Genomic DNA, 288,358 nt, shown 5'->3' on the forward strand with positions numbered 1-288,358 from the left:
GGAGTGAAGTTTTCATTTTTCCACCCTCTTGCATCTGGGTTGGCCTTGTGACTTGTTTTGACAATACAATGCAGCAGACATGACATAAGCGTCCTGAAGCTTAGGCCTAACAGGCCTGGCAGCTTCTGCATTTGTTCATTTGGAAAGCTGCCCTGAGACTCCAATACAAGGAAGACAATCTGGCCTGGTGGAAGATGAGAGGCTACGGGGAGAAGGACTGAGGCTCTCCAGCCAGCAACCGTTCCCCAACATCAACTGTCAGACGCATGAGGGAGGGAGGCCGTCTTAGGCTTTCCAGCCCAGCTGTCACTAACTATATGCAGGCACATTAAGGAACCCAGGGGAAACTAACAGAGGAATACCCAGGCAACCCATGGCATCATGAGAAATAATAAATCATTGTTGTTGTAAGCCACTAAATTTTAGGGTAGTTTTTAAATTTAAATTTAACTTTATTTGTTTATTATTTTGAGACGGAGTCTCGCTGTCACCAGACTGGAGTGTAGTGGTGCAATCTCGGCTCACTGCAGCCTCCGCCTCCCAGTGAATTTCCTGCCTCATCCTCCTGAGTAGCTGGGATTACAGGTGTGCTCCACTACCGCCTGGCTAATTTTTGTATTTAGTAGAGACGGGGTTTCACCATATTGGCCAGACTGATCTGGAACTCCTGACTTCAAATGATCCACCCACCTCAGCCTCCCAAAGTGCTGGGATTACAGGAATGAGCCACCACACCTGGCCTTGGGGTAGTTTTTATACAGCAATGGAGAACTGAAACAGGTAGACTCCGTAGGATTTGTCTGAAGGTGAGGGAGAAGATGTCTAGGATAACTCCCATTAATTGAGGTTGAAGGAAATAGGCATTGAGTTTCGATCAGACTGTAAGCATTGAGAACCTATGGGATACTCCAGGAGAGATGTCCAGTAGGTAAGTGAATATGTGGATCTGGGCTGTCTGGCTTGGGCCATCAGTTTCAGTAACTGTGTGTGGATTAGGTCACCCAGGACCACCCAGTAAGTGAAAGGAGTCAGAAGTCAAAGGTCAGAAGACAAAATGTTGCGGAGTGCTAACATTTAAGGACGGGCGAAGGAAGGAAAGGCAGCAGCACGGGAGGCTGTTTTGAAACACAACTAAAAATGGATAGACTATATTTATATGCTTTACTTTTGTTCCTTACTTTTCTCTGGTCAGTCAAAAAAGGAAAAAGAAAAAAAAAAGGCAGCAGAAGAAGCAAAGAAGATACCTGGGATGGTACCATAAGGAAGTCCCAGGGACCTCATTAGTCATTTTCCGGATGCAAACAAGTCCTGGAAATGCAGCGAGTGGGTCAGCGCTGTCCAGGGCCCTGGAGAATGCTTAACCAAGAAGCATAGCACACTGTGCAGAAAAGGCAACTCACCAAGCTTGCTGTGCACACTCCTCTTTTACCGGGACAGGGCTCTGAGGGGGATCAAAACAAATTCAGAGAAAAAGGCAAACTAGCTACTCTAGTCAATGGCAGAAGAGACAGAGATATGTGAAGCCACAGAAAGGCGCAAGTCAAAACATGCCAGAACACAGACAACACAGTGAGGACAGAAATAAAGATACACGGAGAGGCATGCTTCTTGACGCCCTGTCTCTTCTTCGCCTTCATATCTCTCTCAGACACATCAGTATGGCTTCATGGACTCCTGTCCTGTGGGAAACTAGATGATTACATTTATATTTCAGGATAGAAGTGTATAATCACACACTATGTCAGAGTCAGAAACTCCTCATCCAAAAACCGTAACAGTTTAAATCAACAGCGCTGCTGATGCTGCTTACAATATGTAGGGGGAGAGAGAGAGAGAGAGAGAGAGAGAGAGAGAGAGCATGGCATATCCCCAAAAGAAATTCAGCTATCTTGGATCCAGTCCCCTAATTTTCTAAATGTTTGAATATTCTTTGACCCTAAGACTTCAGCATTGTTTGCAACTGTCTGCCTCTTAACTGAGGACTCAATTTAACAGACATACTGAGCAGCCACGTGGTGCAAGGCTCTACAAGGCACACACAGATGTAGGCAGTAGTGTTTCGGTAAACCAGCACTCCACAGAAAGAGCCTTGATTTACAGCATTTGCTGATGTTTTTGTGGTAAAAGTATTCCCACCATGGCTGATTTCAAGCTACCAGTGGTTTAACAACTGAGGCTTATTAAAGTCTTGAATATTTCGCAACCCTGGGTCTAACATTTAAGAATGAGGAAATCCAAGGTACCCCACACAAGAACCAGCACTCATTGTCAGCTCTGTGCGTCAAACCATGTTGGTCCTTCTAGCCCAGCTGGCCCTCAGCCAAAGTATGCCCGGGGAGACCAGCACCATAACCTCCCAGCCAAATCAAGGAATCATGAGAAATGGTAGGTTGTTGTTTTAAACGACTACATTTTGGGACAATTTGTTACACAGCAATAGTTAACTGTTACACACATAGCAGAGACTGCATGAGGGAGGGTCAGTTTATAGAGAAGCAGGAGCCTTTTTTGGCTTTCTTCTCTGATAAGTTCCCAGGCCTAGTCACAAGCTATCTGGGAAATTGCCATCCTTCTGTTTGTTACATGGAGACTTCCTAGACACCCGGTGCTAAGTACAACCACTGGGAGGTCTTATGCTCTTGCCCCTTTGAATATGCTGCCAGTCCAACTTTTAATCAGCCTGGGGGCTGAACAAAGTGAAGTTCGCATTTATAGGCAGTTGTTTTAGGAAATTTTATTTTCTTGAAAATCAGGCTTGATGATTTCATCAAATGAAAGGTATAAGAAACACTGTAAACAAGACTACCTAAGGCAGACAGAACACTTAACAGCGCCCTCCTCATCTGTTGCATTATCTCTTCTGGATACTGACATTTATTTATTTATGAGATGGCGTTTCGCTCTCGTTGCCCAGGCTGGAGTGCAGTGGTGCAATCTCGGCTCACCGCAACCTCCACCTCCTGGGTTCAAGTGATTCTTCTGCCTCAGCCTCCCGAATAGCTGGAACTACAGGCATATGCTACCACACCTGACTAATTTTGTATTTTTAGTAGAGATGGGGTTTCTCCATGTTGGTCAGACTGGTCTCAAACTCCTGACCTCAAGTGATCCACCCGCCTCGGCTTCCCAAAGTTCTTAGATTACAGACGTGAGCCATTGCACCTGGCCAGGATACTGACATTTCTTATCTGTCCCGCCATCAGAATTAGACTTTGAATGACTATAACTGATTTGTTAAATATTGACCTGATATAGTAGCAAGGAGCCAGGGTCCATTTTTTTTCTCCAGGACACGCCATTCCTAAAGTTAGTATTTTGTGCAGGTGATACCCTCTCTTTCTGAACACTTTTACAAAGCAGGCCCCAGTTGGACTCCTCTAGGGGATTTTCTCCTGCTAAAGACTTCAAGAGATAAGATCTATCTCTTTGGCCTGTGTACCTTTATCAGGTGTGAAATACTGGTGATTTCACAGTATCAGGGACCAGGGCAACGACAACAGAAAAACTCTTCAAAAAATTCATTTCCTAAAGAAAAGCTAGAAAATAATTATTATAAGAGCCAAGACAGTGTTTTCTCCTGGGAGTTGAAAGAGGGCTAATGGGGGTGAGGTGCCATGAGGGAGAAGCCTTCAGGTAACATTCTAATTCTTACCCAGGTAGTAGGTCACATGGTATTTGCGCTATAATAATATTTTTAAGCATCTGTGCAATTTTATGCTCTTTGTGAATATAGGCTTTTTTTCACAATAAGAAAAAAAATAACCAATTTAAAAGTAATGCATTCTGCATTCTGATTTCTTATTGTATAAGCTGGAAGCTTGTTAGAAATGAAGACTCTTGAGCCCACCCAGACCTACTGAAGCTACTGATCCCCAAGTGCTTTGTCTGCACATTAAAGATTGAGCAGCACTGACCAAGATTAAAAGACAAGGCAGTAGTCCCAAGACATTGGAAAAGTCACATTATCTTTGTGCTTCTGTCACATCTGTGAAATGGGCGAAATAATGCAGATCTGGCCTCCTTTCCAGGCTGCTGTGAAGAGGATGTGAGATCATACATGTGAGAGCACTTTGAAAAAAAACAGCAATGCATAGTATATATTAGGTCTTATTATCACCTTGGGATAGCGTCCTGAAAGAGTCAATTGCAAAGAAGCAATCAATTACCATTATCCTCTTATATTTTATACTTTCTGGAATCTTTTCCACTCTGGTTTCCCGGCAGCTTCGTGCTTCTCAATTCTGCTTTGTCAAAACTTGCTTTCCTCCTGCCTTGAGGGTATTACCAGTTTCACAACAGATGCAAGGTCAGCCATGCCCTGTGCAAGGTCTCTGGAGCAGATTACGTCTTTCAAAAGGCACTGGAGTCCCCAGTTTAACTTTCTGACAAATCAAATCCACATGTTTGGCTAAGCCTGTTGCATGACAACAGCGTCTGGCCTCACCTGGGCTGAAGCTGAGCTCCAGCAGGAACTGGGAACACCAGGCAGGCATCAGATGCTTTCAATTGTTCATGGTTCTTGGCTTTATTTTATTTTAATTTTTTGAAGTTTAAAAAAATTTTATTTATGTGCAGAGAGCTAGAGGTGGTTTCTTTTGTTGAGCAGCTGTCTTGAATAATCCGTTCAGGGAAGATCACTTAGATATAGAAGCCTATATCCCTTGCATTCTGACGGAAAAACACGTGGCACCTACTGAGGTTTTATTCCCAGATCAAACCTGCTGGATTGACCAGACAGCGAGAGCAAGAACCCTGGCCAGATTTTCTAGGGCAGCTCCAGCAGAGCTGCTGATGACTCTGAAAAGAGAGCAGTAATTCTGTTTTCTGCACATTGTAAAGACTCAAAAAAATTGTTGGTAATGAATATGTGCATTATTTCAAATACAACATTCAGTCTTCTCAACTTCAAAAAATGCCAAAAAAAAAAAAAAAAGTACAAATGGACAGGTAATTAAAGCACTTATTGGTGAGGCTTGCCTAGGTTTTCTTTCACTGGGGTCCTACTGAGTTTCGGGAGTTGACATGATGTAGATATTTTAAGGATGCAGTACTCAAATACTAGACATTCAGATGTTATGCTTAATTAGTCAATCATCGCAACACATATTGGAAGACCAGTCTGCACCAGGTTAATATAATGTTGTATTTGTGTTCTGTCAATATGGGGAGATATAGATGTGCGTGTGTGTGTGTGTGTGTGTGTGTGTCTGAATGAATGAATGAATGTGTAACTCTTTGATGACCATATTTAGAAAAGAAAGGGAAGGTGTGTGTTGAAACTGTTGAGAACCTCCCAGCACCCATATTCTAGAGTTAGGCCCTCCTGGTCCAGTCTTAGCACTACCAGTTATTAGTTGTGAAACTTTAGGCAAGTTACTGAACTCATTCAGCTGGATCTAAATGTTCTCACCTGTACAATTTGTGACAAAAACAGGACTCGTTTATTGTAAACATTACATGATTTAAATCATGTGCCTGGCTTGTGATAAGGGCTCCATAAATGTTAATTTCAGCTTTGGGGAAAAAAAGAACTCATCAAACTTGTAATTGTTACTATCATGATTACTGATATTCTGTTGATGGTGTTGTGCAGAAAATAATTAACATAGTAGGCCCAAACTACTACCTGTGAAAAGGCCTGCCTGCAAGGTCGGCCCTTGGCTGGTATCTGGGAGAGAACCGGGATTTTGCAAGCGTTCCCACCATCAACTGATAAGAGTGGCTCGTTGTGCCAGACTGTTTGTGCAAACAATGTGGTTTGTGCTGAACACCTGCTTTCTTCTGGGAGGCCAGGATGTGCCAGGTTGGGGCTGTCTACACGACCAGGCTTCAGTAAAAAGCTTGGGCACCTAGCCTCTAACAAGCTCCCTTACTTGGCAACATTTCATACCTTTTTTGCACATATAGAACTCGCTGCTGGGGGTTAGGTTTATCTTTGTGATTTTACTGACAGAGGAGCCTTAGAAGCTCGTACCTGGTTTTCCCCAGACTTCACCCCAAATGCCTTTTCTGTTTTTGCTGAAATAAATCACAGTCATGAGAGTAACTTTATGCTGAGTCCTGTGAGTCCTCTTAGTGACTCATTGAACCTGGGGTTGGGCTGAACTAGTCACCTCTGAAGCAAAGATATTTGTTTGGGAAGGACTGGTATCACAGCATCGTCTAATTTAATGTAGGTAAATGAACATATCATTTTCAAAAAATGACTCAGAAACATAGGATCTGAAAAAATATTCCTAACTGAGTAAAGGATAAGAAATGCTCCAAGCAGCATGGTGTCCTCAGTGACCCTTCTCTAAAATTATAAAAATATTAAGACTCTTTAGCACGGTAAAAGTTATACACTGTAATATATACAGCAGGGGTGTCCAGTCTTCTGGCTTCCCTGGGCCACATTGGAAGAAGAATTGTCTTGGGCCACACGTAAAATACACTAACACTAAAGATAACTGATGAGTTTTTTTTTTTTTTTAAAAAGCCCAAGCATACATCTCATAATGTTTTAAGAACGTTTACAAATTTGTGTGGGGCCACATTCAAAGCTGTCTTGGGCTGCATGCAACCTGCAGACCTCAGGTTGGACCAGCTTGGTATAAAGCGGAAGGCAGCAATGTGGTAACTTACAACTTTGAGGTCTTTGTTCTTTAAAAGCTCCCTGGCTCCCACTCCTACACCATGCACCTCTCTTTCTACCCCGTCCCTCCCCAATAGTCTTGATTTCCTTCCCAGTGTATGTGAAGCTGATTTTGGTATTCACTAACAAATTCTGTATGTTTTGAGAGTCAAATGTAAATGTATTACATATAGATGTTTCTAGACTATTTTTTCAGCATGAGTTTGAAATACACTCATTCAACAAGAACTAGCTGAATAGCTTCTACATGCCAGGCTGACATGGAAAATTATTTGGTTTCACATGAACCCTGCAGTTTTTATTATGATACCACAGAATGCAGCTTAAAAGCCCTTGTTAGACAAAGCTTCTCAAAATCCCATGCTTTATTTTCTGTCAAAGATCATCAACAAAAGCATGTATTTGGGTAGTGTTGTGCTGGCCTTTGTATCACATGAACTAGTCGGGCATTATTTTTCATCCCTTGATAGAATGCAGATTTCCCATTAAAAAAGCAGATCTTTCATTTTAAAAAGTTTTTTTTTTTTGAGACAGAGTCTTGCTCCGTTGCCCAGGCCGGAGCACAGTGGCACGATTTCAGCTCACCGCAACCTCCACCTCCCAGGTTCAAGCAATTCTCCCTCCCTCAGCCTCCTGAGTAGTTGGGATTACAGGTGTGCACCAGCATGCCTGGCTCATTTTTGTATTCTTAGTAGAGTCGGGGTTTTGCCATGTTGCTCAGGGTGGTCTTGAACTCCTGAGCTCAGGTGATCTGGCTGCCTTGGCCTCCCAAAGTGCTGGGATTACAGGTATAAGCCACCGCCCCTGGCCAAAAAGATTTAATAAAATGATACTTCTTTCCAGCTGGTTAAATTTAAAACACTGGAAAAAAAAAGTTTCATACAAGACTGTTCTCCGAGTCTGGGCTAGAGCAGTTTCATTTGAGGGTGAGCTGATTGCATTGGTATTTAACTCACAGCCACAAGCATTTGTCCACACAGGAGAGAGAAGCAGGCCCTTGCAGCCCTCCTGATTCGCCTGACGGTGCCATGAAGATGCTGTTGCATTCTGCTGCTGGCCCCTTCCTGAGTGCTGACAGATTTCAGGGAAGAGCTGTGCCAAAACCGTTAGTATTTTCCTCTTTAGGTCTCAAATTGAGACATTCCTTGATCTTCTCATGACTCCACCTTCTCTTTTTTTTTTTCTGAGGCAATTTGGAAGCCTGCATTCTCCAACTGGCAAAAAATGATGGAGACAGATAGTAAATGCATCCAACTGCAAAAGGAAGCAATACATTAAGTCAAATCAGTATTTATCTACTGAGCACTGGCGCTACCTAAACCCTGGGTCCGGAATAAAAAAGCAAAATGTGATCCTTGCCCTCCGGAGCATATAACGGGTTTGACTGTATTCTACAAGATGTTTTGATCTCAAGGAACGGAAGGCCACTTGGGCTGTCTTATGCAAAGCCAGGAATTTATGATACGCAAAGGAAGGAAGGCTTCTGAGTCTCAATGAGGGACAGAACCCAAGAACTGGGCCAGGCACGGTGGCTTATGCCTGTAATCCTAGCACTTTGGGAGGCTGAGGTGGGTGGATCACCTGAGGTCAGGAGTTCAAGACCAGCCTGGCCATCATGGTGAAACCCCATCTTTAAAAAAATAATAATAATACGCCGGGCACGGTGGCTCAAGCCTGTAATCCCAGCACTTTGGGAGGCCGAGGCGGGCGGATCATGAGGTCAAGAGATGGAGACCATCCTGGCCAACATGCTGAAACCCCATCTCTACTAAAAATACAAAAAAATTAGCTGGGCATGGTGGCGTGCGCCTGTAATCCCAGCTACACTGGAGGCAGAGGTTGCAGTGAGCCGAGATTGTGCCACTGCACTCCAGCCTGGCACCTGGCGACAAAGTGAGACTCTGTCTCAAAAAGAGAAATAAAAAACAATAATAATAATAAAGAACCCAAGAACTGGATGCCAACAGGAACCAGTATTGCCCTCCTTGTCTCTGGGAGGCCCCAGGTCTCTCACAGCTGCTTTTGCTCTCAGCCTTGACTTCATGCTCACTTCCTGGAGACCAGCTTTATCTGCGGAGATGAGCAGAAGCTGATTGTTGTATCTGTGATGTCACTCTTCTCCCTTTTTCTCTGAAAAGAGAGTTTTAGCTGAACACTTAGCCTCTCAGCTCACAGATGCACTTCCAAGCCTCCTTTGCTGCTAATTGTAGGCATTTACTAGGCTCTAGCCAATGTGATATGGGCAGAAATGATATGTACAACTTCCAGGTTACACTCTTTTTTACTATTTTTTATTCTACTTTAGGTTCTGGAGTACATGTGCAGATCATGCAGGATTGTTGCATAGGTGCACACATGGCAGTGTGGTTTGCTGCGTCCATCCTCCTGTCACCTATATCTGGCATTTCTCCCCCATGTTATCCCTCCCCAACCTCCCTACCCCCTGCTGTCCCTCCCCTAGCCCCCTCAACAGACCCCAGTGTGTGATGCTCCCCTCCCTGTGTCCATGTGTTCTCATTGTTCAACACCCACCTATGAGTGAGAACATGCAGTGTTTGATTTTCTGTTCTTGTGTCAGTTTGCTGAGAATGATGGTTTCCAGGTTCATCCATGTCCCTGCAAAGGACAATGAACTTGTCATTTTTTATGGCTGCACAGTACTCCATGGTGTACATGTACATCCACATTTTCCTGTCCAGTCCATCATTGATGGGCACTTGGGTTGGCTCCAGGTCTTTGCTATTGTAAACAGTGCTGCAGTGAACATATGTGTGCGTGTGTCCTTATAATAGAAGGATTAGAAAGGCATGGGTGCCTCCTTTCCTCTTTTTCCCTCCTTATTGCCTGGGTGTGAATAAGATAGCAGCAGTTAAAGTCATTGTCTTTAACCTGGCAGTGGAATTACAGGTGGAGAATGGCAGAGCAACAAAGTGAAAGGAGACTGGGTCCCTAACTCTATGGAGCTAACGTGATTATTAGTCCTGACCCAATTGCTTAGCCCCAGAATCTTATGAGAAGGAAACATAGTTAGATCTCGTTTGAGCTAATTTTATATTGGGTTTTTATTGAGGAAGCCAGAACCTGCAACACAACTATAAATCCGCTTTCTCTGTTTTTCTATAAACAAGATGGCAAAGGACCACCTGTTTGCTTCTACATTTACAAGACCTCAGTTGAAGTGATTAAACAAGAATTTCAACTTCAAATGCCCATGTAAGAGAATCAGTTGGGCCATCTTCAGACTTTTAATCAGCTAAACTTAGAGGGGAGGGTCAAAGAATACAATCCTAGCTACTGCGGTTACTGTGGGTGGGGGAAAAGTGGGGAGTCATTTTCAGCAGAGGGTCATCTACTTTATTGACTCTACCATTCTGAGAGGTATTATTTGTGTAATTATTTTAGAAAGAAATGGTGTCTAATGTGTAAAAACCAAGCCTATGCATTAAATGGAATAGTGAGTGAAAAGGAAATCTCAGAAATAGGAAGGGAAACTGACATCTCTCTGTCAATTAATAAAGTCTCCTGTGAGTGTGAGGGTAGACTGGCTGGCTAGGTGGTGACCTTATTTTCCCACACAGATCTTTGAAAGCTGCTTGGTCTGTCAAAGAAGATGACAGTCACAAATAAAGGAGAAAGGCTTTTTAGTCAAGAGTATTCGGAGCTGTGTTTTCCTGCTAGATCCTCAAAACAGACATAAGTAGTGTGCTTATATGAGATCTGTTTAGTAGCCAGAAGAGAGTTTGAGATAAAAGGAAGGTGCCTTAGTCACCTTCCTGCTTTAGCAAAAGACCACAGACTGGGTGCTTATAAACAACCGAAATTCATTTCTCACAGTTCTAGAGGCTGAAAGTTCAAACCTAGGATGGTTGGGTTCTAGTGAGGACCCTCTTCTTGGCTCGCAGACTGATGACTTCTTTTTGTATCCTTACATGCAGTGGAGAGAACGAGATAGCTCTCTGGTCTCTTCTCATAAGGGCACTAATCCCATTCGTTAACGAGGGCTCCATCCCCGAGATGTAATAAGGACCCACCTCCAAATACTATCATACTGGAGATTAGATTTCAACATATGAATTTTGAGAGGACACAAAAATTTAGTCTGTCACATTCTGCCCATGGGTCCAGAAAACTGATGTCCTCATATGCAAAATACAGTTGGTCATTCCATTCCAACAGCTCCCCAGTCCCACCACCAATTTTTAACTCATTCTGGCATCAACTCCAAAGTCTAAAGTCTGAAGTCTCATTGAAATATTATCTAAATCAGATATGAGTGAGACTCCACATACAATTCATCCTGAGGCAGATTTCCTCTCCAGCTGTGAACCTATAAAACCAAACAAGTTATGTACTTCCAGAATACAATGGTGGACAAGCACAGGGTAGACATTCCTATTTCAAAAGAGAAAAATAGGGAAGAAGGAAAGGGTGATGGGTCCCAAATAAGCCCAAACCCAGCAAGGCAAACTCCATGAGTTCTTAAGTCTCCTAGCCCTGTACTCTGCCCTCCAGGCCTGCTGGAGAAAGGGTCCTGCCTTTGGGACCCCCTGCGTAGCAGTGTCACCTTCCACACCCACTGAGCGGCAGTCCCTATCCTGTGGCTCTGACAAGCAGCGGTCCTGCCCCCAGGGTCTTGCTGGGTTGGAGTCAAGCCTGCACAGCTTTGAGTGAGGATCATTGGACCCGTTGAAAACAAGGCAACAGCTCCCCATTTCAAAACTAAGGAGGCAGCTCTGCTGATCTCTGAATCCCCTTCACGGTCATTCTTCCCTTGTCTTGGAGAATAGTGCACATTTGCAGTCAAAAAGCTCTAAGGTATTGTCCTGTAAAATCCAAGAAGTCTGACTCCTTCCTTCCTTCCTTTCCTCTGCTTCCCCTTCAAGCTAAACTGTAGGTTTATCTTTGGGGAGCTGATTAAGTTCATGCTTCACTCCTAATCTTATATTTAAGATTTCTTGCCACACCCTGAGTGTCCTCTTCCAAACGTGCTTTTCATATTTTTTTGCAATATAGATAGGTTGAGAATTTTTCAGATAATTATGTTCTAGTTCCTTTTGCTTAAAAATTCCATCTTTGCAGGGCCTGTAATCTCAGCACTTTGGGAGGCTGAGGTGGGCGGATCACTTGAGATCAGGAGTTCAAGACCAGCCTGGCCAACATGGTGAAACTCCATCTCTACAAAAAATACAAAAATTAGCCGGGTGTGGTGGCTCATGCCTGTAATCCCAGCTACTTGGGAGGCTGAGGCAGGAGAATCACTTGAATGCGGGAGGGGGAAGTTGCCGTGACCTGAGTTCATGCCATTGCACACCAGCCTGGGCAACAAGAGCAAAACTCCATCTCAAAAAAAAAAAAAATCCATCTTGAAGTCATTTCTCTGTTCTCACATTTTACTGTTAGCAGTTAGGAGGGACAAAGCCACTTCTTCCACACTTTGCTTAGATATCTCCTCAGCTTTGATGCCCGCATGCTGGGGAAAAATAAATAAATAAAAAAAATAAAATAAAGATATCTCCTCAGCTCAATATCTGTTTTATCACTCACAAACTCTACCTTCCACAAAACACTAGAACGTGAACACAATTCAACCAGATTCTCTGCCATTTTATAATAAGCATCATCTTTTTTGCCATTGTCTGATAACATGTTCCTCATTTCTGACACCTCATCAAAATGGCCTTTATCCTTCTTATTTCTATCAACATTCTGTCTATGACTACTTAAGTATTCTCTAAGATAAAAGCTTCCAGGCCAGGTGTGATGGCTCACACCTGTAATCCCAGCACTTTGGGAGACCAAGGTGGACGGATCACAAGGTCAGGAGTTCGAGACCAGCCCTGCCAATATGGTGAAACCCGTCTCTACTAAAAATAATAATAATAATAATAATAATAAATTAGGTGTGGTGGTTCACACCTGTGATCCCAGCTACTTTGGAGGCTTAGGCAGGAGAATTGCTTGAACCAGGGACGTGGAGGTTGCAGTGAGCCAAGATTTTGCCACTGCACTCCAGCCTGAGCGACAGTGTAAGACTCCATCAAAAAAATAAATAAATAAAAAATAAAAGCTTGCTTTAGAGCTCTTCTCTTACTTTTTTGAGCCTTCACCAGAATTGACTTTAAATATCCTGTCATGGCAATCTCAGCTTCTTCTAGCATGCACTTTGAAACTTCCAATTCCAAAGCCGCTTTGACATTTTTAGGTAATTGTTACAGCAGCACGCTACTTCTCAGTACCAACTTCTGTCTTAGTTAGCACAGATATCACTAACACATCACCACAGACTGAGAGGCTCATACAACAAACATTTACGACTCATAGTTTTGGAGGCTGGGCAGTCCAAGATCAAGGACGGGCAGATCCAGTGTTCGATGAAGGTTTTTTCCCTCGTGGCAGACTGCCAACATCGTGTTGTACCCTCTTATGGAATGCAGAGGGCAAGCCAGCTCTCCTACCTCGTCTTATAAGGCACTAATCCCATTCACAGGGCACCACCTGCATGACCTCATCACCCCCTAAAGACCGTCACCTTGGGATTACATTTCAATGGGAATTTTGAGGGGACACAAACATTCAGAACATAACAGAAGGAACGTTAGGCTGAAGACCAGCACTCCTGGGATATTGGCGGGATAATTTCCAGTAAATGAAATACAAGTGGTGAAGGATACTTTTCTTGATGGGAGCAAGGGGTTCTTTCAGCTTATCCTTGTCCCTCTCCCCCTGTTCTCCCTTGCAGCCAGTAATAAGCAGCAGGCGTAATAGTTAAGTGATTGGACCCTGGAGCCCCTCTGAGTAATCTGGGCGGATCATCCTCATTTTTATCTGTAGAAGGGATATAACATGACTCACCTCACAGGGTTATGCTAGATTACAGGGAAATTTGTAAAAAGTGCTGAAAACAGTGCCCGCACAGAGTCATGCTATCATAATTAATTAAGCCTCTAATAATGATTACAATTCTTTCATTAAGCAAATGCTTAGCGCCAGGGACAAAAGACCCAGCTGAATTAAGTAACTTGCTCAAAGGTTCACAACTAATAATTAGTGTTGCTGGGTTTGACACAAATGGGTCTGACTCTAAAAAATGGGCTCTGGGGAGAATTCTTACCGATGTCACCACACCCTCTTCCTTTCTTCTTTTCTTTCATTACGGTCATCACAGTAATTCAATAATTAGTCTTTAAATCTACCGAGCATACAGTCAATTATAATACAGGGCATTAAGTTTTATGATACAGATTAAAAAATAAAAGTCATGAGATCCCAGAAGTGTGTTTGTTTTGGTTTTTTTTTTTTTTTTTTTTTTTTTGAGACAGAGTCTCACTCTGTTGCCCAGGCTGAAGTGCAGTGGCACAATCTTGGCTCACTGCAGCCTCCGTCTCCCAGGTTCAAGCAATTCTCCTGCCTCAGCCTCCCAAGTAGCTAGGATTACAGGCGCCTACCACGCCCAGCGAATTTTTGTATTTTTAGTAGAGGCAGGGGTCTCACCATGTTGGCTAGGCTGGTCTTGAACTCCTGACCGCCAATGATCCCCTGCTTCAGCCTCTCAAAGTGCTGAGATTACAGGCATGAGCCACCGCACCTAGCAGAAGTGTGTATTTAACCAGATGGAGTAGGAGGACAAAGAAGGCTTCCTGGAGTAGATGACTGGTGAGCTCGGAAGACAGAGAGCCAGGTAAGACAGAAGAGGACCATATAAAAAAAGGTTTTCTGGATAAAGCTGCTTTACTGAATTACTAAAAGCAGCCTACTAACTAGAACATAGAATATCAGAGCCCTGTTTTCCAACCTAGTTGTCAGCATTCCACGTGAAGAGGACCTTGTACACTCAGATGTTTGGAGTTTATTTTGGAAGCACAGATGAGTTCCATCATAGAAAGGCAAGGCTGGTTGTGCGTCTGTCCTTGGGCACATGTGGTTCTGGTTAAGCAAAAGACCTGAGAACAATCATTCTGACTTTTTCTGAATTAGTTCAGATAACAAAACTCAAGCAGAGAAAACCATGACTTTCAAGGCATGGACTTTGCCTGTCTCTCTGCTGTCTCCTCAGAGTCTAGGAAGGAACCTGGCACACAGTAGACACTCAACAGATATTTGTTGAATGAATAAATTGGATTAAAAAATGTATGTATTTTAAGAGCAGCACTTGCCAACCTTTAATCATCCTTCGTGGGCTGATGTGGACTAGAACTGTATTTTTGGCTTACACTTGAAGGAGCCAACAAGTTATTAAGTTATATATTAACCAGTGTTTTGGATGGTTGTATAATGACTCAGCAGTCCTCAGGAGGTAACATTGCAATCTTAACTTATAAATAATAAGTGGGTGCCTGCTTTGTATTCAGAACTCAGCTGGGAACCAGTAAGGAACAGATATAAAATATAATCCCTATTCCATGGATTGAAGATACTCTGCAGCCAAGTGTGGTGGTGGTTCATGCCTGTAATCCCAGCACCTTGGGAGGCCGAGGCAAAATGATCACTTGAGACCAGGAGATAGAAAACATTCTGGGTAACACAGCAAGACCCTGTCTCTACAAAAATATAGAGACTTCATCTCTATTAAAAAAAAATATATTGCCAGGCATGGCAGCTCACGCCTATAATCCGAGCACTTTGGGAGGCTGAAGCAGGCAGATCACAAGGTCAGCAGTTTGAGAGCAGCCTGGCCAACATAGTGAAACCCTGTCTCTACTAAAACTACAAAAATTAGCTGGGTGGTGGCACACACCTGTAGTCCTAGCTACTCGGGAGGCTGAGGCAGGAGAATTGCTTGATCCTGGGAGATGGAGGTTACAGTGAGCCAAGATCACACCATTGCACTCCAGCCTGGGTGACACAGCAAGACTCCATCTCAAAAGAAAAAAACTTAGCTGGGCATGGCGGTACATGCCTGTAGTCCCAGCTACTCAAGAGGCTGAGGAAGGAGGATTGCTAGAGGCCAGAAGTTTGACATTACAGTGAGCTATGATTGAGTCACTGCTCCCCAGCCTGAGTGACAGAGTGAGACCCTGTGTCTAAAAAAGGAGGAGGAGGAGGAGGAGGAGGAGGGGGAGGAGGAGGGGGAGAAGGAGGAGGTGGGGAGGAGGAGGAGGAAGAAAAAAGGTGTAAGGCCAGCTGCAGTGGCTCATGCCTGAAATCTCAGCACTTTGGGAGGGCAAGGAGGGTGGACTGTCTGAGCTCAGGAGTTTGAGACCAGCCTGGGCAACATGGTGAAATCTCATCTCTACTAAAACTACAAAAAATTAGCCAAGTGTGGTGGCACGCACCTGTGGTTCCAGTTACTTAGGAGGCTGAGGTGAGAGACTCACTTGAGCCTGGGAGGTGGAGGTTGTAGTGAGCTGAGATTGTACCAAAGCACTCCAGCCTGACTGACAGAGTGAGCTAAAAAAATAGAAAAGAAGGCCGGGTGTGGTGACTTACACCTGTAATCCCAGCACTTTGGGAGACTGAGGCAGGTGAATCATGAGGTCAGGAGATCAAGACCATCCCGGCTAACAAGGTGAAACCCCGTCTCTACTAAAAATACAACAAATTTAGCCAGGCGTGGTGGCAGGCGTCTATAGTCCCAGCTACTTGGGAGGCTGAGGCAGGAGACTTGCTTGAACCTGGGAGGCAGAGGTTGCAGTGAGCCAAGGTCGCACCACTGCACTCCAGCCTGGGCGGCAGAGCAAGACTCTGTCTCAAAAAAAAAAAAAAAAAGAAAAGAAAAGAAAAAAAAGATGTAAAGATGGGAATAGCATCCAAGAAAAAAGAGGGGTCATTACCAAAGTTAATCATGTGATAATGACTAATGGTGGTTTAGCTCACATGTGCCAAAATAAGAATACACAAATAACTGGGGTGCAAGATAAATAACTGAGAGTTAGAGTTAGTGATACATTTTGAATGTATCCCCAAGTTTCACGTGAGAAATTTGATTCCCAAATGTGTATGTTGACGAAGGTAGGGGACTCTGGGAGGTAATTTGGATTACAGTTATCAGGGTGTGGCCTCTATGATGGGACTAGTGGTTTTATAAGAAGAGGAAGAGAGATCTGAGCTGATACGCATGTTCTTGCTCACTGGCCATGTGATGCCCTCTGCCATGTCACCAGATGCCAACAAGATGCTCTTGGACTTCTCAGCCTCTAGAATCATGAGCTAACTAAACTTGGTCTTTCTTTCTTTCTTTTTTTTTTTTTTTTGGAGACAATGTCTCACTTCATCACCCAGGCTGGAGTGCACTGGTGCAATCTCGCCTCACTGCAACCTCCGCCCCTGGGTTCAAGCAATTCTCGTGCCTCAGTCTCCTGAGTAGCTGAGATTACAGGTGTGTGCTACCACACCCAGCTACTTTTTTTGTATTTTTATTGGAGACAGGGTTTCATCTTGTTGGCCAGACTGGTCTGGAACTCCTGATCTCAATGATCCACCTGCCTCGGTCTCTCAAAGTTCTGGGATTACAAGCTTGAGCTATTGCACCTGGCAGTAAACTTAGTCTTTCTGTTGCTATAACAGAATGCCACAGACTGGATAAATTATGAAGAAAATATGTTTAGTTAGCTCATAGTTTTTTTAAAGCAAGTTTAATTTCACCTTGAGAATATATATTTAGAAATAATAATATATTGTCATTTAAATCCCACACACCCTTATTTTGCAAATGAGACAGCTGAAGCTTATAAACATTATGTAAGTAATCTACCTAAGGTCCACATCTAGATGCTTCAAACTCAGACCAACTCAAGGTTGTTTTCTTAACTTCTAATCTGTATTGCCTACTTTATTTTAAAACTTTCATTAAGAGTATATTCCAGAGAACATGATGTCAGAGGAAAATAAATCATATGTACAACTGACCCATGAGCAACACGGGGGTTTGGAGTGTGAACCCCCTGTGCAGTTGAAACTCCATGCATCGGCCGGGCATGGTGGATCATGCCTGTAATCTAAGCACTTTGGAGGCCAAGGCGGGTGGATCACCTGAGGTTGGGAGTTCAAGACCAGCCTGACCAACATGGTGAAACCTCGTCTGTATTTTTTAAAAAATGAAAATGAAAAAAAGTTAAATTAGAAAAAAAAAAAAAAGAAAATCCATGCATCACTTTGAACTCCCCAAAACCTTAACTACTAGTAGCCTAGTGTTGACCTGAAGTTCTTGCCAATAATGTAGTCAATTAATATATATTCTGGGCCGGGCGCGGTGGCTCACGCCTGTAATCCCTGCACTTTGGGAGGCCGAGGTGGGTGGATCACAAGGCCAAGAGATTGAGACCATCCTGGCCAACATGGTGAAACCCTGTCTCTACTAAAAATACAAAAAGTAACCAGGTGTGGTGGCAACGCGCCTGTGGTCCCAGCTACTCGGGAGGCTGAGGTGGAAGAATTGCTTGAACCCAGGGGGTGGAGGTTGCAGTGAGCCAAGATTGCGCCATTGCACTCCAGCCCAGCGACACAGCAAGACTCCGTCTCAAAAAAAAAAAAGAAAAAATATGTATATATACATATATATTCTGTATGTGATATATATTATATACTATATTCTTAAGTAAGCTAAATAAAATGTCATTAAGAAAATTATAAGGAAGAGAAAATATATTTACCATTTGTTTTTCTTTTTCTTTTTTTCTTCTTGGAAATATTTACCATTTCTTACGTGGAAGTGGAGCATGACAAAGGTCTTCACCTTCATATTGAGTAGGTTGGGAAGGTGGAAGAAGGGGAGTTGGTCTTGCTGTCTCAAGGGTGGCAGAGGCAGAAGAAATTCCACATGTGTAAGTGGACCCATGCAGTTAATAAAACCCATGTTGTTCAAGGATCAACTGTATATATAAAACCATTATACTTTCTGAAAATAATTAAGTAGCTAGGTTTCTTGAAGTTTTTTTTTTCATGTTTCTTTTTTTCCCTGTCTTAGTCCATTTATGCTACAATAACAAAATATCTGAGACTGGGTAATTTATAAACAATAAGAATTTATTTCTCACAGTTCTAGAGACTGGGAGTCCAAGATCAAGTTGCCAGTGGGTTCGGTATCTATCTGGGGAAGGCTGTTCTCTGCTTCCAAGATGACAGCTTGTTGTTGCTATGTTCTCACATGACAGAAAAGCAGAAGAGCAAAAGGGGCTGAACTCTGTGTGAAGCCATTTTTATAAGGGCCTTAATCCTATTCATGAGAGAAGCCTTCATGACCTAATCGCCTGCTAAAGACCCCCACCTCTTAATACTATTGCATTGGAGATTAAGTTTCCACATGAATTTTGGAAGACACATTCAGACCACAGCATTTCTGGTAAGACAACAGTAAAACCAGGCAATTCAAAGGAAAATTTTAACAGCTGAAATTGATTTTTTTTGGCATTTGGAATCATGCCTATAAATCACACCCATATCCTCTTCAAGCTGAAAACTGAAAGTAAAAATTGCTCAAATCAGTTTACAAAGCAGTTTCTGTAAAAAACTTCTTGAAAGAAAAAACAGACTTTTAGGTGAGGCTAAAATATATATATTTTTAATTTGTGATCATGATCCAAACTATTTAAAATGCAAAGTTGGAGAAAGAAATGGAAACTAGAATAGTGGCCAATTCTAAATACACAAAAAAGAATGGAAAAATTCTTTCCTATTATGTTGACCACATTCCTCCTTTGAATCATAAAGCTCTTGGTTGAACAAGTATTGTAATCAGTGCTTATTTATCTAAAATGGCTAGAAAATGTGCCTATCTACTTAATTTTATTTTTCAGGTGAGTTATTAGATGTACCATTCAAGAATTTCTATTTCTATTTTTTTAATTAATTTATTTATTTTTTATAAAGACGGGGTTTCACCATGTTGGTCAGGCTGGTCTTGAACTCCCGACCTCAGGTGAACCGCCCACCTTGGCCTCCAAAGTGCTTGGATTACAGGCGTGAGCCACTACGCCTGGTCAAGAATTTCTATTTCTAAATCACCTCAATACTTAACTAATCTGGTCTTACTTTAACCTTTAATTCAGAAAATAAAGACAGATGGGTTTTTCAGGACCACAGATCTGCACTGTTCCTCCTTGCAGGCTAAAATCCTCATAGCCTTCAAAACCCTGCTTGATCTGGTCTCTGCCTACTTTTCACACTTCACCCTTGTCCCACTTGCTAAATGCCTCCGGCCACTTCTGTTTCTGCTCTGTTTCAAGCTGTTCTCTCAATGCATTTGCCCTGACGTCGCCCTCTGCCAGCAATGCATCTCCCCCCTTATCCTCTCAACATTCACATCTCTGCTTGAACATCACCTCCTCCCCAGACACCCTCTCTCAAGCAGCACACACACTCCCAGCATCGTATCCATTCACTATCTTCACAGTGGTCCTGACTCCCTGAAATGATCTTCCTGATGCTATTGCTTGACTGTGGCCTGTAAGCCATGCCCTACTAGACTAAAAGCTCCTAAGGAAGAATTTTAACGCTCTCATTTACCATTGTATTCCCAGGGCCTGGAAGAGCCCCATGCAGGACTGGCTCTCAACAAAGAATTAATGAGTCAATTTCATGAAATAAAGCTCACCAAATGATATGCCTCTAAAGATGCTTTCTGTACCTGATACTCTGTTATCAACTTGTTATTTTATATTCATTTATTAGATTGTTAAAAGATACACTTAGGCACATTAAAATGTGACAGAGTTTATTTGGGGAGACAGCAATTCATGAATTGGGCATTGTCAGGTGGCAAGGGGTTCAGCATTCCACTCAGGGAGCGTGAGGCAAAACATTTATAACATTTTTGTGAAAGCAAGGCAAAAAAAAAAAATGGTTAAAGTGAAAAGTCCCTTTGGCCTCATCTAGAAGTTAGTTGGTTATTTCTTTTTCTTTTTCTTTTTTTTTGAGATGGAGTTTCGTTCTTGTTACCCAGGCTGGAGTGCAATGGCTCGATCTTGGCCCACCGCAACCTCCGCCTCCTAGGTTCAAGCAATTCTCCTGCCTCAGCCTCCCGAGAAGCTGGGACTACAGGCGCGCGCCACCACGCCGGGCTAATTTTTGTATTTTTAGTAGAGACGGGGTTTCACCATGTTGACCATCGGGATGGTCTCGATCTCTTGACCTTGTGATCCACCCGCCTCGGCCTCCCAAAGTGCTGGGATTACAGGCGCGAGCCACCGCGCCTGGCTGTAGTTGGTGATTTCTAATTGGTTAAGTTTGTTTCATTTTAGTGCTTACATTGAGTTGGATTTCAGTTTGCTCATATAGGAACCCGAGGGTGCTGTCTCAGCAGAATGATTCCCAATTAATTATTTTAACAAGATAAATAGGCCGGTCACGGCGGCTCACGCCTATAATCCCAGCACTTTGGGAGGCCGAGGTGGGTGGATCACAAGGTCAAGAGATCGAGACCATCCTGGTCAACAAGGTGACACCCTCTCTACTAAAAATACAAAAACTAGCTGGGCGTGGTGGCACGTGCCTGTAATCCCAGCTACTCGGGAGGCTGAGGCAGGAGAATTGCCTGAACCCAGGAGGCGGAGGTTGCGGTGAGCCCAAATCGCGCCATTGCACTCCAGCCTGGGTAACAAGAGCCAAACTCCATCTCAAAAAAAAAAAAAAAAAAAAAACAAGATAAATATCTATTGAATGATTACAATGTATAAAGTGTGGGGGATACAATGTTGAACAGAATGGTTCCTGCCCTCCTGAAGTGAATCATCTAATGGGAACTTAAAAAATATATATATATATATATATATATATATATATATATATATGCTACTTGAGTTTTCTGTTTACACTATATTAATCCTTTTACTTATTTTATTTTTAATTAATTAATTTTTTTTTTTTGAGACAGAGTTTCACTCTTGTTCCCCAGGCTGGAGTGCAATGGCACGATCTGGACACATTGCAACCTCCATCTCCCAGGTTTAAGCAATTCTTCTGCCTCAGCCTCCCAGTTAGCTAGGATTATAGGCTTGTGCCACCACACCTGGCTAATTTTGTATTTTTAGTAGAGACGGGATTTCTCCATGTTGGTCAGGCTGGTCTGAAACTTCTGACCTCAGGTGATCCACCCGCCTTAGCCTCCCAAAATGCTGGGATTATAAGGGTGAGCCACTGTGCCCAGCCATATTTATTTATTTATTTTTATTTTTAGAGACAGAGACTTGCTCTGTTTCCCAGGCTGGAGTGTAATGGCATGATCATAGCTCACTGTAACTGTGTATCACCATGCCCAGCTAAGTTTTAAATTTTTTGTAGAGAAGCAGGCTTGTGGCCGGGCACTGTGGCTCACGCCTGTAATCCTAGCACTTTGGGAGGCCGAGGTGGGTGGATCACCTGAGGTCAGGAGTTCAACACCAGCCTGGCCATCATGGTGAAACCCCATCTTTTAAAAAAGAAAAAGAGATGCAGTCGTGCTATGTTGCCCAAATTGGTCTTGAACTGACTGCAAGTGATCCTCCGACCTGGGAACCATTGCTCTTGGCCAATGCTTTTCATACTGTGGAAATAAATGCCTATTTTCCAAGCGTCTTCATTACCTAAAAGTAAACACATTTATTTTATTTTATTTTTATTTTATTTTATTTTGAGACGGAGTTTCGCTCTTGTTACCCAGGCTGGAGTGCAATGGCGCAATTTCGGCTCACTGCAACCTCTGCCTCCTGGGTTCAAGCAATTCTCCTGCCTCAGCCTCCTGAGTAGCTGGGACTACAGGCTTGTGCCACCATGCCCAGCTAATTTTTGTATTTTTAGTAGAGACGGGGTTTCACCATGTTGGTCAGGATGGTCTCGATCTCTTGACCTCGTGATCCACCCGCCTCGGCCTCCCAAAGTGCTGGGATTACAGGCTTGAGCCACCGCGCCCGGCCTATCTAAGGTTTTTGATAAGTAACAAAGATTGGAATGTGACACTGGAATGTGAGTCACTCTGTATTTCAAAAAGATTGCTGAGCTGAGATTCTTGATGTCAACCCTACTTCTTACAAATAAAAGCTTTTAAGCTGTATCCTTATCGAAATCAAGAACATAAATTATTATAAAGAAGCTAAAACTGAGCACCTATATTTGACAGAGGTATTATAAAAGGCAGTGGGGCCTGGAACCTTTTTGATCCTCTTTCCCTTTGAGAATAAATAAATGCAGTGGAATCCTGTCCCTCACAAAATGTAGTTGAGTACATACACGCACAAAAATCATTGCATAAAAGTCTTGTGAAGGTTATGAACTGCAGAAAAGACAGCCCTGACTGGGGCCTCTCCTCTCTTCCAGAATTCCCTTTTGGGACTGCCAAGTCCTATGGCTGCTGTCAAAACGTTGTGTTTTATTGTCAACACCAAATTTAGAGAATCAGCAATATCTTTAAACCTGAATGACAATAGACAAAATTAGTGAGGTATTCCCGATTGTTTCAAGCAGAAATAAGGCAAGGAGACAGAAGAAACAACAGAGAGAGAGAGAGAGAATAAATGAATATGGGAATGAGGAGAGGAAGAACAGCTATCATGAGAAGGAGAAAGTGGCAGGAGGAGTTTTAAAGGGAGAGGTGGTCTGCCTTCTTTTCCCATGTCCAGAATGAGTGAGCACTTCACCCTCTCAGCACCTTCTAGCCCCTTTCACCCCCAGAACTGTCACCTCTTCAGCTCTCCTGGCCCCTGCCTTTAGTAATCCTATAAATTCACCTTTGCTTCTTTCAACCCAGCTATCTACTTGTTAAGGACTGCCCCCTTCTCAGCTTCCCTCCACTGTAGATGGTTCTTCTTTCTTTCTGGTTTTTTAAGGCAGGATCTCGCTCCATCGCCCAGGCTGGAGTGCAGTGCAGGATCAATGCTCACTGCAGCCTCGACATACTTGGCTCAAGCAGTCTTCAGGACAAGAGGCACACACCACCATGCCTGGCTAATTCTTGTATGTTTAGTAGAGATGAGATTTCGCCATGTTGCCCAGGCTGGTCTCGAACCCCTGGGCTCAAGTGATCCACCTGCCTCAGCTTCCCAAAATGCTGGGATTACAGACATGAGCCACTGCCATCCAGCCTTGTAGACAGTTTTCTAAATCTGCTACCTCCATTTCTTCATGGACTCTTTCCTTCCTTACCCCAAAATGTGATTTCTACTGGAGCTGTGGCCTTGAGGCTTCTCAATGAGAAGGACCATACTGAAAAATAAAATAAATGGTCTTTTCCTTTCTGCATTTACCTTGTAGTTTGCTCACATTTTTCCTTAAAACTTTCTTCCTCCTTGTTTGCTGAGTTCATTTTAGTGTTCTTTGTTTGTGGCTTTACTTACTCTCTTTTTCTTTTTTCCCAAATCTCTGAGCAACCCCAGAATTTAACTCTTGCTCTTCTGTGTTCTTTACACTTCCTGTCTGAGGAAACTATAGATTATAATGACTTAATGTAATGTGGCAAGAAAAACAGATTTCAGAAGCAGAAAAAAAACCTCTAAACTCTAGTTCTGATCTTAGTGTGACCTTAAACAAGTCACTAACCTTTCTGAACCTCAGTTTCTTCTGAAAAAAAACGAGGGCAAGAATATTTCCTTCTAATTGTTATTTTGAAGATTAAATGGGATAAGATTTGTAAAAATGCCTAAGAAAATGCTCATCATGTTATTCATCAGGCAAGCATTTGTTGACCATCTACTTTATGGCAGATCCAATATAGGATCCTAGGGCGCCAGGCACGGTGGCTCACACCTGTAATCCCAGCACTTTGGGAGGCTGAGGCGGGTGGATCACAAGGTCAGGAATTCGAGACCAGCCTGACCAACACAGTGAAACCCCGTTTCTACTAAAAATACAAAAATTAGCTGGGCATGGTGGTGCGTGCCTGTAATCCCAGCTATTCAGGAGGCTGAGGCAGGAGAATCGCTTGAACCTGGGAGGCAGAGGTTGCAGTGAGCCGAGATTGCGCCACTGCACTCTAGCCTGGGCGACAGAGCGAGACCCCATCTCAAAAAAAAACAAAAAAGATCCTAGGGAATGATGCAGTGAAGAAGACACAGTTTTCTGCCCTAAATCTGCTCACAGTCTAGAAAGGGGCATGTAAACAAATAAATTACATGACAGTGTGTCAGCAGCAATAGGAACATTTACAAAATAGAAAGGACACATAGAAAAGGGGCCAAATAAATCTCGCAGAGGTTTGTGAGACAAGGAAGGCTTCTGGGAAAGAAGATATCTGAATTCAATTTTGAAGGATAAATGTTAATAGAAGCAGAGGGAAAAAAAAAACCTATTTAAAGATACCTAAGTATGAAACAGCATGGTCAATTCGGGCCTGTTTCTAGAATTGAAGCACAAGGTTGGAAGTGACAGAGACAAGATTAGAGAGGTAAGGAGAGGCCAGATAATAGTTTTAGTAATAATCATGCTAATAACACCCAATTATTGAGCAATTACCCTGTGTCAGGCACTGTGGCATAATTAAGGGCTTTGCATATATGATTTTTAAAAGTCAGCATTATAGCAACTCTGTAAGTCAGACAGCTTTGGCTTGGCCCATGGCCAAATGAAGAGCCACTAGACTTTTAATAAGGTAGTTATGATCACGTGCATATTTAGACAAGTTATTGAGGCATCAGATTTTTAAAAATTTTGGTGAAATATACATAAAAATTACTCTCTTAACCATTTTTATATGACAGTTCAGTGGCATTAAGTATATTCACACTGTTGTGTGAATATACTACCATCACCACCATCCATGCATAGAACTATTTTCACCTTGCCAAACTGAAGCTCCGTAGCTATTAAACAATAACTCCCCACTACCTGGTCCCTTCATCCCCTAGCTGAGCCATGCAGTATTTGGAATACTTTATAGCAGAGTGGAATCGCATTGTATTTACCCTGTTGTGACTGCATTATTTCAGTTAGCATAATGTCCTCAAGGTTCATCTATGTTCCAGTATGTGTCAGAAATGTTTTTCCTTTTTAAGGAAATCTTATCCATTGCATGTATATACCACTTCTAGTTCTCATTCACCCACTGATGGACACAGGTTGCTTCCACCTTTTGGCTACTGTGAGCTCTGCTGCTGTGAACAAAAGTATACAAGTATTTCTTTCAGACCCTGCTTTCAGTTCTCTTGGGTAGATTCCTAGAGGTCTATGGTAATTCTGTATTTAATTTTTTAAGGAACTGCCCTGCTGTAAGGCTTTGGACATTAATCAGGAGGAAAAGACTAGGGGCAGGATGCCATTTTGTGGCAACAGACAATAAGAACCTCAGTTTCAAGGCTGCATGTAGTGGCTCACGCATCTATGCTAAACAAGGAGTGGATTATTCATGCCTCCTTTTTTAGACCATATAGGGTAACTTCCTGATGTTGCCATGGCATTTGTAAACTGTCATGGCGCTGGTGAGCGTATAGCAGTGAGGACAACCAGAGGTCACTCTAGTCACCATTTTGGTTTTGGTGGATTTTAGCTGGCTTCTTTACTGCAACCTGTCTTATCAGGAAGGGCTTTACAACCTGTATCTTGTGCCGACCTCCTACCTCATCCTGTGACTTAGAATGCCTTAACTGTCTGGGAATGCAGCCCAGCAGGTCTCAGCCTCATTTTACCCAGCTCCTATTCAAGATGGAGTAGCTCTGGTTTACCTGCCTCTGACAGATTTACAGGGTGTATTCTCTAAAACACTTTATATTATTATTTTCATGGAAAGATATGTGGCAATATGACCCACAAATTTGCCTCTATGAAAAAATACTTTCCTGCAACTCTCCAACAGCTACTTTTAATTAGTGAAAATGTGGAAAGGTTGAGTTGACCTTTTTAACAGCATTTATTTCAATTCAAAGTGTTCTGCATATTACAGAAGCTTCCAGGTAAAGTACTTAAGATTGCTGTGCCACACCCTGGTAGTTAGTTTGGAATGTGACATTTTATTTAAACTGAGCATTTGCTGACACATTCTACTGTTAGAACTTGGTCAGGATTTTTGAAATGTACCCTAACAGTGATAAGTTAAATACTATAATAAGAAAACACACAATCCAATAGAAAGTAGACAAAAGATCTGAACAAACATTTCATGAAAAAGATACACAGATGGCAAATAAATACATGAAAAAATGCCCAACATCATTACGTATTAAGGAAATTCGAATTAAAACCATGAGATACCGTACTCCACATCTATGACTAAATTTAAAAAAGATTGACCTGCCAACTGTTGGTAGGAAGCAGAGGAACTGGAACGCTCATACACACTGGTGGGAATGTAAAATGGTATAATCATTTTGGAAAAAGTTTGCAGTTTCTTTTTTTTTTTTTTTTTGAGACGCAGTCTCATTCTGTCGCCAGGCTGGAATGCAGTGGTGCGATCTCGGCTCACTGCAACCTCTGCCTCCCGGGTTCAAGCGATTCTCTTGCCTTAGCCTCCAGAGTAGCTGGGACTACAGGCGTGTACCACCATGCCCAGCTAATTTTTGTATTTTTAGTAGAGACGGGTTTTCACCATGTTGGCCAGGATAATCTTGATCTGTTGACCTCGTGATCCACCTGCCTTGGCCTCCCAAAGTGCTGGGATTACAGGTGTGAGCCACCTTGCCCAGCCTGCAGTTTCTTAAAAAGTGAAACATACATTTTTCACATGATCCAGCCATTCCATTTATAGGTATTTATTGGTGAGAAATGAAAGCATATGTCCATACAAAGACTTGTACATGAATGTTCACAGCAGCTTTATTTGCAACAGCCCAAATCTAGAAACAGTCAAAATGTTCATCAATAAGGGAATGGGTAAAATCACTGGTGTATCCCCACAGTTGAATACTACTCAGTACTAAAAGGAATGAACTAATGATACATGCTACAACATCAGTGAATCAAAATAATTTTGCTGAGTGAAAGAAGCCAGATAAAACAGAGTATACAATGTGTGATTCCAATTATATAAAATTCTAGGAAATACAAATTAATGTCTAGTTACATAAAGCGTATCAGGGGTTGCCTGACAGGGTGAAGAGCTAAGGAAGGCTGGGAGGGAACATGAGGAAACTTTTGAGTGTGATGAATATATCCTTTGTTGTGGTGATGGTTTTTTAAATAGTATATCTATGTGGATGTGTGTATCAAACTGAACACTTTAAATAGACTTTGTGGTATATCAATTATACTTCAATGAAGCTGTTAAAATGATCCCAAAGTTTAAGTTGTTCTCATTTAATTCCATAGTGTCACAGTAGGTAGTTAGTCAGACATGAGCAGGGCAGGAGGAATGTCAGGTGGTCAGGTGGTGATCATCATCAATCATCAGGTGGTCAGGCAGTTGTTAAACTGTCTCTCTAAAATAATTGGTCACAGCTGGCACCAATTATTATCGGAAAGGCAGTCTCCCAACAGACAGAAAATACCTAAAACTGGTGATCAGCAGCTTCCCGAAAAGATTTTAGGAGTTTGGGAGAGTTGGCTCACAGGTGTGCACTAAGAGGCAAAATTGCGGCATTTAACTGGTACTAATATATGACCTTCTATTGCAGCATTTAACTGGTACTAATATATGACCTTCCAGGAACACTCGTCTAGTAAGGGAAGAATGTCCCAAGTGAGCATGCGCACAACTTCAGTTAACGCAGTGAGCATGTGGTCCTTCCCAAGTGCTGGCAGGCCACTGCGCATGCAGACAGCCCACCCCAAGAAAAGAATCAGGGGAGACGAGACACAATCCCCTGGAAGCATGCCAATGTATAAAACCCCAAGTCAAAGGTCAAGCAGCGCACTTGAATCTCTAAAGTTGCTGGCTTGGGCCTCTTCCACGTGTACATTACTTCCTTTCATTCTTGCTCTAAAACTTTTCAATAAACTTTCACTACTGTTCTAAAACTTGCCTTGGTCTCTCCCTCTGCCGTATGTCTCTTGGAAGAATTCTTTCTTTCGAGGAGGCAAAATTGAGGTTGCTGCAGACCCACCATACAGATTTGCTGCTGCTCACACACTTTGGTGCGTGCGACTCAGATACGTTCCCTAGTGCTAACAAGAGCGTTACGTATTCCTACACAATGACTTAAATTAGAAATGAAGGAAGCCTCTGGAGTACAGATGGAATCCCAAGAAGACCAACAATATTTAAATAGTAAATTCCAGCGGCAATGTCAGAAAGAATTTCAAGTACCTTAGAGAGGATAACAGTTGATCAAACAAATGTAGAAAATTTCATGTTTACTTTAAAGCCATGTAAGTGTACTATGGCATTAAATACATTTACAACGTTGGGTGACCATTGTCACTACCCATTTTCAAAACTGTTTCATCACCTCAAACTGAAATTCTGTACTCCTTAATAACTCCCCACAAACAATAAAATTCATGGTTTTCAAGACAAAATACAATTCTTGAACATTTTACAAGGAATGAGCTAAAGTAGATTAAAATGACTTTGACCATACAACAGGAGCAGTCAGGCTTAGATTGCTGTGAAAGGCTTTGCTGGCTGGGCACCATGATTTATACCTCAAATCTGGCTGTTATTTCCCACACTCCTAGGTCCCAAAGAAATGTGGGTGAGGTCTTGTGGTTGACACACCGTCACTGTCATACAACTGGAAAAACAGCCCAAACTGCTTGCCTCAATGATAGTGGGTCAATTGTGTCATCTTTGTGTGGGAAGAATGCCCTAATTATCATTACTCCCTTTGGACTAAATTAGTAAGTAATTTATAAATCATTTCACTTTCCTCCTTGTTTGCCTCCTCCTCCTACCTTCAGGTTCCATCCCTCTAAGTCATTGGGAAAAGCCTTACAAAATTGATAGTTTTGTGCACTTCCAGTTCAAGTTGCTTTACCCACTTTTTTTTTTTTAATTTGGAGTTTTTGTAGAGACGGGATCTTGCTATGTTGCCCAGGCTGTTCTCAAACTCCAAGCCTTAAGCAGTCCTTCCACCTCGGTTTCCGAAAGTGCTAGGATTACAGGTATGAGCTACCACATCTGGTCCACCTTACTCACTTCTATTCCAGGACAGTTCAACTATGATGGGATGTTTTGGCTCCTCTTCTCAAGTAGGTCGCCACACCTGGTTCCATGATCTCTTCTGGCACAGCAGCTGGTATTTGGCAAACAGAGCTCTCATCCTAAGATCTCAGGGATTGAAACCCGTCCTAGGTATGCACCAGAAAGTGGTGGCAAGAGATGAAGCTTCAGAGGAGGCAAACCTCAGCCAGGATTCTTAGGTCGCTGAGTTTCAGCTTTCTCACCTCTCAACGGACATGAAATCTACCTAGTACTAATTTCAGGAGAGTAAATGAGATGTTTGGAAGATATCTAGTCTACCAGGCGCGCATGTGGGGGACGAAGGCTGTTTCCTGTCCCTTCTCTATCAAATGGCTTTAAAATCTGAAGAAAGTGTTGGGTATGAAATGGGACTGCGAAAAAAATGGAGGCTGCTTCTGGCCTAAAGGATACTTCTCTCTATACAAAGGACTCCTGATTTAAAGAGGCCGCTGGATTCAAAAACACAAGTGGAGCAACAGCCACGTGGGGTTTGGGACTAGCTGAATTCCGGATAAAGATGCCTGTATAGAGGAGTTGATGAGAATCCGGAAAAGGGCTTGAAATGCCCGGGCTTTGCCATGGCACATTCCTGTTTTTTTTTTTCCGCACCGCATTTAGAGGTTTAGACAGAGTGAGCTCGAACCAGGTGAAAAGCCTTAAATTGCCCCGTGGCAGCGGCGGGGCAGAGGTCAGACCAACAGGTGTGGGAGGTTGCGAGGTGAGGGAAGAAGCAGGCAGGTGTCTGTGGAGGCCCCAGTCCTCCGGCCCAGAGGCTCCGAGGCTGCTGTTGGTGTTCCAGCGGCGGGCGGAGGGGTCCTGCCCGGCATCTGGGCGCGCTAGGCCTGGAGCCCGGGACGAGGCAGACGGAGGCGGCGGGTCAGCTGCAGGCCAGCCCCGGTGGGTTTCCGCTCCCCTCCGCCTGCCGGCCCGGCCCGCCGCGGAGGATGCCTGGAGGTGGATGGGAACCGCCTGTGGCTGGGAAGCCCTCAGGCGCCCTCCCTAGCTCGGGGGCGGGGCCGCCTCTCCGCCGGCCCGGGTGGCGTGAGGGCTGGGGCGGGGGCCGGGGACCGCGCGGGGAGGGAGCGAGAAGGAGCGCGGGGCCAGCAGCCCTTCAATTGGCCGCGCCGCCCCTCGGCGCAGAGGCGGGAGGAGGCGGCCCTCCATTGGTCGGGCCCGGCGGCCAATCCCCGAAGGCCCAGGCGGAGGCGGGGGCGGCCAGAGGGGACCCGCGGTGCGGGCGGCGAGCGAGGCGGGCGGCGAGCGTGGAGCCAGGCGCATCGGAGCGGACCCCGAAGCTCTGCGGCACTCAGTCGGACCTATTCGCCCAGGCACCGCCCGTGCCCCGCCGCCGCGACCGTCTCCTGCGCCGCCCAGAGGAGCGAGCTCGGAGCATCCCCCGCGGCGGCCGCTTCTCGGGACTAGGAGCGGGGAAGCGAAGTGCGAGAGACCCGGGACCCCCGCGCAGTCTCTTCCCGCCGCCCGAACCACCATGACCCACTTCAACAAGGGCCCTTCCTACGGGCTCTCGGCCGAGGTCAAGAACAAGGTACGCCCGGCCCGGGTGGGCGCGGGACCCCCGGGGCGAGGGATGCGAGGCGCGCCCGGGGGACCCTCGGACTGGCCTGGCGCGGGGCCGTGCCTCGTTCACCCCTCCCGCTGTGGCTCACCGTTTTCCCGGGAGGGGACGTCGAGGCGGCGCGAGCGTAGCTGCCTGTCCCGCTCGCGTCCCGTCCCTGGGCTCGCGGCGCCGGCTCCCGGGCACCCGCCTGGCTTTGTTCCCGCGCCGTGGGACGGCACTAGTGGCGGGCGGTGGGTTCCCGGGCGCCCGGAGTCCCGCGGCGCCGGCCTTTCCGGCTGCGGGGGTCTCTGGAGCCGTTTGGTGGCTGCAGGACGCGCCCTCCGGGAAGGGGGCGCTGCTGCGTGGCCACTCGCCTTTAGGCGGGGCGCGTCCGCTCGGCTAGGGACCCGGCGAGCCGCTGCTGCCGCCCCCGCCATCTGCTCGGGCCCCGGCTGCGGGGGGACCTCGCGCCTCCCCCCGGGGAGAGAGACCGCCAAGTGTCCGGCCAACCCCAGGGCCTCCCCCGAAGAACGGGAGCCGGTCCGGAACCCATCGCAGTCTTCGATCTCAGTGCCTGGGAAGCATTTAGAGGCAGATTGCTGTCGCTGCTGCTGCTGCTTTTGCGAAAAATGGAGACAAAGCCTGAGCGCGCCGCTGTGGGAGTGATATCTGCTTTTTGTAAAACACTGAGAAGTTTGTTGTACATTAGACTTTCACGGCATCGAGGAGTATTTTTGTGTGTTGCTTTTGTTAAGGGCTTGTTTGCTGAGGCGGCTTATAGTTTGGAGCGATTGGGATTTGGTGACGCTCAGCTTTGCCACTGAGCCCAAGAATGCGTTAGGTTTATCTTTGGGACTTTTGGCCTGGGAAAGAGATGAGAGGCGTCCCCCTCCCCAAATCCTCTCCTTCCTTCCTCCCTCTCTGCATTCCAAGCCCATGACATCAGGGGTTTCTGGGGGGAGAGACCAGCCAATCGGCGCGGAACTGCGCACAGAACGCTCATTGTCTCCCTTCTGCTGTTCTGGCCAAAGCGCCACAAAGGAGGGCTGCTGTGTTTTAATTCCCATTAACCTCCCGGGAGCCCAAGCATGTCAGGATTGCCACCGCACCGTCCGACCGCTGGTAGAAGGCACTGGCATTGTCAGAGCTGGAACATCCTGGGGCTGCGGGTGTAGGCGGTGTGACTCGAATTATGTAGAGGTAATGAAGCGCACCGTTGTCAAGCCCCAAGGGAGAGTTGTGGCTCTCGTCTCCCGCTGTTAGTCTGCGCATCATACCGTCTTTGAAGCAAGGAGATGATTTTAGTCTGTGTATGTAAAATGGAAACGTTTAGGTCCTTTTCAAACGTGTTGCCCATAGTAGACAACAGTTTGCTAAACAGTTTTTTAGAGTGCAGAAGGTAAGCGGTTTGTGTATGATTGAGTGCAAACCTCACCAACTGAAAAGTTTGTTAACAAGTTAATGTTCCCATCCTCCTAGGGTTTACAAACCGAACTTTAGGAAGCTTTTCAGAGGAATCCGCATGTCCGAAATGTTGGACATGCTACTTTGGCCTAGTTGTGCACATTAATTGTGATCCCCCCCAGTGATCCTTGGCCGGCAGCAGTTGGGTCTCTCTACTACCTTTTGCATTGTAATTGAGGTACTGATAACATTGGCAGTCCTTCAAGTGACTTACTTTTCTTGGATTTTAATAACATCCATGCAAATTTGCTTTTTGCTGACTAATGTAGCAGCTTCTGCCCTTTTCCTGCTTACTGCTGAGCAGACCCAAGGAAATGCATACACAGGCTAGATCACCATAATAATTATTATAAATGTTTAAAAACAGTAAAACCTCAGTTTTCAGAACCTTCGGAAAGTTAGTTATGAAGGCTGTGGGTTTATCCCTTTAAGCATCGAGCCCATTTTTTAATAACCCCTTTTCATTTCTGTGGTCCTTTCAGACAGTATTCTTTCATAGAAAGTCTTTTGATCTTAACAGCAGAGTGGTTCTGTAAGGTGAGGAGGATTGCTGGGATTATCCAACATCATTTACAGATCAGTACACTGCAGCTCAGAAAGATTCGCTCAAGGTCACAGAAGTTGGACTGTTCTAAGAATTTTAACTCTAAAAGTGTTGAGGGAAGTACTTGGGGATGTTTTACACAAGCTCTGTTGTCACCTTCCTCTCTTTTTTTTGGAAATGGAGTCTTGCTCTGTCGCCTGGGCTGGAGTGCAATGGTGAGATCTCAGCTCACTGCATCCTCCACCTCCCGGGTTCAAGCGAATCTCCTGTCTCAGCCTCCCGAGTAGCTGGGATTACAGGCGCCTGCCACCATGCCTGGCTAATTTTTGTATGTTTTAGTAGAAACCCTGTGGTTTTGCCATGTTGGCCAGTCTCCAGCTCCTGATCTCAGGTGATTCCCCCCGCCTCGGCCTCCCAAAATGCTGGGATTACAGGCATGAGCCAGGGTGCCCAGCCCTTCCCCCCATTTTTGCTACCCACCTTTCACTTCTTGACATTGTGATTATGTGATACTGTTTCTGATCTGTTCTGGGCCTGGGAATCAAATAGCCATGACTGAGGCCTCAGGACTCCCAGGTGAAAGGTGGAGTATATGCAAAAGTGACATTGCGTGGTTTTGACCTTTTGATTCCTTCCTGCTTTTTCTTATTGCATAATTGATAACATTGCTTGAATGCCAGATTACCCCCATCCATCCCCAATCTCATTTGACAAAGAAGTGTAGAAACATCCTGGGGAGATGGTGTGGAGTGGACCTGGGGGTCAAGCATTTGTGAGTTCTGGTCCCCATTCTGCCACTTCTGCCTTCTGTGATGCTAGGCAAGCTACTTGACTTCTGTCTCCTTTCTAATCTGTAGAATAGGGGAAAACAATAGTTGCCACCCCCAAACACCATGTTGTGGAGATGTGTCTGGCTTACAGTAAGTACTCAGTGACTGTATTGTAGCTATTAGCTCTTAGTAACAGAAAATTAGTTGTTGGTATTATATTTCTTAGATTTGTATGTCCCTGTGTCTTTAAGTATTTGATTTATATTAATAGCTTTTGGTCTTACTATATAATATTCTAGCTGTAAAAAACAGTTCATCAATGAATTGAGGAGGTCTCTGATTTTAAATACTTTAATCAGTAAAATTTCAGGGAAAAATCTTCTAAGACACTTGATTGGTAAGATGATGATTCATGGGCAGGTGAAGTGGCTCATGCCTGTAATCTCAGCACTTTGGGAGGCAGAGGCGGGCAGATCACCTGAGGTCAGGAGTTCGAGACCAGCCTGGTCAACATGGTGAAACCCCGTCTCTACTAAAAATACAGAAATTGGCCAGTTGTGATGGCATGTGCCTGCAGTCCCAGCTACTCGGGAGGCTGAGGCAGGAGAATCTGTTGAACCCAGGAGGTGGAGATTGCAGTGAGCCGAGATTGCACCACTACAGTCCAGCCTGGGAGACAGAGTGAGACTCCATCTCAAATAAATAAATAAATAAATAAAGATGATAACATATGTCAGAACATGCAAACTTACTTTTTTTTTAAATTTATTATTTATTTATTTATTTTCAAGATGGGGTTTCACCATGATGGCCAGGCTGGTCTTGAACTCCTGACCTCAGGTGATCCACCCACCTCGGCCTCCCAAAGTGCTAGGATTACAGGCCTGAGCCACCTCGCCCGGCCAAACTTACTTTTTTTTAATAGGCAAGAAGTTTTGTGAAAACAGCCTTAAAAAGAAGCCTTAGAGTTCCAAACTTTCAGCCTGGAATATGAACAAAGTTTCTTTAATAACAAAAAAATGACACCAAATGATCAATAACTTGCAGTTTACAAAAACCATCAGAGAGCAGAAGGGCCAGGGAAAATAGAGACACTGGTATGGATGGCTTGGTGGAGAATGGAAACACTCATAAAGTAATGGGCCCTACAGATATTCTATAGGTTGAGCCAGGCCCTTGAATGCATCTTGGGAACTAAAATGTAAAGTGAAACAGCTCTGTGCCTTATAAACGATGAAAAAATTTAACAGGTCCTCAAGGGAAGCACAGCATTTCCTGGCAAAATGTTGGAGTTGGGGTAGTTTCCTGTCAAGTTGAGGTCACAATGAAGCATGTCTTCATCGGGCTTGGAGCAAATGCCACAGGAACCTTTCTTACAGGTCTCAGGGAAAGTGGAAGAAAGAAATAGATGAGTGGGAACGGGGAAGCTGAAATAATCTTACCTTGGTGTGTTTGGTTGGGTAGAGGGTAACTGAAATATTAAGAAGCACGGAGTCAGAATGCGCATTCTTCTAGTCTTCCGCTTCCCTGGGATGTCTGATTTGAGCAAAGCAGCTTCCCACAGGATCTTCTTGGTTACAAAATGGTATTTCTCAACACCTGAAAACCATCTTGGAAGACTTATTACCAAAATCTTTGGTTGTTGAAGAGTAAGTTAAACAATCATATAGTATTAATCAGATAGGACAAGTGTCCACGAAATCCTCCCAGCCTGTTTGCTGGGTGCGCTTTAGATGCACAGCTGCTCTGAGTCAGAGTAACCCAGGGTGACCCAGCTATAAATTATACCCGAAGATGATCTGCCTTGTCTTGCTGCTAGAGCAGCAGAATCTTGGTGAGAATGTGTTGGTGGGCTCAGCTTTTTTCTTTTTAAACTTGAATGTTCGGAAATTGGTTTTTAATTAAAATCTTTTTTTGTTTGCTTGTTGTCTGTCTCTTCCCACCAGAGATAAAGCTCTCTATCTTATTCATGGGTGTGTCTCAATTCAGTATTTTAGGATATAGCTTGGCACATAGCATATGCTCAATAAATATTTGAATATTTATTGACTTAATGAATTTATTCATTAGGAATAGATTTTGCTATCTCTAGACGTAGAAAGTTAAAAATTATCTCTGTAGTCTACATAATTCCGTAGTGCAAGTCTGATGATTTTAAAGGATGTGGTTAAAAACAAAATATTCTAAAAAAAATACTTTATCTTTTGCTCTCACTATGTTGCCCAGGTTAGTCTTGAACTCCTGGGCTCAAGTGTTCCTACTGCCGTGGCCAGCTAAAGCACTGGGATTACAGGTGTGAGCCACCATTCCTAGCCTTGTTTTTCTTAAGTAGTTTAATAGTTACTATTACATTGAAAGTTTTCATCTTTGCTGCTGATTTTGGGATTATCTCTCTTTTTTTTTTTTTTAGCCGGAGTTTCGCTCCTTACCCAGGCTGGAGTGCAATGGCGCAATCTCGGCTCACTGCAACCTCCGCCTCTTGGATTCAGGCAATTCTCCTGCCTCAGCCTCCTGAGTAGCTGGGATTACAGGCACGTGCCACCATGCCCAGCTAATTTTTGTGTGTGTGTTAGTAGAGACGGGGTTTTACCATGTTGACCAGGATGGTCTCGATCTCTTGACCTCGTGATCCACCCGCCTCGGCCTCCCAAAGTGGTGGGATTACAGGCTTGAGCCACCGCGCCCAGCCCGGGATTATCTCTTAAGACAGATGTTTTGACTGGGCTCTTTCTTAGACTCCTAAGTTGGGAATGGTAGAGTGTCCTCTGCAAGGGTTTGTCCAGTGCCTGCATTTTCCTGAATACGGCTGGAGAAGGGGCCATTGATCCAGTCCGTGACTTTGCTCCTGGTAGCAACCAGCCATTGCTGTTGGTTTGCTTTAGTTTTTGTTTTCCTGTCTCTACCAAAGCAGATAAAGAAGATAGACTTCGCTGAAGTGACAGGAGGTACCGTGCTTCCTCTTAGGAGTTTTTTGGTTGGTTTGTTTGTGTTTTTTTTAGAGATGGGGTTTCACCATGTTGGCCAGTGTAGTCTTGAACTCCTAACCTCGTGATCCACCCACCTCGGCCTCCCAAAGTGCTGGGATTACAGGCGTGAGCCACCGCGCCCAGCCTACTCAGGAGTTTTAACAAGGATTATTATCAAGCTCACTGTCCAGCTTTTTATAGTCTAGTATTTGTGGAAATTGTTCTGTCTCTAGCCACTCTTTTAGATTTCAGAAACAATCTTGACAATGATGGCATTGCTAATACTACCATCAACAGAGGTATAGGCTTTTCTTCCCTATGTCTGTTTCCCTTCCAGGTTGGGACATTAGGGTTAGTGAGAGTTTCCTGCCTCCTTTCCCTCTTTAACAGTGTATCCTGAGCCAGGATGAATCTGACCTGCAGCATAAAAAAAGGAAGCACAGTTGGATGGTTTTGTTTTTTCACCTGTCATAACCATTGTATTCAGGAGAGTGAGGACATGCATTTCTTCTCTCTCTCTTTTTTTTTTTTTTTTTGAGATGGAGTCTCCCTTTGTTGCCCAGGCTGGAGCACAGTGGTGCCATCTATGCTCACTGCAGCCTCTGCCTCCCAGGTTCAAGCGATTCTCTTGGCTTAGCCTCCTGAGTAGCTGGAATTACCGGCACCCTCTACCACATCTGACTAATTTTTGTATTCGAGTTGGGGTTTCACCATGTTGGCCAGGCTGGTCTCGAACTCCTGACCTCAAGGGATACGCCTGCCTTGGCCTCCCAGAGTGCTGGGATTACAAGTGTGAGCAACTGTGCTCACCCCTGCATTTTCTTTCTCAGTATAACTAGGTGGTGGTTGGAGGAAGCTTGTCCTTAGAATTTGTTGGCAAGTTCCATTTAATTCTAGGCATTACCCTCCTGTAGCATATACCATGTGCATTGGCTCTCCTTAACTTTGAGCTTATTTTATAGCCACAAATGGGCTCTTAACTGTCATTCATATGTACTTGTACCCTGAGATTTTTGTTAAGGATTCTTGGAGCTTATAGGTAGATCCAGGTTGTTTGTAAGGACGAAGTTTATACAGTTTTGGAGTCCTCATTACAAAAAATATATAAATATCTTTAAAATTTTTTTTTTTTTTCGGAGACAGAGTCTCTGTTGCCAGGCTGGAGTGCAGTGGCGCAGTTTCGGCTCACTGCAACCTCTGCCTCCCGGGTTCTCCTGAGTAGATGGGACTACAGGCACACTCCACCATGCCCAGCTAAGTTTTGTATTTTTAGTAGACACAGGGTTTCACCATGTTGGCTGGGATGGTTTCCATCTCTTGACCAAGGCAGGTGATCCTCCCGCCTCAGCCTCCCAAAGTGCTGGGATTACAGGCATGAGCCACTGTGCCTGACCCAAGTTTTAAAAAAACCTATGGCCATGTGAACCTTTTTGAACTTGAAGATGTCCCTATATCTGTCATCCAAGGTTCTTGTCAGAAGGAAAGTAGAACTTAGTGGCTAAGAATACGGACTGTGGGAACTGGGTTGGGTTCCTGGTTCCGCATCTTACTGTGAATTTGACAAGTGACTTAACCTGCCTGCTGTGTCTGTAAAATGAGGATATAATAATACTCATCTTTATAGAGTTGTTGGGAGAAATAAGATAGATAATCCATGTAAAGTGTTTAGAATAATGCCTGGAATCAGAAGTCCACATTAAATAAATTTTAGCCATGGTTTCATTTTGCTGACTGGTTCTCTGCTAATTATGCTCAGTCTTATGTTCTGAGCTGCTTTTATCTTCTAGTTGTTGATACTATCTCTAGAACTTTAATATTCAATCACGAATCTGTTTGTATCTGCCTGAGACTTCTGGTGGATAGGGGACCATGACACCAAGCAGTACTACTGTGTTTCATTTCTGTGTCAGGAATGTGATCTGCCTGGAGTCCTTATTCAGGACTCTACCACCGGGCAGCCCCTGTGGCATTTCCACGGTGAAAACACCAGGTCTCTAGATGTGTAGCATTCTGTCACATTGCTCTGGGGGCTGAGGACTTCTCTGCAGAGCTAGAGGTCTTGCTTACTGGGCACGGTTTTATTCTGCTTTTTCTGCCTTAGAGGTTGATTCATTTTAAATAAGATATATCTTTCCTTTCTTGGTTTCAGATAGGGCTTTTATTCCTCCACAGCTGGTTGGTTAACATATTTACCTTCAAGTGTTTGAATCTGGAGGCTTTCAGTTTATGTGTTCATATGAAGGCTCTACTGAGACCTGTGTAAAGCAAGTCCTTCAGTAGAGAAGACTAATGCCTAGTTTTTCCCCACAAGGTAGGGAGGGACAGGAAACTTCAGGGTGTAGGTGTGACTGTTGGGTGCTGTGTCTGCAGTGGGAAGGTCAGGGAATTGGAGGCATGAATGCAGAAAAAAGAGGAGACCTTTTGTGCTTGGAAGCACTCTTCTGGGTGAGCGTAACCTAAGCATTTATGGCTATTTCTCCAATTCTGGGGCATTTTCCAGGGAACTGTGGCCAGGGAACTTCAGCATTGCTTCTTCCCCTCTCCACTCCTAAATATTTGGACACTGATCTTTCTCCATTATCTACAACTTCTTACCCTTAGTTTTACCAGGCTCTACGAATGGATAGTGTGCTTCATTAGTGCGTGTTTCCCTGTCTCCTTTGTTTCTTGTGGGAGGAGATAGGAGAGAAAACAATCAATACCATGTGTAGCAAGTCTCTGTCATGCTGTTGGTTAATTCAAACATGTGATTCTACTTTGAATGCAAAAATAGCAACAGCAATCATATTATGCTTCTAATCGAGTATAGTATAGAAATTATACGTACACTAGGCATCACATTGTGAGCTTGCTGCGGTCCTTGGTCCTTAGCAGCTGAGCTGGAACCCTAGGGCTGCCCTTTAAAGTCCACCTGTGGCTAGATGCCTTCCCCTGAATGGTCCCATTCTCTACTCTGAATACTGGGGTGCATTTGTTTCTGGATTTTCCTTATCTTCAAAGACTTGGATGTTGTATTTTTAAAAAACCCCATCCCCAGCTCTCCCAGCTCACACACATGCATTCTTTGCCAGCCAGATTTTCATTTCAAGTTTTCTTCCTCTCTGGGCTTTCCCCCGCTTCTTTTTCTTCTTTAGTGACACCCTGTCCTGCAGTCGGTCTTACATCACACTTCAAAAACATGCATGCGGCAGGAGGTTAGTCTTTATATGGGCCAGTGGAAGAGTTAAAGTGTTTTTAGTCTGAAACATCTCTACCAAGTATCTTATGAACTTTTATTACTCTTTTTAAACAGTCTTGCTCTGTCACCTGGGCTGGAGTAGTGGTGTGATCTCGGCCCACTGCAACCTCTACCTCCTGGGTTCAAGTGATTCTCCTGCCTCAACCTCCTGAATAGCTGGGACTACAGGCCTGTACCACCATGCCTGGCTAATTTTTTGTATTTTTAAATACAGACGGGGTTTCACCATGTTGGCCAGGCTCGTCTCAAACTCCTGACCTCAGGTGATTTGCCTGCCGTGGCCTCCCAGAGTCTTGGGTTTACAGGCTTGAGCCACTGCATCCAGCCCAATTAGTCCTCTCTGCAACTGGGCAATATATTCATGTGCATTAGTCTGATACAATGATATTGGTGGTGGGTACATTTCAGTATATTGTCACGTCTCTGTGAGTTAAAAGGACTTTATGTTAAGCCAGCGTCTAAGCATCTTCAGGTGGATAGCATGAGTGCCTGTGCTAAGACTATAGAGGACGGAGAGTTCCTGTCTCTCAGCTTGGTTGTGGGGTAGGGATGGGGGAGCATCCAGTGATGGAAAAAGGCTCAGACTTGGAGCCAGATCTGGGTCCGAATCTCTGCTGAGCCCACAATCTTTGGACAGGTCATCTCTGCCTGAAGACAGTACATCTACCTCGGGGTGCCATCTTCCTTGCTTATGAGAACCACTTCTCTTTCTGCAAACAGTTCCAAAATAGAAAAGTAAATAAGTGAAAGTGTCCTGTATCCCTTACCTCTACCCTAACTGCTTATACTGCTTGGAAAATTGTTCAGCCATTTTCAAAACTGAATTATAGTCTGTTGTATGGATTTCCACTGTCTAAAAAAAAAAAGACTCTTAAAAAAAAAAGTTCATCTATCTACTGGTAGATATTTCCTTTAAAAGTACTTGTGTGGGGCTGGGCACGGTGGCTCACACCTGTAATCTCAGCACTTTGGGAGGCTGAGGCCGGCAGATCACAAGGTCAGAAGATTGAGGCCATCCTGGCTAACACAGTAAAACACCATCACTACTAAAAATACAAAAAATTAGCTGGGCGTGGCACGTGGCTGTAGTCCCAGCTACTTGAGAGGCTGAGACAGGAGAACAGCATGAATCCGGGAGGCGGAGGTTGCGGTGAGCTGAGATGGGGCCACTGTACAAGACTCCGTCTCAAAAAAAAAAAAAGTAGTTGTGTGGAAAAGTGTGTAACTTTTGACCTAACATTTAAATGTATTTAGGTATTGCCAAATTGCTCTTCAAAAAAAATTATTTCCTACCAATGGTATGAAAGAGGAGGAGGATCTTTTGATGTTGAAAAAAAAAAAAGTAACTTGCTTTAGTTTCTTTATGACCAAGTCATGAGTCACTTACATCTGTAATCCCTACTCCATCTCTCATCCCCGGCAGACTCAGGTGGGAGCTGGCAGTGGGATGGGATGAGGGCATCTCTTTCACAAATTGTTTGATAATATTGTAGTTTTTTAAACAGGAAGCTTTAGGTAGCATTAAGATGATACCTTATCAAAATGGCTATCAATTCACATCAAGTAATTGGTTTTTAATGATATGTTGAATTCAGAGGAGGAAATCTTTCCAGTATCTTGATTGGAATGGCCAGCAAAGCATAGATGGAAGGATAAGCGTTGACATTTATTGAGTTCTCACAACTGTGAATTAACTCATTGATTCTTCCCAGTAACCTTCTGATGTAAGTGCTGTTAATGATCTCTGGTTGGCAGGGAAGAAAACCAAAGAAGAAACTTGGTGCATGGTGGAAATGGGCTTCTAACCCAAGCATTCAGTTTCCAGAGCCCATGCTCCTAACCATTTTAATCTGAGGCCAGAGTTCAGGGAGAATTGACATGTTTCAAGACGAGAGGATACTGATGCTGGAGAGAGCAGACCAGAGTAAGAAGCCCCAGGATAAAGTCCTTTAGCAAGAAGCTGGAGGAGGAGAGATTAGAGGGGCCTCCTGGAAAATACTAGGTGCTACATAGAGTCCCAGAGGATGACTGGAAACAGGCCACTGGATTTGGCTACTGAGAAGTCACTGATTACCTTTTTTTTTTTTTTGAGACAGGACCTTGCTCTGTTGCTCCCTCCCTGCACTCCCCCTTCACTGTTTTCCCCGAGGCTGGAGTGCAATGGCTCGATCTTGACTCACTGCAGCCTCGACCTCCTGGGCTCAAGCAGTCCTCCCGCCTCAGCCTCCCTAGCAGCTGAGACTATAGGCATGCACCACCATGCCTGGCTAATTTTTTGTATTTTTTGTAGAGATGGAGTTTTACTATGTTGCCCAGGCTGCACTGGTGACCTTTTGAGAGATCATCAGTAGAGCAAATTTCCAGGGGTTAGGAGAGAGTACTAAATGAGGAAATGGGGAGGCTTGGCATGAAATAAATGAAAAACAGGACAGTGTATGAGGCTGGCAGCAAGTTCAATCAAAGATTTGCGAGTTCAGGGAAGACGGGGTGGCCTGTGCCCATTGATGGACCAAGTAAAGGCAACAGCTCAAAAACAGATAGTGGGTGGGAGCAAAGCAGAAGGGCAGGAAGGTCAGCGGGAAGAGAAGGGGCCAAGCTGGGAAGGGGAAGGTAAGAGGACCATGAAAACGCAGCACTGAGGTGAAGTCCTCTTTTCATATGAAATAGGGGTGTCACTTTGCTTCTGACCTTATTATCTGGAGCCACTGATGTCCAGTGGGGAAGGGAGCAGGAATAGGAAGAGATGGCCCAGGCTAAGCCCTGCCTGTGAGCGCACTGCTGATTGGGCTGTGCCTTTGGAGCCTGGCCACTGCCTCACTCTCCTCTTTCCATTGGCCCTTGATCTGGAAGGGATGAGAAGTGGGTTTATTTTGTTTGAGCCTGGTTGTATGTAGTAAGCCTTTACCATATAATCTCCAAGAGACCTTTATGTTGGGGCATAGCACTCTGATGGAATATGTAATGCTTCCAGAGGAACTTATTTTTTTCTCCCTCATCCATGCTCTCAGATCGCATTACAATTATGTAAAATATGGAGTTTGCCTTTACTGCGGAGGTTCCCCTGTGATCTCATCACAGGATCCTTGCAGACTTTGGGACTGGAAAGGGGAAACCGTGTTTAGGCTGACTTTCTATTGGAGGAACTCTGAATCTCATCGTTGATTATGTCCCTCTTTGTCTTGGTGTATAAGAAGCTTGGACTTCAGTTTGCATCTAACCCATCTTTGGGTGGCATTTGTGTAGGACTTGGCGACATGCAAGTGTTTGAGCCTTATCTCTGACTTCATCTTTTTTTCCATACATCCTCATTAAAAGCAAAATGAACGTAATGACTTTTTACTTAGGTTCCCAAAAAGTATAATATATCTTTGTATGCTATTTCATAAGGCACAGTGTGAATGCTTTTAAAAGGAGGAAATGGGACCAGCCTGGGAAACACAGGGAGACCTCATCTCTACAAAACATTTTTAAAAAGGCAGCTGTGGTGGCACATGTGTCCTAGCTACTTGGGAGGCTGAGGCGGAAGGGTCCCTAGAGCCTGGGAGGTTGAGGCTTCAGTGAGCTATTATCATGCCCACTGCACTCCAGCCTGAGTGACAGAGCAAGACTGTCTCAAAAAAAAAAAAAAAAAGAGAAAAATAGGAAATTCTATCCTATTTTTTAATGGAAGTGTCATATTTTCTAATTTTCACTGGGGAAAAAATGGTGCTTTTTTGCACAGTTAATATATCTGTAAGATTCCATCAGCATCTATCCCATGTTTAAAATCAGATGTGTCCACTCTGTTCATAGCTGGTTGTGTAAAGCCGCCTTTCTCAAATGGGACAGACTCCATTGTAGTAAGCAAAAAAGCATTTGCAATCTGAGATCCAGGCCTGGATCTAGTTGCCGAGAGGAGTTCCAGATTTACCAAGGCTGACCCAAAGGGCTGAGATCCCATTTCTCCTTGGCTCACGTTCATGCCTTGTCCCATCAATAGCCCTCAGTAAAGGAGCCGCGTGGTGTTTCGACTCAGTTTTGGGGTTGGCAGATGAGAGCATGGGGATGACTGTGGTCAGTGATCTGTGAGATGAGGGCTCCCCAGGTTGGTTGAGACCAGTTCCTTCTCAGAACAAGACAGTGGATGTCTGGGACAGTGATGTTGAGGCAGATTTCGTGCCTGCCTTGAGTCACAGTAGACGGTGAGGCTCGTCCTGTGAAGCGGGCTTACTGAAGAGTTGAGGAGGGAGTGTACATTCTGAAACTACAGAAAAGTTGCAAATGTGTCACGTGCCTTGTCGTTATGGAAAGATAAATGACAGCTCTTCAGTGTTACCCATGCTCCTGACTCAAGGGTTCTTTGGGAGGTACCTAGAGGTCCTGCTGAAGAGACAGCGCTTGACAATCTGGAGAGTGGCAAAGAGCTGATACCTACAAATGCGGGAATGAGTTAGGCTCTTAAATACTCTAGCAGTGAGACAAAGAAAACAAAAACTTGAAGAACATCCCTAGTTTCATCTCTTTACAGCAAAATCTCTACAGATCTCCAAAATTCAAGACCTGCCTGGCCTCCTTCCCAGTGAGAGAATGTTCTCAACAAGCTTTGTTGGAGGTCATCTCTTCTTGCCTGTGCTTCATTGGCACTCAAAACATGGTATTTTTCCATGCCTGTTTGCTTCTAGTTCATCTCTTGGGAGTTTCTACATATGTGTGCCTGGTCTGTCCTCTGTGTGTCACTCAGTATAAATCACCTCCCTCTTCTGTGTGACTTCCATTTAAATATTTAGATGGGAGCTAACTCGCCTCCTAAACTTCCAGGTCATATGTAGCCACTCCTGGTTAGCCAGTTTCTCATAATAGGATGTATATGGTTTTTCTAATCCTTTCACCACCTAGTTTACTCCTTCTAGAAACTGATGTCAGCTTATCAGTGTCCCCTTTCAGAATGCATCACTCAGAATCGATCATATTGCCACAGATAGGGTTTAACCTACCAGAGTACACTGGGATTGTTAACTGACTTCCTTTGATTACAAAGCGTTAGCTCCTTTTGTTTTAATCAACAGAATCACTTGATGAGGTAGACAAAATAACTCCATGTAGAAGAAGGATTCTAATCCTTGCTTTGTCAAATTGACTTTTCCTGTCTCTAAAGTATGGTGATGATCACTGTGGGAGGTTTTCTGGCTCACATGAACTCCATGCGCACCCATTTCTTGTAAATAATGCTTTCCTTGATAACCTCATGGGGCTGTTTTGATTTAAACAAATAAGCAATACTGTTTTATAAAGAATTATATAACTGTGCAGACCAAGATAGTGTTGAGTTTTTAACTTACTCAACTCACTGAGTAGGCATTACTAATGATAGAACTTTGGGGCAGGATTTTACATATATTTTGAATAAACTGTGAGTTAATGTAAGAAAGATCCTTCTGATTCCCAATTTCCTTAATAAGTATGCTCAATAGTTTCTAAATTATTAATGACCAAAACAGAAGAGAACACATCTAAATCCAAACATTGAGGTACACATCACCATGAGTTTCTTGTGCCATGACATCAGCACAGTGGGCATGGTGTTCCTTCTGACTGTACCCTACTTCTAGGGTTACTAAACTGGACTTCAGGAGTGCCTTAGACGTAAGGAACTTTTATCAGAAAGTAATGCAGTTATATCCCTAGTGGGCCATCTAAGATTACCAGATTGGCAGATCAAGGAGATGTGACGCCCATAAAAGGCAGTGGCATTCACATGCAGATGCCTTTCCGAAACAAGATAGATCTTTAAATCTGAGGCATTTCCCTAGGCTGGTAATCCTATCAGTGGGTGAAAAATCATGAATCGAGTACACACTATGTATCAGGCATGGGCATGAGGGATACAAAGATGGGCAAGAGCCTGTTCTTCCCTCAAGGAGGGGACATGGGCAGGTGTTCTTGGACATGTCTTGTGTGCCCATGCAGCCTTGGTGATGGCTGCCCTTCCCCGCCACGTGCTTGCCCACTGTCTGCCCAGGAGTCCACTCTGGGAGGGCGCCTGCCAGCCTCCAGCCAGTAATAGAACCTTGCTCTCTGAGTAGGGTTGGGATGGAAGCAGGCCTCCCTCTAGGTTGTTGTCATTACTGTTTGCCAAGGCTTCTCTCACAGTGAGCTGCCTGATACGCACTTCTTTGTTTCTTGTTATTTCTGAGTCTAGATTTTCTGGGAATCCAGTGTCTATATTTGTTCCCTCCTTGTTTAGATTCAAACTTTGAAATATCCAGTTTAAACTGTGTCCTCTAAGCTTGGCAGTCTAACGGTCATTTTCTAGACACAGAAGACAGAATTGACATTTTGTTTGCTCTGCATCTTTCTACCATTATACCCTTTGTTTTAGGCACTGGACTAGGTCCTTTTTAACTATTTATTTATATTTTTTGATACAGGGTCTCCCACTGTTGCCCAGGCTGGAGTGTAGTGGCCTGATCTCAGCTCACTGCAGCCTCAACCTCCCAGGCGCAAGTGATCCTCCCACCTGTCAGCCTCCCAAGTTGCTGGGACCACAGGTGTGTGCCATCGTGCCCAGCTAATTTTTGCAGTTTTTCTAGACACGGTCCCACTGTGTTGCCCAGGCTGGTCTCAAACCCCTGGGCTCAAGTGATCCTCCAGTGTTGGCCTCCCAAACTGCTGGTGTGAGCCACTGTACCCGTCCTAGTTATTTTTAAAGCTTTAATTTCTTGCCAGTCTCACAATATTTGTATATCGTGAGATACATTTTTGTATATTGTGAGATATAATGTCTTTGTATTTACCCGACTATACACATTTGGAGGGAAAAAATCATGCTGGTTGGTGCCATATGCTGATACCTTGATCTGAAGATCCAGTTGTACCTCTGAGAGGAGGACCTGGCTTTAAAATGCTCCTAGACTTTATTCCTGTTTAACTGAGGCGAGCGTGATTTTCCACAGCTTTCAGATGTCTGGTTCTTCCACATCAAATCTTTAGCACGTTCACGCCATGGAATGAGTCTTGGGATTCTGTGGTGACTTTGAGAAAGGCATGCATTCTATCTTCACATCACTGTCCCAAATGTAAAGTGATTTTCTCTAGAATTCTCAATCCTACCCTCCATAAGATATATGCCTGATTTTGTAAAATAGTTCCTCGATCCTTTTTGTCAGCAACGGTCTGAAAAAGACTGAGAATTTCAGATGCAAAGACATTCTAAGCAGTGACAAGAGCTTTTGCAAAGACAGGCAGGAACCAGCCTCAGGAAGAGTGGTAAAGGGAGTAGACAGTGGTGAAGGCTGGCGCCCCAGGTGAGCCTGTCTGCGGTGGGGCTTTCTTTGCGATTGCAAACAATAGATGGAACAAGTTGCAGTGGGGTTTGCTTAATTGAATGCTCTGTACCTGGGCACTCAAGCTGATAAAATTGGAGGGCATGCATGCTGCTATGTGTCAGGTATTGCAGTGGGTCCTGGATGTTCTATGGAACAGGCTTCATCCTCACAGTGGCCCTGGAAGGAAGGAGTCTACCCACAAGGAATGGGGTGACCTGGGTTCAGTTACTTACTGAGGTCACACTGGAACTGGGAACACAGTGTTTTGAAGTTTGGCTTGAAAGCATGTGATCTTCAGTACATGTTTATAGGATTCTTTGTGGAGAGACTTAAGGCAGATGAAAATGTTGAAGCCTGTTCCTTGTCCTTGCATGAGATATCAAGAATGGCAAGTGACAGTGAGAAGGAAGGAAAGGAGGAATCTTGATATTTGAGATGGAAATCTGTTTGGTTCCTGTTTTAGGACCGTGGTAGCCCCCACTGTTCCAGTCTCTCTTTATTTTAGACACCCTATTTTATATATATTTTTGCAAACTCTTTAACATACCTTATTTAATAGCTCTTTCTGCTAGAATGTAAGCTTTTAGGGCAGGGAGTTGCCTTTGAACTGTACCTGGTATGAACCAGCCATTTAGAGGAAGGACAGAAAGAAGGAATAATGGAGAAAGAAGACGGAAGTAGAGTCTAAGGAACACAGGGAACACTTGAAAAACAGAAGCTAATGTTGAATACGAGTTTACTTAGAGAGTTTGGAGTAATGCTGGATTATCCTGGTGGCTCAAAACAGGTGCCTAGTGAGAGTTCAGACACAACTGAAATTAGGGAGACTGTTGTCATCACCAGGGACAGTAACCTGGAATTGTCTGCTTCCAGGTTTGAACAAGCTCTGTGATGACAATGCATTGTGAGAAGGAATACATGTGAAAGACGAGCAGTCTTCATTCTCCAGTGGATTCTGGAATGTCCTGGGTCTAAGCGGGGGCATCAGACAGTTCTCACACATGAATATCCTCACTCTACCTCATGGCAGATGTGCCCCCATCTTTTTTCCAAATTGCACTTGGGCTGAATGCTCCCTTTGTACACCAAGAAGCACCGTTCAGCAGTGCGGGAATTGTGCTTTTGGGTCAGCTGTTGAGGTCCTTTTTGAAGCTGGGTCTCCCTTGTTTCTCTTTCTCCCTTTCTGAGGGTTCTGAGGGGGAAGCTTCTCAAATCTCAGAGCCAGGGAGGGGCATGGCTATTTCCCAGCAGCTGGTAGGCTTGTGTCTGCTCTAATGTCTCCCTTCACTGTTAGGATGCATAGGCCTTTGGGGTTGCGTTTCTAAAGGCGGTCTTAGTCCAGAGCTGTTGGATATATGCTTAATAGTGATGTGTGGCATGTGTGCATGTGGGCTGGAAGAATAATTGGCTGAAGGATAGGCCCTTCCCTTTAAGGGAGTGTGATTTGGGGGAGAGACCTGTACATCTTAGTGTATCCAGTGTTTCTAAACCTTGTTTTCATTATCCCTTTCTCCAAGAGTTGTTTTAGGCATTGTCTGTAGTTACCTCCTATCCCCTGCCAGATTTAGAACAAAGGAATAAGATTTTGTTGGGTAGCGTTGAACTTTGGAGGGTCCTGAGTTTTTGTGATGTCTAAGATTTTTTTTTTGCTGTCTACCACAAGAAACACTTTTCACCCCTTTGGGACACTACCACCCCTGTTATGAATGCATGCGCTACCTACTTGTATATCATTTATTTTTGTTTTAGAGACAGATTCTCACTCTGCCACTCAGGCTGTATGACACAATCATCAGTCACTGCATCCCAGAACTCCTGGCCTCAAACAGTCTTCCTGCCTTGGCCTCCCAAAGTGCTAGGATTACAGGCATAAGCCACCCACCTGGCCTATTTTTTTTTTTTTTTTTTTTTTTTTTTTGATAGAGACAGGGTCTCCCTATATTGCCCAGGCTGGTCTCAAACTCCTGGGCTCAAGGGATCCTCCTGCCTCAGCCTCCCAAAGTGTAAGGATTACAGGTGTGAGCCACCACGCCTTGCCCAGCCTAATTTTTTTTTAAAAAAAACAATTACTATTTTAGAATTGGCCTAGCATGGTGGCTCACACCTGTAATCCCAGCACTTTGGGAGGCCGAGGTGGGTAGATCACCTGAGGTCAGGAGTTCAAGACTAGCCTAACCAACATGGCAAAACCCCGTCTCTACTAAAAATACAAAAATTAGCCAGGTGTGGTGGTGGGTGCCTGTAATCCCAACTACTCAGGAGGCTGAGGCAGGAGAATCGCTTGAACCTGGTAGGCGGAGGTTACAGTGCGCTGAGATCGCACCATTGCACTCCAGCCTGGGCAACAGAGTGAGAGACTCCATCTCAAAAAAAAACAAACAACAACAAAAGCAAACAATTATTATTTTAGAATTATAAAAGAAAGTGAGGGGTAAAGAAATGTCATAAAACAAGAAAGGACTGACCTGCGTTTGAACTGAAGGGTGACCGCACACTGCTGCTCTTGACTGTCCTGACGAGAGGACCAAGGGAAGCTCTGAGGGCTGAAGCCACCACCACCATCACCACGGGATAAGCCCTGGACTCAGGCACAGGAAGATGAAGAGGAGCAGGTGAAGTTGTCAGAGGAGCTGGAGCAGAGCAGATTGAAGGCTGAATGCCAGGAGGAGAATTAGCTGCATCTGATGCCCCAGGAGGCTTTTTTCTTGGTCCTTTTCTTCATATGTTGGTTGTATCTGCCAAGAGGGATGTTAGAGAGCTTCGGGGAGGATCCTCCAGCGGATGTGTCCAGACGGGATTCTCCTGGGTTCCTGGATCGTTTTCATGTGTGCCTTGATGCAAAGAAGGCTGTCAGGCACTGCCTGGAGAATTTGTGTGTGCTTAAGAAATGAAGGATGGGCATATAAAGAGAGGGACTGCTGTGGATTTGAAAGAGCAAGGCAGAAAGTCTGTGAAAGCAGCGTGGGAAGGCCAAGTAAAATAAATCTTGAAGAATAAAGAAAAGGATGTTTATCAACAACTTGGAAGAGTAATTTTTAAGTAAATTAGAGTGAAATTTCCATGAAGTATTAATGAGGTTTAAGCAGTTATTTTAAGCTAGCTTTCTTTTGGTGAGAGAAAGAAAATGTCAGCATTTTTCTGCCAGTTGTTCAGAAATTAAAGCTTTTTAGATGAAAATAGTGAATCATTTTTCTTGGCCAAAGATGACTTTTTAAAATTGCTCTCAGTTCCTTGATTTTAAAAGATGACGCTGCTTAGCTGGCCTGACTGCATAAAGCTCACTTACTAGAAAAATACTCGCAGTATTTGGATAGAAGAATGCTGTTGCTCCTTTACTTAAAGGAAACCCTTAGCCCAAACCAACAGCTATTTGGTGTGGCTGCCTTCCTGGTTTTAATTTTTAATTGATCAGTTGGGGCCTTGAGTTTTGCATACATGTACTTATGAATTTCTTCTGTGCACGTGGTAATATGATAAGTCTCAAGGACAGCATCATCTGTCCAGAGCCCCACCCCGCAGCCACTCATTGGTAGAGCCAGGATTTGAACTGAGGTCCACCTGACCCCAGTGCTTGATTTTTGTCTCATCACTCCCTGACAAGAACTGTCAAGAGAGAAGATGAAACTTCTTACTGGAATCTACTAGGATATTTCAAGTTAGGTATGTAATCACTTCATGGTTTGGGGCATGGCACCAAATCTCTTGGACACATTTTGAAAAAAGGACACATAAATAGGCTTTTAATGTTTTTCTGCTTAAATAATAATTGGTATCATTTGGTATAAGAATTACCATCGTCATCACCATCCTGCGAAATACCTCAAACTACTCCAGCATAATTTTTTCTCTACATTTGAAGAAACGAGAAAATACTTATTCAGTTTTTGATTATTTGACCAAATTGTGTAGACAGCTGAGAGTAGGAAAGGACCCAGTAGAGTCATCCAGTTCAGCCTTCCTCTTGGATCCAGAGAAGTTAGAGGAACTAACCCAGGGCCCATAGCAAAGACAGATGGAGCCAGGCATGGCACCAAGGCACATCTCCTCTCACCCTAGCATATTACGTTTTTCTTCAGATTGATCAAAATCTGTCTCCTAGTTGAGAATGCCTCCACTTTTGGAAAAAACAATCACCTTACAATTAGAATTTGCTTTCCATAGTTGATGCTTGAGGAGTACTGTTTTCTCCTTTTCTTCTTTGCCTATCCCCTTTCATACCCCCACCTCCAATTTACATGGAGAGAATTTATTTTTCCAGCCACCCAGAACAAGACCCCAGAGTGAAAGTATAGTCAGGACTTCAGAATTAATGTGTCTACCGGCTGGGCCTGGTGGCTCACATCTTTAATCCCAGCACTTTGGGAGGCCAAGGCAGGCAGATCATCTGAGGTCAGTTTTCAAGACCAGCCTGGCCAACATGGCAAAACCCTGTCTCTACTAAAAATATAAAAATTAGACGGGCATGGTGGCATGCACCTGTAATCCCAGCTACTTAGGAGGCTGAGGCAGGAGAATTGCTTGAACCCGGGAGGTGGAGGTTGCAGTGAGCCAAGTTCATACCACTGCACTCTAGCCTGGGCAACAGAGCAAGACTCCATCTCAAAAAAGAAAAATAAAAATGTGTCTACCGATTTAATATTTATTTTCTAAAGGTGCCATATAAAAATGGCTTTATTTGATGTGTTGGAGGAGATATATTATCCAAGAATATTTATCTGAGGCATAATAGGAGTAATGGAGGTTGGGAGTGGTGGCTCATGCCTGTAATCTCAGCACTTTGTGGGGGCTGATGCAGGAGGATTGCGTGAGGCCAAGAGTTTGAGACTAGCCTGGGAGACAGCCTTACATTGTACTTAAAACTGTCTTTTATAAACTAACCTCCAGGCCAGACTGGATCCATGAAACGTTGCACAGTTAGTCATCTTAATATGAAAATTTATAAACTTGTTGGATTTCCTTTTGTAATTCTGGTTAAGTAAATCTACAGTTTAAACCAATTATCCATTATTCTATCAAAGCTGTAGAGTCATTTTTCCAATTTGGGGTAAAGGGCACAAAGGATCAAGAACTGCCATCTCCCTAAAGCCACAGTAATTTAGAGGAATAATTTGCCCCCTCTCCGTCAAAGCAGAAGCCTCATGTTTTGGTGTGTTGGGGAGGGGAAGAGGGTCCCTGAAAGCAGCCCAGGAGTGGTCTAATTATGTGCCAGGGATCTCTCAGGCTCAGGAGCCTTTAAGAGGGCAACATGGAATATAGAGCTTTCCACTTATTTGACCTGGGAAACAGGATCTTTTTCCAATCTTGAGAAACGTAAAAGGCTGTTGTGGCTCTTGATAGGCATAAAAAGGAACTGTGATCAAGTGTGACACTTTGAGTCTATGTTTTTTAAGACTCAGTGTTGGTTTTCACTGTTTGGTGACTTACAGGTAAGCTGGCCAGGCTCATAAATGTCTGTCCGGATCTTAGTGATCAGGCTCTCTCTCTTGAATGCAGCCCGCAGTCCTGTATGCTCTGGCACCAGCAACCTAGGGCATTTCTCACAGCTGTGCTTGGTTCCTCCATGAATGGTGTAGACTGGAACTTGTGAGACGTCCTTGTGACTAAAATGTCAAGATGCCATTTCATTTCTTGCAGTAATTAAACCTCCATATGTCTTATGGCACAGCAGACATTTCTACCTTTATTCCCATTTCCAACAATGTAATTGATTTCCAAGCTCATGATCTCTATCCTCTGGGCATTTCCTGTGTATACTTGGCATTTTCACCTGTGCTGAATGAGAAGACAAATGAAACTGGATTTTTCCTTCTTCCCAGATGTAGGTTATTTTTTTGGGGAGGGGGGTCGGTGGGGGATGGGGTCTTACTCTGTTGCCCAGGCTGGAGTGCAATAGCGGGATCATGGCTCACTATAGCCTCGATCTCGTGCGCTCAAGTGATTTTCCTATCTCAGCCTCCCAAGTTGCTGGGATGACGGCATGTACCATCAAGCCCAGCTGATGTTTTAATTTTTAGTAGAGATGAGGGTTCTGAATGTTGCACAGGCTAGTCTCGAACTCCTGAGCTCAAGCTATTTACCCAGCTCCGTCCCAAAGTGCTGGGATTACAGGTGTGAGCCACTGCGCCTGCCTCAGCTGTGTTCTCCATAAACCTGATTAACCAGCCCTTTTAAGGACTCCAGGACAAGGAATAGCTTCAGAACTTGGGCATGTGATTTGTTAACAATATTTTGTTTAAATTTTAGTTTTAAAATTATTTTAAATTGAGGTCTGTGGTCTTATTAAAAATGGATCTTTCAAAACTTATGTTTAGTAGTTTTACCATGTATAATAATAGCATAGCATTTGTGTTGGTGAGTTGTCTTTATTTTAGAATTCTGCACGTAAGAAGTTAACAAACTTTCTTTCAGTTTTATCATATGTTTGGGTGGCAGGTTCAATGCTAGGTACTAAGAATCTGAGTGAACTAGATGCTTTTCCTTCCTGTAAGAAGTCTAATAGGATAGCGACGACATAAACAACTTAAATATTGTACAGCAATTAGTACGGAGGAAAGTGTGTGTGTGTGTGGTATGTAGTGTGCATTTGGCTGAATAGAAGGCAAACACCAGAACTTTCCAGTCAACAAAACTATTGGATGTTATGTTTTGGCCAGGTGACATACTCTGTGAAATAACTGCGTGTGTCAGAATCCTCTCCCCATCTTTTTTTGGAGTAGGGTGATTAATGACTTAAAGTTTGAGTGCCGTATTGTCACACACCGTTAAATCCTTGTCACTTCCTGTGGGTCATGAATGGAAATCTGACATCTCTTGATGGATATTCTCTCCTTGTCAGTCCCAGCCTCTCCATGTGCTGTTCAAAAATTTGTTATTAGTTACTGAAGCTGTAACAGTTGACTAACTTTGCCAGTGAGCGCTACTGAGTGTCACTTACTGCACTTCACAGCTGTGGTCTTAATGGATAGTGAAAGCAGAGCGCTTTGTGAGTCGGCAGTTTCTGGTGCTTTAGTGAAATTCTTCTAAAGTGAGTTAACTTGTATTTCAGATTGCTTCCAAGTATGATCATCAGGCAGAAGAAGATCTTCGCAATTGGATAGAAGAGGTGACAGGCATGAGCATTGGCACCAACTTCCAGCTGGGCTTAAAGGATGGCATCATCCTCTGCGAGTGAGTTACGGCCCTCCATGGTCTGTTTCTGTTCTTCTAGTTCTTTCCACGGCCTTCTCTGTTACTCTCCTTCTCAGCCCAGGGAGTCACACCTTGATGTTCTACAGATATATTTATTGCTTTCCTTTACTGATGTTAAAGGGAGCAACTTGATATTTCAATCCTTGTTTTTGTGTGACCAGTAAATAGTATGTCTCATATTTTTGTTTTCAGACTCATAAACAAGCTACAGCCAGGCTCAGTGAAGAAAGTCAATGAGTCCTCGTTGAACTGGCCTCAGGTAACAGCCAAACCAACCACCTCTGGTTCTAGTGGGTTGCATTTTATGTAGTGAAAACTTTATTTCAGGTTTGGTGGGTTTTTTTGGTTTTTTGTTTGTTTTACTTTTTGATTAGTTTTTAAATAGACATTGTAGCAGAAATTTGTACATATTTATTTTTGCTTTTTTTATGGTCCTATAATTACTTATTGAACTAGTTCTGTAATTATTACATTTAACTTAGAAGTTTTCTTATATTTGGTCTGTGTACATTCAGAAAGGACTTGACACAGCTTACAGAGAGAAGTGCAATCCAGACCTTAAGGATAAACAAGGGAAAAAGCAAGGCCTTCCACATGACTCACGGTGGCCTACAGAACACTGTATCAGACAGAATCTTAGTTCATGAATATGTATGAGTAAGGAAAATGGGGTACTTACTGGTCTTGAACATGTGTTTTGAGATATGAGAGAATGAGTATTTAGTAACCATAAATTTATTCTGAAATTAAAATGAAAACACATACTGAATTATTTATTAGTATGAGTAATTATATACCTTCTAACGAGGTTCCAGGCCTGGAAAGCTCTGATACAGAAATCTTTTAAAATATATAAGGAAGAGCTTGCCCTTAAAACCTGAAAACACTTAACTGTTTAAAAATATTGAGACCATGATGTGACCCACAGAGAGAGACACACACACTCTTCTTGCTCTTTCTGTTCTAGAGAGAGCCGTGCTCAGTATGTATTTGGTTGAATCCTCGTCAAGCAGCTTTCTGGGCGGCATCTTGTAACTAGTTATGAAGCCTTAGAATGCTTAGAAATTATGAATGTCAATATTTAGCTCCAGATGTTATAAAACTCTTTTTCTTTACAGTTGGAGAATATTGGCAACTTTATTAAAGCTATTCAGGCTTATGGAATGAAGCCACATGACATATTTGAAGCAAATGATCTTTTTGAGAATGGAAACATGACCCAGGTTCAGACAACTCTGGTGGCCCTAGCAGGTCTGGTACGTACATCTCTTTAATGGCTGGTTAACAGATTCCCACGGCGTTGGTGATGAATTGCATCATTGCTTTCTCATCAGGGTTCAGATCAGGTGGGGCGGGGCCTGTCTCTTCTCTAATTATTAGCTTTGTGGAAAGACTGCTGACATCAGCTGCCTCGTACTAGGTAGCTTACTTACAACACTCGCATTTCAGATGACACAGTGTATTACTGAACAGCCTTAAATATTTTTCATCTCTAATTTGGGCCCCCTTCATCTGTGGTCATATCATTTCTTTGTTATTCCTTCTGTGAAACTGCGTTGGCCTTTTCAGTTAGTGTGCATGTTTCTGTCTAGGCTAAAACAAAAGGATTCCATACAACCATTGACATTGGAGTTAAGTATGCAGAAAAACAGACAAGACGTTTTGATGAAGGAAAATTAAAAGCTGGCCAAAGTGTAATTGGTCTGCAGGTAAGTAATGTGGTGTTTCTTATTCAGTTACTTATTCAGTATGATTAATTCTTACCATGCAAAATATTAAGCCTCTCCTAAGTAAAGAATAGATAGAAGTACTATAGTACTGGGGTGTGTGTGTAGTTTATATAATTTATGTCTATTTAAAGCCCATAAGACTAAGTTTTAGAGGAAACCTCAGGTATGCCACCTGACTTGACAGTTATTTCCCCCAGGAAATGAAAATTTTTGTTTGACTCATACTATTTTTTTAAAGGAAAAAATGCACTTTTAAATTTTTTATTTTATCTTTTTTTTCCCCCAAGATGGAGTCTCGCTCTGTCACCCAGGCTAGAGTGCAGTGGTGCGATTTTGGCTCACGGCAACCTCTGCTTCCTGGATTCAAGCGATTCTCCTGCCTCAACCTCCCAAGTAGCTGGGATTATAGGCATGAGCCACCACACCCAGCTAAGTTTGTATTTTTAGTAAAGACCAGCCTGGCCAACATGGCGAAACTCCCATGTTGGCCAGGCTGGTCTTTAACTCCTGACCTCAGGTGATCTGCCCGCCTTGGCCTCCCAAAGTGATAGGATTACAGGGGTGAGCCACTGCACCTAGCCTATTTTATGTGTAGGTAGGGTCTCACTTTGTTGCCCAGGATAGTCTCAAACTCCTGTGCTCAAGCAATTTTCCTGCCTTTGCCTCCCAAATTGCTGAGATTACTGGCGTGCACCACCACACCCAGCCAGAAAATGCACTTTATAAATTCCTTAATGTTAGTGACCAAATGAGGCAATTTTACAAAACCTTAATGCCAAAGTCACTTATTTACAGTACTAACGCATGATAGAGCAGCCAAGCCCTGGTAGAATTTGTCAGTTTAAATTCTTCTGACGTACGTAGTTGAGATGTTTTCCTTCCCTTCATTGTTCCCCTGGAGAGTGTCATGGAAACATCATTGCTCATGTCCTAAATGCTGTTGGCTCTCCTCTCCAATACCTGCTTGATACAGTGCCCCTCTCTTGACTGAGTCTTTGTAAGCTGGATTTATTTTTACACAGTACAAAATTGTATTGGTGAGAAACTGGAAACCTACATTTCAGAACAACAGTTGGTTGAATTACGACTCCATAAAAGCAAAATGGAATGTAAAATTATACAGTAGAGTTTGAAAAGATAGGTTATGGGGGAAAATCAGATCATCAAAAATCAGGTCAGTCTGCATTTTTAAATTAAAAATGCACATACATGTTTTTGTATGTATATGTAGATATGTACGTGCATCTGTAGATATATACATAGACACATAGGTAAAAAGCTAAAAGCGTATTCACAAATGTTGACAGTGAATGGATGGTGGTAGCACGATGATTTTTGTCCCCATCCTTTTTGCTCATATGTGTTTTCTGAATTTTCTCCAATGAACAGATTTTATATTTAGTAATAAAGATTTTCTTTAATCTTATTTTTAAAGAAAAGAGATTCAACATCAGAAAAGTGTTTCTAACCAGTGGAACAGGATGTAATGGTCAGTCCTGAAGCCGTACTATTCTCAGTGGGGAAGAAAAGTTAATTGTTTCCCTGAACTTTGCCGAGTTCAGATTCCTTATTCCACCTTTCTCCAGCTCTGTCCAAGGACATAGCAGTTGCAGGAATAAAATGTGGTTCCCTTCTGGCGAAAATGTTGGTGATTTTGAAACTTAAAGAAACCCTAGTTACACTCCCAGAGAATACACCTGGCATTTGCTTTCACATTTTATTTAAAACATTCTGGGAGTAGAACAGCATATTGCTTGGCCTAGGATTGCTTCTGTTTAAATGACTGAAGCTGGTGCCTCTTAATTTGGTTATCTGGGGAAAGAGTAGCAGAGGAAATTATTCTGCCACTGTAATGACTTTAGTTTGTCAATCCACCTGTTCAAGTGTGTTTAATTGTGCTTCGTGTGAGGTTTTATGTATAGTGGATGTCTTTAAAATTTTCTTTTTAAAGTTAGCACTTGAAATTTGTTTGTAAATGCACAGAAGAGTTGGCTGGAGCCTCAGCTCAGTAACTTATCAGTTGTGCCATTCTATCTTTTTAGTAGCATGGAAAGTTTTTTTTGTGTTGTATATATTGTTGACATCTGATAATTAGTGGAATTTTATTTTTAACTTAAAAGATGGGAACCAACAAATGTGCCAGCCAGGCCGGTATGACAGCTTATGGGACCAGGAGGCATCTTTATGATCCCAAAATGCAAACTGACAAACCTTTTGACCAGACCACAATTAGTCTGCAGATGGGCACTAACAAAGGAGCCAGCCAGGTAAGCAGTACCTTTTTATTTGTGCGAGAGTACACTTACTTTATTCTTATTAACTAAAAGTTTCAAGTAGGCATTTTTTGTATAGTTTATTTAGAGTGTATTCCTTTAGGAATGTGAACTTTGCAGGGAAAGCAAAAGAATCAAAAGACCTTTTCGATAGCAGCAAAAGTATGATGTGTCTCATGGTTTTTGTTGGCAGTTAGAACAGCTGGCCTTTCTACCTAGCCAGAAGAAAAAAAGAAATGTTTATTACAGTGTTCTTGCTCCAAAGTCCAAGTAAAATATTGCTCATTTAAATGCTTATTTAAATGCTCCTTTTTTTTAAGGAGCTCTTAATTAATAGGTAAAATTATCTGGTGTTCCACTAAGAAGGATTTAACTGGCATTCCTATTAGATGTGTCAATATAAGCAGATGGAAATGCAACATGGTGAAAATACCAGTATACCACATCTAAGATAGAAATATTTCCTTGTTAAAAATAGGTCACCAGCACCTCAGAAGGAAGTTGTAACAACCATCTGAGAACAGACAGGTCCCACATCCAACAACAGTGGGGATAGGGTTTGAAAAACATTTTCTTAGTGAGTCCAAGGTGCGATTTATCACTTTGCCCTTCATGGAACACACATCCTGCCAGGTGTGGCATTATAGCTCTCATAGCTGCCACTCACGTTTGCTTTTCTGCCTACTTTGAACATGGAAGTGTGTGCCTGATGTAAGTAGAGAGATGAAGTATGAGTTACTGTACTCTGAAGAAAGAGGCGAGTGGCTGTGAAGTGGCTGGCTCTTCTATATCTCAGCCTTTTGGAAAGACTGAAGTCCTTAGGATCTGCTCAACATAGTTTTTGTTGAATATAATTAGAAGCTTTTGAAATTGGTAACCTGGATAATGTATGTGGTCCCCATGGGCATTCACATGGAACTTCCAGGTGTGGGAGCATTACGCTTTCACATTCTATGTCTCATCCTCTCCTAAAGCCAGAGTAGGTAGTAATGTCTCCATTTTGCATTTGAGAAACCTAAAATGAAATTTACTTGTTTGAGGCCACATAGTAATTTTATAGCAGGGCAAGGATTTGAAGAAAGGTCTGAGCTGGCTCAAAAGTCAATGAATATTGCTTCATGGAAGTGATTCGATATCAGGATATTTTGGTTAAGCTAGCTTTACTCCTGAGCCAAATGAAAGTTCATGTATTACTGTTCATATTCAGTGTGAATTCTATAACTTATAAATTATTCATGAGAATAGATTCCAGCTGCTGTTTTAACCTTTATACTGTGTTCTAATACCAGGCAGGGATGTTAGCACCAGGAACCAGAAGAGATATCTACGATCAGAAGCTAACATTACAGCCAGTGGACAACTCGACAATTTCTCTACAGATGGGGACCAACAAAGTTGCTTCCCAGAAAGGAATGAGTGTGTATGGGCTTGGGCGGCAAGTATATGATCCCAAATACTGCGCTGCTCCGACAGAACCTGTCATTCACAACGGAAGCCAAGGAACAGGAACAAATGGTTCGGAAATCAGTGATAGTGATTATCAGGCAGAATACCCTGATGAGTATCATGGCGAGTACCAGGATGACTACCCCAGAGATTACCCATATAGCGACCAAGGCATTGATTATTAGATCCACACAGAAGGAGCTCAGTATTTAGTCCATTGTTTTTATTCAGTAAGAACCAAGCTAGCCTTGAGTAATTTTTATCTTGTCTTCCTAAAACACTATCAAGCTTATTGTACTTTTAAGAAAAATTGCCTTACATACATTCCTTTTTCCTTTTTCTGCCTCTTCCCTCAATAGTTGCCTTTTAGTGCTGTAATAGATAAATCCTACAGCATAACCAATAACTTGCATATGAAGTAAAAAGGAATACTGTGAAAGGGGCATACTCTTGTACAGCCAGTTCTTTTATGCAAAAATCTATGCATTTTTACAATCTTACATTAAACTGGTATTTTCACACAATAGGAAATTATTATTTTTTTTTTACAGTTTAGTGTATCTGGTTTCTACAGGGAAGACTAAACTCATGCTTATTGCTAAATGTGGTCTTTGCCAACTAAATCTAAGATGCAGCATTTTAGAAAATTACATATCAATGTTTCTACAGTATTGTTTGCTAATTTTTAAATAAAGTCATGATCAGTGTGCATTTGTGATTATATGTGTACTCATTACCTAGCGGACAAGATCTTTACAGAGTGGTGTTTCTAAAGGAGCATGTACAAAAATGGCCTGTAGACACTTAGGTCTGGGTGGTGCATTTGCCCTTGCTGTTTGTGCCAATGTATCAATGTAGAGTTGCTCTGTTTTCTTCAACTGTATTTATTGCTGCATTTCTCAGCAAAACTTACCATTGTATTTTTTATAAATAAATATTTTTTTTTTGAACATTTATATGAAGCACAGGCTGATTATTTTCTAGCTAGTTTCTAGATAGGGAGGGTCAGAGTTTTTTTTTTAAGTACCTTTTTCCTAGGTACTGTTGCAAGGTACATTACCATTTAATCCACACAACACTGCATTCTATGCTTAAGGAGAGGCTTAGGAAAATGAAGGGACTCGCCCATTACACATAGTAAATTATAGGATTCAAATCATTATCTGACCCTTGCTTATTTCACTGTGACTTGGCTGGCCCAGATTCGTCTTAAATTCGTCTTAGAGTAAATCTTAAAATAATCTTTAGCAATACTGATAGGAGCGGTGGGGAATTTACCTATTTTAGGGTAAATAAATATGAATAAGAAACATGCTAGCTCAGCCATAGGATGTGCTGCTTGATAATAAGCCAGGGTTTATAGTGAAACATAAACCTTCAGTCCCGACAGAGGGAAAAACAAACAATAGCTAGATGTCAGTGACAAAAATGCAGTCACTAAAAATTAACTCACGCTTTCCGACATTGTCACAGCCAAGCCATGTCTTCTGATAGGATTGGCTCTATTAGGTTTGGGGGCAAAACCCGCCAGTTTTTTGTGGCGGGAGATGAGGATATACACATGGTTTGATGAGCCCACAAAAGTGCAGCTTATTTGCTCACGATTCCACAATATCTAGGTTTAATGCTTCTGGGAAACCACTTGTAAATGAAAGTAGTGGAGTCAACCTAATTCAATGGTGGCATTTAAGAAAAAAGTCGTTGCATTTAAATTAGATCTGAGCTCTCAGGCTGTCCTTGTCATCATCTTTGAAGAGGTGTTTAGGGAAGGGAAGCCTTCTATCGCACCATCTGCCCTGCCATTTAAGTCGGATTGATTTTCATGAGGCTGCCAATCAGCAAGTTAAAATGTTCCTATTTGCTTAGAATTTTAGAAAGGAAAATCTCTTCCCTTCACTCCCATCTACGTAAATCTCTTGAGGTCCAGGCAGAAGTATTTTTAAAAACTTATCATCTCCAGGTAATTCTCAGGTGGGGCTGTGGTTGAAAACCTCTTCTTCCAGAATGTCTACTCTAAGAGTGCCTTGTGCCTTCCTTGTGTATCAGGAGTTCTGAGATATATAGTGTGTGCCATCATGGAATGTGATGTTGTGGAGAGATACAACAAGTGGATTCACAGCCATATCAGAGAAGAGCATGGAGGAAAAGGACAGAAGAGAGGCCAAGTAATGCTGCTCAGAGGCACTGCAGAAGCATGATGCTACTGGAGCTGGATATTGAAGAATAGGAGTTTGCCATTAGCAAAGAGCTGGAAGAGTACTCAGAAAAAAAAGGAAGAGCACGTGCACACCTGAATCACTGCTTACACTCCTGACTCTTGTACATGCCCAGTTCAGGTGTCAACTCATGTTAGGGTTTAAACTTTTGGCTTTTGTCACTAAATCTAAGAATTACACTTTGAAAAGTTAACCCGTTTATCATATTTCCAGGATTGGATGAGTAGGGAAATGTCCTACTCTGTATAAGAGCAACGTTCCAAGCTGGGTATGGTGGCATGCCTGTAGTCCCAGCTACTTAAGAGGCTGAGGCAGGAGGATCAATTGAGCCTAGGAGTTGGAGGCTGCAGTGAGCTATCATGGCACCTGTGCATAGCCACTGTACTCCAACCTTGGCAACATAGTGAGACGCTGTCCCTTTAAAAAAAATTCCAGCGATTTCTGCTAACAAAATTCTTATCTTAAAAAGGCTTATTGGTTGTGCACTTACAAACTTAATTCTTAAATAGTATACTTTTAAAATGGATGCATATAAACATGGTTTTAAAGGAGTGTTTCTGTCCTAATTTGTACCAAAAAAGATTGTAAACTTCTATGGCTCCAGACCAGGTCACACAATAATGACAAAGAAAATGAAGAAGAATAGGGTTTATTAGGTCTTTAAAAAACAAATTCCACTAACTTTTCTCTAGTGATCTTGTCTTCTATTCTGTAAATGGCTCTTAAAAGGAAACTTTTTCCAGGTGCAAATACCTAATGGTTACCTATCTCACAGCGGCCTGGAGCTCTGTTCCCTCCTCAGTCCTTAACGAGTCCTCGCCTTGCCGCCCCCTCACACTGTTTAATTTGTTGCTCCTTTTTACAAAACTCTGAAAAACAAAAGAACAAGTTAGATTAGTATTGTGTGTGTGCAGTGTTGATAATGTAGGGGCCAAGGGAAAACATCTCCTTTGCCCTCTGAAGGTTTTCTGAAGGATTAACTTACAAAAGGCAGATTAACGGGAGAAATGGCGTATCAAATTAGCACGCACAGGGGAGAATCACAGGATGATTGTGTAACCATGAAATTCGGTACAGATCTATATCTGTTTTGAGGAAGGGGGATGGGGAAGTTTGGATGATTTTATGGGGGTGTAAATGACTTTTAGGGGAATTTAATCAGCTTGAAGAACACTTAATGGCCTGGGACAAAATCTATTAGGCCCGCAGAGCAGACAGTGGTTTGTAACAAAACTCTGCCCAGGTGTGTTGACCAGCTTTAGTCTTTGTTTCTGCTATATGAGTCCAGTTAATGGAAAACTCAGGGAAGGGGCCAGATGTTGTTTTTGTGTGTGTGTGTGTGGATCTGGACTTTAGTAGGCAGATAAGGGCACTTCATTCAGGTGACAGCTTTGTCCTGTGCTTTGGGAGAAGGTCAGAGAGACCCTGAGGCTTCTTCAGTTCAGCAGGTCAAAGTGTCATATTCTGGAGTATCGGTTTCTGAGTCCCAATGATAACCATTTACAAGGAGTTCTTGGCCTGAAATTTCAGAGAATTGAATCCTTAAGAAAGTTTCTCCTGTTGAAACAACTATTTTAGGGGGTAAATTTCAAGGTGGATTTTTTTTTTTTTTTTTGAGACAGTCTCCCTCTGTTGCCCAGGCTGGAGTGCAGTGGTGCAATCTCGGCTCACTGCAACACTCTGCCTCCCGTTTGGTGCTGGGATTTCAGGCATGAACCACAGTACCTGGACTTCATGGTGGATTTTTAACTGGAAAAGTAAATCAGGGAATGGAGACCTGGCTAGCTTCATACCACCATCATAAACACTTTCCTTCTGGTACATACAAATAAGTCAGTAAACAAAAGTAAAAATTGTATTTTGGCAGGTTGCGGTGGCTCACACCTGTAATCCCAGCACTTTGGGAGCCTGAGGCAGGTGGATCACCTGAGGTCAGGAGTTCGAGACCAGCCTGACCAACATGGTGAAACCCTGTATCTACTAAAAATACAAAATTAGCCAGGTGTGGTGCCTCACGCCTGTAATCCCAGCTACTCGGGAGGCTGAGGCAGGAAAATCGCTTGAACCTAGGAGGTGGAGGTTGCAGTGAGCTGAGATCGTACTATTGCACTCCAGCCGGGGCAATAAGAGCAAAACTCTGTCTCAGGAGAAAATAAATAAATAAAAATTGTGTTTTTATGTTTTATACGGAGAAGGATGGAGGATACATTCATTATAAACTGTAGAAGTGGTTGTTAAAAAATGAGTGCCTGCTGAACTAAAGAGTGCATTGAATGCTCTATTTAAAGCTAAAAGGGCTTTAACACCTAATTTTTATGGCAACAGAATGAAAGAAAAGTATGAAAATACCGAATAACTCAGACAAGGAAAAGAGTTGAGACATCATTCAGCTGTTAAAATATCCCTGTCTACCCAGGATAAGGCAAATAAGCAACAGCTGTGTTGCAAAGGCTGTTGAAAACAGCTGCCTGCTATTTCCAGATACAAGCAGTATGGGCGCTCTGCTGAGGGTGTGGCTTTTTTCACACTGGTGTGCCTGGGCTAATAAAGGGCCTGAGAATCGCAGATCTGTCAATACTGGCACAGAAGAGAACACAAGTGTGCTCTCCCTAACATGGTGGGTATAAACATGATGCTTGGAGATGCAAAAATGCTTTAGAAAAAGATCAACTGTTAAACTTCTAGACTACCCAAAAGGCCAGACCATGCCATTAGCACGAAAGGGAACTGAACTGTGTTCAGGACACCTGCCCAAGGTAAGAAGTGCTGCTGCCACTTAGGAATCCATCTGATCAGTATTCTGTTCAGCTTCACTTCTCCAGGGAGAAGGTTCTCAGTAAGGGAGGTGGGTTCAGCCTTGGAGAGTTGAACCCAAATCCTGCTTTCAGGACTTTCAGGCCGTGGGGTAGCAGAAGCCTCAGAGCCCTCTGGAAGAGAGAGGCTGCGTATGAGCCTCCTTTGTGTGTGTCTTTACGAAACTTTTGAGATTGTGAGCATGGAGATTGCAATCAGAAATGAAATGTTTGCTTACCAGAAATTCTTGGTCCATAAAGTAGGGCTTTTCTGACGATCCATCATTTGTTTCCAGGTCAACAGTAAAACACAGGAAAAGTGCATCCAGCACAGTTTCAAACACAGATAAAAAACTATGAGCTACTAAGTAGGCAAAAAAAGCTACCAGCAACAGAGGGACAGCCCACACCTGGAATGCACGGTTGTAGTTAAAAGCCATGAGTCCTCCAAAAACAGTGAAACACACCACTAGCACCTGTTCAAAACAAGAGTTTGTTGAAAATCTTTATGAATCAGTTGCTTAGAAAAATGTTTGTCAGTTACAAGTAATGATTTAATAGATGTTCGTGTGTGCAACGTGTGTGCACTATCGTAGAGAATGCTTATCAGAAAATTTGGTAGAATGAAACAGGAAAAACGAAAAGCTGTATCAAAAGGAAACCCAGTTAATGGTGGGTAGGAAGGTTATGTTTATCTGTGCCTAGCTTTTGTATTTATATAAATGTAATAATATCTCACACACTTTTATTCTGTTTTTTCACTTAACACCAAAATAAGCAGGTTCACTTTAAAACTTTTTTAGAATCCGCCCCCACCCCACCCACAACATTTTTTTGAGACTCACTCTGTCGCCCAGGCTGGAGTGCAGTGTGATCTCGGCTCACCGCAACCTCTGCCTCCCAGGTTCAAGCGATTCCCCTGCCTCATCCTCCCAAGTAGCTGGGATTACAGGTGTGAGCCACCAAGGCCCGGCTAATTTTTGTATTTTTAGTAGAGATGGGGTTTTGCCATGTTGGCCAGAGTGATCTCTCAATTTTCTTTTCTTTCTTTTTTGCACCCCCGCCCTCCACGCCCCAGGCTGATCTCAAAGTTCTGACCTCAGGTGATCTGCCTGCCTTGGCCTCTCAAAATGCTGGGATTACACGCGTGAGCCACTGCGCCCGGCCCAAGTTTCAATACTATTTCCATATATTCTTAAAGAGAAACAAAACGCACAAACATTCATTTTCTGAGGTTAGTAGCGTTTTCATTTTAGACCTGCAAAAGGGAGTCAGAATGGCAGAACTGATCCCAGGTAAAGTAGGACTAGGATGAATATTCTGGCTCTACCTGTTGTAGGACCCCGGAAAGGTTATGAAACCATTTCCTCTTCTGCAAAGTAGAGATACCTCATGGGATTGAGTATTAAATGAGATAATGAAGCGCAGCAGCCACGATAGAGTTAAGTAGTCAAGAAATACAGTTCCCTTTCAAACCAATTGTTGTGTGGCTTAATTTTTAGATCCCAGGCTCCTTTATTTATTGAGTCAAGACATCTCACCTTTCCTAGAAAAATCATGAAGTCTCCAAAGCAGTTAATAGATGTAAGATGACTTGAATTCTTGGACAAGATTTTGACTGCATCTTCTGCTGATGTACAGAAATCGGTCCCATTAATAGCAGTTGTAGTATACGCATTCTGAAACAGAAGAGAATTGATTGAGATAATTCTTATAAGTATTGTTTTAAAGGCGATATAATGATAATACAAAGTGTTTACAAACTAGAGAGAGTTACAATAAACCTACTCTCTCTACCTATAACAAATACCATTTTCAAAGTCCTTTCCAAGCTTGCCTTAGAATTTTCAGTCACATGTCAGATGAATTCCCTGCAAAAATGCCTTAATACTATTCCACAAGGAGCTCTTGGTTTTGGACTTATAGAGGATGTGTGTGAAATTTGCTTTGAAAATCTCAAACCAGCTGTTGCTGGAAAGCTGCTCCAGTTTGGGGGCTTGAGTCTTGTGCAGGGATGTGGAAACTCATTTACTCATATTATTTAACTAGGCATCTTTAATAATCTCAGGTTTTCAGAGCCCTGATGACCAATCCCTTCATCCTCAAAACACATCTGTAGGAGGGGTGGGTGAAGAACGGCATAATTGTTCCTTTATAGACTGGAAACCATGATCAAAGGCACTTCCCCCAGGTCCCCTGGTGAATCCGTGAGACAGAGACCTTTTTATTTTTATTTTTTTAATTCTAACCTTCTGAACATCACACTATCAATTTTCATTAGGAAAAACTGCTATTTAAAAGCATGGTGGTTATGGTAAGCACAGGCTCTGTAGCCAGACTGTCTGTGCTCGAATCCCAGTTCTACCACTGACTAGCTGCTGGTCTTGGGCAAATGATCTAACCTCTCTAAGACCTCAATTTCCTCATCTATAAAATGACTTACAGCACCTACCGCAAAGGGATGTTGGGAGGATTAGAGAGCATACTCCCGGGAAAACACACAGAAAATGTGTAATAAAGAGTGGTTATCATCATCCAGACATCACCAAAGATGATCTCATTTACAACTGGGAACACAGAGGCAACTCTTTAAGCACCCGAGGAGGTGTGGCAAGGGCCTGTGGTTGCTTGACCTGTAGGCTTTAATCCCTCACATCCACAGGGATCCAGGAAAGGGCTTTCAGACGACATGCCAGGCCCCAGCATTGTCCTGCTTTGCTACGGCAGCCCCACCACGTGCTGCTCAGCCTCTATCTCTGTCTCTTTATCTGGGCTGTCTCCAGCCCACCACCCCCATCACTTCCCCGCTCTAAACTTCCTCAAGTGCTTCCTGCTTCCCATGGAGGAGCACTGTTTTTGTGGGGACTTTTTTTCTGCAGACCACTGCCTCGTATTCAATTTAGCATCATCTCTCATAAGTGATAAAAACCGAGTTTGCTCTTTGGCTAATATGATTAAGTTAAAAAGGTATTATACTTTCTCAAGCATGTGTTGAGTCCAAAGAGTTTGGGACCCATAAGCATTTATCTTTTCTTAGGTATCAAGCCCATTGAAAGAGGGCATTAAAACCACTCTGATAGAGAAATTATATATGCCTTCCTGCAGGTACCATACCAGTACCATTTTGCCAGATTCAACCCTGAGTGCAACAGAGAGATCTAGAATTAATGTCTGAATGAATACGGGGAGGATGGAGGAATCACTCAAGACACAGGATATGGATTGAACATTTCTGCAGTTTCAGCATTAGCTAATTTGTACTTATTCTGAGTAGAAGCTGCTTGTCTGGCAGCTGGAAGATGGATTGCACTAACATTTTCATCGTAAGCCCTTGTTCTCAACATTTGTATTTTCCTGGGACGACAGAACTCAGGGTTAATATGCCAAGGTAATCTGTAGACTCTAACAATATGTGGAACTGATTGGCTATAAAAAGGATTAGGAAACATGTTTTATTGGTTGTGGAAATTAATCAAGAGATCCTGAAGGCTAACCTTTAAACAAGCAAGCAGGAGGTAGTGGCGTTCGGCTTTTGATTATTCTCAGACAAAATTCAGTGTGCATACTTCTTTAGCGTCACAAAACAGGTGGGCAGATATTTCTATGTCTTGAAATTGAAGCTATAAACACACAAGATAGATATGAGGAAGGATTCCCAAGTTGGCAGTGGTAGCACCTCAGTATTAGGTCCCAATTCTCATTCCCTTGCCTGGGATTAAAGACTCCCTCCAGGTACAGGAGGATTAGTTTTCAGACTTTCATGGACTGGTCACCTGGGACTGTCCCAAGTGGCTGAGAAGCACTGAGGGAAGAGCGCGATGAGGACAGCCCTGCGTGGCTGTGAGGGCTTCAGAACAATGAACTACATAGCACAAGCGCACACGTGAGAGCCACAAAGAGCACACCCACAGGCTGGAGGGAAAGGGGAGGAGAAGGCCCGGCAGGAGGGATCAGGGAGGGCTTCATGGAAGTGGCATGTGAGCTGGCCCCAATGTTGCCTGTCTCCAGCAGGGGAGGAGGTGGCAGCAGGAGCCAGCAAAGTAAGCTGCAGACGTGAGCGTACCAGCAGGCACTGGGGGGCCCGAGCACAGGAGAAATGGGAAACGGGTCTGGAAGAGTCAGGGGTCAGACCTCAGTGGGTGGGGCTGACACACTGGAGCAAGGGTAGTGAAAGGAAGTTTCAGGAGGACTCAGGATTTTCAGCCTGTGCTTCTGGAAGCTCCCCCAGGCTGTCCTGGGAAAGCTCAGGTCAGACCTCCCTCATCACCATCTTCTGCTGAGCCACGAAGCTCTGCACCTTCCAAGGCTCCTTCCTATTCAAGCCTAGGAGACTCCCCAAGCACCTCCATGATGCCTACAGGACCCTGCTGGAGTCGGGCGCACATGCTCTGTGACCACGCAGCCATTGAGCACGCCAGCTCGCCAGCAGTCATAAGCCAGGGGCTAGCCCCCCAGACCGTGAGTTCCTCTCTGGAGAAAACAGGAGTATTAGGAATAGTAACTCCTCCCAGGCACTCTGGCTCCCCTCCACCCCCAGCTTGGTGGATGCCTTAGTGATATATCCCAAATGCCTTGGCACAGACCTAACAGTAGCTACAACTTCCTAGTTTGCATCTGTGGCCTTTTTCCTTTCCGGTCAGTAGGCAGGTGTGCAACGCTAATAATAAATGATAATGGCATCAATCTAACGGGAAGTGCCAGGCTCCATGCGACATCTCCCCGAATGCGTTAACTCATTTAAATCCTCTTAACTCCAACCCAATGAGGTGGTTAAGGAAACTAAAGCACAGAGAGGTGAAGGAGTGCCCCCCGGCCCCACGCACGTGACAGGTGCTGCGTCCGTCCTGCATGAAGTAGACCTCTGACTCATCCAGGCCCATCTGCAGGAAGACATTCACTTTGAGCTGTCCTTTGTGCTTTTCCTCCCAAAACGTTCAAAACAGCAAAGTGGTGTTGTCATGAGATGCACCCTTGAAAACAGCTGAAGTTGTGGCAGGATGGCCTGGTGGAAAGAGGCTGCCTTCCAGTCATGTTGCCTCCCAAGACTCGCCGGACCACTTCCACCAAATCACGTCACTTCTCAAGGGCCCTCGCTTTGCTGCTTGGAAAAGACGTTCATCAACTCCAACGTTCCATAACGCCTTATGTTTGTGCTTCATAGTCAGCCACCTTCGGATCATCATCTCATTAGATCTCATCTGTTCCCACAACTCAGGGAAATAATCACCATGGGTGGTATTATTCCCACCCCCCACCTTTTTTTTTTTTTTTTTTTTTTGAGAGGAAGTCTCATTCTGTTGCCCAGGCTGAAGTGCAATGATGTGATCTTGGCTCTCTGCAACCTCTGCCTCCTGTGTTCAAGCAATTCACCTGCCTCAGCCTCCTGAGTAATTGGGACTACAGGCGCCCACCACCATGCCCAGCTAAATTTTCTATTTTTAGTATAGACAGGGTTTCACCGTGTTGGCCAGGCTGGTCTCCAACTCCTGACCTCATGTGATCCACCCGCCTTGGACTCCGAAAGTGTTGGGATTATAGGCGGAGCCACTGTGCCCAGCCGGTATTATTCTCATTTTATAGAAAATTCTAATTATTGAGAAAAATGAGATTTAAGTGTACTTTTAGGTAAGAAAAAATCTAGATTACCTCTTTAAGTTACTCTGAGAGTTATCCAAGAATGTTAATTGCAGCTTTAAAATAGAAAGAACCGTTTTTCACTCCTGAAGTCAAACGCTCGGCCAGCACAGCGCAGCCCTTTTCCATCATCGGCTGAGTCTGTCCTCTCACTGAACTGAAGTGCTTTCTTCTTTTGGTGGCAGAACTGTGAACCTGGGTTTCTGTCAGCTCTTCAAAAAGGTAAACAGAGCTTCCCTCCGTAGTGGAGGGAAAGTATTTGCCAAAACCATGCCGTGAATAGCCAGCTTTATTTCTGGAACGCCTTCCTCACGGAGTTCCGATATTTATTCTCAAAGCAAGAACTACTAAAACAAACTTGAGAAACTGGACAATGAATAAATAGCATGGGCATTCATACTTTTCTCAGAACTGAAAAAAACTACAGTGAAACCCGAGTCCAGATACATCCCCATACATCCAGGGGCCTTTCTTGAGCCTACAGTAAAACTGGCAGGAACCGTCCCAGACCAGTTTCATCTTGAGCCCTGTTTTTAACACAAACACATGTGGAGTGAGGCAGCACACAGCCTCTGGGCTTTCCAAGGCCCTGCATTCACCGTTCAGATCCCTTCAGGAATTCACCGGCCACCAGGATGCAAACAAACGTCCAACGAGATGGTGGAGAGGGAAACCAGCCAGTCCCCTGGGGCTGCAGCCAGGTGGGAGGTGGGGCAGAAGAAGGAAGGAGGAATATGAGAGCTGCCTACAAAGCCAGGCACAGAGCCGTGCTGTTTTGTTTGCTCTTTTAAAACTCTTCTTTTTGCTTCATTTTTAGAATGGCTTTATCATTTCCATGCTTATCATAAAAACACCACCACCACCACAGAGACACAGAAGCAAGAAAGCCACTGTGATCCCACCCCTCAGAAATAACCACTGCTGACATCGCCTGGACCTCACCCCAGCACCCTTCTGTGAATATACACAGGGGAAAAAGGCAGGCCAGATACACCGAGCATGCACTACAATAATGAAACCATACTATCCACGGTATTTTAAATAAAAGGACAAATGTTGATTTGACTTCAACAAAAGAAAATGAAACTCAACTGGCAATGAAGGAATACCCGAATTTCAGACAAATTGCAGCTTCACACAAAACATTTAGGTTTTTAAAAAGCTTTCTGAACATTAGGAAGTTAGAGCACTTATTTTTTTTTAACACAGAGTTTTCAGTTTAGGCACTGTAGCTGAGAATGAGTCCTCTCAAGCTTTCTCCTGCCTCCTGATTTTAGTGAGATACATTATTCTGACTTGGTCAGGGTTTTGAACATTTCTAGCCTCTTTGATGATGAAAGTCTCTACATCTAAGTTGTCTTTGCTATGTTTGAGACAGGGTTTCACTCTGGCACCCAGGGGGGCGTATAGTGGTGCAATCACAGCTCACTGCAGCCTCAACTTCCCCCCCAGGCTCAGGTGATTCTCCCACGTCAGCCTCCCAAGTAGCTGGGACTACAGGCATGCACCACCACACCTGGCAAATTTTGTGTAGTTTTTTTGTGCAGATGGGTTCTCGCCATATTGCTCAGGCTGGTCACAAATTCCTGGGCTCAAGCTATCCGCCTACCTTGGCCTCCCAAAGTGCTGGGATTATAGGCATGAGTCACTGAACCCTGCCTAGTCTTTGTTTTTTAATGAGGCGTAACCAGCACTTGCCACCGTACCTGCCCCTTCACACACCTGCTGTGGGCCACTGCATTCACACCATCAGATGCGGTTCTCTCGCCTGAAATGCCTTCTGACCCCTGGCCTCTCTGTGGGGCTAACATTTGTCGAACAGATAAAGAAAGATGCTCTAGCAAACCAAGAATGTCTTCTAAATAATACTTCTTCATACGAAACCCAAATTCAACTGGTTGATCCCTTCGTTCTTTCAGTAGAATTCGGATTAAAAGGCATCCTAGATATCACCAAGAAAAGCACTCTCATTTCACCAATGAGGAACTGGCAATCTCGACAGGCTGTGACCAGGAAGAGGAAGTGACGAAGAGATGGAACAGGAATCAGGTGCTCACAGCCAGCGCTCTTTTAGACGAGCCACGTCCGCCCACAAATTCAGAAAAGGCCAAACTATGCAACAGCATCTTCCTGGACTTCATCCTTCATTGATCTGCCAGCAAAGCTCTGCACTCCGCAGGAAAGCCCACCAGAACGATGATTCTTAATGATGAGATAGGTCCAAGTTATAGGACTGTGTGGAAGTGTCACCTTCATCCCCCAAACTCTTTCCCAGTTGGAGTGCTCTCACATCCTTTCATCTCATTTGACCTGTGCATAATCAGTTGAGGGAATGAGCAAATCAGAAGGAAGGCCTGGTCTTCCGGAAGGCAAAATTAAACAGTAGAGCCATGACATGGGACACACAGAGGATGGGGAACGCCTGGGCTTTCTTAGAAGGAAGATTACATAGATGAGCTGTCCCTGTTAGTGCCACTCACTGGCTTCCTCCTCCTTACCCTCATCCTTGACAAGGAACTCCAGGCAGCACAGCGAAGTCCTGGTAGGCCATAGCTTTAGGAGTGACGAGGGTGACCACATAGTAGTGCTGTCACCCTGGATATGCTCTTCATCCTCTGGGGCTCAGTTTCCTCATTGTACAATGGAATAATACCTATCTAATAAGAGTCCTAGAGAAGATAAACAGACTGTGTATGCCAAATGTTTACCATGGTGCCCGGCATACTGGGCCAACTCAGTGGATGTCTATGGGACTTACAGACTTCAGAAGGTTGGTTCTTAAGAGAGTATCAACCTTCTCTGATTTGAAGCCCAGAACTGAGGAAATGGCGGGAGAGAGATGGAGAGCAGAAATGGGAACATTCGTGTGTTTCACATGCTGCATGTTTGGGGAAATAATTTTAAGCCAGATGCACGTCCCTCCACAAGCACACTATTGGTGAGCCTCGGGCTGCGGAAGCCAGAGCTGCCCTGCCAGGCTGACAGAGAGCCTGGCGGGAAATCCAAGGTCACTGGCTGCTGGGAGTAACTATCATTTGGTAACATAGCTTGGTCCCACTTGAAAACGTTTATAATTTAAAGGCATTTGCTTCAGAGACATTCACTGTAGTAGCATCTCTTTTCTTTCTTTTGAGACGGGGTCTTTCGACATTGCCCAGGCTGGCCTTGAACTCCTACGCTCCAGCAATCTCCTTGCCTTGGCCCACCAAGCAGCTGTGACTATAGGTGCTGCCACCACGCCAGCAATTTGCTTTTTTTGGTCATTAAAAGCTTGTAACATTCAATTTACCATCTTAGCCATTTTTAACTGTAGAGTTCTGTAGTGTTAAGTATATTCACATTGTTGTGCAACAGATCTCTAGAACTTTCTCATCTTGCAACACTGAAACTCTATACCCACGAAACACTAATTTCCCCTCTCCCTAGCCCCAGTGCCCTCAGGAGCCACCTTTTTACATTCTATTTCTATGATTTTTGACTACTTTTAGATACTTCAAATACTGTATGATTTTATTCATAATTTGTCTACTTTTACGGTATTTGTTAAATACGGTATTTTGACTACTACATTCAGCATTTGAAGTATCTAAAGTAGTCAAAATATTGTATTTGAAAAATACAGTAAAAGTAGACAAATACTGTATGAATAGAATCAGTATTCAGCTTCAGAAAGAAATCACACTGTACGGATGACTGGAAGTACTGAATGGAATTATATAGTATTTGTCCTTTTGTGACTGGCTTACTTACTTCAGCAAAATGTCCTTGGGGTTCATCTATGTTGTGGCATATGACAGGACTTCCTCCTAAGGAAAAGAAGAAAATACTTGGCTACAAAATAGTCTGCTGTATGGCTGTATTACATTTTCGTTATCCATTCGTCTGCTGATGGCACGTGGGTTGCTTCCACCTCTTGGCCATTCAGAGTATGCTGTGATGAACACAGGTGTGCAAATATCTCTGAGATCCTGCTTCAAATTCTTTTTTATACCCAGAAATAGAATTGTTGGATCCTATGGTATTATAGACTCATTTTTGATTTTTTGAGGAAACTCCATACTGTTTTCCATAATGGTTACAACATTTTATATTTCCGCCAACAGTGCACAGGGGTCCCAACTTCTCCGCATGCTCACCAACACTTATTTTCTGTTCTTTTGATAGTGGTCATCCTGATGGCTGTGAGGCGATATATTGTGGTTTTGACTGACATTTTCCTAATGATTAGTGAGGTTTAGATTCTCTAAAGAAATGTCTTTTCAAGTCCTTTGCCCATTTTTAAATTGGGTTGGTTTTTTTGTTGTTAAATTGTAGAAGTTCCTTATGTATTTTGGACATTAACTTCTTAGCATATGTAACTTAGTTATTTTCTCCTATTCTGCAGGATGACTTTTCACTCTGTTTTCTCGGATGTGTAGAAGTTTTTAAGTTTGAGATGGTCCCATTTGTCCACTTTTGACTGTGTTGTCTGTGCTTTTGGTGTCATATCCAAACAATCACTGCCAAATCCAATGTTCTGACACTTTTCTCTGTATTTTATTCTAGGAGTTTTATAGTTTTAGTCTTTAGTTCATTTTAATTTTTCTGTATGATATCAGGTAAGGGTCCCACTTCATTCTTTTGCATGTGGATGTCCAGTTTTCTCAAGATCATTTGTTGAAGAGACTGTCCTTTCTGCATTGTGTGGTCTTGGCATCTTTGCCAAAAATCATTTGGTGAAATATGCAAGGCGTCATTTCTGGGCTTCCTATTGTGTTCACATGATCTATAGATCTATCTAGCACAGTGTGTCTATGTTTATGCCAGTACCACACCATTTTCATTACTGTGGCTTTGTAGTGTGACAGCTATTTTCTTTCTGAACCTCAAAGACTATTTGTTCCTCCCATTTTAGCCTCCTCTCTCCACTGGCTCTTCTGCTCAGCAAATAGTTCCCATTGCAGTCAGTTCTAAGTGCGGTTAGAACAGCTCCAACAAGAAAGGGCAGCTCCTTTGAGCTAGTATTTCTTTGTTCTTTATTGCCTCCCTGCTCCTCTTGGTATATGCTAAAAAGCTGTGTGAGGGCAGCATGAACCCAGGGCTGGTACTGAGGCAGTCTGGGTCTTCATATTTATTCTTCAATCCTCGGACACTCATGGAAGGTCTGCTTTGGCCAAGCTTCAGGCTGGGGGCTGGGGACAGGGCACTAAGTGGGATCAGGAGCCTTGCGTTCTTTGGGCCCCACCCAAGTTTCTCTGTTGTTGCTTTGATGGAAGCAAGACGTGGGCATGGCAAGCACGCCCAAAGCACCCCTCTCCACCCCCACTCGGGTGCATCCTGATGAAGTCATTCAGCCTCAGCTGTCTCGTTCCTGGGATGAATGCAAGTCTAGCAAATGTTCTCTCTACCCCACCCAGGCCAACTGAGGCATTCCATAGAAGGTAAGAGATAGAGAAGAGGAAACCACTTGAAAAACTGCCAAAGCCTGCACCCACTTGCCAAAACTTTTAGGAACTTTCTTGCCCCACCTAGATAAGAAAGCTATTTGAAGCAAAATTCTCTTAGCCACTTCCTCTTCTGCTCTTCACAAACTCGTTTCTCAAATGTCTGTAGAGAGGGAACTCTCAATGGAAGGAGGAATGCTCAGCCATCCCTAAGACATGTATGATGGTTGACTTCGCTCTCTTTGCTTCTGTTTCTCCTCCTCATGTATTTTCTCTTTCTCTTCTCTCCACGTTCCCCATTCAAGCGGGACTCAGGCTCTGTGCTCATTCCCCAGTTAAGGTTAGGAGGCCAGGTGGGGAGAGGAGCGAAGAAGACATCCAGTCTTCAGTTCTCACTGGCTTTTGTTTTCCACAGTTTTAGGCTCTTTAAGCCCTTACCTAAGGTGAAGGCAGAGGTTTCCCAATATAGACAAATACTTTGGAGCAGCAGGTGAGTGTGCACGTCTTCCTCCAGCCCCAGCTTAGAAAATGACACTTCCCTGGGCTGGAGAAGAGGAAACAAAGGTCTATGGGTCTTCACTGAAGGTCCAGATCTGCCCCCATCTTTATTTTAACGTAGCTTGGAGAAGTGGCAAGGCTCTTCCATGACCATTCCCAGGGTCCTGGTTTGCCTGGGGGTGAGGGGGTATCAGAGACATGGGGCTTCCAGGTGACTAGGACAGTTGGTCACCTAGTGCTAGCACTTCAAGGCAGATAGGACCATAGGTGACCAATGTAAAAGATTCCTACTTCCCAAACAGGGCCTGAGGAGCCATAGATGGGAAGATGATGTCTCAAGGTCAACCTATATCTACTAATGTCTGGGTCACCTGAAATCTCATATAACCCCAAGGCAGAATAGCTCAGGAATAACAAATTAAGTTTTGTTATGAATTAGGTTAATTAATGAATACACCAATCCATTGGGTTGAGACATGATACAGTATCATCTGCACATCTGAATCTGTGGCTGCTCTTCACAGCCTGTGGAAGTCATTCAAAGATGAGACTCAGGTGGTGGTGCCTGGAGTGTCGTGGGAGTCCTGTTGTAGCAGGACATGAATTAGTGACTGCTAAATCAAAATGGTGTGTATTCCTTCAGCCACAGTGACTCACGCCTCCTTTCATACGCTTTTTTTCTTCTCTAGTCTCTGACCAATCATCACTTCCTTCTCCCAGCGAGTCTCAATGTCTCAGGACAAATAAGGATGGCAGCTGAGGAATATGCCCAGAGTCACTGCCTTGCTTAGAAGAGCATGGGCTTCAAGGTGGGCAGAGCCCTCGGACAACGACCGTTCCAGACAAAGAGCAATGACCCAAAGAATCCTGCTCTCTGTCCTGCAGGAAGAGGACATCTGGGGTAGGACCTACTTAATGGTTTCATTTCGTTTTCCACACCAAGTGAATTTTGCAAACCTTGAAGCTAATCTATTCTCTTCACATTTCTTGAGCACTGGGGGTAATGTTGACAACTTAGGTTGGAAAGTTCCCTTTTCCACTCTGAGCTGCTTCCCCACCTGGCCCTTGCCTAGCTGTGATCACAGATGATGGCCCAGCCCGGCCTAGCCCAGGCAGCGTGGTATATACCACACACACTAACCTGTGGGCGGAAGGGCACAGGAGGAGTCAGCCTGAGCTGCCAGATCCCCATATCTAAACACTGCTCATCAGAACCCGGTGTTTTCACATGTCACCTGCTCCCTTCTTTATGGATGTGCTAATTCTGAAGGTGGTTTTCTTAAAGTTAAAAACATGGGTGGTCTCCCTCAGCCCATATTTCCAGTGTACCTAGAACATGTCATGACAGGGGAGGCACAGAGAACATAAGGGGTTGCTTCATGTTCCACATGGAGCTCAGACCTGTGAAAGAAGGCTCAGATTTACACAAATGATGACTACTTGGATCAGCTGGCCCTTTAAACTAGTGTTGTTGGAAACACTCCCAGTTGCCCTTGCTACAATTAGTAAAAGGTGAGACCCCAACGTTCCCAGGACCCAAATGCTCCTCACCCCTCTGCTGCCATGAGAAGAGGCTCGCCTTCCATGTTGCCCAAAAGATGGGGGAGATCTACATAGAGTTCCATTAAAGGGTACACCAGGGCAGCTCATGTTGACCTACTGTGTAATGTGACACACCTGTCTGTCCTCAAGGACGCTCAGAAGGGCAAGGAACGAGAAGACGCAGGATAGGGAAAAAAATCAGAATGAACTCTGCCCACCGCATAACCTGGTTGAGGCATTCAAGCCCTCTGAATCCCAGATTCCGCTATGAGGAGGGGAGGCTGTGTCATGATCTCTAAAGTTTGGGTTTTGAGTTCCTGGCCTGTGGAAGGACCGCCCTAGTGGACTGGTGAAGATCTGGGTTTACATCCCAGCGTGGGGCTGGTCTGGATTTCCCTGGCTTCGTGTTTCTGTGGTCAGGGACTTCCTTTAGGCTAATGCCCCTCCTTTGTTTTAGGAAAGGAGGTGAACTTAAGGGATGGACTGGGGGAGTTTGGAAGGAGCAGCAGAGAGCAGGCGGCTCAGGCCCTTCTTCACTCTCTTTTGGGATCTGCTTGTCAGCAGGAACACACTTTCTCAGCTCCACAGAGTTTCACCTTGTCGGCTGGCCTGGTAAAGGGTGGGTTGCTCATTCTGATTCAGGGGTGAAACATTAACAAGCCGACTTGCCTACAGCTGTTCCTACGGTAATTTTCCAGTCAGATGACTTCGTATTCAAGGTGATATTTTTAATCTGCTTGACTCTTGCACAGCACAATTATTCAGAACTTGGACAAGGAAGAGGAAATGACTTACTGGGTCTTCAAAACCTCGAGTCAGCTCCGTTAGCTCCTCTTGTCTAACCTCGGGCAGGTTACTACTCAAGGTCTATGAACCACAGTATTATCATCTGTTAAAAAAGTAACACACAGGCTACTTTGCAAGGCTATAGGTAGTTAATACCTACAAAGCAGCATCGTGCCCGGCATATAGTAAGTGCCACTAAGTGCCTTGTATCCTTGTTTTCGGGAGCTGCACACGTAGGAGGAAGTCAAAGTCATTCGCACTGAACCCTCAACTGCCTCGCAGGAGTTCCCATATATAACTTGCCCTCCCTTTCCCACACAATAATTCATTCAACAAACATCAGGTGCCTCTCCCAGAAGGCACTGAAATTTCAAGTCAGGAAGCACTTCAGAGTCCAGTTTAACATGAGCCTTACCCCAAAGGACTGAGCACTAAGGCCCACTTGGAGAAGAGGACTTCAGGCCTCACCCTCCTGAGCCCCGAGAATATGCCATAGCAGGTGGGAACTGCTCCAGAAAGGCTGCTCCCAGGAGAGCCACACAAAGCCACAGCCATATGCCCAGTATCTTCTGAACCACGCACCAGGAAACACGAGGATCCAGTCTGTTTTCTCCCAGACAGCCTGGGGCCTCTGACCAATAGGTGTCTTAATTCCTTTCTATCTAAAGCCAGGGTAGCAACATTTGCCATGCAACAGCTGGGTGTGGGGATTACCATTGTCTATAAATGAACCTTAATGCAAACTATCCTATTGACACACATGTGAGCTTCTTTTTGAAGCATGCACACATGAGGCATCTCTCCAGAGCTCTCACCATCAGCTGGCTGCCCAGAATAGCTCTAAACCAGTCAGCGGGGGTGGAGGATTCAGAACCACCGCTGCCGCTGAAAGAATGGCTGTCTGGATGCTCTGTGATGAGACTACCTATTATGGCAATGCCAGCTTCTGAAAGAACTGTTTCTCCTTAAGAACCTTTACATCACTTTCCTAATCTAGTGAGATAAAGGGCACAATATTTATTACCTTGTTCCTGAGATGCACATGCTGCTCTGGGAAAGGAGAAAAGAGGAGTCACTGGAGATCCGCCAACTGGCTTGGGACGAACCAAACAAACCTGATGTGGAAAAGTCGCTGAATGCTTCAGCAATTGATGGACTATGAGAAAGAGAGTCATTCGAACAGAGCTAACTGCAAGGAGAGGGGCTGGGGAAGAGAAGGCTGGAGATACTACAAAGTTCAGTCTGCCGCAAAGGCTCAGAAGATAGAGACCAACAGTATGTTCACTACAAAAAGTCTCGGCAGGCAGAGTAGGTTGGGGAGAGGCACTATGAGGTAGGAGGGGAGAGAGGTGTATATTTCCCCAGAAGCGGCAGGGTTTTCTCTGCCCTGACCTCCACAAGATTATCTGGGACCTTTCTGACCAGTATATTCTTTTTTTTTTTTTTTTTTTGAGACGGAGTCTCGCTCTTGTTACCCAGGCTGGAGTGCAATGGCGCGATCTCGGCTCACCGCAACCTCCGCCTCCTGGGTTCAGGCAATTCTCCTGCCTCAGCCTCCTGAGTAGCTGGGATTACAGGCACGCGCCACCGTGCCCAGCTAATTTTTTTGTATTAGTAGAGACGGGGTTTCACCATGTTGACCAGGATGGTCTCGATCTCTTGACCTCGTGATCCACCCGCCTCGGCCTCCCAAAGTGCTGGGATTACAGGCTTGAGCCACCGCGCCCGGCCCAGTATATTCTTTAGTAAGGAAGACAGAAAGCTGCTGGCATTTCTGATCAAATAGCAAGAGGCAACAGTCTGTACATGTGTTCAGTAGATCTTATCAAGAGGGATGACATAGGAAAGTAGGCTGCATGTTTCCACACTGCATCAAGGTGCATCGGGGACACTTGGTTCCCTTCTCAAGGGGATGCAGCACAGATCCAACAGGCTCCCAGCTATCCTGCATAATAGCCCAAGGCAGAAAAGGGATGTGAAACTCACTGGACATTACAGCACACTTCCACTGTCGACAATGACCGAGGTGCCTGGCGCTTTAGCAGAATCTCATCACCAGTTATTGTCTTTATTTATCACAATACGTTGTAGCAGCACCACCAGCAGGATCACTTTAAGCAGATACAGACAGATGGCTCCTCTTTGTTCATTCACATTATCAGACAACTCTACAAAATTCTGGTGGCTCAGAATTGAGGTAACATGAAACATCACTGATTTGTGTGGTTCCAGGATAAGTCCTCACCATGGATAAAATAAAAGGCATATCATGAAGAGAAATGAGCCTGTCATTTTGGAACACCACAGGAAAACAAACAGCTCATACTGCTTTCCATTCTCCCCTCATTTCCCACACATGGCATCATCTCACGGCTTTGAGGCAGCGGGGTGGCACCCTGCATGCCCCTAGCTCTGGGCTGGATGCCATGACAAGGGTCAAAAAGTCACACAAGAACCTTGACCGTCACTGAACCTAACCTTTTCATTTCACAGAAGCTCAGCAAGGTTAAGAGACTCACCCAAGTTACTCAAATAACGAAGAGGCAGAGGCAAACTGCTCCTATACCTGACTGAAGTCATTTTTACCTGGAAGCTTCTCCCAGGAGACTGGTATAGACACAGTGGTTCCCAGACTTCTGATACCAGCCCACAGCTCACTGCCTATACCCATTCCTACTTCTGCTGGAAGAAGAACAAAGCATTGAAGAGGAAGGCAATGCTTAAAATGATAAAAATAGAATCAATTAAACAAAAGGCTGGGCACGGTGGCTCACAGCTGTAATCCCCGCCCTTTGGGAGGCTCAGGAGAGCAGATCACCTGAGGTCGGGAGTTCAAGACCAGCCTGACCAACATGGAGAAACCCCGTCTCTACTAAAAATATAAAATTAGCTGGGCGTGGTGGCACATGCCTGTAATCCCAGCTGCTTGGGAGGCTGAGGCAGAAGAATTACTTGAACCCGGGAGACAGAGGTTGCAGTGAGCCGAGATCATACCATTGCACTCCAGTCGGGGCAATAAGAGTGAAACTCTGTCTCAAAAAAAATAAATAAATAAAATAAACAAGAACTGAATAATCAACAGAAGTAAAATGTTAATTAAGACAAGAATGACTGCAACTCAACACCACAGTCAACTCAAGGCGACACTGGTGGTAGCAAATTGTTCTTTTCCCAATTTGCAAATCCCAACTGTCTGCATGTGCACATTCACCAGTTTTGCAGGGTCACCAGGCATCGCCTCGGAAGCCAGACGTCTGAAAAGAATAATGAGTTTGAGTCCTTAAGAAACTATGTTAAGACCATCAATCTGGGTTCATGAAGCACACGTTTTAGTATGCTTTAATAACACATGCTCTACCTTATTGATTGGCAAAACAGCTCACTGTTGTATGCAAAAATGAAACATGTATGGAATTCTGCTATTTGCCTATCAAAATTGAAAAAAGGATTTTCTAGAACGTTCGGATCAGTTTGGAACTATCAGGAAGAGTCCTGGGGCCCACCAGTGGGTTTCATACTTAGAGGAACGTTGACCTAAAGCCAACATCAGGACTGGGACAGATGCGTGTGTCCACAACGAACAAGAGATGTGCACGTAGGGAGACACAGACCCTGAAAGAAACAGTAAGTACGGCATTCCTGCTGAGTGCTTACCCTGTAGTCTCACAGGGGGGTTCTCAGCCAGGCTCCTGGAAAGTGCTGGGAGGTAGCAGGGAGGCTGTAAGGTCCCTTTGCCTGAAAGTCTCTGAGAATAGCCAGCCAAGACTCCCTGAAGCTTTGACCACTAACTTGCCTGAGGAAAGAAGAAGGGGCCAGACCACCCTGACCAACCTTTTCTGTATCGATAACTGTTTGATTACAGTTATGGTGAGTTCATCATCTTCAATGCTCCTTCCCCTTTCCTGTCCTCCTCCACAAAAGTCTGCCATGTAACAAGACGCGCTCTGCCAGCGCTACTTGTCTGGACTCTGGTTTTGCAAGGAGTGGAAAAGAATATCCTCAGGTGGTGGTCGAGTCCTCCTCTGGCTATTTTAAAATGCCCAGTAGTTAAGGGCTTGGGTCCTGGAGGCAAAACAGGACTTGGATTTAAATCCTAGTTCTGCCACTATGTGCCTTCTCTAACCCTCTATATCTCCCTGTCTTTAGACTGAAGACACTATCTCAAAAACAAACAACTGGCTAGGTACAATGGCTCACACCTATAATCCCAGCACTTTGGGAGGCCGAGATGGGTAAATCACCTGAGGTCAGGAGTTCGAGACCAGCCTGGCCAACGCGGGGAAACTCCATCTCTACTAAAAATACAAAAACTTGGGGTGTAGTGTGGCAAACACCTATAGTCCCAGCCACTCTGGAGGCTGAGACAGGAGAATCACTTGAACCCGGGAGGCAGAGGTTGCAGTGAGCTGAGATCATGCCATTGCACTCCAGCCTGGGCAATAAGAGGAAACTCGATCTCAAAAAACAGAACAAAACAAAAACAAAAACAGAACTTAACAACTGATGTAATACAGGAAAAGTGCTCAGCATACAACTGGCAAAACAGTTTGCTGCCAATACCCACAGCTGTTATTTCTCTTGTTAGCTGGTGATCTCCAGTAGATGCTCCATACTTAGGTCCACCTTTTCTAGGAAATTTCCCCTAATTACAGAGTCAAATGACCTCTCCCAGTGACCAAGATTCCCCTTTTCTGAACTTCCACAGCCCTATCCCAACACTTAAACGTGCGCTTTTCGGTACTGTCACATAAATGTCTCATGCATATGCCCCTTACTGGCCCCTGCCCCCCAACAACTAGCTTGTCGATTCCTTGGAGGCCTGGCTTTTGTGCTATACAGTAATGACTCTGTATCACCTCTGTATTGCCAGAGTCCTGGCCCCTATTATACTCAGGTGGAAATGGTCTGCATACGGCATAAACACATGGTTGCTGGATGAACGCATGTGTGAGGTGAACATGTAATTTTTTCAGTATATACACAGTAGTTATGATGTAGGGAGAAAAGTAAATGAGGAATGATGGGACTGAGTTTTAGTCCCCACTCTGTGAGTGAATGCCCGTGCAGCCTTAGGCTGGGTGTTTACAAAATGCAGCAACGGCCACTGTCTCCCCACTGAGACTTAGTAAAGATGGATTAGGCTTTTAAAACGCAGTGGGAAAACCCAACCAGCTCCTTGATGTTAAATAAAGATGAGCATCTGAGTTTTGACTGTAACAAATGGATCTCATTCTCTTTCAGTATTTCCCAGCTCCTATTCTACAAAATGAGGAACATAAATAGGGTTCAGCCCTCTTAAATCTGATTTCCAGAGACAGAGATGCCACAACGTCCCCTAGTAAGTCATTCCAATGCAAGTAAATTTCTGAAACAGTGAATCTAAATTCCTTTTCTCATTTTACACTCACTTTCCTGTGTCCGCTGCCAAATGAGGCTGACAGTTGCTCTGATCACCATTTACTACCACCTTCAGTCTTAAACATCTTTATTTCACTCTGCTTTCCAGGAGCTGATGTAGACCAGAGGCGACCCTTCCCTCCCCAGTAATATTCACATCAATTCTTGTTTTTTCATTCTTCCTCCTCTTCCCAATCCCCTGAACCACAGACCTCTGAGCAACACCCGCATCAGCTGGCACCACCCAGTTCTACAGGAGTCACCCCAAGGTAAAGGCACTGCGACAGCTGGTTTAGCCACAGCCTAGTGCACAGGCACCAGGATTAGAACCTGAAAGACCTATCCCCGTTTGCACCACTGACTCATTACAGGAGCTGGATCAAGGCTGGCTTAGTCTTTTTGTGAATCAGGGATCATTACTGTCATCGACGCATGTGTTATAAGAGGTCATCACCTTTATAATGGTCATTATGGAGTGGTTAACATTAATGTCACTTATGAGCTTGGAAACATTTTGAACTACCAAGGGAAATGGTCCTGGATTAACTGAGGCGGTGAAATTTCAGAAGGCAGAAAAATACGTACCTCAGGATAATAGGGCAAAGAAAACAAATGTGAAAATGGGACCAGAGGTTTTCAAATATGCTTTAGCAGCAGAGACCTGTCTTCAAATGAAAGCTTCAGCACTCTCCCACCCCTAAACCTTATAAAGTGGAGCCGTTCTGGCTGCAAGGCTGGGCAGGTTAGGCATGGTATGGGGCCAGGACCCACCCTTCCTCTGCCCCACCCACTTTTCTGCCTTCCTCGCGTGGTGGTCCCCACAGTGTCCACAGGAGCCTTTAGGCTTCCAGGGGTCAGAATGAAAACCATCAGTGAAAGGGGGATGCAGAAAGTACCTGAATTCCCACAATACAGTGAGAGGGGATGACAGGTCAACCCTAGGGCCTCGTAGTGCCATATGGCCAGCATATTTGTATATCAATGGTCTCATTCATTGCTTTTGTCTTTCTAGTCTATCTATATGTTTCTTAGCCTTGATTTTTCATGCATATATATTTAATCATAGTTCATACATTTTTGCAATGCATCTTAAAATATTTATGGAGTAAGTTGGTGTCTGTATACATACACACAGCTAAAACATCGTACACCATGACAAATGTATTCAAAGGGTTTGGACTGAATATTGACATACGACAAGTTATATGTCCCCCCGATTCTGAAAGCTCCTATGCTATTTGATTGTGTTTTATACATGCTGGCCTGCAGGAATCCAGATGAAAACTGAATATACTCTAAAATGTTCTCCAAGATCCTTAAGAGCCTAAAAATAGACCTTACTATAAAAAGGCTATATTTTTCCCTGAATAATGAAAAGTATTTTAAATACCACTTATAAGACATTAAACATAGATGGTCTAATTAGTCTCTTTACTTCTAAAGGTATATTTCTTAGGGAGGGGGCAATTATAAGAAGTATTTTTCTAAGTGAGATTTCTGTGAACATTTAAATTATAAAACAGTCTGCTAACTTACAAAAACACTGCTTTGTGTAAATTTGACTAAGGGCTATTAAAATCTAAATGATCTACGGAAAAATACAACATATTTAAATTTCCATCAATTTGAAAAATTCAGGAGAGAAAAAAAATCTGAAATCCAAACAATTGCAAGATATAATTTTTATAACTTTAAAGGAATATTTATAGCTTGAAAAGGAAAAATTTGTGAAATCTATGAAAATTAGGGAGGCAATTCTTTTCCTAGTTCAGGAAAATTATATTTCTTACTCTGACACTGAAAATCAGCTCTTCATTGATATACATTCATTATGCTAGGGTTTCTAAATACTCCCTCCCCTCTTTATTTCCGAAAATAGGAAGACATTTTTTTTTTAGAATTCGAAGCATGGCTTTAATGGCCTATGGTTCTAGGGAGGGTTTGCAAACCACAGCCCAGGAGCCAGCTCCAACACACCACCTGCTTTCCTCTGGCAGGAGCTAAGAACGATTTTTACAATTTTACAATGGCTGGGAAAAAATCAAAACCAAAAAAAGAATATTTCTTGACATGTAAAAATAATATGAAATTCAAATTTCAGTGTTGATAAGTAAAGTTTTATTAGAACATAGCCATATCCATTTGTTGACATTTTGCCTACGGCCACTTTCCTGTCATGATGGCAGAATTGAGTGGTTGTGACAGAGACTGGTCCGAAAGCCTTAAATATTTACACACTTTGGACCCTTAGAGAAGAATGTGCCACACCTTGACCTAAGAGATGGAGCCCACTCTCGGACCCTTCTGTGTGTTCTCGAGGCGAGAGGTAGGAGACGTACCTGGTTGAGGTGGAGCAGGTATCTGTCAAGACACCAGAAACAGCCATAACAGCATCGGAACAAGTACCTCGACAACGCACCATGCTGCTGGATCAGGTTGAAACCAAAGGAACAGAGTCAGAAACAACACAGGAAAGAAGGCAAGCAGGCAGTTTCTGCAGAAACACAGTTTTGACTTACGCACCTGGGAAACACTGGTGGCATGGGAGCTCTATTTTGTGCATACTAACATTACTAATTATGGTTCTAGTATTACTGAGGAGCAATGTTTCTCCCTTGTGGACTTACCTGTCAGGGGTGCTATTAACCTCAGCAGAAAGGGAGGTCAGTCCAGACTGAACAGTAAAGGAAAAGCAGGCCTTCTGGTTCCAGTAAAAACAACCTTTCCTCCCCCTTTATCTGCCCTTAAGTGTCTGATGGTACACTTGCTTTTTCAAAGCAAAGTTTATATTCATGAAGAAGTCACAAGCTGGGCTCAGTGGCTCACACTTGTAATCCCAGCACTTTGGGAGGCCGAGGAGGGTGGATTACAAGGTCAGGAGTTTGAGACCAGTCTGGCCAACATAGCGAAACCCTATCTCTACTAAAAATACAAAATACTAGCCGGGTGTGGTGGTGTGTGCTTGTAATCCCAACTACTCGGGAGGCTGAGGCAGGAGAATCACGTGAACCTGGGAGGCGGAGGTTGCAGTGAGCCGAGATCATGCCATTGCACTCCAGCCTGGGCAACAGTGTGAGACTCCGTCTCAAAAAAAAAAAAAAAATTCTCATCCCAGAAACCAAAAAACAAATAATGCACTGTAGATATTAGTTATGTGCCCACATAAGTAAAGCATCAAGTTTAACTTTGGGGGGAAATAAATCCTGTAATGATTTTTTTTTCAGGACTAATGTTTGAGGGATAAATTACTCCTCTGAAATATAACTTGAACTTGTGCATAGCTCAAGAATGAATACTTTAATGAACCTTTTGGGGGAGGGGTGCTTGGCAGCATCCTAACCACTCTCCAGAGTGAAAACATCCCTGAAAACAATCCTGAAATAGCCTAGGATGAGGACCCCAGGAATAACTCAGCCTTATATGGACATTTTCTCATCCCAGTGTTAATTCAATTGGATGAAACTTGATCTGGACACTTTTCAGCCTGGCTGTGTTGGTGAATGAGCCTATTTAACTAGGAAAAATCACACGGTGGCTGTGTGAAATGTTTAAGTTGTAGACACAGTGCTGGGCAGTAAGGCTGCTGAGGAAGATATTTTTTTTTAACCTAAGAAAGGACACATTTTCCCAATAGTGACATCATTAAAAGCAATTTTGGCCCTTGGTCCTTGTGGGATCTGGGAAGTGATAAATAACCTTTTAGACCTCAGTCAGAGAGACCTTGGGCCTTCCATTGACTTCTCTTTTAGACTTATGAAAGGCTGTTTCCCCAGGGAGTTTAAGATGCCTAGCTTTAGGTGGGACAGCAAGCTCCCTGATGCTCATTAATTTATGATTATCTATTATGAATCACACACACACACACACACACACACACACACACATCACAAATAGATTTAAAATAAAACACTATCCTGTTCTTCAAGAAATCCTGCAAGTTTCCTAAGACTGAAGGACTGATTCCAAAATGCAGGAGCCAAAAGTAGCTAGTTTTGTCCTGGATATGGAAATGTCTCTTCAAGTCACCAAAATGTGGCCAAGCAAAATATTAATAGAAATACAAGAAAATAATTCTACAATCAGGGGCAACTGCTTAGCATGCATTTCCAGATAAGGAAGCCAGATAATTTTATGTGATATCCAATCAACTGCTTCTAATTGATATACTAAATCCTGATTATAGATTTTAAAATATCAACAATTCAGATATCTTTTTCAAAAGCAAATGAAAACAATTCTAAAATATAATGTAAACCTATGGGTAAAATGTCCTCAATTTACTAAGGACACATAGCTACACCTGAAAGGTTGGAATCAGGTAAGTTTGTGAAACTGACCAAGTCACCAACTCTGAGGTGGTGACGGGGGGGAGAGATTAACATTGTGTGAGAACAGCAGAGTTGGGAAAAGTCCAATCTTCCCTTGTTTGGCAGGCCAGAAATACCATGAGAACAGCTGTTTTCCTGGTGTTCTCGTTTCCACTGGCATTCATAACCAAATGTGCATGGAAATAAAAACCAGGGAGGAGAAATCCCCCAGGCACAAAAGCCCTACAGTTTTCTGTCCTTTGAGCTGAGACAGAGGTCAGCTTGCCCATCTCACTCTCAAGCGCATGTGTGCACACACGTGTACACACACACACTCTCATGTACACTCATTCAAACTCTCTCCTTTTCTCCCTCCTTCCTCCTCACACAGGCCAGGAATTTCCCATGACACCTTCCAGGAAACACAAAAGGCAGGCAATATTTTAGCATTAAAACAGAAATGAACGAATATTCCTATCTTATAGTGTATTTTTTCACTTAAGTATGATAAAAAAACAACCAAAAAAAGCATGATAAATGTTTACAAAAACTTGTTTAAATTTCACCTTAAGAGTTCATCCCCTTTGTTCAGCATTTGCATAAGAAGGAAAATCAGTGAACTCAGAACTACTCCCTCCCCACGCTATCTCCACCACATTGGAGAAAACCCAATAAACAAAACCACAAACAAAACAGAGACTCTGGGAAAATAAAAGGTTTGCTGGGAGAGGCGGGGGATGGGAGCTGGGGAGCCCAGGAGCTTTCTGCACGGCCGGCCGCTGTCTCAGGTCACATTTCTGTCCTCAGACCTGCTGTAGTTTTCCAGTAATTAAGTTTCTGGCAACCCAAACACGGAACGTGCTGTGTAGCAGGAGACAGCCTTACCTGCTCTTTCAGCGTGTTACGCATGTACGTGACAATGATTCTTGGAATCCTCACCACAGGGATTAAAAATGACCCTTTCACAACGGTTCCTTGATGGTAGAAGAAGAGAATGGAGAGAGACGAAAGGATGGGACGATCAGGAGGGTCATTTTGACTTCTGGAAATAGGGAAAAAGACAGCATTTTAAAAACACTTTTTATAAAGCAGCAAAAACTCTCTGGTTCCAATCATCTGTGGCAGTAACAACTGAGAAAGTCGTGATGCAATAAGCATTTGGCACACTTTTTATACTCCTTGGTAGCTTTGGTTAAATTGTTTCTTAGATTAATTTAATTCGTTTTGGTGCCACTCAATGCTACAAAGAATATAAAACAGAAAAGCTTAAAAAAATATACTGATGAGTTAAAAAAGTTTTCCTCTTTATAATGCCTAGCCCATCCACCAACCCGTTAGCCTATTCATCTCATTTTCACTTTCGGAAGTTTAATTGTAGCCCGGTCTCCAAGGTTTGATTACACAGGACTATACATAAATATTGCCAGCATTTGCCTGGTGATTAAAAATCATCACCACATCACGTGACCAGGGTCAGTGACCAGAGAGGCAACAGTGAACTCCCGTTACAGGGAGGGGACGGAGAGCCCCTGGTGCTTGGCTTCCGCACAACTCTAGGCTCCCCAAATCCTGCTGGTTTCTACTCTGCTCTTTAAAGGTCACTCCAGTGTGAATCATTTACGGGACCTGTCATGACGCAGCTTCCAAGAATGTGTACAAGTCAGTTTCACAGGCAGGGAAAAAAAGTGAGAAAGAACAGAATGGGCACAGCCATCACTCTCCCCCAAACCTGAAGATAAAACAAAGGAGTGGGGGCTGGTGCCGCCCCAGGGGTGACCCTCTGAATTCCCGCTGAAGCCAGTTCTAGAAAATAAGGCCTTTCTGAGAAGCAACTTCACAGATTCCCAGTGAAGCTTGGTTTCTTTATAATGGATTATTCTACAACTTGGTCTGGTTGCTAATAAGTCACTATGAATTAAGGTTTTGACAGGAGCCTAGGTTTTCAGAGAGGAAAAGGAAGGCAGCCAAAAATGTTTCAAGAGTTGGCAATGGCTGCATTTTGCTGTTACTCAAATCAGCCAGGAAGAAAAAGAGAACATGAAAGTGATACTGGGAGCTGAAAAACTGCAACCCAGTTGTCCCACAAAAAGAGGAAAGTGAGTTTCAACCCAGTATTATTTAAAATAGGAAAACCCATGGAAGCTATTGCTAATAGGAATTCATTTTGATCGGATAAACTAGAAAAGTAGTGTAGGCCAGGAAAATCTGACACATTTTTTTCCCTTTCCTCACTTTTTTTTAAAGGAAGAATGTTTACTTTTCCATTGAGGAGATTTATGTGCCTTAGAACTTATTATGGTGCTCAAGAGGGGATGCAGGCAGAAGAGGACACCACCTGCTTTCCATCTGGCAGGGAAACAAATGATTCATAGGCCACTGGGCCGCAGGGTTAGCCCCCAGGTACTGAAGTGTGAGGTTAGCCATCAGCCTTCTGAGTTTTCACTGCAGTGGGGTTAACCATTTCAGGCAGAGGACTACCTGCACTGCCTCAGCTTCCCTGGTCCGTAACCCATCCTGGTTATGTCTCGAGGCTCTGCAAGGCTTGTTGGCTGGAAGACCCACAGGTTCCAGAAGCTGGGTTATCACGATGAGAGAGGAAACTTAAAAAGAGAGCCCTTTCAACCCAAGCTAGCCCACAGAGCCAGGAGTCACTCAATACCTGCCCTCAAAACTAGAAACAGCCCTACAGAAAAAAAGGCTAATGAAGTGGCATGTCTCTGAGGCCCTCACCTTCTCCTCTCAGACTCATTTCCATGTTCAAAGGTAACCTCTCCCCTGCTGTGTGTATGTGGCTGTGCCTCCAGCTCTGTCTCCCTCACAACCAGACAAACCTGCCTTCAGGAAGAGGATCTGACGCACCCAGTGATGCTAAACATAATACTTATCTCTGGACTTATTGATATTTAAGAATTGACCTGGGGGACAGCATTGCAGTGTTGCGCATATGGGGCAACCCAGCAATGAGTTTCTCAGGAGGCTGGAGAGGACTGGGCCCCCAGTCAGGCTTCCTCATCTCTCTCTAGACCTTCCCACTGGGCCACATCCACCCCAATTCTGTGGGTAGTGGCAGCAAGAAAGACATGGGCAGTGTTAGAGGGTAAGGCGACTCCAGCACCTGCTCCATGAAGCCCAGCTTCCCCCTTCTTTTGGATGTGTGGCTGTTTTGCGTGCTAATGGTGCCTGGCTCCCAGAACAATGAGCCAGGTCCCCAGAATACATCAATCCAAGTTGTGGGGCAAAGGGTTTCCTGGTCCCATCCATCCAAGTCCTCTGACACCTCTGGGTCATGGTACGAAGTACTGTTTTGTAACTTCCAGTCCCATCAGACAACACAGTGCACACAGCCAGGCAAGTCACATCATGGTCCTAGGGACACAGCCTTGTGCTCACTAAAGATTCTTCTGACATTATAGAAAATTAATTTTGTGCTGAGGCTGCTGGACTAGGTGTGGGCTGCATGGGACGAATGGCCTCCAACATAAACCTGGTTCCAGCAAAGGACCATGTGGTTTCCGCAGAGACCATGTCCCTTGCCGTATTTCTTACAACAAGATCACTGCAAATGGGGCTTGGAGAGCTGAGAAGGCTGTATGTTTCTTTCCAATTCTACAGAAAATGAAAATTGTCTTTATTATAAAGAACAGGATTCTTTAGCTGGCCTGGGTAACTCTTGCTGTGTTAGAAGATTCATCTGCCTCTACCTAAATTCTGTAGACTCTGCTATGAATCCATTTCCTCTTCTCCATCAGCAGATCCAGAGCGGTTGGAAACCATCTTTTGTATATTTGAAAACAGTGATGAAGCTACGCCTCAAGTGTCCCTTCAGCCACCTCGAATGGTTCTAGCTTCTTCCCATCACATCCCTAACAGCACCTTTATGGCTCTCAGTTGACCCCTCTTCAAGCAAATGGTTGTAAAAAGTAAATTCTACAGATTGCCCATACTCTGATACCTGATGGTCTTTGTATGAACTCTTCTGCCCTCTTAGTGCTTAAATGAATGACAAAGATGAATGCATCCCGGCTATATTTAATCCTCACCCTGAGTGCAGGCCAGAAAAGGACACAAAGAATTGTGAACTTTGAGATAAGAAAAAAACCTTGAGGTTTCAAAATTAGGCAGAAAATCAAAAAGGAAGCAGAACTCTTTAATAAATGGAATAGTTGTGCTAAAAATAAATCATTGTGTATATTATAAATTATTTTTTAAATCAAAGTAATATGTAAAGTATCTTACAAACCCAGAAAGCACTGCTAGGCTTAATAGGAAAAACAGCAGTTTTCTTCCCATTCGTAATTCTCTCTCCCTAGAGATAATACTGTAGTTGTTTTAGAGAACTCACCTCCACACCTCAAAATTACATGGTCTTACTGCTATTTCTTGATTTTTCACCTTCAGATACTGTCTACTGACTTTTCTGCTATGAAAGATTCTGGTTTCATTTTCTTACATAGCCTAACTTCCCTAATCACCCTCACACTCATGTTCCCATCCTTTCTTCCAGTATAATCACATCAAAGTTGTTAATGCTTAATGTTTGTTATTCATACATAAATAATATGTGCTGTAAACAATATTCACAACTAATCCAAGTAGCATATCCCATTAGATTTCCCTTCCCGTACAACTTGTTTTTTTTCTGAAGTTGTTACACATTTTTATTAGCTTGGATTTCCATGGGCATTACCGAATGCTTCACCAATGCGTAATGCTTTTCTTAGCATGTTCGAACGCACCTGGTATTCCCTCAGTTCCATTTTCTTTTCATGGTGACATCTCTCCTGGAACCCACTGTCTACCTTAGACTGGATGCTTTCTCGACCTGCTGCATAGCTACCCTCCTGAGAACTCCTTTCTCTTCTTGAGGCTGTTTGCTGAAACTCACATTTTCCTCTCTGGCTTACTTACCAGTTTCAGTGCGGAACATCCCTCCTAGAAAGGACGTGGGCAGGGCAATTTTGGGACTGGCTGCGCATGACTTTATTCTTCTTTACCCTTGACAGGTAGTAGGACTAGGTATAGTACTCTATACTAGCTATAGACGGGCTATACAATTCTAGGTTGCAAATAATCTTTCAGTAGACTTCTACAGCCTTGCTGTACTGTTTTTCTGGTTCAGAGTTGCTGTTGAAAGTCAGATCCTATTCTGGTCCTTGATCCTTTGCCTGTGATCTTTTTTCCCTTGGGAAGCTTCTGGGATCTCTTTACTTGTGTCCTCCAGCCCTGGGAAATTTTGTTTGTTAATTCCTCTCTTTCTTCTGTGTTTTTTTTTTTTTTTTTTTCTCTGTATTTCTGGAACTCATATTAGTCAGATACTGGGTCTCCCAAATTTATCCTCTTTTAATCCTTTCTCTCTTATTTTATGTCACTTTGTCTTTTTATTCTACCTTCCGAAAGAGTTTGTCCACTTTACATTTTAATCCTTCAACAGAAAATTTGCACTTTTGTAATCACACTTACAATTACTCAGGGGTCTGTTTCCTCACTACGCACTTCTTCTGTTGGTGGGAGGGGGTCCTAGCAACGTATCTTTGTTTCTCTGATTACATTCTAGTTTGTTCTGTAGTTTCCTTTTGTTCATTTTGTTTAATAATCACTGGTGAACAGTTCAAGTTGAAAAGTGAGGCTCTCCAGAATGACCTGGAAGCTCTGTGTGAGGAATGTTACTTGCTGTCTGACGAGCTTCACTGTTTTGCTAGGAGTCAGGAAATCCATTTCATTGAGGGGCCCCATGTGGCACTATCTGTAGGTCTTTACTTTGGGTTAGGCAGTTTCTCCATAAAAGCATCCTCTAACCTCTTCCTAGGGAATATCAAATGAGCTGCCAACGTTCTGGGAGCTGAACTGTGGAATGTGGGGTACTGATGTGTGTGTGGGGTGCCTCACTTCAGTGTGTAGGCTTTTACTTACTACCCCTGCTTTTAGTACAGAGACTTGCCCCCAGCCTCAACTGTACCTGATACCCCAAGTCCAGGTCCTCTCTAGTTTCTCTCTCTAGAGAACAAATTTCCCTGTCTCAGCTGGTGTGGATTTGGGAGTCTACTCCTTAGGAAGGCTTTCAGCTAATCTTAGGAATGGTTTTTATACTTGAATTCCTGAGTCTTTCTGGGATTCTATGGCTCACTTCAGGCTGCATCTTATTTGCACTGCCTCACGCAGCCAGCATACAGACAGGCTGCCTCTGCTTTCTCCAGTGGAGCTCAGGGGCACCGCTCCACCTCCCTCTCCTCCGCTCTGACCATTCGGTTGATGTTTCTTTTTTTTTTTTTTTTTTTTTTTTTTTTTTTGAGACGGAGTCTCGCTCTTGTTACCCAGGCTGGAGTGCAATGGCGCGATCTCGGCTCACCGCAACCTCCGCCTCCTGGGTTCAGGCAATTCTCCTGCCTCAGCCTCCTGAGTAGCTGGGATTACAGGCACGCGCCACCGTGCCCAGCTAATTTTTTTGTATTAATAGAGACGGGGTTTCACAATGTTGACCAGGATGGTCTCGATCTCTCGACCTCGTGATCCACCCGCCTCGGCCTCCCAAAGTGCTGGGATTACAGGCTTGAGCCACCGCGCCCGGCCTCGGTTGATGTTTCTTATCTGCTGTCACTGCCTCTGTTTCTCACTGTCCCGGTGTGTTTATGCCTGTTTCAATCTTTCATGATTTTTTGAGTGGCTGGAGAGAGGGAAGGGATTCAAAGATAAGTGTATATGCCTCACTGGAACTCCAAATGAGAAGTCCTCATTGAAAACGCTTTGGTTTTGTTATTTTAAGACAACACAAAATTGCTGTCAGGCAAATATTACTTGCCGGCCAATTTGGTTAGAATACCCTCTTTGCTCCCCTACTTGGGAGCAAGCAATACACACAACCCACCCCCAGCTGCTTGTAGGTTCTCAATGCCAAGGGCAACAGACCCTCTATGAGTCCTCTGGAACCTCTAATATGGAGGCTCCAGAACTGCACACTACATTAAACACCCACAGTGCTCCTGGCCATGCACGGTGGCTCACCTCTGTAAGCCCAGCACTTTGGGGAGGCCGAGGTGGGCAGATCACAAGGTCAAGAGATCAAGACCATCCAGGCCAACATGGTGAAACTCTGTCTCTACTAAGAATACAAAAATTAGCTACACGTGGTAGCACGCACCTGTAGTCCCAGCTATTTGGGAGGCTGAGGCAGGACAATCGCTTGAGCCTGGGAGGCAGAGGTTGCAGTGAGCCGAGAACACACCACTACACTCCAGCCTGGCGACAGGGCAAGACTCTGTCTCAAAAAAAAAAAAAAAAAAAGAAAGAAAAGAAAAGAGAAGAAAAACGAAAAAGCAACCCACAGTGCTCCTTATCGTCAGGAGGAAACTGCTCGATGGCAGGAATCACCCCTGGTGGACTGTCTCTCCCCATGAAGCTCATGTTTCTCTATCATTTGGTCCGAGAGGTTGGAGGAGGATCAGCCCTATGTAGAGTAAACTTTCTGTTCTGAGTCCGGCCCTGACATTGCCCTGGCTGGGCTCCTCTGTCCTGTGGGCTCTCGCTGACCCGGGGTGAGAGTCCCACACAGAAGAGGTAAAGCGTTCAGGGCTGTGTGTGTTTGGGTGTGTCCTCAATTGCTTTCAGAGGCGATGGGGATATAAGCAGAGAAGCAAGTAACTAATTCACTAGTACCTAACCATAATATAAATTATATTTTGTGGTTACATACAATTCCTTTAGGATTAATTTTTTTTCCCTAAGCAAATGTTATTGGATTTTGCAGAGCACAAAGTGAGGCTCACAGAATTTACTGAAGCATATTCAAAATAGACCAGTAATTTTTTTGTCTAAAGTCAATTTGGATGGATATTCATAAGGGAGTTCGACCCTTCCTTTTTTTTTTTTTTTTAATATTAAAAGAATGGCGGGTACGGTGGCTCATGCCTGTAATCTCAGCACTTTGGAAAGCCAAGGCGGGTGGGTCACAAGGTCAAGAGTTCGAGACCATCCTGGCCAACATGGTGAAACCCCATCTCTACTAAAAATACAAAAATTAGCTGGGCATGGTGGCAGGTGCCTGTAGTCCCAGCTATTTAGTAGGCTGAGGCAGGAGAATCACTTGAACCCGGGAGACGGAGGTTGCAGTGAGCAGAGATTGTACCACTACACTCCAGGCCCTTTTTATCTTTCAAGTCTAAGCAATATGATCTCTCCCTGTTTGGCTTCTTTCTAAATTTTCCAGCTTAAAGCAAAAGAGGTTGGAAATGTGACAGATTTAGGGTATAATATTTCTTCTCACCACCAAATAAGCATACACCCCAATTTTTAGCTTAGTCTTTTATTCTTGCCAACTTATTTTAAGGGGCTAGGTCAACATTCCCAAATATCTTTTGATACATTAACATGAAGCACATAGATAAACCAAAAGAAAAAAAACACTGGACCTACCTGTTGAAATAACAAGTAACCACTGCTCCAGCTATAGTCATTTGCTGGCACGCAAGGATGAATTCACTAGTCCAGAAGAGGCCAATTAAATGGTACCACCACATGTACCGAATACCTGAAAGGGGCTTATATTCCACTTGGCCACCTTCCATAACCTGGGCAGTTCCTAAAGTTTAAAACACAAACATCCTTTATATCAGTGTTTTCCTAAGCATGAACCATGGTTCAACAAGCCATGTTTCTTTATGCCTGGCCTTTGGCATTACATAAAACAGATGTCAAAGTCAAGTACCCACCATAATTTATAATATATATAGCAAAAAATAAAAATCAGGAATACACATTTAACTTCTAAATAATACCAACAGTGATCTTTATGGTGATCATTGGTAGGCAATTTCCAAGACACCTAACATATACTATCATACTCATCTCATTTTGTGGATATGAAAACAGGTTTAGAAGAGGCAAGTAGGCCAGGTGTGGTGGCTCACACCTGTAATCCGAGCACTTTGGGAGGCCGAGGCAGGTAGATCACACGAGCTCAGGAGTCTAAGACCAGCCTAGCCAACATGGTGAAACTCTGCTTCTACAAATATTAAATACAAAAATTAGTCAAGCGTGGTGGCAGACACCTGTAGCTCCAGCCACTTGGGAGGCTGAGGCAGGAGAATTGTTTGAACCCAGGAGGTGGAGGTTGCATTAAGCCAAGATCATGCTACTGCACTCCAGCCTGGGTGACAGAGCGAGACTCTGGTCTCAAAAAAAAGAAGAGAGAGACAAGTAACTTTTGTAAAGTCTCAGGGTTCATAATTAGTAGAAGGAAAATAAAAACCTGAACACGTGGGACTCTAAAAATTCATAGTTTTCCTACCACATCACTTCGTGATGCAAACCAAACTTGTTACATTGATGAAATCACACAAAGATATTAGTACCACATTATAGAATCCTTCTTCACCAAAAATGTAAACTTTATGAAAGAGACAAGTATCTTTGTTTTCTCAAAAGGATCTATTTCAGATTTCATTTCAAGAGTAAACTGTCTTAGCACATTTTACCGGGCCTCAGCGTTAACCTTCCCAGGTTCAGATCCCAGCTTTGCCTCTTTGTGGGTAGCTCAGGACAAGTTATTTAGCCTCTCGGAGTTTTAGATTCCTTATCTAGAATACCTGGAGGAGTTTTAGATTCCTTATCTAGAACACCTGTAACCTGGTGGTAGTCTGAGGATGGAATAAGATTAACTGGAAAGTACTTGGTATTGTGCCCAGTCCATAGAAATAGCGTCTCCCATAAGTGATCATGGTTTATTACTATCATTAAATTTCAGGAGCACAGTGTTACATTCAGCTGAGGCCGGCAAGGTCGCCCTAATGTTTTGCCATTCACATAGGTATATCCTGCCTTCTTTTCTCTCCTCTAAAGAAGTCCTTGAATTAGCTCTGCAGACACCGGTAAATCCGAATCCCAGCTTTGTGGCTGCATATGAGTTTTAGATATTTTCCCACTAAGGATTTTAAATCAACTACTGTAAAGAAGAAGATCTTTGGTTCTGGTCTTTGGTGAAACCTATAGCTTGAAGAACATTTAGATTGTTTCATATTTCCTATCATAGCTATAAACTGACTTTAGCTTCGTTATTCAGGAGTCCTTAGATATTCACAGTAGGGTCTGTGTGAAGGAAAGGGGAGGATAACTGCTGTAGATCAAAAACTGATTCCACTGACTAAGACTGATTTTAATTCCCAAGCTCTATGTTCTGCTGAACAAGAGTCACATTGTAAGAAACAGTGGAGCAGCTTGATTTACAGAGAGATCAATATTTTATGAATGCTGGGCTCACTTTGGTTTGGAGGCCATATTTGTTTTGGGTAAGGGATGGATAAATGCCTATGCTTTTCCAAAATGGGGTGTGATTCAGGGCATGCTTCAGGAAACATTCCCAATTCCAGAGGAGGCATCCCCTCCCAAACAGAGTGCCTGTTTGGTAGGTGAGGTCAGTGGACTTTGAGAACCACTTTGGAATATCAGAAGTGCTGTGCGCCAGGGAACAAGTACCTGCTCCTCCTACAAGGCCCAGCAGTATTGGCTACAGATTATGGTTCTGCAAAACCAGGTTCACAGTATCATGAATAGTGAGTGAGGGCAGAGAACGTTTCCACAGAACAGGAAGGATGGCTTCTTCAAACAAAGGTAAGTATGTCCTGCTGGACCTGAACGCTAATGGGGGCCAGTCTCTCCTCTCAGCTGCCCTGTGCTGTCAAGGGCACATATGCACACACCTCCCAACCTGGCACAGTCAGTGGTGGGAGCAGCTGAAGTGATGAGTCAAGATCCACTTAGACATTATAAAGCCTCTGGCATTTCCCAAGAAGCAGAACCCGCAAGTTATTTTTGAATGATCACTATTGTATCTGAACATCCTGATCAAAGCCATCTTCTATTTGTTCCTGGGGTGTTTAGGACTTTCCTTTAGGGTAGAGTTTCTCACTGACATTGTGGACCAGATCTTCACTGGGGCTGGGGCTGTCCTGCACCCCGAAGGGTGTTAGCAACTTGCCACGCCTCTCTACACAGATGCCGGGACGCTCTCCCACCCCCACCAGCCACGACAACCCAAAAATGTGTTCACGCGTTGCCAAATGCTACATCAGGGGCAAAAAGTCACCTGGAGGGGCCGCTTGAGAACCACTGGGTTAGACAAACATTCAAGGGTGCGCTGGCTTCAGGACGAAAGCTAGGACACTAGCTGGATCCAGCTCGGAGCCTGCAGTTGCAGAGCCTGTGGGTGGGGCAGACGTGCTCAGGCGCACATGACTGCCCTCTCCTGGAAGGCTGTGTCAGTGCAGGCAAGATCCCCTCATCACATGACAGTTGCTTTGTCTTTATGGATTGGGCACTACCGCTGCTATCATGGGTAGCTAATGTCTGTTAAGGGGAACTAGACTACGGGTAGATCCTAAGATAGGATGAATCTCAGGGGACGGTGGTGGGAAGAGCACTGAATTGGGAGAAGGCTTGGTTTCAGGCTCAGCTTTGAAATGTGTGACAAGCAATGTGGGCCACCACTCTCTGATGGTGAAGAGAGTAGACAAGATGAACTTGGGACAGTGATTACTGGCTTGGGCTTGAGAGTCACACAGCCTGAGAGTCACACTTCTGCACTGTCCCCTAATGGCTGAGCAACTTCGGGCAAACAGTGGGACTTTTTTGAAATCTGCCTCATCACTTGAAATTGGAGGATAGTAATCCTACTTCTCACACTCTTGGTGATCTCGTCCTGTCTTGGGGCTCTATGTGCCAGGTCCACAGCTGTTATGAGTTAAGTGTGATAAACAGGTAAGGCTCTTAGAATATTAAGAGCAATTGGGTCAGCTATAGTGAGTGCCATACAGGGTTAGCAATAAATGAGATATACGTGGATAGTATTCCAATTCTGAAATTAACTTACACATTTATTGAGCATCTACTGCATGCTGGCATTATGCTGGACCTCAGCTATTAGGGGGAACAATAAAAGAGGCCAAAAAAAAAAAAATCAGAGCGAGGATGCCATCTGAGTTACTATCGGAAACCTTCATGCTCCCATACTGTTCCATTCATTTCCCCTTCTTCTGCATAACTGTTTTATAAATTCCCCTTCAACCTTCAAGAGCTTCCTTCCCATCCTCACTCTCAATGATCTTACCTCCTATTTCTCTGAGAAAACTGGTGAAATCAGAAAAACCTCTGCTAGTGCCAACCACCTAATACCTACCTGCTATCAACTCAGGTCCATCATCTGAGCCCTCTCCCTGAACATTAATAAATGGTCCATGATCTTATGGCCCACACTTCACCAGACCCCACTCTTTCTCATCTATGTGAACATAGCTCTTTATTTATTTTTTTTGGAGGTGGGGGATGGAGTCTCGCTCTGTTGCCCAGGCTGGAGTGCAGTGGCGCAATCTCAGTACACTGCAACCTTTGCTTCATGGGTTCAAATGATTCTCCTGCCTCAGCCTCCCAAGTAGCTGGGACTACAGGCATGTCCCACCATGCCCAGCTAATTTTTGCATTTTTAGTAGAGACAGGGTTTCACCATGTTGGCCTCTGCTCTCCATCTCTTGACCTTGTGATCCACCCGCCTTGACCTCCCAAAGTGTTGGGATTACAGGCATAAGTCACCATGCCTGGCAGCTCTTCAGTAATTTTCACTCTCTTTATCAAAATCTTTCTCTGTACTGAATCATTCTCAACTATCTCCCATCTTTAAGAAAAATCTACTGTGGACTCTTTCCTCTTGCAGCTTCCTCCCCATTTCTGTTCCTTTTAACAGCGAAATTCCTCAGGATTGTCTACATTTCCTCTTTCTAATTCTTTTCCTCCCACTTTCTCTTCACCTGCTCCAATCATGATCATTCAGTGGTCAATCCTCAGTTCTCCCCTAGTGGCCGCACTTGCCACACCGGACCCTGCACAGCTCTGTGAAACCCGTCACCTGCATTCCAGGGCACCACACCCACTTTCCTCCTCTACCCGCTGGTCACTCCCTTTCAGTCTTCTGTTTGTTCTCCCTCATCTCATCTCCAGGGCATCATGAAGTGCCTCAAAGCACAGTCCTTGGATTTCTTCCCCTCTCTATCTACATTCATTCTAATCTCATGGTTTTAAGTAATATTAATATGTTCCCAAGTTCCTAAATGTAAATCCTAGCCAGGACCTCCTCCACTAACTTCAGACTCAGACAGCTAACTGCCTACTTGAGATCTCTACATGGCAGTCTAAAAGACATCTCAATTAAAGCAACTAAAAATTAATTTCTGATCTACCTTAAAATGCTATACTCAAATTCTTGCCCCATATCAGTTGATGGCAAAGTTATCTTCCAGTTGCTCAGGCCAAAATCCCTCAGAGTCCTCTCCAATTCTTTCTTTCATGTAACCAGAAAATCCAATTTGCTCTACCTTTGAAATAGATGCAGAATCCAGTATGTCACATCGCTTCCACCATTATGACCTACTCCAAGCCACCATCCTCTTCTTACTGAATCACTGCTATTAAAATGTAGTCAGGTAATGATTTTATTCTGCTTAAAATCCTGTAAAGACTTTCCAATTCAGGTTAGAAGCCAAAGTTCCTATAAATGCCAGAAAAGCCTCAGGATCTGACCCCCTGACTCTTCCCTGAACCATGCTCTCCGTCGCCCACTCCACTGTGGCTGAATAGGCCTCCCTTGCTGTGATCTAGAACCCCGGCCTCTTGCCAGCCCCTTTGCCTGGGATGTTTCCCCTTGCTTTAGATGGTCTTATGGCTCTGCTCCCACCTACTGCAAATCTTTCCTCAACATCACTTCCTCAGTCAGGCACCCCGACTGCCAAATTTAAAAGGATACCCTGCCCCCTTATGCATTTCCTATTTGTCCTTCCTGCTTCATTTTTTCTCCATGCCACTTATCAACCTTTAAAGTTCTATAACATTGACTGACTTATTTTATTTTATTTAAGGCCTGTATTTCCAGCATTTTTAACAGGGTCTGACACACAGTAAATATTCAATAAATATTTGTTGATTGAGTGAATGAATGCATATATCTTCCTCAAGTAATACATTTTATTAAGGAGATTTGGAGACAACTTTCTAGAGATCTCCCTTGAGAGCATCAAAGTTATCTGAAGGATATTCATAGTGCAGTTAGCTGTAAATCTGGATATTATTAGCAAGCTTTAAGGCATTTCAAAAGACTCAGGTGATATAATGCTTGTCGTAGACAGCAGTTCCTTAAGGAAGGCAGCCCGGCTGGTTGGGATTATTCCCCAAGGGAAGCAGGCCTAATTTGGAGGGGTTCTACTTTCTAGCATATTCTGTGTACTTGGCCTTGTCCAGAAAACTGGCCCAAGGGTCCTGCCAGCCCCAGCCTTTTGCTCTGGCAGCATGAGGATTAGGAAAAAAGAGGAAAGTCTCATTGACAGGCAGCCTGCAATATACGAGTTCTTCCATATATTCATCTCATCTAACACCCACGACACTGATGTGATGTTACTCACTGGGTCAGCACCCCTAACTGAATCCATTCAGGTGTGGAACTGCGCTAAGAGACACAGAGAGAAAAAGGCGCGGTCCTGAACCCACGTGTTCTTACTCTTGTGGGATGACAATATAACTTGCTTGATTGTTCACAGCACCTGTCGCTATGGAATGCACATTTCCTTACCCACTGCCTCTCTCCCCACCCACTAGAATGTCAGACCTGGACTGCAGAGCCACTGTCTTGCTCCCTGCTGTATCTCAAGCACCCAGGGCATGTGGTGGACACACAATGTGACACCACGGCTGACAGAGCAGGCATGAGATAAACAGTTGTTGAAAGAATGAAGAATATAGAATATGCAACGAAAAAAATAGAGAAGAAATATCTAAGTATGGCTGAGAAATTTATAGGAGATTTTCCAAGAAGAATGATACTCAAAATCAATCTTAAAGAATGACTAGCTCTGGAAGCTGTTTGGGGTGGAGAGTTGGGATGAGAGTTGGACAGGGGAGGGGATTCTTAAGGAAGAGCCCAGCAGGAGCAAAGGCATGGAGACGTGCATGGAGACTGCTTTCCTTTGCACCTTCCGAATAGGACCATGGCCTTCTGAAACAGGAGCTGTTTCGACTCTCTCCTGTCACCCTCCCTTCACTCTTTTCCTAGAACAGGACTGCGCCATCAGCAGGCTTTTGCAAAATAACACCAATTATCTTCTAGATCTCTGATAACTTTAAAACAGACAATTTTCTTTTTAAACTGTGTTATTGAATGTGCCAGGGAAAGCAAAGAATAAACTCCAGAGCTGAAGGAACTAGATGTTCCTTGGTCAACATTAATTCCTAGTGTAAAAAATACATGTGGTCCCTTATTTGCACACCAAAGCTTTTGTCTCACCTCAGCCTCCTAACATCTTTGTGAGGCAACCTCACATCAGTTTTCCACTGCAAACATGGCAAAAAGGAAGTGCGGGCAGAGCCAGCCTGGATCCCAGGTCATTTGATGGGAAACCTATGGAAAACCCTCTGTCCCTGCTGCCTATTTTCAAGCCCACCCCTATGTGCATCCCAAGTGTATGGTGTATGCTGTGTGCAGCCCTGTGATTAAATCTTCTAACTGCAGCACAGACCTTAAGGGAAGCCCCCACCCCTGCCCAAATCCAATATGGGTCTCTTCCATTGTACGGACTCTGGAGTTTCCAGACCACCTTAATGACCGCTGGGGGTGACCAGGTCATCTGAGTTCTTTCCAATCCACCAGATTGCCAAGGTCACTACAGTTTTCACTTTTTCCTATTGGATTTTAGCAGTTACTGTCAAATTGATGGTAACAGACAAATCCCAATGGACTAATAAATGTCATTGTTAGGTGGTGTGGGATGGGCTTGATATGCTCTGCTGAAGAAAATCCCCAAACAAGTCAGAATTTGTCAACTAGTTAAGAGAATGATTTACAGTCACTAGAAAAATAACACGTCTGGGCAAAAATTATCAACTTGAGTTCACTCCTATCTTTTTTTTTTTTTTTTTTACACAGTAAAAAATAGTATTCATTCAACCTTCTGACACAGTTTAAACAAACAACTATTTGTGTGGCTCACACTTATAACCCAACACACGGGGAGGCCGAGGCGGGTGGATTGCTTGAGCCCAGGATTTCTAGATCAGCCTGGGCAACATGGCAAAATCCTGTCTCTACGAAACAAATACAAAAATTACCTAGGCATAGTGGCACTGGGGAGTCTAGGCACTGGGAGTCCCACTCAGCTACTGGGGAGGCTGAGGTGGGAGGATCACTTGAGCCCGGGAGGTTGAAGCGACACTTGAGCCTGAGCGAGATTGAGGCCCTGTCTCAAGAAAAACAAACAAAACCCAACAAAAAACCATAAACAAAAAACAGACAAACAACTATGTATGTACTGAAGAAACCCACACATAAAAGCGGGTGCTAACTGAAGAGCGTGTCTGTCCCCGTGAAGCTGCCTGTGGCACGTGGAATGAGACAGCTGGGCACTGTGCAGGGCTCGCCACCCGCTCACCTGGCACCTCTTCACAAGATGTGAAAGCGGCTCAGAGTCCCTCTCAAGTGTTAGCTGGGGCATCTTCTGAAGATCAAAAAGTGGTGCAGCTGCTGATCTGCCCAGCCCTCGAGCCAGGCGCTCTGGCACTGATGAAAAGGGTTCTGAGAACAAAGGGGACCCTGTGCACCTGGATCGGCCACAGGCGGTGGAAGGAGGGGACGGGCGATCTGGTTTCTATGATGCCAGACCCCAGCGGGGCAGGGGGGCAGGGGCGGCTAGCTCTGCGTGGCACCTTCTGTCCTAAAAAGCCTAAAATCAACCTGCTGATAGATGCCTCTCTTAGGTCCAGGGCACCCAGTTTCTTTCTGGCCCCTCTACTGCTCTTGCTGTTTGCTGCTTGCACTGACAGTGAATTATCACACATCACTGCGTGAGCCTGAGAGCGACTGCAGAACGACACACTGGCTTCAGCCCTGAAGAATAACCTACAGGTCTCTCTGCAGTGGAGGCTACTTCATGCTCCATAAGCCCTGGGCCCAACCTATGCCTAGGCAGGTAAGTTAAGGGCACAGGTTGGCAGCTCACGCCCAACCTATGCCTAGGCAGGGAAGTTAAGGGGCACAGGTTGGCAGCTCATGCCCAAGCTGGCCTCGGGGCTTGTTCCTCTGACTTGACTGGCCTGGCCTCTTCCCTTGACCCCTGCAGGCAGGTTCTCTCCTTGTGCTGTCTTGACCCTCGCTGCACCTCTCTTTGCCTCTTCTGTATTTTCTGACCCGGACATTTCCAGTCTGTCCTCTGAGAAGCCCTCTTCGACTCACAGCGTGGATTAGAGCTTGTTCTGGTGCTCCTGCAGCTCCCCAGATTTCTCTGATCATCACATCCATCAACCTTCGCTGCGATCACACATTTCATTGTTGGACCATCTACTTGACTGTCAGTACCGAGGGCAGAGAGAGAAACTCAGTTCTGTTCCCCACCTCCCCTAGTGCCGTGCTCGGTGTCTGGTTCCCACAGTGCTCACCAAATACTTCTGAGTTAAATTAAAACCATCCCTGATCCAAAACATCATGGGGTCTAGCCATAGACACAGTTCCCGTCATCCAGACTCACAGCCAACAGGGGCCCCTGGGCTGGGCCAGCTGGGCCTAAGGAGGCCGGAAGAGGAGGGTCCTTCACTGGTCCTGAGCCGTATTTCCCAAGACCTCCCTGTTTCTCTGGTGATTCTCTAGAGGCAAGGGTTCAAGCCCCACAGTGCCGCTGCCCAGGGCCACCGCCACCACCTTCCATCACACCTCATCCCCAGCTGGCTCTGGCTGTCAACCTCAAGCCCCGGACATGTTATGAGCACATCCCACATCCACCAGCCAACTGCTATGGTCCCCGATACAGCTTCATCTTGAACAAACTTGAAGAGACCTATTTTTATTTCCTAGCTTTGGATCCCAGATGCAAGGGAGGTGTAAGGCAGCAGAAAGAGCACAAGCTCCATTTCAAAGCTCTGGAGTCACAGCACGTCATGCCTCCCAGCTGTATGACCTTCGGCACATGACTTCCTCAGAACCTCAGTTTTCCTGTCTGTAACTTGAGCGTAACAATACCTGCATCACAAGGGGACTGTGATGCCCGGGGACAGAACATAAGAAAGCGTCCAGTAAGAGACTGGAATCTAGGCCACTTTCAGCAAAGGCCTGTTTCCCTTCATGCACCATGGCCACTGCCCTCCCTTCTGACCAGGGCTGAGCCCACTTCAAGCTCGCTCGAGGAAGACCATCCGGTGCTCAGGCTTCACCTGTCTCACGGTATCTGTTCTCCCCTCTTCTTGGCAATAGAACCTCTGGTTTTTAAATGGTGGGTGGCTGTTGCCCAAAATGAAGCTACATTTCCTGGTCTCCCTTGCAGACGCGCGCTGCTAGATAGCTGGGACCTGGTTAATGAGGCATGGGTGGAAGCACCACCTGTGACTTCTGGGTGGGGGGCATGCTTGCTTTCCTCCCTGCCAGCCTCCTCAAGGTCGCGATAAGACAAGGCAGTGGGAGCCTGAATGGCCTTTCACCATGAGGTGGAGGCAAGGGCAGAGGGTGCAGAAGAAGAAAGCGGGTGCCTGCGTCCTTGAGCTCTGGGGAACCAGGCTGGCATGGATCCTCGCCATGTGGACGTCATCTGTGTGACAGAGAAATGACCTTACTTCCTACTTTAGCCACTGTTGCTTTGAGTTTTCCTTCACTCCCAGGCAAACCTCATTCTGACTGATTATAGCCCTGCACCCCTTTGACCAACATTCCTTCCTGGGTAAGTATCAGAAGTTCACTGCAGGCCTTCGGCGAGCTTCCAGGGAGCCCCCCGCAGAAAAGACTGGCCCTATGCACCTCTGAAGGTGGACACGTACGCCTCCAAGGGCTGCTCCTTCCAGGGAACCTGCTGACCGTCTTGGCACTGTAGCCTCAGTTAGCTCCAGAGGGCAAGGAAGAGGGCATGCTAAGAATCTATTACATAGCGGCTGTTCTTATGTGACAGGAGCCAGTGAGGGACAAGATCAACTTGAGAAAACAGTAAGAAACCGCATTAGCCTTGCTGATCTGACATCGGCTGTGGTCCTTATCTGTCTGGTGACAGTCTCAAGAAGCAACGTACTCTTCTGTACTTGCATCCATGTGTACTGAATTTGGGCCTTAAGAAAATCACACAGAGGAGTTAGAAAAGATGTAGACAGTGCCACTCCAAGTGTGGTCCACAGACAAGCTGCCTGACCTCACCTTGTTAGTGAGATGCAAAGCTTGTGCCGGAACGTAGATCAATTGCATCACCAAGCACTTGTTTCTCAGATGACATTTTTTTTTCCCCATAGCAAGACTTTCTCAATGAAGGAAGCAATGGAGTGATGCCCATTCTAGCTAAGCTCCTTATCTGGCTTCAGACTGCACTCTGAATAGTGCTCTTTAGAATATGGTTGCCCTGTTATGGAGTTTTACAAAAACATATACTAGGTTCCATCCCAAACCACGTGAATCAGAATCTCTGAGGCTGGAGCCCAGATAACTGTATTTTAATAAAGCACCAAAGTTGATTCTGAGGAATAGCCCTGGTGAAGAACCACTGTGTGGATATATGAAAGAAAGAGGATGCAGGAGAGAATCTTGTCTTTTCAGGACCAAGGAATGTGAACTATGCATTTGCTTTAAATGTACACTGGCTCTGCTGGGCATGACACATTTTTTTTTTTTTTTGAGATGGAGTCTGGCTCTGTTGCCCAGGCTGGAGTGCAGTGGCACAATCTCGGCTCCCTGCAACCTTTGCCTCCCGGGTTCAAGTTATTCTTCTGCCTCAGCCTCCCGAGTAGCTGGGACTATAGGTGCACACCACCACACCTGGCTAATTTCTGTAGAGAGATGGGGTTTCACCATATTGGCCAGGCTGGTCTCAAACTCCTGACCTCGTGATCCGCCCACCTCAACCTCCCGAAGTGCTGGGATTACAGGCATGAGCCACTGCGCCCGGCATTCACACATTTTTAATAGAGTTAGAGTCTTTCCTGGGCTCTTCTTTATCACCTACTGATTTGACAGAGGTGGCAAATTACCCTGGAGACATCTGGTAATATTCTTACTATTGGCCTTTGTTCATATTGTAGTTTTTCCTCAAGTATTCACTCCTTACTGCATTTATTCTCTCATGAAACACAAACCAGCTTCTTTAAAACCAATACAAAAGAGGGACAAGAACCTCCCACTTTCCCCTATGACAGAGCCCCTAGCACCATCACTGCTGTTATCAGACACCTCTGGCTGAAGGGGGGGGGTTGGTGCCTACAGAAACAGGCCAATGGTTCCAAAATGATCTTCTGTGCATGACTCCAAGGTGATGGAGTCCCTTACCTGCAGTTCCCAGGCTCAGCAGCACAGCCACCCAGAGGACCCAGAAGAAAATGAGGATGGCAAATGTCCACAGTGGCTGGAACAGCAGGAAGGGAGCGCTGCTGATGGCTTTATTTGTGATTTGGAAAAGCTCAACTGTCAATTTTATTCTCTTTCTGAGAACAAAAATCAAGACGAGCAGGACTGCCTGGTGAGAAAGGGGTTTGAGTAAATTACTTCTAAATAATGGCGAACTGGGTAGAGCTTAAAGCAAGCCTCATTACTATGACATATCAGCAAACAGTTCTTTTAAGATAGTTACTCGCTGCTTTGTTATAATTGAACAGATGAATCTGCAAACACTAATTGAGCATCTAGTAAGTGCTGGACCCTGGAATAGATTTTTTTTTTTTAACCGAGTCTTGCTGTGTCACCCAGGCTGGAATGCAGTGGTGCGATCTCGGCTCACTGCAACCTCTGCCTCCCTCAGCCTCCTGAGTAGCTGAGATTACAGGTGAGCACCACCATGCCCGGCTAATTTTTGTATTTTTAGCAGAGACGGGGTTTCATGTTGGTTAGGCTGGTCTCTAACTCCTGACCTTGTGATCCGCCCGCCTTGGCCTCCCAAAATGCTGGGATTATAGGCATGAGCCACCGTGCCCAGCCAGAATAGATCTTAATACCTGTAATAGTGAACAAGATACAGTCCCTCCATAAAGGGCCTTGCAGTCTGGTTGGAAAAAAAAAGATAAAAGGAGAATAAGTTTTCTAGTGTCAAGGAACTGTCTTACATCCTCCCCTCCACATCCCACAGAACCCAAGATATTGCCAAAGGCAAAGGAATATGAGTATGAAGCACAAAGTCTCAAAGCCACTTTCTGTGCCTTTTTCTGGCTTTCTCTCCCTGCATATAAATGGTTACAAATCTCATATTAATGAAACAAACCATTCTGCACCCCTCCATCCCCATCCAGCCACTGACATCTCTTACTCTTTTCATGGCCAAGCTTCTTGGCTCGTCTACACCCACCATCTGCACTTCCATGCCCCAACTCATTCTTCAACCACTTGCAAACATCCAGACCCCAACGCTCTTTTGAAACGTCTCTCCCTGAAGTCACTTCCTGTGACCTCCTGAGTGTTTAACGCCGTGGAAACATGCCAGGTCTTGCTCGGCTTCATCATGGCATCGAATCCTTGTCCACTCCTCTTTTCTCGAAACTTTCTCCTCCCTCGGCTTCCATGATCTTTCTTTTAGCTCTCCTACTTCTTTAATTGCTGCTTCCTGAGATCTTCTGGGGGTATCTCCTATTCCTCTGTGCTTTTAGTATCCTTCCTAGATGCTGACAAACTCCAAATAAAAACCTCCCGCCTCACCTTCCTCTAGGGGCTGGAGGAGTAAGCACATCAGTTACTGACAAGGCCATGGATGTCCTAGAGTATCTCAATTTATCCTGAATCAAATTATCTTCATACCAGAACCTCCTCTTCCCCCTGTATTCTTTATCTCCAGTGGCCCTAATTTTCTGGGCTCTCCAAGAGTTAGGTTCCCCTCTTGTGTGCTCTCATTTTATTCCACACTTATCCTATTGTACTATTGAACATATCCTATAAATGTTTCCGTGTCTGAATTTCCCATTAGATTAGGCTCTTAGAGAGCAGGGGCATCTCTTACTGTCAAGGACTGGCAAAGTGCCCAGTACAACCCCAATCCCCTCTGGTTCAGCTGCCTCAATACCTCTCCTGCCATCCTTTCCTATTTCCACGGCTGATGCCACAGCTCAAGTCTCAGTCTCTTTCTTTTAGACCCCAATAACCTGATTAGCTTTCTGCATTTAACCACCCTGGCCCCACCCCACCCCCACCTCAATCCCTCCTCCACCCCACAGCTAAGGGGTGCTTTGGAAAGCGCAAAGACAAAGATGGTGTTACCCAGCTCAAAAATCCATCCATGCCACCCCACTGCCTCTGGAGAAAGATCAAACCTACCATCACTGTAGATCAGGACCTTCCTGACCTGACCCTCTCTGCACCTGCATCTCAGGCTTCCATCTAGCGGACTTCCTGCAAGCCACTCCCCTGCCCATGTGACCTCGGGCATGCTGTGCCCTTGGCCTGAGATGCTCTTTCTCTTCCAGCTGGGCTGGAGCATTCCTGCCCTCAACAGTCAAGTGGAGGAAAGATAGTCAGATGACAGTGGGATAAACTGTGCAGAAGCTGCTCCAGGATCTGGGGCACAGCCTCCTGACCGTGCCTGGGAAGGGTGTCAGGAGAAGGTCTCCAGAGGAGACCCTTCAATTGTAGAGGCTGAGGAGGAATGCCTGTGAGTTCTGAAAATGAGTCAAACTAGTTCATCCAGCAACTGGGAATTGGTAAGAACTCATGACGAATGAATGGGAGGTGAACTGGGACTCAACTCTGCCTTCTGGAGTAGCCCCTGTGCAGAACTCATGAATGCAAGTGAAAACAGTCTCTCTGCTCCCACAGCTTCCCCTCTCCCTAACCTTGCCCTGATGCTGGGATCTGGGTGGCATAAATGGTGCGGTGTGCAAACACAAAGGGAGCCCTGTGGAGGGCAGATGGAGGAACTGGGCCCTCCCCAGCTCCCAGCCCTGCTCTTCTTCCCCTATGCCCAGCCTGGGGCATGGGGGAGCCCTTTCATCTCCAGCCTCCTTTGCAGACTCTGCTGAGTGTCTGGCCTGGTTCCTGCCTGAGGCAAGAACAACCAGGTGCTTTACTTCATTGTACCCTTGCTCCCTGGCACATTTTATGTGAAGATCACAAACCTAAAACCTCACCATGGAAAGGAGAAAATGTGAAAGACTACCAAACACGGGAATAGAAAGATTTCCTGTGAGAGAATTGGGTTTGTGTGAGAATCTGCATTTGCTGCAAGACTCAATGGGCTTTTGGAAAACCCTGGCTGCAGCTGCTCCACAGAATAATCGGTAACCAACACGCCAGCAAGGATGACTCTGAGTGACCTGAAGCCAGTGCAGGGTCCCCTGCCCCAGGGCCTTGTGACTCTAGCCTTCCTAGCGGTCCCTGCAGAGAGTCCTGAATGACATTTGGTTGCCAACCATCCTCCCCCAGTAACTAATATCTGCTGCCTCATTATTCTAAGTTGGCCTGTTTTCAACTAGAAAGTTCACTGAGAAAGCAGCAGTTTCTCTGAAAACCAAAATAACCCAGTGGCCAGCAAGTCTGGAAACCAAGGACTCTGCGTGCTAGAGGGTAGCAGGAGCTGACACCCCCGAGAGCTGAGCACACGCTGGCAAAGGGGAGTCGCTCCTCACAAACAGGGAATGGGAACCGCCTGCCGCCACCCACCCACCATGTCCACCTTGTAGCCCCTCGGGACCAAGAATAGCGCACAGCAAGTATAACAGAGCCATCTCTGAGAGGTGGCAGGAATGACTTGGGAAGAACTAAAACCTTTTCTCATTTTCGGAGGGTTTTGATTTATTCCTATACGGGTATCTCAAATCCAAAGAAGGCGCATTCTCAATCAAAAGAAAAACAAATTCTAGTTGTTTTTGGCTAGAATTCAATGATTTGGATTTCAGAGTTCCGGCTGGCTACCTGACCTACAGCTAGAAGAGTGTTTCTTACCGTGATGCCTGTAGATACAATAGCAAACCCCAGCACACACTTCATATTTTCCCTTTCTGTGTCCAATTCTATGCTGAGGTCATTGGTGTAGTCATAATACAGCCACCACAAGACACCGCAGACAACTAGGAAAGAGAACAGTAGCAGAGCTCAGGGCACCCGCCATGAGATAACCATTCCCCAGCACACAGAATCACACAGGGAAGTCCAGCCACTGCCCACTGGCCGCGTGGCACTGCTCCGGCAGTGGGTCCCAAATCCCCAGGTCCTACAGGCAGCTGCTGCCCTCTGGAGAAGCTGGGCAGAGCCAGGGCAACCCACAGAGGACCCACCAGTCCTGGGATGATGCTTGCTTTGGGAGACCCAGGGAGGTGACCCCAGAACACGGGCGTCTAGCCCACAGGTCGAATCTGGACATGAGCAGGAGGAAAACCCCATGGACAGGATGGTGAGAGGGGCAATACTAGAGCCAGTGTCTAAATGTGTGAGGCAAGCTCTGCTGGATAACTCCTGTGGGAGCCTGGGTGTTGGCTGCTCACCCACAAAACCGGGCGAATTTACATGGCCTGTGGGAATCACGGAAGTCAGAGGCTCACTTTGAAGATGCCCTAACGTTGCAAGTTCTCCACTTTTAGGTATAAAATACCACCTTATGCCATATCCACAGTAACCATAGGAAGGCCGGAGTGGATGGGGAGAAATATCCCTCAGCAGTCACCGTACCTGTCCTCCAACACAGGGCAGGGCTCAAGTTGCTGAGGGCAGAGCTGATGACGCAGGGGCATGAAACATTACAATCACATCCGTTTTTAAAAATCAAAATATACTCATCTGCTACATGATGACATTTTGATCAACAGCGGACTGCATATGTGGTGGTTCATGAGATAATAATCCTGTACTTCTCTGTGTTTAGATACACAAATACTGACCATTCTGTTTCAGCTGCCAACAGTATTCTGTACAGTAGCATGCTGCACAGGTGTGTAGCCTAGGAGTCATGGGTTAAACCATGTAGCCTGGGGCCGGGCGTGGTGGCTCACGCCTGTAATCCCAGCACTTTGGGAGGCCAAGGCAGGCGGATCACGAGGTCAAGAGATCGAGACCATCCTGGTCAACATGGTGAAACCCCGTCTCTACTAAAAATACAAAAAATTAGCTGGGCACAGTGGCGCATGCCTGTAATCCCAGCTACTCAGGAGGCTGAGGCAGGAGAACTGCCTGAACCCAGGAGGCGGAGGTTGCAGTGAGCCGAGATCGCGTCATTGCACTCCAGCCTGGGTAACAAGAGCGAAACTCCGTCTCAAAAAAAAAAAAAAAAAAAAAAAAAAACCACGTAGCCTGGGTGTGTAGCAGGCTCAACCACCTAGGTTTGTGTAAGTACACTCTGATGTTCACACAGTGAGGAAATCGTCGAGAAACGTGTTTCTCTGAACGCATTCCTCCCCGTCGTTAAGTGACACATGACTGTACCCCATACCAATATGTAAATGGCTGCTGCCTTGAGCCTCCTGCGTGCCCTTGTCCCTCGAACCTCTCTCCCAACAACTGCTGGTGAGAATCACAATCCAGCAACCAGAAGGGAAATACGGGCACAGTACAGGATCTCCAGGACTCTGTTCTGCGTGGGCCTGTGCATCTTCCGGCCGGTCAGAGCCTTTGCATGACAACTGTGGGCACCCACGTGCCAATGGGTGAGGTGCCTGTTCAGAAGAAATCCTTTAAAATGCTCCTAATGGGTGCTGGAATTCTCTTTTAATGTTATGGATATAGGATCACGCTATTGGCAAGCTCATTTCAGGGGTAGCATAGCATAGCAGAAGAAATAACAGATTTGGCTGGACATGGTGACTCATGCCTGTAATCCCAGTACTTTGGGAGGCCAAGGTGAGTGAATCGCTTGAGCTCAGGAGACCAGCCTGGGCAACATGGTAAAACCCCGTCCCTATAAAAAACACAAAAATTAGCTGGGGGTAGTGGCATGTGCCTGTAGTCCCAGCTACTTGGGGGCTGAGACAGGAGGATCGGTTGAGCCGAGGACGCTGAGGCTGCAGCGAGCCGTGTTTGTGCCACTGCACTCCAGTCTGGGCAACAAAGTGAAAGCCTGCCTCAAAAAAAAAAAAAAGGGAAGGAAGGAAGGAAGGGAGGAAGGGAGGGAGGGAGGGAGGGAGGGAGGGAGGAAGGGAGGGAGGGAGGGAGGGAGGGAGGGAGGGAGGGAGGGCAAACAAGATTGGTCATTAACTTTGCACTGACTGTGAGACATAGCAACGCCCTGCCATCCTACCATCCTCCCTGGGCCTGAGTTTTCTCATGTGTAAAGTGACAGGCTAGATACTCTTTAAGATTCCAGGTAGCTTAAAAATGCCAACTTTTAAGTTCTATACTTAATGGAAAGTCTTTTTATTAAATTGAAAAGAAATCAGTCAAGTAGAGAAATACTTACACGACAATCCCAAAACAATCAACGAAATGAAAATGTGAACCAGAAGGGTGGTGATGAATCTGAAGGTAAACATCATGGCCAAAGACAAGGCTGAAAAATCAAGCAAAACACATAAACCTCAGTAGCAATAAAGGGTAGAGGCGATGATGATAGCACTGGGACGACAAAACCCTCCAGAGCAGTGATGGCGAGGATTTTACTCAATCTCTAAATATCTTGGGATATCTACTAAACACCAAATAAAAATAACAAGGTATACATGGGGCAGTCTCTGACACACCATTCAGTCATGCCATAAGCCAGTCTCTGGAAATGCTAGTATTCTTCTTAGAAAAGAAATTTTGTTTTTGGCTGGGCACGATGGCTCACACCTGTAATCCCAGCAGTTTGGGAAGCCAAGGTGGGCGGATCACCTGAGGTCAGGAGTTCAAGAACAGCCTGGCCAACATGGCGAAACCCCATCTCTACTAAAAATACAAAAAAATTAGCCAGGCATGATAGCGGGCACCGGTAATCCCAGCTACTCAGGAGGCTGAGGCAGAGAATCACTTGAACCCAAGTGGCAGAGGTTGGCAGTGAGCCGAGATTGTGCCACTGCACTCCAGCCTGGGTGACAGAGTAAGACTCTGTCTCAATAAAAGTAAAAAAAAAAAAAAGAAAAAAAAATTTTAGCCATATTATTCTCAAATACAAGTCCAAACGAACCATTTAAAATCTTATCACACTTGACTCTTTTGACTTCACACTGGGCTTATGTAAACTTCTAACTTTACATGTTCTAAGGTACTCTTATTAAATATGAAAGATTAATAATGCCTTTAAAATGAAGAATTTAAGATCCTAACCATGAAGTAAGCTGTGTGTATTTTTTCGACATAGGAAATCAGGACCATCTAGATATCTTGGAGTTATGGTTAGACAGATCTGGGTTTGAGTCTTAGCTCTGCCACCTCTTCTACTAGGTGTGCAACACTGGCCGACTCCTGAACCTCTCTAAGCCTCAGTTTCCCCTCCTACGCGTGGTACTGGGATTCTGATGAGGTTTTAATGAGTGAAGAATAAGTACAATGCCAAGCACATGGTAAGTGCTCAGTAAACGACAGCTGTTAATGCCATTATGAATCTAATAAGTACACGACAATGTACTTCAATGTCCTTGCAGGGACATTAGGTCATCATATAAGGTATCAGGAGTAACCTGAGGGTTTTTTGTTATATATTGTAACCAAGTCAGTATTTGGGAGTCAAAGCATCCTGTCTGAGTCATTTAAAGTCATTTTCAACCTAATTAAGAAGTCTGAAAGTAATAATGGTGACTAGTTAAGTATCCCCAAGCATTCAGGAATTAGGAAGCTTTTAGTAATGAAATTGTGGGAACTCAATTTGTTAATTGTTAGAAATATGTTAATGTCTGACCAAAGAGTTTCTCTCAACCAAGAGGTTAGGGGGCTGCCGCTGGAAAGCAGGGCGACGACAGGCTCTTACCACTGTCTAAAGGAGCAGAGTGTATTAACCTGTTCAAAGAGAAAGTTGGTTCTTGATTTCAGCCAACTGAAACATAGAAAATGGGAAGTCAAAAGGTCAAGAGTGGGTAGCTGCTTCCAGAAATGCCCAGAGAAGGCTCAAGGCCTTGAACTGTCTGCAACTCAAAGCAAGAATGTCCCTTAGAGGAGTGGGATATAGCAGACCCCTGCAGTCTGACTCCATTTAACATGGATGCACACATGTCCTCGCCCTGCTCACTAAGCAGACTTCTGCTCTGGCTCACCTACAGGTGGAGGCACGTGTGGCCAGAAGACATCGTTTCTGGTTGCCCTGACAGTTGTATTTGTCATGGCCCATCCACAAATTGGCGATCTGCTTTATACACTCATCCCCAGTGAGGAGCAGACACTGGGACATGGTCAGTATATCAAGGCAACCCCACCCACTGAGGCTTTCTGCCAGAGGGTCAGCTGTTCCTCTATTCTTATTGCCCCCATCTCACTTAAATCTGAAACACTGGAAATATCTATAAAGAAAATACAAGTTTCATATTTAATTCAAGAGGCTAATTTTCATTATACCATGTATGTAAGTGCTAGGAACTTCGGCATTCCATAAACAATTACTAAGATTAACTTAACTGAGGATTACCTAATGCGAGGATACACAGGCCAAGGATTGTATCTCTTCCCGACATGATTCCACTTAGAATTCGGTGGAGGGTGTCAACATCATTTATCAAAACAGATGCAAACAGGGAGTAGCACTCAGGAGTTTGAGGGATGCATCGGTTAAACAAGGGAAATGACTTGCTAAAAATAAAAAAAAAAAAAGATGGCAAAAATGTTAATTTACTATTTATGTTTAAGAGATGTTTATTTAACATTCTCAACAACCAAGAAAGCTTAAGAACTGCGGTAATAGAGGCGAGCCCAGCAACCCATTTGCAGAGCACACCTCAGAAAGCAAGGCAGGTATGCTCTGCTACACTGACTAGCTGATGTTCTGAATAGGAAGTTGATTATGGGGACCCATAGAAACCCAAAACCTAAACTTGGGGAGCAACATTTAAAAAAATAAAAATGGCATATATTTAAGGTGCACAATGTGATGTTTTGATATACATAAACTTCGTGAAATGATCAACAGTTAAGCTAATACACGTATCCATCAATTCCCATAGTTATATTTTGAGAACACTGGAGATCTGTTGTAGCAAATATCAAATATACAGTACAGCATTACTTTTTAGGTACATGTGGACTGCATATATGATGGTGGTTCATGAGATAATAATGCTCTACTCTATATAGCTAGAATTTATTCATCCTACGCAACAGACACTTGTATCCTTTGACCAACATCTCTCAATTCCCCTGTCCTCACCCCTGATAACCACCATTCTATTCTCTGTTTCCACGAATTTGACTTTTTTAGATTCCACATGCAAGCGGGATCATGCAGGAGATTTGCCCTTGTGTTCCTGGTTTATTTCACTTAACATAATATCCTCTGGTTCATCCCTGTTGTTACAAATAGCAGGATCTCTCTCTTTTTTAAAAAAAAGGCTAAATACTGCTCTGTGGTATGTGTACATATACTACACTTTCTTTATGGGGAACTACTTTTTTTTTGTTGAGACAGGGTCTGGCTCTGTCACTCAAGCTGGAGTACAGTGGCTCGATCATGGGTAACTGCAACCTCTGCCTCCAGGGCTCAAGCTATTCTTCTACCTCAGCCTCCTGAGTAGCTGAGACTACAGATAAGTGCCATGAAGCCCAGCTAATTTTTGCATTTTTTGTAGAGACAGAGTTTCGCCATGTTGCCCAGGCCAGACAACATAAGCTCAAGTGATCTGCTCGCCCTCCTGTCCCGAAGTATTGGGATTACAGGCGTGAGTCACCGTGCCCGGTGGGAACCACATTTTTTACTCTCCTGTCTTAGCCCTTCTTAGATACAAACTACCAACTCCATCAAAAGAATTTTATTTCTGTAAGGGACTATTAGGGATGTGAACTGGATCAGACAGAAGCTGTGTTAATGACACTATTAGCTTAATTCTGTCCTGTTTAGGAAGGCGTATGAGGCTTGAGAGCCTGCTATGAATAGTGGATGCTTAATAAATAAATAAATATCAAATGTATGATTGATGCTGCAGTTAACTGCCATTGGTAGATGAGAAAGTTGACCTTTTTTAAGTCCCTTCCTGAAATGTAAAAACGCCTAGGAATATGTATTCTAATGAATCTTCATGAGGCCACTGATACCTTCACAGGGTCCTGCTCTTCTTCTTCTCCATGAACCCCAAATGATGGAAATAATCCCAACCAAAAAAGTGTCAAATTATCTAAAAAGTTGTTCAAAACCCAGTCACCAATTGTTCTGTGCAATGTATGAGAATGAAACAAACGAGAACCCACATTTAAACAAGATTTCATTGCCCTGAAGAAAAGAATGACTTCCCAAATGTTTTTTTTTTTTCTTTTTTCTGAGTTGGAGTCTCACACTGTCACCCAGACTGCTGCAACCTCCGCCTATTGGGTTCAAGCAATTCTCCTGCCTCAGCCTCCCGAGTAGCTGGGATTACAGGTGCCCGCCACTACGCCTAGCTAATTTTTTGTATTTTTGGAAGAGATGGGGTTTCACTATGTTGGCCAGGCTGGTCTCGAATTCCTGACCTTGTGATCCACCCGCCTCCGCCTCCCGAAGTACTAGGATTACAGGTGTGAGCCACTGCACCTGGCACCCAAACTTCTTATGAAGCACAACACAGAACATGTGGAAGAATCTTACTCCAGAAGTCTCGATATTACAGAAATAGCTCCTGAGTCACTGGATAGTGATTTAAGCGAAGAGTAACATGAAGGGTGTTTTTTTAAATTATATTTTTGAAGGGGTAATACGTTTACGTGGCTTAAATTCCAAAAGATACAAGAGACCAAACAGCAAGAAACTGCCTTTCCTTGTCCCTGAGCTGCTGAAGCGCATTTCCTCACAGGCACCCATTGTTCTTGGTTTCTTGCAAACCATTCTAGAGGCTTTTTTTCTTTTTTAAAGCATATGTAAATATTATAAGAAATTTAAATGAAACTTGCAGCTGAGCTCAAAGATAATAAAAACTATACTCCAAGATGAGATGCCAGACCCCACCATTCAGGGCTTGCCAAAAAAGAGGTGGGAGAAAAGTGGTTAGATTATTCTTAAACCTGCACCCATACTGAGAGCATGAAAGAGTTAGAAGTTGATAAGAAGAGCATTTTAAAAAATACTTTTAATTTCTGAATAATTTTTGAGTTACAAAAAAATGGTCATGATGTAGAGAGTTCCTGTGTATCCTTCACTCACCTTCCCCTAATGTAACCACAGTATATTTGTGAAAACTAAGATTTAACATTGGCACTAAAAGGCATAGCCTTTATTTTGATTTCACCATAACATCCTTTTTCTATTCCAGGATCTAATTCGGGATAGCACATGGCATTTAATTGGCATGTCTTCTCTTTGGTCATGACAGTTCATATTTTTTGTAGAGACAGTCTCACTGTATTGCCCAAACTGGCCTGAACTCCTAAGCTCAATCCATCCTACCACCTCTGCCTCCCAAAGTGTTGGAATTACAGGTGTGAGCCACTGTGCCTGGCCTGTGACAAGTTCCTTGTTTCTCGTGATGTTGACATTTCTGAAATGTATTTTGTAAAATGTCCCTTAATTTGCAGGATTTCTCTCATGTTTTCTCCTGATTAGACTACGGTTAACAGGTTTTTGGAAGACTGCCACAGAGGTGAAGTGCCTTTCTCATAGAATCATATCAGGGAACATGACAACACTGGTGAAGTTAACCCTGATCACCTGGCTAAGGTGGTACCTGCTGGGTTTCTCCAGATAAAATTGCTATTTTTCTCTTTTCCCTCTCTATTCTTTGGAAATGAGTCACTAAGCCTAGCCCACTCTCAAAGAGAGGGGAATTCCACCTCCCAGAGGAAGAAGTATCTACATATATTATTTGGGATTCTTCTGTTAAGATTTATCCCTTTCACTGGGCACAGTGGCTCATGCCTGTAATTCCAGCACTTTGGGAGGCCAAGGCAGGTAGATCACTTGAGGTCAGGAGTTCAAGATCAGCCTGGCCAACATGGTGAAACTCTGTCTCTGCTAAAAATACAAAACTTAGCCGTGTGTGACGGCAGGCACTGTAATCCCAGTTACTCAAGAGGCTGAGGCAGGAGAATCGCTTGAACCTGGGAGGCAGAGGTTGCAGTGAGCTGAGATCGTGCCACTGCACTCCAGCCTGGATGACAGAGAAAGACTCCGTTTCAAAAAAAAAAAAATTATCCCTTTCCCCTATTTGTTTATTTATTCAATTATTTTTTTATGTCAGTATGGCCTCATGGATGTTTATTCTTTTCTTTGGGTTATAATCTGTAATTGTGTTACTCAATCTATTCCAGCTTTGGCCACTATGCGGCATCTATGTCCTTCTGACATGAATCATTCTTTTTTTTTCTTTCTTGAGCACTTCCTTACTTTCCGATGCTACAGGATGATGATACCAGGCATAGCTGGTATTGTCCTTATTCGAGTCCCAGAACCTGCCATTTCTCCAAAGAACCCTTGAAGACCAATAATTAGACACCATGATCTGGGTACTGGGTATGGTTAGGTATTACTGATTCTAGGTCTTATAATCAATCCTAGTATGTAGTTTCAGAATTGCTAACCATTCTACTGTATTGTTTAGGGAATGTTTAAAAAATGAAAAAAAAAAAAGAAAAAACCAATTGTTAACCAGTACCTATGTGGTAAACAAATGGACTATCTGGAGTGCAGCGTCTATGTGCAGCGTCGTCTATGTGCAGCGTCTATGTGCAGCGTCGTCTATGTGCAGCGTCGTCTATGTGCAGCGTCTATGTGCAGCGTCGTCTATGTGCAGCGTCGTCTATGTGCAGCGTCTAGTGCAGCAGCGTCTATGTGCAGCGTCTATGTGCAGCGTCGTCTATGTGCAGCGTCTATGTGCAGCATCTATGTGCAGTGTCGTCTATGTGCAGCGTCGTCTATGTGCAGCGTCGTCTATGTGCAGCGTCTATGTGCAGCGTCGTCTATGTGCAGCGTCGTCTATGTGCAGCGTCGTCTATGTGCAGCGTCGTCTATGTGCAGCGTCGTCTATGTGCAGCGTCGTCTATGTGCAGCGTCGTCCATGTGCAGCGTCTATGTGCAGCGTCGTCTATGTGCAGCGTCTATGTGCAGCGTCGTCTATGTGCAGCGTCGTCTATGTGCAGCGTCTATGTGCAGCGTCGTCTATGTGCAGCGTCTATGTGCAGCGTCGTCTATGTGCAGCGTCGTCTATGCGCAGCGTCGTCTATGCGCAGCGTCTATGTGCAGCGTCTATGTGCAGCGTCGTCTATGCGCAGCGTCGTCTATGTGCAGCGTCTATGTGCAGCGTCGTCTATGTGCAGCGTCGTCTATGTGCAGCGTCGTCTATGTGCAGCGTCTATGTGCAGCGTCGTCTATGTGCAGCGTCGTCTATGTGCAGCGTCTATGTGCAGCGTCGTCTATGTGCAGCGTCTATGTGCAGCGTCGTCTATGTGCAGCGTCGTCTATGTGCAGCGTCTATGTGCAGCGTCGTCTATGTGCAGCGTCGTCTATGTGCAGCGTCTATGTGCAGCGTCGTCTATGTGCAGCGTCGTCTATGTGCAGCGTCTATGTGCAGCGTCGTCTATGTGCAGCATCTATGTGCAGCGTCGTCTATGTGCAGCGTCGTCTATGTGCAGCGTCTATGTGCAGCGTCGTCTATGTGCAGCGTCTATGTACAGCGTCGTCTATGTGCAGCGTCGTCTATGTGCAGCGTCTATGTGCAGCGTCGTCTATGTGCAGCGTCGTCTATGTGCAGCGTCTATGTGCAGCGTCGTCTATGTGCAGCGTCGTCTATGTGCAGCGTCGTCTATGTGCAGCGTCTATGTGCAGCGTCGTCTATGTGCAGCGTCGTCCATGTGCAGCGTCTATGTGCAGCGTCTATGTGCAGCGTCTATGTGCAGCTCTGTACAGCTCCTTTTCTCTTTAGCTTACAGTATCTAGTCACAAAGCTGTTTTCCAAAGTTACTCACATCAGCTCCTTATTTGTAATTTAATTTGTCATCCGCTACACTTTATCCTAAGATCTCCTGACATCTTGATTTTAATCTTTATTTGCATATAGTAAAATCCACTCTGCACAGGTGATGACAAGTGCAGAGAGTCTTTGGAAGAGCAACTTTAAAGAACTGAATTTTTTTTTTAACTAGGCTTGTCATGTGACTCCATCCCCATTCCCAAAGACAAGAGGGTGAGGGGTACCATTCCCAAGTCAGATGAGAAGGGTTTCATGGAAAACATAGCTTAGGGAATCACCTGGCTTAAGGGCTGAGCCACCCCAAGAAATCTGGAGGGTGAGCGGCTTTAACAGCAGAGCAGAGAGCTACAGTTGGGGAGTTAAGAGCCCCCAGGGCATTTGTCAGGGCAAAGGGTGAAGAGGGCTTCCTGAGGTCCAGTTGTGGGTCACATGTGCACACGTCCCAGTGACAGGCTGCCACTGACCGTGTCTAACACAGCCATGTAAAAGGCTGTGGGGACCTTGGCAGAAGGAGCTGGAGGTGGTCGCTCTTTGAGCTGGCTAATGAATGCCTCAGGACTGAGGAAGGCTTTTCGCATGACCAGCCAGAGCAGGGATGCATTAGACTACGTGAAAGGCATTGCAGCTGAAAGAGCCGCAAAGAACCCAAAACATGCCCGTGAGAGAAAGAGCTGGCCGGACATCTCCCAAGCCCAGAGAATGCTGGTGCTAGTATCAGACAAGTAAATGTACTCCTGTTACCCTTTCCTTCTCTTCACTTTTGCTGCGCCAGCCCCTTAGACAAAACCTGTTTTAGCACGCTGGGAGAGGAAAAATAAACAGAAGAGGGGAGGAGCAGCTGACTTCAGCCTCCTTCCAGGACCGTGGCCGTTCCCACTTGCTCCTCAGCGAAGCGTACAAGGGGCGGAAGTTTAAACCGTTAATCAAGTGAGAAGCTTATCACATTGGGCTGAATATTTTTTACTTTTTAAAAAATTTTTTGAGACAGTGTCTTGCTGTGTCACCAAAACTGGAGTGCAGTGGATGACCACAGCTCACTACAACCCCAAACTCCTGGGCTCAAGAGATCCTCCCACCTCAGCTTCAGCTAGGACTATAGGCATGTTCCACTATACCAGTCTAATTTTTAAATTTTTTATAGAGACATGATCTCATTATGTTGTCCAGCTGGTCTTGAACTCCTGGCCTCAGGCGATCCTCCAGCCCTGGCCTCCCAAAATGTTGAGATTGCAGGTATGAGCCACTGTGCCTGGTCTGGGTTGAACATTTTAATTATTGACTCAAAAGTGTCTCTTACAACTTAAAGTGACTCAGTACATATTACCTAAAAGTTACTAGAGAAATCTTGGGAACTGCCTGTGTTTTTATTCACAGGCAAAAGAAAACTATTCCCACTGAATAAATTTAAAAAGACAGAGAAAGACAAAAATTGTTTTCTGACTGCATCCTGTAAGTAATGCTTGATATAATGGTTATACAAGCAAATATATACCTATATGTATATATTTGTATGTTTGTATATATTTGTTTACATATACTTATGATATTTATATTTTCCACTTCTTATGCAAAAGACAGTACACTGCACACTGCTCTGTTATTTGTTTTTTGTTTTTTTTTTTTTTTTTACTTAATATACTTCAGAATGTAAGGAATTCCTCTTTTTTACTGAGGGAAAATTTACATACAATGACATGCACTGATCTTAAACATAAAATTAGAGACTTTGTTAAACATATACATCCATCAACTACCACTCCTTTCAAGATATAGAATATTTCATTAGCTGGGGTAGGGATGCATCTTTTTTTTTTTTTTTTAAGACAGAGTTTCGCTCTTGTCGCCCAGGCTGGAGTGCAATGGCGCAGCCTTGGCTCACTGCAACCTCCACCTCCTAGGTTCAAGCGATTCTCCTGCCTCAGCCTCCCAAGTAGCTGAGATTACAGGCACCCGTCACCATGCCCAGCTAATTTTTGTATTTTTAGTAGAGATGGGGTTTTACCATGTTGGCCAGGTTGGTCTCAAACTCCTGACCTCAGGTGATCTGCCCACCTCAGCCTCCCAAAGTGCTGGGATTACAGGCGTGAGCGACTGTGCCCGGCCCGTAGGGATGCATCTTTAGACCAAGGCCTGAGGTTTCTTCACCACTACTGCTTATCTTCTTCCCATTAGCAAAGCCACTCAAGCTTACAGGAAGTCATTGGGAGAGCTGCCTGTATATTTACATCATCCTGTATACGGAATTCGGCTAAGCAAACCACACAGTGACATGTACTGGCATCTATGTGGGAGGGAAGAACTAGAATTTACTAGGGGGAAGATAGCCACGCCTTTTAGATTCTGAATACATGGGGGACTCAAAATACCTTACCATGTTGAACACCAAAGTGCTTGTTACCTTCTGCAGTGCTTTTTCACTGCTCTTAAAAGCTCATACCTAGTTCCACAAACTTCTTGATATTCAGCCATTACTCTAAAAGGGTACGTTGTACCTCACATGATCGACAGGGGAGGAAGAAACAATCAGTTCAGTCAAAAAGAGGTATTTAGAAAATGTTCTTTGGCCCTACAGCCACCCTTCTCAGGGTTTCCAGCTTTTCTGTCCCGGCACTACTCTTCCATGATAAACATGATCATTTTCACCTTACACAAACACTTCCTTGTGCAGGAAAAGGGAATGGAGCCCTTGAGCCTGTTTCTCTCTCTGTGTCCAAGAAAGGTCACTCAGTCGAGGGTTTTGTCTTTACTTGAAAAGTTAGTATTAGACACATTTGCATTTAGGGTGAAAAGGACTCGAGGGCCAGCATAGACATGGGCTATTATGACACATTGCATGGGACTTTTTCTGCCAGCTTGATGTGAGTCTAGGAAGGCCACTCAACAGGCAAAACGAAACCAAGTCTGTACTCAAACATAGACGCTGCTTGGGTTTGAATGCCAGCTTTTCCATTTGCTGGGTGTATGACCTTAAACCTCTCTCTGCATCAGTTTTCTCAGCTGTAAGATAGGGATGAAAACAATACCTACAACATAGACATTTTCTGAGGCCCAAATTAAGTTAATCCATGTTAAGGGCTTAGAAAAGTATCAAAAGCTCAATAAATGTTTGCAATTATCATCATAAGCATCAAGATACAAGCTTCCTGTGGAATTATAGTTGCCATCCCATTTATAGGAAGAGGAGAGTTTATCCAACTCTGGTTAAATTACAACCTTAAAAATTCCATTCTCTTTCAATTCTATCTGCAGATATAGTTACAAATTGTGTTCTTAAAAAAAAATCCTTCTCTCCAAGTGCTAGATAATTTTCCTTCCATCTACTACTAAAACATTCTAGTTTTTTTTTAAACTGGGTTCAGTATGTTTCATTGAGATGTGTTTATGATATCTTACAATTAGCAGAATTTTAAAAATAAGATGTTATAGAAAACGCAATGAGTATTCTCCTAAGCAAATAATTCTCTCCTCCTTCAATTACAACATGGAATATTTATTTCAGAAAAGAATATCACAAAATGGCTATTTTCTGCCTCCGACGTGATTAAAACCTACTCAGGTCTTTTTGTGTTTGTGTGAGCACCTGCTAGTTCAGCGGTTTTTCTAGCTTCACTTGCAACCAGTTAGAAGACTATGAAATACATGATTTTTAAAAAAGGCAACAGAATAGAAACTAACAGTGTGAGTCATATGTAATAAGGGCAAATCTTGTTTTGTGAGATTTCTGGTTTTGCTTTATATACATAAATATGTATGAAGGTATGTGCGTACTGGAGTTGGCATGTAATAAATGCCTTATTGTAAGTCCCAATCCAGACTTCAATAATCATCATCCTAGAGGACCGGCATAATGCTTTGTTTTAATTAAATCATCCTACCACATGCCAGGTAGTACACTAATTTATAGGAGTGAGTAAAACCTTGCAAGGAGCCCACCAAGTGTACTCTTGATAAGAACCCATGCTTTCTGTTTTCATTGAGAAGAAAGGTGTGGTGATCATTGGCCTTGCCCATCTGGTCTGTTTCTTATGAAGATAACTAGAATAATAAAAACTAACCAAGTCTGATTGTCATAAAAGGGCAAAAGTAAATGACCGTTACTTTGCAATAAATAGTTGGAGTAGAAAAAAATACACGCTAATTTATAAAATCACCTTGTTAGTAATAATTCATGTTACTTCTTGCTAGCTCTAGTGTTCTTTGAAGATTATCTGTATTCTTATTGTTTGCTGAGTTTTCTCCCTATTTAGCCTGATAACTAATCCACTGTCCAGAGGCATACTGCAAATAGTCCCTCCATGCTTTTATCCCTGGCCTCCTATAGAGTTCAAGCTCCCTGCAGGCAGGGGCTCTTCTGATATCTCCTTCCCATAATGCCTAGAAGAGTAACAGATGCACACCAAATACCCAATAACTTTTGTTGAGGGTTAAGGAAAAAGTATGGAAGCTTTTACCTTGGAGGAACTGGTAGCCTGGGGCACAGTGAGTCTGCTTTCGGACTGTGGGTGTAGTTGAAGGAATTCAAACTATAAACACACAGGAAGGACCCTGGAAGCAGAACACACAGACATTACACCATCTTCCCAGGTGAGTCAGTAAGGAAACCAGTCATGTTACCAAACCAGAAAGGAGAAAGAATCAACTATTAGGTCTATGGGTGACAGAAACACAAAAAGAATAGGCATATAATCTGAGGTCTAGTGAGGGCCTCTCTCACGCTCTCTTCAAAATCCCAAATTCAAAAGTAAAAGTTATATGATTGGTCCCAAAATAATCTGAAGCATATTTGAAAACGATGTAGAACCTTGATAGTTTAAACCTGGCTTTGCAAATAGTTTTTGAAAATCTGGCAAACCATTTCTTAGCTAGATAAAATTCTGAACAGTGGACTCAGTACAAAGTACTTTAGTTATACAAATGCTTTTGGTACAACTCATGATATCCGACTGGTCAGTGGAAGGGTCTATTGGCCCTGATAATCTCATGAAAAGACCTACTTGTCAGCAATTCAGCCCACAGCCTGCACATACATCTCTAGGGCTGGATGCGCCCACGTGCCTGGAGCTCCCTGACTTCCTTCTGACCCTGCCATTGGGTGCCAAATGTGGGCTGTCTCCTCTCTCTCTCCATGGATGACCATTCCCCTGCAGTGGCAGGGAGCATAGGTGGAACGGCTAGGGCTTCAGATAAATCCGGATAGAACCAAAATAAACTGAACAAGCTCAAGAGAAAATGCTTACGGCCTGTTCCATGCAAGAGGAAGCACTCACAAGGAAGTAAACCTTCCAGCTTTCCAGAGAAAGCAGGGTCAGGATAAATGATCTGATCTGGGTCCCCACAGCTTACCCCACCATGGGGAAAAGACCAAACCAGGCCCCAATGCCTACCACTGGTGTTTGCAAAGAGCTGGACCTCTTCCAGGGAGTCAAGCTGCTCTTCAGGGCAGCGGGATACACAGAGGGCTGTGCGGTCGAGCCGCACACCTTTGACTTCCAGGTTGCAGGAATTCATAAAGAACACGTGTCTAGGAGACAGATGAAACAGAAGAATGTGTTAGAGCATTGCCTCTCACTGGGCTTAATTGTGGGCCTTAAAAATATCCACATGCTATCAAATGCAGGGTTCCCCCAGGCACACTTTCCTAATTAAATGTTTCAGCATAATTGAACATTTGTCATGCTTACTGGTGGTCATCCATGAGGCTGTGCAGCTTGGAAACTGTCCACAAATGGTAACAAAGCTTTATTTCTCCAGATTTAGTGTTTTCTAAGGGATAACACTGGGGGAGCTACCTGAGAAAATCTGAGGAAGAGAAGCGATTGATTAAACTGCCTGTGAATTGGTAGATCAGGCCAATGCACACACTATTCCATGGACTCCATGGAGAACACATTTGTACCCAGGAGTGTTCAAATATGCTTCAGAAAATAACTGAACACAGGGAAGCGAGAAGTGGAAAGGAGGGGGCCGAGGCTGGGAACTAAAGGCTTGTCTTTCCCCTTTTCTCCCAGGTTGAGAGCCAGGAGGCTCAGGACAGCCCTCCTGCAGCTCCCCAGGGACAGGGTAGAGGGGGCACAAGAATGAAACTGGAGTTGCCATCAGCAGGTTATGCACTAGCAGCCATAGCTTCTGGACTCCTGCCCAAGCACTCATCCAGGCTCTGAGAACTCAGGAATGGCAGAGGAAGACCCCTCCCATGGAGGAAGGCTGCCCTCTATGGGAGGGACCTTGAGAAGCGGTCCCAGAAGGCGTTTCCCCCTCCTATTGGGCATGGAAGAAGGGTGGTGCAAGAGGAGATGAAAAGCAGATTTCCTGGTGTATGATCTATGTATTTTTGAAAAAGTTTAAAAAGTGTGTTAAAATATACATAAAATTTACCATCTGAACCTTCCTTTTTTTGGAGACAGAGTCTTGCTCTGTTGCCAGGCACCAGGCTAGAGTGCAATGGTGCGATCTCGGCCCACTGCAACCTCCGCCTCCTGGGTTCAAGCAATTCTCCTGCCTCAGCCTTCCGAGTAGCTGGGACTACAGGCGTGCACCATCATGCCCAGCTAATTTTTGTATTTTTAATAGAGACGGGGTTTCACCATGTTGGCCAGGATGGTCTCGATCTCTTGACCTCGTGATCCACCCACCTCGGCCTCCCAAAGTGCTGGGATTACAGGCATGAGCCACCATGCCCGGCCACCATCTGAACCTTTCTAAGTGTCCAGTGACATTAATACATTCACATTGTTGGGCTATCATCACCACCATCCATTCGCAGAACTCATTTTCCCAAACTGAAATCTGTACCCATTAAACAAGAAGTTCCCACCTGCCTTTCCTCCAGCCCTTGGCAATCTCCATTTCACTTTCCCTTTCTAGGAATTTGATTACTTTACATATCTGATATAAGTGGAATCATACAATGTTTGTGTTTCTGTGACTGGTTTATTTTACTTGGCATGATAACCTCAAGGTTCATCTACGTTGTAGTATGTGTCCGAATTTCCTTCCTTTTTAATATTTCATTGTAATGTACAAATCGCATTTTCATCATCCATTCAACCACTGATGGATACTTGAGTTGCTTCTACCTTTTGGCTGTTGAGAATAATGAATGCATACTCACTTCAACCAGGAATGACTGTTTCTTGACACTGCATTATGAACACAACCTGAAATGGGAGCACGTGGGCATCTAAGTCGCCCTCCCTCCTTCTGTCTTCTTTGTAAGTGGCTCTACGAGTGCAGGAGAAAATGCCCCCTAAACAATCCGTGCCCAGAAATGGCAAGAGCCCCCTTGGGAGCAACACTCAGGAGGATAAGAGCCCGAGTCTAAGATTTGTATTTTGTGACTGCAAATTTACATTCAAGATTTATTTAGATCCTTAGTTTTTCTCTCCTAGGAGCTACTTTTATTCTTGAGTCCTAAAAATCCTTTTTTTTTTGTTCTGGTGAAGCAAGAGCTAAAACCTTAAAAATTCTTACAAGGCACTCTCCATCTTAGAAGCTCATAGTCAGGGATTTTTCTCCCCTCCACGGGATTCCCATTCCTTCGCTCCCCTTTCTGTTTCCCAGTGAGAGCTGGGGTGGGGAAGTAGGGGAAAGAAGGCAGCACAGTGCTACAGCTGAAAGTGTAGCCTGGCACAGGGGTGGGACACAGGTCCCCAGCGTTCCGTGGGTTCAGGTATTTCCACACAAACAACAGGTGGATGATGTAGGGTTCAAACATATGATTGGTAACATGATTCTAATACATGATGGAGAATAATAGCAGCAATTAACATTTCTTACACCTTAGCTCATGCAGTGTCTCATGGATCCTTACAACAACCTTGTTGTGAGGTAGGTATTATAACTAGTTGAGATGAAAACTAGGCTTTGAGAGGTTGAGTACTCTGCCCAAGATCATGCAGCTGAAAGCAGCGTGGGCTGAATCTGAACTTAGGACTGACTCTAAAACTTGTACTGTTACCCGTACTATAGACACAGCCTCCCTTTGTATGAAATAGGCTGACAGAGTTTTGAATGGGAAAAGTTTTCAGGCTTTAAATGATGAATTTATACAAAGTTTTGAGGCACAGTTCCTCTACAGGCTGGGGACTTACTTAGATACTTACTTTTTTAGGGTCATGTCCTGCCCTGAAAGAGGGGCGCCTTCCACGGGGGAGTTCTTCTTGCCACACACGTTGCCAAAGCTGTCATAGCCGAAGAGGAGTCTTCCCGCGGCTCCAGCCACCACCGAGTAGCCCATGATAAACACCTGGCAAAACCCAGGGCACATGAGAGCCTGACCGAAGGGCCGCGTGCACAGTGCCCCACACCCCTGCAGATGCTGACGTGAAATGGAGCCTGGTGAGACGTGAAGCTTTCCAGCATGACAGTCCTTCGCTGCGGCAGCAGCAGCGTCCACAACTCCAATCTATCGGCATCCTGCTCTTCTGATACTTGTAAGTTTAGGGGGAGAGGATTCTAATCCACTGAAACAGATTCCTCTCCATTTTCTTACCTCTTTGTACCTTTTCCTTAAGAGTCTGTCATTTTTTTTTTTTTTTTTTGGTTTAACTTCAGTGGGACAACTCAATGTTTTTTCTCCTTGAGGTTCTTACTTTATCTAAGTGCTTCCGGGCTATGCTAATTCTTTACCTGAGGTGTTCTGTTTGTTTGTTTACTACTACTTTTTGTTTTTCTTTTCTTACTTTTAGGGGATTCTACAGAAGCAATACAGTTGATAGGTACTGAAATACTGTTCACAAGTCTGCAAATAGTGTTTTGGAATAACTGCTTAAGACATACAAAATAAAGAACCACAGGAATTCTGTTGGACAAGAACATCCTGCAAGCTATGATCATTTTTATCCACTTTCAGAGTGAATGTGGAGTATTTGAAATTTCAGTTCAAACAGCTGTGCCCTTAATACATACTGACAGGCTCTCCACCAAGATTGAATATATATATCTTCCCATAATACAACCTTAGTCAGTTTCCCAGTATTGTATACAATATATAGGAAGTCATTTAATACTCTATATTGACAAGTTCATTCCAGGAGAGAGGATATAATACACCATTCATTAACATACAGCATTGACACCTTATGCTGCAATGGTACATTGTCCTAAATTCAAATACCTTCTAGATATTTTGCACTCATTACTAACTTAGAAATCAAAATAACAAACATTCTTCAAGTGCCCAGTGTGTGCCTGAGACGTCGTTACTGGGAGACACAGGAATGACCAGAACCTACTCCTTGCCCTCAAGGAACGCAGGACTTTCTGGCTGCAGACCTCCCGGGGAAGGAGGCTCCCTGTCCTTCCCCACTCTCCAAGATCCTCCTAAGTCTAACTGGTCAGATTCTAGAATGAGTGGGTCACCTTTGCTAGTAGACTGTGTCTCTCACCCTTTACCTAAAGGCTGTGGACGCAGGTGTGACTCTGTGTGCCCACGTGGCTGGCATGGCAAGTTGACCGCGCCTTGACATACTTGTCCCCTGTCCTTTGAGTTGGAATGTAGTAAGGTCTTGACTGTGTTTGAATTTAGGGGGAGGAGAGGGGTCATGTGCTTCTGCCTAGCTCACCAGTGATCTAATAACAAAGTGATGTTTTCCATTTACTATCATTCTTTCCCTTGGAAAGCCTGTGGTGAAGAATGGAAAGTTTTTCTGGGTGGGAGAGATGGGAGTAGGATTTGAGTAGCCCCTGCTAATACTACAACTTATTATTATTATTATTATTATTATTATTTATTTTTATGTTTTATAGAGACAGGGCCTCAATTGATTGCCCAGGCTGGTCTTAAACTCCTGGCTACAAGGGATCTTCCTGCCTCAGCCTTCCAAAAAACTACCACTATATACCTTTATTGTCCTAATTTCAAACATGCAATTGCGACTCCATATGAGAGGTGATGTAGGAGGTGTGTACACTGCTCTGGTGGAGCCACGAAGGTGGTCACCATCAGCCATGTCTGCAAAACCAGGAAAATGGAATCTTTGAGACTTTGTTCCTTGTGTTTAATGCAAATATAAACCCAGGCTGGTGCTGCATTGGCAAGAACCATCCCTGCTTATAATTTCAGCTCCTTCCCCCGAGCCTTTGTCCAGCCCTAACTCAGGGCAGCACCATCAATAATAATCCTGTTCAGCACATCACCAGTCAGGACGTCTGCCACAAGACCTGAAAGCTGAACAACAGAGGCAGAAAAAGAAAAAAACAAAACAACACTCCTTGCTTTGTTTTAAATACCTGTGACTAAAAACTGTTGCATATCATTCTTATCTACTTTATCCTTTCTGTCTGGTTACAAATTTTTTTAAAACTTCAATAGAAATATGCATCTTAAATGGAAAAAAAAAAAAGCCAGTGAGCTAAGAAAGGACTCTGATTCTTAAAACAGAATGCTATAGTGAGAACTTGGACATATTAAAACCATTAGACTTATTTGGCTGTGATAGGTCATCTACAAAGCCTTTTCCTAGGATTCTCAGTTGTCGGACTGAGAGTTTGGTAGTGAGGTCCTAGGTGGAAGCTGTGGAGGGGCTAAGGCAGATCATTAAATCACAGTAACAGCTTGAGGTCAAAGCTGCCAGGCACAAGGCAGGCCAGCTGCTCCCTGCATTTATACAACAGCAGTCTTAGAGAAAAACACCAGCCATCTGTGAAGTTAAGCCGAAGGTATCCTAGGTGCACTGTCTCTCTCGGCTCTTAGAGGAGAGTTCCAACGTAAGCAACAAAAATCATCTGATTAAGTGTTTCAGGCCTAACCTTCCACTGTGCCTGGAACCAAGTCTGTCTATGTGAAACGGGTCACAAGTGAACAAATGCTTTTCTTACTTGGAAAGAGGAACAAACATGGTATTTTACGGTCTATTCAAATGGAATTCTTTGCAACAAAGGTAATTACGATCTGATAGTTATTATCCTGCTCTATAAATTAATCATTTACCATGCAGCAAACAGCACGCCTCAGCCTGGCATGGATGATTTCATGAAAGTGGCCTTTGAAAATGTCGGGTGAGACTTTTTCTGCTGCTACCTACAACTCTAAAATAAGTATAAAAGCAGCAAGATTTGACTTCCAACAGACTCTCTCAGGATTAAAACCGCACAGTGTGATGGGGTTTGCCAGCAATCATACATACCTGGAAACGAGCGTAGGAAAAATCATTCCTTATTTGCTATGGCTAACAGTATTGGCTGCTAAACACAACATATCGTGTGTGTGTGTGTGTGTGTGTGTGTGTGTGTGTGTGTGTGTGTGTGTGATGTTCAGCTAAAGGAAATGCAATTTATTTCTAGGCTTACCCTAGCTTTTCCTTTGTTAAAGGCGCACCAACAGCTTGAGGAATATTTGATTTGGGAGTGTGGCAGGTGGTAAAAGAACTGCTTAGTAAATTCGGATAGTAAGAGGAGACACATTGGCCTTACTAAATAACGATCACATTGCAAACTGTTAATTCCCATTTCCTAATAGAGTCACACCTTAGAACATGGCCTGGAGCAAAAAGACAAGTCTTTCTAGCAAGTCTAGGATAAGAATTCTCCTGACTACTAACTGGTGTTTACTGTGGGTTAATGGCAGAAGTCTCTCACTGCAGCACCAACTACGATTTACATTTGGGACAGAGTTATTTCCAGACGCGCACACACACTGGCCTCTTTCCTTGCCAAGCACCCACACTTACCAAACCAGTCCAAAAGAGAAAGAACAGGAATAACCATGCCGTATCTGTGCGTTTCCTATAAATCTGGGGTCGCCACTCCCTAGGGGCTCCTTCTGCAGAAACCTTCCAGAAAAAGGGAGAGTTGAGAAAAAAGATAAACAAGTGGACTCAACCTGGAAGCCGAACCCAAATCTACTCGAAGTGTGCTCAAAGTAACCAATCTTTTTCTAAATTTTTAAAATTAGGTTTTTGTTTTTTGTTTTTTTCTTCCCCGTGACCACCTGAAGCTCTTTCCCGCAGCCTTTGAAACACCTGCTGCGTGCGGGGCGGATGTTAAGCCCCCAGCCGCCAAGTGCTCACCTGGAGGTGCACCTGAGGGCCGCCCCAAGTTCGTGCCCCGCGGCCCGGGGCTCCCCGGCTTCCGCCCCAGCACCGGAGCAGGGTCCAGGGTCCTCCCCGCCAGATGGCCCCAGGGTACTAGGCGGGGGCGCGATCCCTGAGGCGCGGGAAAGGCGGAAGAGTCCCGGCGGGGCAGGTGCGTGCAGGAGGGGGACCCGACCCTTCGCCGGGGCTCTTCCCCCGAGGGCCGAGGCTGCGGGCGCTTACCAGGTACTCGGCGCCCGAGCAGGGCATCGCGCGCTCGCCGGCGGGGGCGGTGACTGGGAGCTGCCGCCGTGTCCCGTACGCGGAGACGCAGCGCCGCGGGCCGGGGCCGGGGCCGGGGAGGGGCGAGCAGGGCGCAGCGCCGCCTCCCGTTCGCCTTTGCGCCTGGCCCGGCGGCCGCGGGCGCCGAGGTCCACTGGGTCGGCCTCTTCCCTGCGTGGGGTCCTGCCCCGGTGGGAGGAAGAGGCTCAGACGCTTCCCTGTCCTCTCGCCTCAACCGCCTCGCGGCCGCAGCTCCCAGGATGTGCACCTCGAAGACTGAAGCTGAGCCGGCGCCGCCGCGACCTTGCGCGGGTGGTCGGCCTCTGCCGTGAGCTAGAAGTCGAAAGTCTCAGCAGATCCTTCCTGAGGGCCGAGCGACAGTGTAGTGGTGTAGTCTACACAGCAAACAGGTGAGCAGCGTTTACTGTGTGCCGGGCGGATTCTGTTCTCACTGCTCTTGTCATTCCTAGTATACGGAGGAGGGAAACTGAGGCACGGCCAGCGATGATGCAGCTTGTTCGAGGAGACAGGGTAAGCTGCTGAGGCAGGAGTCGAACCCAGACACTCCAGGAGACCGGCGCTCTCGAGGTGGTTTACTCTGACTTCTCTCCCACTTTGCCGTAGGACAATCGTTGCCTGACTTTGCAGTTGAAATGGTAGCGTCCACTGAAGCGACTGGTGGGGTAGTTTTCCAGGTAATATCAGACCAGCACAAAAGCTCTGTTGGGGTGAGGAATTTAAAAAACAAAAAAAAAACTGCAGACCGACCTTTCCCCACCTCCTCCCAATCCAGCCTCTACCCTTCCCTCTGCCACCCTCAGGGCTGCTAGGTTTTAGGTGCTGCTTCTACCTAAGGGTAGAAACCTGACTGCAGGAAAGATCTGGCAAAGTGGCAGAAACTGGGAGTGATAGACAGTGGTTCTCTGGTGCACGTGACCTCCTTCTGGGCTAGCACCACCCTCCCACTCCAAACTCACTGGGCCTTCCTGGATGCATGTTTATCAGACAGAGTAGGTGAAACTCCAGATGGTCTAGATCTAGAGCCCATACTTACAACTGCACTTAAAGCTATTCCATGCTGCCTCCCAAATAGAGCAGCAATTGCAATAAATGTAAGCGGGTTAAACTTACCAATTACAAAAAGAACAGCCTTTCAAAGTGAATGAAAACAAGGGATTCAGCAATATGTTTTCTACAAGAAACTTGTTTAAAACATAGACACTGAAAGGTTAAAACTAAAAAGATATAGCACAAACATGAACCACAGAAAGCTCAGGTAGTAATTTTAAAACCTGACACAAGATAAAAAGTTCATAAGGGAGGTCATAAATGTGCCTAACAATGCAGCTTTAATATTTGTTAAGCAGCAACTAACATAAGTTTAGGCAGAAACAGATAAATCAAAATTATAGTTGGAGATTTTTAACTAGCCAATAGATCAAGTAGACAGTAGATCCTTCCTCTCCTCTCCCAACACACATACACACAGAAAACAAATATGGAAGGTCTGGACAATATAATTAATAAACTTGAGCCATTAGATATTTACAAGTCATATACATTTCCATCAAACAGTGAATACATGTTCTTTCCCTTTTCAGGTACATGTGAAACATTAAAGCAAAAACATAAACTGCATTAGATCTTAAAGGAAGGCTCAATACATTTCACAGTGCAATAAGATTAGAAGTAATGAATAAAAATATGTGTGGTGGATAGATTTTAAGGTGCCTATGATTTCCACCTGCTGGTGTTTACACCCTTATGTAGTTCCCTTCTTTGGAAGTGGATAGTACCTGTACATTTTAACCAATTATGGTGGTTAATTTTATGTATCATTTTGAATAGGTCAGTCACAGGGTATCCAAATATGTGGTCAAACATTATTCTGGGTGTTTCTGTGAGGCTGTTTCTGGATGAGATTAGCATTTAAATTGGTGGACTGAGTAAAGCAGTTTTCCCTCCTTAATGTGTGTGGGCCTCATCCAATCAGTTGAAGGCCTGAATAGAACAAAAGGCTGACTCCATCCCCCTAGTAAGAGGATTCTCCTGCCTGATGGCCTTAGAACTGGGATATTGGCTCTCGGTTTACAGCATCCTACCGGCCTTTGGACTTGAACTAGAACATTGATGTTTCCTGGGTTCTATAGCAGCTTCTAGCCTTTGCACTTAAATTGGAACATTGGTTTTGCAGATTTTGGACTTGCCAGCCTCCATAATCCCATGAGTCAGTTCATTATAATAAATCTCTTTATAGTATCTATCGATCTATTATCCATCTGTCCATCCTATTGGTTCTGCTTCTCTAGAGACCCCTAATACACCAAAAGAATACAGTAAATGTGATGGAAAATCATTTCCATGATTACATGACGTTAGGAAAGAAAGAGAACCCAGTTAGATTGTGCCCAGACTCCTGACCAACAGAAACTACAAGATAATAAACGTGTGTTAAGTCACTGCATTCGCGGTAATTTTTCATGTACAATAAATAATACAGCAGATATATTAGTTCATTCTTGCACTACTATAAAGAAATACCTGAGACTGGGTAATTTATAAAGAAAAGAGTTTTAATTGGCTCACGGTTCTGCAGGCTATACAGGAAGCTTAGTGGCTTCTGTTTCTGGGCAGGCCTTAGGAAACTTACAATCATAGTGGAAAGTGAAGAGGAAGCAGGCATGTCTTACATGGCTGGAGCAGGAGAGAGATGGGGAGGTGCTACACACTTTTAAATGACCAGATCCCACAATAACTCACTATCATGAGAACAGCACTGAGGGGATGGTTCTAACCCATTCTTGAGAACTCAGCCCCTGTGATCCAGTCACCTCCCGCCAAGCCCAACCTTCAATACTGGGGATTACAATTTGACGTGAAATTTGTGTGGAGACAGACCCGAATCATATCAGCAGAACAGCAAAAAACAAACAAAACCCCACAAACAGAAACCAAAAAATACCCCAAACCTCATTTGGAAATCAAATAACATCTTACTAGACAACGTCCTTGAGTCATAAAGGAAATTGAGAAATATTTGAAATTGAATATTAATACAAATTCTACATGTCAAATTGGGACACAGCTTAAGTGCCAGTTAGATGGAAATGTATGGTTATATCTATCAGGAAACAAAAGGTTAAAAAGAAAGTAGCTAAGCATTCAACGTGAGAAGCAACAGCATACGCACTGAAACAAGAAGAAAGGCAATAATAAAGATATGGGCAGAAGTCAGTGACACAGAAAAGCAGAGAAGATGAATAAAACAGAAGTCAGGCCCACGGAAAAGATTAAGAAGACCGAACTTTGGCAAGACTGATGAGGAGAAAAGAGGAAAGACTCAAATAAAATAAGACAGAATGACGGAGGAAGTAACAAAAGATATTAAAACATTTAAAAAGTGTTATGAACCCTAATATATGTAAACCTAGATAAAATGGATATGTTCCTAAAAATATAAAATGCAGTAATTGGTATAAGAAGAAGTAGAGAATTTGAATAAACCATGAAGTGTTAAGTAAATTGAAATGGCAGCCAAATATCTCTCCTAAACTCCCCCCACCCCAGCTCAGATCTAGAGGCTTTTTCTATATTATGGAAATTAACTTTTAAGAAACAGTTAATTTCTATAATATACAAGTTGCACCAGAAATAGAAATAGAGCAAAAGTTGCTCAGGTCATTTTATGAGGCCAGCATCAAACTGATACCAAAACCAAATAAAGATTGTACAGGAGAAAAAGAAAAGGAAGAAAGAACTATTACACTTGTGACCTAAGAGGTCATTTCAGATAACTTTATTGTTTGCTTTAAAAAATCCAGTTTTAGGAATTTCCTAAAGATCTATTTATTAGAGAATAGGCTAACAACTGGATAATAGCTGTCATCAGGACAATACGTACATCGCTCAACTGGGTTACCACACGACTGTGCCCTTCAAAACTCACTTCAACTCCCTACCCTTCATTGTGCCCACCAATTCTCAACTTACTATAGAACAAACTGGCCAATTAAATCAGCATCCATGAATTGAAAAACGCCTCTTATGCCAGACCCTAAAACCCTTATAAATATTCCATCCTTGAAATACATTGAATGTGTTTATATTCATAAATTCTCAATAATACTAAATGAAAATAAATCGTTATTGATTGCCTTTAGAAAATTCTAGGGGCCAACTGATTTCAAAAACTTAAAGGGAAAGAATCAAGCACATATTCTGCCTCTCTTATATGAACAGGGTAATCAAATAATTGATGAGGGAAGTTTCTCTTGATAGACCTGTTGTGTCTCATAGATGACGATGAGGATATCACAGTTTTCCAAACATCACAAAAGAGGGACAAGCAGCCATCAACCTCCTCCCAGGGAAGAACATATCCCCACCTGTGAAATTGTCATGCCAGAAAAATCTAGTGGAATCTGACCACCAACTTAACAACAAATATAGGAAATAGAGGGACAAATCAAATGACATCCCAGGGATGCCACCAGCAAAATCAAGAATGTGAAACTTGGCTGGGCACGATGGCTCACGCCTGTAATCCCAGCACTTTGGGAGGCCGAGGTGGGTGGATCACAAGGTCAGGAGTTTGAGACCAGCCTGACCAATATGGCGAAACCCCATCTCTACTAAAAATGCAAAAATTAGCTGGGTGTGGTGGCACGTGCCTGTAGTCCCAGCTACTCAGGAGGCTGAGGCAGGAGAATCGATTGCAGGAGAACCCGTTGCAACCTCTGCCTCCCGGGTTCAAGCGACTCTCCTGCCTCTGTCTCCTGAGTAGCTGGGACTGCAGAAGCCCACCACCATGCCTGGCTAATTTTGTCTTTTTAGTAGAGACACGGTATCACCATGTTGGCCAGGCTGGTCTTGAACTCCTGACCTTGTGATCCACCCACCTCGGCCTTCCAAGGTGCTGGGATTACAGGCATGAGCCACTGCACCCAGCCTACATTTACATTTTGATTGCCAAGATACTACCCATTTTTTTTTTTTTTTTTTTTTGCCAAATATCTGAAATAAATAGCATTTTTAATAGATAAAAGTATAAGCTTCTAAAAGGCAGGTTGAATTTTATTTCCTAAAATTTGTTTGCATTCGGTAACCTGCCTATTTGGAGTACATGTGTAGTGTTGTAAAAACAGGAAAACTGCTAACCCCCAGCACAAATGAACAAAATTTGATGCACTATGAATTTAAATGTAGATCTTTTGAGGGGGAAGTTTGCCTATTTATCTTGAATTTTACCAGTCCAACTGTTACCAACCATGGGTTCTTGGGCTTTTAATGCAATAGCAATTGACCTGAGGCCAAAACAGTTTTCCCAAACAAGGCTTGGTCAGGGGGTGGAGGGGGAGAGAGGAAGAAAGGCCAAGGGAGGGAGGGATGCGGGGAGAGAAAGAGAGAGAGCAAGAGCAAGTGCGCACCAGCCTGGCTGGCCCTGAGGGAGTTGGAAAGGCAGTTTTAAAGGGGCTATAGCGGGAAATGAGTGATGTCGAGGCGTGTGGAGGCGGGGAACTTTTAGCCCGTGTGCAGTGTAATAACATGCTTCTTCACGTGTCGCATGTCTCATTAGCATGTTATGTTACATCTTCAACACTGGGTGTGATATTTCGTATGGTAATGAAGTAAAGGTTAAGGAGTACTCCTTCTTCTGGCCTTGTGGACATGTGGGAGATAGGGTTAACTCCCTTCAGTAGGATTGATGGTAGGAGCTGCTTATTTTAGTTTCTTCAAGGTCCCACAATCAGTGGATATGGCGTCTTGAGCAAGATTTATGGTGCAAGGGCTGAATGGTCTGACTGGGGTCTCCACCAGCTTGCAGTAAAGGTCCTTGGTGGTAATGGGGGAGGGAGGGGAGTCCTATCCCTAGTCTGTCTCACAACAATGCTGTCTTTTTCTGTTCTGAGTGACGGAAAGCAGAAAAGCAAAGGGAGGAGGGAAAGAAGAGGGAGGAGGGAAACATGAATAGAAGAGGAGCAATTACTCATGTGTGTGGAAACCAGGCACCAGCTGTAGGTCATGCAGCAAATTTCCTCTCTCTCTGGGCCTCTTTGTAAAATGAGAGACAAGAGCCAGGCTTTTCTCGATCTCCTTCCAGCTCTGAAATTCTAGGATGTAAAAGAACGTGGCATATGTATGCAAACTAATTATCCAGAGTAAAAGAGGGGAGAAACACTAGCAGAAATGAATGAAAGAGAAAGCAGAAACAGTACAGATGATCAATGAAAATAAAAGCTTGTTCTTTGAAAAGACTGGAAAAATAAAACCCCTGGTAAGACAGATTAATAAAATAGGTTGTAGATAAAATGTGCAAAATACCTGGCAGGTAATAAGAGATAGTCTCTTAATTAATGACAGGGATGATGATAGCACCTCCCTATTTTATTTTTATTTTTATTTTCCATCTTCTTTATTTTTCTTCCTCTTATCTTTTACTTTTATTTGTATTTTCCCCTTTATTCCAAATCCATGACTAGGACACTGGCACTCTGAGCCACCTGGGCAATGAAGAGGTTACTAGCCATCTTGACCCCGCAAAACCCTGCCTTTGAGAGTTACTGTAGTTGCTACTTCCTTACAGCAGATGGCACTGCAGGCCAGCGGGTGCGTTGTCAAACCAGACAAATGGTGTGCTTTTCTTCATTGACGCTAAGGTATCTTGCCTCATCTTTAATTTAATTTAATTATTATTATATGTATTTTCGAGACAGGGACATGCTCTGCTGCCTCAGCTGGAGTGCAGTGGTGTGATCATAGCTCACTGTACCTTTAACTCCTGGCTCAAGCAATCCTGCCTCAACCTCCCGAGTAGCTAGGACTACAGGCGTGCACCACCATGCTCCGCTAATTTTTGAATTTTTAAAATTTGTATTTATTTATTCATTTTTGAGATAGAGTTTTATTCTTGTTGCCCAGTCTGGAGTGCAATGGCGCGATCTCGGCTCACCACAACCTCCGCCTCCCGGGTTCAAGTGATTCTCCTGCCTCAGCCTGAGTAGCTGGGATTACAGGCATGTGCCACAGTGCCTAGCTAATTTTGTATTTTTAGTAGAGAGGGGGTTTCTCCATGTTGGTCAGGCTGGTCTCGAACTCCTGACCTCAGGTGATCCGCTCACCTCGGCCTCCCAAAATGCTGGGATTACAGGTGTGAGCCACCACACCTCGCCTTATTTTTTGTAGAGAAGTGGTCTCGCTATGTTGCCCAGGCTGTTCTTGAACTCTTGGGCTCAAGCAATTCTCCCGCTTTGGCTTCCCGAAGCTCTGGGATTACAGGTGTGCACCACTGCACCTAGCCGACCATCTTTATAGTTTATTTTTTTGCATTTAATATTTCCAAATAGTGAGACATCTTATATTTGACATATATATTGTAGTGTTTAATGCTCCCCCAAAGCTATTATTAAATTGATGTCCTCATTAAATCTTACAATTGTCTTAGAATGAAGGATATTCTAAGAATCTTAGCACTGTCTGGAACAAATTGATATCCTGTATAGACTAAAAGCACTGACTGCAGGTTCTTATTGAAGAATTAATGGTGCATTATTTAGTTGTCTGGAAATCACTGGAGCTTTGGAGTTGGGTCGACTTGGGGTTTGAAACTAGGTTCAGACAGTTGCCAACTGTGTGATCTTTTTTTTTTTTTTTTTTTTTGAGACTGAGTCTCGCTCGCTCCCTTCCCTGTGCCCCACCAAGGACCTTTACTGCAAGCTGGTGGGGGCCTCAATCAGACCATCCAGACCTTTCACAATAAATCTGAGGTACTAGGGGGACAAATATTAATTCAGCCCATAACAAATGTGAACTTTTTTTTTGGGGAGACAGAGTCTCGCCTCTGTTGCCCAGGCTGGAGTGTAGTGGCACAATCTCAGCTCACTGCAACCTCCACCTCCTCGGTTCAAGCGATTCTCCTGCCTCAGCCCCCAAATTACTTATTCTCTGTAAACCTCCGTTTCCTCATTTTTAAAATGGTGATAACAATGGCTAATTCGGAAAATTGTTATTGTTTGCCTACCCTATAACTTGGCCTCAAACCAACTTATTGGTTTGGTTATTAGAGGTTCAGTAACCTATAGCTAGTGTTATATAAATTAAGCCTAGGTTAACAATGAAATAGGAAACAGACTAATTTGTAGCAAATTAGGAGAATGTGCTTGTGCGACTCAATGAATCAGCTGATTTGACTCAGTTCATCAGCTGATTGACTTGGGAGCTGTGGGTATTGGGCCCTTGTTTGGTGCACAGCCAAGATGGCACTGCTTTGTCACCGCTAGCAGTGTGGCTCCGAAGACACAATCTCCTAGGGCGTTTCCGAAACAGGCAGATCCTGGGCCCACCTGGAGTAGATTAAGATCTCTAAAGGTAGGACACAGTATCTGTCTTAAACAAGTTGTATATATCATTTATAGGAACACGAACCCTAACTCTGACCTAGATTATGAATTCCTATAGATCAGTGCTGCAGATACGGCAATATTAATTTGCTTATTGGACGGTGGGAAAACAAAAAAATCAGGCCGTTCTGGCTCCTCCATCCTTTCTGCTCCCCACCCATGCCATGCTGCGCGTCTTTCACGTGTTGCGCTTGCAGGAGCTTCTACCACAATCGCAAACCGGTCTTGCGTGGCAGCACTGCCAGGGAAGAAGCACCAACTCCATTGTATGAGGCTGCCAGAAAATGAGATTCTAGATTGGGGAGCGAGAGTTCTAGATAACTGAGGTTAACTTTTTAAAAGTTCACATTTGTTATGGGCTGAATTGTGTCCACCCCAAATTCGTATGTTGAAGCCCTAACCGCTAGTACCTCAGATTTACGGTGCGAGGGCTGAATGGTCTGATTGGGGTCCCACCAGCTTGCAGTAAAGGTCCTTGGTGGGGCATGGGGGACGGAGGTCAAGTCCCATCCCTACTCTGTCTCACAACAATACTCTCTTTTTCTGTTCTGAGTGAGGGAAAGCAGAAAAGGAAATGGGGCCTGTCAGGAGGTAACTAAGTTAACATGGGGTTAATGCTGGGCCCTAATCCAATTTGACGGGGTGAACGTGGGAGCTCCCTTCACAGAAACCTTGTGTAGCATGCTGATCAGTCACGATGGTTTTCTAGGACACAAATTAAATGGCAGGCAACAAGGCCGTGGTGGGGTAACCACAGACAGTGCTGGATATCAGCGGAGGATGGGAGAGGGCTCCACGCTGACAGCATTCATGCTCACTGCCCAGAAGTGCAGCTGATGTCACGGGGCTTACAGTGGCACTCGGAGCACGAGGAGTGTAGTGTCTTTTATGAGTTGATGTGTCTATTTACTTTTATAACATATGATTTCAGAGACAAATAACATCATAATGAAATAGATCAGTATGGCTGCTTTAAATGGGGGGACTATGTGTGCCTCAACTTTTTCAAGGACATATAGTCATTATTAGTACCAAAAATGATTGTACTAGGTGCTAATTTTGAGGAGTATTGTAAGCAATTTGTGTGGGGTGGTGGTGGGCAGGCCCGTTTGCCCACGCTGAATGTTCCAGCTCTGCCTGCTGCCTCGAATCTGCCCCGGGTCTTGTTTTTGTCTTTTGTTTTGTTTTGTTTTATTTTTAAGATGGAGTCTTACTCTGTCACCCAGACTTGAGTGCAGTGGTGTGATCTCAGCTCATTGCAACCTCCACCTCCCAGGTTCAAGTGATTTTCCTGCCTCAGCCTCCCAAGTAGCTGGGACTACAGGCACCCGCCACCATGCCTGGCTAATGTGACCTGGGGTCTTATTACGTGTGGGCCTGTCACTGCTCCTGCCACATTTCTGCTCTCCGGTGTTCTCTTCCCTCTTATTTGTTCCTCAACCTTGCCTTTCTTTTCTTTTTCCTTTTATCTCTCATTCTAAATTTTATAATCTTAGATTCTCTGTTTTTAGAGCCATTTCTAACTAATGAGAATATCCCTCATTTTGTTAACTAAGACAGTTAAATAAATTTCTCTTACCCAAACCTCCTCTATATCTTTGGAAGATTTACTATTAATTTCAGAAAAAAAAACCTAAAGAATGTTTTAAAAACTCACAAGATATTGGAACATTACTAAGTGTAAATAGCACGAAACCAAAACCATTTTACTGTCTGCGTTTGAACATCATGGAAAGGCTGTGGAATCAAGCGTCACATCTATCTAAACCCCCTCCCATATAGGTTTTATAATAATGTATTTTATTATAGCTGCTTTTGTCTGCTCATATGCAGCTCTTCTTGGATTTTTAAAAAATGAGCTCTTGTGCTTGAAGCCTTTCTGGGCAGGCTTCAAGGTCAGGGGTGGTGGTTGTTCTGGACAGTTAAGGGCAGTTAGGGTGGCACAGGCCAGAGGGAGGTCATGACCCATGGACCGATAACACAGTTCAGACAAAGCACTTCTCAAATGGAAATAAATTGGCTTTGGGGATCCTGTAAGAGCATTTAGATGATGTCAGGCTGTCCATCTGTTCTAGCCTGTAGATGCCGCTTGCTACCAAAACACAAAAGTGGCCCGGAGAAGCAAGAGTGGGGTCCATTAGCCAGGCTGGGCCAAGTGCTCCCCATGGACGGTGGCAGCAGCTCCCCCTGTGCAGGCCCAGGGCAGAGCTATGGGGGAAACTGTGGCAACCCTCTCCCTACCACTCGCCAGACCTAGCTGGCTCACAGCAGCCGGTTCCCGGGGGCAGGCTGGGACCTGGTGAGGTGGGCGAGGCGCCAGGGCGCCTGAGAGCAGATGCTTTCTTAAATCTGGACCCTAGATGCCCAACTCACCTCACTCCAGTCTCAGCCCTGCTCTGGCAACTTTCAACTGTCCTTACTCCAAGTACTCAAAATTCAAACCAGAAGATGGAGCCAAGTAACTTGAAAGAGCGTACAGGGCTCTCAAGTGATTATTAACCAGGTAAAACAAATGACTTCGAGAGCTCTGCTGTCCTAGGTAGCACGGGCCTCTTAGGCAATGCTTCTGTTAACTAACTGTTTAATAAAATGAAGACTGAACTAGGATTTCTCATCTACCCTAAATAAAAGTCCTATTGCGTCATGTGTGGATGTTCATTCTGTAAGGAAACGGGAAGATACAAAGTGAAACTCAAGTGGGGGCAGAATGGGAAGCAAATGTGACAGATGATAGAAATAAAGGCAAAAATTCTAACGAGCAATGCAAAGGAAGGCTGGAATAAACAGAAGGCCCATCATGTCAAGACAGGAAAACGTTGTGAAGATAGGACTTGCTCCAAAGTTAATTTGTACACTTAATGCTATTTCAGACTAAATCCACTGGGATTCTTCCGTGGGGTAGAAGGCTTGGCAAAGTATTCTTAAAATTTACCTAAGAAGTGTATATTCAAGCAGTTTATCAAATTCAAAAGGAGACTGGCTGATTATGGGAGTATTTGTGTTATCAGTGCATGTGGTAAGGTTACAGTGACAGAAGGGTGACTTCTGTGGAGCGCATTCTGTGGCCTAAAGAAGTATTGGATACTACATACTAGATACACGGTGCAAGAATTCACTATGTATCACAAAGAGAAAGGCTACATCAATAATAACGAATAAATAAAATTCTTGTTAGAACAAGGCTGTGCATCAATAAATGAATAAAATAATAAATAAACAGTAATAATAAAAAGAATGTGTATAGGTTCTCGATTCACATCATGGCTTGAACTACATTCCTGATGAATGAGAATTAAACAGACTGAAAGGAAATATAATTGTGTGTTAATAATGGTCTTTAAGAAACAATAGATTATTTCTAAATCCTTTTTTTCCATGCAGTTCTGTAATTCCCCATTTTCTTTAATAATTAGTTTCCCCACCCACACACAATGCCATTTAAGGTTCCTGTTTTTAACTCATGGATAAACATGAAGGTTAATGCAGTTTGAACTGTTCTTTGGACATGATGTCATCATTTCATGAGAAATGTTATTGTCTAAGGTATGCTATTGAGACAGAGAGAGGCTTTGAGGCCTGTATAATGGGACAATTTGATGTAGATTTCTGTTAGTGGACTCTGGACTGATAAGAGTGAGATAAAGCAGAAAACCTTTTACAGAAGGAGATTGGGAAGCAAAATCTTTGTACCAGTCTCTGAAGTTACAGAAAGAATTCCAAAATCAGGGAAGTGTAATTTCAGAACAGACTTCATTGCCTGATTTGGCAAAAGTCCCTCAAACCAAATTTCTTTAAAGAAGGAGGCACAATTCAAGTAGAACATGTTGTTACTGTCATTCTGTCTAAGTATTTTTTTTTTTTACCTAAAGTTATCAAAATAAAGATATTTTAGAACCCTAAAAGTATATATTTTTAATTTTTATACTGTCTTGTCTTTTTCTGATTATAAAATTTAAATATTCAAAATGTATAAAGAAAGATATGAAATTCTCTTGTAATCCCAGCACCCAGAGAATGGCCACTGTTAAGGTTTTCTGGTGTGAAATCTCTCATTTTCTTTCTGGCATAGATAGAACTAATATTTCTTTTGTGTTTACCAAATGCTTGGCACTGCTTGGAAAATTTCACCTGTATTAACTTAGCTCATTCTCACAACAATCTTCTGCAGTAGGTACAAGGATTGTCTTGTGAAGTTCAGTTTTTTGACCAAGATGGTGCAGCCAGGATGTGGGAACCGGGAGGTCACGCTTTGCCTTTATGCCTAACTTCTCTTTCCCAGGGCTTAGATTTATTATAAACACAGTATACGTTTCCCAGAATGAGACTATGCTGCACCTAATGTTTTCTACTGCAACCTGCTTTTCCTTCTGATATATCTGAACATCATTTCAAATCAATAGATATCAGGCCATTTCATTATTCTTAATGGCTGCATTGTATTTTGTCTCATGGATAATATATTTAACTGTAATTCATGTGGTTGGATATTTTTGTGTTTTCACTATTACAGGCAGCAATGAAATGTACATCTTTACATGCAAATGTGCATTTGAGAGGTTATTTCAAAAGAATAAATTCTCAGAAGAGTAAACACCCAGGTCAAAGTGAAGCTTTTCAAGGCTGTTGCCAAAGGGCCCTCAAGAAAAACTGTGCCAATTACATTCCCACCAGCAGCCCAGGAGAGCGTGCTTTTGTCAGCATTCTAGATTGTTTTTCAAATCTTTTGCACTTTGACCCACTGGAAGAAATACGTTTTGTATAACGACCCACTTAAACACACACACAAATGTATAATTGAAATAAAGTTTAATATTTTCCTGACTAGGAACAATAAACTTTTTCTTTTTTCTCCTTTCCTTTTCTTTTCAAAAACATTTTTGAAAATACCAGATATGGGGGGAGGTTAACTTCATGATCCATGAATGGGCAGTAACTCATTGTTTGAAAAAACACTACGTTAATACTTGGTTAGTAGGGTTCTTTTTAGTATTTGCCTATTTGACAATCTGAGATAATGACAAGTTATTATTTCATTATTCTCTGATCACTAGAGTGGTCAATATTTTGGAAAATTATATTTTTGGAGACAGTAATCTAGAGTTCATTGTTTTTCAAACTTCAGTGCATATTAGAATTTTTAAAAAGAATCCTTTAATTTCTGGACCAAATAATCTTTAGATTATTTGGCTCAGGTATCAAAATTTGTGGCCAAGGCTGAGAACACATACCATAGATTACTAAAATTCTCTTAACAATTCAAATAGACTCTGTTTTTGCCCTTTAAACACTGCATAATTTAAAAACATCATAGTCATCTGAAGGTTAATTCAGGGTTAAGTATGGAGTTAGGGGAGGATTCTAATTTTGTCTTATGAATTGTTAGCTGCGTAAATCACAGTTTTTAAAATCTAGTGCATATTTGGGTCTTATTCAGTGGTAAATTATGGCAAAGAGACTCACATTATGGGAGATGGTTTTGATTTTCACGATATAATTATCCTGTGGGAGAACCAAGGTGCTATTTGGTATTTCAGAGTTCCATCAGATAGAGAGTTCCAGTCGCCTACTGGAAATTCTACCTAGATGTTCCTCTGAAACCTCAAATTTAGTGTGTCTTCCCAAGAGTTCTTGGCTCCCTCCTGCCTCTTCCCAAACCCATCTTCCTTCCTCTGTTTATGGCACAGTGGACAATAATGTGCTTTGCAATAAGATAGAGGTTTCTTTATATTGTGGATGCTGGAAACATACCGTTTGGTGGCCCAAACAAGCCTGCAGTAATGTGACTAGGGGTGAGGCAGTGATCTGCTGGCCTGAGTCCTGACCATGGGGATTTCAGCTCTGACAGCTTGAGAAGGCCAGCCTGGAACAGCCACCCCCCGCACCCTTCCTATTTTCTTTCTTTACTTTTCATACAGAATCTTGCTCTGTTGCCCAGGCTGGAGTAAAGTGGCATAATTATAACTCACTGCAGCCTCAAACTCTTGGGCTTCAGTGATCCTCCCGTCTCAGCCTCCTGGAACTACAGGTGCATGCCACCACACCTCGCTAATTTTTTTTTTTTTTTTTTGTAAAGACCCTGGCCTCAAGTGGTCCTCCTGCCTCGGCCTCCCAAAGTGCTGGGCTTATAGGCATGAGCCACTGTGCCCGGTCCCTCTTACTGTTTTTTTGTTTCTCTGTTGTGCATGGAGAGGACTGCAGGACAGGAGGAACACTCACAGCCGGCTCTCAGAGGACCAGCCTCTGGCACACAGGGCTGCAGTGGGGACACAAAGACAGCAGAGTAGTGAGTCGATAGCAGGTGTAATCTGGATGGCTGGCATTGGTGAGAGATGTAAATGACTTCCCAAAGGGCTGGACAAATTGATGCATGGCAGGTGACTAAGAGGAGCTGCAGCTGAGTCAAAGGGGGCCATTCTGGGCTTTCCACAGCATTTGTCTTTAGTGTACTATTGGTCATACTGGCAATTCCCAAGTCTCCAGGTTTTCTGATACTGCTCCTTTAGAAGCGTGCCAGAGTAGAAAAAGCTTTAACCTTGAGCAAGTTATCTAACCTTTCTATTTCATCTATAAATTGGAGTAATAATACACTGTTGGGTCTGTGAAGACCCAGCACAGGGCCGGGCCCTTGACAGGCACTCGATAAACAACAGCCTTTTAGAAGGAGCCAGCTGTGATGGCCAGGATCAGATCCTCTCCACACATCCGGCTACACAAGCCGGAGATCTCAGATGGTCAAGCCGAATGCCTGGCAGGGGGACTGGAGAGTGGTGGGGTGGTGGGTGGGCTGTGAGTCAGCTCATGGTCCCTGTCATCTTCTCCTGCAGTGTCAGGTGCTCCCCACTAGCACAGCACAGCTCTGCAGAGACGCAAGAGAACAGTTACAGATCCAGTCAGATGATGGATCAGCTGTTCAGCTTTTACCTGCTGTTCACCCACATTTACCTACTTAGAAAGAGAAGACTACCAGGAGCCCAGAGAATGAATAGAAAGTCCAGCCATCTTCCCGGCTTTGACTCTCAGACTACGGGAGTGTGGATTTTCCTCTGGTTGTCCATGGTCACTAGAGGTCAGTGATCAAGTCATCCAACTCAGACATCAGTTATTTAGAGCTGGAAAACAGAAACAAGGGAGCGCTACATCCTGTTGGGTCACATCCTGTTCACGATGACAGGAAGCAGGGCAGCAGACCAAGACGGGTAGAAAAACATGACGTTTACGGGGCGTTTGCACGCTAGATGTGCACGTGTGTTTTAATACACAGTTTTTAAAGACACTGAATCAATGCCCATAATTTCGCTTTTGGAAGTTCTCAAGTTTCTCGTCAAATAAAATTGACTAAAAGCCAAGTCTTTATTATGTGACTGTGCTGGGCTTAAAACCATGCCAATTTAAGAAAGAAAAAAATATACTATTTGCCACCTGAAAACTGATCACAAAGGCACTGAGTGTCCCCCAGGAATAGGAATGCAATGTTGGGGATTTCTCAGTTACAGTCCTAGTGAGTATGACGTTGCGGATCTTGCCTGGCAATGGGAATGTTGCTGCCTCCCTCAAAGAGAAGGGATGGATTATCCCAGCCGTGGGCACCCCATAGGACGTTGCCTGAGAGGCATCAGGCCAGTGTGGAATTGAGGCACACAACCCTCCTTGCCTGAAGCATAACGTGTCTTTCCTTCATTCAACTTTTTAGACTCAGGGTGGCGGAAGTCCCTTCTGGCCTTTTCTCTTCACCTCCACTGCCCTCGTTCATTTCCCCTTTCTTCTCTCCCCTTCTCTTAATGTGTGTTTCAGGAAGGATAATGACTGCACAGCAGCTCCCAGGCTGCTTTTGGCCTTTTCTCTTCACCTCCACTGCCCTCGTTCATTTCCCCTTTCTTCTCTCCCCTTCTCTTAATGTGTGTTTCAGGAAGGATAATGACTGCACAGCAGCTCCCAGGCTGCTTTTGGCCTTTTCTCTTCACCTCCACTGCCCTCGTTCATTTCCCCTTTCTTCTCTCCCCTTCTCTTAATGTGTGTTTCAGGAAGGATAATGACTGAAACACACATTAAGCAGCTCTTGAGAACTTTTGAGCAGAAACTTGATAACTTTTGGAAGTTCTCAAGTTTCTCGTCAAATAAAATTGACTAAAAGCCAAGTCTTTATTATGTGACTGTGCTGGGCTTAAAACCATGCCAATTTAAGAAAGAAAAAAATATCCTATTTGCCACCTGAAAACTGATCACAAAGGCACTGAGTGTCCCCCAGGAATAGGAATGCAATGTTGGGGATTTCTCAGTTACAGTCCTAGTGAGTATGACGTTGCGGATCTTGCCTGGCAATGGGAATGTTGCTGCCTCCCTCAAAGAGAAGGGATGGATTATCCCAGCCGTGGGCACCCCATAGGACGTTGCCTGAGAGGCATCAGGCTAGTGTGGAATTGAGGCACACAACCCTCCTTGCCTGAAGCATAACGTGTCTTTCCTTCATTCAACTTTTTAGACTCAGGGTGGCGGAAGTCCCTTCTGGCCTTTTCTCTTCACCTCCACTGCCCTCGTTCATTTCCCCTTTCTTCTCTCCCCTTCTCTTAATGTGTGTTTCAGGAAGGATAATGACTGCACAGCAGCTCCCAGGCTGCTTTTGGCCTTTTCTCTTCACCTCCACTGCCCTCGTTCATTTCCCCTTTCTTCTCTCCCCTTCTCTTATGTGTGTTTCAGGAAGGATAATGACTGCACAGCAGCTCCCAGGCTGCTTTTGGCCTTTTTTCTTCACCTCCACTGCCCTTGTTCATTTCCCCTTTCTTCTCTCCCCTTCTCTTATGTGTGTTTCAGGAAGGATAATGACTGCACAGCAGCTCTCAGGCTGCTTTTTATGGGGGTGGGATTAAGGAGAAAGTGCCATCTCTTGGGTTTTAGGTTGACAATTAGCATCCTTCAGGAAGCTCTTTGAGAAACCCCCTTCAGTTCTGGACTGTCTGGTAATTCAGAACTGCAGGGCTTCTAAGATATGTCAAGCATTCAGGACGGTGGTTCTCAAACTTTCGGATTATTGATCTCAATAACCCGTCTTTAAGGTTTAAAAACCATGTACTTTGCAATTGTTCTCAATGGCTTGCTGGCTTTCTTCTTGGGTTTCTTTTCATTCATAGTAAGTAATTATGCTAGGAATGGGCTACAGTCACTAGGAAATTGTCTCTTAGGGTCATCCATGCATCATGGAACTGGATGGGAGGGAACTTTGTAAGTAGGTAGATCTGCTAAAGTCTTTGAGTGCCGTTTAGCAAATTCAGATGTTACTAGTTAGAAAAAGAGGTAGAAGACCAGGTGCGGTGGCTCACGCCTGTAATCCCAGCACTTTGGGAGGCCGAGGAGGGTGGATCATGAGGTTCGGAGTTTGAGACCAGCCTGGCCAACATGATGAAACCCTGTCTCTATTAAAAATACAAAATAATTGGCTGGGCATGGTGGCAGACGCCTTTAATCCCAGCTACTCGGGAGGCTGAGGCAGGAGAATTGCTTGAACCTGGGAGGCAGAGGTTGCAGTGAGCCGAGATTGCACACTGCACTCCAGCTTGGGCAGCAGAGCGAGACTCTGTCTCGGGTACAAAAAAAAAAGAAAAGAGATAGAAAATAATAATATTGACTGCTAAGATCTACACATGGGGAGTGGGGTTTTGTTCTAAAAATCTGGTTTTTGAAATCCAGCACAAATATGATGCATACGTTTTAATCCCAAAATAAAGGTCGTGTTTTCATTTGTGCACATCACCTGCTAGTTCTGTGATATGGACTTTTTTTTAAAACATATTTAGAGTATTATGAATATTTTAAATTTTGCCTAAATTTATGTATCAGAGACTTTTTTTTTTTTTTTTTAAACAAAGAAAATGGGCTGGGCGTGGTGACTCAGGCCTGTAATCCCAGGACATCAGGAGGCTGAGGCAGGCAGATCACCTGAGGTCAGGAGTTGGAGACCAGCCTGGCCAACAATGGCAAAACCCCATCTCTACTAAAAATATAAAAAATTAGCCGGGCGTGGTGGCATGTGCCTATAATCCCAGCTACTCGGGGGTTGAAATAGGAGAATCACTTGAACCTGGGAGGTAGAGGTTGCAGTGAGCCAAGATCACGCCATTGCACTCCAGCCTGGGTGACAGAGTTAGGCTCCGTCTCAGAAAAAAAAAAAAAAAAAAGAGGAAAGAAACTGACAATTAGACCCACTGTTGGTGCTGATGGATCCAGCAGCAGAATGTCAACAGAAAGCAGTGGCCTTCCTGCCTGGCTTTGCCTTGGGGGCCTTCAACATTTTAGTTGAACTAAAAAATGGTTCAACTAAAATGAACCATTTTTTTGGCCTCTAAAAACTGGGAGTTTATGAGTAGCTATCTTACAAATATATTAGGTGGAAAAATAATTGGTGTATGATTTTGGGGCCACCAAGGTGCAAGGATGCGGTATCAAATGCATCAGTACTGACAAAGGGTCCCAATATCTGGGCAGGCCCCCTGGCAGAACTGCCTCCTTCAGTTGTTTATGTCATTCACTTCTTTCTTTTTTCCCTGACAGTTTTCAGCCATTCCTTCCTCAAAATCCTGCACAAGTCTGAGAGCAAGGATCCTACTTGCTAATTGCTGTGCGCCAGGCAGTGTGCTGAGCTCTTAACTCATGCATCTCATTTAGTCCTACTACGCCACGATAGAGATACCGTCATCCACACTTTACGGAGGAGCAAATGGAACCACTAGTTAAGAATCTAGGCCGGGCGCGGTGGCTCACGCCTGTAATCCCAGCACTTTGGGAGGCCGAGGCGGGTGGATCACGAGGTCAAGAGATCGAGACCATCCTGGTCAACATGGTGAAACCCCGCCTCTACTAAAAATACAAAAAAAATTAGCTGGGCACGGTGGTGCGTGCCTGTAATCCCAGCTACTCGGGAGGCTGAGGCAGGAGAATTGCCTGAACTCAGGAGGCGGAGGTTGCGGTGAGCCGAGATTGCGCCATTGCACTCCAGCCTGGGTAACAAGAGCGAAACTCCGTCTCAAAAAAAAAAAAAAAAAAAAAAAAAAAAAAAGAATCTTGCTCAAGGTCATATCAGTAGTAACGGATGGGACAGTGTTCCCACACAGATCTTTGCAGTCAGCCCTTTTTAATTACAGATCAGGCTCTTTTGCAACACTGCACTGCTTTTTAATGTGGAGCCTGGGACAGAAATGATAGAAAAAGATGTGTTAGAATGGACTGTTTATTCTTTGATTGATCTCTCTTTCTTTCTGTTTATTTTTCTTTTGTTTTTGAAGCTTGAATTTACTGTTAACTGCCTCCAAACTGGGGATATTCATTATTGGACATTATTGGTTAGAGGATATGATTTTATGTAATAAGGAAAGGCATTTCAGAAATGTAAACTGTAGAAAAAGAAACAGCGCATTTCCAATGTCTGGGATCCTCTTTTTTTTCCTTTGGTAAACAATTTGGTTGGTTCTATTTGGAATGGAAAGTTAACTGCCTAGACGATAAAAATATCTTCTTTTGTAGTTTTTAACCTCGAATAGCAACAACGTATTATGTGTTTTCATGGAAAGATCTATTTTTAGAGAGAATGCAAGCCACCCTCAGCCCTGTGAGTAATAACCGTTTGGCATGATGATACTTACAATAGATAATCATTCTAAGTCCTTCTTTGGAAGCCTTATGAATTGTTTTTATTACACAATATGTATGTGTTACAAGAAACCTCATTCAATTAAAAAACCCAAAGGATATATGTATAGAACTTTGGGAATTCCTTTTGCTTCCTGTATAATGATTCACAATTTAAATGTATCACATTGGGTAGAGGAAGCATCTATCATGGTCTTATGAAAATAAAAACAGTGAACCAGGAACAGAAACTGCAGATCGCTGCATACTCATCTGTCCTCCTGTAGGTGGGAAGTGGCCTCCGTGCACTTTCTGTGAAGGCCATGAAATGAAATGACAGCTGGATGGTCAATGGGATGATCCTAGGGAGAGGGAATCGGCTGGTTTGTCTCGGGTGCTTGAATTATGACATTTATTTCTTATTTTTGGTATACTTTCCCCCAGATTTAGAAGTTTAGCCATCTAGCTTTAAAAAGCCAGAATTGATTCCCTACTCTCTGAAGTATTGAAATGGCTAAAAAAAGTAGAAAAAGTGACTTAAATATAGAATTCTGGGCTCAGAGAGTCACGGTTTCCTAGAATTATATAGATGAACATGAGGGGTATCGTAGAGATGACTCCTGGGTTAGGTGGTTGGTCTTCAACTCTGAGATTCTGTCATTTGATGACATTTACTCTGCTGGATCTGATAAGTTTCTTCTGGGAGCCTTTTTTTCTGCCATTCAGAATCTCAGAGGAGTTTTAACCAAAATAATATCTCAATAAAAGCCCCGTGTCAGATACTCTCCTTTGGAGGGAAGCAGTGCTGACAGTAGCTGGGAAGAACTAAGTGACCTCAAACAAAAAGAAAAGGAAAGCAAGTTTTAAAGATATAACTATCATTATTTCCTTTGGAGAGAGAATTATCTTGACATAAAAGTTACATTTCATGTATAACCTGCCGTTTGTAAATAGAGTCATGGGTCTGTTGGTAGTAGATTTGGGCAACTAACACTTGCCAGAATTGTGCATGTGTTTTGCTCTGAATTTCATTGCACAAACATAGGTATAGTTTGGTTCAGATTTCACCCAGCTGTACTATTTGGAGTGGTAATTTCATCAATGATTCAAATAAGTTGAAATTTATAGATTAGAAAGAGATCATAAACATGATTTGATTTAGGTTATATGTTTTGTGAAAATTTAAAAATATCGTTTAAACCACCCACAGAACTTTCCGACTGTGAAGAAAGAAAGATTTGCAGTGTGGCCAAATGGGCCATGAAATAACCCATTAGTTTTACCTAGGATTTTGAGATTCTGGAACTTAGACCTCGGGTGGCTCTGGATCTGCAAGGGTCACAGAACAGGCTCCAGACAGTAGCTTTGCAATAAATATAATTTCATCTCTGAATTAATAAAAGTAAGAACTAATTAGAAATTAGAAGTCTTGTGATGGGAATAGTGCCTGTACCTCATGATTACTGTGGATTCTTTTGTTCTGACCCAATAACTGAGCCCTTCCCAGGTGAGATAATCATAAGACAGCAAAGGTTTTGAAGGAGAGGGAATCAGAGGCATGCAACAGAGACTTCTGTGCTTTCAAAATAAATTACAGATTGAGGAAGGCAAATGGAAAGCTTTTGTCCAATTTGATTCTCATATTAGCAAGGATGATTTATGCTTGGGGAAAATTAATGCTCATGAAATCAGCATGAATTTAAATCTACAAACTCAAGTATACAAGAGTTAGCTCTGTTTTTAAAAAATAACTTTATTGGGGTTTAATTTATTAGGTTGGTGCAAAAGTAATTGTGGTTTTGTCATTAAAAGTAATGGCCACGCGCGGTGGCTCACGCCTGTAATTCCAGCACTTTGGGAAGCCGAGGCGGGTGGATCACGAGGTCAAGAGATCGAGGCCATACTGGTCAACATGGTGAAACCCCATCTCTACTAAAAATACAAAAATTAGCTGGGCATGGTGGCGCGTGCCTGTAGACTCAGCTACTCAGGAGGCTGAGGCAGGAGAATTGCCTGAACCCAGGAGGCGGAGGTTGCGGTGAGCCGAGATGGCGCCATTGCACTCCAGCCTGGGTAACGAGAGCGAAACTCCATCTCAAAAAAAAAAAAAAAAGTAATGGCCACATACATATATATATATATATTCTGAACAACTCATCCATTATAACTGCATCTCTGATTTTTAGTAAAAGTCCAGATTTGCTACCATAACTACAATCCAGTTTTAGAGCACTTCTGTCCCCTCCAAAAGGTTCCTCTGTGCCCGTTTGCAGTCAATCCCACCTCCCACCCTCAGCCCCAGGCAACCCACTGATCTGTTTCCTGTCTTCATGTTTTTGCCTTTTCTAGAAGTTTTATGTAACTGGAGTCAAGCAATATATTATATTTTGTGTCTGGCATCTTAATATTTTGAGTTTTACCCATGTGGTTGCACATATGATTAGCAAACAGGCACAGAGGAACCTTTTGGAGGTGACAGAAGTGCTCTAAAACTGGATTGTAGTTATGGCAGCTTGTTCCTTTCCAATGCCTGGTGGTATTCCGTTATAGATAAGCAACAATATGCTGATCCATTCATTAGTTAATGGACATTTAAATTGTTTCTAGTTTGGGGTTATTATGAATCTTGCTGCTATGAACATGTGCATGTAAGTTTTTCTGTGGACATGTGTTTTCATTTCTCATGACTGGATACCTAGAAGGAAAACTGCTGGGTCACGTGGTAAGTGTATATTTAACATGTTGAGAAACTGCAAAAACGTTTCCCAACATTGCTGTACCATTTTATTTTCCCACCAGCAATCTATGACTTAGTAAGGTCAGTCTTTTCTGTTACAGTCATTCTAGTGGATGGGGTATTAATTTGCATTTCCCTAATGACTACTAATGTCGGGAATCCTTTTGTGTGCTTATTAATCATGTGTGTTTCTTTTTTGATAAAATATCTATTTACGTTATTTGCCTATTTTAAAAACTGAGTTGTCCTTTTTTTTTTTTTGAGACAGAGTCTCACTCTGTTGCCCAGGCTGGAGTGCAGTGGCGGGGCAATTTTGGCTCACTGCAGCCTCCACCTCCCGGGTTCAAGTGATTCTCATGCCTCAGCCTCCCAAGTAGCTGGGACTACAAGCGCGTGCCACCATGCCTGGCTAATTTTTATATTTTTAGTAGAGACAGGGTTTCACCATGTTGGCCAGGCTGGTCTCGAACTCTTGAACTCGGGTGATCTGGCCACCTCGACCTCCTAAAGTGTTGGGATTACAGCTCTGAACCACTGTGCCTGGCCAGAGTTTTCTTTTTTAGATGTATCTATTTTGGGGGCATATGAGATATTTGGATATCTCAGATATTACATATACTGTGTACAGATAAATCGGGGTAATTGGGATATCTTTCACCTTTACCATTTATCTTTTCTTGATGCTAGGAACATTCAATTTATTCTCTTTTAGTTATTTTGAAATATATAATAGATTATTGCTGACTATATTCACCCTACTGTTCTATTGAACATTAGATCTTATTTCCTCTATCTAACTCTGTATTTGTACCCACTAACCAATCTCTCTTCATTCCTCTCTCCCCTCTATCCTTCCCAGCCTCTGGTAACTACCCTTCTACCCTTTGTCTTTGTGAGAGCCACTTTTTCAGCTACCACATGAGTGAGTAGCTGATATGTGATGTTTGCCTTTCTATGTGTGGCTTATTTCACTTAACATAATGATCTCCAATTCCTTCCATATATCTGCAAATGACAGGATTTCATTCTTTTTTAATGGCCAAATAATATTCCATTGTGTATATACACCACATTTGATCTATAGCTCTATTGATGGGCACTTAGGTTGATTCTGTGTATTGGCTATTTTGAATAGTGCTGCAATAAACATGGGAGTGCAGGTATCTCTTTGATAACGATTTCCTTTCTTTGGTAGTGGGATTTCTGGATCACATGGTAGTTCTGTTTTTAGTTTTTTGAGGCACCTCCATATTGTTTTCCATAGTGACTGCACTAATTTACATTCCCACCAACAGCATATGAGAGTTCCCCTTTCTCTACATCCTCACCAGCATCTTTTTGATAAAAGCCATTTTAACTGGGATGAGATGATATCTCATTGTGGTTTTGATTTGCATTTCTCTGATGATTAGTGATGATGAGCATTTTTTCACATACCTATTTGCCACTTGTATGTCTTCTTTTGAGAAACGTCTATTGGAGCTTTTGCTTGTTTTAAAATTTGATTTTTTAAAAACAATTGATTTGTGTTCCTTATGTATTCTAGTTATTCACCCTTTATCAGATGAATAGTTTGCCAGTATTTTCTCCCATTCTGTGGGTTGTCTCTTCACTTTGTTGATTGTTTCTTTTGCTGTATGGAAGCTTTTTAGCTTGATATAATCCCATTTGTCTCTTTTTGATTTTGTTGCCTATGCTTTTGAGGTCTTACACACAAAAAAAATCTGCCCAGATCCATATCCTGGAGTATTTCCCCAATGTTTTATTCTAGTAGTTTCATAGTTTCAGGTCTCAGATTTAAATTTTTAATCCATTTTGACTTTATTTTTGTATACAGGAAGGATAGGAGTCTAATTTCATTCTTCATGTTTGTCTTATTATTATGTTATTAAGTTGTAAGAGTTCTACATACAAGTCTTTTATCAGAAATGTGATTTGCAAATATTTTCTCCCAGATGGTGGCTTCTCTTTTAATTTTCTGAATTTACTTTTGAAAAGTAAATACTTAATTTTGATAAAATTCAATTTAATATTTTTTTCTTTCATGGATCTTGCTTTGTGTCATATCTAACAAATGTTTGCTTAACCCAAGGTCACAAAGATTCCTTGTTTCTTTTTCTAGAAGTTTTATAGACTTAGGATTTACATTTTAACCTATGACCCATTTAGAGTTATGTATGGTATGAGGTGAGGGTCTAAGATTTTTTAATTTTTGTTTTTGTTTTTGTTTATGAATATATAATTGTTGTTCCAGCATCATTTGTTGAAAAGACTGTCTCTTCTCTCATTGAATTGCTTTGTCTCCTTTGTCAAAATCAATTGACTATGAGTATGAGGATTTATTTCTGGACTCCATTCTGTCTCTTTGATCAATATGTCTGTCCATACACAAATAGCATACTATCTTGATTACTGTAGATTTATAATAAATTTTAAGTCCTCCAACTTTGTTCTTTTTGTTCAGTTGTTTTTTTTTTTTTTGGTTGTTCTCAGTCCTTTGAATTTTCACATACATTTTACAATCAGTTTGTTAATTTCTACAAAAGCAGGATCTCTGGATTATATGGTAAGAATATATTTAGTTTTGTAAGAAATGGTCAAACTGACTTCCAAAGTGGTTGTGCTCTTTTGCATTCTTAACAGAAGTGAATGAGAGTTCCTGTTGCTCCCCTTACCAGCATTTGGTGATGTCACTGTTGTAGACTTTGTCCATTCTAATGGATTTGTAGTTGTATCTCATTATTTTAGTTAGCCATTCTTTGATGACATATGATGTTGAGTATCTTTTCATATGCTTATTTACCATCTGTATGTCTTCTTTGGTGAGGTATCTGTTCAGGTCTTTTGCTCATTTTGAAATCAGGTTCTTCATTTTGCTATTATTGAGTTTTATGAATTCCTTGCATATTTTGGCTAATAGTCTTTTATCAGATATGTCTTTTGTAAATATTTTCTCCAAGTTTGTGGCTTGTGTTTTAATTCCCTTAAAGGGTCTTTTGAGTTTTTAGTTTTAATGAAGTCCAGCCTATTAATTTCTTTTCATGGATTATGACTTTGATGTCATACCTAAAAAGTAATTGCCAAACCCAAGGTTATCTAGATTTTTCACCTATGTTATTTTTATAGGAGTTTTATAGTTTCATGTTTTAAATTCAGGTTTCTGAGCTGTTTTGAGTTAATTTTTGTGTTTAGATTTTTATTTTTTGCATATTTGATGTCCATTCATTCCAGCATCATTGTTGGAAAGATCATCTTTTTTTCAGTTTATTGCCTTTGCACCTTTGTAAAAAATCAGTTGACTATATTAATATGGGTCTATTTCTGGGTCTTTGTATTCTATTCCATTTATCTGTCTATTTCGTCACTATGCCACATTATCTTGACTACTATAGCTTTATAGTAAGTATTGAAGTCAGATAGTATAAGTCCTCTGTCTCTTTTCTTCTTTTTCAATATTTTGTTTTGCCTCTCCATATAAACTTTACAATTAATTTGTTGATATTCACAAGATAACTTGCTGGGATTTTGATTTGGATTGCATTGAATCTATAGGTCAAGTTGGGAAGAACTGACATCTTCACAATATTGAGTCTTTCTATCAATACACATGAAATATCTATTTATTTAGTTCTTCTTTGATTTCTTTCACCAGAATTTTGTCGTTTCCTTCATATAGACATTGCACATTTAAAAAAACCCTGATACCTAAGTATTTCATTTTTGGAGATACTAATGTAGATGATATTGTGTTTTAAAGTTCAGATTTTACTTATTCATTACTGGTACCTAGAAAAGCAATTGACTTTTATATGTTGACCTTGTGTACTGCAAACTTGCTATAATTGCTGATTAATTCCAGGAGTATTTTTATTGATTGTTTTGGATTTTCTATATAGACAAACATGGTTATCTGTGAACAAAGACAGATGTATTTATTTCTTCTCAGTCTTTATGCATTTTATTTCCTTAGAAAATCATGCTACATTAGTTAGGACTTCCAGTGCAATGTTGAAAAGGAGTGGTGAGAGGTTCTTGCCTTGTACCTGATCTTAGTGGGAAAGCTTGCAGTTTCTCACCATTGGGTATTATATTGTAGATTTTTTTTTATAGATATGCTTTATCAACTTGAGGAAGTTCCCCTCTATTTCTAGTTTGCTGAGTGTTTTTTTTAAAAATCATAAATGGGTGTTTGAAGGCCCTTAAATTTTTGTTGGATTTATTTCCTACCATATGACACACAAATGTCTTACCAATAAGTCTAGTATAATTGCTACTTTTTGCTCAGTAGGTAAAATCAGCATTCATCAATGTAATGAACCAGTGGTCTTATGGAAAGGGAAGATGATCAAGTCTCTGCAGACTATAGTATAACATATAGCTCTGAAGGGGCTTGCCCAAGGTAAGGCAGTTAAGATGTATTTACCTTGCCCAAGGTAAGGCAGTTAAGGTGTATTGCTGGCTTTGTCAACTGAAGGCAAATAAATTCTGGGTAGTTTATTTTTAGGTATTAAGAAAAAGGCTTTCATGAGATCAGTAGCTGCATACCAGATAATAGGGCATGTGTTAATTTGCTCAAGCAATGAAGCCTTATCTGAAAGACCAGCTGAAATTTGAGTCGCCACCTGATCAAGCTTACTATAATCCACTGCCATTCTGCAATATCTGTCTGTCTTCTGTACAGGCCAAATAGGCAAGTTGAATGGGGATGTGTTGGGAATCACCGCCTGTGCATCCTTCCAACTCTTGATAGTGGGGCCATTCTGTAGAATCCCTCCAGGAATGCAGTATTGCTTTCGGTTTACTATTTTCCTAGGTAGAGACTATTCTAATGACTTACACTTGGTCTTTTCCTATTACAATGACCCTCACTCCACAAGTCAGAGAATGGGGATCCTACCAGTTACTGAATATGTCTATTCCAATTATTTACTCTGGAATCAGATAAATGACCGCTGAATGCGTTTGGAGACCCAGTGGACTCACTGTCATTTGAGCTAAAACTTCACTGATTACCTGAGTTTTTTAAGTTCCCACTCTAGGCCGGGCACGGTGGCTCATGCCTGTAATCCCAGCACTTTGGGAGGGTGAAGTGGGTAAATTTCTTGAGCCCAGAAGTTCACGACCAGCCTGGGCAACATGGCGAAACCTGGTCTGTACTAAAAATACAAAAAAAAAAAATTAGTTGGGTGTGGTTGCATGAGCCTGTAGTCTCAGCTACTCAGGAGGCTGTGGTGGGAAAATTACCTGAGCCAGGGGACGTCAAGGCTGCAGTGAGCTGAAATATGCCACCGCACTCCGGCCTGGGCAACCAGAGTGTGACCATGTCAATCAATCAATCAATCAATCAATCAATCAAGTTTCTACTCTGACTGATAGACCACAGTGATGGTTTGGGTCTCCTAAGATTGGTGTCAATAATCCAGTTAGCCAGTGTCCCACAGTCACCTAAAAGTCGGATTATTTTACATTCCCTAATGCACAGTCACCCTGGCAAAAGGCCATAGGTCCTTTTGGGAAGGCTAAGAGAAAGTTTAACAGTACAATCTTTCAGCAGTGTGATGGGGTACTTCTTCAAGGAGCTCAAACCTCCCCTTCTTTCAAGGGATTTGGGATTGTAAACAGGCTCAAGTCTAGGAATTGATTGCAGAAACTACAACTGTCTATTTTTGTGATCCAAATTAGACTAAGTTCATACTGCCTGGAACTCTTCTGCTTAAATAGAGCAAATAAGAATGTAGTAGACTAGGTGTGTTAGCCTGTTTTTGCATTGCTATAAAGGAATACATGAGACTGGATAATTTATAAAGAGAAGAGGTTTAATTGGCTCACAATTCTGCAGGCTGTACAGGAAGCATGGTGCCATCTGCTTCTGGGGAGGCCTCAGGGAGCTGGGAGCAGGCATTTAAGATGGTGAAGCAAGGGACAGGGAGAGGTAACACACACTTTTTGTTGTTGTTATTTAGTTTTTATTTCATGATCATAAACTTAACTCTGCAATCCAGCTAGGCATGGAAGGGAACAAGGAAAACACGGAACCCAAAGCGAGCTGCAGCGAGAGCACAAAGATTCTAGGATACTACGAGCAAATGGGGTGGAGGGGTGCTCTCCTGAACTACGGAAGGAGTAATCTAGTGGTTAAGATAAAACACAAGTCAACCTTATTAGAGTTGTCCACGGTCAGCAATGGTGCTCTTCTCGCTGGTCTGGCCATTCCTGGACCCAGAGCGCTCCATGGCCTCCACAATATTCATGCCTTCTTTCACCTTGCCCAAGACCACATGCTTGCCATCCAACCACTCAGTCTCGGCAGTGCAGATGAAAAACTGGGAACCGTTTGTGTTGGGTCCAGCATTTGCCATAGACAAGATGCCAGGACCTGTATGCTTCAGGAAGAAATTCTCATCATCAAATTTCTCCCCGTAGATGGACCTGCCATCAGTGCCATTATGGCATGTGAAGTCACCACGCTGACACATAAGCCCTGGAATAATTCTGTGAAAGCAGGAACCCTTATAACCAAATCCTTTCTCTATAGTGTTCAGAGCACAAAAGTTTTCTGCTGTGTTTGGAAACTTGTCTGCAAACAGCTCGGAGGAGATGTGGCCCAAGGGCTCACCGTCGACAGCCAGGAACACAGTGGGGTTGACTGAGGCTGATGGTACAGGACTCCCGGCGGCAGTGGCATCTACAAAGCCAACATACACTTTTAAAAGAACAAGTTTCACAAGGATTCACTCGCTATCGTGAGGACTAAATTATTCATGAGAAATCCTCCCGCCATGATCCAGTCACCTCCCACCAGGCCCCACCTCCAACATTGGGGATTACATTTTGACATGAGATTTGGGTTCATCCAAACTATATCACCAGGCCAGCCATGTTGCTCACACCTGTAATCCTAGCGTTTTGGGATGTTGAGGCAGGAAGATTGCTTGAGGCCAGAAGTTCAAGACCACCCTGAGCAACATACCAAGACCCTATCTCTCTAAAAAAAAAATAATTAGCCAGGTGTGGGAGTATATGCCTGTGGTCCTAGCTACTCAGGATGCTGAGACGGGGATCCCTTGAGTCTAGGAGTTTGAGGCTGTCATGCCACTGCACTCCAGCATGGACAACAGAGCGAGACCTTGTCTCTAAAAAAAACAACCCGGAATGTAGTAGACTGACTTTCACTTTTAGGGGTACCTTGGTCAACTAGCCAATGCCATGGATCTCTGAGTCATTTTGTCAGGCCTCCAAGTCCAAGCCTGACCATTATAGCCTTGGTGACCCACAGGTACACCTCCGGATGGTCCCCAGGAGCCAGAAAGTCTGAAGTAACAACAGGTAACAAGGTGGCCACAGAAAGAAGTGAAACCACTTGTTCCTGCCTCAACTAATTGCTCCCGCCTGCAACCTGCAACCATTGTTCCTGCTCAACCTTGTGGAATTTCTCCCCGGACACTGGGTTTCTCAGGACCCCCACCCCTGTAACCATGTAATTTACTGCACTCTCCCCTCTGCTTGTAACCAATAACCCCCACCCTTATGATCATGCCTGTTTGTAATAGATGACCCCTACCCTTCTGACCATGCATCCCATGGCACCCTTTCCCTCCCCAAAATAGATTACCACCTTTAACTGACCACTTGCCCCAAGCTATAAAACCAACTCCTGTTCCACTGCCCTCCACTGACTCTCGTTTCGGACTCAGCCAGCCCACACCTGGGTGAATAAACAGCCATGTTGCTCACACAAAGCCTGCCTGCTGGTCTCTTTACATGAGCGATGCTCCTAACACATATGATTTTGATAACTGCTTTGACTCTTGTCCACTGTGGTAACCACATCCACATCTTTGATAATTAAGTGCCACTACTTGGCCCCTGCCACCCTGGGACTTAATTATCCCCCTTGCATTTAATGATTGCAGTTTACTGGTAGCAGTTACCATGGTAATTCTTGATCTATAGCGAAGAGCAACCACAGACCCATCAAGTTTATTCTGTAGAGTCAGGGTGAAAGATGTGTCCTCTGGATGTTTCTGGAGTGTGACTGAAGCAAGAGTGGGAGGGAACAAACCTCTCAAACACCGAACTGTGGAAGGAAGTGGCTTTTTATTAGGCCAGAAGCTGCAGGGTCTACACCCTTATTTACCGAACTCCCCGAGCTGCAGCTTCTTTTTCCTTTTATAGACTTACAATGCTAAAGGGGAAACTGAGGCGGGACTTCGTCATTGTCCATTTGCTGGACGTCCAACCTTACAATCTTTTGGCTTCACTGATTTGCTAATTCATTTGCAGTGTGAGCGGGGACCAGTAAGGGAGAGGGGGCTCACAGAGACAAGACAAAAGCAACAAGCTGTTTGTTTGCAGAGGCGTTTTCAGGAGGAAGCCTGGTCCGTGGAGAAGTGGGGCATGAACCAGTGCCGGGCTCCAGCCGGCAGAGATAACATTCATTTGCAGCTCTATCAAGGTTAACAGATAGCAGAGATGCTGGGAACTAAAGAAGGAGTCATTTTCCCAGCTCTTTGGTATTTTATTTCATTTATTTCATTTTTTTTCCTTCTTCACCCTCCTTCCCATTTGGAAGTGGGGGAGGGAGGAGGTGAAATTGAAGGAGGCGGGAGGTGGTGAAATTGAAGGAGGCAGGAGGTGGTGAAATTGAAGGAGGCGGGAGGTGGTGAAATTGAAGGAGGCGGGAGGTGGTGAAATTGAAGGAGGCGGGAGGTCTTCCCTCTCATGTGAGCAAGTCTTACGTGACAAATTTACTCTAACATTCCAATCTCTGTAAGCCTGTAGATACCTTCTACCATAGTATACACAGAGAGTTCTAACGTTGCACCTTCCTTTGGTATATACCACTATTTGGTCCAAGTTTTAGCCAACCAAACCAACGGTTAGGCCCCTTTCTAGGCCCTCGAGTTACAACATTAAATGCAGACTTCCTGCTTAGTGGACCGTATCAATAAATTTGACCTGATCCAACTTTATGTCCCTTTCACCATTATCACGCATGCTTACTGTTCGTTCCCACACACATTCTCCAGAGCTCTGTCTGTATGAGTTGGAAAAATCAAGGACTTCTTTTGGAGTGTGGCACACCTCATCATGGGTAACACTTTGTACCTCATCTTTTGGAGCCTACTGGGACTTGAGTCTCATAGATTTAGAAGCCACGAGGAGTGGCAAGGTGGGTTCTGAGAATCAGTGTTGTCTTGCAAGCAACCACCTCAGAGTTTCCTCAGGCAAGGCAGGGTTAATCTCCTTAGGTGGGGTGGAAGGGCTGTTTATACTGCCGAATAATACTCTTTTGAGTCCCCATTTTCCTTGACTAGCAGGAAATTGCAACCCAGTGGTTTTGAGGCCTCTGTCTTGTCCCAGGGTTTTAGGTATAAGGCAGTAGGGAGGCCCTCCCCACCCTAGGTTGTCTCTAACTGACAGAAACTATCTGTTGGCACAGGTGGCTGGGTGGTAATTCTCTCTTCCCCTCAGGGCCAAGCTCAGCTCCAGGAACCTGTAACCACCCAGCAGCTCTTCTCTAAAACCTTGCCGCCTTCTCTCCAGTTTCTAGGAGTCTCCATTTCCTACCCGGCTGCTCCTTAAAGGCATGCTTCCTGCCTTGGCCCTGACTTCCATTGCTCTAGAATTGATGTCTGCTTTCCACTTTGCCAGAATCCTTTTACAAGAAATCACAAAATTTGGTTTCCCGATTGAACTAAGAGGTCAGGGAAAAGACAGGGAGCATTCACACAATTGAAAATTTCAGCCTATTACCCTGTTGTAGTGACGAGATACCGAAGTTGCTGAAGACACAGAAAAAGACTCCCTAACATTTCTAGGGAACGTAAATGTTCTCTAAACATATAAGGCGTGCTAGATGTTCCCCATAACTGGATGATATTCCTCTCGTCCTATCCTCCTGCCCTAGCCACAGGGCAAAGGCTTGTGTTTAGAAAGTTTGTTATTACTACAGCCTGTGTGACTTACTTTCTGGTGATAAATCTTGTGTGTGAATTGTGAGGACGGCCGGCATCCAAAGTAAATAGCGATGGTTGTGGTGGAGGCTGGCGGGCCGGCCTGGCTGGCTGTGCTTCAGCTCCTTGGCTGCTCCTGCACTGGTTGCTGAGCTGGAGCTGACTCCGGCTTCCCCAGGGAAGCTTCCCCTGCCAGCTCTGGGGAGGCTCTGCCCTCTCATCTCCCTCAGCTGGGACCTTGGCAACTCTGCTCTCCCCCCTGGCAATCGGCATCTGGAATGGCTGAAGGGTGAATTCCAGGCAGCAAAAAGAGTGCCAGAGTCCTGAGCACTTCCTTCCCTCTCTCTCAGCCCAGCACACCCCAGCACACCCCAGGCTGTGTTTTCTGAGCAGAACAAGGTGATTGTCTGCAGGGTCCTAAGAAGAGGAAGGACCAGGATGCACTGCATGCAGCTGTCTCGACTCACTTTGCTCCTTTCTTCCTCCTTTGTTTGGAATTTTCTCTCCCTGGAATGCCTTACCTTATTCTCTCTTTTCCTCCTGGTGAAATCCCTACTTATTCTCTGAGACTCAGTGAAAACACTGTCTCTTCTAGGAAGCCACCACCCCTCTCCCCCAACCCTTTTCTCCCACAGCTTTTCGTTCCTAGCTCTGTTGTAATACTTACCGTATTGTATTATAGTGAGTTTTTCGCCTACCTGAGTGCAATAACTTTTTTTTCCCTAACTCTTTGGTCCTAGTATTTAGGATGGTGCCTGGAACATATGAATGCTACTGATGATTATGATAACAATTATTGTTCATTATATGCTTAGCAGGTGCAAGGCACAGTGCTAAGAGCTCCGTAACATTTAATCCCCACCATAGTCCAAAGGGTAGCTGTTAGTGTTATCTGAGATTTTGGATGAAGTGGCACATTTAGGGAGATTCTGCACCTTCCTTAAGGTCCCATATCTTATAAAGGGTGGAGCTGAGTTTTGCACCCAGGTTTATGCAGCACAAACGTCAGCGTTTTAACCACTAAGCGGCACTGTTTTGAAGGAATTTTTTGAATGCATGATTGAATGAATGATTCTAGCAGTGCCCAAGTGTCCCTGCATTCCCATCTGAGTGCAGCATTTAGGGTGGAGGCTGTTTTATTCCTCAGGCACTGGACTGCATCATAGTGCCTTTGGCCCAGGCTCCTCACTTGATGGTGTCTTGCCTTTCCTTCTGGAGGGTAAAAAAGATCAAAAGGCTCTAACGATGGGAGAAGCTCCTGATCTACTTATAAATATACTGATCCTAATGTCAAGCAAGCATTGTGATCATGGTCACAGCTCACTATGACTGGTGGTATGAACAGACTGTTTGCATTCTTCCCAGAGCATTAATAGCCCATAATCTCTCCTTCCTCTGCCTTCCCTCTGTGTTTATACAGGGAAGGGCTTGGCAGGGTTGGGGACAGGGAACATATGGGGAGCTATGTGTGCTCCTTTCTCTCTTTCCTTATCGCAGACAAGAGAGGGCACCTGGCATTATGCATTGATGTCACTGAAGGGCAGAAACAAATTGCAAAAGTATATACCCGCAAGGAAGGAAGCAAGTAGATGCCACTAAAGATATTTGTCTGGTTTCTCCTAGCTCACTGCCTCCAGCACCTGGCACATAACTGATGCTCAATTAATATTTATTTGTTGAAAAAAATTACACCACATTCACAAATGCCTCACGTTTCTAGAGCACTTTATGAACTCAACTTTTTACAGCTCTTTGGTAGCTATTGTTTCTGCTGATTCTTGTATTCGTTTTAAGGAGGAGGATATTAAAGATCAGAAGGGTTTGCTGACGATCACCAAGCTTATCAGAGCCAATATCAAGGACAGAACCAACACCTGTGACTCTGAATTCTAAAGGAGTGAAGGATGTGCAATCTCAAAATATGCCAAATTCATATATTGATTATTTTGAGCTATAAACATTGAAGAAATTGTAGTTTCAGAAAGGGCCAGTTGTCCTGTCTCCCCCTGCATGTATAAGCCATAGAGTTTCCTCTTGGAGAGGGGACTCCCTGTACTAGGGTAATAAAATAGTCCTTATTACCAGAGACTGGGAAGTCAGGGCTGCAGTGGACCTAAATAAATATTTACCAGAGTAGCCCTTCTTGTCTACTAGTTTTACATCCGCCCATATAGCTCCTATGACTCCTTTAAAATTTACTGCCCCAGCCAGATCCCCTTTATCCTGTCATTTCTTCTCAAATTCATTGTTCTTTGTCTAAAAAGTGTAAAGGCATCTTGCTTTGGCCACTTCTTTGGATTTCATTCTCTTGTGAAGATCTGTGCATGGTAGTTGCATCTGACAGCTCTAACTTAATCACACCCTGAGAATGACCCTATATGGCAGATGCATCTGCCAGCAATGACTTAAGAAATGAGGGTTGCCACATGGAGGCTGTTGGAGGCAGGGTGCTAAGGGAAGGTGCAGTATAAACTACATGCTTTTTTCAAGCAGTTGTGGTTTCCTGTTCAGCTCTCCACCACTGGCCCATCCATGTATGTAAGTTCTCCCTAATAAAACCCCGTGTCTCGTTTGCTGGCTATGGGTCTCTTATTTGGGCTCTCAAACGTGCCATTCCTATTGCAGTCAATAGAGGTCTGACATGACACCTGTGTTCATTAAAACTAATACAGTTAGGACGCTTTTATCTCGTTAATCTGCCTGGTGTCCATTTGGTTTCTTAGTTCTAGCCAAAGAACCCACAGAAAAGCTTAAGGGTACTCGCTGACTCTCCTACAATCCCGTGCTCATAAAACTAGGAAATGGAAATCTCAGTTATTCAATACCTAAATGTTTATCTTAAAGCAAATTCTACTTGTATGGTTTCATTCTTTGCTTGATTGGTAACCTATCCCATTTCACTCTGTTTTTTTTGGATCTCTTTTCTCTCATTTTCTGTATTAAAACCATTCACAGTAACTTGTATAGCCATTCATTTGGACTTTTTATTTTCCAAATCATTTTAAATCAACAGCCCCTCACTGAGGGCCTCCCAAATTAAGATGTAAGGCATGACCTCCGCCTTCATGGAGCTTTCATTGAGTGGCTGCAGGGACAGACAGGAACTCCAGGGCATATGAGATAGCAGATACTCCCAACAGAGATTTTGATGAGCACATCAGAGCATCATAGGCTTTTGAGCTAGTGTAAGGATGAATAGAAATTATTTTTTAGACACTCCTTAGGTAGAGATGGGGAAAAGAATTTTAGTTTAAAAGAATAGCAAGGGCAAAGGTGGGGGAGCATGGCCTGTTTAGGGCTGGACGAGTGGTCCTGGGAAAGGATACAAGGAGAGATGAGGCTAAAACGGTGAGCTGGTATCATATTGTGGAGGCTCTTGGGTTCCCCACGGTGTTACATTTTCTTCAGAGGGCAGTGAGGAGCCATCAGGAGTTTCTAAGGAGGGCAATGTGATCTCAGCTGGAGAGGAGAAACCACTGAGCAGCCATGTCAGTGACCTAGGAGAGGCTCAAGGATTCATCCCTCATCTCCCAATTCCCTACTGAGGGTGAGGCACCGTACTGGGCTGGGGTTTCGAGATCAGCGGCACAGAGCCAGGCCTGCGAGAATGCACAATCAGGCGAGCAGGCCATGCGTGGCTGTAAGACACCATCATAAATGTCTCTACCCAGTTCAGTGAGTGCACAAAGAAAGGGGGGTATAGGGACCCTGGGGAAGGTGGGCATCAGGAAAGCTTTCTAGTGCAGATGATGCTCGAGCTGAGATTATTTACAGGGCGAGGAAGATGACGAAAGAGAGAGAGGAGGGAGAAGGCATTCATAGAATATAGGGTCCAGCCCTATAGGGTTCTGTGAGCCCCTCCCTGCTGGTGCAGAGACGAGAAACTGTAGAAATGAAAGACACAGAGATAGAGAAAAGAGAGTTTGGGCTCGGGGGTCCACTGCCAATCAAAACACAGAGACCTGCAGTGGCACTGAGTGCCTGGACGCTCTTTTATTGAGTACAAAGCAGTGGGCAGGGAAGGTAGGGTGAGGTAATGGTGGTCGGTGATAGGGTCAGGTAAATCACATGTCTTGAAGATGGGGGCCCAAGACTTTCAAGTAGCCAAGGTGAGGAGAAACCATAATGCGTCATCGCATATTTCTTAGAAATGTCAAGGACATCTTCTGAGAAAAAGAGAAACCAGGTGCGGGAGCAGGGCATGAGAGTGGACATGGAACGTGACCACTGAAGCACAGCATCACATAGAGACAGTTAAGCCCCCGGATGTCTGCGGGGTACCTGACAGTCGTCAGGCCTTGCCACAAGAGCTTGGAGAAGCGGAGTTTTCTCCTAACTTCCCCAGGAAGGAGATGTCTCAGCCATTTTGGACGTCTCCTTCCCTAGCTGGCTAAACAGCGGGCGCCTTCACAGCACTGGCGCTGCCGCGCAAAGGGAGGCACCCTCCAGCAGCCCTTACGCGGGCGTGACAGAGGGCTTAGAGCATCTTGCCTTAGGATCACTTTGTTCACAATATCACCTCGGTTTCATACTGAGTATGTATAATCATATACTCAATATAACCTTGAATTTTACTCATAGTCATTAAATTCAAGGTTATATTGAGATGTATCTTCATGATTATACATGAGTCACTGTAAGATTGAATATGATTATATAAAGAAATAACTATGTACCTATATTTCTAATTCTTTTCCTTTTTTTTTTTTTTTTTTTTTTTTTGAGATGGAGTTTCGCTCTTGTTACCCAGGCTGGAGTGCAATGGCGCAATCTCAGCTCACCGCAACCTCCGCCTCCTGGGTTCAGGCAATTCTCCTGCCTCAGCCTCCTGAGTAGCTGGGATTACAGGCACGTGCCACCGTGCCCAGCTAATTTTTTGTATTTTTAGTAGAGACGGGGTTTCACCAGGTTGGCCAGGATGGTCTCGATCTCTTGATCTCGTGATCCACCTGCCTCGGCCTCCCAAAGTGCTGGGATTACAGGCGTGAGCCACCGCGCCCGGCCCCTAATTCTTTTCTAAATCAATATTTATATGGGAACAGGTTGAGGCTTCAGACCCTTGCCACAGCACTTGCGGGGTTTCCCCCCTACAATAAGAACAAAGCACTGAGGCATCAGCAATGTGACCAGTTAGCCAGACCTGCTCTCCTGCTCTGTGTGTGTGTGTGTGTGTGTGTGTGGGGTGTGTGTGGGTGTGGGGGTGTGGGTGTGGGTGGGTGTGGGTGTGTTTGTGTGTGTGGGGGGGGTGTGGGTGTGTGTGTGTATGTTTTTGACATGCGGTCTTGCTCTTGTCGCCCAGGCTGCAGTGCAGTGGAACGATCTCGGCTCACTGCAACCTCTGCCTCCCGGGTTCAAGTGATTATCCTGCTTCAGCCTCCTGAGTAGCTGGGATTACAGGTGCCCGCCACCATGGCCAACTAATGTTTATATTTTTAGCAGAGATGGGGTTTCGCCATGTTGGCCAGGTTGGTCTCAAACTCCTGACCTCAGGTGATCCGCCCACCTTGGCCTCCCAACGTGCTGGGATTACAAACAATTGTGTTTTAAATATGATTGTTTTGCTTAAGCAATATTTGTTTGTTGAAGAAAATGTGTCAAATATAGAAAAACTAAAAGAATAAATTTATAATCCCACTACCTGCAGATAATTATTTTAAAAATTAGGTGAATATCTTTCTATTTTTATGTGAGGGTGTATGTGTTTGAATAAGAAAAGTGTGTGTATATACACATATATATGTATCAATAAGTAGAAAATATGGTGTATGTTAATATAGCTTCATCTTCTCTCTCTTTATATTGAATATCCTGCACCATCAGTTTTATATGACCTTATAAAATAAGGTTACATTTCTTTAATATTGAAACAATACTGACTTTGAACGCCTACCAGCCCAGCCGGACAGGAAATCTAATCTTCCCTGGAGATTCCCAAGTAATCTCTAAGAATGTGTAAGAAACTGCTACTTACTGCTCAACGTATCCTAATAGTGGCTGTTCCCATCTGCCCACTGCCTAAGATTTCAATAGGAAAGGGAAATATGGGTAGATTGTTCATTCCCGCTAGATTGAAAACACCTCGTGGGCCAGGAACTATGTATTTCCTGTCCACTGCTGTATCCCCAGTGCTGCAGATAAATACCCACAACATAGTAGACATTCAATAAATACACTGAATGAATGAGTGGATTCAAACCTCCACTTGTTCAGGCAATGAACATTTACTGAAGATTTTTGTTGTGCTGAGTTCTGTGCTGGGATTAGAAGTGTACATGTAAACAAAATCAAACTTTCATCTTTGATGGGCATAAAGATGAGCATTTTTTAAAAAAGAAACTGGGCTCCCATGGGTGGCAGTGAGATTTCTAGCACCTGAGGTATTCACAGAAACACCAAAGACTACTGACCAAGGCTGTAGAAGGGATTCTTGCTTGGGAGAAATGCTAGACTAAATAACCATTAATGACCCCTCCAAATGTAAATTCCTATGATTGGATGAATTTTAACTAATTGTTTCTAACTTATTAGTCATAAACAAACAGATCACAGAAGGACTCCAAAGAAAATACAATTACAAGTGAAAAACAAACGTTCTGATGGGATCCAAATATTTGTTGATAACAAATGAGATTTCTTGAGAAGCCTGCAGGAGGTTGCTCTCAACCGGGGACATAATTTTTAAATAGCAGGGATTAGAGGAGTAATGAATTTCAGAATGCGTTTGAACATTTTCTTTAATTCAATCCATTTGTTATATTCAAAACTCATATTCACAAGCAAAAATAATTAAGAACTGAATAAGACAACTAAATCAAAGACTTTTTATAAGTCTTTCTTGAGGAAGCCCGAAGGTCTCGACTTTGATCACTGTTTGGGAAATCCGAGTGCAACACTTTAAGACAAAAATGTCCATATGTTGGTCTTACTGGAATTCAAAATTCATTCATCTATTCTTTTATTCAAGAAACACATAGTGGGGAGAGGAAAGGAAGATATAGTGAAAATCCACTAAGTGTAATATGCCGTAGACTTTGCAATATGAGTAATTCTAAAAGGAAAATGAGATCATCTATCATACATTTAAATAGTCTTTTAAAAAATTCATTTTATTACAAAGTAATAATCATCCATTAAATAAAAGACTTAAAAAATGGCAATAGTAAAAACAATTCCCATAATCATATCACTTAATAAATACCTACTGTTTATGTTTTTGTGATTTCCTTTTAATGTTTCTATGCATGTAATTTTTATATAATTGTAATATTGCTATTTTTGTAATAGAAGCTATTTTGAGCTTGAACATCCTAATCATTGAACAGGCTGGTGGAAATAGTTTAGTGCAACTGAAACCTAATTCTCTAGAGCTTTGATATACGTGTCTTGGTTTTCCTTCATACACCTTAAGCATTACTCTTTTGGGTTGAAAATAAAAACATAAAGTTTGTGTTTAAACAACACCAAAGTGTATTTTAAAAATGAGAATTTGGTAAGTATAACGGCCAGATTCAAAATTAGATTACAGATTAGCAGCTGGATACCTAACTGACCAGAGCATACAGTTGTAGCCATTAACCTTACTAGCACACGTACTCCCAACTATAACTAAATAACTATTTGCCACTGTTTGTTTAATGACCAACTCCCCTGTTAGACTCTAAACTCTGTCTAGCTCACAGCAATATCTCTAGTGCATGGTTTATTGCCTGGTGCAGGCTTGGTTCTTAGTAGACATTGCTGGAGGAGTAAGTGAATGAATGACTCATTTACTGGGGAAGTGGTTTGGGGGTAGTCCGTCCATCCACCCACCCACCCACCCATCCATCCACCCACCCACCCATCCATCCACCCACCCATCCATCCACCCATCCACCCATCCACCCACCCACCCATCCATCCACCCATCTACCCATCCACCCATCCACCCATCCACCCACTCATCCACCCATCCACCCACGCATCCACCCACCCACCCACTCATCCACCCACCCATCCATCCACCCATCTACCCATCCACCCACCCATCCATCCACCCACCCACCCACCCACCCATCCATCCACCCACCCACCCATCCATCCACCCATCCACCCATCCACCCACCCATCCATCCACCCACCCACCCATCCACCCATCCACCCATCCATCCACCCACTCATCCACCCACCCATCCATCCACCCATCTACCCATCCACCCACCCATCCATCCACCCACCCACCCACCCACCCACCCACCCACCCACCCATCCACCCATCCACCCATCCACCCATCCATCCACCCACCCATCCACCCACCCATCCATCCACCCACCCACCCATCCATCCACCCATCCACCCATCCACCCATCCACCCACCCACCCATCTATCCACCCATCCATCCACCCATCTACCCATCCACCCACCCATCCACCCACCCACCCATCCACTTCTTCATTCATCTATCATCAGATACCTTAGGGAATACCTGTCATGTGGTAAGCACTGTGCCTTGCACTCCAGACACAGGGTAAAGCAGTGACAGTGCTGCTCTGGATGGAAGAGCTTGCTCTCTGGGTGGGGAAAGAGTCAGACTGAGGTCTTCAAATACCTCTTCTGCAGATTTCTTGCCCAGCATTTATGGCCCTAGAACTGTAAAAACTGGTCATTTTATTAGGGCATTGTTTTTGTAAATCACAAATATGCTGCGGGGTGGGCTTTTCAGTCATTAACAACCTAGAGTGAACTAGTTTCTCAGGTTTGGGAGGGGAGGGAGAGAAAGCAAGCCATGTAGCTATGGAAAGGATACTCTCAGGTCATCATTTTCTCCCTTCTCTATAGTAGGAAGCCCCGGGTCATGGGAAGGCAGCAATGTAGTAGAAACATGCCCAATTGGCTTGAGTCTGTCACCACCCAGCTGTGCCATGACAGGCAGCTTGGCCAACCCCGAGCCTCAGGGTCCTTACCTCCCTGGAAGGTGATGCAGATCAAACGCTGCTGTAGTCTGTCACCACCTAGCTGTGCCACGACAGGCAGCTTGGCCAACCCCGAGCCTCAGGGTCCTTACCTCCCTGGAAGGTGATGCAGATCAAACGCTGCTATAGGCATGAGAGGCTCCTGTGAATCACGTGACTACATGCTCTTCCCCTTGCCAGGGAAGGGGTGAGTTTTTCAGACCTGATTGCCATGCACACACTTGCAGGTCTGCAGAGGGCCTCTTCTGTGCAACTTCCTTTTTAGAGGAAGCCCTTCAAGCTTCTTTTATCAGGTGCCACACAGACATTAGTTACATCTTCATTGTCCTCTCCTGTGAAGGCAGAACCTGGTGCTCCCTACAGAACCTTTTCCTCCCTCCAGATAGGAGGGAGGGTGTGCAGGAGAGAAGTCAGACCTGGGGAAAGAGGTGGGCCTTTATTGGCACAAACTCCCCTAGGCGAGCCCTCCTGGTGCTCCACAGTTCCAGGGTGCACCACAGAGCTGCACCCCAATGCCAGCTTATCCTGGCCCGTGGGAGCACAAACCTCCTGGGAAGGGCCCTCAGAGGCCTGCCAGGCTCTGTCCTATCCAGCAGGGCCTTCCTCTAGGCCACATCTTTGTCACATGAGCTTGAGAACGAGGAAACTCTTTCCCTGACCTGGAGGTGAGTGCATCAAAACCAGGGCTACATTTGGGGCATTCCCAATATCAATCACATTCTCTTTGTAATTCTCACACCACCTCATGCTGAGGTAGACTTGAGGGAAAGAGAAATATAAAGCCAAATGTCTGCCTCCCCTCAGGTCTCTGAGAAGGAAACTCTCTGACCTCAAGGAAGGTGGAGGGAGAAAGGAGAGGTGACCTTCCTATGCTGTGTTCCCAAGGAAAGCATGCATCTCAGTCTACTGGTTTTACCCTGCAGCAGCACTACTGTCTTTGAAAAAATGGCAACTATATATATGTGTGTGTGTGTGTGTGTGTGTGTGTGTGTGTACATATATATATTTGTGTGTAAATATGTGTGCATGTGTACATATCTATATGTACGTGTGTGTGTACAAATGAGAGTTGGGATCATTGAGGAAATGAGTTCTGTTTGTTGAACATGAATCTGAACTCAAGGAAATAACCACTATTAAAATAACTTTAAACAAATAAAATTTAGCAGTGTTTAATTGAGCAAAGAACAATTCATGAACTTGGCAGCCCTAGAACCAGGACAGATGTAGTGAGACTCCAGGAGCTGCCACACGGCTGGACATTTATGGACAGAAAAAGGGAAGTCAAATACAGAAAGCAGAAGAAAGGGGAAGTGAGGTACAGCACTAGCCCAATGGTTCAAGCTGGAGTTTGCCTTATTTGAACTTGGTTTGAACAGTGGGTTGTCTGTGGTTGACCTCGGTTCAGCTGCTGTGATTTGCTGAGATCTGGCCCACTTGTTCCAAGAGTAAGTTACTGTCTGATTACACATCAAGTTAGGTTACAGCTCACTATGTACGGAGAAACATTTAGGCCAAACTTAAGATATGTATGGAGGTAGCATTAGGCCAAGCTTAACTCAATTTAACACTGCTCATTTCTGTAAAAGAGTTTTAAAGAGAAAAAAACAAGCTTTTTCCATGTTAATTTTACCCAGTGTTTTGAAAAGAGAAAGTGCTTGATCATTGATGTTCACATTAAGATGAACAGCATGTAGGCAAACTGATATCTCCACTTTTGACGAGGAGGAGACAGGGGCTACATGAAAGCCATTGGACCTCCCCATGGGAGCATCTGGATCTTCCACTCCCAGCTCACTATGAGGGCTGTGGTAAACTGCCTCAGGTCTGAGCACGGCACAGTCCCCAATATACAGTATGTTCTTCATAAATGCCAGCCAACCAGGCCCTTCCCATTTATGTAACCATGTTCTGTACTTTTACTTTATAACATTAATGACAACCTCTAAGGATACATTTATTAATCTAATGTCAGTCCCTGCACACCCACTATATAACAGTGGGGACTGAGTCGGTCTTGTTCACCACCTGCATGCCTTGCAAAGTGCCTGGCAGACCGGAGGCATTTGCCGAGTAAGTGCAAGGTTGGGGAATGAAAAGCTGGCCCTATCACAGCAATTCTGCACCATCGTGACACCTGGACAGGAAACTTTGCTGCCTCAGTTGCCTAATGAATATAATGGGAATAACAATGGGAATAACAAATTGGGTGCACATTTGCACCCCAGCTGGCTATGGAGGAATCTAACATCTCTCAAGGATCAGTTCCCTCTCTCTATGTTGGGAAACCCCATTGCTCAGGAAATGCTATTCTTCCTATAGAGGCTTCAAACTGCTGTAGACTGGGAGTACTCTTCAAGGTGCTCTCTCATGCTGTGGCCCATTTGTGCTCTTTTCCATGAATTAGAAGCAGGATGTTACTTTGGACAATATCCAATAAAACGGTTCATTTGATTATTAATGATTTGTCTAAAATCTTTCGTTGAGCTCTTTTGTTGCCACACACTGAGTCAGGCGCTTGGGGGCCACTCAGACACTGCTCTGAGGGAAAGCCCTGGCCGATGGCGGTAACAAGGGCAGGGGGTGCATGGGCCATGGGAGGCAGGCCAGTTCAGATTAGCCAGTAAAAGACGATGTTCTAGGTTGGAAAGGTCAGGATGATGAAAGCCTGCAGGGCATGAGAACGTCTAGCAAGTGTAGAATCCATGTCCGCATATTTTCTCATGGTATGTATGGTTTAATGATTACTGTTTCTTCCTAATCATAGCAGTGTTAGGGGACTTCTGTTACAGGTGGGAATGGGCATTCTCTGACCTTTTGGGAGCTTTCTCACCTTAGAGTGTCTGCAAAGGCTGTCACCCAGTATGTTTCTGAGAAACCACAGTCCTGACAGCTGACACCAGTGTGGGGATGAGAAGGCATCCTGTTTCCCGCTACTTCCTGTAACAGGGATCCCAAGAGAGCACTGTGACTTATGATTCACTGCAGGGTCTTTCCAGTTTTTGGAAATGAAAAGACCTCTTGCCAAGGCCCTGCCAACAAAGGTGGGAACGGGGTGGGTGCCCATGATCTGGGAGAGGCCAATAGGCTGAACTTTGGGGGCACCCAGAATCTCAAATTGAAAGGGGCTGAAATGAGCAGCTCACGGCCTCCTACAGATACCGGTGTCTAAAACCTCCATGGAAAAGTCTAGTTGGGTGCACATTTGCCCTCCAGCTGGCTATGGAGGAATAAGGTCTTAGCCAGTTGGGGCTGGTTTATCTTTAGGGTGGACTGCTGGGCAGCAGGCATGGGAGAGGCACACCCCCAGTTCAGCCCGTTCCTCAGCACAGCAGCCTGCCTTGTTTTCCTTCAAGGTGGGTCTGCTTATGTTGACATTGATTCTCCTTGCAAAGTGATGCGTAGACAGAACTTCATTCACAGGTGATAAATTCTGGATTTCCATGAGATAATTTTGCTTTCTCCTGGGAGGTAAAGCCTCTTTCCTAACTCAGGCTGTCTCAGGGCTTTGCAGCCCTTTGTGACAAGAACTGATCAGTGGCTATTTCCTTACTAAGGCTTCTGATAGGTTCACATGCCAGAGTTTCCAGCCTTCACCAACAGCTCAGATTTATGCCCCAGTGAACGAATGTACTCAGTACTAGTTCCTTCATGTCAGCTCAGGCAAGTGTGTAGTTCAAGGATTTAAAACATTTAAACAAACCTAACTGGGAAAAGCAGACAAACTTTCAACCTGATGACCCCTTTGGTCCAGGGTAGCCACCTCAGGATTTATGATGCAGTGAGTATTACTCTGTTATTCCTCATATCTTTTCATGTTTCCTTTTTCTTCTTCACTGGGACCACAAATTAGAAAGGAACTACAGATTCACTCCCTGCGTTGTACACTTGAGAGACCTTGACTGCCATACCCAAGATCATGCAGCTGTGAAGGAGAGGGGAGGGGCCAAGGACCCAGGCTCTTCTGATGTCCAGCTCAGGGCTCAATCCACACTGGCTCCATCTTTACATATAGCCCTGAGTGTTCTTTTTTTTTAATTTATTTTTTATTTTTTCAAGTCTTGCTCAATCACCCAGGATGGAGTGCAATAGTGCGATCTCAGCTCACTGCAACTTCTGCCTCCAGGGTTCAAGCAATTTTCCTGCCTCCGCCTCCCGAATAGCTGGGACTACAAGTGTGCACTATCATGCCTGGCTAATTTTTGTATTTTTAGTAGAGATGGGGTTTTGCCATGTTGGCCAGGCTGGTCTTGAACTCCTGATCTCAGGTGATCAACCCACCTCGCCCTCCCAAAGTGCTGCTATTACAGGAATGAGCCACTGTGCCCAGCCTAGCTTGGATGTTTTACCGCATCCGTTTCCCCAACCATTCGTGGCTCTGTAACTAGAGCACAGTGTTCTTTCCGTAGAAGGTACTTAAGGAAAGTGTTGCCTAACTTTTTATTTGCCTGGGGTGTGGGGAAACTCTGCTAAGCACCCTCCATGACTCTCTCACTTGGTTTTCAAGGACTGTAGTAGTGACGTCATTCATTCTTGAACAAAAAGAACTAGCCAAGCTTGTTTTCAGAGTCTAGCACAGCATTTTGAATAGAGGCTAGAATTCTCTTACTAACCATCATGCTATATACAAAACATTGCCAGTAAACTGCTGAATCTTTGCATCTCAGGCTTAAATGGAAAAGCGTCTTCTCCAACCTGGGGAATAAAGTATAGGTTTTGTAATTTTATGTAAGGAAAACCCAATACTAGCCACTCTTTCTGGCGTGCTTACTATGTGCCACATATGGTGCCTCTATTATGCTGTAATTCATTATTATGCTCTAATTCATTCTCTATTATGCTTTAATTCATCCACTCTATTATGTCCTGTATTTGCCAGCTAGAAAGTGGCACAAAGAGTGGAGTCAAATTGGCTAACTATAAGCCCTGCAGACCAGAAAAGGTGATACTTTGCCTTTGAAGACGCAGCATGAGAGCTTTCCTAGATGTCCACCAGAAACTGCTATCTGCTGGCAGAGTTCTTTTTTTATCACATGGAAGAAGAGAGAATATGTCTTATCTTGATGGTTTGCTTCTAATCAATTTGAGTGTCAACAGCTAAATTTGAAAAATAGAATGCAAAGTGAAGACTAGATCTAAACATTGTTAAGCTGGGAAACCAAGAGTCTGCATTTCTGTATTCTAGGGTGAAAATGGAAATTTATCTTTGGAACTCACTGGCCATTGTAGGAGAAACAGTAAGACGACCTTCCTTTTATTATTCACTCTATTATGCTTTAATTCATTCAATCCTTGGCCCTAACTGGTAAAATTTATATTATTCTGAATTTTATAAATGAGAAGAGTGAGGTTTAGTTGCTTTTCCAAAGTCACACAGCCAGAAGGTGGCAAAGCGTGGAGTCACATTGGCTAACTATAAGCCCTGCAGACCAGAAAAGGTGACACTTTGCCTTTGAAGACACAGCATGAGGGCTTTCCTGGATGTCTTCCAGAAACTACTGTCTTCTGGCAGGTGCCGGGCCTCTGTTCTCCATGTTCAGACTCCTAAAGGGAACAGGAGAATACTTGTTTCTTTCTCTCTTCTGGTCCCACTTTTACTTCCTAACCCCATAGAAGGGCCAAAAAGCAGAGGAGACCCAGCCACCTCCACCTCTCCTCTTGATGTTTGCACCAGTGGCAACAGAGATGGGCATAGACTGGTCTCTGGTGGCATGGGCTGGCACATGCTCTCGAGTTTCTGGCCCTAGGTTTGGAATACTTGCTCTATAGGAGATCGGAGGGATGCTGTTTACAAACATTGAGCATCTGAACTCATTTCAGTGGATTTGGGAAAATCTCCATGGCAATAAAAGTTATCAAGAAAGAATTTTTAATAATCTACATATACATAGGTCAAATTTATTATTTCCAAATATAACAAATATAATTATCCACTCCCATGATCTTAAACAGATGTATTCCAGAAACATTTTGTCTGTGTCTTTAAAAGACTGCTTTGCTTTCTCTGATATTAGGTCAATAAGAAGTGTGCCACCCTGCTAGTAAAAGCCAGTTTTTGAGCAATATCTGCCTGTTAGATTTATTATTTATTGTCTAACTTTCAACGTGTACTCTTCAGCAGAACTAAAGATACTCCCTGTTCCAAGGAAGCTCATAATCTAATGATGCCATTGGAAGTCACTGGTTTTTATTGTGGGCCTTTGACAAATACCCTCCAAAGAAAAGCTTAACGTGAGTTTTAATCCAGATAAATAAACCTATTAAGAAGGAAGAGGAGAAGGAATAAATGTCATGAGGGTTTACTGCTCTTGGAGTTTGTTTTCTTCTCTTTAAGGAAGAGTTGTTCCCCACTGCCTAAATCATAAAAAAACCCATTAAACATGGTCCAAGGAGGGGGAAAAAAAACCTTACAAGATCACTTTATAAGGGACAATAAGTATTTGAAAATTAGCAAACATCCCTCTAAATTTGGGAACACTCTAAGTGCTCTGGATGAGTACATGAGAGGTAGTAAAGAACGAAGTATGTAAACTCCATTCTGCGGTCAGTCTGGCAGCAGAATTCCCAGCGTGTTAAGGAAGTAAGCACATGTTAGAGAGGTAAACAGATTCCAGATTGACTTACCTGGAAGAATCTCCAAGAGCAGCTGGGAAGCAGAAGAATGCAGCTCCTTTCTTGCCATCTGGATTGACTGGAAATCCACTGTTCTGGTGGTTCTATTGGCATGGGCCATCACCCTCTTCCCCTTCCCCACAAATCCTTCAAAATTTTCAACGAAGCCTGTCAAGCTCAATTAAGACTCAATGTGTCCCTCAGGGTCCTTTTTTGCCACATAGAAGAAGAGAGAATATGTCTTATCTTAATGGTTTGCTTCTAATTGATTTGAATGTCAACAACTAAATTTGAAAAATAGAATGCAAAGTGAAGGCTAGATCTAAACATTGTTAAGCTGGGAAAGCAAGAATCTGCCTTTCTGCATTCCAGGGTGAAAATGGAAATCTGTCTTTGGAACGCACAGGCCAAAGTGCGAGAAACAGTAAGATGACCCTCCCTTCATTACGCTGGCCAATATGGTGCAGATCACTTTGTGTTTCCACGTCAGAACTTTGTGGGTGACTTTGGTTCACTGCCATATCCCCAGCACCTCGAGCAGTGGCTCATGCAAAATAGAGTTTGAATAAGTGTTTGTGAGAATGAGTGAAGGCTTGATCAAAAGAGGTAATTCTCTCATGCTGTCAAGATGCATGTGGGGGCTTGGAAATGTGTTCCTAGAATCCTGCACTGGAGCTTGAAACTCAATTGGAGCTTTCCTATAGAAGCAACATTATATGAAGTGATTGAGTTATTGAAATAGTGCTCTTGGCACCATGGTTGCTGTAGGCACTTGTGGCTTGGCCTGATGCCTTTGTTACAGTCTATGTCACTGTTTCCATGGGAAAATCATTCTGGGTCCCAGGACTTGGCTTATAAGTGACTTTGGAAATACAAACCAATCTTAGATAAGACCTGCCTGAAACTTTGGTTTGACTGTGGCTGTTCTGAATGTGTCCAAAATAAGGCATTGGTAGGAAACCTGAATGGCCTTTGTTCTTGTGGCTAGTTCCTACCAGGAAGGGTGGTGTCATGTCAGGAATGTGTAGACCACACCATGCTAACTATGACCCTTCCTTAAGTGGCCTAAAAAGACTAGAGAATTTTTAATGGACTGGGGAAAGGTCCTTCCAGGTATGTTAATGTCTCAAACAATTTAGCTACACAGAATGTGGCCCAGAAGCATCACGGTGGGTCACCAGCAACCATAACATTCAGTGAGCTTCAGATGAACCAGAGTCCATCAGGGTATTATCCCAGAATATCATAGTGTTGGCCATAATATTTGTGGTATAATGTTTAATCAGCTCTGGGATATGGCTGGGCTATCTCACAGAACAAACAGCCACATGCACACTGATGAACATTTGAAGGAATATCCTCCATGTAGACTCATGAAGACATTCCAACCTCCTCTTCTGCAGATTGGGGTTTGTGTGAGCAGCCAGCAGTCTCACATAGCACTGGTGTCGAGGCCACGCATATCCAGGCAGAAGCCTGGCACCTCATTCTTTGGCATGAAGACGGTGGGGCCTCAATGGGAGGTGGGAAGTGTAAGGCTCTCTGGTCATAAGATAGGGTCACCTGGTGATGGAGAGGCTGCTATTTGCCCTGAGAGGGTTCCTGATGGACCACAGAAATGTACTTGCTGGGACATGAAGAGGTGTCCCTGCCATGAGGCTGATGCATCTTGGCAGGGGACAGGGGCAGAGTTGGAAGCAGAAATCTAACAAAAGGCAGGAGAGTGATTTTAAATTGTTGTAGGAGTTATGAGATTCCAGCCAGGGAGTAGGGAATGGGGTAGGGGTGAAGGACAGCACTGGCCTCTTGAATAAGGGCAGTATCAGTAGACACTGTGTCACTGTGTCCCCACCAGGGGCCCCTGTGGCAGTGTCCAGTTGGAATAAAATGAAGCTAACACAATGTTTCTGCTCAGGCTGGTTAATGCCTTGCATGGCTTTCTCTCTGTCCACACACAAGCCTGCTAGTGTGAGCCTCATTTTCAGTAGTCTCCACTCAGCTGTGACAATGATGGGCAACTGTAGTGCCAAGCTCATAGCTCACTAGATTTGCTACAAAAGAAGACCAAGGGAAGTTCCAAGGCTGATGCTCTGCAGCCTGGAATGGATCATGGCTATCGCCTTGACTGTCCAGGCATGGGGCGGGTAACTACTCTCAAGCCCTTGAACTGAGACTGGGGGAAAAGTGGTTTCCCAAGAAAAACTGAGTTTCTATTATCTAAAGAAGACATGAATATTGAGCAGAAAAGCATCACATTTCCACATTTCAAACTCTGAAATATGTGGCTGGGTATAAATCAAAGCCAGATATTAAATGAGGGAATGGTTCTCTAAAGCCTTCACGTAGCTGTCAATGTTCCTAGAAAGTGAAGGGTTTTTCCCTGATCTGTTCTGTAACGTGTTTTAAGTAAAGTATGCTCAAGTTCTTATCTTGGAAAAAAACCATGTGATTAACAAACACAAAGACTGGGCAATTGGGGAAGGGCAGGCAGAAGACTAAGAGAGAACTCTTGTACCTTTTCAACAAATAGGCAGCATCACTTAGCACAAAGGAGGAAATGAAGCAATCATTGAAACCAGGAAGTGGGTATATTTGTATGTGTGCATGTGGCAAAGAAAGTGCATCATCTACAGTAACATATAGCCAGATGAAAACCCAAGTCATTTCCTTTATTGTAATATTATTAGATGACGGTGATAATTATTATTTCTCACTTTCTAAGTTACAGATTAATCTAATCTTGCAATCAGATTCTTCTTCATCAGGTAGAGTTCCTCTTATTCTTCAATGGTACCTCTTCAAAGAATCTTTCCCAGGTTCATGTAGGAGGGATCTTTTTCTCCTCGGCAGCGCCTCATTGCTTTTTGTGCACACCTGTATGGTAGCACTTGTAATGTTGCACTGTGCTGCTTCTATTTGTTCAAAAGGCTCTCTCAGGCAAGAGCTGTGAGCTTTGAGGCACATCACTTTACATAACTTGACTTCTCTGAAACACAAACTGGGAGAATAACAGTTCATCTCTCTTAGGGGAATTAAATGAGCTGATGCATGAGAAGCACTTAGCATAACACCTGGCTTATAGTGGGAGCCCAGGAAATATTGGCAGTTAGCATTTCAGTGTTTATTCTCATTAAATTAATAATGACTATAATAATTATCATTGCTGTGTCCCCTACTAGATGGAATGTCCTTGAGGGCAGGGACTGTTCTGAGATCATAGCAGGTACTCTATGTGGAAAAAAAGGAAGGAGGGGGGAAATAAAAAGTGAGCTGAGGTCGCACCACTGCACTCCAGTCTGGGTGACACGGTGAGACTCTATCTCAAAAAAAAAAAAAAAGAAAGAAAGAAAGAAACAACAAAGAGGGCAGCATACCAGGTTTGTCCAGAAGTGACAGTTCTGGGTCACCTGAAACAGCCTCTCCAGCTAAGAGAGAGCTTATGACCTTTTGTTTTATAGGCAGGGAAATGTAGGGGCCAAGAAAGGTTAAGGAACATATTCAGGATCACGGTGTTGGCAGCAGTGGCCTGAAACTGGGTTCCCCTTCATAGCCCCTGCTTTATTGGCCGCTCCATCTTCCTTAGTAGATGCCCATGTATCCATATGGCTTGATAAACCTTGGTGGATGTCTGCCACTGAGAGAACAGGGCATTTCCTATCCCCAGATGGAGACTGAGGAGAACATGGATATTGGATGGGAATGTAATGTATTTGTTATCTTTTCAGTGTCTTTCTTGTAAAAACCAAAAGGCAGCCATTAAAAAAAAATATGATCCCGATCTTAATCCAGCAGGCCTCAAGCAGCCTCACCATTATGAGAGTTACGGACTCTAATTGCAAATTATGAGGCAGTTAAAGAAATACAGCATATGTCCTTCTTTAATATAGGTTTGAACCTTCTTTAATATAGGTTTGAATTGACCTGTCTACAAGGATCACTGCCTTCCTTGGGAAACAGGCAAGCACTGAGCTGAGGTAGGAGCCAAAACAGGGTCTCTGGAACTCATACAGGAAGGAATATCAGAAAGGAAACCCATTCCTGTGTTTGAGTGGATGGGGCACCTCAGAAGTGAGAGAAAATTAATAGTGAGATTAACAGGAGTGCTTGAAAGGGGAGGTGAGAATGAACTAAATGTAAGAAAGCCAGGTTGGGTATAATACTGTCTGTAATTTAATATACTTCATCACAAGCAGCATGATCTCATGTGTGTATTACAGGTTATGTTATACCCTAGGTACATTATTTTGCCCAAATTGAGAATTTGCACCCCAGGGTGGAGAGCCAGCATTCTAATTAGGAGGGCTGACACCAGAAGCAGTTACTACAAGAGCTCCTATGACCTTTATCTGTGATCAACAGTAGAGGCTTCGCTAGCTGGCATACTTAATGTTAGAAATAGGTTTCCATTGATGAAATCCATGGCTTCTTAGCATAATGGATGCTACAAACAGAATTTCTTTAGTGAACTTACTAGTGGTAAAGATAAGTGAATTGTCTAAAATATTTTAGAGTAGCTTCCTGCTCTTACTTAACAAGAGTATAAAAATCTAGCCAGTCCTGTGGCTCTTAGTGATGCAACCCTGGATCAAGATTTGGATTCAGAAGATACTAGTTTCTTGATGCCAACTATGCAGATTAATTGAATTCCATATCCAAAATATTGTCATATTTACCTGAAATGATGATGTGCTGTCAGGAGCTAAAGAAGCCATGCTTTAACTATGAAGGGATAAACCCAGGGACAACATGCGAAGTATGTTAGTTATCCAACATTCTCTGACAAATTACTCCAAAATGTAGTGACTTAAAACAACAATAATAATCATCTCCCATGGTTTCTGTGAGCCGAGAATTTGAGAGCAGTTCTGGCTTAGAGATTTCTCATGAAGTTGTAATCACATGTTGGCTGGAACTATGATTATCTGAAGGCTCGACTGGGCTGAAGGATCCACTTCCAAGATACCTCACTTCATGATTGACAAGCTGATGCTGCCCACTGGAGGGAGGCCTTAATTCTTCTCTATGTTGGCTTCTCCATGTGTCCTAGATTTCCTCACAACATGGTGGCTGAGTTCCAGAGGCAAGCATCTGAAAAGAGAGAGCCAGGTGGAAGCCGTGTCCATTTTGTGACCTACCCTCAGAAGTCACATAGCATCACTTCTGCCCCACTCCATTGACTGGGACACACAATCCCCTGCCTAGATTTGAGAGGAGAGAACACAGACCCCTCCCTTAATGGAAGGAGTGTCAGTTGTCAGTCACAATGTGTGAAGAGCATGTGCTATGAGATAAATATATAGGTGTGGCCATTTTTGAGAAATACCACATGCTACAATGAGTAAGGATGGCAATGAGAAAAGGTAAAAAACAAACAAACAAAAAACAAAAGCAAAAAAAACCCACCTAGGGCCTTGGTACCATCACTTGGCTACTGAAATAATCAGCCAGGAAAACATCTACCTCAGAATACCTTGTTTTGTACTTTATCTTCATTGTTTTGTTTGGTATTCTATTGTTATAGCTGAAAATATTTTAATGGATATTGCTTGGTAGAAAAACTAGAGCAAAAGACCTGGATTCAAATTCTCCAGTGGTTCCCTAGATGATATGACTTCAACTAAAGCATTTATTCCCATTCATGTGTTCAATAAATGTTTATAAATGAACTTCTATGTGCCAACCGGGTACTGTTTAAGACAGTCAGAATGCAACAGTGAGTGAAACAGGCAGAGATCCCTGTCTTCATGGAGCTAACAGTCAACTGTGTGTTCTGTGGGACTGTGTGTGTGTGAGGGAAGTGGTGGTGTGGAGTGGCAAGAAATAAACCAGATAAATAATTAAGATGACGTGAATGGTGAGGAGTGCTATGGAGGAAGATAAAGCAGGGAAGGGTGATGGTGTGACTAGGGAGGTCCTCATGCACAAGGTGACATTTGAGTAAGGACTTGAAAGAGACCCAGTGTGTATTAGGAACACCCGCAGTGGGACCTAAGGGAGTCAATGAGGGGAAGGGTAGTGGGAAGCGAGGACAGAGGTTTTAGTGGGTGGGTGCAAATTGTATAGTGAAATGGGAAGCTGTTGAACTGTTGATTAGCGGGGTATGTAATCTGACTTACATTTTAATAGAGTCATTTTGGTTTTTGATTAGCGGGGTATGTAATCTGACTTACATTTTAATAGAGTCGTTTTGGCTTTTGATTAGTGGGGTATATAATCTGACTTACATTTTAATAGAGTCATTTTGGCTGCTGTGTGGAGACTTAGATTGCAAAGGGACAAAGGTGGAAGCAGAGAAGTTATTAGGAAGCCATTGCAATAATGCACATGAGGAATGATGGTGAAAGATCGGGCCAGCTGGTGGCAGTGGAGCTGGGAAAAGAGGTCAGAGTTTGAATATGTTTTGTTAGAATTTGCTGACAGAAACAGATGGAGAAACATTCCATGTTCATGGTTAGGAAGAATTAATATCGTGAAAATGGCCATACTGCCCAAAGTAATTTACAGATTCAACGCTATCCCCATCAAGCTACCAATGACCTTCCTCACAGAACTGGAAAAAACCACCTTAAACTTCATATGGAACCAAAAGAGAGCCCGCATAGCCAAGTCAATTCTAAGCAAAAAGAACAAAGCAGGAGGCATCACACTACCAGACATCAAACTCTACTACAAGGCTACAGTAATCAAAACAGCATGGTACTGGTACCAAAACAGAGATATAGACCAATGGAACAGAACAGAGGTGTCGGAGGCGACACAACATATCTACAACCACCTGATCTTTGACAAACCTGAAAAAAACAATCAATGGGGAAAGGATTCCATGTTCAATAAGTGGTGTTGGAAAAACTGGCTAGCCATATGCAGAAAGCAGAAACTGGACCCCTTCCTGACACCTTACACTAAAATTGACTCCAGATGGATTAAAGACTTAAACATAAGACCTAACACCATAAAAACACTAGAAGAAAACCTAGGCAAAACCATTCAGGACATAGGCGTAGGCAAGGACTTTATGACCAAAACACCAAAAGCATTGGCAACAAAAGCCAAAATAGACAAATGGGACCTAATCAAACTCCACAGCTTTTGCACGGCAAAAGAAACAGTCAATAGAGTGAATCGGCAACCAACAGAATGGGAAAAAATTTTTGCAGCCTACCCGTCTGACAAAGGGCTGATATCCAGAATTTACAATGAACTAAAAAAGATTTACAAGAAAAAAACAAACAAGCCCATTCAAAAATGGGCGAAGGATATGAACAGATCCTTCACAAAAGAAGACATACATGAGGCCAACAAACATATGAAAAAATGCTCATCATCACTGGTCATAAGAGAAATGCAAATCAAAACTACATTGAGATACCATCTCACGCCAGTTAGAATGGCGATCATTAAAAAATCTGGAGAAAACAGATGCTGGAGAGGATGTGGAGAAATAGGAACACTTTTACACTGTTGGTGGGAGTGTAAATTAGTTCAACCACTGTGGAAAACAGTGTGGCGATTCCTCAAGGACCTAGAAATAGAAATTCCATTTGACCCAGCAATCCCATTACTGGGCATATATCCAAAGGATTATAAATCGTTCTACTATAAGGACACATGCACACGAATGTTCATAGCAGCACAGTTTACAATAGCAAAGACCTGGAACCAGTCCAAATGCCCATCGATGATAGACTGGACAGGAAAAATGTGGCACATATACACCATGGAATATTATGCAGCCATTAAAAAGGAGGAGTTCACATCCTTCGTAGGGACATGGATGAACCTGGAAAACATCATTCTCAGCAAACTGACACAAGAACACAAAATCAAACACCACATGTTCTCACTCATAGGCGGGTGTTGAACAAGGAGAACACATGGACACAGGGAGGGGAGCACTATACACGGGGGTCTGTTGAGGGGGAGGGGGGATAGTGGGGGGGTGGGGAGTTGGGGAGGGATAGCATGGGGATAAATGCCAGATATAGGTGAAGGGGAGGAAGGCAGCAAATCATACTGCCACGTGTGCACCTGTGCAACGACCTTGCATGTTATTCACATGTACCCCAAAACCTAAAATGCAATAAAAAAAAAAAAAAAAAAGAGGAGATCAGCAATGCAGGCAGCAGTTTAAGTGGATAATTAGATCTTGGAGCTCTGGGAACCAACACTGAACAAGGAAGTGTCTCTGCAACAGTCCCAGCTGCTTCCCAGTTTGAGCTGGACAGCCCAGAAAAAAATGGCCTGGAAAAAAACTGGGAACAGTGTGGAACAGCCTAGAAGAAGGCAAACTTCTACTTGCATTATTCTTCCCCCATAAAAATGAATTTATTAAAAAAAAAGAATAAATTTAAATAACCAAACAAATAACCAAACAGAAAGAAAAGAAAATGAAGGAAGAAACAAAAAAGAAAACAAAGGCAAAAAATATATAAACTCTGCCTTAGCTCATATCCCTAGATTTCTATTATGGACAAGAAATATTCATAAATGTAGCTGGATGAATTTTTTCTCACCTGGTTCACCAAAGGAACAAGTAGGATAAAGCTGATGCAACTTGCAGGGTGATGATGGATTGGGATAATGATCCTTATATAGATACCATTGACTGTGATGATTAATTTTCCATCAACCCTAACTCCACCTCTACATATTTCCTTCCTCCTCCTTCACATTCTCATCTATAGATGATTGCAGAAAGGCTGGTACCAGCTCCACCTTCCCGTATGAGGACATGGTTGCAAGATACTTTTTTTTTCAGGGTCATACTCGTGTGAAAAGCACAGACTTTGTTTTAAAGGACTCGTGTTTTGCATTTCTTTTATCTAGTACCCACAAAAAGTAGCAGAGTATAAGATATTTGGAAGGTGCACAATAAATGCTTATTCAATTGAAAGTGAACCTGAGCCACTAGGTTCACCTAACTCATGTCTTTTTTGTAATAATAAAAACTGACATTTATTGAGAATTTAAAAAAAAAAAAAAAAAGAATTTGCTGACAGATCTGAAGTGGGGGTATGAGAATAAGAGAGGTAGCAAGGATGATTCCAAGGTTTTGGGCCTGACCAACAATAAAAATAGTGTTTCAGGTTTCTATCACTGTGTAACAAACCTGCCTAACTTCGTGGCACGCAGCATGCATCTGGCTCACAAATCTTCAATTTGGGCAGAGCGCCAAGGAAATACTTGCCTCTGCTCACTTAGTGCCAGCTGAGGCAGTTCCACAGTGGGCAGCTGGAAGCATCTGAAGGTTTGCTTACCTGTGCAGTGGGTGATGCTGATCTTTGGCTAAGACCTTTCTGGGGCTGCCTGACTTCTTCACAACACAGTGGTTGGGTTCCAGGGGGTCTAAGATTCTAAGGGTAAGTGACCCCAGAAAGATACATGGCCAGGTAGAAGCTATATCAACTTTTACAACCTAGCCTTGAAAATCTTCGTCAGTTCAGCCACATTCTATTCATCAAGGCAGTTATAAAGTTCTGCCAAAATTCGAGGAGAGGGAAATAGACTCCATCTCTTGATGGGCAGGGCAGGGCTGTTAGCTTTGGTGGCTTCTGGACCTGCTAAGATACTATCATGGTTCCCTCACACAATAGGTACTTAATAAGTGAGGGTTAAAAAAAAAATAGCAACAAAGAGATACTATGTAAATAAAATGCCCTTAGAAGGGCAGCTGTAAGCTTCAGGAAATAGTCAGTTCTTGTTATTCCTGGTAGTTACCTTTTAGAAAGTTGCTGTGAATGTTGAATTAGTGGATACTGAACCAGTTGCTCCTAGGGGGAATAAAGGGTTAGATTCCCTCCAGCCTCTGGTCACATTTTTGTCAATTGATCAGTACATGACCTTGTTTATGTTTCTTTTTAAAGACACCTTATTTATTACATAGTGTTGACTGAGTAACATTGAACTCAGCCAACAGCGCTAACTGGTGCCTGAATGAAGCTTACCTAACATATTTTCTCCATAAGGCACGTCTCAGCCTTCCTGTGCTCAGGAACATTAGATAGCACTATAGTACTAAACTTGAGGACTATTTTATTTTATGTTATTTTTTATTTTAAAATATTTAATGGACAAATAAAGATAGAATATATTCAAAGTGTGTAATATAATGATTTGGCGTATGTATATGTAAGGCCGGCTGCCTCGCTGAAGAGCCAAATGGACACACTTATCTCTCTGTGCTGGCTCCCCACACCTGCTCCTATCAGGTTTCTCCATGCAGGCTCCACACGCCCACTCCTGCATTCCTCACTCAACCCTTTCAAAATTTAAAAAGCCCGCGGAAGATTTGTCCAATGGCAGTTTAACATTAACCTCCCCAGCCAGTCAGCCTACCAATGAAACTGTCTGCTCTGTTTCCCTAACAATCAATCAAATCTCCTTACCAACGAAATTGTCTGCTCTTTGTTTCCCAATGACCAATCAACTACCTCCACTTCTTATAAAACCCCACGCCCTGAGAAGCCCATTGCGACTCCTCTGGCCCCTTCCTGGACCACAGAACCTCGCCCGGGAGCTGAATAAATTGGATTCTCATTTTTTCTCACTGGCCTCAGTTTCCTCATTTTATACCTTACAGTATACATTATGCAAATTACCAAAACAAAATTAATTAACACATCCCTCATTACTCATGCTGCACATTGAATCCACAGAACTTACGTGTTCATCTTATAACTGAAAATCTGCCCAACGTCTTCTCATCTGCCCTGCTTCCTGTGCCCCATCCCTGGAAATTACCATTCTATTCCCTGTTGCTGCTATGAATTAAGCCTTTTTTTTTTTTTTTGGAGACCCTTTTAATCAGCAAAATCACCAAGAAAAAGCACAGAAATATGAAAAAGTTTTCACTAAGCAGACTGTGAAAAGGATCCCAGTTTACAATACGACAGCTGAAACCAGAAGTCAGAGAACTGTCTTGTTTGAGATCACCTAGGAGGAGTGCGTTGGGTGACTCAGATTTCTGCTGCTCAGTGTGTGTCTGCTAATGACCTTGAAAGGACCACAAGTATTGATTTTGAGACTGCAGATACATTTTAGCGAGTAGGAAAGTTTGCAATATGTAAACAATATGTGAATAATGAGTCTCTACTGTATCTAATTTGCCTTAAACTGAACGCAAGGAGCCAAAGAACAGGGATTTTAGAGCTTTTTCTCTGCATGTCCATGTGCAAGAGGCCATCACTTTGATATATTTTAACTTTATTTTTATTTTATTTTTCGAGACAGAGTCTCGCTCTGTCACCTAGGCTGGAGTGCAATGGCATGATGACTTGACTTACTGCAACCTCTGCCTCCCGGGTTCAAGCAATCCTTGTGCCTCAGCCTCCTGAGTAGCTGGGATACGGGTGGCTGTGCATGCCTGGCTATGTTTTGTATTTTTAGTAGAGAAGGGGTTTTGCCTTGTTGCCCAGGCTGGTCTTGAACTCCTGAGCTCAAGTGATCTGCTAGCTCCGGTCTCCCGAAGTTCTGGGATTACTTTGAGCCACTGCACACAGCTGGGTATATTTTAACTTTAAATACGTCATCAATGCTTTGGAGCTAAATCTTTACACAAGTGAACTCTGAAGTTGTGATTGGTTTTGATCTTAATAGTTTGAAATGATATGTTATCACTTTGCAAACTGCTTCACATTTCTGAGGCTGTCCCCTTTGGTCAGCATCTTCTTCCTCTATTCCTATAAATTAGATTCTCTGAGCAGGTTTTTCTCCTTTGTTTTGTTTGTGGAGATTGAAACAAAGTAGCCCTGAGACGCCTGGCAAGGTGATCACTTCTCTCCACAGAGAGGCTATGAGCTTCCTGTGAAAGAAAACAGACCGGGCTTGGTTTTGTTTTGAAGGAGGAAAATATTGACCTTTTGGTTTTAATAAGCAATTTCCTAAATAATTAAATTTAAGAAAAAATTTTTAAAAATAAAATAAAAGGAACAGAAATGTGAACCCCAGGGTCCTTTAAAAATGCCTTTACAATTTTATTGGAACATATTTTTATTGTTGTTTATTACTCATCTTTTCAGGCAGCCTCATATTATTTTGTCTCTAGTTTCTAAAGGAGTCACTTAGTTCATTGAAGTGAACCCAGCTGCCCCCTCAAATGCCATTGCCCTGCTTGGAACTGGGGAATCCCTCTAGGGGAGGATTGTGAGATTCGCAGACTCAAGGAACCCTCTGGGGAATGGCTCTGTCCCGCCTATTGGACGCTGCTAAGTGAGTCCAAGAAAAACAGAAGGCTGCTGGGAGACAGAGCAGGGTCACTCTTACCATAGGCTGATCAGCTTTCCTCTGCCTGTTCTCCTTCTGTAAACTGTGGAGTCATCCTGCCAAGGCGATGTCCTGGCTTGCGCAGATGCAAGAAGCAAGGCAAAAAGCCTTGTTTGTTTTGCCTGGAAGTTAACCTTGAACTCTCACTTAATGTCATGTGGAAGCAACACTCTCTAAAGACAGCAACCCCACTTTTCTAGGGACCAGACTGCATTAACCTCAGCCTCCCTAGCCACAGAGGATTTCAGAAAAGGTCTTTGAGGAGAAGACTGGTGACAAAGCCCACTCGTTTTTGTCAGGCCAGGAGACCCAGGCAAATTAAAGAGGGGGTCTCAGGGGCCTGTGGAGCCTGCTTGGGATACTAGTTTTGAAGGAGCACTAAACACACTGGAATAAACTAGAAATGCGATGTCAGTTAACTCAGGTTTCTGCCTAGAGCTGTTCCTGTGCAAGTAAGCAGTTCCTGACTGCAAACTTTCCTGGTGTCAGTGTTCTCATGGAAGCATTCCTATTTGTGACAATTCCAAGCAAATAGTGGGGCACAACTGCAGGCAGAGCCTCAGCCCCGAGACCTGCATCCACACCGGAAACTAGAGTCACTCTGTGGTCTGGTGACAGGTGACACCGAGTAACCCACGGTGCCATGCTGCTCCCTGGGAAGGAGGGGTTTCCTTTCCCTTTTATTATCTACATAATAAGCTCTTTAACATGCCTCAATAAACATAGTGTGGCTTAGAAAATTCCCCATCATAAGTGTATGCAGCTATTCTCTTGTTTTGAATACGAAGAAAAAAACATGATTTTACTCATAGAAGTTTCTCACCCCCCGCTAGTGTTGAACGATTATGCTCTAAAGAAGAGCTGCATTATTAAGTGTCTTAGGGAGCCCCTGTGTCTCTGTCTGGCCTTGCAGAGAGAGGCCTGGACTTAACCAGTTTGACTTGCTTGGGAAAGGGGCTTCTTCCTCATCCTCAATAGATAGGGATGGACCATTGCAGAGGAACACAGGGCCTGTAAAAGCCAAGAGTTCCAGCGGAGTGCTTTCTAGCGTTCAAGCAAGGGTGATCAGCTGTCTCAGCTTTTCCTGGGGTTTCATGCTGCTCAGGCTGGAAAATCCTGGGACCAGCTGGTCCTTGTATCTCAGACTAATTGTATGGGGGTAGGCAGCAGAGTGGAGGGCTTACCTGTGTGGGCTTGCAGGCCCAGTGGCCTGGGTTAGGGCCTGTCTCCATTATTTAATTTGCAACCTTGGGCAAGTTACTTCGCCTCCCTGCATTTCAGTTTTCTCATCTGGAAACTGGTGGGAGAAATAACACCCACCTTTTAGGGATATTGTGAAGCAAAAATGAAATAATATATGTAGAGTAACTCTTGGTGTGCTGGGCACATAGAAAGTGCTCATAAATGTTGGCTACTCTTATTGTGGTAATTTTTATTTGAGGGCACAGTGATTTTTACCTCTCCAGTAGTGGGATGAGCAATCCTGTACGAAAACCAGCAATTAATACATCTGATGTCAGCCTGGATCTATCAGAAGAGGTCTTAAGAAGGAAGAGAATTGTGGGATTGTATTCCTTTTGGAATCTGTTTTATCAAAATAGATTTTACTTTTACTTTTAAAAATGTGGGTGCCTATATGGGCAAGTTTCGATGATCTGGAAAGTCTAGGCAGACAGAATTCTTGGAAAAGGGAGGCAGAGCTTTGTGTGCATGCTTAGGGATCTGCAGGCTTTGCGAGTGCCCTCGCCGGGGCGCCAGACAGCGGAGGGGCCTGTGGTTTATCAGCCCCTCCTAGAGGCCCAGCATCAGGCTGCAGGCGGTTGGTTGGTGTGTGCTGTAGAAAATCTCCCCAGTTCCAGCACTGGGGCCCCACGCACATGTGTTTTAGATCAGTGGTAATGGAGTCTGCTTTTGAAGTTCTGATTTCCTGTTGTTTGGCCTGCAAAATTTTGCTGAGTCATTTGACCTCGTGCATCTTCTGAAACAGTAGTCACATGACCAGAGGAAACTGTGTGGACCCACAGCTTGCCTGCAGATATGTATGGTTTTTCAAACTTGATTCAGTCAGTATTTCTAGATCACACACTGCCTGCCATGCATTTCATTAGGGACCTGGAGCTTACTGGGAGGTATAGGGTCCAGCTTTGTCCACCAAGAGCTCGCTTTCTAGTGAAGAAGACAAGCCCGTATCTAAGGACTGTATGTTCGACCTTAAAAAATTCGATTAACTCTTAAAAGAAATATACACTGTGTGACCAAGGAAGCACAGAGTAATTGGTTCTGAGAGGGGGGAATCACAAAGGAAGAAACACAGAGCCAGGCTTTGGACGAGAAGTAGAATAATGAAAGTCAGCAGAGGGCAAATGGAAGCAGAGCACCGTGTGCAGGTTCACTGTGTCCTGTCTGTCAATCAGCACGCTTTACTGGACCACAGGAAGCACAAAGGGAGTGTAGGGGGAGATTAATTGGACCAGCTGATGCAGAATGTGGGGTGAATGCAAGACTATAGAGCTCAGACTTTGTTGTATATGCAAGAGGGAAGGGTTTTGAGCAAGGGAATGTTAATAATCGTGACTAGGTATTAGAAAAATGAACTGGTGAAGGAGGGCATCTTTGTCAGCAGTGCTATGTAGGACGCAGGAAGATAGGAGAGAGCAGAGGTGTTAGTTACAAAACACAGGCAAGAGTTCACGAGTGCTTCAAGTTTGGAAGTGACAGAGAGGATGGAAGAGAGGGAAGAGAAGTGACTTTGGGAGGAGGAAAGAAGGTTTATCAACATCCTGTTTTAATGTGGGAATCAAGCGGGATGCAGGCAGCAGGGAATGAAAGAGCAACCTAGATCCCAGTCTGGGTCAAGCCAAAGAGACGATGAAGGGCGAAGGCCAAGAAATGGGGTTATTTAGCCTAGGACAAAAAGGGTTAAACAGCACCTTAATGGTAGCGCGTGTGTATGTGAGAGACCGATAACAACTGCTTTCTGATTTTCTCAGAAAAACCTGGAGTTAAGGTCTGCAGAATTCAGATGAAATATAAGAAAAAAATTTCAAAATGGGGAAATTTTGAGGCATTTTATCTTCAGGATAGGTTTTGTGTCCAAGTATAAATCTTGGCCTCAGTGTCTCAAGATAGGAAGAGTTGCTTCTTCCCTCCCTCTCACTGGAAACCCAGCTCAGCTCATCCTCCGTCTGTGGCTTCCTCTCCGACAAGAAAACACAGCATTGCCGTTACTTTAAGGAAAAACAGAAGCAGTTGATGTGGCTTCGCCATTGGAAATGGCTGTACTAAATTCACAAAGGAATTCTGAATACTTAAAATAAGCATAATATAAAATAAGGATGCTGAAAATAGCAGGTATAAGTTGCCTTGTGGTCATGTAACTATTAAAATGAAACCTCTTGACGAGGCTCATAATGGAATGCCACTTCAGAACAGCTTTGGCAGAAAGGAAAGGATGGCTGGAGGGCATTAGGGGAATCTCAAGCCACCCAAGACAGAGGGTGACTGAGCTCCCGTTAGTTTCCTGCTCTGCTTCTCCGAGTCGGCTGCCTTCTTTCCCTGCATGCTGAGATTCACCAGGTCAGCCGCCCGACAATGCCTGAATGGCCTGTGTGCAGGGCAAGGGGCCAAGAGACAGCCAGATCATTGCTGTACCCCAATTCCAAATTCCCGGGGAAGAGACTTTGGCCCAGCTCAGAGAACAAGATCACACAGCTCAAGCATAGGTGCTGAAAGGTTCCTGCTGCTGCGGAAGGGCGGACAGTTAGAGGAGAATGTTATGGGCTGGGCAGTCACTTCGTAAAGGCACTTACTGCACCCTCTTAATAAAATGACAGACTTTGTCCACAAAGAACTTGCTTTCTAGTGAACAGGACGGGCCCATATCTAAGGACTACATGTCCTACCTTAAAAAATTTAAGTAACTCTTAGCCAGGCATGGTGGCTCACACCTGTAATCCCAGCACTTTGGGAGGCTGAGATGGACGGATCACCTGAGGCCAAGAGTTCGAGACTGGCCTGGCCAACATGGTGAAACTACTAAAAATATAAAAATCAGCCGGTCGTGGTGGTGGGTGCCTGTAGTCCCAGCTACTCGGGAGGCTGAGACAGGAGACTCACTTGAACCTGGGAGGCAGAGGTTGCAATGAGCCGAGATCGCAACACTGTACTCCAGCCTGGGCAACAAAGAGTGAAACTCCATCTCGAAAAAAAAATTGATTAACTCTTAAAAGAAGAGTCCTCGAAGCCTAGCAAGCCAGCATCATGTCGTGCGAGTCGTCTGTGGTTCTGGGGTACTGGGATATTCGCGGGCTGGCACACGCCATCCGCCTGCTGCTGGAGTTCACGGATACCTCCTACGAGGAGAAACGTTACATGTGCGGGGAAGCTCCTGACTGTGATCGAAGCCAATGGCTGGATGTGAAATTCAAGCTAGACTTGGACTTTCCTAATCTGTCCTGCCTCCTGGATGGGAAGAACAAGATCACCCAGAGCAATGCCATCTTGCGCTACATCGCTCACAAGCACAACACGTGTGGTGAGACTGAAGAAGAAAAGATTCGAGTGGACATCGTAGAGAACCAAGTAATGGATTGCTGCATACAACTGATAAAGCTCTGTTACAGCTCTGACTACGAAAAACTGAAGCCTCAGTACTTGGAACAGCTACCTGGACAACTGAAACAATTCTCCATGTTTTCGGGGAAATTCTCATGGTTTGCAGGGGAAAAGCTCACCTATGTGGACTTTCTCACCTATGACATCTTGGATCAGAACCGTATATTTGAGCCCAAGTGCCTGGATAAGTTCCCAAACCTGAAGGCTTTCATGTGCCGTTTTGAGGCTTTGGAGAAAATCGCTGCCTACATACAGTCTGATAACTTCTTCAAGATGGCCCAATGGGGCAACAAGGCTATATGCTGAGCAGGAGGCAGACTTGCAGAGCTGCTTTTGTTTCATCCTGTCCCTAAGGGGTCAGCACTTTTTCTTTGCTCTTTTCAATAAATAGCATTTAGGTTAAAAAAAAAAAAAAAAGAAAAAGAAATATATACTATGTATAAAGAAATATACACTATGTATAAGCACAGAGTGATTCATTCTGAGAGAGGAGAATCACAAAGGAAGGAACATAGAACTAGGCTTTGGACGAGAAGTAGAATAATGAAAGTCAGCTGAGGACAAATGGAAGCAGTCACCGTGTGTAGGTTCACTGTGTTCTGTCTGTCAATCAGCATGCTTGATTGGACCAAAGCTCTCATCTGTTTTGAGTATATGGCAGAATATTTGAAATGTAGAGCATAAAGAACTTCTAGCACAAAAGCATTTATAAAAGTCACCATTCTTATGGGGTGCAGTGGCTCACTCCTGTAATCCCAGCACTTTGGGAGGCTGAGGCAGGCGGATCATGAAGTCAAGAGATTGAGACCAATCTGGCTAACACTGTGAAACCCTGTCTCTACTAAAAATACAAAAATTAGCTGGGCGTGGTGGCATGCACCTGTAGTCCCAGCTAGTCAGGAGGCTGAGGCAGGAGAATAGCTTGAACCCGGGAGGTGGAGGTTGCAGTGAGCCAAGATTGCGCCATTGCACTCCAGCCTGGGCGACAGAGTGAGACTTGGTCTCAAAAAAAAAAAAAAAAAGTCACCATCTTGAACGTTAGAATCATATCATACAATTAACTTATCTATTGAGGTAAACGTTGGCCAGCCTTTGGCATTCCTGAAACTCAGGAAGACTCAGGCAGTCATCACTGTTCTGAGAACACACAGGAATCGCCACTTCTGTGGTTCTTCAAGCATCAAGCCGCGACAACTGTTTTGATTATGTCGTTATACTTCCCTTCTCAGGGATTATGTGCATTTGAATTGCAGATCATAGAACTTTCTGGTAAGAACTTTAAGGTCCATACTGTCACATCTCTGTACTCCATCATACCCCATTCCCTCTGATCCTTTTTACTTATCTCCTGATAGCCAACCTCAGTGGTTTCAAATCCAGGTTGCACATTGATTCTTGGATCTCACCCCTAAATATTTTGATTCTAAGCACTGAGAGTCTGTATATAATTTTAAAATCTTTACTGAAGTATAATTGACAAATGACAAGCTATATATAGTTAACATGCACAATTTGATGACTTTTAACATACGTATATGCCTGTGTGACACTACCACCAAAGTCAAGATAAAGAACATATTCACCCCCTCAAATTTTTCTGACGTCACTTTGTAATCCTACCTTCCTGCCCTTTCCCTCCCTCACCTCCATCCTCAGACAACCACAGATCTGCTTTAAGTTATGGTAGATCAGTTGCATTTTCCAGAATTTTATACTCATTCTAGATCATTTTATTTAGCTTCTATCACTGAATATATGATTTTAAGATTCATCTGTGTTGTTGCTGTTGTCAACAGTTCATTCATTTCTATTTCTGAGTAGCATTCATCACATGGACACATCACAACATGTTTATGCATTCACCTGTTGGTGGACATTTGGATTATTTCTGAGTTTTGGCTATTACAAATAAAGCTGTTATGTATGTTTGTGTACAAGTCTTTTATGGATGTATGCTTTCATTTGTCTTGGGTAAATGCCTTGGAAGGAAATAACTGGACAATATGTTAGAAATATGTTTAACTTTATGAGAAACTTCCACACTGTTTTCCAATGTGGTTACACCATTTTATATTCCCACTAGGAACGTATGAGAGTTCCAGTTCCTCTACCTCACTGCCAACGCCTTTGTTGAAAATCATTTGACTATTGCTGGGTTTTTTATTTTATTCCTTTAATCTATTTGTTTAACTTTATGCAAATGTCTTGATTACTGGAGTCTTGTAATAAATCTGGAAGTCAGACAGTGTACTACATCCTCCAGCCTTGATTTTCCTTTTCAGAGTTGAGTTTTGTTTTAGTTTGTGGAGGTCCTTCACATTTCCAAATGAATTTTATAATCAGTCTGTCAATTTCTAAAAAGTGCCCACTGGAATTTGAACTGGAATTGCATTGAATCTATAGATTTATTTGGGGACTATTGACATCTTAACACTATCGAGTCTTCTAATCTACAAACATGGTTTATCTCTCTATTTAGGTCTTTCTAAATTTTTCTAAGCAATGTTTTGTAGTTTTCAGTGTACAAATCTTACCTAGCTTTTGTCAGATCTATCTCAGAGTGTTTACATTTTTGAAGTTATTGTTAAACATTGAATTGTTTTCAAATTGTAATATCAATTTGCTTATTGTGCATAAATACAATAACTTTTTTGAAAGAAAACTTTTCTTTCTGAGACAATTGTAGATTCACATGTAGTTGAAAGAAATAATACAGAGAGATCCAGTTTCCCCAATGGCAACATCTTGCAAAACTACAATACAATATTGAAACTAGGATATTGCCATTAATACAGTTAAGACATGGAACTGTTCCATCACCACAAGGGGTCTTTTCTGTTGCTCTTTTATAAGCTACACCCACCTCCTCTCAACCTGTTCCTGATCCCTGACAACCAGTAATCTGTTCTTCATTTCTATAATTTTGTCATTTCAAGGATGTCACATAAATGGAAGCACCCATATTCAACCTTTTATGATTGGCTTTTCCTAATAAGTCACTGGAGATTTATATGAGTTGAGTGTATCAATAGTTTATTCTTCTTATTGTTAAGTAATGGTCTATGGTACCGATATGTGATAGTTTTCTTAGCCATTCAACCTTTGAAGGACATTTCACTTGCTTCCAATTTTTGGTATTATAAATGAAGCTGATATGAACATTTGTGTACTGCTTTTATGTGAAATTAAGTTTTTATTTCTCTGGGATATATGCCCAGGAGTGCAATTGCTGGGTCATATGACAGTTGCATGTTTAATTTAATAAGAAACTTCCATACTGTTTCTCAGAGTGGATGTACCATTTTACAGTTTGACATTCCCACCAGCAATATGATCTGGTTTCTCCATATTCTTGCCAGTGTTTGGTGTTGTCACTATTTTTTTCTATTTTAGCAATTCTGATAGGTATGTAGTGATGTTGTCATTATTTTAATTTACATTTCCCTAATGGCTAACGATGTTGAATATCTTTTAGATCTGTTTGTTTTCCATCAGGATATTCTCTTAAGTAAATGCCCATTCACATCTTTTGACCATATTCTTTTCTTTTTTTTTTTTTAAGTTTTTTAATACACTTAACAAAAATACAAGAGCACAAATCCACATTTATTTATTGACTTTTCATTAGTTTAAATCCTTGAGGGGCACAGCTTCACTTGGATTCTGTGTCCAATAGCCTTAGCAAGAAGGTTGTTTCGGAATTTGGCATGAACCATGCCACTGTTTCCGTGGGCCCAAGTTATCTTGGTTTGCTGCCAGCAGTCACTGTGTTGTTCTTTGCTTTGTATACATAAGTGCATCTTTTGCCCAAATAGAATTCTGTTTCAAATCTCAGGCATAAACACCTTCAATTTTAAGAAGAGCCGTGTGCTCCCTTTGGTTCCGGAGACCCCGCTTATAGCCCGCAAAAATAGCCTTGGACCACAGCCTTTCAGACATAGTTCCTTTTATAAATCCTGTTCCCAAAAGGCTCCAGTTATTTGCCCCCAAATTTCAGCAGCAGGTGCTTCACTTGCCTCCACAGGAGCTTGACCATTTTCAATTGTATTTGTTTTTACTGAGTTTTGAGAGTTACATATTCTAGATTCTAGTCCTAGTTCTTTGTTGGATATGTGGCTTGCAATTATTTTTGTCCGGTCTGTAGCTTGTCTTTTCGTCTTCTTAACTAGGTCTTTCCCAGAGCAAAAGTTTTTATACACACACATGCACACACACACACACACACATATATAATGTATATTTTTAATATATATATTAGTATCAGGTAAAGTGATGCTTCCTACTTTACTATTCTTTTTTAAGATGGCTTAAGCTATTCTAGAGCCCATACCTTTTCTCATAAATTTTAGAATAAGTTTGCTATATTTACAAAAAATCCAACTGGGATTTGATAGAAATTGCATTAAACCTATAGATCAGTTTGGGGAGAACTGAAATCTTTAACTAGGTTGAGTCTTCCAATCCATGAACATGGTATGTCACTCCATTTATTTAGATTTTATTTGATTTCTTTCTTGAGAAGTTTAAGATTTCTACCATAAAGATAGTATACATCATTTTGTTGAGTGTATGTCTAAGTATCTCATTTTTAAAAATAATGATTATAAATGGTATTGTATTTTTAAATTTTGGTGTTCATGTATTCATTTTTATAGAAATGTAATTGATTTTTGTGTGTTTCTCTTGTATCCTGCAGCTTTGCTGAACTCACTCATTAGTTTTAGTTTTATTTTGTAGTTCTCCTTGGGATTTTCTATGTAGTTCATCATGTTATCTGCAAAGAAAGACCATTTTATACCTTCCTTTCCAATCTGTATGCTTTTAATTTTCTCACCTGCCTTATTACTATGATTAAAATTTCCAGTACTGTTATGTAAGAGTGGTAAGAGTAAATATCTTTTCTGTTCTCAGTCTTGGAGAAAAAGCATTTCATTTTTCACTATTAAGTAGGATGTTAACTGTAGGATTTTCACAGATGCCCTTTATCAAGTTGAGGTATTTCCTGTCTATCCCTAGTTTCATGAGAGCTTTTATCAGGAATCAATGTTGGATTTTGTCACATACTTTTTTTTTTTTTTACATCATTTCAGTTGATTATACTGTTTTTCTTTTGGGGTCTGTTAATATGGAGAAGTATATTGTTTAATATTAAAATGTCAAACAATTCTGCATTTCTGGGATAAGCTCCATTTGCCCATAGTGGATGCTGCTGCTGCTTCTGTTTCTTCTTCTGCTTCTTCTTCTTCTTTTCTTTTATAACAGCTACCATTTATTAAGTGTTTACTATGTGGTGGACATTGTTCTAAATTATATATAAGTACTCTATTGTCTTCATTTCACAGAAAAAGAAATGGGCCTTACAGAGGATAAGTATCATCACCAAAAGATATGAACCGAGGCAACCTGCCATGAAAGTCCAAACTCACCAGTGCTAAACTGCTTCCCAGAGATACCACTATTTCAGATTAGTTGTCCAACATGATATTTTTGTAGGGGACTATTTTCAGCCATGCAGGATATCATTTTCTTTCCTCACATTCTCTTTCTGTTCTCAGAGGACAGAATATGCAGCATGAAGCAATAGCTGCAGTTTTAGAGTTTCTCATCTTGTCTCCTTCCCTTAACAAATTTTTTCTTATATATTCTTGGTTTTGAATTGTTAATATTTTGTTAAAATTTTTCATGTATGTGTTCATGAGGGTTATTAGTCCATAGTTTTCTTGTAAGGTTTGCTTCATTTGGGTATCAGAATAATTCTGGCCTTATTAGAATGAATTGGAAAGATTTTCCTCCTCTTCAATTTTATGGAAGATTTTGGGTAGAATTGATGATACTTCTTTCTTAAATGTTTGGTAAAATTCTCAGTGAATTTATATCTTCCCTGGAGTTTTCTTTGTAGAAAGGCTTTTAAGAAAAAAATTAATTCTTTTTTAGAGATAGTGGTTATTTATATATTTTCAAATGAGCTTTGATATTATGTCTTTTTTTTTTTTTTTTTTGAGATAGAGTCTTGCTCTGTCACCCAGGCTGGAGTGCTCACTGTACCCTCCACCTCCAGGGTTCCAGTGATTCTCCTGCCTCAGCCTCCTGGGTAGCTGGGATTACAGACGCCCACCATTTTTTTATTTTTAAATAAAAAATGCTGGCAAATTTTTTTTTAATTTTTAGGAGAGATGGGATTTCACCATGTTGGTCAGGCTGGTCTTGAACTCCTAAACTCAGGTGATCCACCTTCCTCAACCTCCCAAAGTGCTAGGATTATAGGTGTGAGCCACCGTACCTTGCCAATATTATGTCTTTCAAAATATTTTTCCATTTTATTTAAGTTGCTGGATTTATTGGCATAACATTGTTCATAATATTCCCTGTTTATTTTTTAAGATCTGTAATCTGTAGAATCTGTAACAATAGCATTCTCTTATTGTTGACAAAGGTAGTTTGTGTCTTTTCTTTTTTTAAAATCCTGATTAGAGAGACTCTAGTTGACAGTCTCTAGAAACAGAGATTAGAGCCTGACTAGAGGTGTTAAAATTTTATTGACCTCAATAAACCAGCTTTTTGTTTCATTGTTTTTTTCCTTCAATTATTTCCTTATTCCCCAGTGATTTTAAAAGTTATTAACTAAAATCTATACTATATTCAGATTTCCTTAGTTTTTACCTAATGACCTTTTTCCATTCCAGGATTGCCTCCAGGATATATTGCATTTAGTTGTCACACCTCCCTAGGCTTCTTTCTCTTGGTTGTGAATTTAGATTTTTCTTGTTTTTGATAACTATGACAATTTTGAGGAGTACTAGTCAGGTATTTTGTAGAATGTCTCATAATTGGGATTCGTCTAATCTTTTTCTTATGCTTAGACTGGGATTGTGGGATCTGAAGAGGAAGAGCAAAGGGGTAAAGCACCATTTTCATCACATCATATCAAGATTACATACTATCAATATAATTTATGACTGTTGTGAATCTTGATTACACGGCTGAAGTCATATTTGTTAAGTTTGGATCATAATAGACAATATCTTGAACACTGAAATTCTGAAATCCACATTCTGGGGAAGGTATTAGTGCATTTTCAGTTGTATGCAGGATAATTGCCTCATTTTAGTTGCATCATTTAAGGTGAAACTATTACCATATTATTCTCTTTATACACTTTTGGCAGAAAGTTCAGATGAGTGGATTGGCCACATGATGTGATATGGACAGAGTGAAAACTTCAGTTTAAAAATGTATCATTTCTCTGCATTGGCGTTTCTTCCAGCTGATTAAATCCCAGGAACTTTTAATGAATTAAAGCTGCATTTGCCTAAAGAAGCCAGCAGAGTTACTGACTGGCTCAAAAATAGTTATGTTCATGATAGGATAAGAAGATACTTATACAGCAGTGTTGCCATTCTATCATCAGTATTTGTGGTCTTTATATGAGTGCAAGCAGAATGAATTTCCACATACGCAAAACAACATAGAAACATTGTACACATGGGAACATTTAGTGGGAAATGCTCCTGTCAATACCGATTGAATCACAGAATTCCAAAGAGAGCAGTGCCATGTAGAAAATGAATGTGAACTTATTCTTTGAGGAGAGCCATGCCTAAAAGATAAAAAACAGCTATTCATCACAATGCAAGACTTCAAAAGAATCGTTAGTGATCGTGGGAGTTGGACAGTTCTTGTGGACTATGTACAATTGCCCACAGTCTACCCCTGTAATATACTTTTCATATGCTGAATTTTCTTTTTAGTTTTCTCTTACTTTTCTCCCCACTATTTTAAAGTGTCAGCATTATATTTTACAATTTGCTATGCTAAGTATTTCTCTTTGCATCATTTCTAATACTAGAGGCATGAACCGTGTAAAGACTTCTGGAGAGTTCTAATTTGTTTTTATGCATTTCTTGAAAATTTGACTTCCAAAAAGTGCATTATCATAACACTGACTTTGCGTGTAAGCATTGTGCTTGTATGTAAAAACACCAAAACTTTCTCAATAAGTGAAGAGATGTCCTCTTTGTACATCTGCATTTGTGAAAGGTAACAGTTTTTGAAGATCTAGGCTCTTTGGGCAACTACATATGCAGTGGTGACCCACTGCAGTTTTTGATCCATCTCATCAAACGACTTAGGTCACCTGTCACTGTATTTCAGATAACTGAAATTATAAACATGGGTGCTCAAAATTACCAACCATAGTGATCTACATGTATACATTTTGCTTTTGACCTATTTCTTTATGGATACAGTTCATCTGCTTACAACTGTTATATCTCTGCAACTGTTGTTAGCGTATCTTAGTGTGTATGCTTGCAAAAATATATATGTTATTGTTGCCTATTTCATTGTGTAAAGTGGCCTATGAAGTGTTCTGGTGCATTTCTCAAAGACCCTTTTAAAAACACAAATAAATATTTTTAAAAGAAATTTTTAAAATTATTTTTTCCAGAATTACATTTTCAGTACTTTGAGTTTTTGAGATTTCAACATTTGGAATTGTGATGTTTGAGATTATGTCTTCCAGGATTATGATTAGCTCCCCTGTTTGTTATGTTTCTTCACTGTAAAGTTACCCCTGCCCCACCTTCAACACTGCACTCATTGGAAGGAAGTCAATGTGTGCTGCCCACTCTTAAGAAGCCAGGAGTTATGTTCCACTTCCTTGAGGGCAGAGTACCTACATAAATTATTTGACATTTTGTGTATGAATGATTTTTCTCTTCTTTCCCATTTATTTATTCAATCATTTACTTGTATATCAACATGGATTCTTGTATATTTATTTAATACTTTGGTTCATAATCCAATGATAGATTATTTGTTTTGTTGCCCAAATTGTTGCAGCTTTGCCCTTTGGGAACAGTTTTAGTTTGCTCCTCTGTCCTTTTGACGTACCTTCCCTATTAGTGTGTGTGTGTGTGTGTGTGTGTGTGTATGTGTGTGTATGTGTGTGTATGTGTGTATGTGTGTCTATGTGTGTTTGTGTATGTGTGTGTATATGTGTGTGTATGTGTGTGTAGGTGTGTGTGTATGTGTGTGTACGTGTGTATGTGTGTACATGTGTATGCGTGTGTATGTGTGTATGCGTGTGTATGTGTGTGTGTATGTGTGTATGTGTGTGCATGTGTGTATGTGTGTGTATGTGTGTGTGTATGTGTGTATGTGTATGTGTGTGTGTGTATGTGTGTGTGTGTGTATGTGCGTGTGTTTTCTTTTGGAACTCACTGTCTTGCACTGCATGGTGCTCTAGTCTTATCTTGTTTATTTTCTGCTAAGTCACTGAAGCAGCAATTTTTCCAAGGAGCCTTGGTTTCATTTTATCAGAGAATGGTATTAGAAACCAAGATCCGGATGCTCTGTGTGTTTGTCCCTACAGAGGTACCATTGCTTCTAGGCCCTCTCGGGTGATGAGGCAAGGGAAATATACTTGTGTAAATACTAACTTATTTATATACACATATCTATAAATATTTTCATATGTAACCATCTGTATCTATGGTACACAAAATATGATTTCATAATGATGTCTCCAACTGTCATCTTTTACCACATGGACCATTCATTCTATTCTCTTCCCTTTGCTTATCTCTAGCTTCACACCCCATCAGTGAGAAACCTGGCTTCCACCATCTGCCATCCATTTACTTAATTGTTCAATTCCAGTACACATGTATAATAAGAGAATTGTTAACCTGTAACCCCATATGAAACAGCTTTCTTACCTAGAGTACGTGCTTATGTGCCATTCTTTTTGCCTTAAGTCTTATAGACTCTATTCATTTTCAAAGTTCCGTATACTAGTGCCTCCCCTCTCCTTTTTATTGATTTGTGATCTAATCTTTATTATTTTATTTTTTCTGCTTATACTGCTTTTACCTTTCTCTTCTTATTCTAGCTTCTTAAGGTCAAAGCTGAAGTTACTGACTTCAGAGTTTTCTTCTTCTTCTTCTTTTTTTTTTTTTTTTTTTGAGATGGACTCTCATACTGTCACCCCAGGCTGGACTGCAGTGGCGAAATCTCACCTCCCAGGTTCAAGTGACTCTCCTGTCTCAGGCTCTGGAGTAGCTGGGATTACAGGTGCACACCACAATGCCCAGCTAATTTTTGTATTTTTAGTAGAGATGGAGTTTCACCATGTTGGCCAGGCTTATCTTGAACTCCTGATTTCAGGTGATCCACTCGCCTAGGCCTCCCAAAGTGCTGGGATTACAGGCGTGAGCCACCATGCCGGCCTTCTTTTCTTTTCTTTTCCTTTCCTTCCTTCTTTCTTTTCTCTCTCTCTCTCTTTTTTTTTTGTTGTTTGTTTGTTTGTTTTTCTTGAGACAGAGTCTTGCTCTGCCACCCAGGCTGAAGTACAGTGGCATGATCATAGCTCACTGCAGCCTTGAACTCCTGGATCCTTCTGCTTCACCTCTCAAGTAGTTGGGACTACAGGTGCATGCCACTATACCTGACCAATTTTTTTGTTTGTTTGTTTTCTTTGCAGTTTTTATAGAGAGAGGGTCTTTCTATGTTGACCAGGCTAGTCTCAAACACCTGGCCTTAAGTTATCCTCTCTCTTCAACCTCCCAAAGTGCTGGGGTTGCAGGCATGAGCCATCATGCCTGACTATTCTTTTCTAATATGAGCATTTAGTGCTATAAATTTACCTCTATGTACTGCTTGGGCTGCATCCCACACATTCTGATATGATGTATTTTCATTTTTTTATTCTAAAATATACTGTATTTTCCCTTGTGATTTCTTTTTTGACCTATAGATTATAAGTGTGAAATTTAGTTTCTAAGTATTTGCAGTTTTTTCCAGATACATTTCTGTTACTGATTTCTATTTTAATTCCATTTTGGTCAGAGAATATACTTTGTATGACCCAAATCCTTTTAAATGTATTCAGACTTGCTTAATAGCCCAGAATATGGTCTGTCTTTGAAAATATTCTATATGCATTTGAAAAGAATGTGTATCATGTTGACGTTTTTGTTTGTTTTTTGGTGGAACGTTCTCTGAATGTTAATTAGGTCAAGTTGGTTGATAGAATCATTCAAGTTGTTGATATCTTTACTGATTTTCTTTCAGTGTCTATTAACTACTGAGAGGGAGGTGTTAAAATATGTTATTATAATCATGTATCTATTAATTTATCCTTGTAATTTTATTCATATTTTGTTTAACATATTTTGAAGGTTGGTTATTACAAATATAAACATTTATGATTCCTATCCTATGTCCTCTTGATAATTCAGCACCTTTATTTTTACTAAATGGGAAACAGCTTTTTCCCTGGTTATATATTTTTTTGCCCTGAAATCTACTTTTTCTGACATTAATATGGCCACTCCAGCTTTCTTGAGATTACTGTTTATATCCTTTTGCTTTTCAGTTATTTGTGTCTTTTTACTTAAAGTGGGTCTCTTATTGGTAGTATTTATTTGGGTCTTACTTTTTTGCTTATGTTTAATCAAATCTGGCAATCTCTTTGTTTTAATTGGGATGTCTAGACTATTTACATTTGATATGATTATTGAGATGGTTCAGTTTAAATGTAGCATCTTGGTATTTGTTTTCTATGTCTTATCTGTTTTTTGTTCCATTTTTCTTCTTTTTCTTTTTTTTTTTTTTTTTTTTTTTTTTTTTTGAGACGGAGTTTCGCTCTTGATACCCAGGCTGGAGTGCAATGGCGCGATCTCGGCTCACCGCAACCTCCGCCTCCTGGGTTCAGGCAATTCTCCTGCCTCAACCTCCTGAGTAGCTGGGATTACAGGCACGCGCCACCGTGCCCAGCTAATTTTTTGTATTAGTAGAGACGGGGTTTCACCATGTTGACCAGGATGGTCTCGATCTCTTGACCTCGTGATCCACCCGCCTCGGCCTCCCAAAGTGCTGGGATTACAGGCTTGAGCCACCCATTTTTCTTCTTTTTCTATCTTATTTTAGGCTAATTCAGTATTTTTAAAAAGTATTCTATTCATTTCCTCTACTGGTTTATTATCCATAATTCTTTATTGTGTTACTTTAGTTCTTATTTTATAGTTTATAGTAGTACATTCTTAATTATTAATTTTTACTATTATCTCAAATAAGACCCAGGGTCTATGATAAGTGGCCAAAAGTGCTGTAGGTAAATTTAAGTGAAATAGTGGAAATATTTATTTTTGAAAAATAAGTTTGGGGATAGTCAAAACACTGTAAGAATTATTCAAAGTTAAGAGAAGGAAAGGAATGTGCATCTGCATATATGCATGTTTACATTTGTAAGAAGTAAAGTTTGGGTGATCTGACTTCTATACTTTTACCAAACAACAGCAAAGCCTTTCCCTCTGCCATTCATTCATTCATTCAATCATTCAATAAATAAATAAATATTTGTGGGTACCTAGCATAGACCAAGTATGGAACATTTTTACTACTCAATGTCTGCTCAGCACTGTGTAACTTTGGAAGTTATACAATAAGCCAGAATAACTTTCTGATGAAACTTCCTGGAGGAATTTACACTATGATAAAAGAGATAGTAGATCTCTTCAAGTAGAGAGCCATTGCAAAAGCACAGCACAACATCTGGTATGTACCTAGGCGGAATGCACTGGGTTAAGGGTGTGGTTAGAATGACTTCGTTGAGTCTTGAATGCCCTTTAAAATCATATTTGACTTTTGGAAACCCAATTTCTGTTTCTTAATGAGATAAATGGCAAAACCTGAGGCTTGTTCAAAAACTCGTTTTTTGGAAAATATTTATCTAGTTTTTCTAGTGTCAATCATGGGGCAGATTGACACTAGAAATCTTCAGGCTGAAGATTCAGAGGTAAACAAACAGAACTCTTACTCTGAAAAGCAGTTAAAAATGCCCCTGTCACCTGTGCTTGGATATGTGGGATGACCAGTGGGATATGTGGGATGCACATTGTGGCAGACCCAGGTGTTCAGACCAACTCTTGCCACTTGGGATGGGCAGAAATGTCTTCTGTGTGAGTGCAGAGAACCACCAGGCAGTTGGAGTAATGGAGGCATTTAGACTTAGTAACACCTACCCCTCCAGCCAGAACTATGCAAAGACAAAACTGGCTTTCTTGAAGGATAAAAGTTTCTGTCATGGGCGCTATTCAAGTCCTGGCTTAATGACCACTTGGTGAGAATGTTGTTGAGGGAATTCAGACATCGGCTGGTGGGAATGAGACTGGACAACCTTATAGCTGGAGGGCATGTGATTTCATGAACTCCATGATGCCCCAATCCCCAGTGCTTTGGCATTTTCTGTCTGTAGCTGGGAGGCCGGATGGGCTCGCCTCACCATCTGCAGCCAGCCCATCATCCCAAGTCACAGCAGAGCACTGGGTGGCCCTATGTCTATCCAGGCAGGCGGTCAACATGCCCTGGGGCTTGCTGTAGACTCTTGAGCCCTTGAGATAAACCTGCCGCCCTGCACTGCATGTGCTAGAAAACATTCCTCCTCCCCAAACCCTAACCCCAGCGGGCTGCTTCTTTCCATGACCCTGAGGTCACTTGGCTTAAGTCTTGCAAGGCTGGAACCAGACAGCAGGGCAGGCTGTTTCGTAAGTGTTCCTTGATCTGTCCAAGTTTTGTATTTCCTTTAAAAGATCTTTCAGTTGTTATTTTTTTGTTTCCCCCCTTCTTTTCGTTAACTTGAAAACAGCAAACATATTTTGCCAAAGGAGAAAAACCCTCCATCACCCAAGGGAGTTCTTCTTAAATCACCCCTTAGTACACATTGTTTCTGAATGGATTTCTAGCCTGCCTGGCACTGGTTCTACCAATGAGATCACTCACAGAATTCGAGAAAAACATTTGGGACTTGTGGCCTTGATTTGAAAATCGCCCTGTCTCTGTTCTGTCATATTGCAGATCAGAAGACAAGGGACACTTACGTTGTATGTGTATAGAAGGGCACACCTGTTGTTTACCAGGTGTTGAAATAGAATGTCAACTGTAATGACAAGAAAGGTTTGAACCAGCAGGCCACTGTGTCACCATATTGAATGAACTCAAATCCAAACACCTTAATGTAATATTAAACATACCCATGGTGATCTGGTCCCAAATTCCTCTCTTTCTTCTTCTCCTGCCTATGTGCCTAGCCTTTCCGCAATAATCGGCCAAGTTGCTTCAAATTCTTGCCTTTAGCAATGCTACTTACATGTCTCCAAGAATTCTGGTTAGAAGGAGTGGGTACCATGGGATGGATTTCTCATTAACTGATTAGTACCCATCTTAGCAGAACTTGCTTTATCTCATGGTCTAGCAGAGAACTATAGAGTGGAGGTGGGATGGGAATGAGACAAGAAGATTTTGATGGAGAGGGGATGTGAAGCAAAGACCCTGATGTGAGCAGAGGCTAGGGAAGTAAGCAGGAAGGTAGGTGACCTAGGAAGAGCAGATGTAAGGATTGAATGGCAGGGTGAACATGGTGGCAAGTGTGTGCATTTTCTGCCTTGTCTCATCCAAGGATATTTCCCTGGTAGGTATTTAGACTACTCCTCCACTCACCTACCAAGAGCAACATGATGAAGACTTCTTGGCCATCGCTCAAGGGCTACTTCCTATAGATAAAACAAGGAAACAACAGAGGTAAAACCTGTTGGTTTTCCAGTACAAACCAAGCTCATATCCAGGAGTCCTTGGCTAGACTTTTGTGTGGCAGGTAGGGCCCTGGGCTTGGAGTCAGAAGACCTGGCTCCAGCCAAGCTCTGCCATGGACCAGCTATGAGATCTCGAGGCAACCTCAGTCCCCTCATCTGTCTAATGACATCAGGCTTCTGTATCCTTCCCTTGGATACTTCTGTGACACTATATACAGCTACTATTCCAGAGTTTCCTAAATCCATATCAACAAGCCAGACCTCTCCCTTGAGTTCCTGAGACCTGAACCCAAACTTCTCCAAACATCTCTATTTGGGATTTACATGTACCTAGAACTCAGCATGCCCAGTCAATCTGTTCACTTTCTTCCCAGACCTGCTCCTCTTTCTCATCCCTCTTAGGTGAATGGCACCATCATCTACCCATGGGCCCAACCAGAAATCCAGATGTTTGCCCCAGCTTCCCCTACACCTCCCATAGTCATCCAGTCACAAGCCCTGTATGTCCTCTTAAATATATCCTGAAGCATCCCTACTCCCCAACCCCCTTCCTACTTCTCTGAATGAAAATCTCTTCTCTCTCCTGGACCACTCAGAATCTTCCCCGCTCACCCCTCAGTCCAGCATCTGCACTGCCTAATTAGTATTCTTTTTTTTTGAGATAGAGTCTCCCTCTGTTGCCCAGGCTGAAATGCAGTGATGCAATCTCTGCTCATTGCAACCTCTGCCTTTTGGGTTCAAGTGATTCTCCTGCCTCAGCCTCCTGAGTAACTGGGATTACAGGTGCATGCCACCATGCCTGGTTAATTTTTGTATTTCTAATAGAGACAGGATTTCACTGTATTGGCCAGGCTGGTCTCGAACTCCTGACCTCAAGTGATCGGCCCACCTTGGCCTCCCAAAGTGCTGGATTACAGGCATGAGCCACTGCGCCTAGTCATCCTGAATTACTCTAAACTGCACAGGTAATCCATGTACCTGCCTTACTTAAAACCCTTAGCAATTACCTATTTATTTCCCCAGGGTAAAAATCCAATTTCCTTACCATGTCCTGAAATATACTCACCTGTGATCTGGCCCCAAGTTCCTCTCTGGATTTATCTCCTGTCCACCTCCCTTCCCATACTTCACACTCTACTTCAAGCCACACTCAGCTGCTCAAAGCACCATATGTGGGCACATTCTCTTTTATAACTTGAATGCCCTGCTGCTTGCTTGGCCTTCCTTTGGCCCCCTTCTTTGCCTGTTCAGCTCTGACTCTCCCATCGGGAATGAGACCATATTCCTCAGGAAACCTCCCTGCTTCTCCTGAGCCAGAATGGGCTGCCTCTGTGCTCTCTTAACTTACGGTGCCCTCCTGCCATGGCACCTAGGCCTGGGCATCGTCTATTTCCCTTGGTGGTCTGTGAGCTCCACCAATGTGAGCAGCACATCTCAGCCAGCTTTGTCTCCCCAGGGCCTGGCATGGTACCTAGCCTTTGATTCGTGCTTGCTGAATGAATGAATGACTGAGTCTCTGTCATCTCACAAAGTACTTACAAGAATTAAATGACGACACGCGGAAATACTTTGTAAACTGTAAATGTGTTAGGGATGTTTTTGAGAGTCAAGGGATTTAGAGAGGAAATGAGCATGCTAGCCCCTGGACAGTGAAACTGAAAGGATGTTGAGCTATGGTGTCCTAGGAAGCCGGGAGAGTACCAGGACCACTCTGAATATAAGGCATAAGACCTAGGACTGCTTGTGAAAGGAAACAAGCATCTTGAGAAATCACTTTGGGTCCTATGTACTCAGGGAGGATTTGTTTTTGTATGGTTCTGGTTTGTTCAGGAAGCACAGTCTGTCTTCCAATCAGGCACCCAGTGAGCAAACACATTTATAGCTTGAGGCCAGAGCTCCTTATGTTTATACGACTCTTTATGAGGTAAAACATGCAGACTTTTGGAACAATAAACTGTCTTTGTTACAGATGGACACTAGATTTTGATGGCATTTTTCCAGGGACCCTGGCAGCATCTGTGTTCTCATGTTCTTCTTGCCTGTGAGGCCTCTTCTCTGTGAGGAAGAAAGAAGACAGCAAATGGAAAACAGAGGCTGCTATTTTTATGTGGAGTGTGCACAATACCTATTCTACATCTCTGCCCATCCCCATCTTCTCCTCCTCCAGGGAGCACACAATTAAGGCTAGAAACTGAAGTGCAGCCCCTTTATTTATTTACCCCTAAAAATGCATACAGATTTCAGGCTCTCATTACCCCTTGAGTAGAGATTGCGAGAGAGAGAGAGAGCAGTTCTGTCTGTTTGGGTGACTATAACAAACGTACCTTAAACTGGGTAGCTTTTAAACAACAGAAATTTGTTGCTCACAGTTCTGGAGACTGGTAATTTCAAGATCAAAGCACCAGCAGATTCGGTGTCTGGTAAGAGCCCACTTCCTGGATCATAGATGATGCCTTCTTGCTGTATCCTCACATGGTAGAAGGACAAGGCAGCTCTCTGGGGACGTTTTTTATTTTCTGAAAAAATTAAGGGCACTAATTCAATCCATGAGGGCTGCACCCTCGTAACCCAATCACTTCTCAAAGGTCCCACCTCCTCATACTATCAAGTTGGAAATTAGGATTCAACATATGAATCTGTGGAGAAAGGGGACACAAAAACTCAGACCATAGCAGGTAGTGACAGAGATAGAATGAACCAGCTCCCATTGTGGGGGCAGGTGTGAATGGGGGCAGTGGCTGATCATGGACATGTGGATGTTTGCTGAGTGATGGATGAGCAAGTCCCTGCCACCTCCTAGGGATGTGTAGAATCTGTACTCTTGACGACCTTGGCAGTGCAATTATATTAGCAATGACATCCACCTTGAGGAGGATAAGACAGGTGTGAACAAGAAGGACAGTTTCTTTCTCTTTACAGCCTCCATTGTGTGGCATAAAAATTAGGGCCTCCATGTATCCAGGAAAACAGCATTATTATTCAATAACCATAGGTGCTTATTCCATACTGTTATGGACTGAACTGTGTCACCTCCAAATTCATATGTTGAAGCAGTAACTACCAGTATGACTGTATTTGGAGATGAGGTCTTCAAGAAGGTAATCAAGGTTAAATAAGGTCATAAGGATTAGAACCTAATCTGATAGGACTAGTGTCCTTATGAAAAGAGACACTATAGCTCTCTCTCTCTTTGTATACACAGAGAAAAAGTCATGTGAAAACACACCAAGAAGGTGGCTGTCTGTAAGCCAGGAAGAGAGGCCTCACCAGAAACCAATCTTCGTGGCACCTTAATCTTAAGCTTGAGCCTCCAGGACTCCAAGTAAGAAAATAAATACTCGTGGTTTAAGCCCCCCAGTGTATCCTCTTCTGTTATGGCAGCCCTAGCACACTGATATAAATGCCTACTGCCTGCAAAGTGCTTTGCCTTTGGGGGTTTGCAAAAGAGGATCCCCTCCAGGGATCCATGGTCTCACTGGGATTTTCCTGTTTGGGTCCTGTTTTTGAGTTTCCACAGGCAGCATTTCTTCCTGTGACAATATGGTGTAAGACAAAATTGTGGCCTGCCATGAAGTTTTCAGAGAAGGCACCCCTCATATCTCCAGGAAAGCCCACTGCCGCTCCCTCCTGCTCCTCTTCTCAGGAGTTTGTGGATCTGTCAGGCAAGTGACAGAGTCACTCTCAAGCTTCTGCTGTATAAGATTTCTGCCACAAATAGATGCTTGTCTCAGATGGCTCCAGCCAGGCTGATGGGGAGGATGTGAGTTCCCTAGCACTTCCCAGTTTGTAGCATAAGTGCATTAAAACTTCCATGTCTTACTTAAAATAGAACTCCTAAAGGCACACACATGACTTCAAGTTTTCTCAGCGTTTCATGACTTCTTAAAAAAACCTTGGACCAATTCAGTTTTCATTCTTGCAAACAGGGTATGAGTGTGAGTTTCTTCCCCAATGTCAACACTTGGTAATCTTACTATTCTTTCCAGTTTTATTTTAAAAGTAATGCCCACATGTGAAGGAAAGTACACTAAAATAGGACAGAATACTATGAAAAGTCTCCTTCTCCCTATCCTCACTCCATCCCATGCCCAATGGCAATCAACGTTAACCAGTTCTGGGTTCGATTGTTTAGGTGTTTGCCCTAAAATACTCTCTTTTTTGATTTATCAGCTTTCAACAGTATGTATTGACTCCTGCCAAATGAAGGTGTGTGCTGACTTATTCTCCACTGCCTCTGTGTCTTTCTAGCTTCATAATTTTAGACTGTATTCCACTTGATTCCTCACAAGAAAAATGAGGAACTCATGACCCCATTTTCCCCTCCAGCCTTCCTACTTCCTTCACCTTCTAACTTCTGCCTTTACTGCAATTCCCTTTTGTATTTACCGGGTTTGTAATAATTATATTCTACTCTGAAACCAAAGTTAAGTCTTCCCTGCTTTGTCTAAAGATTGATTCTAAATATTGAAAACCAATGCACAGTTTTTACAATCCTGTGAATACATAAAAATTATTTACTGAAGAATCAAGAAATAAATAATCCCAGGCAATGCAAAAGAAAACAGATTCTCTTTTCTTACCCTAATCAGTTTTTCAAAACTATGCCCTAATTTAGGTTGCTTCTAATTCTTATTTTCGTTTTATTCTGGGGCTCCATTTGCTTTTCATTTTTAAAGTAATTGACAATAGAAATAAACATCCTCTTTACTATATCATGAAGATCATCCAGTTTCTTAAGCATACCATTTTTTAATGACCAAATTTTGTCTCATTGTCTTCTAGGTATGTACCCCAGTTACCATGATGTTTTTCTAAAATTTTAATTACATGCTTAAATTATTTCTAATGTTTCTCGGATCCTATGACTTTCTTTTTCTTGGATTCCTCTTTCATCTCACTGGGGTGCACACACAGGTAATCTTTCAGAATAGGGGGATGAACAGTTGAGTCTTTGTTTTGTCTATAGGTTAATTCTGAAAATCAAAAATCAATAATCAATTTTTATAATTGTTAGTGACAAGCTGCCTCAGAAAACCCCCTCCTTGCAAGCTGACCCCACCCCCCCCACTCCTGATTGCTCTGCAGCTGCGTTCCTGAACCCCTACCAAGGCGCCACATCAAGGCTGCCAGACACGCTACAATTAAGCAAAGCCTGATTACAGCCATCTGGGCAGCTTGAGGGAGGACAGGGAAAACAAATGTTTGTTATCCATACTTACAAATTCCTGTTTGACACATACCTGAAAAATTCTGTTTTTTTTTTTAAACTGCCACCACAAAAGTCACAGGATGATGTATTGTAAGTCTGTCACAAGTTAACAAACTATCTCTGTGCCTGTTACAAGCTGATAGATTATCTCAGTCCTGAAACTCCCTTATGCCCCTCTCACCTCATATAAACCCCTCGTTTTGTAAGCTCGGGGCTACCTCCTCTGACTGTTACGGGGCAGCTCGGCAAGTTAATAAAACTTGCTTGCCTGACTTTGGGTCTGTTCTCCGTAATCTCAGCTAACCTTACAATAATATAACTGTACAAATATTATTTACTGAAGAATCAAGTAGCGTGGTTCTGAAAAACTATTTGCTCTGACATTTGAATGGTTTAATTGGATTGATGATTCTACATGGAAAAACAGATTCCCTTGGTACTACAGAGGCATCAATTGCTTCACTGGGTTACTCTTCTGGCATCCAAAATTACTGACGAGAAGGCAAAGCTTGGGTTAATTCTTATTTTTCTACAGTATCTACTTTCTGAAATCACTGAGAATATTCTGTTTATATTTCTAAATTTTATCACAATGTATATGAGTCCTTTTTATACTGTTTTTGCTCAATCTTCAGTGGGTCCTTCCAGGCTGAAATTCTTGTCTTTCCTTTGATAATGTTTCCCCTCATCTTCACTGGTGTGTGTGTGTGTGTGTGTGTGTGTGTGTGTGTGTGTGTGTGTGTGTTTTCTGGAATCCTGCTAGATGGATGTTGGATTTTGTGAATTGATACCTACATTTCTTTCAACTTTCCCCTCATAATTTTCATCCTTTCTTTCTGCATTACATTTGGGACTATTTCCTCAATGTTGTCTTCCAGCCCTTCTGAGAGACTGTGTTCAAGAAACTTCTCTTCCTGGGTCCACAAACGGCATGGTTTCAAAGGCAGGAATTACCCAGATCCATGCCTCCATCCAGGGACCAGAGGGGTTTCAAATGTAAAGTTATTTGTCTGGATTTCCCACACACAGGCTAGGTAGGGAAAGTCAGGTGGGGCTCCTTTGTCCCAAAAATCCTGTTGAAAGCTCTGGGAGGAGAGGGCTCTGTAACTCTGGGCTGTGGAGCAAGTAGCCAATCTGGTATCAGAGTCAAAGATCAATCACTCCGGAGAAAGTTTGAAAGAACTCCTCTCATTGGACGAGAACATGAATGGGGAGGGAATAACTCAAGGGTTAAAACTTCAACTGCTCCTTACCTTAAGGGATATCCCTATCTGGATTCCCCTCCCACAACAGCATGGGAGCTGTCTTTCTCTCTCTCTCTCTCTCTCTCTCTCTCTCTCTCTCTCTCTCTCTCATAAATTGCTCTTCTGCAAAACTCTTTGGGTCCACGATATTTATTCAAACAGCAAACTCACTGTGCCTTTGGGGCCCCCTTCTCATTCTTCGGGGTTAGAGAGGCCAAGAACCTCTTCAGAACGGGGAGCTGGGTATGCTCCCCCGGTTACATCTGTTGGCGAGCCAGCCAGAAGACACTGAACTTCCGAGTGGTGTGGTATTGGACCCCTTTTGCTTGCCAATCTGTCCTTTCCCTTCTTTTAAATTTGTTAAGGAGGTAAAAACCGGGTGCCTGTTGGCCATCTGAGTCTGACTAGCATGGCCACTGGACTAAAGACATGGGTGTCAGGTTTTCTGGGAATGGACTCTCTAACAACCCCCGGCTCTTTGGAACTGGGGGCATTGGTCAGCCCTGAACCAGCTTCCCTTTCTTCCTTGTGTTTAATTTCTCTCTTTCTCTGGGCCAAGCTGAGGATCAGTAGGAGGAAAGAGTGGTGGTCCCAAACTCCCAGTTCAGTCCGGTGGAGGTTGTGGCCCCACTTAGACCTCCTAAGAAAAAGCCACCTGTGTGAGCCACCCCTAGCCTTTCAGACCCCAACCTCCTGGGTCCAGATTTCCATAAGGCAAACTTCTTCCTGGCTCTTTCCTCTAAGATATTTTCTACACATGAGGCTACCACCCTTCTTGCTAGGACTTTTAGGCTTTTGGGGTGGCAGTCCAGGGACCTTGCCCATGGTGCCCTCAGGCTTATGCCTGTGAGGACTTCCTACAGGATAAATGCACAGGGCCATTCCCTTAGTCTGCAGTGCTAGATTATGTCCTAACAGAGCCAGAGTCTATCAGTGGGTACTGGAGGCTATAGGACATTTTGTTTTTTTGTCATCCTCAATTTCCCAATCCAACCGAGTGGTGCCTCAATCAGATAATGTATAATTTTTCTTGCCTAGAATTGGCTCTCTGTAAGGCAGAACTTCTCCATCTAGAATACCATAGTCAGACCTGGTCCAAGGCTCAAATACAACCCACGACCCTAGGGCAAATTCTAGAATGGAAAGTGGGGTGGGGAAGAAGGCCCAGGTCCCAAGGGCATTGTTGCAGCCCTCACTCGAGCTCTAAAATTAGGAAAAGGAAAGAGAATAAACATATACACAGATTCCACATATGCTTACCTGGTTCTGCATGCCCATGCTGCCATATGGAAGGAAAGAGAGTTCCTAGCCTCAGCAGGAACTCCCATTAAATATCATAAGGAAATATTAGACTTATTACAAGCTGTCCAAGAACCCAAAGAGCTAGCAGTCTTACACTGCCGGGGTCACCAGAAAGGAGATGAGAAGGAAGTGGAGGGCGATCATCGAGCTGACCTAGAGGCAAAAAGGGCAGCTAGACAAGAATTTACAGAAGGACCTTTAATATGGGAAAACCCTCTCCAGCGAACTAAACCGCAATGCTCATCAGAAGAGGTAGAGTGGGCAGTCTCCCAGGGACATAATCTTCTTCCTTCAGGGTGGCTAGCTACTGAGGAGGGAAAAATACTCCTACCTGCTGCCAGCCTGTGGAAAGTACTTAAAATCCTGCATCAATCCTTCCATATGGGTATAGAGAATACACATCAAATGGCCAAATCTGTATTTACAGAAAAAGGTCTCTTTAAGGCTGTCCAACAAATAGTCAAAGGATTGAAATATGCCAGAAAAATAATCCTTTGGCACATCACAAAGCTTCTCCTGGGGAAGAGCGAACGAGTCATTACACAGGTGAGGACTGGCAAATGGACTTTACCCATATATCTAAGTCTCAGGGATATCAATATCTGTTAGTATGTGTAGATACATACACAAACTGGGTGGAGGCTTTCCCCTGTAGAACAAAAAAAGCCCAAGAGGTAATAAAAGTCCTGATTAATGAAATAATCCCTAGATTCGGACTCCCTCGCTGTCTTCAAAGTGATAACGACCCCGCCTTCAAAGCTCCAGTGACCCAAGGAATTTCCAGGGCATTAGGAATACAGTATCATCTTCACTGTGCTTGGAGGCCTCAGTCCTCAGGGACAGTGGAGAAGATGAAGGAAATTCTTAAGAGGTACCTAAAGAAACTGGCACAGGAAACCACCTCCCGTGGCCTTCTCTATGACCCATAGCACTCTTAAGGGCTCAAAACTCTCCTCGGAAAATAGGACTCAGTCCCTATGAGACGCTTTATGGACGGCTCTTTCTTACTACTGATCTCCTATTAGACAAGGAAACAGCAGATCTAATAAAAGACATAACCTCCTTGGCTAAGTAGCAACAGGCTCTTAGGCCCTTACCTGAAGGGCAGCCCAGGGAAACAAGGGAAAGAGTTGTTCTGCCCTGGAGACTTGGTGCTTGTTAAGTCTCTCCCCTCAGACTCTCCCTGTCTAGGCCCATCTTGGGAAGGACCATTTTCAGTTATTCTGTCTACCCCAACGGCAGTTAAGGTGGTGGGAATTAAGTCGTGAATTCATCACACTCGGCTGAAGCCTTGGGCACCTCCTGAAGAAGATCATAGGCCCTCCACTCCGCAGCCTGAAGTTCCAGGAGACGACCCTTGGTACACTGCGAGCCGTTAGAGGATCTACGTTTGCTCTTCCAACAAGATCCCCCGGAAAGTAACTGCTCATGAGTCTAATTTATGTCCTGGCATTAACAGGACTATCACTCTTAACTTTACTATTTGAGACTGGATTCTATGCGGTCGCCTCTATGGATTGGCCTACATCTTATAAACTCTCCCTCAAATCATCCAGGACTTATAGGTCCCTTGGTCACCAATCTACAAATTCCATCTACCTCAAACTTCACTTGTGTGAATTCTACTAACAACTCCAATGCTTCCCTATGCCAAAACTTGGTTATTACCCCCAGGCCTCAGCTGCCTAGCACCAGGCTTATTCTTTGTTTGTGGCACCTCAGCTTACTGCTGCCTGAACAGCACCCCTGGGGAAATATGCCTCCTCTCCTTCCTAGTGCCCCCCACGATGATTTACACCGACTCTCAGGTGCAGAGTCTTCTCTTGCCAAGGCCACGCCATACTTGAACCCCAATTATTCCTTCCATAGTGGGGGCCGGAACAATAGGAGGACTTGGTACTGGCATTGGAGGAATTACTACCTCTACTCAGTTTTACTATAATCTATCCCGGGAGTTAAATGGTGACATGGAAAGGGTTGCTAATTCTTTCTGCAGAAGCAGCTTAACTCTTTAGCTGCCATGGCTCTTCAAAATAGAAGGGCCCTGGATCTGCTAACAACAGAGAGAGGAGGAACCTGTGTCTATTTAGGAGAAGAATGCTGGTACTTTGTAAACCAATCGGGTATTGTCTTAAACAAAGTTAAAAGAACTCAGAAATCAATCGAACGCAGGGCTAGAGACCGTCAAGAAACAGGATCACAGAGCTTAACAACTGGCTGTCCTGGCTGTACCCTCTCCTAGGCAGTTTATAACCATTCTATCATTGCTGGCCTTGAGGCCTCTTATCTTTAACCTTCTTGTCAAATTCGTTTCTTCTAGAATTGAGGCCATGAGGCTACAAGTGGTCCTGCAAATGGAACCCTGGATGTCCTTGGCTCATGAGCTCTATCGTGGACCTCTGGATCAACCTGCACCCCTGGAAGACTCACCTCTGGAGGAACCTCAACTGCAGGGCCCCTTCTATACCCCAATTCGGCAGGAAGTAGTTGGAGAGTGATCAACGCCCGTGTCCCAACAGCAGTTGGACTTTCCTGTTCAGAGGGGGGACTGAGGGACTGTGTTAAAGAAACTCCTCTTTCTGGGTCCACAAGCGGTGTGGTTTCAAAGGCAGGAATTTCCCAGTTCCACGCCTCCATCTGGGGACCAGAGGGGTTTCAAATGTAAAGTTCTTTGTCTGGGTTTCCCACACACAGGCTAGGTAGGGAAAGTCAGGTGGGACTCTTTTGTCCCAAAAATCCTGTTGAAAGCTCTGGGAGGAGGGGGCTCTGTAACTCTGGGCTGTGGAGCAAGTAGCCAATCTGGTATCAGAGTCAAAGATCAATCACTCCGGAGAAAGTTTGAAAGAACTCCTCTCATTGGACGAGAACATGAATAGGGAGGAAATAACTCAAGGGTTAAAACTTTAGCTGCTCCCTACCTGAAAGGATATCCCTCTCTGGATTCCCCTCCCGCAACAGCATGGGAGCTCTTTCTCTCTGTCTAATAAATCGCTCTTCTGCAAAACTCTTTGCGTCTGTGATATTTATTTGAACAGCAAACTCACCATGCCTACAGGACCCCTTTCCCCATTCTTTGGGGTTAGAGAGGCCAAGAACCTCTTCAGAACTGGGAGCTGGGTATGCTCCCCCCATTACACTTCTCTAAGACATTTACTTTCAAGAGCTCTGGCTGTCCTTGCTTATTCACTCATATTTAGTTGCAAATGTGCACAGGTAGAATATATGGACCCCACTCCATGCCCCCTCTCAGAATCAAAGCAAGAAAAACTTTTAAAGGGCAATTTTGTAATACCAAAAAGAACCAGGGTCACCCTCTAATAATACTACTGTGTAAGTTTCCAAACTGCGTGGATGATGTTAAGAAGCAGCTGGCAAACCAGCCACAGAGGAGGCAGAAGAATACACACAGATTTCCCTCACTGCACACACCCGTGCTCACGCTCGTGTCTGGTCACACAGCTCACATATCAACCCATTAAAAAGGAAACATCGGCCATCCAGGTGCTTAGAGTTCTCCCATTGCTGGCTTTTATTCTTTACTGTGGTCCTTACATGGAGAGCTGTCTCTGGTGGCTTCTCCATCATCACATGACTCATTTTGGTTTACTTTTGTGGAAGCGACTAACTTGGGAGCTGGGACTTTTCCCTCCTGCCAGAGCCTGAGGTTAACCACAGTGTTCCAAAGCCCCCGAGTGCTGGCCAGCCACTTGGAGGCATGCCCTTGCATCTGTTCGTCCTGTCCTTGTGGTTACTGGCCAGGAGAGGCCCAGACCTACGTTCCAAATGTGGACGGCCTATTAGAGGAGCGGCCCCATAGCCTGACATGCTCGCTTTTTCTGTGTCATCACTGATGTTATGAGAAAGAGAACATTGCCTTTGGACAACCTCAGCAGTGGCCGTCCAACTTAACTTGAGCAGAGAAGCCAGGTTCTTCCCAGGATTTGGTGATGAGACTCTTTGGAAATGCCTGTGGTTGAACTACATTTTTGTAGAGATTAACAGTTAAAATGAAATTACTCACAAAAGCCCTGTAATTTCCATTTTAGATGAGAAAACTGATGCTCAGCGGTGATAAATTGTCCCTGATCACTCAGCTTGAAAGTAGTAAAGTAGGGATTAAGACCCAGATTTTATGATTCCTAATTTGTATTTTTCATATCACTCCGAGAGATGTTTTTTAAGATTCTTTTTCTTAATGTGATAGTTGCTGGGATTAGATAGGAAGCTCTTTACTCCACTTCAGAGTTTCAGAGAAATCTCTGTTCTGGTTGCTAATGTCCAGCATCTCACTTTGTTCTGCTTTGGATCAAATCCTAAATTTGCTACTTAACAAGTGTGCGTTCTTGGTCAAGGTCATACAACATCTCTGAGTTTTAGTTTCCTCATCTGTAAGATGGAAGTAATAATTCTTACTTCCAGTAAAACCTCATCAGGATTGTTGTGAGATTTAAATGAGTTAATGTACATCAAGCACTAAGTAGGAGTTCAAAGAGGCGGTGGTGCTGGTGGTTGTCAGTGTGAAGGGAATTACTTTGAAATATGTTGGATGCATTGTGTCAGCTCATCTTCAGAATAGTAATTTAAAATGTAGCTACTTTGTAAAGATAGCAATCTTAAGCCATCAAACACTCTTGCCAAAAGCAACTGTAGAAAACAACCAACCAACCTCATTAAAAAATGGCCAAAGTACATGGAACACTTCTCAAAAGAAGACATACAGGTAGCCAATAAGCATATCAAAACTGTTCAACATCACTAATCATTACAGAAATGCAAATAAAAATCACAACGAGAGACCATCTCATGCTGGTCCGAATGGTTATTAAAATGTCAAAAAAATAAGAGATGCAGGCGAGGTTGTAGGAAAAAGGGAATGCTTATACACTGCTGGAAGGAATGTAAATTAGTTCAACTACTATGGAAAGCAGTTTGGGGATTTCTCAAAGAACTTAGAACTACCATTCAACCTAACAATCCCATTACTGGGTATAGACCCAAAGGAACAGAAATCATTCACTTAAAATACATACGTGCCCATATGTTCATTATAGCACTAATCACAATAACAAAGATATGGAATCATCCTAGGTGCCCAGCAGTGAATTACATAAAGAAAATGTGGTACATATACACAATGGAATACTATGTAGCCATTAAAAAAAAAACAAAATCATGTCCATTGTGGGAACATGGATGCAGCTGGAGGCCATTATGCAGGATCAGCAAACCAAAAACTGCATGTTCTCACTTATAAGTGGGAGCTGAACACTGAGTCCACATGGACATAAAGATGGAAACCACAGACACCGGACTACTTGAGGGAAAAGGGTGGGAAGATGGTGAGGGCTGAAAACGTAGCCGTCAAGTACTATGCTCACTACCTGGGTGATGAAATCATCTGTACGCCAAACCCCAGTGACGTGCAATTTACCATGTAACAACCCGGCACATGTACCCCTGAACCTAAAGTAAAAGTTGAGGAGACAGACACTGGGCATTCAATATGTGCAGACGTGGTCAGAGGACAGCAAGCCCCCTTCTTCCTTGTCCACAGGAATGGGTTCCTGAAGAAGGAATGGGAGCTGTGTGCGCAGTACGTAGGGCAATTTTTTGATGAGACAGCATCTTTTCTATCAGGGAAACAGGAATTTGTTAAGGGAGTACCGAGTGCTCAGAGGAGTGGGTACCATTTGTACTCGGTTCATTTGTGCTCACCAAGGTCAGAGGCAAACAAATGGAGGTGATTAATAACAGCTTTTGCATCTTGTAGGAAATGAATTTTAGACAAAATCTTGGGCTTTGGTGCTCTTTGAAACAGGTAAACGGGAAGCTGGGAGGAAAGCAGGCATCTTGTCTGCTACAAGAAGATTGTAACACTGGCTCCAGCCATCAATGGGGTGGAAAAATTAAGTTATTGCCTGTAAAGTGGCACAAGTCCATAAAGACACCAAACACAGAGAAAGGGAGGGAAGTTAAGAAATAAGGTACATTTGTGAAGAAAGGATGGGTGTCTGTTCACTGAGGAGAGACTTGTCTTTATGATAATATAAAGTGACCACACCCACGCGTACATACGCGGTAAATAAAGGGTCCCTCTAGTGCAGGGCGGCTGACAGTGGGGCCTTGATTATGTGTTCACCTGGGGAATTCTAAGAAGGTACGTCGTCCCAGCCTTTCAAAGCAAGAAGCCTACTTGCTTTTGGAAGTCATGGTGAATGGAATTTTAGGATTGATCTGTGCCAACCTTGTGTATAGAGGAAGAATGGGGGAGAAAGAGGGAATTTCTCTGGCAAGCTAGGGAAATGCTCTATGAAGGACATGTGTGCCTTCAGACCCAAGTCAGAGAAAAATACTTTGGGTGGACTTCGGAGTGGTCTGATTTTGCAGCACTTAAGAGATATACATTTAAAATATTGAGACAGTTAGAAACAGAACATGCAAGAGAAAACAGCACAAGTGATAACTTCAGAGCGATGGTGCTCAACAGTGAGGAGGGGATGATAATGTCTGGAGACACGGTTGGTTGTTACAACGAGGGGGAAGGGCTACTGGCATCTAGTGGGTGGGGTGCAAGGAATGCTGCTAAACAGGACAGGCCCCTCCCACCAACGAAGAATTATCTAGCCCGAAATGTCAACAGTGCAAAGGTTGACAAATCCTCATTTAGAGCTATCATCCTTTATATCACAAATATTAACCATTAAGCAATGTAACTAGTTAAATGAAAAAACACTGTGAGAACAGAGGCTTATGCTAGAAACAGAGTAAGTCATGTAATTAATAAAATTTTGCAAATAAAAACTCCTAGGTTTTCCTCACAAACTCCTAACCCTAAACTTTTTAAGTATGCAGTAAGAGAACCATAAAAAAAAACTACAAAATTTTATAGTGACATTATTCCAACTTTTAAGCATAGTATTTGTTATAGTTTATAAATCACATGAATTGTTTTATTTAATATTTACAATTTGGTGTAATTGTCCCAATTTCATAGACTGTGAGAATTTATATTTCAGAATTTAAAAAAAAAAATGTTTTTATGTATTAGGTAATGTACTAGGCACTGGGTTTGTTACCAAGATAAATAAAAATTTAATATTAAGATGTTCAGAATCCCCTGGGAAACACAGGCATGTGATAGCGATAATAACAGAGAATGGGGGGTCGGGGGACTGAAGTCATTTGCCTAAGGCACAAAACTAGCAGTTGAAAGATCTGGGACTTGAGATCCGAGTCTTCTCAATCTGTAGTAAGTCCTCTGTCTTGGTACAACGATATAACCCTCTTAGCTTCCCCACAGAAATAAAAACAAAACTGAAAAATATTCACTCAAAAACGCGTGCATACATTGCCAAGTGGGCGAAGTATAAAAACACTGTGGAAGCAGCGGTCAAGAGCAGGGTATGAAAAGGGAAGATAAGACCTGGCAGAAAGGAAAACAGAGGGCTCTTTCCAAGCCACCCTCCTCCGCTCTTAGGGTTGGACAGTTACGTTAAGTTCCACGCCCCCGGAGCAATCTGACTTTGAGTTGGAGGCGCAGGAAACATGAATCTCTTGCGGTTGGACTAAGTCCCTTCAAATGCAGCCCAGGGTCCCCTTCCTCGCTTTGAGGCCGGGTGCGAGGAATTCTCCATTTAGGGCGATGCTCTTAGGTGAGTGGGAGGAACTTCCTAACAACAGTTGAAGTAAATATGAGTGAAGACACAACAAATGGCCAGCTTCTCTGGCATTCAAATTCCTCTAGTCAGCAATTTCTCGCCTCCCTCCCTCCCCCAAATCAGGATGGAAATATGAAGCCACAATTCACTCCCGTTATTCATTCTGACAAACAAGTTGATTCCAGAACCTATCATTTCACAGCTGTTTGCTTCCACTTCCCAGCAGACAGGCTCTTTGCCTCTGGACTTGGTTAAAGGGCTCTGAGAGAGGCGCCTTCAGGCAGCTCAGGCTTCTGGTGGAGGGAGGCCTGGGGATTGCAGCCCAAGGACTAGGCTGCTCCCTTTGTCCTTTTGGGAAGGGAAGGATTAATGGGACCCCTGCCAGTGACACAAAGTACTCACTTCCACTCAGACCAGGGCTTTGCCTGGGAGAGAACCTGATTTGCCTGTGCCACGTGGAACCACAGAACCTTGACATTGTCAGGGCCACTCCTCCCTCCCTCTCCACTCCCCAGCAGGAGAGGCGAGTTAAATGAATCCCTGCTTATTCCCACGGTGTCTCGGGGCCTCTGTCCACAGCCACAGTTGATTGGACCAGCGTGGACCCCTGACCCAGGCCGGGCCAATCATATCCTCTGTCCTGCAAACTTGGAAATAGCGCCTCCAAGTCGCTGGGCCGTGCCAAACTGGAGATTCTTCAACCTCGCTCCATATTGAAGTTGCCCAGGAATTCTGAAAACACTGTCTATGAAAAGAGTCAAACCCTGTAAAATATTTAGAGATTTATTCTAAGCCAAATATGAGTGACCATGGTCCTGAGAGCCTGTACCCAAGGTGGTCCTGACACAGCTTGGTTTTATACATTTTAGAGAGTCATGAGACATTAATCACATATATTTAAGAAAATACGTTGATTTGGTCCAGAAAGGCGGGACAACTCAAAGTGCAGGGTGGGGGTGGGGGTGTAAGGAGGGGGACTTCCAGGCTACAGGTGAATTTAAACATTTTCTAGTTGACAATTGGTTGAATATGTCTATAAGATCTGGGATTCATAGAAAGGGAATGTTCAGGTTAAGATAAAGATTGTGGAGACCAAAGTTCTTTAAAAGTCTTATAGTGGCTACCCTTAGAGGCGATAGATGACAAAAGTTTCCTATTCAGATATCAGCTAATCTCTTTAGGACTGGGAGGGTCAGGAAGAAAAGGATCTAGCTATGTTAGTAGAGTTTCTTTACAGATGCAAACTTTCTCCCACAAAGAACAGCTTTGCAGGGCTATTCAAAAATATGGCAAGGAAACACATTTTGATTTTGATTTTGATTAGAAAATCAAAATATTTTGATTTTCTACCTTGTCTCAATACTACGCCAGAATCAGGTTGGAAAGTAAGTCACGATATATAGGGTTAGATAAAACCCATTGATGAGAATTTATGATTTGTAGGGCATGACTCCCTAGACCCCTTAGATAGGAATTTGGGCAAGATTAAAAAATATATATATTAGAGTTTAGTCCTCAACACACCACGCGTGCGTGCACGCACGCGCGCGCGCGCGCGCACACACACACACACACACACACACACACACACACACTGGCCAGGTGTCCCCCCAGATTCGGGTTTTGTTGGTCTGGATTGGATTGATCTAAGCACTTGCTCTGTAGCTGGGAGAGGCTCCAGCCTGTGAAGTCGTGACACTGAGGACAATGAGGTGTACCTTCAGAGGGAAGTTGGAGTGAGAGATCTACGCCCTAGAAAGAGTAAGCAGTGATCTTGACTCCTGCTAGCTTTCTAGTTCTCGGTTCCAGGCCATCCTCAGGCCCCACTTTGTTCCTGCCTTTGAATCCTTGCTTCAAAATGTTTCTTACCTTGAGTGACTTCTGTCACATACAGCAAAAGAACCTTCACCAAGCCATTCACACAGCCGATCCATCACCCGTCACAATCCTGATGATTCTACCTCAGAAATCTGAAATTTCATCCCTGTGGCCTTTTCGATGGAGTTCTCACCACGGCCTTCCCTGAGTGGACTCTCTGCCCAGGTCCTCTTCTCTCCCGTCCAGGCTCCATATAAAACAGATCTGATCCACTTGTTCCCAAACTTAAAGTCCTTTACTGGTTCCTTGTTGTCTATTAAAAATAACACAATAGTTCTGTGTAAATTGGTCTGTGAAAATATGTTATTATCTGGAAAAAATTAACCTGCAGATCAGTAGATCTAGGATACTTAATTTTTTGTTTCTAAAGCTTGATTTAAATATGATTGCATAGTGTAAGAAGACGAAAGGGTAGCTATCAAACTGTTAGCTGTGGTTCCGCATGGGCAGAAAGGGGATTTCTACTGTGCTTCACTTTATCTAATATTTAAGAAATGATGAGGGGTATTGGTAATTGTAATTTTTTTCCTTTTTCTTCCAGTATATTTTTTTAAATTTCAAAGGTCCTTCCCATTTTTGCTTGTGTCAACTCCCAATACTCTGTGCCACATACACTCCAGCTATTCTGAACTTGTATTATTTCCCCAAAATAGCATCCTCTTCCAAGTAACTATGATATCACCTATTCTATGCCTTTTTCTGAAGTGCCTATACTCCAGTCTTCATCCAAAAGCTTCTACTTTTCTTTTTTGATCCAGATCAAATGACACCTCCTCTGGGAAGCCTTCTTAGGCTGATCCATGCATATCCCATGTCAGGATTAGTTGTTCTATCCCAGTGGCCCCGTGGTTCCTTGCTAGTCTGCTATAATGCACCAAATTGTGTTATGGTTGATGTGATCACATGATTATTTCCTCAACTGGAGGTGAGTTCCTTGAAGATGAGGGCTGAGTCTTATTCATCTCAGTCTCTTCTCATCTAGCAGAAGAACAGTGGTTGCACAGAAAATGTTGGTTCAGTGATTGAATGAATGAATGGATGAACAGGCTCTTGCACACAAGAAAGAGACTTGATGTAGCTGCATCCTTCCCTGCTTCAGCCAGGTAAGATCTACCAGCTCAAACTTATCACAGCCTTGTTTCTAAGCTGGTCTCATCAATAGAGTTGTTGCTTTTCACCAGCAAGCAGACCCAGTTTCCAAGCTGGGATGATAATTGTTGATGTGGCACTTTGAACATCACGAAGAACAACTGAAAATATGTTTCTAGGAGTTAAGGACTAATAAGAAAATAATGAAGCTATGCCTATTCTGCAAAATGTCTAAGTGATGGGACATGCTGATTTCTGTGTGAGTATTCACTTCTCCCTCCTCCTAGCTCTCTAAAGAGAATCTTTGATGACGGAGCCCTTGATTTCTGTCCTCTTCCAAAGAGAAAAGATTCCTTATTGCTGGGAAAGAAGCAAACTCAAGCTATCTAATAAAATGCCAAGACAGGAGGAGAATAGGGCTGGAGGAAAAAGGCAGTCATGGAAGCAAGGGGTAGAGGAGTTTTCTTCAGGGATCTGAGAAGTCTCATTGGAGGAACTATGAACAGAGAAGACGGAGAATAAACTGGGAATTTAGGCTGGGCACGGTGACTTGTGCCTGTAATGCCAGCACTTTAGGAGGATAAGGCAGGAGGACTGCTTGAGCCCAGGAGTTCAAGACCAGCCTGGGCAAGAAAGTGAGATCCCTGTCTCTACAAAAAATAAAAATATTAGCTGAGTATGGTGGTGTGCACTTGTGATCCCAGGTATGTGGGAGGCTGATGCAGGAGGATTGCTTGAGCCTAGGAGGTCGAGGCTGCAATGAGCCATAATCATACCACTGCACTCTAGCCTGGGTGACAGAGAGAGACCCTGTCTCAAAAAAAAAAAAAGAAAAAAAAAAGAAGAAGAAGAAAGAAAGAAAGATAGATTGGGAATTTAGCGAATGTTAAAGAGTTCCTATCTCTATTCTCTGTTATGACTTACATGCGGATGAATAAAGAATGCATTTCCTTTTAAATTCTATTTTGGATATTGTCCTGTGCTTCTTAAAGACAACACCGGCCCAGTGCCAGCACACAGGAATCCAGGCTTTGTAAAAGTTACACCTGTAAATGGATGGGAAGGGCCGGCACAAATGCAAAAGTATGCCTTTCACCCAGGCCTTGGCTAGCTCTGTATCTGCCTCTGCCAAAGAGAATGGAGCCAAGGCAAGCAGAGGCAGCAGAGGTCCATAGCTGGTCTGTTCTGGATACAGGGAGCAGACAGCCTGGACAGAGAAACACTGCATCTTGGGAGTGGGTGGGAGGGCCACCCAAACAAGGCACTGTCCTCACCATTTTCTGGGGCTTTTAGGCCAGGAGTGTTCAGGAGCTCATGGCGGTGGGTTGCAGGAAAGGGAAACTGTTTGGAACCAGTTTGCAGCTTGATGCTAGTATCCTGGGACCGCCTCAGGTGCTGCAGGCATCTACCCAGACCACTGACACACCAGGAGCTGCAAGCCTCTGGGCCGTGGAGATCAATACGGGCAGATGGTGGCTCTGAGGCAGTCACGGTTTCTAATATTCCACATATAGTTTACTCAAAAAGAAGCCTCTGTAGCTGGGCATGGTGGCACATGCCTGAAATCCCAGCTACTAGAGAGGCTGACGCATGAGAATCGTTTGAATCTGAGAGGTGGGGATTGCAGTAAGCTGAGATCATGCCACTGCACTCCAGCCTGGGTGACAGAGTGAGACTCTGTTTCAAAAAAAAAAAAAATCCTCTAAAATACACTCATAAATCCCCCAGAAGGCTGCAGATCTTAAGGTGAGAATGGGGAAGACCACTGGGGCAAGGTTAGTGAGAGACAGAACACAGATGGGTTAATTAACTGTGGAGAGAAGGCTCTTGATCCTGGCAGGCTTTGTGGGTCCAGGCTTGTTACTGAAAAGTTGAACTTGAGCGAGGTAATAGCAAAGGTAAAGCAAGATGACTTGATAAAGGAAGGCATCATTTTAGATGGGAAGCAGCAGGATGTATTAGACAGCGAAAGCCAAAGACTGGGGGTTGAAGCCTTGCCCATTGCTGACATTTTAAATAATACTGGGCTCTCCATTTTCCCATCTGAAAAACAAGATCTCCAGTATCTTTGTGTTTGGCACATTGTGTGCCTTCACTCATTTATTCATTCCACAAAAGGGCTGAGCACTTTCGATGTGCCAGACACTAGGCTAGGCACTAGGGACACGAGGTGAGTGGGTAGTTGTGGCCCCTGCTCTCAGGGAGCTTGCATTCAACTGAAGGAATCAAAATGTTGGTGAGACCCTTGCTGCCTTCCCCTGTCCTCCCCTGTCTCTTTCCTGTGGACTGGGCATCAGCCTTTGCTTTTAGAATTGCCAGCAGAGACAAGGAAAGACTCAGACGACCACACTTTTAGATAGACAGGAAAGTGAAACTGATCCCCTGGCCGTAATCCTCGTCTCTAGCATAAGGGATTCGTGGAGAAGCTGGAGAGCTTCCAGAACAAAGTCAGGAAATGATTACAGCCTCCTTCCAGGCCTTTTCAAGAAAACTATAAATCTTTTTCCAGGCCTCCACAAGAAGCAAAGATAATCAAACCAGCATTTTAACCACTCTTCTGACATGGGTAGGGTATCTGACAGGCCATTGCTAGAAGCTGAGAGATGATCAGAGGATAAAAATGAAAAGTACTGTGATATCAATTGTAAAGGTAAAAATACTATAGTGGCCACTTAGTCGAGGCTATATATTTATACCAATTCTTTTTCTGCTCTATGGAGAACTGTTTAAGATACAACGTATTTCTGCTGTAGTGGGAATCGTTTAAGTTAGACATGGAAAAGGACTTTCTCTAAGAATGCTGAGATGCCAGTAAAGTGGAAAGTCATAGAGTAAAATCAGCTTTCTTATATTTGAAGGAATACACTTGCAGATAGAATAACCAGATAGCCACATAAATGCTTGCCATCTGATTCCTTCCTTTGAGGCTAAAACCAAAGAAACACTGCCCAGTATTGTTGATTGCTGTCTTTGATACATAAGCAAAACTGGGCACCTGTAGGCTGATGGCGGTTTCGTCCCACTTGAAGATTCTCTTGTGTTTGTGGGTCCCTGTTTGGGCCTCCCGTCCATCTGCCACCCTCTCCATCTGGCTCACTGTCCAAGTGGCTGGCTGGCAGGGTCTGCATGTGGGCTCCCTGGGTTGTGGCACTGGCAAGTGGTCCCCTGGAGAGCTGGAGGAAAGTGAGGCAGGATATCTATCCACCCGCTCTGCTAATGGCTTGCTGGGTTCCTTTATGGAAGGCTGTAGCTCCTGTTGATCGACTTTTCCTGTAACCACAGTTCTCACTGCATTCAGGTCAGCGTTCCCATCCCTTGCACGTTCAGGCGCCAACCCTGGGATTCCCTTAAACTTGCCTAGACTTTTGTAAATATTCCTTTAATAAACTCCCCTTAGTCACCCCTTTGAGCGTACGTGCCATCTGTCTGCAGCTGGAATTCTGACTCATATATACTCTGAATTGGACTCGAGGAATTTCTAAAATTTGTTTCAACATTTATTTTAACCAAGAGGGTTTGAGAAACTACTTTATACCAGTGATAGATCCTTAAACACTTAATAATAACAACAATATCTAAACATTTTTGAGTGCCTGTGGTATGTGATCAGTACTGGACTAAACAATGTCGATGATTTAATCATCCCAACAGTTTTGTGGTAAATACGCTTTTAAACCTCTTTTCAGATGTGAAAATAAATATTCATTACAGTTAAGTACCTTGCCTGAGGCCACGACACCAATAAGTAGAGGAAGCAGGATTCATATGACATTTTCAACATATTTTCTTTATGGTCTCTTATGTACAATGATAATTATAATAGATTGTTCAGAAAAATACAGAAAAATGAGAGGAAGAAAGAAGTCTACTACATGCCAAGCATTGGATTAAAAAAAAAAAAACTACGCTCTGCTTTCTGAAGTGGCAACTTCTGTTTTCTGAAGTTACAGTCGAGTAGCGCTGCAAACATACACAGATCTCTGGATGGCCAAGTTTATCTAGTGAACGAGGGGTAGGAGGAGAGCATGGCGGTGGTGGGGCGGGCGGGCAGGGGGTGGTCGTTACATGCAGCGATATGCTGGCAAATGTTGATCAATGGACCCACCCCTTCCACAGAAAAAGCCCTGTCTTACAGTGCTTGCCAGTTTCTGTAGTATAGATGCTTCCAGCTTGGCTGACATCAGGCTACCATCACTGAAAGGGGAGTTGGGAAGAGACTTACCTGATTGTGCTCCAGCACACTTCTAAATTGACGTGCAAGGGCAGAGTCGTGAATAGCCTGGTGTGTGGATAAGATCTGCTGGAGCCCGGGAACAAGCAGGTGAGGGACTATGGGTAGGGGCGGGGATGAGGCTGGAGAGGAGACAGAGAAGACCAAGGGCAAGGCTGTGGCTGACTGGCTGAGCTGCACCGTCCCGTTTGTAGCCACACATTGCTGCTCAGTGCTTGAGCTGTGACTGCTCCAAAGTGCAATGTGCTGTGACGGTAAAATAGACACCAGATTTTAAAGACTTATTATGAAAAAATGAATGCAAAATATATCATTAATACTTTTTATATTCATTATGTTAAATAAAATGTGTAATATCACTGGTTTAGACTAAGCAAAAGCACTAGACCCAACAGGCCAACCAAGTGGGGTTATGCATGCTGAAGTTCCGCACCACCAAGCCGAAAGTAAATTGTTTATCTGACCTTCCGAGAAATCAGGAGAGAGACAGATAACAGCCAGATCCCCAAATGAGCCAATTTTAGCCAGCATGATGAAGAAGTACCCTCTGCTTTCACCTTTACAAGGAAAGCAGCTTTGAAACAACCACTCTGATTATCATTCTGTTTCTGCGTTCTTCAGCCCTTTTCTGTCTACAAAAATCTGCTCAGCTTATTGGAACACTTATTCTGTTTTATAAAATAAGATGTTGCCTCATTCTAGAATCACAAATAAAATCCAACTAAGATCATTAAATCTGTTGTCATTTTGTCTTTTCACAACGTCAGGTACAGTGAATTCCTCTTCAAACAGCTTGCCCAGCTTCCTTGTTCTTTGTCCTCTGATTCCCTTGTACCTTCCCGCCCCTAGTGGCCCACACTGTAAGCAACCTCTCCTGCCTCTGCTGCCCCCTGACATGGCTGAATATGCCTAGGCATGCCTGGACATACCTTAGCCCCAGTCCGCATCCCTTTCCTTATTTGGAAATATGTTAGCTTCCCAGTCCCCCATAAGCAACCCCCTTCTCTCCTTTTTTCTTCCATCACATGCCTACCTTATTTTTAAAAAGTTTGAGTGTTTAGCCAATCAGGACTAGTTTAGATTGCGCAGTCTGACCCCACCCAATGGGGGAAAGACACAGAAGCAGAGACTGCATTAGGAATAAAAACCCCTTCTTTCCTTTGTTCCATGTGCTCTTGGGACCATGCCAGGCATAAGCAGCACCCTTCTGCAGAAGTAAATTTGCCTTGCTGAGAAATCTTTTGTTCCAGTGATTGTTTTCTTTGCGACTCCAAGCTCTTATTTCCAACAACAATTACATGTTAAGATAATAATATTTTGGATATATTTGATTAATCATGTATGTTATTACAATTAATTTATCTGTTTTGTTTTACTTTTTTAATGTGACTACTAGAAAGTTTAAAATTATATATGTAGCTCACGTTATATTTCTTTGAACATCTTTGCAATGCTTTAACAGGCAACAGAGAGTCTTTGAAGCATTTTAAATGGATGTGGTCTGCTTCCAGTAAAGATCATCCTGGTACCTTGTGGAGTTTGCTGAACCAGGCCAGAGGAGGAAAACTGTTGAGAGTCCAGGCCAGAGGGATGTGGGACTGATTTAAGGCAGTGCGGTTGTGAACAAAGAAGGAGAAAGCAAAATGGAAGGTGAACAGAGACAGATCAAGGATGGTGCCTAGGTTTCTGGCTTGGGCCACTGTCTAGCTGGGAGTGGTAATAACAGGGACTAAAGTACAGGAAGGATGAAGATTTCTAGGGGAAAGATAATGAGTTCAGTTTCTGATATGATGAGTCTGAGGTGTAAGGGGACCATGCAGGCATCCAACAGGCAGCTGAGCCCCGGAGTCTGGAAGCCTATGGGTTCCATCTTAAAAACGTATTCAGAATAAACCATTTCCTACCATTTTTATGGCTACCACCCAAGTCCCAGCCACCATAATCCCTTATCTGAAGAATTGCCGTAGCAATTGTTCAGATTGCTGGTCTCCTTGCTGATGCCTTTGCCTTGTCTCTCAGTGTGGCAGCCTGAGGAATCTTGTCAAAAGCCACAGCAGCACATGTCATGCCTCCCTTTGGAAATCTTCTAGTGAATCCATCACACACAGGGTTTATGCCACTATATACAGAGACCTAAGGCCATATGTGACCCAGCTTCTCCTACTCTGAGTTCCCATTGCTCTCTCCCTCAGTGCTTCTGCTCTAAAGACATCGGTCTCCTCACAATTCCTATAACGTGTCAGGAACCCTCCTGCTTCACAGCCTCGGCACTTGGTCCCCTGTCTCCAAAGCCCTTTCCTTAGATTAAGTCGTCTCCCTCACCCGCTTCATGCCTTTACCCAATGATCCCTTCTTTGTGAAGCCTCCCTGTTCATTCATCTAAAATGACACCCCTTACTCTTTCCTTCCCTTCTTTATCTTTTTATGAGCTCTTACCCAACTATTCATCGTACATGTTACTTATCATGTTTAATGTTTGTCTCTCTCACTGGAACGTAAGCTCTATACATCAAAGATTTTGTCTGTTTTATTTTCCGTTGCAACCCCTGTGACTAATAGTAGGTACTGGATTAATATTTGTTGAATGAACAGATAAATGGCAGTATATCAGTGGGTAAGCACATAGATCCTAGAAACAGACCTGCTATTGACATACATTCCAGCTCTGCCATTCATCATTGTGACTGTGGGCTGATTATTTAACATCTCCAAGCCTTCGTTTTCTCATCTATGAGGTGGAGAGATTAACAGTAACTTCCACAAAAGATTATCATGAAGACTCATCTATTCCATACTTATGGAACCCCTACCAAATGCCATGAGGTGTGATAACAGGGATTAAATGAGATATTGTAAATAAGACTTTGATGCTGGGTCTGGTACATGGTAAGCCCTCCGTAAATGCTTACATTCACTCAGTAAATGCTTACAAACTTCATGTGCTGAAAATGTAATTCCCAATGCAACAATGTTGAGAGGTGGGGCCTTTAAGAGGTGATTAATGGGTGGATTAATGTTGTTAATGGATAGATTAATGGGTCCTCATGAATGGATTAATCTCATTAGCAATAATAGATCTCATTTGTTATAAAAGTGAGTTCGGCCTTTTCTTGTGTGCTCCTGGACTTTCCTCTTCCATCATGGGAGGATGCAGCAAAAAGCCCTCATCCGACAAGGGCCCCTCGACCTTGGACTTCCCAGCCTCCAGAACTATAAGAAATACATTTTTTAATTTATACATTTAGCCAGGTATGGTGGTGAATGCCTGTAGTCCCAGTTACTTGGGAGGCTGAGGCAGGAGAATCCCTTGAACCCAGGAGGTGGAGGTTGCAGTGAGCCGAGACCACGCCACTGCACTCCAGCCTGGGTGAGAGTGAGACTCTTGTCTCAAAAAACATAAAATAAAATAAAAATAGATAAAGTACCCAGTCTGTGGTATTCTGTTATAGCAACACAAAACAAACTATGACACTGAGTATTAGCAGGAGAAGAAGAGGAGTGAGTGTCTGGCAGTCAGGAGAGGGGCTGGTGTGAGCTGCTGATTTGGAGTGAGCAGCACTAGAAGAGGCTGAGCCGGCCCAGGGAGAGCAAGCGGAATGGGCAGTGACAAGTGTGGACTGTGCTGACCTTGCAGGGAGAAAGCCGCAAGGCGAGCTGGGAAGCAAGCTGGACTTTCAAGGCTGGTTAGTGGGTGGAAGGGGAATTCTGGTGTCATCATAAGCATATGAATCAGGCCTCCAGTTCCAGAATCCTGAAGTAGAGCAGACAAAGCCCTCCCCAAAGCCTCGAGTCATTGCCCCCTGCAACGTGCAAGAAGTGGTGAGAAGAACACAATGTCAGAGGGTCCTGCCTGCCTCAGACTGAATTAGGGTTGGCCCCTGGAGTCCCAGGCCTCACTACTTGAGAGCCCCTTGTGAAGAGGCTAGAGCCTCATTCTGGGCAGCAGTGGGTGAAGGCTCCTCACCACCTTTTAGCGAGGAGTGAGCAAGGGCTCTGTGGAGTTAGGGGCCCAAGAGCTGCTGCACCTATGCGGCTCTCAGATGGCATGGAAATGGAGGTCAGGGTGCTGGGAGGCCCCAGGTCAGGCAGGACGTGAGAATGGAAGGTGGGAGGCCCTGCCCTTTCCTCTTGGCTCCAGCATGGCTGTAGCCTTGCTGCCCTGAGCTGTGCCTTGCCCGGCTCTTCCTGGAAGATTTTCCTGGAAGACTTCCCAAGGGCCTCAGTCACAGGACAGAAAGTTTAGAAGAAGCCCCCCACCCCACCCTGCCTCCAGGCCCCAGGATAAGGAAAGCCTGGGCAGTTATTTCAATGACAGGAGCCCCTCAGGCACTCTGGCTGCTCTTGTGTCCAGAAGCCGTTTCTTCTCAGAAGCTTTGCTGGTGCCAGTGTCCCAAACACGAAGCAGGGGCCTCCAGTGTTTTATGGAATGAACAGGTCGAGGCAGACCTGAGAAGTCAAACCTGTGGTGTAGCCACTTGCTTTCCAGAGTTTAGTGCTCGGTACCCCCCACAACCCCATCAATAATATACAGATGGCCCTAACTTAGGATGGTTTGACGTACAATTTTTCTTTTTCAACTTTGCAGTGGTGCTAAAGCCAGATGCATAGGATCCTCACCTTATGGTGAGCTATGTCTGGATGAGCCCAGGGTAAATCAAAGGGCATCTGTATGTTGCATAAGAGACACATGCAGTTCAATAAATAATCACAAAGTAAACTCCTGTGTAAACACCACATAGGTCATGATGGGGACCACTTCCCTGCCAGCATCCCAGAATCTCTCCCACGTATTTTCCTGATTTCAATACTTTGCCTTCCCTAAAGCTACCTACAACTCTGACTTTTGGGATAATTATTTCCATGCTGCTTTTTAGAAAGCAACATGGTACAGTGGTGAAGGACATGGAATCTGTAGCCAGAAGACATTGATTCACATCCTGGTTTCTCTACTCACTAGCTATGTACGCTGGGGCAAATTACTTCATCCCTCTGTACCCAGTTTCTTCATCTGTTATATAAGGATAATGAGAAGATGCAAGCTGATAAGGTGATTTAAAAGATTAAATATGGCGAATGTATGTGAAGTGCTTTGAACAGTGCCGGAGATACGATTGCTGCTCTTTACAGTAAGCCACCTACACATACATCTCACCATAAATACGGTCTAGTTTGCTAGTTTTTGGACTCCGTATTAAAAGAATCATACTATAAAACAATCAAATAAGCAAACAGACAGACAGACAACACCTGTGTGTTGAAAGCAGCCGTGACTATGGAAGGGAAAGAAGGATGCACCAGTTGCTGAAGTCCTGGAAACAGAAGCTTTTCATGGTGGGCAGGACAGTGATGCAAGGATGCAGAGGTGGCACCAATAGAAGACGGAGATCTCCGCGGAGGAGTGCAACTGACAGAACCCAGCCCGAGTCAAGGAGTGGAAGGGGCTCTACGGAGTGTGGCCCCCTGTGCTCTCCGTTCCCACCAATCTGCACCAGGCAGGCTATGGGTAGGAGGAGCAGAAGGCTGGGAGGCCAGCTGCAGACTTGAGGTAGCGGGAGGGGAGGCTTCCCGGGTAGGTAGAATCTCCACATTAGATGAGGTAGGAAGCTTCTCAGCCAAGAGAATGGTATTGGGACTTTCCCCAAACCAAGCTGGAGCCCCCCACTTTTTTTTTTTGTCTCTGCCTACAGAAAGCAACAGATAGAAGATGTTTCTCACAGATAGCTCACAATGTCCCTCTTGTCTGAAATAATTGCTTTTAATCATACAAATAATTGATGGAAAATAAGGAAGAACAAAGTCTGCTCGTAGCCCTACCCTATTGCATCCACCACTCTGTCAGCTGGGGTGTTTCCTTCCGGCCTTTGTTTATTCATAATGAAACTCTAAATTCAATTCTCTTTTGGTTTCTAATTGAATTCAGATTAAATTGATCCAGGTGGAAGGAGGGTAACTAGATTTTGCTTCTGAAATAATAACTCTACAGCTGTATTCAAAGTATTGGATAGACACTTTTAAAAACAATAGCAACTAATATTTATAGACTACTTATTATATGCTAGACACTCTGTTCTAAATCTTTCACAGGAATTGTTTTTGTAAATTGATGCAGTAATTAATAAGGGTTTACCATAAGTTACTTTTATCATCCTCATTTTGCAGGATGAAGGGCAAACCATGAAACGGAGCACAGAAAAGTTGCGTAACTCCCAAGATCACATGGCTTGGGAATTATGTCACATGGCTTTGGGGGGAAAGACAGGAGCTGGAATACAGCTCCAGTAAGTATGATTTTATGGTGTCTAATAAGCGTCTACAACAGGCTGAGATGAGACTGCATTTCAGTTAAAGCAACAGTTTGTGAAAAGGAAAAGCTTTTTCCTGTAACCCTCCCTCCGCTTCCTTCCATGCGCTGTGTGGGTCACTTCTCCCTTCTGCCCTCTGGTTGCATTGCTTCATCTCAGCAGGGTATTTCCAGCCCCGGCTGCTGGGCCTGACTGCGGGCCACCGTGCTGACAGTAGTGTTAGGGTACAGCCTCGACAGTGTTCAGAGCCCTGTGGAGCTCTTGCTTGGAAAGGAACAGTCCTGTGCTTAGAAAACTGAATGTGCCCAACTCCCAGCTGCGTCCTCTGTGTGGGAAGAGTTAGGTTGAAAATGTCAAGCTATTTAACAAATTCATGCTAAATACTTAGAGGTAGCAAATACTTCAATGAAATTGTACATTTTTCTTCTGAAGTTATGTATTTCCCTTTTGCTGATGTTCATGGAGCACTTATTCTACTCTAGGCCTTGTGCCGTGAGCTGTCTATGGGTCTGCCCATTTGATCTTCACAATGCCCTCAGCTGAGGTTCACTTTTTCTTTTTTGAGACAGGGTCTCATTCTGCCACCCAGGCACTGGAGTCCAGTGGTGTGATCATGGCCCACTATAGCCTTGACCGTCCTGGGCTCTGATAGTCCTCCACCTCAGCCTCCTGAGTAGCTGGGACTACAGATGCATGCCACCATGCCCAGCTAATTTTTGTATTTTTTTGTAGAGATGGGGTCTTGCTGTGTTGCCCAGGCTGGTCTTGAACTCCCGGGCTCAGGAGTTCTGCCCACCTCGGCTTCCCAAGGTGCTGGGTTTACAGGCGTGGGCCCCCCACTGTGCCCAGCCTGAGGTTCACTTATGATCTCTGCTTTATAGTAGGGGAAGTGGAGGAGGCATGATAAGGAGCCCATGCTCACGTGGCCAGTACGTGAAGGAGGCCTGGCAAAGGCCACGCTCTTGGCTTGTCAGCCTGCTGCTTCTCCACACTTCCTTGTGTAACAGTTCCGGCTCTGTCATCAATGGGCTGTATGACTGCACACGCCGCTGCATGTCCATGGCTATCAGTTTCCCTATCTGTAAGGGGTCGCGCTGGATGCTCCCCAAGGCCAAGGTCTGTGAGCCAGAGTGCTCTGTGTTTCCTGATCAGCTTCACTTCATCGAGGGCCTCCCAGGGACATAGACCAGTTGTGGGTACTTGGGAGATCCAGGAGAAGTAACATCACGGCCTCTGACTCCTCAGGGAATTTAGAATCCACTTGAGGATATGATTGGCACAAGACAGTGAATAATTAATTTCCCAATGTGTGATTCAGACTAGAGTGTAAAGCTTCTGGAAAGGCAATTGAATGAGTCTTGCCTAGTGGAAAAGTGGATCATCCTAAAGGGAGAGCAAATCCTCCTTAACATTTGCTAAAAATTGCTTCTCTGTTAGGCAAGAGCCAGCTGCACTTGGGCATATCATCACCATCTGACTCCCAGTCCAGCCCAGCCCCCAGTCTGGGAGCCCTGGGAAGCTGGCGGATGTGCCACATTTCAATGAGAGCATGAACACTTAGAGGGCGTGTGGGTTTTTTCCTCCACATTATACACTTCCTTATGTTGAAACGTTTTCTCCACAGGGCTAGATGGAAAGAAGAAGATGCATGTTGACAAAGCAGAGCTCAGGGAAACAGAGAGTTAGTTGGGAGTGTGCAAAAGTCACTTTGTGAATCAGGGGATGAAGGTGCCGTATACATCGAAGCTGAATTCCTTCAATCACAAAGAACTGATAGGGAGCAGAGCACAGTTTGGATGGGTTTGCAGCTATGATACCAGGGAACAGAACTGCTGGACTCCATACTGTAGCCAGTTTAAACCAGCATTGCAATCTAGAGTGTATTTTAAATGTTCAGCTTGGGTTTGCTAAATGAACTAAAGAGTGAGTCTTAGCTTGGTTTTGCCTTACTCTTACTCTTACTCTCAGAGCCTGTAGAGAGTTGGCATTTGTTCCAGTAGTCTATCTTTCATCCTCTCTCTTGCTCTGTTGGTCTTCTGTAGGGTTCTGTGCCAACCCTGTTCTCATTTTAAACTTGCAAGGGGCAATAGCATCCATTTCCGAGGTTTCAATGTTCAGCAACAGACTGCTGACTCTCCCTCCAAAGGTCCAGTTGAGAGCTGCCCTATAAGCTCTGAATCTATGTATGTGGCTGCCTTCTGGGCATCTTCACTAGTAACCCCACAGGCACCTACTTCTCCACTAAACTCCCTCAAACCTGCTTCTCCTGCTACACCTCCCAACTCAGTGAATAGCACCATCACTCACGCTCACCGTCCCCCGTGTCCAAACAGTCAGCAGTTCCCACCCCTATGTCTTTCCAATCTGTGTGGTACCTTAGTTCCGGCCCAAGTATCTTCCTCTAGCAGCCCTCACATAGGCCTGGCTTCCAGAGTTGCTTTCCTTGAACCCATTCACACAGCAGCTAGAGGGCTTCTATGGCACAAATAGGAAGGGCAGCCCCATCTCCAACACCGCTTACAACTCCTCGAAGACTGCCAATTGCTTTGGGGATTTAACCTACACTCCTCATTTTCAGGTTGCACCCTCCTTATCACTCCAGTGGGGTCTAGGCGTGGGTTTCATGGGACTCCCCCTCTACAGTTGTGTATTATCTCACAAGATCGGGGGATGGGAAAGGTGAAGGCGTTTGATGGGAATTACCATCCCTCCCACCATCCCCCTCTACAATATTCTCAAATTCAGAACATCCCAACAGAATTCAGCATGCTGTTTCTCACGTTAGTGCATCAGAGCAGCCTCTCACAAATCAGCAAGAAGACAAACCACCTAAGGTACCCACAGGCAACAACCGGGGAAAAAGACAGCCCTTCCTGGCCAGAGCTGACTGTTCCCGCTAGTCCCTCACTGAACCTTGCCTGAAATTCCCTTATAACATTTTGCACTATATGACATTTATTTGTTTATCTCTTTCTTTAAACAATCAGCAATTTGGTTCATCTGTCTGTATCTTCTATGCAGCACATTATCTGCTATGCATAGGGTGGGCTGAGGAGGTTCTCTGTATATGAATGTAAAATTATTACATCATAATATTACACCTTTTCTCCCATTAGTCAGGAACATTTATTTCATTAAAATGGCTTGTTCTGAAAATATTCCCCAATATTTCCAAGGATTAATGTCCTTAATAAGCAACTTGTTCTTATTAACCAATAAGAAAAAGACAAATTCCCTAAGAAAAAATTGACCAAAGACATTGGCTGACAAAAGAAACAACACAAATGACTATTCTTCCCTGCCCAGTCTCCTATGTAAACAGTAAAAGCTGCAGGTTGAGGGGAAACAGATACTCTGATGTACCACTGGTGAGAGTGTAAATTTGTAGACCCTTTCGAGGTCCAGTAAGCAATGATAATTCCAAATTTAGAATTTGTGTAATCTCTGACCCAGCAATTCCCGGAACTTGTAGAAATTTGTCCTACAGGACTCATCAGACAAAGACACCACGTTTATGTAAAAGAATATTAATTGCAACACTATCAATAATAGTTAAAATGCAAATATTCAAACTTTCATCAGTATTGGTTTGGTTAAAAAAATCACGGTGCAAACATACAATGGAATATTATGCAATTGTTAAAAGAAGAACAGCAAATCCCAAGAGATCTATGTTTTTACAAGGAAAGCTGTCCACAATATATTAAGTGAAAGAGGCAGATTGTAAAGTATTTTTTTCCATCTGCTCATCCATCTTTCCTTTCATTTTTTTATTCTGCAAAAGAGGTGAAATTTATATATATCAGACCATTAACAGTTTTATCACCACATTATCACTGGATGGAGTTAGACTTATTAGAGACTTCCACATTCAATTTCATATTTTGGAGATTTTACAAGCAGATATTATACTTGTAGTAACAGCGAAAACAATGAATACTGCCGATCTGGGAGAAAGCTTCTTTTCTTGCTTATAAAAGGAGCAATTTGAGAGATCTGCTTCTGCTAGCACGTGAGAAACTGGCTGCCACACAGGGAAACTTCTGAGGAGCCTCAGCTTGGTGGGTTAGCTCCTGATGGCAGGTCTCACATCACATGGAATTTGTGCTGCGTTTTCACCCCAGCTGTCTGCTTACTCCTTGGAAACCACAGGATAACATTTCACAATCTATTTCTACCCCATTAAACAGGAAAAAATTATGCTCAGTTTTCAACTATCAATGGAAAAGAATTGTTTGTATAAATGAAATCCACAAAAAATAGACATTTTATCCATTCATTTTTATCTCTTCCACCTACACTTCTCTCAACCATTCTTCTTTACTTGTTACCAAGTCCAAAATTAAACTGATTTACAGTTCCTCTTTTGCTTGTCCACAATGTGCCCTTGGTCTGACTTGTTCTTAGAGAACCCTCTCTGTTTCCTATTGGTCAACAGTTTCTTTTTAACCAAATCACAACAGGTTAATTAACACAAGTTTGAAGTTTTTCTTGGCATTGATGGTGTGCTCATTTGACTATGGCTAATGGAATTTTATCTTTTTCCTTTCTTAGGAAACTGAGAGTACAGTGTACTTTGTACTTTGGTCCACCATATTGGTTGCTTTATGTTGACTGAACCTGGTAAGATGGAAGGGGCAACAGCTCTGGATGCCTGTTAGGATTCATGCTCTTCAGAGGATGGGAGATAAACGCTAAAAGTCTGTGTCACCTCATCAAGTGAGCCACCTACTGAGAGGTCAGTCACCACCTGTGGAGGTCTGTCCTGCAGACCTGACTCAACGATGGATGAGTGAATACACTCACATGCACTAACCTGAGTGGGCTAGGATGGTCGTCGGCTGCTTTCAGAGGACAATTGTGGCTAACACACCATAACTCCCTGTAACTGCTCACATTTATTCAGGATAGATTTAATAACAGAGGTTCTAAGTTAATGCCAGTGGATAATTAACATGGTTAAAAGAGTAGTTTTACAAATGATAAAAGCTTTAGGTTCTGGGGTCCCAGGGCAAACACCATTAATGGGTAATTCCCCTTTGACCTCCCCGAGAGGGCCATCCAGCACAAAATTTACATGAGTAAACAGTTAGAGACAAAGGAATGTGGGGTAAACAGCCTTAACTTGTAAAGTCTTTATTGCCCCTATCTTTGTCGCTATGCTAACATAACGAACTGAACCAGCGGCCTTCAGCCTGTTCCAGCAAAATCTTTCGGCCTTCTGAAAGGTTTGAGACTATAATCTATAACTTTTCCTAACATTTCCCTAATATTTTGCCAGCCACCCTGAGTGAGTGAATCTCAACAACCTACACCACCAGAAGTACTTGCTGGGAGTGGGGGAAATCTAGAAAGAGTGGCAGGGCAGGGAGACGATGAGTATCAGCTACAGCCAAGGGACCACTGCAAAGGTTTATGTAAACCGCTCACACAAGTTTATGTAAAAGAATATTAATTGCAACATTGTTAATAATAGCTCAGATGCAAGTAAGTCTAACTTTCGTCAGTAGTGGCTTGGTTAAATGAATAATCATGAATTAGTGGCTTGCTTAAGTAAATCATGGTATGCAGCCATACCATAGAATATTAAACAATTGTTAAAAGAAAAAAGCAAATCCCTAGAGATCTAAGTTTGATCCCTAGAGATCAAATAAGTTTGACTTATTTGCATTTAAGTTATTATTATCAATGTTGCAATTAATATTCTTTATATTCTTTTTTTGAAATGGAGTCTCATTCTGTCACCTAGGCTGGAGTGCAGTGGCGTGATCTTGGCTCACTACCTCCACCTCCCAGGTTCAAGCGATCCTCCCGCCTCAGCCTCCTGAGTAGCTGAGATCACAGGTGCACGTCATCATGCCCAACTAATTTTTGTATCTTCAATAGCAACAGGGTTTCACTACATTGGCCAGGCTGGTCTTGAACTCCTGACCTCAGGTGATCTGCCTGCCTTGACCTCCCAAAGTGCTGGGATTACAGGCGTGAGCCACGGCACCCAGCACAATTAATATTTTTTATATAAACTTGTGTGAATGGCTTACATAAACTTGTGTGAGGAGAGATATATCTTGTCTCACTAAACTCTTGTTAGTTTTCTTCCAGAAATTGAGTGTCTACCCTCTTGAAGATGCAATGGCAGGATGAAGTGCACAGAATAGAAGATGTGAGCTAGTCTGGGTGATGCAACGGGTGGTCTTGGGTAGCTCAGCTCCCTCAGAGGCCTCTGGATCTATTTTTTGCTGTTTCTGTGAACTCTGCCAGTGCTTTCTGATGCTTTTGCTTCTAACAGCCCCACACCCGTGACTCTCTTTGGAAGACTGCCATCTCATTACTATACTGCTTTGACCACACGTGCAGAGCCCAGGCACGCCAGGAAGTTTTCATCTTTTTAGGGCATCCCTTAGCCAGAGACCAACAGTTTGACACCGCAAAGCCCAGCTCCCTTGTCTCCATGGGGACAAACTCAGAAATCTCACACACTCCCTTGTGAGACCTTGCCTACAGTTGCACCCTTGCTTGGCGTCTTCTCAGTCCCTGGCCGACTTGCCCCATTCCCATACCATACCCGTTTCTTCGGGAGCTCGTCTTTACTACGTCACTTGCACAAGAACCTTTCTCTCAGGATCCACTTCTGGGTAATCCTCACAAATAACAGACAAAGGATGATAGGTAGCATTCACTGGGTTTGACCATGTTTCGGGCACTGTGATAAGAGCTCTTTACATGCCCTGGTCCACTTAGTCCTCCAGAATTCCATCAGGCAAAGCAGGTGCAATTATAACCTCTTGGCATAGTTTAGACTTAGGACTGCAGGCCCCGGTGCCTGACCGCCTGGGGTCAAATTTCAGTTCTCCTAGTTACTAGCCGTGCAGCCTTGGGCAAGTGACTTTCCTTACCTGTAGAATGGGGATAATGATAGAACCTACTTCATTGGTTTGCTATGACAAGTCAATGAGGGTAAAGCACTGAAATGCTCTGAATGGACAAATATTCACACAGCAGGCAATGGAGATTCACAAAGATGAGGGTCAGGCATAGTATAATCCCAGTACGTCGGAAAGCCAGTGCAGGAGGGTCACTTGAGCCAAGGAGTTCACGATCAGCCTGGGCAACATAGAAAGACCCCATCTCTACAAAAAATAAAAATGGATTAGCTGGGACTGGTGGGGTGTGCCTGTGGTCCCAGCTACTCAGGAAGTCGAGGCTGCAGTGAGCTGTGATCATTCCAGCCTGGGCAACAGAGCAAGACCCTGTCTCAAAAAAAAGAAATGAACTAACTTGCTGTAGTTCACCCAGCTAAAGTTGTAAAAGTTGGGGCTCAAAAACTGACACAAGAACAGAAAATCAAACACCACATGTTCTCACTCATAGGTGGGTGTTGAACAATGAGAACACATGGACACAGGGAGGGGAGCACTATACACTGGGGTCTGTTGGGGGGGAGAGGGGGGGATAGAGGGGGGTGGGGAGTTGGGGAGGGATAGCATGGGGAGAAATGCCAGATATAGGTGAAGGGGAGGGAGGCAGCAAATCACACTGCCACGTATGCACCTATGCAACAACCTTGCATGTTTTTCACATGTACCCCAAAACCTAAAATGCAATTAAAAAAAAAAGTTGGGGCTCAAATCCAGGTTTGTAAGATTTCAAAGCCTAATTTCTTAGCCATGGTTCTATGCCACCTATGTCAGTACCACCGCCCCTTCCTGGGCCTTCATACCTTTCAAAAGGACCACTTTTCTCCAAGGCTCCTGCCCATTGCTGGGCTGCCTTTTTGAGTATCAAATCCTCCCTCAGCAGACAGAGACTGGGTCTCCCCACATTGCCCTGGGACAGAGGCAGCTCTCTGTGCTGCTGGATACTGCCTTGTCCTGGAGGGGCCACCACGTATTCATTCTTAAGGGGACCTCTCCACAGACTATACTTGCTTTACTTCACCAGCTCACTCCCTGCCAACAACCCACCAAAAAGCAGAGAGAGAATTTTCTTTCCTACTGGAGTAGTAGTTTATGAGTACCTCTTTTCCAAAAATTCTCCTCTCTGTTTTCCCAATTGCAGAGGTAAGTGGTAAATGGGATAATAATTAGAAACATACGGAAACATGTGAGAAGGAAAGGAAGTGAGAAAACTCTCACTTGCTGCCCATTTGGCTTTCTGAGCTTGCTTTATCCACCTCGGCCTTGACTCACTGGGGCCATCGCTGGGCTTCATGACGACGCACCTGGCAGGCCTGGCCGATGTCCTTATAAGGCAGCCGCTCTGCCGGGCGCCAGCTGCTTCTCTGGCCTGTGTGTCAGTCGGCGATGAAGCAACACCCCAATCTGGGAAGGGCGGGGAGCAGTTTGCTCCTGATTCTCCAAAGCCCCGCTCAGGCAGCCCTACTTCCTTCTTTGTTGGGTTGAAAGTGAAAAATCTAACTCTGGGGGAACTTTGAAAATGAGGCCACTTATTTTCTTATTACTCATATAGCGATATTTACTGGGCAGCTGCTATGTGCCAGGCATTTTAATCTTACCAGCTCACTATCTACAAGAAAGGGAAGAGATTCAACTGTAGCACTCAGATCTAACCATGTAGCTCCTCTCGTGTGTGTGTGTGTGTGTGTGTGTGTGTGTGTGTCTGTGTGTGTGTGTCGTGTGTAGGCCAAGGGGGTAGGGGGTGTCTTAAAGTCCCTTCAGGTCCCAGACTTGGGAGCAGCAGTAGAATGAAGAAAGGACATTTACCATTTAACGTCACACATTATCAATGTACCCAGCATGGTGATTTACATACATCATCTCATTTAATCCTCAGGGACTAAACAGCTGCTATGAAGTAGGTGTCGGGGCTAAAGCGGAATTTCCCTGAAATGTCTACCTAGGTTTATCTTGCTTTTCTCCAGATCCCAAAGTCTGCCAGCAGGAGGCCCATTGGGTTATTTACATCTTAACCTCAAAGGGTGTTTTCTGTTTCAACCTTAACACTTATAGCTCAAATCAGTCACCAAGGTTTACTTCCAGTTCAGATTTCCAAATAACCCGTCCTGGCCCATGGCAAATGCTTGACTCCCTGGGCTGGTCTGTCCCCTCCCAAGATGCCCACAGCCAGCCACCAAGGATTCTGGAGCCCTGAGAATTTGCTGACTCTATCCCCTCACCTTACCTGTCCTGAGATAATCTAACCTCTGGGCTCCCAGGTCATGCCCCAGCTCCACCTCCCTTGGTTTATCTGCTCAGGACCCAGCTGCTCTGCTGAACGAAGGAGCCAAGACCTAGTTGATGCCCCAGGGTTTCCAAAGAATCTTGCCTTCTTCGAAGAAGGGGTGCTGCAGACCCAAACCATTCAGGATTCAGACTAGATCAAATTCCCTAGCCTATGTTCTTTCCTATTTCCTCTCTCACAGCCCTCAGCGTGTGTTTCTCTCTTGGACAGGCAAGATACAATTCCACTGGAAGAGCTGGAGGCATACCCAGATGGCTTCTCTGCTTTTGAAATGTCAACCACCCTCTCCTCTCCAAGTCTCCCCAGCCTCATCTCCCTCCACCTTCTTCTTGCTTCCTCCACTCTGGCCACATTGCTCTCTTTTCTACTCCATAAGCAAAAATCTAGGGTTGCCAGATAAAATACGGGATTCCAAGATAAATTTGAATTTCAGATAAACAACACATAATTCTTTCAGTATAAGTATTGTTATGGTTTGAATGTGTGTCTCTTCCCAAATTCATGTTGGAACTTAACCTCTAATAAGGAGTGAGTCCTTTAGGTGATAAGAGGTCAATGGTCCCCAGCCTTTTTGGCACCAGGGACTGGTTTTGTGGAAGACAATTTTTCAACAGGTTGGGAGGGTGGAGATGGTTTGGGGATGAAACTGTTCCACCCTAGGTCATCAGGCATTAGTTAAATTCTCATAAGGGGAGCACAGCCTAGATCCCTCGCATGCACAGTTCACAGTAGGGCTCCCACTCCTACGAGAATCCAGTGCTGCTGCTGATCCGTCAGCGGGTGGAGCTCAGGCCGTAGGTGAGGGACGGGGAGTGACTGTAAACACAGATGAAGCTTCTTCGCTTGCTCGCTTGCCCCTCACCTCCTGCTGTGTGGCCCAGTTGCTAGCAGCACACGAATCTGTACCAGTCGGTGGCCCAGGGCTTGGGGACCCCTGCTTTAGCTGATTAAGTAATGAGGGTGGAGCCATAATGAATGTGACCGGGGCCTTACAAAAGGGCTTGAGGGAGTGGCTTTGCCCTTCTGCTCTTCTGTTCTGTGAGACACAGCGTTCTTCCCCTGCAGAGGACACAGCAGTAAGGTGCCACCTTGGAAGCAGAGACTGGGCCCTCACTGGACACCAAACCCGGCTAATTTCTGTTGTTTGTACATTACGCAGTCTGTGGTTTTGTGTTACAGCAGCACGCGTGGACTCAATAAGACAAGTATGTTCCAAATATGGAATAGGACACACATTCAACAATCCCTTTTCTTGTTCTTCTCCTCTTCTTCCTCTTCCTCCTCCTCTTTGTTAACCCTGCAACTCTAGGCTGAGCTCCTTCCATCACTGGGGATGTTCCCGCTATGACGATGACATGACTTCCTCCTCTCAACTCTGGCCTCTGCCCAAAATGCCTTTTCTTCAGAGAGGCCTCCCCGATCTCACGTCTCAAATGGCCGTCCCATCACTCCCCGTTCCCACTTCCTCTTATCTCCCTCACAGCTTTATCCCGCCTGACTTCGCTTGCTCTATTGGGTTGTTTGTTTGTTTGTCCTGCACTAGCATGGAGTCTTCAGGAAGGCAGGGATTCTCGTGTGTTTTGTTCACTGACATTTCCCTAAGTGGCTAGCAGTGCCTGGCATGAAACAGTCATCCAAAAACTGTTTGTTGAATGAATGGATTATTCTGCAAGATGAAGAGAGAAGAATTTGGAGTTTCCAAGTCAGCCCAAGAAAGAGAAGGTTGGAGAAGAAGGTTATAAAATTACTGGGAGAAGAGAGGAAGGGCCATGGTAAAGGAGGGAGAGAGAGACAGACAAAGACAAAGAGACCAGCTACTTTCTGAGACCTTTCTGAGTCTGAAGGTACATGAGCTCAGAAATATAGGTGTCTCCACAGGCTGCTAGAGCGCGTCTCCAAGGAGAGGCATATGACGTAGAGTTTCGGAGCACGGGCTTTGACAACCCAGACTCAACATTTGTAAAGAACCTAACAAAACATCTGACACTTGGCAAGTGCATGTCAAAGGCAGCCCCGAGCATGTCTCATTGACAGCCACACTCCTGATCTTGAAATCCACACGCATCCATTGCCTCTTTGATTTTAGCTGACTCTTAGCTGATGGCTATTTTTCAAAAGCAAACAATTTTTTTTTGCTTTGGTTTCGCTTTTAAATTGTCACAGGAGGGTTAGAGTGCCCACATGGTGATTGAAAAATGGCGAGCCAAGTGCACTGTGGGCCCCGGAAGGCCAACCAGGCTCTCACACCAGCCGTGTGACTCCCAAGCTGGCCTCATCGAGCGCAAAGTCAGCCACTGTACAGAGATAAGTCACTGCCCTCAGGGGCCTTTGAGGTTTCTAGGACACAGTAGAAGCTGCAAGTGTTAAGCCCTGGGGTGTCAAGGGCCCGTGTCTCTGAGCACACAGGACAGGGTGTAGCTGTTAGTGCCGAAGCCAGTCCAGCATGACGCTTGCTAGCTGTGTGATACATGGTCTCACCTTTGGACCTCAAATGCTTCCTGTGGAAAATGGGATGACAATTCCTGCTCTGTCTTCCTTACAGGTTTGGATGACCATAAAATGAAATAAGGTATGACAAAGAGTTTTGGCAACTGTGAACTACTATATAAAGCCCAAGATCGTCATGATGTCATCAGCATTGTCTGCAGGGGGTGGTCTTGGCTGGCCGACTGTGGGTTGCCAGCCCCATGGACAGCTTGGTGTCCTCCACACCCTCAACCTCGTAGACGCCCTCTTCCCGGCGCCAGGGTAAAATACCAATCAGTGATGTGTCCCTGTGGGGCTTAGAGGACACAAGACGATCATCCCCTGGAGCTCTAGCTCGGCGTCCTCGGGTCAGGCCAGCAAATGCTGACAGATGTGCACCTCCCAGTCCAGCACACACTGCAAAGGCAGGAAATTAGCACCAGCTCTGAGTAAACATCTCTGTTCTTTCACTCAGCACTTGGCTATGTTAGTAATCGGCTACACTTTTCCAGGACTGGACACCACATGCAAAAAGTCCCACGGTCCCCGGCACCAGTGAGACAGGCACGGCCTGGGCAGGCTCCAGCCCCTCTTCTGACCCAGCTTCAGCGGTTCTGGTGAGTTCTTAGGTGGCAACGCTGTCCAAGAGTCAAATGATGCAACCTGAGACAGACAGGAAGGGACAGATGTACTGGTGTCCATGACTTTGGCCCATGAGAGCGTGCAAAGCCAGGTTGCCCCTGAGAAGCAGCTTTTCTTTCTCTCATTTGGATGCTTATTGGCCACGGCTGTCCTCAAACTGCAGCAGGCAGTATCCTTGCCTTCAGACCTACAATTTCATGCATATATCAGACAAATATGAACCAAGTGACTGCTATGTACTCGGTGCTCAGAATGCATCAGTAAACATAACAGATCTGAGTTTCCCTTCCTTCATGGAACTTATGTTCTAGTGGTGGGAGGGAGACAGAAAACAATAAGTAGCTAGATTATGAATTGTGTTAGCAGATGGTCACTAATGTGGGAACTTGGCAGATAGAGGGCAACACAGGGCAGAAGAAGCAGGGGATTCCACCTTAACTAGGGAGCTCAGGGCAGGGCGCACTGAGAAAGTACCACTTGCGTAAAGGAGGTGAGCACCTGGGAGAAGAGCCTTCTAGGCAGAGGGAACAAGGCCCTAATGCCTTGGCCACCAAGTAGCGTGTCCATCCAAAGAACAAGGAGACCGGCACCAGTGGCTGCGGCCCAGTGAGCCAGGGATGTAGAAATGTGTAGAGGGCAGTTCTGGGAGGTGGCGGCAGGAGAAAAGTGGCTCAAAATCAGCTGGTGGCACCATCTGGATATAGTTTTGGGGCCTTGAAGCCTATAGAATTTGGGGACACTTTCTTTAAGAAAAGAATGTAAAATTACAAATACGAAATTAGGCACGGGGCTTTGAAAAGGCAAGGGTCCCTGAAACCTGTGTTCCTTAGCTTCCCTCTGTGGAGCCCTGGACCTGAGGATGGTGCTGGGAGGGTCCTACTTACTGCGCAGCCTCCTTCCCTCCCTCCTTCCCCTCCGACGCTGCCCTTCTGTGACTTCTTTCCTCCCTACAGACTTCCGTGACAGTCGTCTTAACCAGAGTTTGCACAGATTGACAAGGGGCCAGAGAGAGGAGCCAAGGTACCACAGTGAGGCCCAGCCCAGCCCAGCCCCACACTGGTCAGCCTCCAGCCCTCGGGGACAATGCGGACAGTGGGGTGGCCGGGAAGTTCCTCCTGGGAGGGGAAGGGTGGGAATCACTCCGCCACAGAGGACATTTCTCCCTTCTTGGTGGTTCTGTTCCCAACCAGGGAGAGAAACTAAAAGGGCAAGGCACACATTTACCATGAAAGCAGGCTCAGCGTCCTCTCTCAGGCCCCCACATGGCCCTTCAGGAAGTAGCTTTGAGGTGCTGGGGCCCCAGGGAGGTGAGCAGTGAGACTCTCTCTCAATCTGGCGGGGTGAGTTCCACTCAGGGAGGCCCAGACTCTGCTTCAGAAACCTGGAAGAAGTTGGGAGGGGAGTGGAGTAGACAGGGAGAGGAAATAAAAGGAATTATCCTCTAAGCCCAGTTATTAAATATCAGCAGAGGGGAAGGAACTCAGGGTAGGTATGTTTCATCATGTAGTTTCTCCATAGGATGTCTGCTGCAGGCCTGGTTAACTACAAACCATGCATTTTTTCCTCCCTTCCTTCTTCCCCTCCCTCCCTTCCTCTCTCTTTTCCTTCCTTCCTTCCTTCCTCCCTTCCTTTCTTCCTTCCTTCCTTTCTTCCTTCCCTCCCTTCTTCCCTCTCTTCCTTTCTTTTTTCTTTTCTTCTTTAGGGAGAAAACATGCCATTCAAAAGTGCCCAGTGTGTGCACACACTTCTTTTTCTTTTTCTTAAATTTAGCCTTTACTTGAAATTCAGTATATGCATATTTTTAAAAAATTGTGATAATATTTTTTTAAAAAAGATGCAAGCTGCTAATTCCACCTAGATAGAGACATTTAAAGAAGTTTGGATATAATATGGGAATTTTGATGAATGTGTTTAAAAGAGATTCTCATTATAATACAATCCCTTGCTGTCTGGAAGAAATAAGTCAGTGTAGAAACATTTACGGAGCAGCTGCTATATGCAGGGTTTTATTTGAGGCCCTGTCGGGTGTTGGAGAATGTTGATTCCAAAGTCTCACTCCTCCAGGAGTGCCCTCCAGTCATGAGATTGAGACCAATGCCTGTGGACAGGGCAGCTGAAGATGGCTTCTCAGGCTTTCATCTTGACCCACTCCTCTTACTTGACACTCTTTCCCTGGACTCCAGCCTCAACAGCCGAGACATCAGCCACCGCCCACCATGCTTGCAATGCCAAATCTTCTAGCCTGACTCCCAGCGCCACCCAGTTGTCTGTCCAGACTGCAGGCTGGCTGGCTCCATTCCCTCTCCAACAGCGGTCAGGGTGGCCTGCCTCAAACACAGCATCTGGCCACAGCACTAGTCCACGTTCGTGCAGGAGCTGGCCCTGGTCACTGCCATCCATGTCAGAGGTCCCAAATATTTGGAACTGTAACTTGTTTTTCAAATAAATATTATATTCAACATCAATTGCAGAAAGAGATGAAAAGTCATCTTATTGGTTGAAATGTACTTTATAGGCACACGTTGTTATAAAGCCAGTCACTCTGAACCATGTGATTATTTTGAGAAGCGTAAACATTTGACATTCCTGGTCATGGGTACAGTTGCAGTTTTATGTCAGCCTTAGTATTCGATTTATTTCTGCATTTGCTTCTATCGTCCGATGTTGAGAAAGTTTGATTCACAGAAGTAAGTCATAAAATTAGCAAGAGCTTTGCTTTATTTTTTATTTTTAAACAGCTTACTTGCCTTGAAATCTCAGGATGCCCTTAATTAAGCAGTCTCAATATCTTAAATGTGGAGTCGGAGGAAAATTCAATTCTCACATTGAATTATTCACAATATCTAAGTGCTTTTACTCCCTGTGTTAATGTAAAAGTCAAATCAAAAGCAGCCCAGCCTCAGGACAGGTGCCCATGTGATCTGACCCTGACTGCACAGCTCACCATTCTGCAGTGGCAGGGACTGTGATCACCTAGGTTTTGCCTGCATGAATTTGGTTGAGTGTGACTCAATTTACCATAGTGGTACACTTGTACAAGTTGAGAGGACATGCATGGACCTGGATTTTAAGCAATCAGCTGTATAGAGCTACAGTCTTACTAATCAGTGACACCTCTACTGAACATTCGAAGTTACGAACCAAACTAGCAGAAAAGACAAATTTTTCAGACTATCCCAAAGAGCATTTTCCTAACAGCATGAGTTGATACATTGGTGATCTCCAATATGTTACAAAGCACATGTGACTATGTCGTTGTAAAATGACAATTGATTTTTAAAAAATGATTTAAAGTACATATTTGGGTAGCTTTTTAAAAAGTATTTATTATTTAATTTTAACCGGATTTATTGGTTTTCTTTGAGAGCCTCTGGTCAGGCTTTGGAAGGTATTTTATTTTTTTAAATAGAAAATTCATGAAAATGGTGCAAAAGCCAAAATGAGAAAAACAGCAACAAAAAAAGTATATTTTGTGACAAATAAGTCTCCGCCCTCAGCCCCGTTCCCAACACATGTTTTTCTTCCCAGAAGCCACGCCACATTTATCAGTTTCTTTGAATCCTACCAGAGATATTCTATGCCTCTGTTTGTGTGTGTGTCTTAGTTTGGGTTACCCCAGAAGCGGACTTTGACAAAGGACTGAAATACAAGCAGCTCATCTAAGGGTACTGGCTGGTAACACCTTGTAGGAAGGTGAGGACAAAAGACAGGAAAGGGAAGGTAGCCAATGGAGGAAAAATGATCAAGTGAATTACCACTGTGGACAACCAGAGTTACCCCCACGGGAGAGGTCTGAGAGCCAGCATAGAACCTGTGGCTCAGAGTTATTTCTCCCAAGGGGAAAGGAGCTGGAATTTTATCACCAACTCCGTCGTCTGAGAGCTGTGGGATGCAGGCAACCAGCCATGTGGTCAGGCACAGTAGACGCTGTCCATCAAAGAAAACTCTCAGTCAAAGCAATGCAAAGGCTGGCCATTTGAAGTGGGCAGCTGTGTAACGCAATGCCAAGGAGCAGGATATACGGCAGGGTACAAACAGCATCCGTTACAATATTATTTGAAATACATTTTAATGAAATAAGCACCAAACATGTGCAGTAACTCATGGCCCAGCCTCACGAATGCCAGGCTTCCAAAGAGCCTGGGCTGAAGACTTGTCATTTTTGGCATGACAAACAAAGCCTTCTGGGGTTGACTCCTTCGATTACTTCTGGTTACTTTTCCATTTTGAGCTCAGTCAAGTTTTTGCCCCAGTAATACAAATGACTTGTGCTCGTGGGCCCCCAGACAGTCCCGGTGCACACACTTCCCTGCTTTTGTTCGTGGTGTTCTCTGAACCTGCGAGCACTTTTCCCCTTCCTCTCATCTGCCCTATCCTACTTCTCCTTCCAGATTCAGTTGAGTTGGAAAGAATAAAACTGGCCTTAAGGAGTTGTAGAAGCCTCAGTGAGAGGATGTGTATAGTATTCAGCATGGTGTCTGGAACAGAACTCAGTAGTGGTCATCTGCCTGCCTGTTCATCTCCCCATCTGTCTGATGAACCAACCCAGTGTTCCCAGACTATACTGGGATTCCTTTCTGCTGTGCCATCCTAGCACCCTAGGCACATCTATACGAATGATCTGCTGGTCTGTCTCCCCTGATTGTGCTGGGAGCTTCCTTGGGACAGGAAGCAGACTTTGCTAATCTCTGAACCCCCATTGCTGATACAGCACCCAGCACACAGTATGGCTTAGTGCATGCTTGAATAGAACTCAACTGAGTGCACCACACAGTAACAATTCTTTGAAGTGTTTGTAGAAATTCTAAAGAAGGAAAAATCACTGCATACAGGGTGGCTCATGGGCCTTGTTAGGTGGGCCTTTTATAAGAGATACACACGTAAAGATTGATTCCTTCTTCTTATTGGAAAAGACTTGGTGACCTATGGCTTTTTGCTGCTAGATTGCATGCAGGACTGTTTCGCTCACTGCTTTCTTGCTCTCTTTCTTTTTAATGGATAGTTAGTCCACAAATATCTTCTGAGTCCCCGCTACAGGCTGGACACTACTCTAGGGGATGGGATACAGTGGTGCACGTGACAGAAGGAGACCCTGTTTCAAGGAGCTTCCACTTTCTTGGAAAGTACAGAGTGGAATGTTCATTTGGACTGGACTGTTGCTGCTAGTAGGGTCAGAAGAATCTGGAACAAGTGGGGCTCCTCAGGGCCTGGCTGATGGAAACATCAGGCAGCTTTAGGTAAAGACACAGGGGCAAAGATTCCAATCAGAGGCAAGCGCCAAAGGAGATCAAGGACAGCTGTCATTTAGAAACACTCTGAGCACTCGTCTGTGGCCAGAATATGGAAGTCATAGAGAGATATAAGCCCCAGTCCCTGTAAAGATTTGCTGTCTACAACAGGAGAAGAGAGTTAAGTCTCAGTTTTTATTAGTAGATTAACAACTTGATGACTCTTCAGGCAATAAATACAGATTCAAAGGAAGGTACAAAAAGTAGTTTAGAGGGGAACTGTGTATTCTTCATCCAATTTCCCCCGTATCACAACCAGAAAGTTGACATTAGTATAATACACACCTTATTGGAGTTATACGTACATATTTTTATTTTGAGGGGGTGGCACTGTAGATGAACAGTGTGTTTTCAATTTTGGTTTCCGTGTGGTCATTGACAGTATACAGAAATACAATTGATTTTTGTATATTGATCTTGTATTCTGCAACTGTGGTAAACTCAACTGTTAGTTCTATGAGGGTTTTCTTTGCTTGATTTTTGCTTTTCAGCTTCTTTGGGATTTTCTACACAGGACATTATGTCATTGGCAAATAAACACAGTTTTATTTCTTCCTTTCAGACTGTAGGCCATCATGGGTTAATTATCAATTGTGAGGACCATCCAGGAAAAAAAGATGATTGAATCCCCAAATACTCTGTTTCCCCATTCGCTTCTGGATTATTTTCCCATTGTCCACTGTGCACTTGGGGAATACCGACTCACTCTTATATTAGATCAAGCAACTATTATTAGATAAAACATCTGGAAAGAATAAGATGCATTCCAGAGCTAAGGAGGGAGGATCGGGGGCTTTTCACATCATGCCTCCTCCATGAGCAGAGGTCGGTGAAGAGTGACTCTGTACTGTTTGTTCCCTCAGGTGAGGGCCACCCAGGCCTCAGGCCTGACCTTCTCAAAGTCCAGCCAGGACAATGAGCGACTCCTTTTTCAGCACTGGCCGAGGTCAAGGCCTCTTAAGGTAGGCTGGGAACAAGGACTGACCCCCCTGGGATCAGTGAGGAAAGGATGGGATGAGGCTTTCTGAAAGTTGGGGAGAATTCAGAGGGGATTTCGGTGGGTTAAGTGTAGGCCATCGCTGCTTCTTTTGCCCCTGAGCTGAGAAATCAGCTTCTAGGGTTCCTGCAGGATGTGGGTTTAGGTGTGGTTTACCTGCCCTGCTTCCCAGCAGTAATGACACTGGGAAGTGCAAGGAGAACTGTGTCCTTGACACCACAATGGACACGGCAGGGAGTGAGAGATGGAGGGAGGATAATACCTTTGGTTAAGTTTAGTTGTCTTTCAGTTAGCAAGATATATGGAACTGAAGAGACAGTAATATACCATATATTTCAAAAAGCAAAACCAAACCAAGGCTAGATGTGTGGACCCAAGTTGTCTATGGAGATGCATAGGCAATGCTGTGTGAGTGAAGCGATCCAGAATAATTCAATCTCTACGTACCTAAACTACTGGGAGCTTTAAAAATCACAGTACTATTGACTTTAAAGATAAAGTGATAAAAGTGCTAGGCACTTTTCATGATAAGGTGCTGGGCAATTCATGGCTGGAATATACTGAAACATTATACTGTATGCAACACTTGTTCGGCACATTCGTTAAAGGCAGATATGTTTAAAGAAGCTGAAGCAATGGGAATGCAATTCTCCCTAACACATGACTGGCTGTGGAGACACTTATTTCTTTTAGAATAATATTTTCATCTACTTTCTGTAAAGCAAGAGGCGAAAATACTTTTTTTTTTAAGCTAAAATTATCTTGAAAATGGCAACTTGGAAGAAACCTTAAAGGTAAAATTTAGTTAATTGGTGTAATAAGTTCCCATGGTTTCTCTGGTCTATCCCATGCCATATACAACTTAATAGCCATTCTAGCAGTGTTGTAACAGCACTGTTTTAATAGCTTCAGAAGTAACTTCACTGATGGGTGTAGCCAGGGAAGTTTTATCTGAAACCCAGATCCTAGCAGTACGAGACTTTTCAAGCAAAATGCAGTCAGTGCTTTAGCTTCATCGGGTGCAAGCCTCACCTCCTACACTGCATGTGGATTTCCATCTCTTCTGGGTCTCCGTTCGCTGGTGTCCACAGCACACTAACCCCGTCTCACTGTTCACCCCAATACCAACTTTTGCACATCAAGTAGACACTCCCCACTCTTTCCAGGAAAACCTCCATGAGTCACCAGACACCAGGATGAGGTACAGGGAATCAGATGTCTAGGAGGAGGAGGCAGTCTTCTCTTGATCCGGGGATCTTCCTTAGGTCGGCCTGACCTGCCTGGCATTCCTGCACTCTTTTCTCTATGCCCAGGAGTCCCTCCCCTGATTTTATCTTTGCATCTTCTGTTATCTTTTTTCTTTTTGGTTTCTCACATTCCCTGAAGCATCCTAAGAACCAATAGGAAATGCTCCCTTGTCTGTGACACCACTTGCGGTGCTTCTAAGGTAAGAAGCAGCTGCAGCTGCCCGCTGAATCTCAGCAGAGAGGATCCCACATAACCTGGATCTGCCAACATCTCCCTTTGCATTCATGACGAAGAGCACTGGCCCATGGGAAGTTTGACTAAAACGTACCTTTGCTACCCTTAGCCTGGGCCACATCTCCAGCGCTCTACAGCTAGGGCTGCCTCCGCAGAAGGATGGAGTTTTCATCTCTAATTGTGGAAGAGCTTTTAAAGGCAAGCTAGCCACAGTAGTAAGCATGTCATATAGAAGAAATATCACGTTCAATGGTGGATCTCATGTTGCTTTGTTGTTGTTGGAGCTTTTAAACTTTCATTTGTAAAAGTCAGTCATGGTCATTCTTTTCAGGACCAGTAAGAGGTGATTTCAAGAGTATATGAAAATGATGTAAGCATTGACCAACATGGGAGAAGGCCCAAACTCAAAAGGATAAGATCCTGAGTTAAGTGATACAAAAATTGAGTTCTAACAGGTGAGCAGGAGTTGACCCTGAAGATTAGGGTAGCGGAGGGCTTTGGGGGCAGAGGAAACGTTTGTGCAGAGGCAGAAGACACATAAGAGCATGGCAGGCCAAGGAGCACTCTGGGTCCAGCCCAACTAGAGTACAGAGTAAATTATGGGGAGTGGAAAATCAAATTGAGGTTGGAAATGTGTTAGGGTTCTCCAACCAGAAGGAATAGGATGAAATTGGCTCATGCAATTATGGAGGTGGGCAAGTCCCAGGATCTGCAGGGTAAGTCTGCAAGCTAGAGACCCAAGAGAGACTATGCTTTAATTCCAGTCTGTGTCTAAAGGCCTGAGAAGCAGAAAAGTTGATGATGTTTATTCATATTTGAAAGTCAACAGGCTTGAGACCAAGGAAGAGCTGATGTTTCAGTTCGAGACTGAAGGCAGGAAAAAAGCTGACGTTCCAGTTCAGAGGCAGTTAGGCAGAAAGAAGTTCCTTCTCAGAGGAGGGTTAGCCTTTTATTCTATTCGGTCTTCAGCTGATTGGATGAGGCCCATCCACATTAGAGAAGACAGTCTACTTTATATAGTCTACCAATTTAAATGCTAATCTCATCCAAATCACCTTCACAGAAATACCTGAATGATGTTTGTCCAAATATCTGGGCACCCCATGGTCCAGTCAAGTTGATGTATAAGTTAACCATTATGGAAACATAGGCATGGAACAGTAAGAGGCCATTTCAAGACAGTGTAAAGTTCTGGGGCCAATTTTGATTACGTTCTCAAAGAGGATCAAGTTTCTTATCTGCTGGTTCAAGGGGTGGTATGCCGAGGAAATATTTCATACCCACTTTTAAAATCTGAATAATTTCTTAAGATTACAATAATGGCTACCACTTACTGTGTACCTACTATGTGCTTGCTGTTCAGCAAACATCTCGCTGAATCATTTTTTTTGTTTGTTTTTTTTTTTTTTTTTTTTTTGAGACAGAGTCTCACTCTGTTGCCCAGGCTGGAGTGCAGAAATATGATCCTAGCTTATTGTAGCCTTGAACTCTTGGGCTCAAGGGATCACCCTGCCAGGTAGTGTACACTACAGGTGTGTGCTACCATGCCTGACTAATTTTTTTTTTTTTTTTTTGAGAGAGAGAGAGAGTGAGAGAGAAAGAGAGAGCGAGATGGGGTCTTGCTGTGTTTCCCAGGCTGGTCTTGAACTCCTGACCTCAAGCAATCTACCTCCTGTTGAGTTTACTGTCAAGGGAAGGGTTATTAGTGCCATCTATATGTGAAGAAACCAAGGCTCAAAGAGCTGTATGCTCATTAATGTTTACAGTGCCCGTAATACAGTAGGTATTCAATACATATTTGTTAAATGATTTTAAGCCTCTAGTAAGTGGTGCAGTTAGATTTCAAAAGCAGATCATTTGATTCTAAGACCAATGGGCCTGAGAAGAAGCTAGTGAGCACAGGCAAGGAAGAAAATATGTGACTTGGAGTGTGGGCAGTCAGACCTCTGACATTTTATCTGACTCCTCCCTGAAGGAGGTCGACATGACTGAGCCTGAAAAAATTCTAATAATTTCAACAAAGGCTGTCAGCATTTAGCACAGCTCCTTGAAAGTAACCTTGAGCAATTAAAACGTGCATATTGGCAGACATTAGTTCTGGTTCTGGTTGACTCAGAAATTCAGCAGCCCTATTTATGGCATACTTTGAAGTATGATGTTTTCCCTGTTATTAATTCATACTCAACATTTCTTGGCAATAGCTAAAAAGATGGGTGATGATGTATGTTCCAAAGCTGCTTAGTCTCTTTTGATGAACAATATTTAGCTGGTGGGGGTATTGGTGAGGAAGAAGGGCTGGTTATTGATTTCACAGAAATGATGTTGATCAATCTCAGTAAGACATTTATAAGGGACTAAGTCTCTTCCTAGTAATTTATTAGCTGTACATGGAAGCATGTTAAGTCTTGGAGGTCTCACGGCATCACTTGATGTTTCTCAGTGGTGACTCATGGCCTAGAAAGGTACCTTAGTCACTCTTTGAGGTCCTTCCCAGCTTTTAACATAGGGGCAGCTTTACACCAGGAGCACTGGACTTCAGAATTCTTTACAGTTTCTCTTTCTTCCCTCCCTTCCCTGCTTCTTCCCAAGACCATGGAGAAACTGCGTTTCATCTTCAAAGAAAATGCATAGATTATTAATGATCCAAATAGGGAAGTTAGTGTATTTATCATCTCATCCATTTATCGTCTGTTTTTGGTGAGAACCTTCAAAAGTCTCTTGGCTGGGTGTGGTGGTTCATGCCTGCAATCCCAGCACTTTGAGAGGCCAAGGCAGCAGATCACTTGAGGCCAGGAGTTCGAGACCAGCCTGACCAACATGGTGAAGCCCTGTCTCTGCTAAAAATACAAAAATTAGCTAGGTGTTGTGGCAAACACCTGCAGTCCCAGCTACTTGGGAAGCTGAGGCATGAGAATAGCTTAAATTTGGGAAGCAGAGGTTGTAGTGAGCTGAAATCATGCCACTACACTCTAGCCTGGGGGACAGAAAAAGACTTTGTCAAAAAAAAAGCCTCTCTTCTAGCTATTTCATAATATACCGTACTTTACTGTTAAACCATAGTCACCCAACTGTGCAACAGATCATCAGAACTGAATCTTCCTATCTAACGGTAACTTTGTACCCATCCCCCAAACTTTCCCTAACCTTCCCTTCCCCTCCCCAGTCTCTGGTAACCACTGCTCTACTCTTTGCTTCTATTATACCAACTTTTAAAAAATTCCAGCTATGTGTAAAACCATGTGGTATTTGTCTTTTTTCACTTGACATGATGTCCTCCAGTCTCATCCATGTTGTCCCAAATGAAAGGATTTTATTTTTTATGGCTGAATAGTATTCCATTGTGTGTGTGTGTGTATATATATATATATGGATATATATATATATATATCCATATATATATATATGGATATATATATATATATCCATATATATATATATATCTCATTTTCTTTATCTATTCATCCATTGTTGGACACTTAGGTTGACTTCATATCTTGGATATTATAAATAACACTGCAGTAAACATGCAGATATTTCTTTTACATACTGATTTCATTTCCTTTGGATATATCCCCAGTGGTGGGATTGCTGGATCACATGGTAGTTCTATTTTTAGTTTTTTGAGGAATCTCCATACTGTTTTTCATAATTATTGTACTAGTTTACAACCCCATCAACAGTGTGGAAGTGTTCCCTTTTCTGTATGTCTTCACCAGGACTTACCTTTTGTCCTTTTTTTTCGTTTTGAAATGGAGTCTTATTCTGTCTCCGAAGCTGGAGAGTAGTGGCACGATCTCAGCTCACTGCAAACTCCGCCTCCCAGGGTCCAGTGATTCTCCTGCCTCAGTCTCCCGGGTAGCTGGGATTACAGGCGCCTGCCACCATGTCCAGCTAATTTTTGTAGTTTTAGTAGTGACAGGGTTTTGCTTTATTGGCCAGGCTGGTCTCAAACTCCTGACCTCGGGTGATCCGCCTGCCTCAGCCTCCCAAAGGGAAAGTGCTGGGATTACAGGCATGAGCCACTGCACCTGGCTTCTTTTGTCTTTTTGATAATAGCCACTCTAACTAGAATGAGGTAGGTGGTGTCCCATCATGGTGTTCATTGTATTTCCCTGATGATTAGTGATGTTGAGTATTTTTTTGTATACCTGCTGGCCATTTGTAGTCTTTTGAAAAATGTCCATTAGGGTATTTTGCCCATTTTTTTAGTCTGGTTATTTGTTTTTGTTTTCTGTTGAGTTAAGTTCTTCATGTATTCTGGATATTAACCCCTTGTCAGATGTACAGTTTGCAAATATTTTCTCACATTCTCTAGGTTTTCTCTTTACTCTGTTAATAGTTTCCTTTGCTGTGCTGAAGCTTTTCAGTTTGATATAATCCTGTTTGTCTATTTTTGCTGTTATTGCCTGTGTTTTGAGGTCTTATTTAAACAAATGTTTGCCCAGCACAATGTTGTGTATCCCCCATGTTTTCTTCTAGTAGTTTCATATCTTAAGTTTTGCATTTAAGCCTTTGATTCATTTTGAGTTGATTTTTTATATGGTGAGAGATAGGGATCTAGTCACATTCTTCTATATGTGGACATCTAATTTTCTACCATTTATTGAAAAGACTGTCTTTTCCCCAATGTGTGTTCTTAACACCTTGGTTGAAAATCTGTTGGCTGTGGCTGCATAAATGTATTTCTGAGCCCTTATTCTGTGCCATTTGTCATGTGCTCTTTTTGTGCCAGTACCATGCTGTTATGGTTACTATTGCCTTGTAATATATTTTGAAGTCAGGTGGTATGATGCCTCCAGCTTTGTTCTTTTTGCTTAGGATTGCTTTGCCTATTAGGGGGTCTTTTGTGGTTCCGTATGAATTTTAGGATTTTTTTTTCTATTTCAGTGAAGAATGTCATGGTATTTTCATAGGGATTCAATAGATTTAATAGATCCACAGACTGACACATTGCTTTGCGCAGTATGGCCATTTTAACAATATCAATTCTTCCAATCCATGAACACAGAATATCTTTTCATTTATTTACGTCCTTTTCAATTTCTTTCATCAGTGCTCTACAGTTTTCAGCATAGAGATCTTTCATCTCCTTGGTTGAGTTTATTCCTAGGTATATATTTTTTGTAGCTATTGTAAATGCAGTTGTATTCCTGATTTCTTTTCATATAGGGTTTACTATTATCATATAGAAACACTATTAATTCTTACATATTGATTTTGTATGCTGTAATTTTACCGAGTTTTTTTTAGTCCTATTTTTTTTTATTTTTTGATGGAGTCTTTAGGGTTTTCTATGTATGCAGTCAGGTCATCTGCAGACAGGGACAACTTGACTTCCTTCTTTACAGTTTAGATGCCTTCTACTTCTTTCTTTTGCCTAATTAATCTGGCTAGGGCTTCTAGTACTCTGTTGGGCAGAAGTGGTGAAAGTGGGCATTCTTGTCTTGTTCCTGATCTTCAAGGAAAAGCTTTCAGCTTTTCCCCTTTCACTATGATGTGTGTGAATTATTTTTAAAGGGCAGTCGGGATATTTTGTCTGAGCTCACCAAAGACTTGATAAGGAGATCTCAAAAAAGACAGTGTGGTTCATTCAATTATTTCAGACAAAAGGAGGAAATATGGGAGTAGCTTAAAGAAGAAGGTCCATCCAGGCAGTGCCCCATGGAAATGCTCTATTGTCTAAAATTGACATGAGTCATGCTCTGCCAGAAAGGTAGGAGGTTGGTTTTGGGAGTGATGTGTTGAGGGGTGACCTTACCCTCCAATCTAAAACTGGAAAGTGAAGTCAAAGGCTTTGTTTTGAGTTGTATTGCTTCAAGATACCGTGTCTGCTATGGTATTACACCTCCAAATCACATCTGGAATGTGGCTTTGCCTCTTCTCACAGCCTCTATTACTGCCATCCTCATCTGAACTACCATCATCTCTCCCCTGGGTGGCTGCAAAGCCTGTTCCTTTCTCCTGCAGTCTATTGTCCACACAGCAGCCTGGTGATCTGCAGCAACCCAAGTCATACTGTGTCTCGACTCTGTTCAAAAGCTTTCTGTGTCTCCTCGAATCACTCAGAGTAAAAGCCACAGTCCTTCTGTGCCCCCATGATCTGACCACATGCAATTCAGACCCTCCTCTCTTCCCTCTCTGATCTCCTCTACTACTTAAAGATAGGACCCAAAACAATGACTCAGTCTCCACTTTCGAGTCTTAGGTGGTTAGAGGTCAAGGCTTCACCTCAGCAAGTCCCTTTCGGTGACAACCACTGACCTTTCTTGGGCCTCCCTTGTCCTACAGTCTTGTCAAGTTTAACACGACTTATATCAGTTATAGGCAATGGGCCCATTTCCGTTGGCCTCCCTCTCCTCCTTGTTCACTCTACCCTAGCCACGTTGGTATCGTTGTCTTTCTCAAACACACCAGCTCTTGTTGCCTTGGGGCATTTACACCTGCTCTTCTCTCTGCTGGGAATGCTTATTCCCCAGATAATTGCATGGCACACTCCCCCATCTCCTTTAGGACTCTGCTCAAACATTCCTTTCTTAGGGAGGACTCTCTGACTGTGCTGTTTATAACTGCAACTCCTGTCCACCTTCTTTTCACTTTTACTATCCCCTTTCTTGATTTTTCTCATTAGTACTTGTCATGCCCTAACTTACTATATATTTTATTTATTGTATTTTACCATGTTTCCCTGTCCCATGAAAGCAGTGATTTTTCAGTTGGTCTTATTCACTGTTGTTTCCCCAGTGCTTAGAAATACACTTGGCACACCGCAAACATACATTCAGTAGTTGTTGAGTGAATAAATGAATGAATGAACGAAGCATTAAATGAACAGCTAAAACGTGCAGAGCCTTGAGCCCCATGTGCGTGATGTGAAAGGCATGCTGCATGCCCTAAAGAGATTCTTAATCCATTTGGGAAGACAATGCTAAGAGAACTGGTGGTTTTCATGGTGAGACATGGAGACTCATTTAAAATACTCTCAGAAATTAGGGTTGACTTCAAGGATACCAGTGGATTAAAATTGGCCCAGAAAACAGCAAGCTTTTGGGAATTTGAGGCAACATTGGAAACCTCCTTTGTTTTCTTACTCTCACAGTTTCTCTGTCTTGTGAGATATCTATTCTTTTCCTTCTCTCAAGTCCTGGTTTGTCCTTATCACCTACCAGGATGTCCACTCCATCCCTCATGCTCTTGTCTAGATCCCTAAGGGAGCTGCCCAACCTCATGCTCACCATCCCCCTGCTGAGCAGAGCCCCTCACACCTTGTGGATCTCTGAGTCCACGCTAGGTGGGCTGCCCTTAGCTAAGTACCCGCTCTTAGAATAGCCTCACTCTAGTTCCCAGAGGAGGGAGCTTGGTGCAAGTCAGTCAGCCAAGGTCAGGACATAAATAATATAAGACAGTTAAGAGTTTCAATTTCTACATGGACTTCTTATAATCATAGACAATTATTTTAAAAAATGGATTATAGAAAAATTAAAAGTATAGATAAGAAAAACATAGCTTAGAACCCTAACCGCCATTAACATCTTGGTACGTGTCCTGATGTAGTTTTCTTCCAGAGAGGCTCATCTTTTTAGGTGTATGGTCTTCACTACCATATTGTTTTCTATTTTTGTTTTTCTCACTTAACCACATGTTTTGAACAATTATGTTGTGTATATAGAGATATTGACATTGAATTACTGAATAGTCTTCCATTTTATGGATATACTATAATTTATTTAACCAATCCTCTATTCTTAGATACTGAGACTATATCCAGTTTTTGATATTATAAAAAATGCTGAAGAAATGGTTTTTATAAAAATTCATGATTACTTATTCTTTATTCTAGAAGCAGAATTTCTGGGCTAAAGGGCATAAATATTTAAAAAATAATAGTAGCTACCAGTTATTGAGCACTTGCTGTATACCAATTATTTTAGCTGTAACAATAACACTTCTATAAAATAGATACCCTTACTATACCATTTGCAGATAAGGACACATGCATGGAGACATTAAATAACTTACCCAAGATCCCATGATAGGTAAGCTGCAGAACAAGGATTTGAACACAGGAACTCTTATATAACACTGTCTCCCTGGTTAAGACGAATCACTATTATAAAGTACATAACCTGTACATGTTGTAGGATTTTAGGGATAGAAAATAGGTGGGGAGATTGAGGTAAGCTGGGAAAGTAGGGAAGAAATGTTTGTAGCAGTGTCGGACCTGTTAGGTCCACGAGCAGGACTTTAACCCAAAGGGCCATGTGCTACTGATAGTGAAGGGAGGCAGCTAAATGCCTGGGCAGATAGGGAGGGTCCCTGGTAAAACCCGACCTCCAAGCTGAAGACAGTTTAAAGTCTGAAAGCCAAGCTACAAGTTAAATCCTCGGACTGAATTGAGAACTTGTCTTCCTGTTTGGTGCACTTTCCTCTGACTGATCCCCACCCTTCACCTATTTTACATACACCTACCCTTTCCTAATTGGTTTTCTACACTGTTGTGCCCACCTTTGAGTGGTGTCTTCACTTTAACCTTTTTTGCATACTCACAAACCAATCGGCAGACACTCCCCATTCTGAGTCCATAAAAGGCCTTAGACCCAGCCACATAGGGGACTTTCCTGTCTTTGGGGAGGGGAACCACCTCCCATTCCTTTTCTCCTTAGAGCTTTCATTTCACTTAATGAATTCTACTCCAGTCACTCTCCAGTATCTATGTGCCTCATTCTTCTTGGTTGTGAGACAAAAACTTGGACCCAGCTGAGCTAAGGAGCAGGAAGACCACTATACTACCAGTGAAAAGGTATATGCTACTGGTGGGCTGATTCATTTATTTAACAAATGCCATTACATGGGCCTCTAATTAACAATAATGTCCCCTGTTGATGACCTTGGATGCGTCTAAGATGTTTCATAGTGAGATTTCATCTCTGTCTCCAGGAGCCCCATTATTATCTTTTAAACATAGAATTTGCTTGTTTGGCCTCTTGAGCCAGCCAACTGCCCTTTGACTGAGAAAACATACCCTGTACTCCTGACAGGACTGACACTTTTGCTGGGGAAATGGCTCATTTGTCTCAGTAACCTGTGTTTTTGGACAATTACTAACCTGTATATAACTATTGTACAAACCCACTCTTAAAATAGCAACATAAGGTTTATAGTTCTCCCTCAGGTGATAGAAGGGACAAGAGTGAGCTAAAAAGGGTCTGTCAGTGACTGTCAAAGAGCATGTCAATCACGGTGACCTTGTTGTTACTACTAGTAGCAGGTTCAGCCTGAATACATGATGCAATTCAGGCCAATAAAACATAACAGGAGTCGCCTGAGCACAGGGGCTCATGCCTGTAATCCCAGCATGTTAGGAGGCTGAAGCAGGTGAATCACCTGAAGTCAGGAGGTTGAGACCAGCCTGGCCAATGTGGTGAAACCCTATCTCTACTAAAAATACAAAAAGTAGCTGGACATGGTGGCACACACCTGTAGTCCCAGTTACTCAGGAGACTGAGGCATGAGAATCCCTTGAACCCAGGAGGCAGAGGTTGCAGTGAGCTGAGATCGCACCACTGTACTCCAGCCTGGGTGACAGAGTGAGATGGCAAAAAGAAAGAAAGAAAGAAAGAAAGAACAAATAAACAGGAGTGTCCTAGAGGAGTCTAAGAAAGATTACATCCCTCTTAAAAAGAGATGTAGAAACGTTTTGTTAATTGAACATTTTTTGTGTTCTCATGTGATACAACAGTGGCTGCCATTTTATAACCATGAGTCCAACAACCTGAGGACAGGCCAACAGATTTGCACTGAGAATGGCCAAGCAAGAAAGCAGAGAGAAGTTGGGATTTTGATGATGTCACTAACCTCGGAGCCAGCTTATCATATCCAGGTAGGGCTTTTTGTTGTGTGAAATCAGAATTTTACCAATTTACCAACTGTGTCAGAATTTTTGTTAGGATTTTTAGTTATTTATAGCCAAGAGCATTCTAATACCAGTCCCCCAGTGTTTTCATCAAAGTTTCTGATCTGCATTAGCATCCAGTATATCTCCTCCTTCTTCAAGAGAAAACATTCTGAAAGGCATCCTATTATGAATACAAATTAAATAGGATTTTACCACAACTAATTGGTGGTAAAAGACATAGAAGCTGAGTCATGCACACTCCCAAGTCAGCTAAAGTGATTCTGAGAATTGTTGCCAATGCCTGTTTAGCCAGAATTCTTCAAATCATGTTTCTGGGCTGTAAACTTGAAATGTTCTTGGTAAGCCTTTAAGATGATAATCTGTAGCCTACCAAATATTTCCAGGCTCCTATTTATCCTACTCTGGGGCGGGTGGGCATGCCTGGAAGTTGCCAGTAAAGTTCACAACCAGTTCATTACAATATGTTGTTTCAGTTCAAGACAACATTAGTAATAACAGATGATGAGTGGATAACCAGGCTCTGAAGCTCAGAAATCACAAAGCCAGTGCCACTGAAGGACAGACAACGACATTAAACCTAAGAAATGACCCAAGCTTTTGTCCAAAATGGTCATGACATTTTGAAAGCAAAAATTCCTCTCGTGACTTAGAGTCAATTTTTTTGTTTACTTTCACGTCGCCTTTTGTTTAATTCACGTAGAGCAGACATTTGATACATCATCATCTCCTGACTACAAGATAAAGACGTTTTCTAATTTAGTGTTTAGTAAAAGCACCCAGAAGGAGCCCTTTTTTCTAAAGGGCTCCAGAAATCTAGCGTATTCACTCATGGCCAGGAGGTAGTTTTACTTTAGAAGAGAGCTGGTCTGTGACTTTTGTGAATCAGCTGGACAGGAAGTTCCCAGAATCCTGACTATCCTCGCTTAGCCTATATCACCTAGGATTAGAAAAGAGTGGATGTAATTTTAATGTCACAGATCCTGCCCAAAGCCAGTGAAAGGTGAGCGCCTGGGGCTTGTGTACTACCAGTAAGGGAAGTTGGGTGCAACACCCTCTTCAGGGGTTGAGGGAAAAAGACTAATTTGTGGGAGGTAGGGGCTCAGAGTTGCTGTGATTTGGGTTAAGTACATTTGATGTTTCTTTTTTTTTTTTTTTTTTGAGACGGAGTTTCGCTCTTGATACCCAGGCTGGAGCGCAATGGCGCGATCTCGGCTCACCGCAATCTCCGCCTCCTGGGTTCAGGCAATTCTCCTGCCTCAGCCTCCTGAGTAGCTGGGATTACAGGCACGCGCCACCATGCCCAGCTAATTTTTTGTATTAGTAGAGACGGGGTTTCACCATGTTGACCAGGATGGTCTCGATCTCTTGACCTCGTGATCCACCCGCCTCGGCCTCCCAAAGAGCTGGGATTACAGGCTTGAGCCACCGCGCCCGGCCTGATGTTTCTTTTTTTTTCTTTTTTTTTTGAGATGGAGTTTTGCTCTTCTTGCCCAGGCTGGAGTGCAGTGGCATGATCTTGGCTCACTACAACCTCCGCCTCCCAGGTTCAAGCGATTCTCCTGCCTCAGCCTCCAAAGTAGCTGGGCTTACAGGCATGCACCACCATGCCCGGCTAATTTTGTATTTTTAGTAGAGACGGGGTTTCGCCATGTTGGACAGGCTGGTTTTGAACTCCCGACCTCAAGTGATCCACCCGCCTTGGCCTTCCAAAGTGCTGGGATTACAGGCGTGAGCCACCACACCCAGCCCAATGTTTCTTTTCTAATCAAAAGCTGCCACACTGGATATTCTACACTTGTCCCTTTAAATCCCCTTTCCTCCCTCTCCACCATCCACTGTGCACCAGAAGTTTGAGGATCTGCATCAACAGGCTCCTTTGACCTCTGACCTCTGGTTGGGTTTGGCCAAGGGAGGAGCCTGGATGCCAGAGGAACTGAGGTTGGGACTTTCTTCCCCCAGCTCCCTGTTGGGCCTTGGGTGGCTGTGGCTCCATTCTTCTCCTGAAGGCACAGCCCCTGTTTAACAATGCTGCCCTGGTGTTACATTCTTTCCAGATTCTGGGAACTCCTTCCAGGTTACCTGGGTAACCTAGGTAATGGCTTCCAACCGTTTCTAGTTCCTGGGCTCCTCACCATCCCTTACCAATTTCCCTTAATCCCACGCATTTGTAGATAGTTCTTTTCTTAACCTCAGCTCAGTTTCCCCTCTCACAGGTACCACTAGTCTCCCACTGAGCCCCGACTGGGTCCAGGTTCCACATGAAAATAAGTGGGTTGTGCAAGGAAAGAAAACAGATTTAATATATAGGGGAAAGGGTTTTTTTTTTCTTCTTTAGTTATTACTGTTATTTCTGTAAAATACGAGGTCTCATTTTCAGAACTTTTTGGCTAAAACTGGTGTCATTTCTTAATTCAAACCTGCCCTATGTCCCTTAGACCTAAGTAGCACTTGCTGAGCTCCTACAAATTCGCGATTTCCAAATCACTCGCTGGCTACTCCTCCCCCTTGTGAAGTGTTAGAAATTTCTGAGTCCTTAATGAAGCCTGCAAAAGAAAAAAATCATTAACTTAGATTTCTGGATGTGAAACCAAAAAGATATTAATCACATAAATGAAACCTATCTCCCAAGAGGTTATCAACAGTTCAGCTGGTAATATTTAGGCTTCGGGGGTTTAAAGGTGTATAAAAGACACTCTTTGACCTTAAAAATGTAAGGTCCAGTAGAGGTGTTCTAACCCTTCACAAGGGAGAGGAGAGGACAGTTAGCTGAAAATCATGAATGTGGAGGAGCTCAGCCAGGGCCCCTAAGGAATTAAGGATAGGTGGGTAATTTGCGTTTTAAAATGACACAAGATTTTAGGCCAGGCACGGTGGCTCACGCCTGTAATCCCAGCACTTTGGGAGGCCAAGGCAGGCAGATCACGAGGTCAGGAGATTGAGACCATCCTGGACAACATGGTAAAATCCTGTCTCTACTAAAATACAAAAAATTAGCTAGGCATGGAGGTACGTGCCTGTAGTCCCAGCTACTCTGGAGGCTGAAGCAGGGGAATCGCTTGAACTCGGGAGCAAAACTTTTCACAAATGAGACATCGTATTTCATACACACAGAGAGTTTAAAAATAGAAATGGGTGGAGCTGTGGTCAGGGAAAATATGTGTAACAGCACCATACCAATCCGGCTCAACTTTTATGGAACAAAGTTGAGTTGTTTTTCAGTTGCCATGGACTCCCGGGTTGAAGGTCACATCACCTGAGCGTGCCCAGAGGAAGCAAGTATGCAACCACAGGGGGATCCTAAGGGCTGGAACCGAGGAGTGGACTGAGGAGGGGGACTAACATAAAAAGCAGGCACCACATGGCAGAATCAGGCGCCAATCAGATCAAGCTCTGGTGTCACCGACGGCAGGATCCGGGCAGATCACGCCTCCTGGTAACACCTCACTGCGCGATCCAATCAGATCACACCTCCTTGTCATAGTGTTGCCTTCTTGTGCATGGGGCTCCAAGCCCATTGATTGCTCAGTAACACATGGACTCATTAACCCATCCTCTCAGCACCTATGAACTCAGTGTTAAAATGGGTGTTGTACTGGCATTATGGGAAGACAGAGGAGGAGCACTGGGTCCAACCTGGTATTTGGGAAGATTTCCTGAAGAAAATGATACCTGGGCTGATCTTTGGCAAAAGGCTTATCCAAGTAAAGTAGGCGTTAGGAAAATGAGTATCAACAGAGGGACTCCTGAGAGCAAAGCACAGAGGTGTGAAGCAACGTAGTGTGGGAAACAACTGAATGCAAGTTTGTCATTCTGCGCCCAGGTGACATGGTTTGGCTGTGTCCCCACCCAAATCTCAACTTGAATTGTATCTCCCAGAATTCTTTTTTTTTTTTTTTTTTTTTTTTTGAGACGGAGTCTCGCTCTTGTTACCCAGGCTGGAGTGCAATGGCGCGATCTTGGCTCACCGCAACCTCCGCCTCCTGGGTTCAGGCAATTCTCCTGCCTCAGCCTCCTGAGTAGCTGGGATTACAGGCACGCGCCACCGTGCCCAGCTAATTTTTTTTTGTATTAATAGAGACGGGGTTTCACAATGTTGACCAGGATGGTCTCGATCTCTCGACCTCGTGATCCACCCGCCTCGGCCTCCCAAAGTGCTGGGATTACAGGCTTGAGCCACCGCGCCCGGCCAATATCTCCCAGAATTCTTATGTGTTGTGGGAGGGACCCAGGGGGAAGTATTTGAATCACAAGGGCCAGTCTTTCTCATGCTATTCTTGTGATAGTGGATAAGTCTCATGAGATCTGATGGGTTTATCAGGGGTTTCTGCTTTTGCTTCTTCCTCATTTTTTCTCTTGCTGCCTCCATGTAAGAAGTGCCTTTCACCATCCGCCATGATTCTGAGGTCTCCCCAGCCATGTGGAACTGTAAGTCCAATTAAACCTCTTTTTATTCCCAATCTCGGGTATGTCTTTATCAGCAGTGTGAAAATGGACTAATATACCAGGATGGAAAGAGGATTGTAGGACCCAGCAGGGCCTAGGGGACCAGGCAAGGGCTCAGACCCACCACCATGCATGACACCCTGGATGTGCAGCCCCAGCCACTTCATTCTTTCTTCTCCATCCTGCTGCTTCGCTGTGGCCTAGAACAGGTTCCAGATGTAAGCAAAGAGCCTTCTCAGATTGCCTTGGGATGAAAACAGAGGCCAATTCCAGGAAGGGGCATTCCTAATGCTGCCTTTACCAAGGAGAAGGGAGTTCTGTTTAATTGGCAGCGGTCTCCTTCACTGGAAAGCCCTAAGTGAATGGGATAACTGCTAAAGGAAGCAGCAACCTGGGACGTCCACCCAACCTCCTCCCTGCCCCCAGGTCCTAGAGGAGTGGTTCCCAGCACCACCCACAAGCAGGGCAAAGGAGAGACAGCAAGCTTTTAGGAATATAGATTTCCAGACCCCATGTGAGTCAGAGCATGGGAAGTGGGATTTAAGAGGCTCCCCATGTGGCGTAGATGTCCATGCAGGTTTCTGAACCTCTCTTGGAGCCACGTTTACTGAGCTGTGTTCCACTGATCTGGGAGCTACTGGGCCTTATGATGTGAAACAGACATCTTGATTGCAGGACCTCTCCCTTCTCTTCATCAGCTTGTACTTTAAGAGTCTCCAAGAGCGGGGGAACAGCAGTTGGGGAGGAATATATTATACCATCTTTTCTAAATATATTGCCGGTAGAATCTCTCTCTCTCTCTCTGTCTCTCTTTGGTGGAGCATTTCTCAAGACTACGCAGCACATGGACAAGATTTCACACAGCCCATATTTGGGGGAAGCCACTCTAGACGCTCAGGAAAAGGGTGACTTCCATCGCCCACTGAGGCCCATGCTGCAGGAATGGGGCCAAGGCAGGGCGGGTCACCTCGCACCAGCCAGCCAGGGATTGCTATGTAGTCAGGAGACCGCAGGGTGAAGGGCAACAGCCTCAGAACGTGGAACCTCGCTGGTGAGTGTTCCTTTGCAGAGCCGAGGCTTCCTAGGCAGTTTCTAGTTATCTGAAGAGGATGATCACCCTCTCCCTGGGACGCTGCTTTCCACTGGAGCAAACTGACGGGCCTGGCTGTTTCACTGTGATGTGCGCATCCCAAAGTGAAGGGTTGGAGTCTTATTTATGGGGTTCTAGAATTGACCAAAAACACATCCCAACCCTTCATGCTTGCTTGGGGTGCTTCAGGGAGACCTAAAATGGGTCTCCGTAGCAGTCACAGGATATCCACAGCTAGGGCCCAAAGAAGTCAAAAAGGAAGCACATTGGAGCTGCATCCCACGCAGGAGCCAACCTGCTCAGGAGGACAATGGCGAAGCCCACAAAAGCCAGCAGCTACAGGGAGCCTCTTGCTTCTACATTTAACATGGTGATTGTCAACCAGCACGGAAGTTACTGCGTGAGGTAGGGCTGGAGAGAGCAGTGCAGAGGTCTCCGGAGACTGGTAGAGCTGAAGACTGAGTGTGGATTGATCCCTCACTGGGGTTCAGAACTGTGTGGCACAGCACCCTGCAAATCAGCTGTGACTGGCATATACCCAGGTTACAGTTGAAGCCAAGATGGGGCTTTAAGCTTGGAAAAGTTGAACTTTCAGGGAAGGATGGAAAGATTGTGGAAAGAATGAAAAAAGAGGAGGAGAGAGAACAGAAAAGAAAACGTATTATGCTCTCTGTGCTGGGTGCGTACATTTTCTCATTTAACCTTCATCACAATCCAGTGAGGTGAGTACTGTTATTACCCATAGGATAGGCTAGACGTAGATGGGAAGGACAGTGGTCAAGAGGCTTCCCCACTCCACACACCAATGATTCTTTCTCACTCCTGCCTGCAGGTGTGCTGGGTGGGCCAGAAGAGGGCAGGTTGGAGGGAACAGAGGAGAAATGCTGGCTTATAGTCCTAGGGAAAGAGGGTGGTTCTTGGGGTCACAGGACTGGAAACAGAAAGAACAAGGGGGTGGAGAATCAGTTTCTACAGGGTTGAAGATGACACTTCTTTAGCATCTAGGCTGGGATTTCTAGACAACTTTTTGTGTTTTCTCTGGATTCTTCTCCCTGGAAACACATGCTTTGTAAGTCACACTCTTATTTATATTTGTCTCATTTCTGTTTATTTACCTGTTCCCTTGGAGCTACCAGGAAGGGCTGTAGCCTCTGGCCACTTTTCCTCTGAGTGGGACCAGCAGCTGAAAGCAGTGGGAGTGAGTAGGGAGGGAGCTGGAAGCCACCTGATGCCCAGGAGCGTCTTCAAAGCCTCATGGGAATTTGGCCCACCCACCGCTGCTCTTCCACAAATAGAATCTTTCAATTTATAAGCCAGCCCAGAGCCCTTTCTGCAGATCCAGTTGAGCTCTGTAATTTCGGTAAGACCACATGCTTCTCCTGGGACTCTGTTTTTTTAGCCAAATGGGCACAGGATCCTGTGGCCAGAGGATAATTGGAAATGTGTGGGCCAGGCAGATGCCCATTTCTGATAAGACCAGCAGTTTGAACAGCTTGAATAAGACTTTCAAAGTCAGGCAAGGAAACTTCTGCACCACCCTCCTACTGTTCCTCTTCTGTGACTCAGGCCTGGATGTTGCCCGACATCCACCCCACTACAGCACACTCCACCTGAAGCCACGTGGACGTGGGATCTTAGCTTCCCGTGGCTGCCTGTGAACACGGGCTTTCGTGTCGTACCTGGGCGTGTCCACTTTCTCAGGGGCAGGAGGCTGCCGTGGTGGCGATGCGGATGTGCAGCCTCTTCCTCCCTCTCTTCCCGCTCCCCTGTGTGAAGCACCTGGGCCTGTGTGTCTCACTGCCCTCCAGGAAGGCAGGCAGGAAAATAAGGGTGAGCACAGGCCTGAGAAGCAGCGAGGCAGCCTGCAGTGAAAATGAGAATCAATTCTCCCTCATGTTCCTCTTGGGTTTCCTTTCAAGGCATTACTGAAGCAGGGTCAAAAGGCCATCTAGTTCCTAACCCAGAACAACCCATTCCAGAAGATTGTAGGGACCCGGGAGGGTGACCACGTGCTCTCCCTTGGTGACCCCCACTGGCGTTGAGTCATTCTTTCCAACAGCATCCAAGCAGGCTCCCTCCTGTACTCCACGGAGGTGAACCCCTTCTACGCTCAAGGCTGGCTAATAAAGGACCCCTAAACTCTCTTTGTGTGTGTGTGTGTGTGTGCACGCTTTACTTTATGGAGATATAATTCATATACCATACAATACACCATTTAAAGTGTACAGTCAATGGCTTTTAATATATTCACAGAATTGTGCAACTACCACCACTAATTCCAAACATTTTCATCGCTCCAAAAAGAATTTCCTTAGTCATCCTTCCCCCAATCCTCCCAATTCCCAAGCCCTAGGCAATCACTAATCTACTTTCTGTCTCTGCACTTACCAGTTAGGAGTATTTCACATAAATGGAATCATACAATATGTGTCCTTCAGAAGGATGGCCTCTTTTACTTAGCCTAGTATCTTCAAGGTTCACCCACGTTGTAACACAATTCCTCATTCCTTTTTATGACTGAATAATACTCCAGTGTGTGGGTTCTACCAGTCAATCCATCATGGACATTTGGATTCTGTTTACTTTTTGGCTGTTATGAATCATTTTCTATGAACATTCAGGTACAAGTTTTTGTGTGGACATATGTTTTCATTTCTCTTGAATGTATATCTAGGAGTGGAATTTCAGGGTCATTGCTCACTCTTAGTTTAATTTCTGATGAAATGTCAAAGCCTGTTTTTCAAAATATGTTCCAATAGCAATGTATGGGGTTCCAATTTCTTTACAACCTCAATAACACTTGTTTATTGTCTTTTTCTGATTACAGCCATCCTAGTGGGTGCGAAGAGGTATCTCATTGTGTGTTTGATTTGCACTTCCTTGATGGCTTGAATCTTTGTTTTTCAGAAATTTAAACCTTTCATCTTTCAGCCCAATCTCCAGTTCTTTGCTCATTTTGTCAGGCTGCAAGAGGTGGAAACTCTTCACTGTGCCATGACATTAGCTCCCCGAGCACCCTGAGTAGTCTGGGCATTTTTTGAGATTTCTCACTGATAAAACCTTGTCCGTTGCTATTCTTTGAAATTCTCTGAATTCTTTGAAATTCTCACATCTCTATTTATCAAAGAGATTTTTCAATAAATTAATAGCATAAAAAAGTAAGGGGGTACTGCTCTAAATTTTAAAAGGCATTAGAGACACAACCTGATGTAATGTGTACACTGCATTTATATCATGATTTCAGCAAACTGGCAGTGAAAAGACATTTTGGGGGCAATCTAAGAAAAGGTGACACTCAAGAACTGTCGCTAATTATGTTAGGTATGATGGTGTTACAATTGTATAAGAAAATCTCCATATTTTTAAGAGGTATCTATTGATATCCCTGAAGTAGGGATAAAATGACCTGTCTGAGGTTTGTTTTAAAATACAATTTGAACAATGAGATATGGAGGTTCACTCTACTTTTCTCTTTATTTCATATGTGCTTGAAATTTGTCATAATAATAACCATGGAGACAATCCTAAAATATTAATGTAAGTTGAAAAACTATAAAATATTTGGGTCCCAGACTACAGAATGTCATTCATTTATGTTCAGTTAAAATATTTTTAGGCTTGTACTTAAAAAATAACAAAACTGATTCAAACATATCTTATATATTGTATTTTAACTTAAAAGATTGCTCACAGCTGGGCACAGTGGCTCAGACCTGTAATCCAAGCATTTTGGGAGGCCGAGGCAGGCGAATTATTTGAGGAAAGGAGTTCAAGACCAGCCTGGCCAACATGGTGAAACCCCGTCTCTATTAAAAATACAAAAAAAATCAGCTGGGTATGGTGGTGCATGCCCGTAATCCCAGCTACTGGGGAGGCTGAGGCAGGAGAATCACTTGAACCCAGTAGACGGAGGGTGCAGTGAGCTAAGATCATGCCACTGCACTCCAGCCTGGGTGACAGAGTGAGAATCAGTCTCAAAGAAAAAAAAAGAAAAGAAGAAGATTAGTCAATATTTTGATGTTGACTTATTTTCTTTCAGTATGGGTCTTTCTGGTTGGCATTTTTTTTGTTTCTGTCACATAAACTGCATATACACTGTCTTATTTGCAATTGTTTTAGCTTCTTCAAAGGGAAATAAGAAGATAGAGACATGGAGGACAATCCGAGTGCAGAATCTTTCTACGTTTTTTATTACTTTTTGCCAAACACCACCACTTATTTCATGCACCGAAACCGACTGCAAATATTTTTAGAAATTTACCTTTGTTTGCCCCTTAATCTTTGTTTTTATATAACCATCAGATCTCTTTTTGCACTTGTGTTTCATTGATTTATTTGATACTCGAGTAAATTACATGGTTACAATTCAAGGACTGTTGCCATAAACAGGCCTGGGGACAAGCGCAGCTGCCTCCTGGTAAGCGTACAGCTCATATAGCTCAACTGGTGGGCGCTAAAGCATATGGTGTGGGCTTCACGCTGAGAGGCACTGGCCAGCACATTTTACGGGGAGATGAAAAATACTGTGGTTTGAACGTATATGTCCCTCCAAAATTTATGTGATAGAACTTAACCCCCTAAATTAAGATGGTATTAAGACGTGGCACCTTTGGCAGAGTGCTCACAGACGGGATTAGAGCCCTTATAAAATAACTTCAGGGGGAGAGTTCACTCCTTTTGTCCATCTGCCATGTGAAGACCCAGCAACCAGGAGCCACCCTGGAAGCAGAGAACAATCCCTCACCAAACACCAAAGCTGCTGGCGCCATGGTCTTGAGCTTCCCAGCCTTCAGAACTATGGGAAATCAATTTATATTATTTATAAATCACCCAGTCTAAGGTATTTTGTTACAGCTGCAAGAATGGACAGAGACAGCAATCATGATTAATACGGTAGGCTAAAAGGAGATCCATTTAAAAAGCTTCTTCTCGCTTGGAACAGTGTTAGTTGACTAAATTTTTCATCTTCCATCAAGTTCTTTGAGTGACAGGTAGCTGGCCGACAACTTCTTTGCTTGAAGCTGGAGTCTTCGACATGGTGCTGCAGACAGTTCATTCTACCCACGGGACTGTGGTCAGGACCCAGAAGGCACCAGATCTGGGAAAAGGGAGCTGAGAGATGAGTTAAGGAGGGTGAGTAATTTAATCAAATAATGTTGGCTGCTGCTCTTTCTAGAGATTCAAGTTGTTCAAACGGTTCCCACAGCAAAGTATACAGAGAATAGGGGCCAGCAGCTAAAACCCAAGCCTTCTGGCCTCCACTGTGGCCTTTTCTTCAAGCTCAGCTTGTCTCCCCAGGGTGAGGCTGGGTGTGGTGAGTGTTTGCTTCCCTCTTCCAGGTGGTTTGGCAGCCATCTCCTTGCAGAACATGATGTGCTCTTGTGGGAGCAAGAGAGGCGATGATTACGAATCACAGAGCACTGGAGTTGGAAGGGGCCTTAGTGACCTTTACTCCCACGATCCCATTTTACAGATGAAGAGACTGAGGTCCAGATAAGAGGTTATGGCTCTTCACCAACCTGACTACCACACTGTTCCATGTTCAGCAAGCATAGATATGCTGTTATGTATTAATTCCAAACTTCTGCTCCCGATTTTCCAAAGCTCAGAGGGACGCCTTGTATTGCTGGATGATAAAAAGAGGAGCAAAGTGACGAAGTGCTGCCCAGGCAACAACAGAACATGGATGAGTCACTGCTGTGCGGGGGGAGATCTTCAGTGACCACGTAGCCTGAGGCCCTCCTTTTGTCATCGAGGACACCAAAACTCAGAGCAGGTTAGTGACTGAATTATCTAGTGCATGAGCTAAGTAGGACAAGCAAATGAATTTTAAAATGCTGGAAATTCATCAGTTGAAATACATCGCACTTGGGCGGCTAAGGGCTCCAGTTTGGCTGGGTTCGTTTTTTTGTTTCTTGGTTTATTTTTTGAGACGGAGTCTCGCTCTGTCACCCAGGCTGGAGTGCAATGTCGCAATCTTGGCTCACTGCAACCTCCGCCTCCTGGGTTCAAGTGATTCTCCTGCCTCAGCCTCCTGAGTACCTGGGATTACAGGCATGTGCCACCACACCCGGCTAATTTTTGTACTCTTAGTAGAGACAGGGTTTCACCATGTTGGCCAGGCTAGTCTCAAACTCCTGACCTCATGATCTGCCCACCTTGGCCTCCCAAAGTGTTTGGATTACAGGCGTGAGCCACCACGCCCGGCCGAGTTTGTTTTATCTCATGCATCTCCTCTCCAGTCCCTAGTACAGTTGCAGAGTAGGTTCTTGATAAATGTTCTTTAAATACATTATGAAGATCATCATTCAAGTTAACATAGCATAAGGCAAAATATATATTCCATAAGGAGACTACAGTAGTCAAGACCATAGCTGGTTGAAAGGGTAGGAAAGGCTTTGGGGTAGGGCTTGAAAATGAGTATGAGTGGGATTTTGAGGGTTGGGTTGGGGAGTGGTAGATGGGAAGATCATGATCTCGTAGGGGGAGCAATGAGCGTAAGGAGGAGGGGGCAGGTGACGCTGGAGTTTGGGGAACTTCAGGACATCCAACTAGCCACAGTATCATAGCACTGGAGCAGGAGAGTAGGGGTGGTGGGCTTGTCGCTGAGGGCCCAGAACTCTCTGTCCTTAATTCCTCAGGAGGTTCTAGGGAGGTTTACAGTTTCGAGCGGGGGAAGGACATACGGGACCCGTTCTTGGCAATGAGACGTTGCAGGACGCTCATATTCGGTTCGGACACAGGAATTTCCCCCACTTCATTTAAAGGCTCTGGCTCTGGCTTTGTTATGAGGTCAGAAAAACACGGAGGACTATCTTTCTTCAGAAATACTTTTGGACCGTCAAGGTTTTCAGGGAGATAAACACCCTTATGACATTTCTGGTGGTTCAGGCCCATCTGGCCGAGGAAGTACAAAGATGCACGAAGATTAGACACACGGGAGGAGAATGTTTGCTAAACATTCTTCATTCTTCAGAAAGGTTCAGGCTCAGTTCAACTTCGGGGGTTGAGCTAATGTTGATTTTATCAGCAACTGTTTGTTCCCAGACTTTAGAAGAAAGATTGTCTATATTCCTTCTTATGGTGCTGCTGGAGGAAGCAATGACCACTTACTGAGTGTGGCTTATTAGGACCTCTGGTATGCAGTTTTATGTGTATATATATACACATTATATATATAATTTTTTATTTTTATTTATTATTATTATTTTTTGAGACGGAGTCTCACTCTGTTGCCAGGCGCCAGGCTGGAGTGCAGTGGCACAATCTCGGCTCACTGTAAACCTCCGCCTCCCGGGTTCAAGCAATTCTCCTGCCTCAGCCTCCCGAGTATCTGGGACTACAGGCGCACGCCACCAAACTTGGCTAATTTTTGTATTTTTAATTGAGATGGGGTTTTACCATGTTGGCCAGGCTGGTCTCACTCCTGACCTCAGTTGATCCACCTGCCTTGGCCTCCCAAAGTGCTGGGATTACAGGTGTGAGCCATCATACCAGCCAAGTTATGTATACTTTTAAGACACTTTTAACTCTTTCCAGAGTAGCTGGGGATCCTCATAGCAAAGCTAGGTAGCTCCAGGAACCAGGGCCACCTTACACACTATCCCTGAGAGGCCAAGTGGGCTGAAATCAGCTTGCACCCTGCTTGCTGAGCCGTGTGTGGGGACATTGTCCACTTGGAAGACTGGAGGCCTTTCTCCAGTTTCACACTGACTACTTCCTCCCTGCCAAGGGCACACCTTCCCTCCATCTGAAGAAAAAAAAAAGGGAGCTTGGGGCCCCAGCACGAACTATTGCCAGGGGCTGGGACACACCTGTGTTGGGCAGGTTTGTCCAGGGTTCACAGCGCCTGAAGACTTAATCTGCTTCCACATTAAATAGTCTGGTTGGATATGACAATAATTTCTCACTGTTATTTCAATGGCAAACCGGATTTGGACCACAAGGAAAGGAACTTTTTTGTATACATAACTTTTCATGCAGAAAGTTCACAGAGTTTACCTGCAATCTTAGCTCACAATCAAATAAAGGATTAGAGCTGGGCGTGTAGTTTAACAATAAGCTTATCGGGAGACCAAAGAAGGGCAAATCCAATTTTTTCTTTCCTTTCTTTTATGCCCATGTCAAAATGCATGCATTGGTCAACATCTTGAAACCTCTCCGGGAGAGGTAACTCTGCCTTCCTGTACTACAACTATTAGGGTAGGTGCAAAAGTAACTGTGGCTCTTGCCTTAAAAAAAAAGGACAAACACCGCGATTATTTTTGCACCAACCTAATACTTGAGGACGGTGATAGAGCCCTGCCAGAGAAGCCTTGCAGCCCCAGCCTCGTGGCCAGGGCATCTTGGTCACTTGGAAGGGGCAAATAGACCCTATGTAAGGGCAGGGCAGTCCACTTCCATACCTTGCTTTGAGACATGGGTTGAGGGTCCCAGGATTGGTGAGGGCAGTTAGCATGGTTGTGCCCCAAACCTTCAGTCTGAGGAGGACAGGAAGAACCTCTCTAGAAACACTAGCGTCTATGGGAAATGAACGTGGGCTTCAGTTATTTTCTGATCAAGTTAATTTAAATGTAATATTAATAAAAAGAATACATAAAACAGCCTGAATGACAGACCTAGTGGATATGACTTGCTTGGGCAATTTGAGTGACTCTGGTTTTGAGTTTAATATGGCTTTTATTAAAGAAACTTTTTTCTAATGGGAAAGAAAAGAATTAAATCACTAATGCCTTAGCAAGCGTGAGTTTGTCATCTGGAATCGGGGAACAAGAGGAGGGGTCAGGGAGTTGTGTGGGAGTTAGGATGACAGTCAACGGGAATCTGGAAGCGAAGGGGAAAGAAGGCCTGATAAGAAGGTTTGTCCCCATCCTGCAAGCTCAACTTTGTCATGAACTTTTGCAGAGTTAAAAGAGCACACTATATTCAGTCCTAGCCTCTGTTTTGTAGCTAAAGTGTTGGGAAATGTGGACTTCCTTGCTTCTCCACAATAGGGGTGCCTCAGACCTCTAGACATAAACAGTGCATCCCGCAGGCCAACGCTTCTGAGTCAGGTTTGGGCCACAGGACCCCCCACCAGAATCAAGGAACAGCCAGCCTTACTGAAAACCACGCCACCCTGAGAAAATCTATTTTGAATTCCAGAGTTAATGTGAAGCATCTATGAAAATAAACATAGGCAGAGACAACTGTTAGAGGAAACGCAGTTGCTCTATTTGTTCTGAGGGGCTAGATACCTAGAAAAAGTCCTCCTCCTGCAAACAGAATAGACTATAGGATCTGAAGAAAAGAGGCAACAACATAGCC

At 43.7% G+C, this 288,358-nt stretch overlaps 4 protein-coding genes, 2 long non-coding RNA genes and 1 pseudogene across 9 annotated transcripts; 4 read left to right on the forward strand and 3 right to left on the reverse strand.

Moving 5' to 3' along the window:
* Window positions 1-30,851: 30,851 nt before the first annotated feature.
* On the forward strand, window positions 30,852-61,020 carry CNN3 (calponin 3). Its single transcript, XM_021668158.2, has 7 exons — window positions 30,852-31,131; window positions 54,475-54,596; window positions 54,810-54,876; window positions 55,736-55,873; window positions 56,210-56,326; window positions 58,468-58,614; window positions 59,910-61,020. Exons 1-7 carry the CDS (start codon window positions 31,075-31,077, stop codon window positions 60,249-60,251), a joined length of 990 nt encoding a protein of 329 aa, XP_021523833.1. The 5' UTR covers window positions 30,852-31,074; the 3' UTR covers window positions 60,252-61,020.
* A 1,895-nt stretch (window positions 61,021-62,915) lies between these two features.
* Window positions 62,916-134,963, reverse strand: SLC44A3 (solute carrier family 44 member 3). 2 transcript variants are annotated; one of them, XM_064370184.1, is made up of 15 exons: window positions 134,846-134,963; window positions 134,261-134,362; window positions 130,694-130,836; window positions 127,976-128,112; window positions 127,043-127,136; window positions 117,137-117,297; window positions 115,001-115,090; window positions 112,558-112,682; window positions 108,967-109,153; window positions 97,068-97,233; window positions 89,547-89,703; window positions 86,694-86,777; window positions 66,616-66,753; window positions 65,314-65,550; window positions 62,916-63,151 (listed from the first exon to the last, which is right to left on the reverse strand). In XM_064370184.1, the coding sequence occupies exons 1-15, from the start codon at window positions 134,870-134,872 to the stop codon at window positions 63,047-63,049; spliced, it is 1,953 nt and encodes a 650-aa protein (XP_064226254.1). In that variant the 5' UTR covers window positions 134,873-134,963; the 3' UTR covers window positions 62,916-63,046. The 2 variants fall into 2 exon arrangements, with proteins under 2 accessions (XP_064226254.1, XP_064226253.1); XM_064370183.1 differs by having other exon boundaries at window positions 86,694-86,780.
* Window positions 64,786-68,524, forward strand: LOC110567761 (uncharacterized). The gene is made up of 2 exons (XR_002478107.2): window positions 64,786-65,038; window positions 68,180-68,524. It is a non-coding gene; the product is annotated as an uncharacterized LOC110567761 (long non-coding RNA).
* Window positions 134,964-135,145: 182 nt separating the features above from the next.
* Window positions 135,146-225,370, forward strand: LOC135272058 (uncharacterized). 3 transcript variants are annotated; one of them, XR_010340164.1, is made up of 4 exons: window positions 135,146-135,294; window positions 181,725-181,776; window positions 217,820-217,939; window positions 223,615-225,370. It is a non-coding gene; the product is annotated as an uncharacterized LOC135272058 (long non-coding RNA). The 3 variants fall into 3 exon arrangements; XR_010340165.1 differs by lacking the exon at window positions 223,615-225,370 and adding an exon at window positions 218,126-222,462; XR_010340166.1 differs by lacking the exon at window positions 181,725-181,776.
* LOC105721420 (peptidyl-prolyl cis-trans isomerase A-like) lies at window positions 163,443-167,920 on the reverse strand. Its single transcript, XM_012458489.3, has 2 exons — window positions 167,603-167,920; window positions 163,443-164,318 (listed from the first exon to the last, which is right to left on the reverse strand). The coding sequence occupies exons 1-2, from the start codon at window positions 167,808-167,810 to the stop codon at window positions 163,795-163,797; spliced, it is 732 nt and encodes a 243-aa protein (XP_012313912.2). The 5' UTR covers window positions 167,811-167,920; the 3' UTR covers window positions 163,443-163,794.
* On the forward strand, window positions 199,658-200,430 carry LOC105721421 (glutathione S-transferase Mu 3-like). Its single transcript, XM_064370182.1, has one exon. The coding sequence runs from the start codon at window positions 199,673-199,675 to the stop codon at window positions 200,330-200,332; it is 660 nt and encodes a 219-aa protein (XP_064226252.1). The 5' UTR covers window positions 199,658-199,672; the 3' UTR covers window positions 200,333-200,430.
* On the reverse strand, window positions 202,668-204,851 carry LOC105721422 (large ribosomal subunit protein eL33-like; annotated as a pseudogene).
* Window positions 225,371-288,358: the final 62,988 nt, after the last annotated feature.

This window comes from Aotus nancymaae, unplaced genomic scaffold (genome assembly GCF_030222135.1).
Source record: "Aotus nancymaae isolate 86718 unplaced genomic scaffold, 86718_ANA_hifiasm-v0.15.2.pri h1tg000103l, whole genome shotgun sequence".
Lineage (NCBI taxonomy): Eukaryota > Metazoa > Chordata > Mammalia > Primates > Aotidae > Aotus > Aotus nancymaae.

Coding starts and splice junctions, on each gene's coding strand:
- CNN3 (XM_021668158.2), top strand. CDS start 31,075: ATGACCCACTTCAACAAGGGCCCTTCCTACGGGCTCTCGGCCGAGGTC. Junction 54,877..55,735: donor CCTCGTTGAACTGGCCTCAG/GTAACAGCCAAA, acceptor TTTTCTTTACAG/TTGGAGAATATTGGCAACTT. Junction 55,874..56,209: donor TGGTGGCCCTAGCAGGTCTG/GTACGTACATCT, acceptor GTTTCTGTCTAG/GCTAAAACAAAAGGATTCCA.
- LOC105721421 (XM_064370182.1), top strand. CDS start 199,673: ATGTCGTGCGAGTCGTCTGTGGTTCTGGGGTACTGGGATATTCGCGGG.
- LOC105721420 (XM_012458489.3), bottom strand. CDS start 167,810: ATGAGAGGGCAGAGCCTCCCCAGAGCTGGCAGGGGAAGCTTCCCTGGG. Junction 164,319..167,602: donor ACAAGATTTATCACCAGAAA/GTAAGTCACACA, acceptor TTGGCTTTGTAG/ATGCCACTGCCGCCGGGAGT.
- SLC44A3 (XM_064370183.1), bottom strand. CDS start 134,872: ATGCCCTGCTCGGGCGCCGAGTACCTG. Junction 97,234..108,966: donor GCTGAGCCTGGGAACTGCAG/GTAAGGGACTCC, acceptor TTTAAACTTTAG/GAACTGCCCAGGTTATGGAA. Junction 89,704..97,067: donor GTTACTTGTTATTTCAACAG/GTAGGTCCAGTG, acceptor CCCTATTTCCAG/AAGTCAAAATGACCCTCCTG.